Source organism: Ochotona princeps, chromosome 12 (assembly GCF_030435755.1).
Source record: "Ochotona princeps isolate mOchPri1 chromosome 12, mOchPri1.hap1, whole genome shotgun sequence".
NCBI classification, from domain to species: domain Eukaryota; kingdom Metazoa; phylum Chordata; class Mammalia; order Lagomorpha; family Ochotonidae; genus Ochotona; species Ochotona princeps.
The window spans coordinates 41,588,839-41,877,196 of record NC_080843.1 but is presented as its reverse complement, the minus strand read 5'-3'; the positions used below and the strand labels follow the sequence as shown (position 1 = coordinate 41,877,196).

The following is a 288,358-nucleotide window of genomic DNA, read 5'->3' as shown; positions in this document are numbered from 1 at the left end:
TCCAAGTGTCGTGCAGTTCCAAAAGAGTGGGAATGGAGTGATTATTGGCCTAGATTGGTTTTTACAAACTTAACACATGTAAGTAGGCAGAGTTCCAATCAAAAAAGAGTATTACCAGTACCCCTGGATGATATAAATGGAGCCTCCCTAAGGCTTCAATTTACTCAAATGAAATTCTATAATATGTGTTTGTCCATGTCCAACATTTTTATGAACCATCCATGTGTTTGTAGCCAGTGTTTTTGTACTCTGCCATGCGAATAAAACATCATTTCTTTACTCACGTTACTGTTAATGGGCATTTAGGCAGTTTCCAGTTGCTGCTGTGAACGTTTTAGTTCATATCTAGTCGTGAGCATGTGGATGCCTTCCTGCCGGGTGTTTCCCTTGGAGTGGTGCTGGGCTTCTTGGTTGTGTGTGTTCAACTTTAGTTGGTGCTACTAAGTTGTTTCTAAAAGTCATTGCATCAGTGGTACTCTCAACAACAGTGCTTGAGAATTTTGTACCAGATCATTTCCTACTTTTTATTTTTGGGAATCTGGTGTGTAAAGTGGTATTGTGTTGTAGTTTTAGTTAGTATTTCCCTGTGACTAATGATCACATTTACTGTGTTTATTGTCCATTTGCATATCTTCTGTGATTTCTGTAGGTCATTTACCCATTTACTCCTACTCTGTAGGAGCTCTTTGCATATTTTGGTGTAGACCTCTTTTATAATTCCTCCTAGCCCTGAACACTATTGCTTTCACATTCACAAAATGTTGTTGGGTAACATGCAGCAGAAGGTACTGTCAAGCCTTTAGCCATGAGATGGGCTTCACCACCACGCTGTGCTTCCCTTTCCTACCACCTATACTCAAGGGGAGCATTTGGATAAGGCCCAGAAAAGCTTTGGGGCCCAGTTGGGGTGGCTTCAGTTAGGGACTCTCATGCCGGAGTGCCTGCTGGGACATTCACATGGACCTCACGGACGTCATTCTGGTGGTGGGATGGTATCTTTTGATTCACTCATCTGCCTAATAGATATTTAGACACTTTGTAGGTACTCTTCTAGGTGTTTAAGTCAGTGAATAAAACAAATACCACTGTTCTCAAGGAACTTTCATTCTATTGGTGGTGCTGGACAATGAGGGATGAATTTATTAAAATTTTATTTAAAAAATATATTTACTTGAAAGACCAAGAGAGATAAGGGCAGACAGAGATTGCCATCTGTTGATTCACTCCCCAAAAGGCTATAATGGTCAGGTCTGTGACACACCAAAACCAGGAGCCTGAAAATCCATCTGGGCCTCCCACTTGGGTGCCAGGGGACCCAAGGACTTGGGCCATTTTCTCTGCTGCCTTCCAGGAACATTAGCAGAGAGCTGGATCAGAAGAGGAGCAGTCAGGACTTGCATCAGCACCCTGGGTCGCAGGTGGTGGCTTCATCAGCTGCAACACAGAATCAATGCCTCTACACTTAAAATTATGTAGCACCTTCCAGTATCTTAGAAGGCATTTAGTGAAAGATCCATTGGGATGTTTGTGAGGTAATAAAATGAGAAGATGAGTCTGAGATGAGGAGTGGTCAGAGGATTCGAGCAAAGGAATCATATAAATTGATTTCTGCTCCACATAGCTCCAGCAACTGTGTTAAGTGATATTGAAGGCAGCAAATGGAGAAGCATGAGACCTAACTGTGAGGTCTGTGATAAACCAAGTGAGAGATGCTGTGGCTGGGACCAGGAAGGCACTAGTGAAAGTGGTCAAATTCTGGATGGGTTTAGCAGGTAAAATAGGATCTCCTGATGGAGAGGGTGTGAGATGTGAACCAAGACAAGGGGTTAGGAAACTTTGGTTCTGGTCCCTGCTCATTAGCCATTTTTCCATGAGGGGCCCTCACTGCCCACCAGCTCCGCCCAGATCCCCCATCCCATCCTGGGTCTGGAGCCTCAACACAGTATGGATAATCCTGATCTAATGGCCACCTGTCTGCTTTCTAGCTCCATTGTTATGACAAAAACTCTCTCCAACTTCCCTCAGGGATTTGCGTGGAGCTCTGGAAGCTTATTTTAAAAGTAAAAAGATATTTCTTTCCCTTTGCTTTCCCATTAAAGCATCCCTAATTCTCCCTGAGGCCACACAGAATGCCTCTGACTGGTCAAAACATGAGTCACATAAAGGAGAGCACAATTGATGAATATTTCAAGGCGACTCCCTTTGTTTATTTTCTGCTTTTACATTTCTTTATACTTAGAATCAGGGACACCTTAGGTGTCACAGCTGACAGATAACCACAGAATGTATAATCAAGGCATTGCCTCTTACATTGGAGGGGTATTGGAATTCAGGGAGATAAACTGAGGCTCTGGAAGTGAACTGAAATCCAGGGAAGCTAGCCAAGGGCCAAGGGTAGGGTGTTGGGGGCACTAAGGGGGTGGTAAACTGGTCCCCAGGTGGATTTGTTTGCACCACTGGTTTTCCCATCTCAGAGAAGTGTTTGTTCTGTGACAATAAACGTGGGGTTACTTGGTCTGCTTCTGGGCCTTTCATCTGCGTTTCAGTCCCCTTGGGCTTTCCCCCGCCCTCCCCCACCTCCCTCATTATCTTTCTCCAGCCAGGCTGCGCAGTGGGGAGGGGGGTCTATCAGTTTCAGAGCTGATCTAACACAATGCACAACCACATCCAGAGCAGATATGTCCCTGAATGGCCTTGGGCTCTCTTTGGCTCCTCTGTGGTAAGCTGACCTCTTGGCAGGATCTTGGAGGGTGCATGCCTTCTGGAAGGGCAGCTGTCTTTTACCTGACCTTCAAACTTACCACCAGGGCAGACTGCTTCCAAGCCCAATAGGGCAGTCTGCACTGCCTACCCTCCCCTACACACTCAGAGCACAGCTACCAGTCAGGGCTATTTACTGCCCCTTCTGCCAGGCCTACATTAGCAGCAGTGTTTTCCCTGACTTAGATGGTGTTTGAATTAACTTAAGAAAACATAGGCGGAGCAACTAGTTGGTGGGGTTCCTGCATAATTCCTGGTACCCCTGGTTCTGAGAATCCAATTCCAGTTCGTGTTTTCCTGAATCCCAGTTGGTTGCTTGTGGTCCTTGGAAAGCAACAAGCTGTGATCGTTTAGCCAGTTCGTGACTGATTTGTGGATAACTTTCAAATGTAAACTACAATCTTAATGTTCACAACACTCCCAACATTGTACTGCACACAAAAACATCTGCCTTTGCAAGTGGGGATGCCATGACTCAGAGAAGTGAAGCAGGGGATGAGCCAAGGTCACAGGCAATGAGAGACCAAGCTGGGGTTCAAAACCCCCTGGACTCCATATCCCATCATTTTCCTGTTGTACCAGTCTAGGAGCTGTCAGTGTCTCTCTTTCCCACATAAACCTCTCTGTCCCTGCATTAATCATCAGGTGCAGTGCCTGCCCCTGGGGGCTTTGAGTTACCAGCTCAGCCCCGGCAAGCTGTTCCCCACAGCTGTACAAGTTCTCTATTGGAGATTTGTTAACCCTTTTCTGGGACTCTGAGCATCATGGAACATCTGTCTCTGGGCTTGGAGATTGTTTGATTAATGGCAGGGACCTCTGATGCATCTTGTTTTTTTCTGGCTTTGCTCTGGGGATCACAGCAGCTGGAACAATGGAGGAAGTAGGGGACTGGATATGAGTCCTGGCTGTGCGTGGTGTATGACCTTGGGAACACTTCTGCATGTGGATCCAATTTTCTCATCTACAAAACAAAGGAGTTGGGAACAATCTATCTGACACTTCTAAATTCTAAAATGCTATACATGTCTTTTAAAAAGCAAGCAAACTGACTAAACAATACTGCCAAAAATACCTCCCTGAACAAAAACACTCTCAAACCTGCATCCAGTCGGGAAGGCATTTGTGATCTAGGCAGTGGCATTCATGAATGTGCTTCCAAAATTCAAACATGGTTACTGTTAAACTTTTGTCAGGAAACTCGATGTAATGAGTGCTGGTAGACTTTAATCCCTAAAAGTCCTCTAAGCAATATTCCTAATACATATTTTGTCAAAGATTTGATGCTCTATGTTTAGGTATTTTGAACAAGTGCTCTCTCCAAACAAATCTCTTTGAAAATGTGTTAGATAACATGCTTCCTTCAATTCCTTATCTTCCTTTCTGTCTAAACTGAAAAAGCCAGCTCACATTATTAATGACAAGTCATTTTGCAGAGTGCCCAGGTTAATAGAAGAGATAACTGGCAAAATATAAATGTGTAATACTAACATGCTAAAGATAAAACAGAGGTCTGATGAGGAATGCAAAATGTGGATCAGTGAGAGAAAAGTTCCTGGGCAGGGCAGAATGGTCAGCCCAACTCTGGCCAATGGTTGGAACGATGTTTCCCAAGTGCTGCCTTGCTGGCCCCTTTTTCCTCTTCAACTGTCTTTTTTTGACCTAGGATCCCAGAATCTTACAATTTAAAAAAGAATCCCTAGGGAATGTTGAGGAGAAAACTCAGAGCCAGACAGGTAAATGATCTTACCTAAAAAATTGCAGCCAGTTAGAGGCAGGGGTGACTTTCAGGATAGGGCATTGCTCATGATTTTGTTATTGCAGGCACCTGCGTGTCTTCCCGTGTCCACCAAAACTAGTGAGGCAAAGCGAGGATGACACAAATAAAATTTGCATTTGAGTTTCAGCTCTAGCACTGTCTAGTGACTTTGGGAAAGTCACTTCACCTCTCTACCTCAGTCTCCCCCACTTCAGTGTGAAGTGAGCTAACACAGGTCAAGATCTTTATACTGTCCAGAATGGTCAAAAAAGGTAGTGATGATTGTTACAATTTTGTAGTTTAAGAGTTCATTTGCTTTAATTTATATAATGCTTTTCCAGAGGCTCTGGGTATTTATTGAAGTTGTATCTGGCTCAAGAATTGCATGTTTTTTTTTAATTTATCTTTTTTTAAATTGGAAACACAGATCTATAGAGAAAAGGAGAGACAGACAGAAAGATCTTCCATCTGCTGGTTCGCTCTGCAAGAGGCTGCAATGACGAGCTGAACCAATTCAAAGCCAGAAGCCAGGAGTTTCTTCCTGGTCTCCCACACAGATGTAGGGTCCCAAGGCCTTGGGCTATCCTTTACTGCTTTCTCAGGCCACAGCCAGGGAGCTGGATGTCAAGTGGAGCAGCTGGAACACTAACTGGCACTCACTTGGGATCCTGGTGGATGCAAAGTGAGGATTTAGTCACTAGGCTATTGTGCCAGGCCTGAATATTTTCTTGAAAGACCTTCAGTTCAGTATCAGAAGGAAAAGTTGACTGCTTTCTGTGTCCACTGAGCATTAAGACAAGAAGGCAGGCATGTAAAGGGTAGCTGAAGTCAGGGTAGATACCTGAAGTCTAAGAGTACGCAGGCTCCTTGGACAGCGGATTGGAAGCCTGAGGCCAGCAGCCATGTCATGTGAGCAGCATGGAGGTGGAGAGCTACCCTAAGTGACCTCTGGTGTCCCTTCCACAATCAGGAGTCAGCCTCCTACTGCAAATTCTAATGAGTTGGTCTCATTTTGTACACATTAAATGGATTTAATTCCCAAGGTCCTGTTAACAAAGAAGAAGCATCCTCAAGGGTTATGAGAACACTAAACACAGAATTGAAGCTGGATAAACTGCCTTGGGGAGCTGGGACTCCAGCATGCATATGTGTTTTCAAGCTGTCTGACCTTGTGCATATGGCTTCCTCTCTAAAAAACCTCAGTTCCTGCTTCTGTAAAATGGCCGACCCACCGTTCCTCTTTTATAAGGTTGTGAGGAAGTACATGGAGTATACTCAGAACCCTGCCTACTACCTACAACTAACTAATACTAATTGTGATCAGTTGTTGTAAAACTCTAATGCCTGGTTAATGATAACTGTTAGGTATGCACCAGGATAGTATTTGGGCCACTTACTACTCAGGTGCAGCCAGGGCAGGCAAACGGAAAGGGATTGCTTTCTTGAGTGGGTGGTCTGTTCCTCGAATTGGCACTATGAAAAACCCTCTCATGTATCTCAGAGACCCACACTATTTGGGAAAACAAACAAAGTCAGATTGATCTGTGTGGATTACTTTCAGAAATAACAAATTGGCTGAATTCAACTATTTCCTCTCTTCTTCTACCAGCCAATTTTTGGGTAGATACAGCTTCATTATGAAATCTGACCTAGCTTGACTCCGAATAATTCAATCTCAAGGTATAAACAATCTAAATGGTTTTGTGGAAGACCTTGAATGATTTCCGAACGGGAAATGAAGCCCGACGAGCCAGAGAGTGAATGAATGCAGGTTTTTAGTTTCAGGTGACCTTGATGAGTACGCAGCAACAAATCCTGAAATGCGACCGCTGGCCTTCTCCCTGAGTTTGATCCACTCTGCTCATTCTCTAGGTTTGCTAAAGAAGTCTTGAGGATGAGAGGAGCTGGCCAACTCATGCTGTAGATGAGGACTTTGAGATTTAATGAGTTTGCCTGACCCGCATCTATGACTCTCATGTTTCCCTGTTGGTCTCAACACAGTATTCCATTTTCTTCAACAGCTATTGAGAGAATTTCCAGCCAGTTTTCACATTATTCACAATCGAACAGAAAAGTCTGCTCATTAAAAACATAAAGTATTATAGCGCCTTAGCTCTGGATGAGCCCGTCTGGTCCCTGAGAGATAGAGAGGAAGGGGGCAGGGTTTCTGGGGTCCTGGTGTGTGTAGTGCTAGTGGTGGGGTGCCAATGGCCAGGGTGATGAAAACCTCCACTGCCACCTTGTGGTTGCTGGGGTCACGGAGGGTCATTCTTATGGAGTATCCTCCTGTCTAGCTTTGGCTGCCTGCCGGAGATCTCGATCAGGACAGTCAGCATTGCTTCAACAGAGCTTTTGTTATCACTTCTTTTTCCCGTACATTTTCACTTTGTGTATCCCCAGGAAAGGGGAAATTGTTGAAAGCTAGCAAAATTCAGTATTCAAAAAAACTATCTGCAGGGAGGAAGAGGTCAGGATCCAGGGAAAGCCTCTTCAGATGAAACGTCTGAGAGCCTTACAAGAGCCTTTTTTCATCTTGGTAGCATCTCTCGGCAACAGCAGAAATTTATGGGGTGGAAGTCAGGCCCGAGGTTGGCACCTGTCATTGTTATCACCTGGACAATTGGGAAAGTCAAGACAGATGAAGATTCATTTGTTATCTCATTTATTGCCCTTGTCTATGGTCTAAATTAGTTCTCATATCACATTCTGATATTTCAGATTTAATATCATCAGTTGAAATACTAACAATATTTTTCAGTACAAAAAATGACTTTCAAGGCATGTATTATGTAAAGGATTATAATAAATTAAATGCCTAAACTGGCAGAGTGCAAACAATTTTGACTCAGATCTAAATGTTTGCACTGCCTGTTTAAACATTTAATTTGTTAGAATGGAAGTAGCAGCATAGAATAAGCATGTTAATTAAACTTGGGCTTTAACAACGTGAGTCATCCCATGGACACAGAGCGTGACAAACCTGGATGGCGAGAGTGTGCGTTGGTTTTTCATTCTCCAAACGAACATTTTACATCTCCAAACCCTGCAGACATTAGTGATTTTTAATGAATTGCTCTGGCTTTCAGAGGTGACTTTTAGATGATGCTGTAGTACTGTTAGGGAAGCAACTTTGCTAATTAAGTTGCAGGGGAGTTATCACCCACCAAAATGGATTAAAACGATTACATGGTTAATCTGTTCAATGTCTTCACGTTTAAAAAAAGCACAGAAGAGAAGGTGTGAAAACGGAACCTCGAAAGACCTGCTTATCAAAACCAGAGAATCTTCATGTTCTCATTGTCATTGTCACTATCATTATCACCATCACCATCGTTATCCTCCTCCTCATCATCATCACTGTTCTCTGTCCTGGTTCTGAGACTGGTAACACTGCTGGGTAAGTTACTTGTCTTCTCTGGTTTCAGGCTCCTTATGTCCTTGTTTGTAAAACGAGGGCATTTTTCTTAGGGAAGGCTAAGTTGATGTAGCCCCTAAATATGTTGTTGCTGTTGTTGTGGTGGAAGGGAGGACGGGGTGTGTGTGTGTGTATTAATATAGTTCATTTCTGTCTTAGATGTAGCTTGGCTGTTTGGGGATGGCCGGGGAGCTCTTAGTTCCCTTACTCGAAAGTCTGGGGCAGTTTCATCACCTCCATCACAATCTCACCCTAACCTTTCTGCTTAGATCTGTGTCTTTATCTTTGCTGTGTCTTCTTACAAAATTATTTGAAAAGGGAGAGAGGGAAAGAGAGAAAAAGGACTGAAAAAGAGAGGGGAGGATAGGGATGAAAGAGGGAGAGAGAGAAGCAACAGAAGTAGGTGAGGAAGATGGGGGAAATCTTCCATTCATTAGTCTCTCCCCAAATGGCCTCAGCCAGGGCTGGACCAGGTTGAAGCCAGAAACTCCATCTGGATCTCCCATTTGGGGTCTGGGAGAGGCTAAACATTCACATTGTCTCCTGAGGCCTCTCGATCCATTAGCAGGAAGCTGAATGGGGAGCAGAGCAGCTGGAACATGAACCTGTACTCCATATAGGATACTGCGGTTGCAAGCAGCAGCTCCATCTGAATGTACCATGACACTGGCTCCTAGAATGCCCCTTTCTTTATCAAATATTGACATTTTATTCATTCTACATGTCAAAGCTCAAATGCTGCCTCTTTAATAAAGACCTATAATTTCTTTCATCCTACTATTTCTGACTATAACATTCTTTATTTCTTCCTCTGCCTTCTGATGTTTGCATCTTTTGTAGTACATTGGCCTGTTTCCCTTATAACTGTTTTGTATACAGATAGGCTGCATGTTCTTACAGATAACATATTGCATATTATTTGTTTTTGCTTTCCAACTTTTCTTCCTTGCCTTGCCGTATATCCAACACTATTTGCTGCCTAATAAATGGTAAAGTGAAGTACAAAATGTTGTTACAGATAAGAAAACCCAAGTCATCAAAATAGCAACCATTGCTAACTCTAGGGGCCAATTAGGCAATGGATTATTCATTGGAAAATTCCAGATACGGTTCTAAACAGTCCCAGTCAGGCTCACATCCTATACCAGCCTAAGAATAGCACACAGAAATACACCTTGGACCCAACTCTGGGTGGAGCAGTGTGCCACTCGTTTGTACCAGGAAGAACAAGCTTCCTGAGGCTACTGTGACTTTTCTTGAAAGCTCTTTGTCCAAGCATCATGTGAAAAAATTTTTTTGCCTTGAATTTACGTACAAGGATATTATGTATTACATATTTTAAGTGGAATTTGTTCCAATTGTGAATTTTCTGCCTCCATTCTACCTACCCCACAGCCATGTTGGAATCTAAGCATTAAATTGTCTGAAGGAGTCTCACTTTAAGTTGTAACCTGACTCTAGGGACCAAGTATAGGGAGCTCAGAGCTTTGTGCCCTGGTTGTTACTGTGCAGTTGGGGAAACCTATCTTCCTTCCTCAAACCACATTCTACTCATTTGCAGATGGAACAGATAGCACTTCCCTCTTCTCACAGGGCTATTTGTGCAGATGATGGCAGCTCATTAGTGAAGTGCTTTGAAAAGACTGCATGGAATCCTGTTGGGTACCATTGGGAGGCTAACCCCCTAGGCTTGTAAGGATGGATATTAAAACCATGCATCTGCTTGTTCCAGTCACTGCGTGCACACAAACAGTCCCCTAGTTGTATTTATAATACGGTGGGTCTTTTTTTTTTTTCCAAAGAAAGAAATTAAATTTGTTTTTCCAAATTTTACAGTTTCACAGACTAACCATGAGTTAGTATGCTTGAGTGATTTTCAAATCGTAATTTAGTTACTGTCGGGACGGCAATAAAACTTATGAAATAGAGTGAGAGTGGTGGAAGCAGGAAGACTCAGGCAATCTCACCTTTCTGCTGGCAGTTTTGTTTTTCTTCTCTTGCTCATCTATTGCCCTTCAATTCCCTTGAACATATAAACTTTTCCTTTTCATTGAAATGAATCTGGCCAGATGGCAATAACGTGTATGAAAGTCAATGGCAGCTGCAAAGATGAATGTAGTCTGTCACCTAGCTCAGAAATGTTCAATTCTTTGTAATTGTCATCTTACAGCTTGGCTGTGATTGGAACTAACTTAGCCCAGAATGGTGAAGTCAAGTGTATATGAGTGTGTTGCCCTCACCCATTGCTTGTGTTTACATGTAAGGCATTTATTCCAGCAGCACTGTATGTGCCAGGCTCCTTTCTTGTATGGTCCTGGGTATTGTGAGGACTCCAATATGAGTGGGGCCAGTCTGTGCTTACAGGCTATTTGCTTTGTTATGCATGTGGAATAGTATTTCAGGGAAACAGAGGTTAAGCTTAAAAAAAAAAAAAAAAACAGTAAAGATGCAATTGTAAGAGTGGGAGGACTTTAGAGGAGAGCAGAAGACCTCTGGGGGTATCTCAGAAGTCATACTCTGAGGCTCACATTGTGGTGTTTAAGACATATTCTGAGTGTAAGAAAGAAATTCACCATCTGCAGCTACAAATAGGAAGGCCTTAGAGATGAGGTCAAATAGCCCTTCTCATGTACACCCCCCTTCCAGCTGTGTTTCCACACACACACACACACACACACACACACACACACACACACACACAAAATGAGCAATAATAGTTACTTCACATGCGTCTTCATCAGCAGCCATTTGGTCACAGTTTGCTCAAGTTTGTTTAGGCAATTGAGAGAATTTGTCTCACATCCTCTCTTGCAGAAGCCCGGATGGCAGTGGATTCCTGCAGAAATGAATAGTTATGTTGCTGAGTGGAACATTCCCTAAGCCCTCAGGGTCTCTGCTTTTCTATCAGCTGATTCATTTTTCTCTCCTCAGCTGAGTAGTTTCTATGACACTCGTAGCAAGCTTATTTGCCTCTTTTCTGACCTATGGGAATTCCAGTGTCCCAAGATCAAATTCCAAAAATAAGCAGCTCTTTCTAAATAATTGGATTAACCTAAAGGTGGTCATTTGACCAATTTGGTCACAAAAGCATGGTCCAATCTGGTGAGCACTTTCAGATCAACCATTTTTGTCTGGGGAAGGGGAAGGGGCAGTCTTAGTGGGAGGCTTGGGAAGCCATTTTTGATAAATAAATGGACAAAAGGTAGAGAAATGGAATCTGTCATTCAGTATTTGGTCTTGATTGTTTTTTAAGTTAACAATTGTACATAGTTATGGTCTTGTATAGTGTGTTCTGATCAAATCAGGATGATCAACAGTTCTTCTCTGACATTTCTTTAGGGTTGGAGGCTTGGAGCTGCTGCTTTCTATTTGTTTACTCAGTGTATACAGTGTATACTATGTTATTGTGAACTATCATCTCCCCACTCTGTAGTGTAATACTAGCAACTTTCTCCTTCAATCTAACTTTGATTTGGAACCTAGTGTCCAAACACCCTCTAGCCTCTCCCTACCTCTCACAGCCTCCATAATCACCATTCTGTGTTCAGACTGAGATTTTGTTTGCTTTTAAGCTTCCATCTATGAGGGACAACATGCGGTGTTTGTCTTTCTGTTGACTCCTGCTTGTTTATGCAAGGTTGTGCAGTGTAGGGATTTCCAGGTTCTTCACCATCTGCTCTTCCTAACTTGACCATATTATTGCTGTTGTCTTGGGGGAAATTATTTTACCTCTTAATAACAATTATGGCTTAACTAATAGTTTAATAAATAGGGGTTGATCCAAGAAACGCATGCTTCTGTATTGAAGCCTACAATTTCTTGAGAGAGACAGACAAAAAATAAAAACAAGACCCTCAAACTCAACAGTAAACAAACTAATTACAAGTTGAGAGAGAAAACAGAGAACTGATTTAGAAACGATGGGGTTAAGAGGAGGGGATCTGTCTCAGATGCAACTGCAGGACTGCTGCAGGGAGTCGGCTTCCTGGGGTGTTCTGGAGAAACCAGACATAAAATGAGGAGGGTATGCTAACAAGTGTTTCAGGCAGAGGACAGCTTGTATCCACACATGCAAATATCCCTGGGGAGGAAAAGAACTTAATTTGCTTTTAATTCCCAATATTCTACATATCCCAATTCTCCTTTACATCAAAGTTTTCTTTCGTAGTCTCTCTTAAGCTCTTTTATAAAAGATTAAATTATGGCATTGCATATATACATTGATTCATCTTTTTTTTTAAGATTTATTTATTTTTTTATTGGAAAGGCAGATGTACAGAGAGGAGGAGAGACAGAGAGGAAGATCTTCCATCCGATGATTCACTTCCCAAGTGGCCGCAATGGCCAGTGCTGTGCTGATCCAAATCCAGGAGCCAGGAACTTCTTTCTGGGTCTGCCGCGCGAGTGCAGGGTCCCAAGGGTTTGGGCTTTCCTCGACTGCTTTCCCAAGCCACAAGCAGGGAAGCTGGTTGGGAAGTGGAGCTGCCGGGATTAGAACTGGCACCAATATAGGATCCTGGCACGTTCAAGGCGAGGACCTTAACCACTACGCTATCGTGCCGGGCCCTGGTTCATCTCTTTCAACTAGCACCCAAAATTCAGATTTATATTATGTTACAAAAATTCATGGGCATTTGCATTACAAACTAATATGGTCATTTTCATGGAGATTATTATGTATAACATTTGATATTACTGAGTTTTGAGATTGGAGAGATCTCAGTGTAAGTCTTTGTGATTTATTAATGCTATAGCTTTGGGCTATACAACTTCGGGTACCATTAGCTTCTTCATCTCTCCCATTTCTGGCTCACAGAGGTTATTGTAAAATGGGAATTAGAGTATTTTAAGCAAGGGAATGCAAAGTAACTAGCACCTGCCTGACAATCAATGAATATTAAAAGCAAAGAAGAAGAAGAAGAAGAAGAAGAAGAAGTTGTTCATATTATCCTTGCATATAAATCTAATTCTTGCAAACCAACTCCTTTCCAATGGTCCTTGAAAGTTCAATATATGAAAGAATTGTATAATGCATGCTTTAGAGCACATATAAGAGTACATTAGAATTGGACCCAGAAGATCCTGGCTCCTAGCTTTGGATCAGCTTAGCTCCAGCTGTTGTGGCTACTTGGGGAGTGAACCATTGGAAAGAAGATCTTTCTGTGTCTTCTCTATGTACATCCACCTTTCCAATAAAAATAAATAAATTAGAAAAAATGAAAGATGCACAGAGAAGATAGGGAAAGAAAGCTCTTCTTCTCAAGAGTGAAACCTCTGTGTTTTAGGAAGAGATTCATCTTTTATTTGAAAGGCAGATTTACAGAGAGAAAAGAAGAGATACAGAGAGAGAGAGATGTTTCATCTGCTGGTTCACTCTCCAAATTGCTGCAGTGGCCAGAGCTGGGCTGGTCCCAAGCCAGGAACCAGGAGCTTCTTCTGGGGCTCCTATGTTGGTGTAGTTGCCCAAGGACTTGGACCATCTTTTGCTTACATTATCAGGGAGTTGGATGGGAAGTGGAGTCTGAGAATTGAACCGGTGCCCATATAGGATGCTGGCACCGCAGTGTCAGCCTATGAATTTTTTAAAAAGATTTATGTTAATGATATGAAACAGTGACACAGAGAAGGATATACAAAGAGAGAAAGAGGTTGTCCGTCTCCTTATTTACTCTCCAGATGGCCAAAATGATGATAATTGGGCCAGGTCAAAGCCTAGAACTCCATCTGGGTCTCCCATATGGATGTTTGGAGGCCAGTACTTGCATGATCTGCTACTTTCTCAGGTGCATTGAACAGGTAGTTGGATTAGAAGTAGAACTGTTGGATTCGAATTGGTGCTCTGATATGTGAGTCCAACATTACAAGCAGCTTAACCCACCAGCTGTACCACCACATAGGCCCTACACTGAAATTTTTTCATTGCTGAAATAGAATCCTCCTTACTTTGGCATCTGGTACACATCCAAACTTCCTTGTTAGGATGGCTTCCTCATAAGAACTCTTTCAACAGACAGGTGATTTGAGGAAATCAGTCAACACAACTTGGTGAGTGAACCAGCAGACAGGAGATCCTTTTCTCGGTCTTTCCTTCTCTCTGTAAATCTGCCTTTCCAATAAAAATACATAAGTCTTCTAAAAAAAGATGAAAAGTGCAGGGAAAAGTTAGCATAAAATGTGAAGGTCAATCTAGAAAGCACAAAACACACACTCATTGAGTAAGAATTCCGTAGTCAGAGAGCAGACATTGGCTGGAAGGAAATATTTCTTCAAGCTGAAGAAAGGCAATAATCATTTGTTTTCAAGGAGCCACTGAAACTCGGTGGAACTGATCAAATAAGATCCGTACCAGAAAGCTCTGTGAAATGATCAGGTTCCAAGAATAAAAGAAAATTCCAAAGGCTCACATGGAGAAAAAGAAATCTTATTCATTATAGTTTAACTTTTCATTTCTTTTCCTCACAGTAAGAGCACATACCTTTTTCCCTCCCTCCCCTCCTGCCTCCCTCTCTCCTTCCTCCTCTGTCCATCCATCCTTCATTTAGGAGGGGTTTTTTTCCTTCCATGGCGTTTAGATGGTACCATCGCTTCAGGATAAACTCATCCCAAATCAGGTCACAGGAAAAGTGCGCGGGACAAAAGCCTAAGCAGGTGATAACATTCTCTACTTAGTTTGATTAGTTCAGGATGGGCACAGGTTCTAGGAGGGCTCACTCCGTGTCCTCCTCAGGACTTTGATGTGTTAATGGGGAAGTTGGTCTCTTTGTTCTGGGGCCATGTGCTGCATGTAGTTACAGTTCTTGCATAGGAACTTGTCATGGTAGTACAGGATGAATCAAGCACACAGAAATAAAAGAGACAAATAGTCATAAGAAATAAAAAAGGAGCACTGCTGACACTGTGTGGACCACTGGCTTGAGCCACACTTGAGGCCAGCTCCACTTCTGGACTTCCCAGGTGTGAGTCATTGAATTCCTTAGTTTGCTGAAGTTGTTTTGAATTGAGTCTCTGTAATATGCAATTGCAACGAAATGAAAATCAGATTGGCATCACACTTTTCACAAGCTACATAAAGGACATAAAGTTTCCCAATCACAAGAAAGACATAAAGTTCCCCCTTCACAAAACTTTTCTTAAAGAGTTCTTCAGGAACAGATTGGAGTAAAAAGGAAAAAAAATAGATTCAAAAAGCAGGAAGATGGAATATTAAAAACAGTGTTGAGCCAGGTTGTCAGTGAAAATTATAATTTGTGTTAATGTAATACATAATGATTAAAGCTCCACAATGGCCTAGAACTAGAATTCTGAATAACTTTCATGGGAAGGGAATGGTAGGAGGGAAGTAAAATTCTCAATATGGTCAGGGAAAGGCTACAGATACCAAAAATCGTTTAAATTTTACTTGCCAAAATTGAAGAGCTGCTGTTAAAAAACAAAACAAAACAAAACAAGTGTGACTTCAATACCACTAAAGGGAGAAAATCATAATGTAATAAAAAGCATTTGAGGAGAAAGAGAAGTGATAAGACACATAGAGAAACCATAAAGAACACCAACAGAGATACAGCAGGGATCACACTAAACTTGTGTTTTGATTCAGTGCTTCTCGAATATGAACACCATGAAGGCAGAGTTGGTAATTGGTTGTGTTTATTGCCGAGTCCTGCAATGAATATTGGAAAGAATGAATGGATCGATGTTCTGGGATTTGCTTTTCCAACAATCCTGATCAAAAAAAAAAAAACAAAAAAAACAAAACAGATCTAAATCAAACAAACAACCCACATGTGCTATAATGGTGCATTTGGAAACAAAAGGATGGAAAAATACTTTCCAGAAAAGTGCTGACAAAAAGGTAAATAAACATTGATAATAATTACACCAGATAAGAAAGTTTCAAGGTCAAAGCATTAGATGAAATGAGCAATATTTTATTTGACTTCCTAGCTGGGAAGTGCAAGCCAATCAGCTGACATAAATGATTAGAACCTGTAAGGAGGAATCAGTAAGATGACTAGATACAAAATTAACCCACGAATTAATAGCTATTCTACATACTACAATAATTAGAAAATCAAAAGCACGCAAGATCCACATCACATTCACAAGAAGACCAGGACACTTGATATGCTAAAAATACTTTTATGATAAACCTCACAAGAAATGGGCAAGATTAACAATGGAAAAAAACCCTATAATTTGAGAATGTCACCAAGAATAGAAGACAATAAACCAAAATGCTGAACAAACAGAAGCACTTCCCAAGTGGAATCAGTTGGCGTTGTAAAGATGGCAGTTTTCTTTAAATCTTCAGGTTCAGTGCAATTGAAATTGAAAAGGTCAGAATTTAATAAATGTACTCTGCAGCTAATCTGAGAAAAAAGCATAACATGACTAGGAATGATTTTTAACAACAAATGAGGGGGATGAGCATTTGGCATGGTGGTCAAGCTGCCCCTTCCAGCACCCACATTCCATGTCAGTGGGTTTGAGGCTGGGCTCTGGTTTTGATTCCTGCTCCCGCTAAGGCAGCATCAAGTTGCTGGATCTCTGACACTAACGGCAGACAAAGTGGAGCCTTGAGTTCCTGACTTTGGCCTGGCCCAGTCCAGACCTGGATGTTGCAGACATGGGGAGTGAACTAGGGGATGAAAGATTCTCTCTCTCTTTCTCTTTTTGCTGTTCAGGTATTAAAATGTGGCCCCAAAGTTTAATAATTAAAGCAGTCTGGCATAAGTGCACATGTTGACTTGTAGAATTAGGAAAATAACATAGAGTATCCAGAAAGAGACAAATCGTCATAAAGGAGCTTGGAATAAATATGACATTTTGGCAAGTGGGGAAGTGACGCCCCAAAAAGTATTGGGGAAATTACCTGTGTATTTTTAAAAAATAAGAATTCAACATGGCATAATCACAAAAACAAGTGAATAATATATTAAAATAATATATAAAATAATACACTAAATTTTTTCAAATAGCAAAAATATATTAAAAAGCAAAGTATAAAGTTTTAGCCAGGAGGTCAATGCCATGGCATAGTAGGTTAAGCATCTCTTATGGGTGCTGCCTTGAGTCCTGGCTGCTCCATTTCCAATCCAGTTCCCTCCTTATGGACTGGGAAGGCAGTGGAGGAGGGCACAGTCCTTGGGCCCCTGCATCCATGTGGAAAACCCAGAAGAAGCTCCTGGCTCCTTGCTTGATGTCAGCTCAGCTGATCGGTGACCATTTGGGTAGTAAACCAACAGATGGAAGACCTCTGTCTCTCCCCACCCCCACCTCTGCTTCTCCCCTGGCCCTCTCTGTCTCTCAAAAAAAAAAATCTTAATAAAATCTAAACTACAAATGTTACAATACAGGAAATTTTTTTCTCTCATGCTATAATTTAAAGGCCTTCTTTTATGAGACAACCAAAAAATAAGAAGATAGGATGGATCTGATTACCTGAAATGGAGACGCACACACATACATACAAACACACATACTTCTCTATGGGCAACAATACAAAGCTATAAAGTGCACAAAGAATTAGCAATGTAGGAGAATGTTATATTTAAAGAACTCTTTAACCAAAGCAGAACCCAATAGAAGAATGGACAGTGAATATGAAGAGGCAGTTCATAGAAGAAATACAAGTTAATATACAGTGAAAAAATACTCAACGTTGTTAATAAAAGAGAAATACAAATTAAACCGAAAATACTTACCTGGGAGGGGAGATACTATGATCGTGAGGGTGGTTTTCCCAGGGCGAGGTTTATCCATTGTACCCTGGATGTGCTGACCGCTGTGATTTCCCCAAATGTGAGAAACTCGACTGCATAATTTGTGGTAGTGGGGGACTGCATTCTCACTCTCCTCTGAAAGAAAAAAAAAAAAAAACACTTTAAGCCGAAAATGTGATGTCAAGCTTTACCCATAAGATTGATAAAACTTTAAAAATATGAAAATCTCTCCATAATGGCACATATGTATTGGAAAACTTTTGCCTGTCAACAGCATGAAGATATGACCTATACTTAGAAGGGGTATGGGGAGGTGCTAGCTTCTGTAACTCAGAGTCTAGCTCCCGAGCTTGTGATGGTTGCTTTATCTTTTTTGCTGCAGGAAACTTCATCATAATATTGTTTCTGTTATGGAGCAAAGAAGTTAAGGTAGCTTTGACTATGAACGCGACTGGTTCTTAAGGTAGCTCTGGCTATCACATCCAGCCTGGTAAGATTCAAAGAAGAGAGGATCTTTCGCTTGTGACTTTTTTGGGGACAAGGGAGCCTTTCTACAAGTTATCTGATGTGCACTTCTCTTCATGGTTTAGTAGCACAGAAATGAGTCACAGGCCCATCCCTAAGCCCATGCCTCAGAAGTGCAATGAGCTTTTCTACATCACTAGTGTCAGTCATCACTACCGTTCTATCAAAGGCAGGAGGAGGCTGGTACTCTCCTTTGGTGACAGAAGGGGTTGCTACATGCTGTTGGTGTCTTCAAAGTTTAATAAGTTTTGTTCATCACTCTGAGATATCAAGAATTTGTTCTGCAAAAATACTGGTATTTTTGTTGCCTGGGAGACTTTTACAAGGATATTCCCCTTGAGGATGCTTCTTTTCAAAGTTGACTATCTTCTAAATGTTCATCGCTAGTACAGCGGTAAATTTGTACAATGCAATCAACCATCATTTTCTGAAAATCTCTAAGATATGCAAAAAAAAGGTGTTAGGAAATTACTGCAGGTATGTAATAAACACACTTAGAAATGATGTATTTGCATGCAAATGCATAGAAAAGGAACTCAAAGGATACGTGTCTCATTTCCAATGAGAGTCAGGATCAGGGTTTATAGATGATTTTTTCTCCTCTTTCTTTTTTCTGTATAGTAGTGTATTGTGCCACAAAGACATTGCAATATCTCACATGATTTAAGTCTGGAGGTAGAAAGTGTAGAGTATGTGTGGGTAGCAAGGCCAAGAAGTCATCAGGATTCCAGATGCGCATGATGGCTTTTTCTTCTCAGATTGAAGAGTGTCTCAGATTTTCTCAGTTCATGACACTGTCAGTGCCTCTGGTGTTTTTTTTAAATTATTTATTATTTTTAATTCATTAATTACATTGTATTATGTGACACAGTTTCATAGGTACTTGGGTTCTCCCCACCCCTCCCCAAACCCTCCCACCATGGTGGATTTCTCCACCTTGTTGCATAACCACAGCTCAAGTTCAGTTGAGATTCCCCCATTGCAAGCGTATACCAAACATAGAGTCCAGCATCTTATTGTCCAGTCAAGTTCAACGGCTTCTTAGGTATACCCTCTCTGGTCTGAAGACAGAGCCGGCAGAGTCTGGTGTTTTTTTCTTAATGCCATTGCTAGGCCCCCACCCCCACAAAAAAAAAAAAAACCCAAAATAACAAAAATCAACCAAAAAAAAAAAAACAAAAAAAACTTGTGGTCCAGCGTTGTGGTGTTTGCAAGTTAAGCCATCGCCTGCAGTGACAGTATGGGTGATAATTGGAGTCCTGGCTCTGATTTAACTCCCTGCTGATATGTGTGGAAAAGCAGCAGAGAATGGGTCAAGGGCTTGGCTCTCTGAACCCACAAGGGAGACCCAGCTGAAACTTCTGGCTTTTGGCTTCAGTCTGGCTCAGCTCTGGTTGTTGTGGCCATTTGGGGAGTGAAACAGAGGATGGAAGATCTTTCTGTCTTGCTTCTCCCCGTGTCTCTTTAATTCTGCATTTCAAATTAAATGAAGAAGAAATTACCTGATATACCAAACATTTCTGTTTTTTGAGTAGTTAGGTTCAAACAATTTAGTAAGTTCTAGTGATTTTGTAGTCATATAAAATGCACTCAAATTGAAGGAAAATCTTTTCATTTCATTGATAAATAACTACAGTTACTAACGAGGTGAGTGTGCCTATTGAGTGCTATATAGCTTTTTTTTTTCATTTCTTGCCTTCATTTTTTTTTTTTTATTACATTGCATTATGTGACACAGTTTTATAGGTACTGGGATTCCCCCCACCCCTCTCCAAACCCTCCCCCCATGGTGGATTCCTCCACCTTGCTGCATTGCCACAGTTCAAGTTCAGTTGAGATTCTTTCATTGCAAGCATATACCAAGCATAGAGTCCAGCATCTTATTGTCCAGATAAGTTCAACGGCTTCTTGGGGAGGCCATCTCTGGTCTGAAGGTAGAGCCGGCAGAGTGTCATCCCTATCAATTAAAAGCCCCAACATAACATCAGCAACAATTTATAATGTTATGGAGTTAATTGACATAGTATTGAGTAACCAATATGTCAAAAAATATATAGCTTCTTATACCTTACTCTTTCTTTCCTATTTCGTATTGATTTTTTCCACAGTGCTTTTTTGTTTTAAGTCACATCAATTGCTAAAATTGTACCATCTTAAAGATATTATTGAGGAAAGAGATTGTAGTGTAATCTAGTATTTAGGTTATGAATTCTCTGGATCTAGTGCTTTGCGTGATGTTTGACAGATGTTGACGTTCATTGTTTTTACAAACTTTCCCTTGAAGAGTTGCCCCAGGTTGCGAGTTCACTGTAGCACTTGAAAGGTGCCTTTGCCTGTAATCTGGGAACTGCAGCATTGCTATCCTGTGATTGCAAGACGATTGTTTCAGCTCCAAGCATAACTCTCAGAACAGCAACACTCATGCAGGAAGAAGTAGACTTTCTCATGAGGTCCTTTATTTAAGTTTATTGAAATACAACTTTATACAGTGAAATTAGATAATTTGATTATGAATTCTGTTTTGGCAAATGCATGCATCTGTATAAATGTCATTGCAATCAAGAGATAGGACATTATCCTCACTCCAGAATATTCCTCAAGCTAAATCCTAGTCGGTGCCTCATCCCAAGCTCCAAGCAGCCACTGATCTGACTTCTGCCACTATAGATTAAATTCCTCTCTTCTGTATCTCCATAGAATGAGAACACACAGGATGGATTCTGAGGTCCTGTGTGGTGATTTTGAGATTCACTCGTAGAGTGCTGCACGTATCAACAGTTCACTGCTTTTGGTTGCTGTGTAATCTGTTGTTGTAATGTACTAGCTGGTAGGCATTTGGATTGTTGCCAGTTTGCGCCTTCTGTGGGTGGGGCTACCCTGGATACTCAGGAGGAAGTCTATGTTTATTTATCTTTTCACTTCTGTTAAATTAGTTCTTTCTCCCTTCTTTTGTAAAAAGAACAAAATTAATTCCAAAGGCCCCAGCAACAGGCTTTAGATGCCCAATCCTGGGTCATATTCACATTTCCAATTAGTAAGAAGGAGAATGGCATGATATGGGAGCAATCCCTCAACATCTTTGGGCTTTAGAGGCTGGGGTCCTTCCAGGAGTTCCCTCCTCAAAAGAAATTAAAATCTTGCAAGTACAAGGAAAAAAGGAGGAATAATTTCTGGGTGTGTGGATGCAAGTGTCTGCCTCTTCATTTTATCCATGAGTATTTTTCCTACAGAGTGTAAGTAGCATTATTTATATTTCACAGTAAGAGTCTCCTCTGACATGAAGGTGCTTAATTGAGTAGATCCTGTTGCTAACATAATTCAGCAGCAGGCCCAGAAATAAGCTGAGAAGACTGTGTAAAGGAGCTCAAGGAACATTGTGGGGTGAAGAAAGTGTTCTGTCCATTAACTGTAGTGATGATTACAGATGTATACATTTGTCGAGATTCACCTAACTCATAAACAAAATAGGTGATATATATATATATATGTGTATATATATATATATATATATATATATATATATATATATATATAACCCTTGATAGAGAGTTGCCTTGGGGAACATGGTATGAGGGCACAAGTGTCATATGGAGAGAACTTTACCAACTGGCTGCCAGATGCGGGCCTGCCCTGGGCTGAGGCACAGCTGCTATGCCCGACAATAATTCAGACATGGGAGGCAAGAGCCATCTGGCACAGAAACTTGGCAGTGCCTGCAAAGACAAGTTAACTCATGTGTGAGGTTATTATTATTATGGGTTAGCATGAACAGAGTCCTGGCACCAGCAGCTGGGGGAGCTGCTTCCCTCCCTTCAGGTCTGCACCTGCGTTGCAGCGCAGGGCAGCGGGCCCTGGAGCCCTCTGCATGTAGCACCTCCCTCCAGTCAGGGCTGATGTGCTTGGATTCACCTGCGGGCCCTTTCAATTCCATGCTCACGTAGCCGTTCTCTCCGCTTCTCAGTGCTGTGTCCTCCGCATTCTGTCCCTGTGACTCTGCTCCTTTACTTGCTAAGCTTCCTGAGTGTGGGAAATCAGGCTTCATACATTTTGCTCTCCATCTGTGCTCCAGGATTCTTACATTGGACAAATGGGTTCATTTTGCAATGAGGCATTGCACCAAAAAAAAAAAAAAAAGGACTGGAGGGGAGTCTTGTGAAAGAAGCATTTCTGCCTTCCACTGCACCTGTCCCCAGATATCTCTCAATGGGTAACTTTGGAAGAGGACCACAGCAAATCCATCTTCAGTGCACAGTTCAGTTTGTAGACCTTGCTCCAAAATACACTGTTGACCTAATTCTTTATTCACCACGAAGAGTCATAAAATGTTAGATAAGAGATAAACAATTGGCAGGTAAGAAACCCAGAGATGTGAAGGACTTGCTCAAGATCACATCACTAGTTGGTGGCAGGGTAGAACAGTTAGTTGTAGCTCACCAGTTCCTGCAAAGACTTAAGCTGGTTTTCAAGGATAACACAAACACTAGATTAGCAGCGTTACAACCAGGAACAAAAGCAGCAGAGAAAATTACTCCAAATGGAGCTGAGAGTGAAATCAAACCAGAAATGCAGTAGACAAAAAAAAAAAAAAAAAAAAAAAAAAGTATCTTCAACAGGCTAATCATTAACTGAGCTCTAAGCATCTTTACATGTGTATGTCAGAAGGAAAGGGAAACCTGGTCAAACTCAAAATCTATGTGTATGAAGCAAAAGCCCAAAGCAGTGGCTCACAGAAGTGCAGTCATTGGTGATATGAGTGCTGGGCAGGCATCACCCACAAAGGAGTTCTGTGTGTAACAAGGGTCATCAACAGTATTCCAGTGGAATACACAAAAACATCCCTGAATGTGGAGTTGGTAACTGATGGCAGCACAGCAAAGCTTTTCCCGAAAAAAGCACTGTACGTGGGTGGTAAGGAGAACTAAGACTCAAATCCAGGATTACCATAAAGGGGATAAAAACAAAAACAAACAAACAAACAAACAAAAAACTTTGCCAAATTAAGATGTGAAAGAATTTAGCTCAGAATTCTGTGATGTCAGGAGTACAATAATAATTACTTGTTCTGAATTATGACCCAGGGGCCACTATAGACCCCAAAGTATTTTCTGAATTATCTGAGAGGAAGTTTTTTTTTTAAAACTTCAGTCTGGTTTGGTATTAATTTAGTACTTAATTAGTCACTGTCATCTGTGCTTCTTCAGGTAGGTTGTCATTTTTTTTTTTTTCCGGAGGCCGTGGTCCACAAGCGGGAAAGGTGCCATTTTCATGAACACATGTAGTGTGAATCCTTGAAGACTGCATGAGAGTGAACAGCTGGATCTTGGAATCCTTTGTGAATTTCTACTATTTCTACCACTGGTACTGCTTTCTAAGCATGCGCTATCCCTTTATTCCAGTCCCTTAAATTCCAATGGCACATTTGACACTGGCTGGAAATAGTAAATAAGGCTTAGGAGAGCAAGAGGAAAGTGAGCAGAGTAACTTGAAACTATAGAATCTAGTTTACAGCCACTACTAACCTCAACATCAATAAGTGTTCACATAGTAATGTGAGGGTTAAGAGCCAAACTCTGGAGCCAGCCTGCCTGGCTTCAAACCCCAACTCTATCATGTGTGAGCTGTTTAATATTAGGAAGGTCACTAAACCTCTCTCTGCTTTGTGCTCCTCATCAGGAAAAATTTAATAGTGTAATTGTGTCACAGAAGTGTTGTGAGGGTTAAATGCTTAAACTCAGTCTTCAGTGGTCTTCACTGTATTTCAGTGTTTTTAAATTGTTTTGGTTTAAACATTCTTTAAAAAATTATTTATTGGGACTGGCACAGTAGCACAGCAAGCTAAACTTCCATCCTGAAATGCTGTTATCCCTTATGGGTACCAGATCATGTCCCGGCTGCTTTATTTCTCATCCAGCTCCCTGATTATGGCCTGGAAAAGCAGCAGAGGGTGGCTCAAGTTCTTGGGCCCCTGCATGCACGTGCAGGAAGAAGCTCCTGACTTCAGATAAGCTCAGCTGTGGTCATTGCGGCCATTTGGGGAATGAACCTATGAGTGGAAAATGTTCTCTTTCTGTCTCTCCTTCTTTCTGTGAAGTCTTTCAAGTAAAAATAAATAAATCTTTTAAAATTATTTATTTGAAAGAGAGTAAGTGAGTGAGTGATCTCATCTGCTGGGAGGCAGAAACTCAATCCAGCTGTCTTGTGTGGTAACAGTGGTCCAACTACTCGGGCCATCACCTACTGTCACCAGAGAGTCCACATCTGTGGGCAGCTGGAGCTGGGAGCAGAACTGGATCTCAAGCTGAGACACTCCCATGTGGAAAGTAGGTGTTCTAAGCAGAGACTTAACATCTGTGTTAAATGTCTGTCCTGTTCTTTGTAGTCTTCAAATTTATTGGAAACCTTAAAGAAATTTTGTTTATGCAAATTGCATCTATGTATATATAATGTTAAAATTTAAATACAGGGCCCGGCGGCGTGGCCTAACGGCCAAAGTCCTCGCCTTGAAAGCCCCGGGATCCCATATGGGCGCTGGTTCTAATCCCGGCAGCTCCACTTCCCATCCAGCTCCCTGCTTGTGGCCTGGGAAAGCAGTCGAGGACGGCCCAATGCCTTGGGACCCTGCACCCACGTGGGAGACCTGGAAGAGGTTCCAGGTTCCCGGCATCGGATTGGCGCACACTGGCCCGTTGCGGCTCACTTGGGGAGTGAATCATCGGATGGAAGATCTTCCTCTCTGTCTCTCCTCCTCTCTGTATATCTGGCTTTCCAATAATAATAAAATCTTTAAAAAAAAAATTTAAACACAAATTTAAAAAATTAATTAACTAACTTTAAGATAACAAACCGATGCATATTAACAAAATAATGATTATTATGAATCATAATTTCAGAACAAAACATTTTATGAGAAAGGGACATGGTTTATTACTTTTGTAAATTTTTTAACGCTTGGTTTGATAGGAGATAATTGAATTCTTATAATTGCTCCTCTAAATTGTTACAATATGTTGTTTTGATTTAAGCAGATGAAGAAAATGTAGTATGATTCTGATATGTCCTTGGAAAAAGGAAGAATATTTCACAAGTTTTAGTATAATTGTGGCTCATAAACATGACCCACTTTGAGGTCTTCTGTATGGAAACTGTAAGTGGTAGTTTCCTAAAGGTTAGTTACAATGTGAATTTGGAACCACATCAATGAGCTGTGCGTCTTCTGTTATTAAATCCCCTGGGCTGGCAGGCAGCAGGTCACCAAGTCCTCCATGGCTGATCCAGACAAGTGGAGCTCTGAGGTTTTGGAATCTGCCTGATTCAGCTCTGTTTCAGGTGTTTGTGGAGTTGACTGGCTGATGAATATTCCCTTCTGTATCTTTTTGTATGTCTGCCTCTCTCCGGCTCTTCCTTTTAAGTAAAAAATGAAGATAAATAAAAACAACCCTGAATCCATTGGTCTGTTTTACACTTTGATGAATGATTTGCCCATGCATAAGCTTGTTACATTATCCATTGGACACTTAGATTAGCTACATTTTGAAACATTTCCATTTGTTAAGATCACCACCAATCTGTTTTTCTATTATTATTATTATTATCATCATTTTATGATACAGTTCCATAAGCTCTGGGATGTCCCCTAACCTCTCTGCAAATCATCCAGCCCCCACTGTGTTTTCCCATATCATTACAACAGCATAGTTCCTTATAAATAGTTGTAAGTCCATCATTGTGGACTTGGACCACGACAGAGTCCAGCATCCTATTGTCAAGACGCATCCAACAGTTTTACTAGGAGTCCATCCTCAATCCAGAGGTAGAGATACACACTGCACAGTATCCTCACATCTGGACAGGTCAGTCTGCACTGCACAGTCACTATAAATTCTGCCAAGTGAAAAGCCGCAAAACAAAATCAACAATAGGAAGAAAAACAGAAATTTAAAATGCTCTGATGTTAAACAAATTGCTACTGGATATGATAGTCTCCATTACACAGGTACTATAAATCCCCTTAAATGAGAAGCCACAAAACAAAATCAACCATAGGAAAAGAAAACTAGAAACTTACAATGCCGTGAGGTTAAATAATATGCTACGGAATAACTAATATGTCGCTGAAGAAATGAAAAAGAAAATCAAGAACCTTCTTGAAGAAAATGATGCTACTGTATGATCTATGAATCACTGAAGAATTTAATGAGAAAAGTGTTTTTGAAGAAATAAAACTAAAAACAAAAACATCAAAATACGTGAGATATAGTTTCCACGGATCTTTGTTGGCACGATCTATCTCCTATAGGCTACAAATAAATGGGTTTTGTGCTTTTAATCCAGTCTATAATCTATGATGATTGATGAGTTTAAGCTATTTACATTCAGGGTTAGTGTAAGTAGGTGGTAATTTGGTCCTGTCATTTATCAATGGGTTGTTCATTGATTTAGTCTTCTGTTATTATTTTACTGAGATGTTCTTCACATTTGCCTTTGGTTTTGGTGGGTGCTATTCCTCTTCTCTCTCAAGAGAACATCTTTAAGTATCCTTTGTAGGGCAGGTTTGGAAGTGGCATATTCTTTTAACTTTTCTTTGCTGTGGAAGAATTTTATTTCATTTTCAAAGACAAACGAAAGCTTTTTGGGTACATTATCCTGGGCTGACAGTTTTTTTTTTCTTTTAGAATCTGGAATATGCCTCTCCATTCTTTTCTTGCCCATAAAGTTTCCTGTGAGAGATCAGCTGTGAATTTAATTGGCATTCCTTTATATGTCAATTGATCTTTTTCACGAGCACATTTAAGGATCTTTTCCTTATGTTCAATTGACAAGAGCTTGATTATCATGTGTCGTGGTGAGGAATGCTTTTGGTCAACCCTGTTGGGAGTTCTGTGTCCCTCCTGGATGTTGTTTTCCAATTCTTTCTCCAGATTAGAGAATTTTTCCTTTATTATTTCATTAAATGCATTTTAAACCCAGCTTCTCTTTCTGTACTTTCTGTGACTCCCATAACTCTTACATTTGGTCTTTTAATAATGTGTTTCAGTTCTTGAATACTTTTTTTAGCTTGACCCAGCTCTGCTTCCAGCTTTTTGATTGTTTCTCCATTGTGACAAGAAATATCTTCCAGTTCTGAGTTTCTTTTTTCTGACTCCTTCGTTCTATTATGAGACTTTCCACTTTCAATTTGTTCTATTGTGTCCTTCATTTCCAATAATTCAGCTTGATTTTGTTTCAGTGTTGCTGTTTCCTGTGTGAAGAATTCTTTAAATTCCTGCATGTGTTTCTTTGAATTCTGCATGTTGTTGACAAGAAGTTTTATAACAGTGTTTTGAATTCTGTATCCATATTTTCTTGATGTATTTCTCAGTTAACTCTGAGATTGGCAAAGGCTTTTGCTCCTTTGCAGGGGAGTCTTCAGTAATATTCATTGTGCCTCTGTCTCTCCTTTTGTTCATGGTCATTGTACTTCTGGTTATCAGATTCTCCTTGGGGCAGGTTTCTAAGATATATCACCCACAGGTCTACAGTTCAATATTACTTATTGTGGTTGGTACATGATTCTTTGTTTGCAGTCACTTGTGCTACTCCCTCCAATGAATTTCAGATCTGGTCTCTTATGTTAAACTTCCACCATGATCTCTGTTGCCCTAGCTCCTGGCTCAGCGTACTACCTTCTGTGATACCATACTGAGGCTGTACCATTGTCTGAACAACCTTTCTCCCACTTACGGTTCAAGCAGTTCCCAAGATTAGGGAGACACCGGGTGTCCTACATAGTAGCTAGGTTGTTGTTGGTGGTGATCTTGCCAGAATCTGTTGGCTATTAGGTCTGAGGGCCACATGGACCTATTTTGAGTACTAAGATGCCAAAGTTGGTATTATTTTCAATGTGGGACCAATGCAATGCACTGAGCTCAGTGAGTTTGCTCCCTGCTCAGTGCATGTGCAGTCCTGTCCCATAGCCTTTGCCTTCCTACACAGGATAGCCTCAGATTCAGCTCTACTGGGGATTTGAGCTGTGAAATCCACCCTGTTCCTGCATACACCACCTGTTTGGGATCTGCTGCTCTGTCTCTGCTCCTGGTCAAATCAAACAAAACAGCAATTCTTTGGGTTCACCTCCTGAGCTCCTAGTGCACGTCCCTTCCTACCTGGCTGCTGATGTAGTTCCAGTTGCTGGTGCAGTTCAGGTTGCCACTGGCTGAGTGCTACTGGGATATCTGGTCACTGCAACACCACCCATTGTTTTTGCTGCTTTCCTGTGTCCATCAGTCTCCAGGTGCCCCTTTGCTGCCATTTTATCATCTCCTATTTCCTGGAATGTGCCCTCTCTGCTTCCACCCAGGCTAATGTTTCTCCATCTGTTTAAACTTGTCTTCACCCTATTCCACCATCTTGATTCTCTGATCGCCACCAATTTTGCTGAAAAACTCTAAATGTTGGATGGTTGTCAGGTTCATATGTTTTCTAAAATTCCAACTTTTTTTTGAAAGTTTAAAATTTATTATTAGAACAAGCATTGTCAATTGTTTTCCACAAAGTGACAGACTGACCTTGTTCATTTTCAAAACTGTCATTTTCAAAATGCTCATCTGAATAGCCAAAGTTGTCTGCCAGTACTTGTTTCCAGTTAAGTCCTGTTCCACAAAAACAGCAGTGAGCCCAGCTTGCAAGTCAAACAATCACACTGGTGTGTTTCCTTGAGACAACCATTGTATTTCTAAATGCAGCAGTTATTCAATGCATACCTCTCTTTTTGTCACACAAGATGTTAAAAAGATGTACTGAATAGCGGAGAGTTAGCAAAGTGATGCTCACTCTGCCTCATCAAGGTCATTCTTTGGGTGGAGTCTGTAGAGTGCCATGATGACGGAACTGTTTTCTCTCAGGGGCCTGTGCAATGTTCTAATCTGGAAGTGATTTTATTCCCAGCTTAGTTCTTGTGCAGCTCAGCTGTCCTCCCTTCAGTCTAACATGCCTGGTCCCATGGAAATGGCACCGGAGTCCTACTGATGTAACGCTTGTATAGTTTACTGCTGTTCCTCCTGTCCTTTGAGCCCTTGTCCCTCTGTACAAGATGGCGCCCTATAGGACACCAGCAGAGATCCGGGGCTGCTGGTCATCAGATCTGGGGATCAAACAGATACCGCAAGATTCGAATTTGGCATTGTCCTCCCTGTGGGATCAGCTCAGTGTGATCAGCCAGAAACTAGCCCACTCCGGATCATCCCCTCAGATCCGCACTCTCTGCCCCACCACACAAGACGTGCCGTGAGATTCGCCCTGCCACTAATCTGCCCCCTGGAGTATGCCACTCCTTTTCCACTTGTTGCTGAGCCAAACTGTTCAGCAAGTTGGGCATGTCTCAGTCTGTCTTCACCTCCTGAGCTCCCTGCATGAACCCACACTCCACCTGACTGCCACAAGAGCCATGGCCACCACTGGATCACTGGCTGCCACTGGAACCCCGATCGCTGGAGTCTGGATCGCTGCTTGCCGGCTGATGGTGGATTTTCTGTTCACTGTAACACCACTCTGCCGTTGCCACTGCTTCCCTCAAAGTCATTCTTAAGGATACTTCTTCTGTAAGTCTGAAGAATACGATTATCAGTTTGATGCTGTTGCTTCAATTTATGCAAAGGTCCTAGTACTTTCATTCACCATTCTTTTGTATGAACAGAACAAATGTTAACACACTGGAAAAGGGAAATACCTCTTATACTATTATGAAAATTGTTTGTCCCTGCAGAATTTTCAGAATTTTCTAGCAACCTCCCAGGACCTAGCAACCAGCCCTTTGTTTTTGTTGTTTTACATTTAGATATTTTTTTGAAAGGTAGATAGAGGGAGAAATCTTCCATCTGCTGGTTCACTCCCTAAATGGCTGTAATGGCTAGGGCTGATTCAAGCCAAAGCCAAGAGACCAGATCTCTTTCTGGTACTCCCTACTAGGTGGCAGGGGCCATGCACATGAGCCTTCCTTCACTGCTTACCCATGTGCAATATAGCAGAGAGTTGGATCAGAAGTGTACGGCTTAGACTCAGCCTGGTATGGGATGCTCACATTGCAAGTGTCAGCTTAAGCTGCTGTGCCACAATGCTGGCCCCACAGTGATCATACTTTGAAAACTCTAACCTTCTGCATCCCAAGAGTTAATGCAAGGTTGTGTGATTTGTTTATTTTTATTTGAAAGATTTATATAGAAAGAAGATGACACAGAGAGAGATCTTCCATCTGCTGGTTTACTCCCCAGATGGCCACAACAGCCAAAGCTGGGTCACTCCGAAGCCAGGAACCTGAACTTCTTCCAGGTCTTCTGTGTGCATACAGGATCCCAGGAAACCTGGACTGTTCCTCGCTACCCTCTTAGGCATGTCAGCAGGAAGCTGAATGGGAAGTGGAGGAGCCAGTACTTGAACCAGTATGCATGTGGGATACCAGCACTCCAGGCAGAAGCTTAATCTATTGCATCATGGCTCCATCTCCCATCTAGCATGTTTTACACGCAGACCTAACAGATTGAGAGCCAGTACTGCCTCTGTTCTCTCCAGGCCACCACCTAAATTTCTCCTGTCTCTTCCCTAAACAGTTGGTACTTGAAAGGATAAAACCCTGCCAAATAAAAGGAGGCCATATTTACCTGCAGGCTCATGGGTATGACTCAATGTGAACACTATACAACCAACACCCATAAAGAGGTGACTGCATCTAATCCTAGAGAACCTGGCTCATTCTGAGTCATCGGGGCTCTTTGGCCAATGATTGTCCCTCCCATACTCTCCCACTATCCTGGCCCTGGCCCTAGTGCTGTATCCCTGGTAGTGCACATACTGCCCCTCCTAAGCACTGCTCTTCTTTCCTCTTTGTGTGTCTTCATATGAGCTGGATGGAGGTAGTGTCCCAGGAGGAGAGATATGCTTTCAGAGGTGGCATCTGCAAATCTCAGATCCTTGCATGCCTCTGGCCAGTGTACTCATCTTATATATTCAGGTTTGTGGTCACCATTTATATATTGATCCTATCCTACTCAAAATACCCCTCGGCTGGGGATAAGAAGTGGGGGAGAAGGTGGGAACAGTGGAAATACTGTGGCCCAGAGACCCATGGAGTCCCTCAGCCAGCCAGTAACTTGAGGGATGCTTCTAAGCAGTACTCGTGTAGATGAAAAAGTAAAGCCAACACTTGTGAGCTCCTTCAACCAGAATTGACAGATGTCAACATTTTGTCATATTCATATTAGATCTATTTACAAAAAAGAAATAAAACATTGAAAATAAGAATTGAGTCACTTATACTTACAATCTTTAAATATTCATTTCACATTTGTTTGTGAAGAGTAGCTGAGCACAGGGCAAGGAAAGGGCACTAGAAAATCAGCCTCTCCTCCTCTCTGCTCTCTCCAAATCTGCCTGCCGGTTTAGCAAGCAAAAGCAACATAATTAATGCACAGATGTCCCTTGGAAGGGAGTTCAGCAGCCAACCTTCACCTCATCACTTGCCCTCACTCCCTTCCACAACCACAAACAGGACTCTTTCTGAAAGAAGTACCAGAGGTGATGATGTTCTAGATCTGGTTTCATTGTGTGAGGGTTTGAGTGCTCCTTACAAGCAGGTTCTCCATGCACTATGGAGACTGGCTCATTCCTTTTCATTTGGTTGAAGCTATGTGAGCCCAGCATTTCTCCCATGGATGACCTGGCCATGCAAATGGCAATTATCTCTGTCCACAGCTTCAGGAGTGAGAGAGAACACAGCCAATCAGCTGTGCTGTTTTTTTTTCTCCCTTCATATCTTCACAGTTACCATAAATCAGATCCCTTGACATCTCTGTCTCTTTTTAAGCTGCATATGAAACTAATGCCCTCAGTTAGAAATTTTCATTCTATCACTCACTGAGTGGCAAGGGCAGTGGGCTTCTCTGGTTAGTGAAACTGCAGAGTACAAATGAATCACAGTGCCTTTGTATTCTAGAACACAGGTCTGTGATGAGTGAATGTGGGAGGTTGGCCAAAACACAGTCCCATGACTCAACTCTTAAGTGATTTACAATGAACAGAAGCCTGGACACTGAGGTTGAATAACCATCTCCATTTAATAAGCATTAAAGATAGATGAGGAGGAGGGGCCGAGGAAAGCAAGCTACCTGCTCTGACTGTCTCTCAGTCTCAGCTTTCCTCTGTTGGGTGGGACTGCTCATTGTCATCTGCTTTTAGAGGGCTGTTGTGAGCAGTGTACTTTACAAATGACCAAAAGTGACCTGAAAAATGCTCTACAACATAACAGGCAATTGCACAGGGACCAAGGTTGGGTTTTAGACCATAAAAGGAGAAAATAACACATTTAGTCCTCCAGATTAGCCAAGTGACAAGCCAGGGAGGCAGGAATGATTCTATCTCTTTTCAGAAAGCTAGAAGGAATTTAGGGTCTCTTACAAGCCCATTGAAATAAGGGCTGGAGTGCTAAGCTTTCTATCCCTGAAGAGTCAGGAAATAAAACAGGGCAGGATCATCAGAATATCTAGCAAGAACAAGAGTGAGTAGACCAGGAATATGCAGAGTTACTGCATTATTCGGGATTTCCAAAGGAATGGAACCTAAGGGGTGCGTATGGACATGTATAGATGAGCTTAATTATGGAAAGGGGTTTACATGATTGCAATCATGGAAGCTTGGAAGCCCCACGATATGCCAGCTGTTAGTTGGAGCACCAGGAGAACTGGTGGCATAGTCCTGTCCAAGGCCAAAGGCCTGAGAATGAGCCAGAGGTTGGGGAGAGGGTCCAGGGTAATTGTGTATTGGCCTAAGGACCAGAGCTCTGATGTTTGAGGGCAGAACTATATGTCCTTGCCTAAAAAAAGGAGAGGATTTACCCTTCTAGTCCCTTTGTTGTATTTGAGCCTTCAGTACATTGGGTGATGCCCACGCACATTGTTGAAAGCAGATCTTCCTTTCTCTGAATTTTTGAGTTCAAATACTAATCTCTTTCAGAGATGCCCTCACATATACACTCAGCTCTCTGGAGAGCCTTATGCCAGTCAAGCTGACACCTAAAACTAACTTACCTCACTGTCATCATCCAGTAGGGTTTGGAGGCAACTAAAAAGCTACTTGATTCACCTGTGAATCAGATCCTTGCACAGTCCACTAATCCTTGATTAGTCTTTTACAGAAAGTTCCAAGTGACAGGGAATTACTAACTCTAGAGGCAGCCCATGTCAGCTTTTATTATTTTATATCATTATACATTGTTGATGAAGCCTCCCACTTTGAAATATGATGTAATTAAACCACTTTAGCCCCTAAGCTTTCCTCTGGGCATGTACCAGTTGCTCTGAGGCCTTGGCAAGGTGTGCTGTGAGCTGTGGCATGTCCCCCACTGGAGAAATCCTGAGCCTCTGTGTGCAGCATGGGGCTGCTTATCACCAGACTTCTGTGTGTCTTCCTTTGGCTACTTCTGTGCCTCTTTGTGTGCTGTTGTAGGGAAAGGGAAATGGGAGGGCAGGAAGGATGTTGATAATGCCTGGAGGGATGAAACCTCCACACTCATCTCTCTTCTATTCAGGAGGTTTGTGCTTGGTGTTTGTGTTTTGTGACAAACACAGAATCACATTTTGACAATAGTGATCGAAGATTATGTTCTATATCAGAAATACTTCTGGATAAAACCTGATTGGATGAATGCAGGTCAGAAGGTATGTCTTGACCCAACACTGCATAATCTTTATAATGCAGTAGTTCTCAAAGAGTTGCCCTTGGACTAAAAATATGAGCATTAGAGGGAAACTTAATAGAAATGAAAAGTATAGGAATTCATCAAACTTTTTTCTTTTGAAATCTCGTTAGCTGGCATCCAGCAATAGGTTAAGGATGCCTCCAGGTGATGGTGATTTGAGCATCACTGGCAGAGTGGATGCTGTTAGTGTACACATGGAATCTCATACTCCTTCCTACAGTGAGTACTGGCCTTTAATGGCTTATAGTGGTTTCCTGCTTAGAACACTTGCTCTTAGCAAAGCAGAAGTTAGCCAAGCAGAGAGTCTTCTTGCAAGGGAAGCAATATAGTACATCTGAGAGCCACCCAGCAACCGATGACTGACATGGGGTGCAAAAGGCTGAATCCTTGCTTCAACAGAGAACCACTTTGTGCTGCACAGCTCTTGGTGTGATGAGGCTGAATCTGAGGCCATAACCTATTCAGTTCTCTTTGCCTAAATCATCTTGCTTACTTTAGTGGAGACTAATGCAGTCTCCACTAAACCGGCTTTGTATGTGGACTAGTCTAGGAACTACACTACCACATGTACAGGTAGGATGTCAGGGTTAGAATAATGACATTGAAGTTCTCTAGCACAGAAAGATGGCTGACCAAGTCCTTAGCATTCCAGAAAGCATTTGAGCCTATTCATGGGGTCCTTCTCAGACCTCCATGAGGGTGGTGATTAAGGGCTTTTGGCTGATAAGCAAAATGAATCTCAACAAGTTTAAATGTTGGCTGAAAGTCAGTTGTTGAATAAAAATGAAATTTGGTCCCCATCGCTATCCCCTTCCTGATACTCCTAGAGCTCTTTGCCTAGGCTTGATAGGAAGAAAAATTGGCAAAATGAAGCTTCTATGGAATGAAGCTAAGTCAACGTTTATAGAGAACAATTTGGTAATATCATCAAGGTCATATCTTGTTGCATTTGTATAGAAGGAAGTGGAGATTTGACAACTCTCTGGATTATTTGGGCCATGTGAATTTAGGGTCCAAAATGGGCTAGACCACTTTAATTATCTAGATAAATGTGTTACCACCATGGCTAGAAGTGGAGCTTCTTCTCTTCCTCAGACACAAAGAAACTCTGTGGCTGTGTCACCAAGGGAGGCTGAAAGGGAGGCTCTTCAGGGCAGACCGGCTGAAGCAGCCGCTGGGATCCTTCCTCATTTCTCCTTGGGATGGTGAGCAGTCACTGAGAGTTAGGCTAGAACAGAGGTGGAGGTCCGCGGCAAGCAAGCTAGTGAAATTTAATTAAGTGTACCTGACAAGCTGAGAGAGTCGCTTAGGGGCCCTGTCTGTGCATAGTTGGGTTTTTATGGATACGGGGCAAACTTCTTCCCACCCCTTCTGGGAAGTTGCCAGGTGGAAGACTTGGGGATGTTATTGTAAGATGTTGTTGGACAAAAAGTCTTCTAGTTTCCAGGCTTCCTCTGCGATGTTTTGGATGTTATTAGAAAGATTTCTGGACACTGAATCTCCCCTTCAGTGTTGTCAGACAGGGACAAGATATTTTCTGGACACAGGACTTCCACTATGTTGTCAGTGGAACTTCTGATGTGCAAATGTCAAGTTGCTTTCAAGGCATACTTTTAAGACATTGAATTCTTCCCTCATTTAACCCTATGAATTTAGTCTCTGCCCTCTTTACTCCATGTTAAAAAAAGGGGGGTGGGGCTCATGTCTTTCTCTCTGCCTGGCATATGGTGCCCATGAACTTCTAGGACTCTCCTAATTTGGGTCTAAAGAGATGCTGCTGTATTCAGATTGGAAAAAGAACAGGACTTCACCTTTGGTGGCCAAGGTGACTTACTTGGCTGCTGTTGCTTTCTTCTTTTACTTTCATTTTATTTGAAAGGTGGATATACACACACACGCACCCCCCCCCCCCCACACACATATACACATAGAGAGTAATAGAATGATCTTTCGTCTGCTGATTCCCAAATGCCCCACAATGGCCATAGATACCCAGGCCAAAACCATGAGCCTAGAGTCCCCCCCTGGGTTTCCCACATGAGTGGCAGGTACAGCCATCATCTGCTACTTCCTGAGAGGCTCATCAGTGGGATGCTGGATACGAAGTGGAGCAATTGGGTCTCAGTGAATTGTCCCAAGAGACAACTTAAGCTGATGCATTAGTTTTGCCCTTTGCTCTTTCCACATCTGTTACCTCTGCCATAGTTATTAGAATAACTTGGGTCAGGGGAAGAGTGTCAGCAGCCAGAGCTTCAAGGCCTGGGACATCAGGGACAGTACTTTGGACTTTATCCAAAGGTGATGTGAAATCATGAGGTGTTAGAACAGTGACAAGGTCAGATGGTTAAAAAGAGATCTTTATGGCAACAGTGCAGAGGTGGAGTAAAAGGAGACAGGAAGTTAATACAGAAGGAACAGACAGGAAAGTAATGCTGGAAAGAAGCAAATGAACACTTTTATAAAGAGATGTATCTTTGTTTGCATTAGGTCTTTTTTAAAGATTTATTTATTTATTTTTATATTAATTACATTGCATTATGTGACACAGTTTAATGTCAGTTCCTTCTCACAGCTGCATGACCTGTGGCAGGTGGCCTTCCCTCTCTAAGAGTTGCTTTCCTCTTATTTAAAATGGCTTAATGTAAGATTGTAAAAATTAGGTAATATTTATAAAGTACTTGGTGCAGTACCTAGAACACAGGTAAAAAAATCATTTAATTCTTATACAGCTGTCCTAATATGGACAGTCATCCTAAAAGCAGACCCTGAAACAAGAGTTTGAGTGATGATAGATTATTTGGATGGTGATCCCAGAAAGTAAGAAGTGAGGAAGGTGAGCTGGGGATGCAGGAAGATTGATAAAGCGTGTGTTGGTAAGTGGGCTGCTGCTCTGGGCAACTGGGGCTTAAATGCACTGGGAACCTTCAAGAATAATGCTTCCTGCAAGGCATGAGAAAGCTGGGGCATTTGTCTGCTAACTCCTGTCCCTCATTGGTGGAGGGTTGTCACTGTAGGTTCAAAGTCTGAGTGTTTATGGGTTGTTTTGTGGACAGGCTGAAGAGCTTCAGGTGAATGAGCCTTTGACTGTTCTCAAGCAGTAGAGTCAGGTGCTTGAGATGGCTACCATTATAGGGCACCTCAATGTATCTTCCACAGTGGAGCTGGACTCAGAGCTTGGCAGGGGTAATGGGCAGAGTATTATACCTGCTGCAGTGACAAGAAGTGATAGCTGAACTTAAAAAGTAGAATCAGTAAATGGGGGTAGAAAATAGGGATGCAGATTTTTGATGGGTTCTATATTTCCAGTGTGGCCTAAAATTTGTAGTTCTATTTATTGAGTTTAAGACAATTGCCACGAGTTACGGGGGTGATGTGGCCAGGAAGAAGAGATTATTTTCATTTGGGCATGTTGCATTGGAGGTGCCTGTGACATAACCAAGTGTCATACTGGGTTGGCAAATGAAACTTTTGTAACTCAGTGGTGGTAAAATGTGCAAGCTTCAATTTGACATTGAAATTTCCTTAACAGGCTTTGTGGGAATCAATCCTAACTCTAACGATGAATGAAGACTTTTTTTCCTCCTGCTAAAAGAGTACATTTAATCTGGTGGTGTAAGTGATGCCTTTTAAATAGCCTGGTGTCTCTTTCTACTTTCTGTTCTCCTATTAGTTGATGTTGAACTGGGTGCATTTTGTTACAGATTGTCTCCCTCTAAAGAAAGGGAATAATAAACACTCTTTTGAGTTGTTGTATAGCTATTCAAAACCTAGACAGCATTTTCAAAGCTCTTCTGAGTTGTTGCAAAGCACAGCGCTCCATCCAGTATTGTATTACTTTGCTTCATTTTGCTTTCAAACTTACTGCATTCTAATTATCCTGCTGTTACCGAATTCAGTGCTAAAGTAAATATGCTTGTTTCCTAAAATGGAGTTTCTAGATGATAAAAGCTTATATTTGCCAAGTGGAATAAGCCAGATAGTTAGCTAATTATGGCACGGAACTCATCCTGAGTATATGTATTTTTTCCCTCTCCATTGTCATTATATATTTGCATTTGGACACATGCATCCTGTTTGTACTCTATTTCAGAATACATTTTTCAATAGATGTTGAAACCACTTACATTTTAATTTTCTGAAGTGGTTTCTTTGATGGATATTTTATTATAGGAAGAAACGTAGGACAGCCAAGTCAATGGGACCAGAGACAAAAATGTGAAATAGGTAAAATCTGGCTTCAGCTTTCACTTTCAAGGTGACCTCCATCTTCCCCGAGGGCCTTGGCATGTCCCAGAACTCACTGCCAAGGTGCCCAGGAGTGGTTGGCTTCCTTTTCCCGAGAGGTATTAGTGATGCCATCACTTATCTCCAGGGCTTGTGAATTGCGTGTGCCGTTCCGTTTAGCCATGCTTGTTTGTAGAGCCTTGGCTCTGCATGAGGCCCTAGTCTACTTGGTAAAAGTGGAAGAAGAGGAGAGCAAAACGGGGTCAGGATTAGGTGGGGTACCCCGATTCGCTTTATCTTCCTTATTGGCTGGACTGTGCTGATAGTTGCAATGGAGGCTGGCTCCACAAATCCAGGAAGTCAGTGAATGTAGTGGGCACTCACCATTGGGCTCAGTATTCTGCAAGTGCACTCACTGATCTTCTTTAATGTAATAACACTGTAAGTTTACTTCAAAACATGCTTGAGAGTAAACATTTCTAGAGAAAAGTAGAAAAATCTCCTTATGTGTCTCCCGTGTCTTTGAAACTTCCTGCTGCTGGCAGGTGGAAGAGCCTTTCATTGTTTAAACAATTTTGAAGACCAAATTTTGCATCTGATTTTGTGAGAGTTCCAAACAAAGAGCAGGGTTCTTAGTAGTCATTTCTCTAAGGGAAAAAAAAATAATGACAGCAAAGTCATACAAGGTTTGAAACCTATATTTTTGAAGTAATGAAATAGCTGGCATGGTACAAAATAATAATGTTTTGCTTTTGAAGAATAAAGGCAGCCAGCGCATTCAGAGAACGATGGCTTTAGACTACAGGGTGGGATCATTCATCCTTCTGCTCTGCATTTTTCCCAGCTGAGCATAAAACTTCCACGGTTGTGATGGCAGTTCCACCTGCAGGCGTTTCCCCTGGGACCTCGTGGATGTGGGTCTGGAAGTGTGCGGTAACCTACCCACATCCAGTGTTTTCTTTTTGAGCCTGAGGCCAGGGGGAGCTGAGTTAGTCAGGCACATGTGTGGCTCAGGAGCCTGTAGAAAGTGCTGAACTTTTTGCATGGCTGTGGGTGGTAAAGCACTTGTGTGTGCTCACCCTGCTGTTCAGCTTGGAGCCACCACTGGTTTCAATTATGCCTTCAACAGGCAGCTTTGAGGGCTCCTCTATTCATTACAGTGCCTCACGCTCTATAATTAGTATTAAAGGAACACAGGCACTTCACAAATATAAAGGGCTAAACAGTAATCAGGCGGTCAAGGCAAGGCATTGGGACTTTTCCACCTAACGCTTCTTTTCTCTCAAGTTGAAAAAACACAGACTTCTTTTGTTGCCTTATTTTAAGGTTTTTGCCTTGAGTGATCTTAGTTTGAGTCTCACCCTAGCCAGTGACTAGCTGTGTGATTTTTCAGCATTTTGTGTAACCTCCTCATATCTCAGTTTTCTTGTCTGAAAAACAGCGTTAATGATAATTCCTACCTCCTGAGAACAATTTGAGGGATAAATGAGCTAATTTGGGCAGAAGGTTGCTTAGTAGATGTTAGCTCTAACTAGTAACATTTTGATTTTAGGTAATGCATGAAACACCAGACATAGACATAGGTCTCTTAAGTATCTTAATTTAGATGATTATTTATTTTGAAATGCAGAGAGACAGCAACAGAGATATCCTCTATCCTCTGCTTCACTCCCCAAATGCGTGAAACAGCCAGGGCTGGGCCAGACCAGAGCCAGGTGTCTGGGACTCAATCCAGATATGCCAAAAGGTGTTAGGGATTCAAATACTTGGGCTGTCATTTGCAGCCTCTCAGAATGCATAATAGCAGGGAGGAGGATTGGAATTGGTGGAGCGGGTACTTAACCAGGCTCTTCAATATGGAATACTGGCATCTCAAGTAGCAAGTTAACAACTACACCAAATGTCTACCTCTCGAAGATCTTTTTTAAAGCCTCTCATTATGCACACACACACACACACACACACACAATTGAAAGGCAGTTACATAGTCAGCGGAAGAGAGAGAGAGAGAGAATCTGTTTGCTAGCTTACTTTCCAAATGGCTGCAATATCCAAAGCTGGGCTGGTCCAAAGCTAGGAGCCTATAGTTTCTTCCAGGTCCCCCACCTGGGTGCGGGAGCCCAACGACTTGGACCATTTTCCACTGCTTTCCCAGGCACATTAGCAGGGAGCTGGATCAGAAGTGGAACTGGCACCTCAGGCAGAGGCTGCAGTCCCAGTCCCTATGCACATTTTCAGACAGAAACACAACCAGTGCCATGTGGATCCATCCCAGCTGTATTTTAAGGCGAATCCCAAGCATTGTTCTTTTATATGTAAACTTGAGTGTCTTTGATACTAACATACTTAATAAGCTGAGAGTCCCATTAGACCATGTCTTCTTTCCCTTGGAATCAGCTTGAAGGGGAATTACTAACAACAAAGCAACACCCCTACAAATGTTTGTTGAACTGGTAAGTTAATAACCCAGGCTTCGCTTGCCTCTACTTTTTGGTGCTTACTTAATAAATATGCATCAAGTAGATAAACAAGGACAGGAATTTTATAGCGTGTCCAATATATATGGAGATGTGCATATTTATGAAAAAAATCAGCAAACTTTTTAATACTTATGTGAGTCTTTGCAGTGCTTGAAATCCCACAGGCTTAATGTTGCTACGAACATGAATAATGCTCAAATTATTGGCACTCAGAAGTTTCATTCTGGTCCTGAAGTCATCTGTGAATGCTGAATGTCTAACTACAGGCGATGTCATGAAAAGCAATTAGCGGATGCTTCAAACACATGACAAATCCTTTATTACTGTGCTTATAAGTGACACGGTTTACAGAAAACCAAATGTAATTAAATAACATTGAACTTGAAATCTATCACAGAGTCAAGATATACAAGGTATACTTGGCAAGGCAAAACTTCTCAAACACTAGGTTGTTTCAGGTGATAATTTTCCAATAAATGATTCCAACACATTTTTTTTGTCTTGCAGACAGTTCCTTTGGCAATAACTTCCACTTTAGCTTTTATTATATAAAAATATAACAAACTTTCATTATATACAAACATTACATTACACAATGTACAGGTTAAAAACACTAAGAAAATGGCAAGCTGCAAGTGAAATTAAAGTCAGTAGCATGATAAGAATTAAATACGCACACGTTTCATAAAAATTACATTAACTACATTTTTTGTTTGCAAATACCAAACAGTACCAATGTGATTGGAAAGAGCTTCCAACAACTTCATTTTTAAGGCACATCTTGCATATTTATATTTACAACACTGAAACCAGTCAATAACTTAGGGGCTTCTCAGAGTGACCTGTATGATGTGTGAAGACATGCAGCGTGGGGTTACACATTTTCATCGGCTCCCTTCTTTGGGGACAGGTACCTGCCTGGGGGGGATGGGTAGAGGGGTACCCCGATCTCCTGCAGGTCTGGGAGCCTCCCTGGACGGGGTGGGGAAAGCAGAGTGACTGTCCTGTCGTAATCTCGGTGCAGCACCTTTTCATAGACGCTCTGCAGCCCCACAGTCTTGGGCAGTTGGGCCTGGTAGAAGTTGTCCCTGCGCAGGGGATCCCGCGGCAGCGACGTGCTCTTACAGAAGGTTGACATCTGCGCTGGAGGCTGCAGTGCGGGCTGTGCGTTGGGCCCACCACAGGACGGGCTCCAGCAGCGGTCCGAATGGCCCAGGATCTTACACTCGGCTGTGCACGCCCACAGTCCTACCACGAGAGGGAAAAGAACGTGGTTATTCTTGAGATCTCTCTCTCTCTCTCTCTCTCTCTCTCACACACACACACACACACACCCCTTGAAGCCTCTATCTTCTCAATGTCTGGGTCAGGGCAGCTGAAAAGTAAAGCGTGTATCAAGAACGCTATGAATTAAAAGGCACACTGCTGCCTGTAAGTCATCTTACTATGAAGCTGGTCCCATTTGTTCAAAAAAAAAAAAAAAAAAAAAAAAGCGCAAAAGCTGATTTCCCTCCTTGGACGGCCAGCATCATCGACTCTGCTTCTGCTTAAGAAGCCTGTGTTGTGCTGTGTTCAGGTGATGGAACTGCCTGCCCTTGGCGCTTTGTAAATGCACTGCAGAATGGATGAGTGAAAAACGGAGGTGAAGAGGCCGAGGGGGGCTGGGAACCTAGGGTGGCAGGGCCAAAGGGGCCCGTAGGGAAGGAAGCTGCTTTTGGCTGGGAAGAAGAGCCCTCACCACTCTGCATGTGATTGATGAGATCCTTTTTCAGAGCGTCCCCGCTGATGTCGGAATCGCTGTCGTTGAAATCACTGTCCCCTTTGCCGCTGTCTTTGCCACTGAACTTCTCGGCTTCTCGGCCCGAGATGGTGTTGAAGGAGTGTCCCTTCCAGACGGCCACTGGGGGCGCCGACTCCTTGCCGAAGCCAGGAGACGCACCGTAGGGCTGCAGTGGGAGAGGTGGGGTGAGGGTAAGGGCGGGACAAGAAACAAAAAGAACAAGTGCGACGGTTAAGCGTCTTCCTGAGCGCGCCCACCCTACCCCTCCAGGCTCCCTTCCCCCAGCCTGTACGCGGAGCACGGAGCAGGGGGGCGCCCAGCCGAAGGAAGGCCTCACCTCGGCGTGCGCGCCGCGGAGCCGCTGCTGCCCCTCCAAGTGACAGGCGCTTTCCCCCGTGGCGCTGCCGCCCTCCGAGCCCGGCACTTCGGCCGCGGCGACCGCGGGCGGGGGCGCGTCGGCCGCGGGGCTGCCAAAGGGCGCTTTGCCGCTGCCAGGGAAGGTGAGCACGTCGAACATGTTGGGCCTGGGCCCGGCTCCCCGGGCGGCCTCCTCCGGGGAGCCGGGAGCTGAGGCTCCTCCGCCCGCCGCCCCGGGCCGCTCTTCCCGGAGGGCCCCCCCTTTGCGCACCTCCTTCTTGCGGCGGTTGCAGGTGGTGGCGATGGCGATGATGGCGGCCAGCAGCAGCGTGCAGCTCCCGGCCAACACGATGATCACGATCAGCGGTGTGTCCCATTGCAGTGCCGGCCCCGACGCCCCGAGGCGAGAGCCTGGCGGGCTGGAGCGCTCCGGGGTGCCCGCATTGGCAGGTGCAGCCGGCCCGCGCCCGCCGCCCGCGGTTACCACGAAACTAACAGTTGCCGTGGTGGCTAGAGGGGGGCGGCCGCCGTCGGATATGACCAGTAGCGCCCGGAATACGCTGCCAGGAGGTTCCTGCGAGAGGTCGCCGGTGAGCACGATCTCCCCCGTGCGGCGGCCTATGGTGAAGGCTTCGCGGGGCTCCTGCTGCTGCAGGTCGAATGCCAGCTCTCCATTGGCGCCCTCGTCTGCATCCCGGGCCTGCACGCGCGCTACAGCCGTGTCCCTGGCGGTGCGCCCAGGGACGGCCACTTCTAGAGTGCCGTTGGCCGGCACAGGAAGAACCAGGACTGGCGCGTGGTCATTCTGGTCCAGCACCCGTACTTGCACCAGGGCGCTGCTGGAAAGCTGAGGGGAACCGCCGTCACTTGCTTGGATGCGCACGTCGAGCTGGCGCAGCGTCTCATAGTCGAAGCTGCGCAGGGCGTAGATGGCCCCGGTAGCCGGGTCCACTGAGACGTAGGTCGACACGGCGCCTCCCGCGCGGCCCACTTCTGCGTCCAGCAGCCTGTAGGTCACTTGACCATTGCGGCCCAGGTCCGGGTCTCGGGCGGCCACGGTAGCCAAGTAGGCGCCGGGCGGATTGTTCTCGCGCACAGAGACCTCGTAGACAGGCCGCGTGAAGACAGGCGCGTTGTCGTTCTCGTCGCCCACGCGCACCGTATAGGGCCTCACCGTGCGCAGCGGGGGCGAGCCGCGGTCCTCAGCCACCAGCGTCAGGTTGTACTCGGCGATGCGTTCGCGATCTAGCGATGCCGCGGTCACCACCAGATAGCTGCCGGCGTAGGCTGGCTGCAGCCGGAAGTGCTCGTGCCCGTAGAGGGCGCAGCGCACCTGCCCGTTGGCTCCCGAGTCCTTGTCCGAGGTGCTGACCAGAGCCACCAGGCTCTCGCGCGCTGCCCCCTCCGGCACCAGAGACGTGGTTCCGGCGTCCGGCGTCCCCGGCCCGGCCGGTGAGGTTGCGTCCGCTCCCCCGAGGGCGGCGGCGGCAGTGAAAGCCGAGGCGGGTGGCGCACCCGGGGCGGCCAGCGGGGTGATGGTGATGTCTGGTGGGTTGTCGTTGACGTCGCGGATGCGCACGATGACCTTGCAGGTGGAGGCGCGCGGCCCAGGGCCGCGGTCTTGGGCCCGCACGTCCAGCTCATAGGTGTCCTGGCGCTCGTAGTCCACCGGCCCTGCTAAGGTAAGGCGGCCGGAACGCGGATCCAGCCGAAAGAGGCGACGGGCCTCGGGCGGGGTGCGGGCGCCAAAGGAGAACACCACGTCACCATTGGGGCCCTCGTCTGGGTCGGCCGCGTCCAAGTCCAGCAGCAGCGAGCCCACGGGCGCGTCCTCAGCCAACTCCACCTCGGCTACGGCGCCCTGGGGGAAGGCCGGGCTGTGGTCGTTGGCGTCTAGCACACGTACACTGAGGGCGGCCGTGGCAGAACGTGGCGGGCGGCCGCCGTCTTGGGCCACCAGTTCCAGGCTGTAGGCAGCCTGGCTTTCGCGGTCCAGCTCCTGCAGGAGCACCAGATCGGCGCACTGGGCGCCATCCGCGCGCGTCTGCAGCTCCACGCGGAAGGGGCTGTGGGGCTCCGCGAGGCGCACGCTCTGCAGCCCATTGGCACCCACGTCCTCATCCACCGGCACCTCCAGGGGGATGCGCGTGCCTACTGCCGCACCCTCGGACACCTCCACAGGGATCTGGGCACGGGGGAAGAGGGGCGCGTGGTCGTTGACGTCCCTCACCTCCACCTCCACGTGCACCAGCCGGAACTGCTCCTGGGAGAAGCTGACCACGTCGAAGGCCAGCACGCACTGTGGGGCCTGACCACACAGCCGCTCTCGGTCGAGGCCTGCGTCCCCGACGGTCAGCTGTCCGTCGCCCTCGCGCACCCGGAGCAGAGAGCTGTTGAACTGCTTCATCAGGCGGAAGCTCGTGTCTCCGGACACTTTCATGTGCAAGTCCTCGGCCAGCGTCCCGATGACCGTGCCGGGAGCATCTTCCTCAAAGGTGCTGTAGCGGACTGTTTTGCTCTGGGCCACCGAGAGCACCCAGCAGAGGCTGAAGAGCTGCAAAGGGAAAAGCAAGGGTCTGCCCCAGCGCTTTGCCGGACTCATGCCGCCAGCCACCCAAGTGCTGTTTCCGAAAGGCTGCGAGAAGAGAGCGCTCTCTGCTTTGCAGATCCAGGCGTGCGCCCCTGGCTCTCGGGAAGGCGTTTGTCTGCGAGCCTTGCGCGGGAGAAGTCTGCAGGCTGCCGGGCTCCGCGGCTCGGAAGAGCCCCGAGGACGCGCAGACCCGCCCTCGCCCGGCGCCTCTCCCTCCCGCCCTCCTCGCCGGAGCTGAGCCGCCGCGCGCCGCCTCCGCCTTTATAGCCGCCGCTATGCAAATCACCCGAGCCGGGCAGCCAATGGCCGCCTCGCCCTCGCGCCGCTCCTCCGCCGGCGTCTGACAATCCCTTTAACGTGGAAAAGACTTAGGTGGGGGGAAGGGGCAGGCGGGGGGAGTTGGGGAATCTTCCCTCTGTTTCTTTAACTCCCTTTGCTTTCTCGCCGGCACGGAGAGGAGTTGGCTCGGGGAGTACGGAGCCGCCTGGCCTGCTGCAGGAGCCTAGCGTGGGCTTGTCGGGGTGGCGCCCCAGGGGCCTGGGACCCCCAGCCCTGCCTCTGCCCCAGCATGCACCCTGGGCATGTTGCAACCCCTTTCCTTCCTCCAAACTCCGGCGGTCCGGGCGGAGAGCAGCTCTGCTCGCCTTTCTGGCCCGGCTTCCCAGGGCGCCGGGAACCGCCAGGCTCTCCATGAAGCAGCCTGAAAGAATAAGGGAGAATTGATTTTGTTTCAATTTGTGTATGCATGTTTCGCTCGTGTGAGCCCCGGTGATCAGAGCTGCCACTTGCCTTTCAAAGAACCGTCCGATATGTTAGTATGCATGTCACCGTCCAAATGGCTTTCTTAAGCCCTGGGCGCTAGCAGCCAAGGAGGAAAAAGAAAAAGTTCCAAATAGGATTTAGCATAAGCTTGAGGAGATTTGGAAAGGTTTCAAAGATCAGACTGTATCAAAGGCTTAGGAAGCCCTCGTTAGCAGTGGAAATAGAATGGCGTGGCAGGCGATCCCATTGGAGGCCCCAATGTCTGTATTATTTCCCTGTGACAAGCTAAGGGGAGAGAAAAGTTGAACAGTTTCCACAGCCAAGTCGGGCTAACTCGAACATAATGAGCAAACGCCACATGTATCCATTATGTTCCTCTATTCATCCCGATCACTGCCATAACTCTCCGGCTAAACGGTGATGGGCGCTAAATTCCACACAATACCCAGCTCGTATTAAAGTGCATTTAGAGAACTTTCCCTCCTGATGCCTTGTTCCGCCTATTTAGAGGATTTTCTTTCTGTTCTAATAGGGCCGCTCTGGGAAGCAAAACTCGTCCTGTTCCGGAAGAACAAAATCACAGCATGAACGTTGAAACTTGGCACGAACCTGGGGCAACTTAGCCATCTGCCTACGGAAGTGAGGAGCCTCGCCACTGCCAGGCCTTAGGCTGGGTGGCTCCTGGGGGACCCCCAGGTATGCTTCTCTCATCCCTGCAGGCTAGGAGAGGGGGCTTCATCCCACAACAAGGTGGGTTCTTACACTGATGCCCACTCGGGCTTCTGCAAGCCCTCTGTGCAAATTCACACAGAGGAAAAAAACCTGAAGTCATTCACTAAAAAAAAAAAAAAAAAAAAATTAAGGCTGTGCGTTTAACGAACAGATTGCGTTCAGTCAACACCCTCCTGACTCGTGATTTTGGCGCTGCTTGTCTGCATGTAATCCGTGTTTTTCCGTCCCTCCAAGTCAAAGCCCTGGGTTTTGTGATCTCTTGAGGGGCGGAGGGAGGCCAAGCAGGGTGGGTGAACGCTGGCGTGAAGGAAGGGAATGTTCAGGGTCGCCAGGGAGTCGAAGACGCAGGCCTAACCCTCAGGAAATGAACACTGCTAGGAGGCTGGTGGGGCGGGATGGGGTGCGGGTGATGCGTTTGGGTTCCTTTCCCGGCCTCCTCCACGGTGTAGACCTAGGAGCCGGGGAAAGTCGGGAAGGGGCACCTGCAGCCGCCCCGGGGCTCAGTGAGAGCAGCGCCCCGGCAGGAGCCCCATTCCCAGACTTCTTTTGCTCCTTGTTTCCTTCCCCAGCGTCAGAAAGTATCTTGGCCTCTCGGTTTTCCTGGCCTGAGACATGTGTGTGTAGGGGTGGGGGAGGAGGTAGGTAAAGGCAGCCCAACAACCTTCTATGCTTCTTCCGAGTCCCAGCCAGGGGCTGACCGTCGCTGACCTTAGACGCCACGCAGGCTCCACCCTGCGCCGTGGGCCCTGACTCGGGGACGAATTCAGAACTCGACTCGTGGACAGCGGCTTCCTCGCTTCCGCTTGTGGCCTTGGAGGGGAGGTGGCGAGCTGGGCGCTGCGGGTCCCGGGTGTAAACTGTCGCCCTGTGGGGGCGGAGGCGTGGGCAGTGGGGTTGGAGTCGCCGGGCCAGGGTGTCTCTAGCAGTTTGCGGGAGCAGGCACCTGCTCCAGGGACCCAGAGCCGGACTTTGCGTGGTCAGTGCCTCCGTTCTTTACGGTTGGGGCTGACCCAGCCCCCCCCCCCCCCCGCCCTGTTCCTTTCAAGTTATGCCGGAGGATGCATAACTACCTGACCTTGCACTCGAGGCTCTTCCCACGATAGCCCAAGCTCCTCCGGAGACTGAGCTAGACCCAGGCATAGGTGGCGCGCCAGAAGACACAGGGACGGGTGGCTGGGTCACTGGGCGAGCAACAGCACAGGGGTAGGGGGACCGGCGTGGAGTTGCAAGGGGCAGGTCCAGTCGTTCTGCCCGCTGCCAGGACCTCGGAAGTGGCAATGCCAAGGACGACGCCTTGGAGCTCGGGGCTCGGGTCCTGGAGCAGCTCGGTGGCGACGGCCGACGCGCCCAGGCCTCCCGGAGCCAGCCGAGGAGGTGTGAAGGCACGCGAGCAGCTGCTTGCGGCCGCCAGATCAGGAAAATACAATTTAGAACCGCTCTGCTGCAGCCGCAGCCGCTCCCCGCGGAGGCGCAGTGTCCGGCCGGGGTGGCGGGAGGCGACCCAAGGGAGGGACGGGAGAGGAGCGGGCGCACAAAAGACGCTCAATCGCCTCGTTATCATACCAAAAGACCCCGGCCGGCCCCTAGGAGCCCCCTTTCTCTTCGGTTTTAGAAACTTCGCCTGCAACTGTCTCTCCCAATCCAGAGAACAAACGCTGCCCCACAATGGCCGGGGTAGCCTCGGAATGCAAATGCTGCGGGTCGCGCCGAGGCGGGCGCCTGTCACCGAGCCTAATGCGGGCTTTGTGCAGCTCGCGTGCAGACACCGAGCGACACGGGCGTCACGTGACGGATTAGGGCTCCCGCAAAGTTTTCAAAAAGGGCGACAATGGGCGCGCAGACCGATCTGATATCTCCCACCGTTCAGCGGGAAAGAAACTCGGGGTATATTCTCATATGTAATAGGATTATCTTTTTCCATTTCAGGTTCCATACAGCATGTAATTTATTTTTAATTAGGATTATGTCTTCCAGGAAAGGGACCTAGACATCTCTGGAAAGTGTAATTCTAAGAATGGATGGAAACAGAGGTTATCTTTTTTTTTAAACCTTTTAACTTAGAAAAGAAATAAAAGGCCCAAGGCTCTCGGTACTCCCTCATGCAGTCTTCCGAGGTAGCCTCCCAGGAACATTTGCAGCAAGTGCTGGGGTACGTGAAGAAAGAGGCGGCTCTTTGTCCAGTTGCTTCTGGTGGGAAACCTTCCTTGAAAAGCCTCTTGGAATTCCCAAGTCTCTAGGATTTACTGATGGGGCTCTGGAACTTGGACTGATCTCTGTTCTACACTACCTTCCCATGTTTTGTGTGTGTGTGTGTGTGTATGTGTGTGTGCGTGTGCGTGCGCGCTGGGCTGTTAATCCTGGCCTAGTGGCTTTTACACTGTATACTAAACCACTGAGCAGCATTCTCCAGCACTCGGATGCACTCAATGGTCAGTGGCACACTCAATACTCAGTGGGATGCTTTGGGGGTTCAGAAATTGATTTCTGAATGCTCACCAACTCTGGCTAATTTCCAGGTCTGGAGTCACTCATCCTATTCTGTGCTGTCCATGTTAGGAAACTCTGAAAGACCTGCTTTCCTTGATAAACAATGGCTTGGGGCTGCAACCTGCATCCTGTGAAGTCACTTTGCTGGGTTCAGATTTACTGGCTGATTTGCTACGTGACCCTGTGCAAATTACTGATAGTTTCTTTGAGGACTGTGGTGTTTCAGATGCTTAGGAACACTTCTCCTTAATGCGTAGGGAAGAAACATCTGCGATTATGTAGCACAAACTTATTTTATAGGTGAGCAATTTGTCCAAGAAGAAAGAAAATTTCTATCTGCCTGTTTGTTTTATTAACCACTGTCTGTCAGAACCTGCTTTTTGCTTCTTGGGACATAGTAGATCTAGTAGTAGTTGCATAGATACTGAAGGAAGGAGAGGATGGCCATGTGGCAGTCCAAGCGACTTGCATGCCCTCATGTCATCTCAGGATATTTTGGTACCTTCCTCTCTGGTTGAGTGATAGAATGAATAAAAGGAATTTTCAGTAGACTTCTCTCCCTTTCCTTTTCTACAGAAGCCGTGGGTCATAACTGAGGCAGCTTATCGATTCAGTTATTTAATTGACAGAAACTCCTGGGGGAAATGGTGTATTCCACAGGGCTTTCCCCTCCTGGGTTATCCAGGAGCAGCAGGTGGCTTCCTCTGATATCCTGAACTGACCTGTAAAACAATCTTTGGCTCTCTGCTTTGCCTCTGTATTGATCTGCTAGACTGACCATTGCAAAATAACCATATCCCGAGTGATTTCAACAACAGGAATTTTCTTTTTCTGCTTCTGGAGGCAGGTCAAGGAGCCTGAGACTTCCTGTCTTGGTTTGCAGGTGGAGGTCTTCTTTCTGTGCCCTTCAAAGTCCTTTTCTCTGTGAGGAGGAGACCTGGTGTCTTCCTTTTCTCACAGGGACATCACTCATATTGGACTAGAGCCCTTGCTCCAGACCTCCTTTACTCTGAGTCACCCGTTTAAAGACCCCCATCTCCAAATACAGTGCTATTTTGTGGCATTAGGGGTTAGGGTGCAACATGGGAGTTGCAGGAGGACATAAGTCAATTCATAGCATCCTTATTCTCTTAACACACAAAACTGAGAGCTTACTAAGTGCTGCTCCCTGTGATAGGTGCTTTGGGAATGGTGATTAAAAGTAAATGAGCCACACAGATACAAAGAACTGAGTGAATAAACAAATGGGAGCAAAGAGACAAACCTGCCATGTGGAAGGATATCAAACAATTTATGTGGTTATTCTGCCCTCAAGGAGGCAGATCCTCTCCCTACTCTTTAAGTGTGGACTATGTAGAGTGACTTCCTTCTGGTGTGTACAAAATGACAGCAAGGGAAAATGAATAGCTTCAGCGAGGGGAACCTGTCAGACACTATGGAGCTGGGGATCTTGGTCAGCATCAAAAATGACAGGCCATTTTGGATGGTCAACATCAACAATGAAAATGGTCATGTTGGATGTGATGTACCCTGGGTGTGATGTGATGAACATGACACTTAACATCTCTGTGTCTTCCTCAAGACCAGATAACACTGGCCTGATGAGGAAAAACATCAGATAAATCCAAATAGAAAGACATTCTAGAAAAGATGTCCTGTATTACTCAAGACTATCAAGGTCGCCAAAACCTGAGGAAGTGTCACAGCTAAGAAGAGTCGAGAGAAGACAGGGCAATTAAATGTACTGTGATGTCCTGGAGTAGAATAGGAATATCAGGGAAAAGCCAAGGAAATATAACTGAAGTCAAAACTTCAGATTATAGTTCAGGATCAATACCACTCAGTAATGATACCAATGTATCCATCTAATGTAAGATGTTAGAGTCCAAGTAAGTCTGAGCAGTGGCATGGATGTCTGGATCCCCCAGCCATGTGGCTGTGGCTGGGGGTGTATGTGTCGTCCCAGGCTTCCCGCTGGGGATCCTAGCTCCCCATCCACTGCTGCTAGGCACTGGTAGGGTCCTGGGCTTGTGGGTGGCCAGAGCACCAACTGGTGCTGGACACCACCTGCTGGCTGCCGGGTGGTGAGGGTGTGGAATTACTGCCTAGGGACATCCATGGATAAGGCCACTGTACATGTAGGTGGTGAGGAATGAATCCTGAGGGACATTCAACAACAGGGCCACTGTACTTGCAGGTAAGTGAGGGGACTGAGACCTGGTAGTTTGGAGATGAGAGACTGGAAGATCTCTGTGGGTCAGACTAATGCATCAGCCCACATGGGAGTTTTGGGTTGGGCTTGTTAGCATGGAACATTGCTGACCACCACACACCTGTGCACACGCAAGCTATGGCTGGGGACCTGTCTTGTAGGGCTAAATCCCAGTGCCCTGACAGTGAGTGTTGGATCAAGGGATAGGTCACATTAGATTGGGCCATGACACTAACTAGCATGCGAGAGAACCAGGTCCAGGGTTGGATTCTGTGGGGCATATATAGGCCCAACCCTATGGAACTACAAGTCCTGCTGATTAGCTTGAGAATTGGGAAGGTGATGGGCTGAGCTGGACGTGACCATGGAACTCACCAATGATCACTGGTACTGGGGCTGGGAACAAGTGGGGCAGGCCAGGCTGCACCAGCTCATAACAAAGGCCAGTAGGGATGGGGCAAGCCTCATCCAGTAAAGGCTAAGCACCACTGTCATGCATGAAATCTGGGAGTGGTGTGAGTGGGGGAACATGGGAAACTTGCCTAGTGGGTCATAGCTCCCACTGATGAGCACGTGATCCAGACCTGGGTGTTGGGTAGGTTAGGCAGGGTAGCTCCATCCGTTGGTGAGTATGAGTGGGTTTTGGAAGGAGTGGAGCTGTCAGGGCTGAGCAAACCATTGCCCCCTGGCAAGTGCAGAAACCAGGCTGGAGTGCAGGTCATGCTGGGCTAGGCTGTCATACCTACTGGTTTGCATTAGCCAGGGATTAGAGCAGACTGATCAGGACCAGGTTCCAGCACTCACCAGCAAGTTGGGACTGGGGGCTGGCTGGGGGCAGCATCAGGCTGCAGCATCCAAAGGCAAAGGCCAAGACAGGGGAGGGGTTATGCCAACCTGGGTCAGAGCAACTACTGGCATGTGCAAGAGATCTATGGCTGGGAACAGGCCTGGTTGGAAAGTTAGGGGGATGCTCTGGATGGGTTGTGGTTCCCACTGATGAGTGTGAAGGACAGAATTGAGGGCTGCGGTCTGGTCTGAACATGGATGCAGTGTTCCTTGGCATGGGTGTGGACTGGGTCTGGGGCGTGCAAAACTGGGCTAGACTCCAGTACCCATTGGAACTCATGAGAACCAGGATGGGTGTAGGATGGGCTGGGCTAGGTCTCTGTCTCTGCTGAGCCATGCATGAGCTGTGTCTGGGTATGGATCAGGCTTGTCTGGGCTGTAGCACCCAACAGTAAGAACTAGAATGGTGAGGGCTTGGCAGGAAAGGCCACTTTTCTGGCTGAGACAGAGAGTGACATCCATCAGCACATGTGTGGGCTGGATAGTGTGGCTGATTGGGTTGAACTAGGCTTCAGTGCCCATTGACACATATGAGAGCTGAATGGGATGTGGGACAGACTAGATCAGTCTACTGTACATACTGGCAAGCACGGAAACCAGGGCAGGGGGGCAGGTCTGGTGGGGGTGATTGAGGGTCACTCTGACTAGGCTGCAGCTCCCACTAATGTACATGAAGGCCAAGTGTGTGGTAGACATGATCATGTTGTGGTCAACAACCATTGGTTTTTGTAGAAGACAGTACTGGAGACAACTGACCCTACAATTGCAATTAACAGTGTGTGTGTGAGGGCCAGTTTGGGCGATGGACTGTGCTGGACCCTGTACTGACATGCATACATAAGAATCAGATGTGGGATCACCTCAGATTAAGCTTCTCTGGAGATCCCTACAACTGAACTGCTGTACTCAAGACTCCAACCATGGAAGAAATTGTAGGTTCCACGGTCTGACATGAAATGCATATATCAGAGCTGGGCCTCCTCAGTGGCTTAGATGGATCAGTGGACAGCATATCCAGGTGCACATGGAAGATATGGCAGTACATTGGAGTCTGCAGAGAATACCTGGTACCACAACAGAGGACAGAGGACAGAGGACAGAACAAATTGATCATTTACCTCAGCCAAGTGTGGGGAGTGAATAACTGGGCAAACGGAGACTCTAAGGTGGACTGTGTCAGCCAGCAGATTCTGGAGAGATTTCATCGTGCTTTGAGTGGCAAGATTGGCAGCAATACAGAACTGTTGAACTCTCAAAAATCACTTGAGGAGGACCCTCAGAGCATGCCCTACATGGGAGTCCCTGGGATGGTTGGGAGGCTGGGTGTGGCTTTTCCCACACCCAGGAAAGAAGAGAATGTGAAAGTAATGGTCCTACCTACTTTCCTCTAGCCCTTGACTTTTGCACCCTAATTAAACATGTAAAAATTATCAAAAATTAATTTATACAATATAAATAATTTTAATAATCAGGAAAACTCCATGTGGTATTTATGGGAACTCTGTGGCAATCTTTACAATTTTTTTAAAAAGATTTACTTATTTTTTTTGGAAAGGCAGATTTGTAGAGAGAAGAAGAAACAAAGAGAAGTATCTTTCATCTGCTGGTTAACTCCCAAAATGGCTGCAACGGCCAGTGCTCTGCTGATTTGAAGCCAGGAGCTAGAAGCTTCTCTGGGTGTCTCACATAGGTGTAAGGTCCCAGGACATTCGAACATCCCCCACTGCTTTCCCAGATCATAAGTGGGGAACTGGATTAGAAGTGGAGCAGCTAGGACACAATCTAACATCCGTTTGGGATGCCTGCGCTTGTGGGTAGAGGATTAGCCAGTTCAGCCAATGTGCAGACTTCCATTTTTACGTGTTTTTTTTTTTTCCCTGTAAACCTAAAACCTGTTGTAAAATAAAAAGTTAGGCTGTGTCAGCCCTGCGGTAGGGGAGATAAAAGAGTAAACAGAGAGTAGATGAGGGTGGGAAGTACTCAGATGCTGCTGAGGACAGATGGTTTCACGGGGGAGAGAGGAGCACCTGGCTATGCATCACAAAGTCTGAGAACTGTGGAGCAAGTGTGCTGGACATGCCTGTGTAAACTCAGACAGAGGTGCAGGTGTGCTGGTAACAGGATGTTCAGGGAAAGCTTCTGGGAGGAGGTAAGATTTGAGCTGATTTTTTTTTTCTTAAGATTTATACAGAGAGAAGGAGAGACAGAGAGAAAGATCTTCCATCTGCTAGTTCACTCCCCAAGTGGCTGCAATGGCTGGAGGTGAGCTGATCCGAAGCCAGGAGCTCCTTCCAGATCTCCCACCTGGGTGCAGGGTCCCAAGGCTGTGCGGTTGTTCTTTGCTGTTTTTCCAGACCATAAGCAGAGAGCTGGATGGATATTGGAGCAGCTGGATACGAACAGGTGCCCATATGGGGTGGATGCAAGGCAAGGACTTTAACCACTAGGCTACCATGCCAGGCCCTGAACTGAATTTTAAAAAGTCAAAATTAGCTCATGTAGAAAAGCAGAGGGAAGGATGGAGCAGAGCTAGGACAATAGGCACAGAGGTCTGGGGGCTGGAGTGTGAGATTATGCGGTCGGTATGGAGATGAGGAAAGCCACAGCAAGCAGACAAGTGCTTAAAATGCCATGTGAAGTACTTTGGGTTTTGTCTTTAAGGCGATGGAACCTGTTGAGTACTGTCACCCCTCAAATCAATAGGGTTCCCAAGCTTAGGGAGAGGGAAAACGGGTGCAGATAGGACAGAGGAGGCAAGGGCCAAAACTATGATCTGAAAGGAAGGTGCAGGGAACTGTCTCAAGCTGGTTAAGGGAACAGTGACTAGTTAGTGGCAATATCAAATCCTAAAAGATCCAGGGGAGAGAAGAGTGCACTTGCCAAGAGGTAGGCAGAACCCAAGGATAGTTGTCCTAATACTCAAGTCCTAACTTGCTCCTCTGGCCTGCAGGGGCTTAATCAAGTGGGGTAGAATGAGTTGCTGGTTGTCGATGCTACAGCCGTGGCTGGCCCTATACAGAGTGCACTCCTAGCACCCTTCCTCTATGGTGGATGTTAGGTGTTTCATAACTGCCCATGGCCTGGGGCTGGTCTCCTTAACACCTCAAGGATTCAGGTTATGTGAGAGGGAACACTTAAGACTTTCCTTGTAGCATTTTGGTAAGTTAGGGGTTGTGGGTTATGGGCCCCTAGCATCTTGTTTATGGTTTGAGGCAACTCTGAGGCAGAATTAGGACAGTTTAGAGAGTTCAGGGTGGAAAAAGAAGTTGTAGGTAACAAAATGAGCCCTTGGTGAGGAGTAAATGAACCACAAATCTGTTTAAAACATGCACAGGAGTTCTGTAGTTAGATAAATTGGATGGATTAATTGCTTCCAGAGCCTAAAAATGTTGTTACAAATGTAAAGGTTTGTTATTAATAAACCCCACATGATTCAAAACAAATTAAAGCAGGAAGCTAGAGCCTTTTCAAGGCAGAGAGAATTTTAATCATTGACTAGTCTTGCTCCCTGCTTCCCCAAAGTCCTTGTTCAGCAAGTACAGAAGGTTTGGGACTCGGACACTCCCTTGCATCTGATGGTTTGAACTGGCCTCCTCTAAGTGGGTCACAATACACTTAAGAAATGGAAATGAAGCCAGTATAGCTGTCTCACCCTCAGAACTGGGGGGAACTGGCCCAGCCAGGGTATGGTGAGCCTGGCTTTATAAATGTCTCCGTAGATCTGAGAGCAGTTTTAGGCTATTGAGCTCATGTCACCCAGAATCGTGATGGAGTGACAGCTGATAAACTGCATGGTGACAGCCTGTGGCCTTGGGGGAAAAATGTTGAGAAGCAGGAGAAAAAAAAAAAGGTGATGGATTAGTTATTGGTCACTAATTTTCCCTCCCCCTGGATTGCTTCTGAGCTCTTCTAAAGTGTTTCTCTTCAGGTACTTTTATAGTTATCTCCTTGTCCTTCAGAGGCGCTTTGGTGTGTGTATAAGACCTGTCATGAAATCTAGATTAAATAATTCTGGTATGTACTGCTCCCTACCTCCAGAAGTACCGGAAGTACTGTAGCCTTCCTGTGATGGCAGACCTGAGCCCTAAGGAGGCCTTTACCTGTCCAAGTGGGGAATTGTTGGTGCAAATAGCCACGAGTATCCCTGTTAATTTCCACTCTATAACAGAATCACCCAGCCAGCAGCCGTGAAAGGCTACTTTAATAGACACATCCCTGGGAGTAGGAAGAGGATTCAGGATCGTTCATGGTTAATATTTAAATGAGTGTTTCTTCCCCCTCTCCATGTGACAGTCATACTTCTTGAATCTTCTTTTCATTGTTTTCTCCTCTGTTCAAAAGGCAGCGTGACCATAAAGGGCATGGGTGGCTTCTGAAAACCCTTGAGTAGGTGAAGTGGCAGGACTGGGGAAATCAGGGCCATGTTGCGGCTGTTCCTAGGGCATCTGTCTTGCTTTCCTTTTCCTTGGGAACATTGTGTAGAATCCATTGGTCACAGGGGACTGCAAGGAGGATTAGATGGAGGAATCAGAGTCTTTCTACTTACATTCCCTTGGAAAATAATGTGATAAGCTGTCAGCATGTGGTGACTGGATGACTCATTGGCCGGGGGGACCCTGCCAGGGCCTACATCCTTCAGGGATGGGAGCTGGAAGGAGAGATGGGTGATGGATTACATTCCTTTCCATCAAACCCCAGTGGAAACTTTGGCCGGAATTTTGGAAAAGGAAGAGTGGAGTGGCTGGCTCAGGAGTGGAAAAGATTTTGGAGGAGAGTTCTGAGGATAAAGAGCCACAGCCTCCGTGAGATCAGAGAGGCCACCATGAAAGCAGTTGTGGAGGTAGGCCACCAGGACATTGTCCCTAAATGGGACAACTCATTTGAAAAAAATCCAACTCATTGAGGTTTGAGGTACAATTTCCCTGACGTAGGGTGATACAGTTAGGATGGATCAGGCTGTGCAACTACCAAGTCTTAGTGAGTTCAAATAACAAAAGTTCATTTCTTCTTACTCTGCGTGTCCAGCACAGGTATGCTGTTTTAGCTTAGCAACCGGGTTGATCGAGTAGCCACTGTTTGAAACTTTATCTTTGCTATGGCATAAGGGAAAGGGAATAGGGCAAGTTCTGTATTGGCTCTTAGATTTTCCAACTAGATATAATAGAACTCACTTTTATTTATATCTTGTTGTTTTAAACTCCTAGTAATATAGCCCTGAACTCACTATTCTGGTCTTTAGAAGGAAGGCTCGAAGAAACAGAGCAATATGGTTAGACCAAGTCTTCGAAAAGCCGAGTGATAGGATATATACTCTGAGCTTGCCTCCCTGCTATGGTTTGAGTGTGCTCCCCCAAAGTTCATGTGCTGGAACCTTAATGTGGACAATTGCTCCCAGGTCTCTGTCAGCTACCTGGCCTGAGGCACAGCTTCCAGGCCCTCGAATGGAACATGATCTCTGACATGACTAGAATGTCAAGGGAAATGGATGTGTTGTATAGCCAATTACAGTGTCTTTGATTGGTGGTGGGCCTGCCAGAAGATGCCCTTCTGCCCTCCCCTTCCTTAACCTGTATAACACGGGAACTTGTGTTGAATAAATGGACATTCCTCACCAGCTTGTCTTCGGTGGTTCTTATGGCCGAGGAACACCATCACCTCTTCTTGGTGACCTCGGGGCCTGCTGGCAGGTTTAAACCTCAAGACCGTAACTCCTCCATATGGCATGTTGGGTGGTGGGACCAAAGAGGAGGTTCCTGGCTCAGGGGTCACAGCCTTCATGAATGGATCAGTGCCTTCTTGGGATGAACGGGTTTTCTCTTTCGCTTGGGACAAGATGAGTAACTGCTTGAGGGGAGGGTGTTATAGTTTGAGTCTCTCTCCTTTGTGTGCACCCCTGACCTGCTTTCTGCTGTGAGTTGAAGCAACATGAGGCCCTCACCTGGGGTGACTGCCTCATCCTGGACTTCCTGATTTTCAGAAACATGAACTAAGCTAAAAACTACCTATATTCTGTACAGGTCATCTAGTCTCAGGCATTTTGTTTTAACAACAGAAAATGGACCAGGATACTCCTTTTCTCAAGTCTTAGTTAAATCACTGTTCTGTTGTGTGTGTGGCAGGAAAATGGCAGTTGGGAAAAATTCTTGTCAAAGGCATATGTGCCTCTAAACTCAAGGAAGGTCAGAAATAAATTAGAAGTGTCCTCATGTGACACATTCCTTAAAATATAGGCTGAATTACAGCTTCAGACTAATTAGTGAGGAAATCTCCTGAGAGTGAAAGATTGAGTATTGGTAATGGGATTACATGTCCTCTCACTTGTGCTTGGGGAAAACTTGCAAAAAGCATCTTCATTAATCACAGTCTTAATGGCTTTTACTTTTACCACTGTCAACCAACCACCAGGATCAAAAATATTTTACTAAGCAACTTTCAGTGTGTGGAAGCAGGTTTTGCTGAGTACTTGGCAGTTGGGTTAACCCATCTGCCTTTTAGCAATCTACAAGGATGGAAAGATTTAGGCCAACTGAACATATACTGAGAGCAACATGAATATGAATATTAGCACTTTCAGAAGGTTGCCGATTCACTTTTTTCTTTTTGGCAGAGTAAACTAACAGAAGGGGATTATGAATGATATTTGGGAGGAAATAAAGCAGGAGAATTTAATTCATGTTTTTGTGTGTCATTTACAGTATTGGGCACTGGGGTATAAGCTCTTGTCCTCTGGGATATTATGGCCAGTGAAATGAGAGCCGCACCATTGCACAACTCCAGTATAATGTAGTTGGTTGTAAAGAGGAGTTTGCCAAGAAAAGATCTGATTCTAGCAACCCATTTAAAAGGAGGAGGAGATGGTTAATGGGCTCTTTATGAGGAGTACAGGGATGTGTTAAGTCAGGCATTGGATCTGGGAGTAAGCACAGGGCAGGGAAAAAGAATTTCCATCATGGACCCGACCCCTTAAAGCTCTGTCATAACCACTGATTTCCAGAAGAGGTGGGCCCCAAAATATTTCCTGTTGGAGATGACTACACACGTATTTTTGTGCATAGGCAAAGTACAAGTGATACCTAAAACAACATTTTAATGCAGAATTCAGAGAGCTGGAAGAGACATAGGGTGCCATGCTGGGATCCTGGACTAACTGCTCTATTTCCAAGTTGGTCAAATGAGTAATTTTTTAAAACAAAATTAATTTATTCATTTATTTAAAAGTCTGAGTTAGAGAAGGGATGAAAGCTTCCATTTACTGGTTAACTCATTAGTATGCATGCAAATGTCTCAAGTAGCATGTATTAATCACTATGTTAAATGCTTTCATCTGAAGTGATAATTGTTGTCCTACCTCACCTCAGAGTTGAGGTGAGGGGTCCATGATATAAAGATACAAAAGCCTTTTATGAATTGTGAAACATTCTGAAGGTGGTTCAGAAAGTTTGTGGAAGATGGAACTAAGCTTTTTGGTGGTGTAAATTCTCTAAAATCCATACATATGAACAACCTTTAAAAAGTTCACAAAAATGAGAAAAATATATATGAATTTAAAAATATTTTGCATGAGAATACTTATCTTTTAGTCATACTGCTCATGGACATACTTAAACTAATCGGACATTGAACCAGTGTTACAAAGACAAGTGGGGTGGGAGGGAGATAATGAGGGAAGGGAAGTGGCTTGGGGCAGCTCCGGAAAGGTCAGAGGGAGCTGGGTGTGAAGTCCGAGGGGGAAATTTTTGAAATATGTGCACCATATTGTGTGGGGAGCAATGTTAAAGGGAAGAAGAGTAGGGCTTGGTTTGGTCTGGGGTAGGAGGGACAGGGGTTTGACATTAAAGAGAAGGTGACTCACTGTTTTGTCCTCAGTGCCTGATAACAAGAAGTCACCATAAAAGTATACTGGAGTGATTGATAATGTGATGTGATCTCAGGCTTTCTGTACTTTGAAATTCTTCTGAAAGAGCGTCTTCAGTTCTAGCAGGAGCAAAAATGTTTAGCCTCTACTGGAATCTCCTTTTTTACTTAAATTTGATTAAGTCTGAGTCAGGAAAGATGAAAAGGGCAGATCAGTGTCAGAGTCTCAGCTGAACATGGGTGTCTCAAGATTCATCAGGCCAAGGCAAGAGGCTGTCATACCTTGGATGGCACCACCAGGAAGTGCCAGTACCAACAAAGATAGTGGGAATGACACTTGTCCCTTCTGCCTGCTCTGGGTTCCATAACTGGAAATGCCTGTTCCTGAGAATTCCCACATGGAATCCAGCTCCTTCAGAGTGAACTAGCTGCCTGTCACCCACAGACAGTACCACTAAGAAGTGTCATGCCAATTATGTACACTGGAGTGATAGCTGCCTGCTCTGAGGCCTGTAACTGGGAACTCCTGTTGCTGGAGAAAATCCAGACTGAACCTAGATTCTTAAGGCTGAAGTGTCTACTCCATTCCAGACCAGTCAGACCAGCTACAGCCTTCTGTTTTTCCCCAAATCTTTTTTCTGCATCAAGCCCCTTAAGGCACCAGTCTGCCTCAGGGTTCAGCTTGCCTATTGTCAAATCCAACTCCGAGGTGATTCTACTTCATTCACAGATAAGCTTATATTACATGTCATTTATCATGATGATGTTCATATATTAAATTCTGTCACTAGGAGAAAGGGCATGGTTCTGGGACACATCTTGGGAAGTTTGTCACTTATCGTACATCCTTTTAATCTGTGTGTCTGGCTCTGCGTGTGCTCCTATCTTTTCTTAGCTGTTCTCCAAGAATTAGAATGCAGCTCTCTGCTGATCACAATGGTAGTAATATTTAGAATAGATATGAGTGTTGGGAACTTTTTAAAAAATATTGTTTACATCGTTGAGAGGGTGTATGTCCATGCAGGTCTCAGATTAGAGTGGAGAAGGTCAGGTATGGAGGGAGGTGGTTGAGATGTTTTAATTTTTTTCTTTTTCTTTTGTATCTGCAGTAGAGGAGAAGTGTGGAGATAGAGGGAGGGTCATTGCTGTCAAACTACAACAGCACCTGGAGACGGGGGAATAATCATTTAATGACACCTTAGAGACCCCAGTGTGGGAAAGCTTGTTTAGAGGATGTTACTTGAGTAGTTTTGATAGTTCTGAAAAGTTGTTAATTTCTTTGTTCCAAGGTTGAGAAAACCCAAAGTCTATTGGTTGACAAAGTGCATCCACAGACCCAGACACTTGGGTCTACACTTGGGTGTGTCCACTGACCAACAAACTTGGTCAGGAGAGCTGTCTGACCTGCTCCATGGCGAGGCACTGGGTATTCTCTGCTGGCCTGGGTGAGCTGGTTGTCATGTTCTCCATGTGTGTCTGTGTATGCTCTCCGCAGCATGGGCATGAACAAATGAGGAGGCCCAGTCTTGACACAGGCACTCCAAGGTCAGACCACATATCTTGTGATTTTTCCCTGTGGCTGGAGTTTGAGTTCAGCAGTCTAGTTGGGGAGGCCCCCAAGGAAATGCATCTGGGATGACCTCAGAGCTGGCTTTTGGTGGGCTAGCAAGTGCAGGATCGGATTTGTTCTGTCACTTGCACCAGCCAATGCACAAACCAGTGGATGCCGCTGGCTGATCAGTTCTGCTCCCTGCCTTACCTCTCATGCGCAGCAACGGGTGCTGTGGTCTGGCCCAACCTAGTCTGCCACAGGCCAAGTCCTCATGCATACCAACAGGTGCTGTGGCCTAGTTAAGTCCACACATATACCAAAGAGTACTATACCCAGCCTGGGTTGGGTTGCCCCAAACCTAGCTCTCACACTCACTAGTGGGAACTGCAGCCTAGTAGGGGACTCCCCCAAATTCTTCCATCAGACCCAGTCCCAGCTGTGGATCTTGTGTGTGATGGTGGATACTCAGTTTATTTATTTTTATTTATTTTTATTTTTTAAAAGATTTATTTATCTTTATTGGAAAGTCAGATACACAAAGAGGAGGAGAGACAGAGAGGAAGATCTTCTGTCTGGTAATTCACTCCCCAAGTGACCGCAACGGCTGGAGCTGCGCAGTTCCTAAGCCAGGAGCCAGGAACTTCCTCCAGGTCTCCCATGTGGGTGAAGGGTCCCAAGGCTTTGGGCTGTCCTCGACTGCTTTCCCAGGCCACAAGCAGGGAGCAGTCATGAATCGCTGCCAATCTCGCCACTCCAAACACAATGAGGTCGTTGAAGAATCCACTGATTTACGTAGTCCATCATAGCGTCGTGGATGCTCAATTTAGCCTGACATGGCCTGCCTGGTCCTGTCACTCACTGACAGATACTAGGGCCCTTTCTGATTGGCTGGTACCCATTCCCACTCATGTTGGTGGGGGAGGGCACTTGCTTCTTACCACAATTGGGCTAGGCAGTTCAAATAATTACTTTAATTCTCTTAGCAGTTCTGTGAAGTAGGTATTATTATTATTATTAATACATGACAGAATACGTGGCATCCCTTCCTCTGAATTGGTGCAGATCCATGCTGGAGCCCAGAGCTTGGCCGTTAGAGCGCAGGCTGGAGATCAGTTCCCCTGGGCTTTCTTAGGCAGGAGAACTTATGCAGTGTAGAACCTGTAACTGGGAATGTTGACTCCAGAAGGGACCCCCATTCTTGTCTCATGCTTCTTCCCCTGCAGATCATCCTCACTTAGGGTTATTTAAAAAATACTCAGTACCTGGGATGGTGTGGAATGGGTAGTGGTCCAAGCTTTGCTGTAGAAGCTGCAGACTTCCTGCTGAACTGGACATTAACCCATTAATTGCTGTGTTGTGAGAGGTTAAGGAAGTCCTTGGGGGATGTGGTGGGTAGCAGTTGGAGTTCATAGCCTTAGATTTCTGCCAACCATTTTGGCAACATTTTATTATCATGTTATAATAATTGGCACAGACTTCCTGGTGCATAAGGGCTGAATATTAACACTGGTTGTCCCACTCAGAGAAACTCTCCACTAGTACTTTACTGGGCCCACCATTCATCAGTACTGTCTGGATATTTACCTCATTTAGTAATCGCCAAGGTCCCGTGGCAACCGAATTGCAATACCAGTGCTTGCTTTCAAAGGACTTAAGTTTAGATGTGCATGGATCAGAACAGGCTTAAGCTATTTGCAGACAAGCCTTTAGGGGGCGCTTGGTATGGCCTCCCTACCAAACCTCCTTACCCATTCAACCCTCCTCAACCTCAAGAGGAAACAGCCTGCGGCCAAGACTTACAGCGATCTATGAAGACTGGCTATAGGATAGAGGGAACACATTGATGTTAAATTGGCAGATACTTAACATAGAGGTTGGTTCCCATGCCCCTTTCTCCCTCTCTCTCTCTGTCTCTGTCACACACACACACACACACACACACACACACACACACACACGGAGTTGTAATTCATGACTCATCAGGAAGTCTGCAACTCCTGTTCCAGGCTGAAGCTGTTGTCCATCCTGATTGGTTAAAACAGAGATTTATTTAACATACTACCTACCCATCTATAATAGGGAGTATTAAGTTCTACTTTTGTTTTCTTACTACCTCCCATTCCAACAGGAGGTCAGGCTCTTGATATTTTCTTGGTTATGGGATTTTCACTGGACAGAAAGATGAGGCTGCTTGAGGAGCCAGGGAAGAGACTGGTTTGCTTCTAGGGGTATGGATGAGAGTGTGGTTGGAATTATGAGAAAAGCAGGGTAGTTCGCGTAGGGAGCTTTTAGAGACCTTGGCTTTCTGGGTCTCCCTGTCTCACATGGCAGGACTATGTGTTGGCTGCGTGTACCTAATGTGACTCACTGATGGGAGGGATCGCTGCAGAATGCAGGGCCCATTGCTTGACTCTGAGCAGGGAATTCCAGTACTGGACTCCAATGAGTGTCTGAGCATCTCAGCAGGATGGTGGATTAGACTTGGATGAAATGAAGACTATAAAGTGGTAGTTTTTTCATATTTTCATTTTTAATCCAAGCTTGCACCTTTAAATTTTCTCTGGGTCTCATTCCTTCATCTAAATTTCTGCCTGTTTCTCTTTCCCTCTATATCTCACTGTCTCTCTCTCTTTCTTTTTGTTACTCCTCCTCTGTAACTACTGTGGTCACATGAGTGTGAATTGCCTTCCTCCAGAGGGGAGCTTCCTGTTATAGGAAGGCTCCCTTGTTTGGGCATCATCATTGTGGGAAGGACTCAGTATCACCTGGGTCTCTTTCTGTGCTTTCTTCCCCTGGGAGATAAAACTCAGAGACACACAGCTTGTTTCTGTCCAGAGTCTAGTCTACTTAAAGGATCCTTTGATGACAAATTGACTCCTTAAATCCCTACTCTTCTACCTTAAAAATAGTCTTGAATTTTAGCTGGGCACATGGCCAACTAGAGAAAAGATCACTTCTCGGCATACCCTGTTGCAAGTAATGGTGACAAGACCATTCTGGCAATGGGATGCAAGCAGCAATGTTATATGTGACTTTTGGGAAAGGCTTGGACTGCTGTGACCTTGTCTTTGTTTTTAGTGTAAAATAGGAGGTGGCAAACATTTTGTGTAGATAACCAGATAGTGCATGTTTCAGCTTTGTGGGCCATATGGCCTCTGTTGCAGCTACTCAGTGCTGCTGTTCAACATCAAAGGCAACCACAGACCACAGACAAACAAATGGGTGTGGCTGTGCTCCAATGAAGCCTGTTTACTCACACAGGTGGAGGACTGGATTTGGCCTATGCCTTGTAATTTGCTAACCACCGGTCCTGGATGTATAGGTGAGAGCAGCCATCTTGGACCTGGAGGTGAAAGCGGTAGATGAGGGTGTTGGAGAAACAAGCTCGAAGGAAACTGAATCTCCAGTTACCACAGAGCTGTGCTGCCAGCTGCCTGGATTTCATTTACATCAGGGAGGTAAACTTCTTTTCTTGTTTATGCTGCTGTCAGTTGCAAATGGGCCTACTGCTGAGTAATAGATCATTCATGCCTGTTTAAGTTCAGCTCATCAGGGTAGGAGACCATTGAAGACTGTGGGATCAAAGCTCCAGCAAGGAATGAAGCGTGCATAGTCCAAACTCTGTAAATCTCCAGAAGTTTCCACACATCTTGATGAAGCAAGGCCACAAACAAACTTTGGGATTGATCTTTGTGTGACACACAAGTGTGAGCACCAGCAGCAGAGAATGTCAGTGTAACTGACAGGCGTGGGCTTGGCAGGATGCGACATTCCGCAGCAGCAGGCCTCTGCCAGCTCCACACACTGGAACCCAGCACTCTGACACATGCTAATGAGATTTGCAAGGTGTAAATGCAAGTGCACTGAGTTTTAGCACCTTTTTGGGGGCTGTCACGCAGAACCTGTCCCTGCAGCCAGTACTACTGGGGGAGTCTGTGGAACCTTGTAGCAAGTCTTCCCATCCTTTATTTTTGTGTATCTTAGAGACTGACTGCTTAGTTCCTGGAGATGTCCATTCTTAGGATGCTGGCATCTTAAGCAAATGAAAAAAAATGGAAAGGTAATTGAATATTGAAGATTTGGGGCAAACGTTGAACTTGGCTCTGACTCCAGAAAGGTTCCATTTCATTCTCTACAGTTGCTACATGTTGTGGCTGACTCCACTAGGAGTCTTGTCTACCTGTGTTCAAACAATGCTACAGTTGCTTTTGGGTGCAGATTCTCCTTTATAGGGGCCACGGGATTGCTATTCCTGGAGAAGACAAAGCTGGTCATTGCCTGCCCTCTGTCTTTAGTGTTGAGAGCTCTCTCTTTCTGAGGTGTTGAATGAAGCACTTGTGACAATTTATTGCCTGTATTCACAGAAATGAGGAGGAAGGGGCTACAATGAAATGAGTGCAACTCTTCACAAAACTTTGAGGGGATGGGAAGAGACACAGAGAGAGTGAAAGAGCCAGCCCTAACTGAAGTTGGGAGCTGGGAATATAATCTTTTGTGGTCTTAGGCAGTTAGTTCAGGGTCACAAGCATGGAAGCCATGCCTCCCGCACCTACGTCTGCCCATGAGATGGGTGATGCTCATCTGCTATCACCTGGAACCTAAGAGGGCAGTATTGTGTTGTTGTGTAATGATTCCCTGCTCAAACCTCCATAAGGGCCGTGGTAGGGAGGTGCTCACTCTAATGGTCACATGCTTCTGTCACTCTGCAGTCTGGCTCTTGGTCTCCCTAGTTCCTGCTCTCTTGCTTCCTATGGACAGACTCCAAGGACAGGTAGAACTTGAACATGGCTGCTGTATATCTGTATTCCTCACCCTCTGTTCACTGCTTGGGCAAGTCAGTGAAAATACAAATGTTAAGATGCTTTGTATTTCTAATTTGAGTACTTTCTTTTAAGATTTATTTATTTATTTTTATTGGAAAAGCAGATATACAGAGAGGAGGAGAGACAGAGAGGAAGATCTTTCATCCGATGGTTCATTCTCCAAGTGAGCGCAACGGCTGGAGCTGAGCCAATCCGAATCCAGGAGACTCCTCCAGGTCGCCCACACGGGTGCAGGGTCCCAAAGTCTTGGGCCATCCTCAATTGCATTTCTAGGCCACAAGCAGGGAGCTGGATGGGAAGCAGGGCCATCGGGATTAGAACTGGCGCCCGTATGGGATCCCGGGCGCGTTGAAGGAGAGGAGCTTAACTGCTACACTATCGCGCTGGGCCCTAATTTGAGTACTTTCAAGGGTTCCAGGAGAGGTGAGGCCTAGTAGTAATGGAATGTGAACAGAGAAGCCAGGGAAAGGTGAATGTTTGCAGCTTTCTAAGTGTGTCCAGGTTGTTCACTGCATGTCTCTTAGGATAATTCATATTGCTGGGGAAAGTAGAACATTGGTCTGAAGTTCAATGGACAGATTTTACAGTAATGACCATTTGCTCCTCTCAGGGTTTCAATTCAGACTGGATTGACTTTTTTTAAAAAAAGATTTATTTATTTATTTATTGGAAAATCAGATGTACAGAGAGGAGGAGACACAGAGAGAATTATCTTCCATCTGCTAATTCACTCCCCAAGTGACTGCAATGGCTGGAACTGAGCCGATATGAAGCCAAGGGCTCAGAATTCTTCCAGGTCTCCTATGCGGTGCAGGGTCCCAAGGCTTTGGGCCATCCTTGACTGCTTTCCCATGCCACAGGCAGAGAGCTGGATGGAAAACAGGGCTGCCAGGATTAGAACTGGTGCCCATATAGGATCCCATCATGTACAAGGTGAGGATTTTAGCCACTAGGCTATCATACCCCTGGATTAACTTTTTGTTTGCTCATTTTCATTGCCAGACTTGGTTAATGAAGAATCCTTAATACATCCTAGACTTGTCTGGTGTGATCGCTCTTGCACACTGCAACAGATCAAAGTCTCCCATGTAAGGGTAGGAACCCAGTTACTTGAGCCTTTACTACTTCTTCCCAGGGTCTTTATTAACGATAAACTGGAATTAAGAGCCAGAGCTGGGGATTGAAGCCAGGTGTTCTAATGTGGAAGGTGACTCTCTTTTTTTCTTAAAGATTTATTTTATTTTTATTTGAAAAGCAGAGTTACAGAGTGGATGAGAGACAGAGAGAGCTCTTCTCATAAGCTGGTTTACTACTCAAATAGCCGCAACAGCCAGAATTGATCTGATCTGAATCCAGGAGCCAGGAGCTTCTTCTGGGTCCCCCAAGTGGATGAAGGAGCCCAAGGACTTGGGTATCCTCTGCTCTTTCCCAGACCACAGACAGGGACTTGAATTGAAAGTGGTACTGCAGAGATTTGAATCAGCATCTATATGGTATGTTCCGTAGATGGAAGCTAAGCCTACTATACCTTGGTGCTGGCCCCTAGGTTGTAGTTATTGTAACTGCTAGTCTAAATGCCAGCTCTAATAACAATTTTGATCATACTTAAAGAAGGAAATCATAATCTTTCAAACATTGACCTACTGTCCTGGGAAGGCAAAATGGAATTTCTGAACTGAGGTGAATCTGACAAAGTGGGATGAGAAGTGCAGACTTGAAAATCACACAGGCCTGGGTTCATGTCCAACCTCTCACTTGCTGGTTAGCCATGGACATGTTGCTCAACCTCTCTGTCTTCTTTATGTGATGCTGATAGCAATACTCTGAATTGCCAGGCATGCTGTCAGAAGGGCTGTGATAATGTTCACAAAGGACTGACAGGTGTCTGAACCAGAGAGGATGCTTAGAAGATGGAAAAAGACAAAAGAGAACTCATTGCCTCTGTTTAAGTTGGGTATTCAGCCTCATCCAGGCAGCTCGACCAAGCTGTGGTGCTTGGATGCTTGGAGTCTCAGTGGGTCAGAGTGGAAGGATTGGAAGAGTGTTGCTTAGGAAGGCCTCTTTCATCTCTGGTTTTTTTCCATCATGTCTTTCTTTCATCTGAGGTCTTCCTCTGATCTGAGGTCAAAACAGGCTCCCTTGTCTTCTCTGTCCAGATTCAGGCTTTCACCATGCCCTCTGAGGATCCTGCAGGCCCTGCTCTGCTGCCCTGGCCTCAGCAGGTGCCATGCATGGTTCATGGGATCATTTGATTAATACCTGCTTCCCCTAGCAGAGAGTACACTTCTAGAAGTCTTACCACCACATACCTAGCAGTCAGCAGAATTCCTGGCATACCATAGCTGCTCAAGAAATATTTGTATACTGCATGAGTAAATGAAATCATTTATTTGGGCTGCATTTATATGGGTGCTTTCTATTCTAATAGATTCCTTGAACTATTTTCCTGATATGACCAGTTCTACCCCCTGCTTCCAGCTCCCTATGCCTTTGGGAAGGGGAAGGGACCTGTGGTTTGGTGAGCTTTAAAAGTTCTGGCTGGCGCCCGGCGTGGTGGCCTAGCGGCTAAAGTCCTATCCTTGCAGATGCCAGGATCCCATGTGGGCGCCAGTTCTAATCCCGGCAGCTTCACTTCTCATCCAGCTCCCTGCTTGTGGCTAAAGCCTTGGTACCCTGCACCCATGTGGGCGACCTGGAGGAGGTTCCTGGCTCCTGGCTTCGGATTGGTGCAGCACCGGCCGTTGTGGTCACTTGGGGAGTGAATCAGCTGACAGAAGATCTTCCTTTCTGTCTCTCCTCCTCTCTGTAAAAATCTGACTTTGCAATAAAAATAAATAAATCTTAAAAAAAAAAGTTCTGGCTGCAGTGGCAGGAAGGTAACCAGAGACTTGCCAAGGGTGCAGGGTCAAAAGGCTGGGGAGCTCTCAGATAGCAAGAGGATTTGCTCTCCTGGGCTGTGGCTGGTTTGTCTGCTTTCAAAGGCTCCAGGCTAATCAGAATTTCAAAGGATACTGTTAAAGTAATAGGATTCTACCTGAAAGAGTAATGAGTGAGGCCTTGGAGCTGTTTATTCCTCTAGTTTCTATTCTAGGCTTGTTATCAAAGATAGCGTAGGATTTCTGATTTTATTTTCATTCCTGCATTAAATGTAACGGCAGGATGGTGAGAATGGCAAAACTACGAAGAAATGCTCCATCCAGTTTTCTGTCTCAGTTTCTCCAAGGTGCTCAGGAGCACTCAAGGTGATCACCAGCCATGTCTTTCTTGGCTAGTTGTGGAGATAATTGGACACTACCATTTCCATAGCTCCTAGGAGCTGGAGTGCAGTGTCCTCTTGCCTTCTCCACATGGCCTTGGTTGTTCTTCCCAGATAGACATGTCCTTGCTTGGACATGATTTCATGGAGCAGGTGTTTAAAATTCACTTTGAAGTTAAAAAGACTAGCCCCACACTTTCCCACTGTTTGAGTAATTGTTGCTTTTGACCAGAGTAGTCTTGGGGGAACATTGTGGAAAACAAATAATAAAACAACCAAACAATCCCTTCTCAACACTATGGCGGTGGGGGAAACAGGGAAGCTGGGAGAGTACGCCTGTACATATGGTGTTTGCAAAGATCTGCACCTGCTTTTCTCAGACCAGCTGGCAGACTATTCAGAGCAAAGTGTACGGTTCTTTCTGGAAACACTCAGGACTGAAAGCATCTGCAAAGGGGTTGACAGAAGCTTGCTGGCAAGACTGTACCAACCATCGTTGTGGAAATTTGACCTGGATGAGAGCAGGGCAGTTCTAAAGCTGTGGTTTGGAGGTTTTGACACCCTGTAAGTTTTACATTTGCCTAAGAAGTGGCAGGCACAGCAGTTACCTGCTTTGCCCATAAAATCATGGCTTCTTTTATAACCTGGTTTTTGGTGCTAATTTGAGAGGCAATGAAGCAAGCATGCTCATCACCCTATCTGAATTGTATGCGGGCACCAGCTGGAGGGTGGGCTTTTGGTCTCAGTATTCTGAGAATTAATTCAGGGCTTGTGGCCTCCAGGTGACTTTACGCTCACCCCTCAGTCCTCCTGGACTTATATCCTTGATTCTGGTTCTTAGGGTCTAGCTTGGAAATAGTTACTGAAATTTAATGGAATGCATGTGGAAAGCATGATATATTTGGGCCAATTCAATAGCTATCCTACAAAGCTTTGGGCATTATTCCTGAGAAACTGCATCTAGCCAAAAGGGCACCTGTAGCCAACTTTGCTATTTAAAACCATCCAGGGTCCTGGCTGTGCCTTTTATTGAGTGCAGTTGCATTATCTAATGAATAATCAATGTTTACCTGACACCTGAGGGCCCAAATAGTGAATCCTAAATGAAATGTACTGATCTGCTGTTTCTGCGCTTCACTTTGTAGCTATTCTCCTAACATCAACCCCCACCCCCTCTTTTTTTTTTTTTTTGGCTCTGACCTTCAGCCTGCCAGTTTCCATGGATATCACAAAACCTCATGGGCTGATGCTGCACATGTTATTATGAATGACATAAGATACACCAGTTACTAAATCCACATATGAGTTTGATCAGCTATTATTCTCAGCTTATTTTTCTTATTTAGTCACTTCACAAATATTTGTGATAAATTCTACAGGTGTCAGGATCTCAAGGGCTGATTTTGATTCTTTGCCTGCCTCAGTGAGTTTGGTTGATCCAGGATTGAGTGGAAAACTGACCGAGCTTTGGACATCCTCTCTCTGGGTCTCAGATTTTGGAATCTCTGATTTCCTGGAGTTTGCAGATGCAGGTCAAAGCCCGGCACGCCTAGGTATGGGAAGTTTTCTCTGTGTGCTTAGTGATGTAGCACACCAAGGCAGTGGGGAGGTCTATTGTGCTGGTTCTGCACTGAAGCAGAGAATGCCTTTCATCTCTTCACCTTGTCGAAGTCCAATAAGGTATGTCAGACACCTGGAGGGAAAGGACCATATTTTATTCATCGTTTTCTTTCACAGTTTCAGGCACAAAGCTTAGCAGATAGTAGGAACTTTGACAATGAATGGAATGTGGAGGGCTATGTATGCTCAAAGTGGACATCTTATTCCAGGGTCAGGGGATCATCTTCCCAGATGAAAGGAAATGTTATTCTTCCAGTATTGCAGTTCAGCTCCTGAAGCAGAGGGAAGACAGAACAGAAGGACCAGTCTGCTCCTCACACTCCTCCAAAATTAATGTGATTAGAAGTGACACTGTCCAGCAGAACTTAGCTTCTCTGCTCCGGAGCATCATGTATGAGGTGTGGGTCCTTAAGGGGGTAAGCATCTGGGTTGTACCCAGAAGTGCTTGAGAACCAAACGATTGGAACTATTTCCCTTCTTTCTATCTATCTTTAAAATCAGGGTTTCACTTGCTCAAAAACAAACTAACAAACAACAAAAACAAACAAACAAAAAACATGCTAAATTTGGTTCTGGTTCTGGTTATTGGGAGTATGATAGCAAATAGACAAAAGTCATTGGCTTCCTGGACCTTTCTGTTGTGCGAATGTCATTTGGCTGGAGGGAACCAGCTAAACCTCATCCCTGTGTTTCTCCTCTTCCCACACTTGGGAATGTCTTCATTTTGTTCAATGGTCTGCCTAGGTCAGGCACCAGAGAAAGGGAGTTAAAAATCTCCCAAAAAGTCCAAGTAATCATTTGACAGGGCTAGCATTGAGTGTTGAGGAATTAAGATGGCAGAAAGGGTAAGGGCACGTTTAAACAGACGGAGAAACATTAGCCAGTGTGAAGCAGAGCAAGCACATTCTAGGAAATAGGAGAAGATGCAACAACAACAGAGGGGTACCTGGAGACTGACAGACACAGGAAAGCAGCAGACACAACGGTGTGGTGTTGCAGTGATTGATACCCCAGCAGTATTCAGTGAGTGACGATCTGATCTGCACCAGCAGTCAGAAACCCACCAGCAACCAGGTGGAAAGGGACATTCTCCAGGAGCTCAGGAGGTGAACCCAGACTAAGAACTGCTCATTCTATTGGTCTGTTTGATTTGACCAGGAGCAGGGACAGAGCAGCAAATCCCAGATGGGCAGTGTGGAAACCAGGTGAATTTCATAGCCCAGGCCACCCCCTAGAGCCAAATCGGGTGCCATTTTGTTTAAGGAGGAAAAGGCTTTGGACAGCACTGCGCATGCACTGAGCTGGGAGTGAACTCATTTCTGGCTCAGTGAACTGGAACAACGTGGAACCCTGCAGTTTCCACCAAGTTCCACCCAAGATAGGTCCAGGTAGCCTTCAGACCAGATGGCCAGCAGATCAAGAACTCTACTAGTGGCACACCAGGTGCCATTTCGTATGGCATGGCAAAGGCTTTAAATCTGCAGGAACAACAGTGAGCTGCTCATATGCTGAGCTCGGCAAGAACTCACTGAGCTCGGTGCATTGCACTGATCTGACATTGAAAATAATACCAACTTTGGCATTATACTGGTCAAAATAGGTCTGTGTGGCCCTCAGACCTAACAGCCAACAGGTTCCAGCAAAATCACCACCACCAACAGCATAGCTATATAGGACACCTGGTGTCTCCCTAATCCTGGGACCTGCTCCAACCAGAAGTGGGAGAAAGATTGTTCAGACAATGGTGCAGCCTCAGTACGAGGTGGAGAGGGGTGAGCAAGGAACTGGGGCTACAAGACCATGGTGGAAATCGAACATAAGAACCCAAACCTGGAATTTGCTGGAGGGAGTGGCACAAGTGACTGCAAACAAAGAGCTGTGTACCAACTGCAATAAGTAAATCGAACTGTAGACCTGTGGATGGGCAGATTAGAAACCTGCCCCAAGGAGAAGAATCTGATAACCAGAAGTACAATGACCATGAGCAAAAGAAGAGACAAAGGCACATTGAATATTACTGAAGACTCCCCTACAAAGGAGCAAAAGCCTTTGCCAACCTCAGAGTTAACTTAGGAAGACATTGAGAAAATGGGGGATACAGAATTGAGAATGCTTGTTATAAAGCTTCTTATCTACAACAAGAAGCACAAGCAGGAAGAAATTTAACCAACATGTCACACAGGAAATAAATCAAATGAAAGCTGACGTATCAGGAAGGAAGAATACAGTGGAGCAAATTAAAAGTATGTGGACAGTCTCCAAAATAGAATAAAGAATCTCAGAATTGGGAGATATTTCCTGTCACCAGGAGGAAACAAACAAAAAAGCTGGAAGCAGAGCTGGGTCAAGCTAAAAAACAATTCAAGAGCTAAGAGACTGTTAAAAGACCAAATGTAAGAGTTATGGGAGTCACAGAAGGTACAGAAAGAGAAGCTGGGTTTAAAAATGCATTTAATGAAATAAAGGAAAATTTCCCTAATCTGGAGAATGAATTGGCAAAAAAAAAAAAACAACCAAACAACCAAAAAAACAAAAAACAAACAAACAAACAAAAAAAACCATGCAGGAAGGGCACAGAACTCCCAACAGGAATGACCAAAAGTGATCCTCACCATGACACATGATAATCAAGCTCTCCTCAGTTGAGCATAAGGAAATGATCCTTAAATGTGCACATGAAAAAAAATTAAATGACATATAAAGTAATGCCAGTTAAATTTACAGGATATCTCTAAAAGGAAACTCTACAGGCCAGAAGAGAATGGAGAGGCATATTCCAGATTCTAAAAGAAAACAAATTGTCAACCCATGATAATGTACCTTTGTCTTTGAAAGTGAAATAAAATTCTTCCACAGCAAAGAAAAGTTAAAAGAATATGTCTGTTCCAAGCCTGCCCTACAAAGGATACTTAAAGATGTTCTCTTGAGAGAGAAGAGGAATAGCGCCCACCAAAACCAAGGCAAATGCGAAGAATAGCCCAGTAAAATAACAACAAAAGATTAAATCAATGAACAACCCATTGTTAAAAGGACCAAATTACCACCCCTTCATATTAACCCTGAATGTAAATGGCTTAAACTCATCAATCAAATGTCATAGATTAGTGGACTGGATTAAAAAAACAAAACCCATCTATTTGTTGCCTATAGGAGACACATTTCACCAGCGAAGATTAGCAGAAAATATATCTCATAGATTTTGATTTTTTTTTTAGTTTCTTCTCTTCAAAATACTTTCTTCTGATTAAATTCTTCAATGACACATAGATCATACAGCAGCATCATTTTCAAGAAGGTTCTTGATTTTCTTTTACATTTCTTCAGTGATTCATTAGTCATTCAGTAGCATGTTATTTAACTTCATGACGTTGTTAATTTCTTTTTTTTCTACCTGGTGTTGATTATATTTTGTGGTTTCATTTAAGGGGATGTTTAGTAACTGTATAATGAGACTACCATATCTAGATGTGCGGATACAATGCAGTATGCATCTCTACTTCCAGACTAAAGAAGGACTCCCAATGAAACTGTTAATTATATCTTGACAATAGGATGCTGGACTCTGTCATTGTCCATGCCCACAACGATGGACGTACGACTGTTTATGAAGAAGTATTCTTCAGGAATAATAAAGGGAACTCAGTGAGGAGGAAGGGAATTGAAGAAGGGATAAGGGAAATCCCAGGGCCTATGGAACTGTATCATAAAATGATAGTAGTAATAATAATACGAAAAAGTAAAATAAATAAATAAATAAACTCCTCCCCCCAAAAGGAATTGAGTGCTGAACTCTCTGCTGATGCCTGATGTAGTGTCACTTGGGATTTGTGACGGCTGTGTGGGACTGTTAAATTAGGTGCCTTCTGGAACTTAATGAAGGCAACGTTTATACAGGTTTGTGCTGAGTGAAGGAGGGCAAGAAGTGCTAGGGCAGCATCCACAGGGTGAGCAACACCAGGACTTGTTGTCACTTAGGGTCTGAATGCAGGAGGAGGGACCAGTTTCTGCAGTCACAAGGACAGTGGCTCTCCAAAGGGTCCACCTTAAAGGAGCTGGGACCCCAGTCACTCATAAGGAGAGAGCTGGTGCTAAGCCCCCAACTCATTCTCTCTCCCTCTGTTCTTGTAGTACTTCCAGTGCGCTGAGTATCTGGGAACTGGAGGACAAGGACATTGAATGTTGAGTTCCACATGGGGCTGACTTCTTGGTTCCAAAGTCTGTTAGAGAAGGAAAGAGTGAATTTGAAGGGTTGAATAGGAGGTATCTACGGGCTAGACAGAAGAGAGGGACATGGGGCCTGTTGGAAAGTCAAACTGAGGGATCTTGGCCTCTTGGCCTCTTGGCCTAAGCAAAGTGACTGGACCCAGTCCTGCATGGAAACTGAGTAGCTTGAAGCCAGAATAGCCAGAGCCCTCCACCTGACCCTGTTGTTACTTGTTGCACATATGTAGCTATGCTCAACTGGGTAGTGGAACTCTGTATAAGGCTTATCTCTGGGCAAGATGGGACTGGAATCAACCTGTCTGGCCAGGACCACAGTCAGCCATGCTGTTTGAGTTTTTAACATAGCTAGGGATATTCCTGGGGAGGAAAGCAAAGCCTGAGTCATAGCTGCTGGAAGATTTAGAGGTCCTGCCAGTAAATGGCATTCAAAACTGGGCTATGCCACAATGTGTATGGATTTATTTATTTATTTATTTATTTGGTTACAGAGATGAATTTGACATTGATGATATGGATGACTAGGAATCTTTCAAGTTTCATTACTGCTTAGATCCTAACCTTTAATGTGGCCTGCTGTGTCAGGTGGAAATTGGCCCCTACATGCTTAACCATATTCATCTTGTGGAACCCTCCTCTGGCTCCTGGCACCGCAGTCACTAGGGAACCATATATCAGGACCTCGAGGAGTCACATTCCTTTCCAACTCTTTGCCTGGACCCTTGAATTTCCTCTGTGTCTCCTCCTTTAGCCACTTTGTTCGTTAAGTGCTACTCAGCTGAAAATCATGGAAACTCTCCTTGCTGCTCTGCATTGGCCTGGACCTTCACATGCATGCTCTCCTACCGTTATCCTAACTCTTCTTATGTTTAAATTGCTAATTGATAATTTGCTGTTTAATGCCTGCCTCTTCCCTACCCCTATTTGATTTTAAGTGCTATGATTTGCCACTGTCCAGTGCCCAGGCATGGGAAGGCACTCTGCAAATATTTGAGGAAATTATTGACCACAAGAAAATGAATTAGGAGTAGATGTCCACATTCTGCACAGAAAAGGAATGAAAAACACAGATTGGAATGGGCATACACACACCCGCCTGCCCTCTCCCCGCAATAGTGTTTCTTGGAACGAGGATGAGTCAGAGGTGGAGTAGAACGTGGAAGTGGAAAGTGGAAGACCGGGGAGCTCAGGGATGGGAGAGCTGCCCGGTCACTGGCCAGACACCTAAGGAGGGTGAGGAAAAGTTGTTGTCAGATGTGTCAGTGCTCAGAGAATGCCCTCTAGCAAAAGGAAGTCTGCTTAGAGCAATATTGTCAGAAAGAAGCTTAAAAAAGGTGAGAATAGTAAGCTGCTTGCTCTGCTGACCGATTTGCAAAGGCCCAATGTGATAACAGGTTCAGGACATCAAAAATTATTTTACCAGGGAGCCAGAGTATTTCAAAAAACCAGGAACATCAGGGGGGCTATTTATAAAATTTCTGTAGCTCTCTAGCCCGTCAGAACAACTAGCTTCACAAGGCATCGATAGACTATTATTGTAATTCACCAGCTCCAAATTAGAAAGTTAGCAGGGACAGAGAACACAATGATGTGAATGAAGCCTAAATCATTTTGTTTTTCCTCACGGCAGATTTACACATGTGGCATGAGAAGTTCTTGTGAAGAGCTTCAAGTTACAGACTCTGTCTTGCCAGGCTTTAGGAAATAATGCCTGGCCCCAGAGGGTGAAATTAAAGTTCATGGGGAACCTAGAAAAATGACTTGGGGAGTTACGAGAATGACAAGAAAGAGACTTGGGGAACAAGTGAGGACCAGTGTGAAAAGGGAGTTGAGAATGGGTGAGTAAAATTGAGACAAAGGAGACAAATTTGACAGGAAAATGCATAGCCATCACAATTTTTTTACTGCTTCTTGTCTTCAGTTAATGCTTATTAATCACCATAACCCTTAGCCTCTTAGGGTTGATGACGATTCCCTTGGTCCCTTTTCACTGAGCTGAATCTCAAGACTAGTGATTTCCTAGCATGGTTCTGCTTCTCCTAAGTCTGTCATAGGAAATGCCTTAATTACAAATAGGGGCATCCCAGCAGCCATGAGTTCCATCTGTGGGGGTTCAACAGGCTGTGAGTAGAAAACATCTGAAAAAGACTTGTTATACACAGACTTTTAAAAAAATACTTATTTTAAATATTTATTTACTTATTTTTAATTGGAAAGTTAGATTTACATAGAAAAGTAGAGTCAGAGAGAAAGATCTTTTGTCCACTGGTTCACTCCCCAAGTGGCTGCAACAGCCAGAGCTGAGCTGAGCTGAAGTTGGGAACTTCTTCGGATCTCCCACATGGGTGCAGGGTCCCAAGGCTTTGAGCCATCCTCTACTGCTTTCTCAGGCCACAAGCAGGGAGCTGGAAGGGAAGTAGAGCAGCCAGGATATGAACCGGTGCCCATACAGAATCCTGGCACATGCAAAGCTAGGACTTCAGCCACCAGGCCACCATGCCAGGCCTAAGATTTATTTATTTTCATTGGAAAAATAGATCCATACAGAGAAGGAAAGACAGAGAGAAAGATTTTTTCTGTCCATTGGTTCATTCTTCAAGTGGTGGCAATGGCCAGAGAAGAGCTGATTAGGAGCCAGGAGCTAGGATCCAGGAACCTCTAATAGGTCCTCCATGTACATGCAGGGTCCCAAGGTTTGTGCCATCCTCTACTTTTTCCCAGGCCACAAGCAGGGAGCTGGATAGGAATTAGAGCAGCCAGAACATGAACTGGTGCCCACATGGGATCCTGGCGCATGCAAGGTGAAGATTTAGCCATTGAGCCTGAGTACTGGGCTCAGACTTTTTTTAAGGGTAGATCTTGAAAAAATGTACTTGTATTATTTGAAAAGGAGAGAGAGAGAGAGGCAGTCAGCCATCTTTCATATGCTGGCTTAATCCCCAAACATTCACAACAGCTAGACCTGGACCAGGCTGAAGCTAGGAACCCAGAATTCAATACAGGTTCCCACATGGGTAGTGGAGACCCAAGTATGTGAGCCATCAGCTGCTGCTCCCAGGCTGTGCATTAATGGGAAGCTGGATTGACAACCGAGGAACTAGGGCTGGAACCAGGCTCTCTGGATGTGGGATGCAGGCACCTTAATTGCTGGCCTCCAGACTTCTTTCTAATCATAATTCCCTAAACAGTACAGTGAAACAACTATTTACTTAGCATACATGGAATTAGGTATTCTACATTCTCTAGATTTAAATTGTACAGGGGGATGCATGCAGATTACATGCAAATTATGCACGCACACTCAAGTCCCTGCATTTTACATGAGGGACTTGAGCATGGGGGATTTTTGATATCTGATGTTTGGAGGTTGTGTCCTGGAATAAATCTTCCCTACATATTGAGGGATAATGGTAGCTGATACAATTGCTTCTAACAGATTAAGAGATAACATGTCATACTGCATCTATCTTGGTAACAATTCAAACACAGCATGCCATAAACTATGACAATAGGTGGTAGAATATTAAAGAGTAATTTCTGTATCTCAGATACTAGGGAGAAAAGGAGGACCTGTAAATGGAAGAATAGAGCAAGTTGCGAGTTGGAATGAGCTCGCCTGTTGCAGAGGAAGTGGGATCTGCACTGGATGACTTACAGAGGTGGGGATGGAGAGCCCCAGTCCAAAATTCAAAGTCCATGACCTGTCATTTCATATGGGACAGTCATTCTTTTGGGTCTCAAGTCTTTCGAAGAGTCATTAATAAAAACCAAATGTCCCAAAGAAAAGCCACACTGGATGTTTATCAGATAATCTTATTAGTGGGCAGCAGAGTCAGTGTGGTCTTGCTTCTTACTTCCATTCTGTTTCTCATTTCCTGCTTCATGCTTCTCGTTTCTCACTTCCTAAAGTTCATAGTATTTTTAAAAAATCATTTACTTGTTTGAAAGGCAGAGTGACATGCAGAGGGAGAAACATATTGCATCTGCTGGTTCACTCTCCAAATGGCTGAAGTCAGGAGCCAGGAACTCTATCTGGAGTTTGCACATAGGTAGTAATCCAAACACTTGGACCATCATTGTCTGCCTTCTTAAGCACATTAGCAGGAAGCTGAATCAGAAGTAGAGCAGCCGGGAAACAAACAGGTGCTGTGGTACAGGTTGCTGGCATAACATATGGTGGTTTAGCCTGCTGTGTTGTTAACACTGGTTCCCCAAATTTCAAAAAAGCTCACAGAAGCTCAATCATATGCCCCTTTCTCCCAAACTTCTATTTTGTTATATCTTTTTTTTTTTTTTTTATAAATTGTGGCTCCCATCTTTTGGTCTTAGCATTTGTGCTTTAAACACTTTTCAGGAAATGAGAGGAAGAAAACCTTTGTGTTTGATGTCTGCTCACTTGTTTAACCATCCCTGTTCTTCATCAGTTGTCCTTTCCCGAGTCCAGCAGCATCCTCTGACACTCCTTTCAGTGCAAATCCAACACCCAAAGTTTCTTTGCTTTCTCTTACCTGCAAATGGGAATTTTCACTCTTGTTTTTAAAAACTCTTTTTTCTGGATTGACTTTTTTTCTTTTTCAGTTTCTAAAAAGTATCATTCCATTCTAATCTGGTCTCCCTTCTCTTCCTTCTTTTCCTTTTGTCTTCCTCTGTGTGTGACTGTCATTCAGCTGTCATTTCCATTGTTGTTCCCTGTGTGTGATGGCTTTTCCCCTCTGTTTATTTTCCTTGTTACTTTCAACCATTTGCCAGTGAAGCACTCAGGTGTGGTGTTCTTTACGTTTATCCTGCTTGAGGTTCACAGAACTTCTTGGGTCTGTCAGTGGAAATGGGGGAAATTGGTAGGTAAGTTTTTCTGAGGAGCCTGGCTCTTGGTTGAAAACCGATGTGTGCATTTCAGGTCTGACGATAGGTGGTGACAGAGGCTTTACCTGGCAGGTGTCATTCCACATCAGACTCTGCCCACAGTCAGTGTGTCACAGTTTCAAGGGGAGCTGCAATCAAGGAGCACTGTGGTCCTGTGCTTGTGTTCGTAGCCCTGTGGCCTTCATTCCTCAGTCTCAGAGGACCTCTCCTGACACCTCTGCTGAGTGTCAAATGAGGGTCAAATTTGTCCCTCTGAAGAGGGACAAATGTTGAAGACCCTTTCTCCCATTGATTTAGCAGCTAGCAGCTTCTCCCACACTGTCCTTTTCCCTTCCAATTTCCCCTGACCTCTGAGGTCAGTACATTACTGGACCTTTTGTTCTGGTCTTCATCAACAGTGGGATGATCTCCTTACCTACTCTTGGCCACACCTCTATGTCATTCCAGCCAAAACAATGAAATAGAGAGGTCCTTGCTTCCTTCTGTTTGAGCCTCTTGATGACTCACAGTGACTAAAGACTTAACTATTTCATTTAAAAATTGTTTATTTATGTGAAAGAGTTACATAATGAGGAAGCGAGAAAGAAAGAGTTCTCCGTTTTCTGATTCAAAATTCAAATTCCTGCCACTGTTGAGACTGAGCCAGGGTGAGGCCAGGAACCTGAAACTCCATCCGGATGGATCTCCCATGTGGGTGGCAGGGGCGTTTCCACTTGATCATCTTCTGTTGCTTTCCTTGGCAGATTAACAGGGAGTTGAACTGGAACTGGAGTAGCTGGGATTCAAACCAGCAGCCATATGGGATTTCAGCAATGCAGGTGGCATTTTAGCGCCAGATCTTTCATTTTTTACTTTAATCAAGTGCTAGCCCCAAATCTTTCATTTTTGACTTTTTACTTTAATCAAGTGCTCTAGCACTGTGGCAGCTCTACTCTGTCTCCAAGCTCAGCTGAGATCCTAACATTCCCTTTAGTAATTTTCCTGATCTATTATTATCTTTTTTTCTTTAGGAGACTCCAATTACACATGTTAGATTGTTTGATATTGTCCTCAGGTCTTTAAGGCAATTTTCATTTTTGTTCCATCTTTTCTTCTCTCTTTTCTTCATGTTAGATCATTTGTATTGATTTATCTTTTTCTTGCGCCACCTTCAATTTTCTGAAAGCTCATATAGTCAATTTTTTTATTTCATTGATTGTGCTTTTCATCCTATAATTTCCATTCTTAATAGTTTCCATTTTTTTCTATAGGAAGTCTATCTTTTCATTCATTAATATGGTGTTTTTATCTTGTTATTTTTACTTAAATAAAAACTGAAATAGTTGAAAATTCTATTTTCTTTATTTGCATATATCTTGCTTTAATTTTTTGAATATGCTTATAACCAGTTTTGTGATTTTGGATGCTATTTGTGAAAATAGTTACCTCATGTTTTGTCCAGCTTTTAGTTGTTTTGGCAAGAAGTTGGGTCTAGTATCAGCTATGGGAAACAGAATTCTCCATTGTAGGTTCTTGAGGAAGGGGTTATAAGAGGTATTGATTGACAATGACAATGTCTATCTTACATAAAGGGGAAACTTTGGAGGCAGGACACTGAATAAGAGGTACTTTATATGTCCTGTGCTTAAAACTGACATCAGTCTACTCCTGAATAAAAATGCGACTCTGAATGAAACATGTAAATATACCTGTACAGTATGATACTAACTTTTCTAGATTTGTCTGTACCTACTGTGTCATGATACATGTAGATAGCATAATGTTAAAATTGTAACTGTTACTAAGGAACTATACTACTGTGATAATTTGGGGTGGGGATGAAGTGTTAGGAGGGGAAAATGGAGAGAGAGAAAAGGGAGGGGAGGGAAGAATCCCTATAACTCTATAGCATGATAAATAATAAATATACTTGAGTAATAAGAACAATTTAAAAAGAACTAAGATCAGGATGAGGTTGGCAGAAATGAAAACAGAAGGGAAAATTTTGTGATAGAAAATAACTATTGTGAGTTACTGATAAATTGCTTGTGAAGGATGAAGAAAGTGAAAATAATGCCAGGAAAGCCTTAGAAAAGAGCCCTTGTCTTTGGATATGCACACTGAAATATTTATGGATGAAATGATATAATGTCTGGGATTTGATTCAGAACAATCCAGTGTAGAGATGAGGGAGGGGGAAAGAGTGGGGTTTGGGTGGGAAAGACTGGCTGTGAGGTGGTTGTTGTAGAAGCTGGATTATGACTACTTGAGTGCTTATCATACTGTTTTTTTTTCCCACTTAGCATATGTTTGCTATCTTTAAATTAAAGCAAAAAAAGAGTTCAGGGTTGTGAATCTGGGGTTGAGGAGTACCCTGTTTGAGGGAGGAGAAAAGGGATATGCCAGTGGCCATTTATTAAGTGAACAAAGCACATTTTTATGTGGACTTTCAAAAAGATTTATTTATATTTATTGGAAAGTCAAATAACACATTGAGGAGGAGAGACAGAGAGGAAGATCTTCTGTCCATTGATTCACTCCCCAAGTGGCTGCAATGGCTGGAGCTGAGCCAATCCTCTTCTGGGTCTCCCACGTGGTTACAGGGTCCCAAGGCTTTGGGCTGACCTCAACTGCTTTCCCAGGCCACAAACAGTGAGCTGGATGGGAAGCAGGGCTACCGGGATTAGACCTGGTGCCCATATGGGATCCTGGCATCTGCAAGGCATGGATTTTAGCTGCTAGGCTACCATGCTGGGCCCTATGTGAAATGTTTAAGACAATGGTTTGCTGAGGCTGGCTTTCTCTGCTCCTTCAGAGGTGTCCTGAAGTGCTGATGTATTGGATTATCTCCTTGGGGACTCACGTCATACAGTACTGGCTGCATTGAAGCTGTGATGTCCATGCTGCTCACACAGCCAGCTCTGTGCTCAGGACTCATGTGGGCTCCTGCAGCCCTGAGTGACCCGAGACCACACTACATGTGCAGGGTTGGCCAGCCCCCTGCAGACCTCTCCTGGAGTGGGCTTGGGACTACTGGAGGCCTTCTGTTGCTCGGCCTTTTCCCACACAGCCTCTCTGTCAGCTGCACATGCCTGGGGCCTCCCCAAATCTTGCTTGCACGCACCAGCTTCTTTCCAGCTAACTATGGACTCTGTAATTGAGCCCAAGGGAAGGTCTTGTTCTCACAGCCTAAGAAATTTCAGAAGTAGAATGAATTTTCTGCAAGAAGCAAAGAAATGAACAAACAACAAAAAACACCATTTCCCTCCACTGGTTTTGACTTTCTTTCTCCATTCACAAAAGTCCTGATGCTCCCCTGTACCAAGTTTTGGGGGGGACCAAGGGTGATTGGGGCATCAGAGGTGATCAAAATATAGTTTCTTTCTTGAGAATTTGGAGCCTGATAGGGGAAGACAGACATACGGGGTGAACAGAGAAGTGGCAAGCATCATAGTAGAGGTTTGTAGTGGGACCAGCAGCATATAGGGAAGGAATGGACAGTTGTTACTATCCGCTCTTTTGTTGCTTTGTGTTTTAATACTGTCCTTGCTGTCTTTGCATAATCTCTTTGAATCTTTGTTTTCTTATTTTTAAATAACAGTAAGAATACCTATTTACAGCTATTATTAGGAGTATCAAATTTAAAAAGATGGAAAAGGATTGTTCAAATCATAAAGAATGGTGATTATGATGTTGAACCTTTCTTCCTAGCCAGACAGTAATCACAGTGATCCCCATTTTTGGCAGGTAACAGTCAGGTGATCATTGTCACTTCCACATGCAGCAGTCGTAAGATAAGCTTGGAGCTGTAGAGGAAATTTCTTTTCCATATAACTTATAAATCTTCTGCATATTGACTTCTAAAAATGTAGAGCAAAATGTCTTTCTTGGCTGTTTAATACTCACACTAACCACCACCTTAACATTTTTTGCTGTGCAATTTACAAAAGACCTCCAAAGTCATTAATCACGAGTGCCTCATAGTAACCTTGTCATTTAGTGGAATAGATTTCATTTTGACCCTCATTTATAGATGTGGAAAATATGGTCCAGGGAAGTTAAAATAAGTTGCCCAAGATCTAAAATGAGGAGTGGAAGAGCTGATACCCGAATGCTGCGCTTCTCTTTTTAAATCTTTGAGGCAATCAGTTTCTAAGTAGCTAGAGCATGCAGGGCTCCTCTTTGATGTCTTAAATGCAAGCTCCAAAATATTTTTTTTAAAATACATTTGGGAAATGATCTCTCATATTTTGACACGTTATGGATGTCTGAAACTCACCAGCTTGTCTTGCAGTCACAATAAATCAAACCAGCAAATCACTATCCCCATTGTTTTGTGGATTATTTCCCCTTTGAGGCAGATGTTTACTTTTTACAAATGAAAGCTCATTGTTGCCAGCAACGTTTAAGAGGCTTAACCTGTCTCCTCTGGCATATGGCGCTGGCTTTTCATGATAACACTGGTGGTGTGTGGTGGCAGGCACTCTGAAACTTCATCGGTGACGTGGCAGAGCGGCAGTGTTTTCTTATGCAGGGGCTCGTCTGGGCCTCTTCCACTGTGAAAGGGGAAAAAAAAGTGCGGCTGTTTCCTTTGGTAGCAAATACTCATATTTGAATGGGTATGATGTCATGAATTATTAAAGGAGCTTAACTTTGTAGCTGAGCCGAAAGAACACATAGTGAAGAATGACCTTGAGACTCTTGAAAAATGGGACCGTTGACTGTGTGCCTGCAGACTCAAAGATGGATTTCTACTTTAGTTTATATTTATGCAACTGTGAAACTTGGTCCCTTGTTCCCAGAAAAATCCTTTGTGCAGCCGAGTGGAGAAAGTTATTACATTGTAGTGCAGAGGAACTGTTAAGTTCCCTTTCTTGTGTCTCAGGAAAACTCTAGTGTAGTCGCAAACTTTGTGCTGGGGGAATGACCCTGATGAATGAGATGTATTATGTCCCATAAGACAAAAGGAAACAGACAAGTGTTGTTCTTATAAAAAGATTCCAGCCACAAAGAGGTTCTTAGAAGGATTTGTGTGTAACCTGGTGTTAGTCCCGTTAGAGTTTTCACTTGCTTCTGATTCAAGGTGACTAAAGGGAAATAAAGTCTAGAAGGCCAAAGAGGACCCAAGCATATGACATGCTTGGAAACAGTTCCCCCCTAACCAACACAGCTCCCAGTTGGCAAAACAAGACCTTTCAGAGCTTTGAATTGGGCTACTCCAGCTCATTCTCTGGGCAACAGGGCACTGGGCAAAATCACGGAAAGCAGTGGTAGGAGGAGCCCTTCATGCTTCTGACGTGACATGCAGCTGTGTCTACACACAGGAAGACAGTGTCTCAATTCTCCCCATTTTTCTTTTGTAATGTGAGTTCAGTTAACAACTTCTGTGTGATGGAATGGGCTACAAGTAAGGAGCACGGGAGGACCAATGCTACTGAGATTTTGGTAAATGCATGACTAAGTTTTAGGGTGATTCATAAATGGGGGAATAGGATACTCTATTTTACAGGAGAAGCACTGAGGTTGAATGTGAAGATTGCCAGTATCACACAGATATTTGCAAGACTGAATTTCATTTCATCTGTCTGACATCATAGATTTATGATGGCATTCTTACTCTGATGTTCTGAACGATTGGTTTAATTGGGCTTTTGCATTTTTTTTTTGTATTTTTTCATCCTGAAGTATGTGTCTCAGCTTGTTTAGTTTCACTTTCCATCCTACTCCAATGTGTTCTGTGCCCTGGAAGACTTCTGTGTCTAGGCAACCTCAATAGAAACTCTTTTCTTTTAAAGATTTATTTTTTATTTTTATTGCAAAATCAGATATACAGAGAGGAGGAGAGAAAGATCTTCCATTTGATGATTCACTCTCCAAGTGACCTCAATGGCCGGTACTGCGCCATCCGAAGCCAGGAGCCAGGAGCCTCCCCCAGGTCTCCCATGTGGGTACAGGGTCCCAAGGTCCTGGGCCATCCTCTACTGCTTTCCCAGGCCACAGAGAGCTGGATGGAAAGGGGGGCTGCTGCTGGGACTAGAACTGGCACCCACATGGGATCCCGGTGTGTTCAAGGCAAGGACTTCAACCACTAGGCTACCATGCTGGGCTCAACAGAACTCTTATTTTCTGGCTCACCATTGGTTTGGGCCAAAATGAAACACCAACGGGGTTCTAGAAAGCAGGTGAATGGGTGAAAGGTGAGAGTGAGTTTCCCCCAGTTTTCTGTCTTTTGGGATCTTGATGGAATGTCATACCTTTTTCCATGTGGCCCTCTCTGTGCAGTTCTCTTCTTTGGGTTTGATTAATTGTTGCTTCTCCTTGGCTGGTGAGACTTAAGGCTGTTAGTAATTCCTTTCTATTGCCAGCCCCTGGATACTGTAACATCCCTTGTGCTTTCCCACACTTTTGTAAATTAGCCCTTTTGTTAAATCAGTTGGGTTGCCTAATTTGAGTGTGTCTTTTTTTTTTTTTTTTTTTTTTTAATCTTTGGGACCTCAGCTGACAACAAATATACATCACTTTGGGTATGTCATGATTACTTTCTTGGCTTTGCACCTATTGATGACTTTTTAATAGGACAATGGTGATAATTTTTGTCTTTTTTTCACTGAGGATTTCCTAGTTATAATTTTCAGAAGGGAGGTCAGTCGGTCTATCTATCTATCTCTGTCTTGCTCTTCCTTTTGCTTTGCTACTTTCTCTCTGAATTCCCCCATCACCCCTGAATTGCTTCTGCAGGACCCGAGGAAGCCAACTTTGATTATTATTTTCCAAGATTGAGGTTTTTTTTTTTTTTGGTCTCCAGAGTAGAAGTTATTCTTGTATTAGCATTTCTTTGTGAAACAGTTGGATTTTCTTGAGAAAACAATGCACATTATCTAACCTTCTAGAGAAAATCATTATTTCTCCAAAAAGGAAGAGAAATAATGAAAGTATGTTCAGTAAATAACAGTAGGGATAATAAAGGGGGGAAAGGCAGAAGATTTAGAATGAAGGTCAGCCTTTTTGGATTGCAGCAAGCATTTAATGGCAATAAAATCTTTTTCCTGTATAATACATTTTATATTAAAACTGCAGGTATTTAAATGAGGGATTTTATGCTTGCACAGTCTTTATTGAGCATGAAGAATTAAAAAAATGCTTCTGGTTCTTTTATTTTTCTTTATTTTTTTCTGAGGTTTGTGAAGTCACTCCATGCCTGCTGGGCTCACAGAAGTGAGGTGGAGGGGGGCAGGGCAAATGGCCAGAGCTGCTCACATAGTTCTTTGCTGATGCTGCTTAACCTCAGACCCCTGTTATTGTGGGTCTCTGTATCTCCTGGATAAATAGTAACTCTCGCCTGATGGCCTGGCAACTTGATGAAGTGGAGCCATGTCTATTTTCAGAGGAATAAGAGACAGCCTATAATGCATTCTTTCCCTGTTTTACTGGTTATTTAGCCAGAGCCTGTGTCTATCAGTGGGATAAGTCTAGCGATCCAGCAGGTTTCTGCTTCTGTTGCATCTTCTATTCTGTAAAGGCAGACCTGTGGCTGCAGTGATCAGCAGCTAACATGAATAATATTTGGGTAGGTGCCATAGCAATAGAGTTTTGATAGAGGTATTGTTTTATGGGCTGGCTTGAAGTTGATTAAATCTTTTGTTAGTTTAATTGGATTATTATTTACTGGGGCTTCTTTCCTGTTGTGGGAGAGAGACTTTGGAAGGATGGGGGGGTGGTACGGAGAAGAGAGAGAAAGAGAAAAAGAGAGAGAGAGAGAGAGAGAGAGAGAGAGAGAGAGAGAGAGAGAAAGTCATTCTCTGGTTAACCCCAAATGGTCACAATGGCTGGAAATAGGAGCTCCCACATGAATGAGTGACAGGGGTTCAAATACTTAGACCATCTTCCAGTACCTTCACAGGCACATTGGCAAGAAGCTGGATTAGAAGTGAGCAGCCAGGATTCTAACCCATGCTCATATGGGATGTTAGTGTCTCAGGCAGTGGTTTGGCCAGCTGCACCATCATGCTGGCCCGTGTGAACTACTTTCTATGCCAAAATGGGTCTTACTATCTTCCTTCTGCCATAGACTGAGAAGTGTGAATAAAATTTGCTAAGCCGTTTCTTTTAAGTACACTGGAATTGCTCTTGAGCATTTCATGAGTATGAAGATGTTAGATGGGCCCGGCGGCGTGGCCTAATGGCTAAAGTCCTTGCCTTGAAAGCCCTGAGATCCCATATGGGCGCTGGTTCTAATCCCAGCAGCTCCACTTCCCATCCAGCTCCCTGCTTGTGGCCTGGGAAAGCAGTCGAGGACGGCCCAAAAGCTTTGGGACCCTGCACCTGCGTGGGAGACCTGGAAGAGGTTCCTGGTTCCCGGCATCGGATCGGCGTGCATCGGCCCGTTGCGGCTCACTTGGGGAGTGAATCATCGGATGGAAGATCTTCCTCTCTGTCTCTCCTCCTCTGTATATCCGGCTTTCCAACAATAATAATAAATCTTTTTTTTTTTTTAAAGAAGATGTTAGATGTACCAGAAGGAAAAACTTAAGTTACAGAGCAACCACTTCTTTGGGGGTTCATGCTCATGAGTTGAACTGTTGAATTTGGACTACTCTTGGTTATGTGTGTATTCTAGAGGAAACAAAAACTCAAGGCTTGTATCCTGGAGCAGGGGTGGAGGATCTTTTCCTCTGCCCAGGACCATTTGGATATTCATATCATTCATAGTTTATACAGAATTATCATCTTAAAAATCAGACTGCGCATGAGGTCCAAGACTAGAGGCAGGCCAGGATGTACAGCACCCATTGGCATACATGTGGTGTCAGGTTGGGCTGAGCTAAGCCATAGCACCCATGGATGTGCACCAGAGTTGGATGGGATGGAGATTAGACTGAGCTAAGTCACAGCACATGCCAGGACAAGCACAAACCTGGGATTGGGAGGGGCAGACCTGGTGGGGATCACCCAAACTAAGCCACAACACCCGCTGGTGTGTATAAAGATTGGGCCTGTGGTGGGATGGGCTGGGCTAAGCTGCATCATCCACTGGTTCATGTGAGGGATGGGATTGGGAGCAGAACTGATCAGGCATCCATTGGTATGTGCATTGGCTGGTACAGTGACAAGCCAAGCCTGACCATGAACTAGCTGGTACACACAGAAGTCAAATTTGAGATCACCCCAGGTGAGGTTTCTTGGGGGCCTCCCCAGCTAGACCACTGAACTCAAGCTCCAGTCACAGGGAAAAATCATGGGGAAAAATCACAAGGACTGGGCCTCCTCTCCTCAGTTGCTGATACCCATGCAGTGGAGAGCATACACAGATATGCATGGAGAACACGGAACCAGCTCATCCAGGCCAGCAGAGGATATCCAGTGCCTTGTCAAAGGATGGAACATGGAGCAGATTGGACAGCTCTCCCGACCAAGCTTTGCAGCAAGTGTCTGGGTCTGTGGATGCACTAAGTTGGACTTTATCAACCAACGGACCTTGGGTTTTTGTGAGGGATGGGATTAGGAGCAGAACTGATTGGGCATCCATTGGTATGTGCATTGGCTGCTACAAAGAAACTGACTTTTCAGAACTAACAAAACTACTCAAGTAACACCTCCTAAACAAGCTTTCCCATATTGGGGTCTCTAAGGTGTCATTAAATGATTGTTCCCCTGTCTCCAGGTGCCAATGTAGTTTGATGGCAATGAGTACCCCCCTTCATCTCCTTCCCCAGGAGAAAAAGGAAAAAAAAAACAACTCAGAAACATTTGTCCCACCTTCTCACCCTAATCATAAGCCTACATGGGTGTATATTCCTCTCAATTACATAAACAATAACTGAAATAAACTAAAATAAAAGTTTTTTAAAAAAAGTCAGCCTGCTATAGACGTACTGAATTTTGAGTCCCAAGTTTAGTTGCCTTGGTAGGATCTTATGTGGCCTATGGCCAGACATCCTTCCCACCTATGAATGTTTGAAATGTGTAGCGGTCTAGGACATTATCTATCTAGGGAAATAATTTATTGGAGGAGATGTGATGCACAAAAGGAGAGGCCTCTTAGTCTGTAAATATCTGCTCTTTGAGTTAGGATGAGTTACCTGAGGTTGGCAGCCTCCATGTTTTACACCCTAGATGGTCACAGCTGCATTTCTCACTGGGCAGTTAATAATACCTCTTACAATCAGAATGTCCAGTACACTGGCCTGAGCTGACTATTCTAAGCCAACTTTATGTGTTAAAGATAGCACTAAAGCTGGCAAACTAGAAAGAACATTTAGTTAAACAACTGATTTTTTCTCCTTGTAATATGTAGATCTACATCTTTTCTGCATCTTTCCACTACAATAGGAGCATATGGTCTATTGTTACAATCAGATATCCTTGCAGGAAATAAGAGGTGCATGGATGAAGGCAGAAGGATATAGTAGAGGAAAACATTGTTGTTTTGAGTACTGCAATGGAAGTTTGCTGCAGCTTCACTTTTTAAAGTGCTCAAACCCTCTGGAAGTTTTGGCCGATTTGCTCGGATTTTTATTATTGATAATGTTGACTAATGTTTACTCAGGTTTTCTGAAAAATTGGTTAGGAGAATTTTCCATGGAGAGGAAGATGTTGACAAATTCTGTTAGTTTACTTAGTGCCAAAGACATTGGCTGGTACAGAAAGGTGATGACACAATTCTTTAAGCCAAGAAGTGTAGTGATCTTTGTGTTCTTAAAGTTTGTGTTCCTGCCTGACTTAGGAAAGGCTTGGAAGGAAAAGAAAGCAAATGAAATGGAGGGAAGAGAGCAAAAGGTGACTGAGGAAGCAAAAGTTGTCATAGTTAGGTGACAGTCACTTCAGAAGAAGCAATTTTATTAAAATAATGGATTTATAGTGCAGGGACAGAATAAAGACTCACTGAGCACACACACACACACACACACATAAAGAAAAGAAGGAATGGTCACAAAGGAGCATGTTGGTGTGCTTTGTAATTCTGGGTTTGTTTGGGGGGTTCTGAATTAATTAGATACCATGTTGAATTCCAAATGTGATAATTAGGCAAATTAATGCTGCAGTGAAGTTATTAATGAGGCAAAATATGCTAATATGCTTGTGATAAAGAGCTCTTCTTCTGCCTTACCAAGAAATTGGCAAACATCTTTTATTTGGGGCCAGACAGCTTATCTCAAGCGATTTACTCCAAAGGTTCTTGGCCGTATGCTGTGAACAACTGTTGTAAATAGGGGTTAATGTCTGAAGTTTTGATATGTCTGAGGCTCGTGGCAGGTGTAGTGAGGCCTGTGCTGCTCTTCATCAGGCTTCTCAGCAGCCGCCCTGCCAGAAAGGCCAAGGGCTCTTCCACGCCTTTGAAGCCAGTCTGAATGTGGCAAATGCTGCCACTCACTGGTGTCATTCCTATTAATATCCTCACCAGTGTTCACCGTGGGACGTGCAGTGGCTGCCAACCTGCCAAGGTGCTTCTCTCTGTGCAGCAGACTTGGTGTCTCCTCTGGTTTCTCAGATGTTCACAATCCCTCGCCCAGAATCATTAGTGAGCCCATTTCGTGGTTTGAAAGTGACGCAGCAGAATCTCCCTTTCCGGCCATAACTCTCCTCCTCATATATCCCCGGGCACCAGCAGCTCTCCCGAGACCAGCCAGAGATGCTGTGCACCCAGGGAGGGCTGGTTATTCAAAACAAAATTTATGGAAATAGGAGAACTTTCCTCTGGAACATATGATTATTTTAATCCTTTTAATCACACACTCCACAAGGGCACAGCCTGAATAAATCTGATATATTCAGATAGGATATTTGCTAAGCAGATTTCACCCTGTGTCCCTAGATGGGACAGTTTAGACTTCTGTAGCCGTGAGGAGGGAAGACCCTGGCATATGTTTGGACAGACCAACCAGTGGCCATTCCCTGGCTGATGAGCACTCTGCCCAAAGAGATCATTTCTTACCTGGAGAACACTACACCACAGGGAGGGATTCAGTTAGGAATGCATTTGACTGCAGTACACAGAAAATCTGACTAGGCAGCCTCAATCAAAAGACTGTTTTTTCTCCCATACTAATGGCCCAGCTTTGGATCTCTACATCCATGTGTGGGAAATCTGAAAGAAGCTCCTGGCTCCTGGCTTTGGATCAACTCAGCTTCAGCTGTTGTGGCCATTTGGGGAGTAACCCAAAAGATGGAAGCTCTTTCTCTGTCTCTCCTTTCTATAAACCTGCCCTTCCAAAAAAAAAAAAAAAAAAAAAAAAAAAACTTTAAAAAAAGAAAGCAAAGACAGGTTAATCATACTTTATTCCTTTTTTTGTTTGTTTATACCCTACACTGTGGACCTTTATAACCCAAAATTCTTATTTCTTCCTCAAGCTGTTGTTCTTATTGTCTTTTGTGTCACATTTTCCCCGAGGAAACAAAACTAGAACTCTCACCTGTCTGTGTGGTGGAGAGTATGGTGAACAGGAGCAGCATGGGACAGCGTTAGTGTGTGGCTCTGGTGCTTACCTGGGCTGGCTGATGTTCCAGAGAGGGACAGCAGATGCTGTGCTGTGACCCTGCTGGCACCTGCCTTTGCCTTCCTGCCTGTCCCTACCACAGCCTTAGTTCTGAGTCTCAAGAAACCGAGGGTAATCTGGCTATTCGAGTGGCCTGGTCAGACCTGGCTCTTCTGAAGGGTAAGAGGCAGATACTCTCTGCCTCTCACAGATTGGCCAATGCTCTCCTTCAAAACGTTCACCATGACCCCCTGCTCAACCACAGGCAGGCAAATCAGACCTCTGGTTGATGGACTGCTGTGAGTTCTTTCTGTGTACTCCAAGCCACCAAGCACTAAAATGATAGTAGATGCAGTGTTCTTAGACGAAGCCTTTAGTGGGGCCTGACCCCAGAGATGCCGGGCTTAGCATCTGTGTTAGTGTCTTTTCTGTCATTCTGTCAACATACTGGAGGCTGAGTTCTTCATAAAGAAAAGAAGCTCACTTAGTAGCTTTGGAGCAAATGGCTGAGTTTGTGCGGCCTTGTGGTTTCTGCCTCCAGCGAGACCCTTTTTGGCTGCCCCACAGCATGGCAGAAAAGGGAAAATTCCCTTCTGCAACTGAGTGCAGAACTCCCAGGAGATGTGGTGACCCACAGCAAGCACAGTAATCATTAATGAGGGTGGTGTTCCCAGTGATGGAATCACCTTCTACCTTGTCCCAACCCTTAAAGGTTCCATCCCCTCACTGCACCGAGAACCACGCTTTTCTAGCACATGATCCCTGTGGGACACCTTCAAATGATTTCAAACCGTAGTAGCACCCCTTCCACCCGTCCCCCTGCCTCAGCCTGTGGAACTTTGGGACACTGTTTTAGGGTTAGGAGATGATTCAGATGTGCTATGGACAGTCATATTCATTAAGGTTTGAAAGAAGTGAAGAGGTGTAGGGGAAAGTAGATGGAACACTCCCGGTATAGCAAGGTCCAGCACAATCACTGGGAAATAAAATGAGGCAATTAGGTGGCCATGGACTGCTCCCTAGTTCTGCAAATTTGCAATGTCAAAGAAAATCAAGGCCTTGGGGACGTAATATTCATTTTATATTGTGATGAAATATACATCAAACTTATAATTTTAATCATTTAAGTGTACATTTCAGCAGCATTAAACATTCAAAGTGTTGTGCAATTATCACTGCATACTATCTCCACTCTCTGTCATGTTATTCCACGTTCAAACTCTGCTCACTAAGCAGTAGCTCCTATTTTCCCTCCCCCATTCACTGGTGAGCTCTATTCTATGTTTTCTCTCTGAATTTGACCATTCTAGCTAGCTCATTAAAGTGGAATCATGCACTGTTTGCTATTTTGCATTGAGCTTTTCTTTTTAAAATCTCTTTTAAATATATATTTTATTTTTACTTGAAAGACAGGGTTACAGAGAGGGTAGGGAGGGAGGGAGAGAGAGAGAAACAGAGAGAGACACAGAGAGAGACACACAGAGAAATCTTCCATCTGTTGACTCACTCCCCAGATGGTTGCAATGGCTGGAGCTGGGCCAATCCAAAGCCAGGAGCCAGGAGTTTCTTCTAGGTCTCCCACATGGGTGCAAGGGCCTGAGAACTTGAGCCATCCTCTGCTGCTTTCCCAGGCCACAAGCAGGAAGTTGGATGAGAAGTGGAGCTGCTGGGACTTGAACTGGCACCCTTTCGGGATGCTGGCATCACATTTAAAGGCTTTTCCCACTATACAACAGTGATGGTCCATTGTGTTGAGCTTTTCTCTATTTAGCGTAATGTTTTTGAGGCTCATCAATGTTGTCATAAAAATCAAAATGTCCCTCTTCAGTCCTTTTTCCTCTCTTGCCTGTTTCCATCCTTCCTTAAGACTGAATGATGTTTCTGTTGTATGATTGATCAATTTATTTGAAAAGTAGAGTGAGTGAGATAGAGGGAGAGATTGTTCTTCCATCTACTAATTCACTTCCCAAAGGGCTGCAGCAGATGGGAATGCATCAGCCAGAAAATCAGGAGACTGGAGCTCCAGCTGGTTCTCCCATATGGGTGACGGGGCCCAAGCACTTGGGCTGGCTTCTACTGCTTTTCCAGGTGTTTTAGCAGGGGGGAAAGATTGGAAGTGGCATATCTGGAACTCCAACTGACACTCTGATAGGGAATGCTGATGTCATAGGTGGTAGCTTAACCCACCCAATGTGAGCCCTTGAACATTTTATCATGTGTATTTACTACCTTTTTGATCTGTTTGTGTGTTGATAGGTGTTGTGGGCCAAGGAGTAAATGGTGCTTGTTAAACTGAGCAGTAGCAGTAACTGGGCTTGCGGTTACAACAGAAGCACAAGCTGAACTTTTAACCCTGGAAGGCACCTGGACTCATTTTCCAGACTGAGAAGAGTTGGGCTCAGCTGTATGCACCGAGCAGAACAAGGCTCAGCTGTAGGTAATTGTTTGGCCAAAGGTCTTTGGGGAGGGAGGGAAGGTATATAAGGCGAGAGAGTGCGTGAGAGAGGGAGACTGGTGAGGAATGGTGAGAGACTTCTACCGTGGCTGGTCTCCTGTCAGCGCTTCTTCCCCAGACCCTCTCTCTGCCCACGTTACTGGCTCTGCTGGCTCGAGCAGATAGGTAATTGGATTATTCTCACCTTTTGACAATTGCGAATAATGCTACTGTGGACATTGGCGTACACATATCTGTATCCCTGTTTTCAACCTAGAGGTAAAATTGGTTTATTATTTGGCAAGTCTGTGTTTAAATTTATGTGAATCTTCAGTGGCATCACCATTCTATAATCCTATTATATCCCATTTGTTTATCTTCACCAACACTTTCCATTTCTGTATAGTTGGTAGCAGTCGTCCAAATGCATGTGAAGTGATAGCTGGTTGTGACTTTGATTCGTATTTCCCTGATGAGTAGTGATGTTGAATATCTTTCTTGTGCTTATTGACCATTTATCTATTTTTCTTGGAGAAAGTGTAAGTCCTTGGGCTTTTTACAAGTCCTTGGGCATTTTTACGCTGCTTTATCTTGTTGTTGAATAAGTCTTGGAGAGTGTTTTCGCTATTATTCTCTTTAGTGTGAAATGTGAGTGTACATTGCATAAATTCATGAATGTTGCTATGTTTACAAGAAAGAGGAGGAATATGTTAAGAGGGTGAGAAGATTTCAGGAAGACGGCATCAAGCTCCTCACTGCACAGGGTTATATCCCAACTCCTTAGAACATTGGACTGTTCCCAACCTTGCGCTCCCTGCCCGTGCACTCTGATTTTTTTGCTGCTAGTAGATACCGGTGCTCCCAGGAACTCATCTACCTAATGTCCTACAGGTGCCTGAAGAGACTTCACTCCTCCATGCTTTTGTTCTCACGGAACATCATTTGTCCATTTGTCTATCCGTCTGTCCAGCCATCTATCCAAAAATACTCAGTAAGCACATATTACTAGGTATGAAGCCCTCTACCAGATGTTAGAGAGGTTAACGATGAATTAAGCAGCTGTTGCTTACAAAGAACTCCCTAATGATGGGAACAGGCAAGTTATTCAGCAGTTGCGGAGCATTGTGGATAAGTGCTCAGGTGAAAGCATAAAGAGGTGAGGAAGATTATCTTCCTGGGCTGAGAGGGGCAGTTGAAAGAAGTATTTGAGTTGCTGCAAACATTCTTATCTTAGCACATTAAATGCGAACTTGTGTTTTATTATTTTTATTTTTATATCTCTTAGAGTCATTTCTAAACAATCATTGGCTTTGGTAATGCACACCTCCTTATTAGGAGTAAGATTCTTGGGCAGGCATTTGGAGTAGCAGTTTAGATGCTTCTTGAGACTTCTGTAACCTGTATCAGAGTGTTTGGGATTAAGTTTCTGCTCTGTGCCTGACTCCAGCTTCCAGCTAATACCCTTGAAAGCAGCAGGGGATGGCTCGAGGAGTTGGCACCCACATGGGAGATCTGGATTGAACTCCTGACTCGTGTCTTCAGCTTGGTCCAACTTTGGCTGTTGCTTGCCCTCGGGGAATGATCAGTGGATGAGAGATCTCTGTCTCTCTGCTTGTCAAATAAAATAAATCATTGAGAACTAAATAGTGTAGGGTTCTAATTCAGAGATGTTCCTTCATTGCATGCTGGGTATCTGAGGGTCATCTGAAGGTTGCTCTTCAGACGGCATGCACCCAGATGGGTATGTCAGGGCATCACTCGTTCAGGACTTAACCAGACATACTGTGTAAGTCTTAGGTGTTGATGAGTGTGAGGAGCTTTGGAAAACACATGGCTGATTCTGGCAAGAACACCTGTCTGTATCACAGCATCATGTAGTGTGTAGCACAGAGCAGGTGCTCAGTGGATGCTTCTGTTTCTGGACTCTAGGTTGTCATGAAGGATAATTTATTTCATTCTCCAATAGTCCAAGGAAGGAGAGGGGTGAGAAGTGGTGGATGGGAACGGTCATGTAGAATTTAATTCAGAAAGACGTGGCAAAATATTTCTTTATTTTCCTCATGAAACAGGCTGTTTACTTAGGTAGGCTCTGGTAGTCTTAGAGGAAGGTGAACATGAGCGCTTCTGAGGAAGTTCAAGGGAAACTGAGGCAGAAGCAGGAAATCTGGGAGAGACCTGCCAGAGGGGCAGATCGATCATGCGAGAGAGAGCTTTATGCTTGAATGCAAGATTTAACTAGGGAGCAGGGAAGGGACACTCTGGGGGATTATGGAGAAGCAAGAATCAACATAATATGGATTTGGAGGGGTAGGAGATGGAAAAAAAGAAAAGACTTAAGATATTGGTTTCGGGATTTAGAAGGGAGGATTTAATTTGGAGGATAAAGGATTTACTGTCAGATATGGTAACAATTAAGCATCAAATACATGCCCAGTCTGAGCTGCAACCTTCAGCTGGCCCTCATCTAGCCCAGCCTGTGAGGGGAACCATATCCTAATTGGGATCCTACTCCCTGTGCATTACGGAAGCTGATGACTACATATAAATGACTCTGTTTAGGGGAAAACTCTTAGCTCAAATCTTTTACTTAAAGGATTATTTATTCACCAGTTTGAAAGTGCTCCTTCCAGGCTTCTGACAGAAGCTCTGCCATCTTGCCACCATCAGTTCCACCAGGCAGGAGGAGTGCAGGAAACCATCAGCTCATTGAGCAAATGATAGATCATCCCTAAATGCATATTGAACAGGGATTTGTGATAACTCCTGAAACAAGCAGAACTCCTGTGGAGTCCGTCTTTCTAGTGCCTGAGTCAGGGCTGGGCCAGCTCGGCATGTGGGGGCACATGCAGAAAGCTGAGGGGTCTAACACCTCCATGTCCAGGTTGCTGTGTGTGCAGTGTGGATGTGTGGCTGGGTGCGAGGAGTTACGGAGAATCCATTGCCGACCCTGGCAAGAGCACATGATGCTGATGTTGAGTCACAGAGGAAGTTAGGCTGTTTCTGTAGATAGAGTGGAAGTGCAGTCCTTACTGATATGGCTCACTGTATGATGTGAATTTTACCACCTCCTTCTCCTGACTCACTGCTGTTAACCATCATCCCAGATTAATTATTCAAAGCCACGTGGCCTTGTTTCAGTGAAAAAACCTGAGTAGGATCCTGGATCTTCCTCTTAATAGCTGATGGGGCAAAGTGCTCAAGTCTTGTTCTAGTTTCCTTGTAAAAGGGAAAGAAATCTGCCCACTCGGTGTATTACCAGGAGGGATAAGTAGGCCATGTTTTATAAAGTGTTGGTGAAGTGTTCTGTCCTCAATGGCTGGCACATGGCAAGTGGTTTACGAGGGGTACCTCCAGGAGTCACTTAAAACAACGAAGCTGATAACATTAGGTCATGGCACACAGTCAAGAAGGCAAAAATATGAAACGTGATTTTTTTTTTTTTTCAGTGTGTATCTGCAGTTCGTCTTTTTTTTTCTTTTTTTTTCTTTTCAAGTCTTGGTTCTTCTGAGTAGTGGAAACTTAATCTCAGTCATTTTAGGGTCAGCCTGCTTGTAAACCTTGGGGAGGAAATCTGGTTGCTGGGAGCTGTGCCCTCGTGTTCTTTCCTTCTGACTCCCATTAGCCCAGTGGGCTTCTGTCCACACAGACGGCACCTGTGTCTTCTCCTCCCACTTGCAAGGCCTCTCCAGTTGTGTCATTTCCCTGGTCATTTCTGCTCTTTTCTCAGATACATGGCTGCCTCCCACATCATGTTGAGCAGGGAAGTTGTGCAAGGCCCCACAGTCTAGCTGCCTACAGGCCATGTATAGCTCTCCCAGGCCTCTGCCTTACCCCATGCTTGTAAATCCCCTGAAATTTCAATGGGCTGTTTACTGTTCCCTTTCCTCCAGCATTTATGTGTGTGTGTTGTATGTGTGTGTGTGTGTGTGTGTGGACAGGGGAACACAGATTCACACCAGTGCTTAACTGTCTTCCCTTTTTGACTGCATGTATTTTCTGTCCCAAACCCCTGGGACTATAACTTTCTACTCAGCTTTTACAATGTGAAAGTCTTTGCCTTAAATCTAATTGTAAGTTTCAAATTCAGAATGCCCAAATCGAGATTTGGCTTTCTGTTTCTTGCACTGTTGCTGTTGTGCCACCCCTCTCCTGAGGCTGCCAGTGCTGGAAGCTGAAGTGTCTAGGGAGAAAGGGGTGGGTAGAAACAACCAGGGTATTGCAGGGCATGACAACACTGCTTCAAATTTGAAAATATTTTTTCCACTACGTTATTGCTATTATATCCAACCTCCATATGGTTGCAGCCCCATGGGGCTGGGCTACAGATTGATTTGCTTCAATGTAGGAGCATTTGAGGATGATTCTGTTCTGACCTGCTGTTGGCAAAGTAAAAATTTTTGAAGAGGCAAATAGTGAAGCTAAGGAAAAAGGCAGACACTCGCGGTATATACCACACTGGTTTAGTGTGATTCTAAATGCAGCTCTGGCCTCAATCTGCTTTTCCGTCTCCCAAAGGTCATGCCATTTTTTTCTTGATCTGCTTTTCCATTTTCCTTGTTGCACAGTCCATCACTGGATGCTCTGCTGCCTAGGCAACAGCATTGGGCAGCTTCAGCAGTGTGTCACTGGAGGATGTCAGGAGTTGCTTGCGACCCGGGGTGTGTTCTCCATCTACTTGTTGTCAGTACACTCTTGTGCTGACTCAGGGAAGCTGTTGGCATCCATTTATGTACATTGTTGGAAATGGGAGCTGAGAGGAGACAGTTATCTATATTTCAAATATGTCATTGTCAGAATGATGCTCAGGTGACTACAGTGACACTTGTGGCATCTCACTGCCTCCCTTCTTGTGTAAGTGTCTGATCAATGTTCTTTTGAACTGTGCTATGTTGTCAGCTGGACACCTGGGACCACAGCATTGAGTTTCTCCTGCAAGCCAACCATAGGAAAAAATACAAGGAACAGTGTTGGTGTGCGTGCCCAGGATTCACCAGTTACACCTTAAACAGGATTGGTAATACGGAACTTTGAGATTATGAAGTTCACCACCCCTGCCACCATCACCACCATCAAGAATAAGTGCCATTGAAAATTGTTTTATCACTGATGCCATGCTAGACCCTGACAAGTCTATTTAATTTTCCATTTAATTTTAACATTACCTAAAATACAAGCACATTTTTTCATTTTGTAATAGGAAGTTGAGTTTGCAGAGATTAAATAACCTTGTTTTGGTGGTCCAGGGAGAACACTGAGCCAGAGTTTGAACCCAAGTTATCTGATCTGACAATTGCCCACTGGGCTTCATTGGTGCTGTGTTGGCATGCTCGCTGAGCGTTCTATTGGCACTGCTGAGTCCCTTGGGCTGTTCCATGCATGGGGAGTAGTTGGCACTGTAGCAGTGGGAGCAAAGTGAATGGAACACAAAGCACTAATTCCTCATAAGAGCGACAAAGTGTTTCCTGTCACCAGGGTAGTGAAGCAGAATTATATGTGGGTAGGAGTCCATCCTTTCCTATGTCACCTTATCTTCATGTGCCCTCATTTCCTGACCCATTTTGCCATCTTACACCAGGACAGTAAGGGTAGCTTACCAGCTGGTTTCCTTGATAGCCATCTTGTCTTCCTCTGCCCAAGCCTGGAGAATCTTTCTAATCTTGGAATCTGTTCACAACCATTCAGAGATTCCTCAAGAGCTCGGTGCAATGTTTGACTCCTTCACAAGGCTTTGTATGCCCCTGGTGGTTTGTGCCTCCTGTCTTGGGCCTCGCCACTCTTGACCCCTGGTTCTGGGTCTCAGGCCCAGTATCATTCTCCCACCTCCAGGCCCTTGTATGTGCTGTTTCCTCTGTGGACAACATTGCTCTTCCCTGCTCTTTGCCTAGCTAACTGACATCCATTTCTTCCCTGGATCTGTTTGTGTCAGTTGCTTGGGGTAGCTCAGCTCTTGTTGCGTCACAGCACATCCTACTCCAAGGTGAGCTGCATCCTAAGCCTGTGTTCTTCCCCATGCCTGGCATCCAGGCAGCATTTGACATGGTCGTCTTTTGGTATCTGCAAGGGGTTGCTTCTAGCTTCTGCCACAGACATCAAAATCCCAAATGCTCAAATCCCTTGTACAAAATGGCGTGGCATTTGCATATAACTTGCACACATCCTCCCAAATATTTTAATTCATCTTGGTGATTACTTATACTCCCTAATATGGTGTAAATGGTTGTTACACTGTGTTTGGGGAATTATGACGAGAGAAGTCTGGGTATCTTTAGTACAGATACTGAATATTTCTATCTGGAATTGTTTCAATCTGTGGATGCAGAATCATTGCATATAGAGGCCAACTGTAACTATTTGGTATATAAGTGGAGAGTTATAAGTGAGCTATTTTTGTAGCCACTTAGTTACATATGTGTGTACTTCTATTTATTTGAATGGCAGAGACACGGCTGGACTGGTTAAGAGATCCATTAATTTGTTCCTCAAATGCCCATGACAGATGAGACTGGGCCAGGCCAAAGCTAGGATCCTGGAACTTAACCCGGTTCTCCCAAATGGGTGGCAGGACCCAAGTACTTGAGTCATTACCTGCTGCCCGCCCCCCACCAGGATGTGCATCAGCAGGAAGATGAGTCTTGGAGTCTGGTGGGATTGGAATCTTGGCACTCTGAAATGGATTGTGGGCATCCCAGGCAACGTTTTAACTTCTTTAAATGCTTTTCCTTCTTACAACCATTTTTGAATTACAATAACTTCTTGGAGCTTGGCCTTGGGAACACTATTCTATTTAGGAACAATTCTTTTAACAAATGAGAAACTGTCTTTTCAGGGACTGCAGTAGAGGCCTTTGTTAGATAATAACAATCTAAATACCTCTGAATTTACAAAGGGAAGAAATGCAAGATGTCTGTTAGAAGCACAGGCCTGACCACTCTCCAAAGTTCTTTCTCTTTTATCAAATGAGCTTGTCACTACCATGAGACAGATGAAAAGCACATTTTAACCTGGTTAATGAATAGTCCCATTATGCTATTTTGCAAAATATTAAAGAATAGAACTAGGTCTCATTGTCACTCTTCACTTCCCTCCTGGCCCCCTCAGGACTTTAAGCCCCGGCAAACGTCATCTGCTCCAGCTTTTTCTTTTCAGGAGAGTTGTCAGGCCTGCAAATGGCCCAACTTGGCCAGTGTGCTCATCCACGCTCGGGGGACCAGATGGGATTATTGACTGTGCGGGGAGTTACGAGTTCTATCTCCTTGGCTCTCCCCCTCAGTCCAACACAATTCCTTTCTGGATTTTCACACAGATGAATGCTCCCCATAAAACCCCTGTTCGTGGCCCGGTAGTTATTTTACCCGGTCAGGCTCTTTTTCTGAGGGGGGTGGGGTTTGCATTTGTAGGGCCTGCACAGCACTGGACGGAGAAGGTGGGGTTGCAGGGCTGCTGTTGGCTGGAGAGATCCTCTTCTTTCAATCACCATACATCCCTCCCATCGCCTGCACAGCTATTCTTTTGAGCCCTGGGAGCAGAGGCTAGGCCTGGACAGAGGAGGAGCCAACACCACTGCTGCTTTTAGGGAGATTTCCTTAGCGCCATCTGCCACCTCCACAGAGGTCGCTGGGATAAACCGATTTGCTAAACAAAATGGTTAACAGCTCATGAATAAAACTTGAAGGAAAGTTCTGAAAGAGATATGGGGACAACTGTTCTGAGGTTGCAGTTTTTGGGTCACTTTCCATCACCAACTTCCTCCACCATATGCCACCCCAAGTCTGCACTTTCCTTGAGTTCCAGTAGGGGGCAGCGGTTATCAGTCCCCAGGAGGTTTTTCCCTCTCTATTTAAAACTTTTCTTTATTTCTTATATAAAATTCAGCATATCATCAGAAAAACACATGAAAGCATGCATATTTATAGGTAAACCCCTATTATGTAAGAGCTAAAATCTTGTCTCTCCTTACACATCTTATGTGCGGCTCCCCCGTCTCTTAACAATCCTCTACTTTCCCTAGAATTATTCTGACTGAAAATACTGACCTTTGGTCATTTCCTTGCTTTAATGCTTATGATGCCAAAATTCATCACTACACAACACAATGTCTTGTCAGATGACTTTCATATTTTGTTATTTCTAAAATTTAAGTGAAGTTCTACAGTATATATTGTCTCATTCTGCTCAAGATCATATTCATCTACTGACATTTCTGTGTAACAATGGTAATAGTATTGATTTTGTTTACCACAAACTTATTTATCTATTCTGTTGGACATTGGTTTGTGTCAAGTTTGTGGTAAATATGAATGACACACTATTAATATTCTAGTCTGTATATCCTGGCATAGGCAGACATACTTTTTTCATATATATATATTTTAAGAACACTTACATCTTCTGGTTCACTTTTCACTTGAAACAGCTAGGATTGATTTAAATGGAAGCTGGGAGCTGGAAATTCAGCCCAGGTCTCCCACGTGAGTGGCAGGGACCCAGCTACTTGAATTGTGACTGCTGCTTGCTAGGGTGCACATCACTAGGAAGCTGGAATTAGAAGGGCACTTGGACCAAGGTACGCCAGTATGAAGTGTGGCGGTCACAAGCAGCGAGTTCATCTTTGCACCAAAACCCACCCTGGGTGTGGATTTCTTTCTTGTTAATGGACTCCGTTTAGATCCCATTTTTGTAGGCAATATCTAAAGCATCAAAATCGGGAGCAAGTCCACCATAGACTTCCTTCTCACCAGGTCTGCTCAGGCTGTTGGCTGTGGTCACAGCAATGTTGTAGAGCTTCTTCACATCTTGTCTGATCGGGAACTCATTGGCCTTGACATCCACAAGGGACACGTGTGCTGCTGTGTTCTGACTTTTTTATAGCAGACTCTGGTCAGGGGCGACTTCATGATGGCCTGGTAGTCAAGCTTGTTTCTCCTGGAGTGCTCTTCTGAGGAGTCTGGGCTGCTGGGGTGTGGGTAACATGCAGGTCTAGGTCTTGTGGCTGTGGACACCTTTCAGCACTGCCGTTGAGGCCTTCAGAGCGATTGCTTTGACTGTGGGAAGGGCAGGAGCTTCCTTCTTAGCCTTTGGTGCCATCTTGGTGATAAAACCCCGGACATGAATTTTCACCAGGTGCCTAACTCAGTAGAATTGTTGTGTCCCAGGAAGGGGATAACTTAGTTACTGGAAACAACTACTGTTTTCCAAAGCAGTCGTTCTAATTGACAGGCTCCTCAGCACAGTATAGGAAAGCCAGGTGTACCATGTGTTTGTCAATATGTGGTCTTGTCACTTTTTTCAGCAGCACTGGACCCAGGAGTGGCAAGAACATCTTTAAAATGACCTCCACATACCTCTTGCACATGGACTGTGACGGCGGAAGTGCAGACTTGGGTGCCCAGCTACATTGAGCATAGGCAGGAGACTGCTCCTCAGGGACAAGATGCTCTTGCCTCATTTGGACCGCACCACTGGTGCTAACAATGTCAGTTAAACTCTCATGCCATCTGGATGGCTGCGGCTGCTGGGGAAGGACGGCTGCTGGCAGCTGTGGCTGATGGAGGATGAGCCAGCACTGGATGCATCCAGGTGCTGCTTCCTTGTGTGATCTGCCTGAGCCCAGTTCACACCACTTAGAAGTGCTGCCTCTCTTGTGTGGTGCCCACTCAAGGGAAACCCCTCAAGAGTCACTGTGGGGGCTTTTTCAAAGAAGCGGGTGGCAGTTATTCTCAGTAAATGGTCCTGGCCCAATTCTGGTTTTCATTGTCCTTGATTACCAGCATTTCAGACCTGGTGGATTTCATCGCTCCAGTATGAGCCCTGGGTGTGTAATGGGAGCAGTGTAACCTGACTTACCAGCTGAGAGGGTGAAATGGACCAGGTTTGTGAAAGCTCTTGGAAAATGACCTCGTTTTTCCTTGGTGCTGTAGTTTGTTGTGGTAGTGGTTGTTTTAACTCATAGCAGTTGCTGACCTTGTTTCTTGGCTTCTCAATAATGGAAATGTATAGTGATGGAGTACTGGGGTCTACCATACCCAGATGTGGGGGTATAATACAACACGCATCCCTGCTTCCAGACAGAAGATGGGTACCCAATTAAAATGTTGGGCCTGTGTAGACGATGGGATGCTGGACTGTCTGACATTGTCTGTAGCAGCAATGTCAGGGTACATTTAACTAAGAGACTGATGAAGTTATGATTACTTATGAAGGACTACACCATTGTAGTAAAATGGGGAAAATCTGTCAGGGGGTGGGAGTTTGGGCTTGGGGAATCCCGGTCTATACGAAATTGTACCACATAATTAAAAAATTCCCTATCTATATTATAAAGAAAATGACCAAGGAGCTGCTCTGGGTCTATAGTCATAGAATCCAGGATGGGCGTGGAGCTTAAGGATGGCATTGTAATTCCAGATCAAGCTTCCTTTTTTTCCTGAGGCCCTTTACTGGGCAATAACGGGGCAGAATCTCCATGCAGGAGGTGAAGAGGAATGCACTTGCTGCTTGTTCTGTCCTTCCTGGAAGTTTTTCTCTAACCACTTAGGTGGAGGTTGGAGTAAGAGAACATATTTCAATAAGTCTTTACTAGAGTTCGGAGATAACTAAAGAAAAATAGAATTGGGAAAAAACCCAACAACAACAACTTAGTCCAGTTCTGGGTCATGTTTTTTCTTCCTTTTGTGGGGTCTTTTCCCAGTTTGGCTTAGGTGTATCATCAGTGATAGAGATCATCTGTATTCCTTGGGCCCATCAGAGAACTCAACATTGCGCTGTCCATTGCCCTGGTTTACACTTCCTGCTTCGGCATGTTCTTTGTTTCTACTTTTATTTTTCCTAAAGGATTTTTTTTATTTGTGAGAGGAGGAAAGAGAAATAAAGAAAGGTAGAGAGAGTAGAGAGTTTTTATCTACTGGTTCACTCCCCTAGCTAGGTCTAGGCCAGGCTGAGGGCAGAGCTTCATCTTGGTTCCCCATGTGGGTGGCAAGGGCCCACAAATTTGAGCCATCTTTCACCGCTTTTTCCAGGCCACTAGTGGAGAGCTGGACCAGAAGTGCAGCAGCCAGGGCATGAGCTAGTGCCCATATGGGGTGCCAGTGTCACAGGCAGAAGTTTTTTTCCACTGAGCCACAATGCTGGCCCCATAGTGTCAGTTTTTATTACCAACCTCATCCCACTTTTGGTAACTTCTATACTTGTCTCATCTATGACCAAATACTCTCTAGTTACTTCTAGGCGAGTTTGTTTCTGCCTGCTTTGTGGACAAATGCCCCTCTTTCCTGCCATCACTACCAAGGTGCAGCTTGGTGGTTGTGCTGGCTGGTTTCAAATCTCTGCTCTGCTTTACTTGCATATTCCAGGGGCAAATTACTTGGTTTGCACATACCTGAGCTTTTGCAAGTATAAAATGGGGATAGTAATAGTAAATGGCTTATGGTAAGGGACCAGTAAGTTTTAACTGATACTATTTTTTTCCTAGGGTTCATTATTCTTTTTGAAAAGCAGAGTTATAGAGAGGGATGAAGAGAGTCTTCTATCCACTGGTTCAATCCCCAAGTGGCTGCTACTTGGCCAGGCTGAAGCCAGGAGTCTGGAAGCCCATTCAGGTCTCCCATGTGGGTGCAGGGGCTCTAGCACTTGGGCCATCTCCTGCTGATTTCCCAGGTGTATTAGCAGGGAGCCTGGTTAGAAATGAACAGTTAGGACTTGAACCATCACCCATATGTGATGCCAACACTGTAGGAAGTAGCTTAAGGTGTTAGGCCACAATGCCAACCCCTAGCTGATATTGTCATTCCTTTAGGGTGAAGATCACAAACTTCACAGCTGGAGCCCAGACTACTAGCCCTTCTGTTTGGTTAGCTCAGTTTTGGCAAGTTGAAATTCTTTGAGAAGGCATGTGCTGTCTTGTCGGTCAAAAGTGTTGTCACGTGTACTTGTCTTTGCACCAGGCCTGATGCATGCATTGGATACTTGCTGCCCTCTTGGAGCTCTAGCCATCAGCTTGTAACTTCTTCAGGCCTGGAGCTGATGAACACACCAGGTTGTGTGAGGTCTGAACCGAGAGATGGAGAGGTGTTAGTGTATATGCACATCCCTTTTCTCTTCAAGTTACACTCCAGCCAGATTCCTATCCATACCAGAAGGAGACTCATCCTGGGAACATACATTTTCTTGATGCCAGAGGTGTTTTTCACATCCCCTGCTTTAGTTAGGAAGGAAGTTTCTCAAGCTTTATTGTGACTACAGATTGTTGAGAATCTTTATTAAAACCCAGATTCTGGGGCTGTGGGTGGATGCAGCTGCCTGCATTGCTGGCATTCCATGTTATGCCTGTTCTAGTCCTGAGGCTGTGCTTCTCATCTGGTTCCCTGCTAAGGCACCTAGGAAAGCAGCAGAAAAATAGTCCAAGTGCCTGGGCTCTTGCTATCTCCGTAGGAGAGCAGATGGAATTCTAGGCTTCTGGTTTGTCTTGCCCCAGTCCTGTCTGCTGCAGCCATCTGGGGAGTGAACCAGCAAATGAAAGATCTCTTTGTCACTCACTTCCTCACTTGCTCATTGTGCCTTTCAAATGTTTTGATAAAGCATACATTCTTTTTCAGTAGACCTGGGATAAGGCCTCACTTCTCTGCACTTGTAACAAGCTTCCAAGGTTGTCAATATTGCTGGCTCAAAGATCCAGCAAGTGTGGAGCCTTGGAGGTAAAGGATGAGGCTTCCTTCCAGAGCAGCCCAAAGGCTTTCTGTGAGCGCCGAGTCATTGGCTCTCCTCTGGGTGCCACACACCCCTCCAGAAATAAGTGAATAAATGACCACCATGAAAACATCCATTTTTCTCTGTAGAGGTTGAAACCTACTTGGAAGCCACTGATTCCTCCTTTAGGGTAAGCACAACTGCCGAGGACTGCTCGTACCCTACTTTTCATTCATTGTGTCCTGTTAAGCTTCCACCCGATTGTACTTCTCTCTGAGTCATCCAGGACCCGGCTGTGATGTCCTCTTAAAGACAAAACTTCTGAAGTGCAGTTCTGGGAGCAGCAGGATTAGCATCTCTGGAAAGCTGTTAGAATCCCAGATCATGCTTTCCCCAACACCTCCAGCTGTGCTGAGTCGGACTCTGGAACCCAGCCACCATATGTAACACCTTCCAGGCGGTTCCTCTGTACTGTGAAGTTTGAGAAGCACAGTTCTAAGCTGGGAGATATGCATAGGTGAGTTTCCAGAGCAGGTGGCTCCAGGACATGAAAGATTTTGGGAGTCTGTTCCTGGAGCTTGTCATGTAGAGGATGATTTTTTAAATTAGGAGCCAGGAAGATGATACTCAGAAAGGAGTTTGAAAGATGGCAATGTCAGGTAAGGAGATGCTGGAGCAAATGATCCACCCCCTGGGGATAATTGTTTGGTTTTATGCAAATGTTCTAAGCAATGTTCAAACCAGCCAGTGATGTACAGGAAATATATGCTGCCCATGCTGAGTGCTCTAAATAGAACGTTATTAGTGATTGAGCATCCAAGTCCCTATTGCACAAAGCCTTAACGGCGTGAAATACGCCACACCTGCTAAACGAAACACACATAGTGACATTATGGGAATTTTCAACAGCGTTTTGTTTTACATAATACAGCTTTTTTTTTCTGGACAGAAATGGTATATTAAAAAGTCAGCAGGCATAGAGCTTGTTTTAAAATTATTACTTTACTCTGGCTTTGCAGACTTTTATTTTCTTCCTGCTGCTGTTCCACAGAAATACAGAATATTCTATCCAGAAAGGACCTAGAGAGCAGTGTATGGTTCACAAGTGAGGACATTGGATTTTGGAGACATGAAGGAAGGGTCCTACCCTTGGCGGAGGGCCTCGGGCTGGCACCAGGACTACTCATTCTCAGATCCTGTGGTTGCCACTGGTTTTATTCTTAGAATCCTTAAGGGTAAGGGCCTTGGGAAAATAGATCTTCTCTTGTTTGTTTCAGACAGTCCTGGAGGAATGGAGAAGGTAAGAGGGTGGCATTTGTCCATTTACATTTTTGCACACATCTTTGAATTTAACAACGTTGAACTTGGAGGCTACTTGTCCGGCTGCAGTCTGGCCAGAAGTCTCTTCCATATATGGAGGACAGCTGAAGCTTAGAATTTGATCTCTAGGAATCCAAGCCCATTACTCCTAGGGTCCCCATATTGGTCATGTGTTTGGGATTATGAGAAACATGACTTCTTTCAGGGCCAGCCTTGTTGGTTCTGATCTGTGTGAGTTGCCCAGCACCCTGTCTTAAAAGGGCCTTGAACTCTCCTGAATTTCCACTATCACCTTTTTAAAAGTTTCAATCATTTTTTTTTTAAGGGAAAACCTGTACTTCAGTTCTATTCTGGGCATCACAAATCGGGTAGTTTGTTTCTGTATCTCATGTCCTATTCATTCATATGCTTAGAAATTCAGCTTTTTCAGGAACCTTTGATGGTTTTCCATGGAATGTGCTACATATTGCAAGGTTTCTGTCATAATACCAATAATGTTAATCACAACATTTCTTTTTTTGATCATCATTCCCATTTGATAGATGAGGAGACTGAGGCTTAGGAAGATTAACTGGCTCAAGGTTACACTGCTAGGGGTTGGAGTTAGAACCCCACTCGGCTGGCATTCAGTAGGGAGACTCTCGTGTTTCTGTGTAATCGCCATGTGGTCTGTTCCCTGATTTGCTCTGAGATGGTTCCCTGTTTGAACTCCCTGGCTGGGCCTGTGGTTCAATTCTACCCAGCACTCTGCCTAATACAGATGGGGCCTGCAATGGATATTTACTTAAAAAGGGCCTATGGCGAAATTTAATGTGTTTAATTGTATCAGAACTTCCTAAAGCCTACAGATTCTACCAGGTTTTATGTTAAAGTTTCTCCCATGAATGAGACTGCATAGTATGGCTGGTGGGAGCATTGTGATACTTTGTATTTGACTTCATGAATTATTTATGGAATTAGCACCAAAATCATGATTAATTTACGGACAGAGACGTTGCTGTATGGCTCAGTGCCCATGTTTTCTTGGCAGGGATAAATTACCTTCCTCATGGCTGTGGGGACCTGGATGCTGGTTACCAGGGGAGAAGGGCCCTTGGGGCATCCCGCTTCCTTCTTTTCCCTCCAACCGAAGAGCCCTGGAAGTATGTACAGTATGTACAGGCCAGCAGTAAATGCCTCATATTTTCCAATAAAAGTTATTTATTTGAAATGCAGAATATTAGAGATGGAGGCGGTAGGAAGCAGAGGGAGAGAGGGAAAGAGTGAGTTTGAGTGTCTTTCTGCCATATCAGTTAGGGCTGCACCAGGCTAAAGTCAGGAGTCAGGAATTCCATCCAGGTCTCCCCTGTGGGGTGGCAGGGGCCAAAGTACTTGAGCCATCATCTGCTGGTTTTCAGGTGTGTGAGCAGGAAGCCAGATTGGAAACAGAGCAGCTTGAATTTCAGCTAGCACTGATGTTGGATGTGGGTTTCCCAAGGAGTGGCTCAGCTTGCTGTGTCTCAACACTCACCTGGGCTTAGATCTTTGATCTTAATCCAGTTCAACATAGCTCTGTATTGACTTCCACGTGTCTTTTGAGCATCTACTGGATACCAGGCATTAGGCTAGATATGAAGATTCAAAGCTAAGAAGGCATGTTGTCTGCCCTTAAGGAGCTGCCACTCAGGCCAGGGGAAAGAGGCAGGGATAGACCGTTACCAATCAGATATCAATGGCCAGAAAGGCATGTCCTCTGCAGCTGTAGGGGATATTCCTGGGCGGAGGTTATATGCTCAAACCACGTGCCAGGAAGCAAAAGGGAAGTGGTATAGCCAGAGACTGGAAAAGGAGAATCGTGAAGGGGCAGCTTTTCGTACTGGGAGTAACTCTGCAAATGCCTGTGGAAGGAAGGCCACGAGAATAGTAGATACGGTTACAGGGTGCAAGATGTGGTCTTGAAGGGCTCGGAGGCTGGAAATGGATGGGGGTTCTGCCCGAGGGCCTGGACTTTGTCCTGGAAGAGTAGGCAGCAGATGGGGTCAGAGCATCTAGTGGCCAGTGTGGCTCCTGTTGTGTCTTTAAGGTGGCTCTGTGGGGAGCAGGATCTCACCCTACCCTAGGTATGTAGTGGCTGGGGGCAGAGCAGGGCACTTCCAGATCCACAGTGCTCAGGGAGACCGGGATCCATGCCTTGCCTTAAGAGGAAGAGCTATTGTTGAGTCAGCCACAATCCTGCTCCATCAGCAGGTTTGCTTTCTGAGACCTCCTGTATAATAGCAATCGCTTTCCCATTTTCTTCAAAGCATCATGAGGAAATATAACTGTGGCTGGGTTCAGCAGCCCTCGCTTTTGAGCCATAAACTACAAATGATCACAGTTTACTTTGATGCCTTCAGAATTCCCTGACGAGTCACTGTGGTTTCTTGCCATTTACTAGCTGGAGAGTCACCTGTGCAAACCAGCTCTGCTTTTGGAGGCAGCTCTCGCCTCTGAGTTTGTCTGAACGTGTTATTTATTCTGCAGCGCTTCTGTAGGCTGGCACTATGCTCGGGGCTGCTGGGCTGCTGCGGTCCCATGTAAGGGTCTAACCCTGCTGCCCCAGCTTTTACAGCAGAAAAGATCATTCTGGACTCCACTTATTTCAAGTATAAGAGAATTGGAGCGCCCTGTAGGGTGAAGGTGAAGGCAGGGTACTTCAGAAAAGTGTTCCTCCCCTCTGTATTATTTATTACAGCCAGTGAGGCATAACTAAGAGAAAGGAACAGAACTGAGGAAGTGGAGAATACAATGGCCCCTCTGATTGTAATGGGAGAGATGCCTGGAAGTAATTCCTAAATTATTAAATAAATCGATTTGATTCTTGAAGCTGGCCTCCAAGGTACATTTGTCAGTTTCATTATCACTGTCTTCAAGGGTAGGAAGAGTCGCTCATGGAGAAAGTTTTATTTGCTGCGATCGGTGGCCCCCACAATTAAACCTACTCCTTATTTCATGTAACAAGAGCAGCAATTTTTCATTTTTACTTTGGCTTCCAGTCTGTTCTCATTTGTCTACCAGGCCTACCGACGTGTAACAGGATCTGGTCAGCTGGGGCAGGCACATGTTAGAGACTCTGAATCCCATTTCAATTACAGGACTGTCTGGCTGCGGAGCGGTTCTGGGGCTATTTGTTCACACATAGGGTCCTGTCAGTTAGCTGTTTGCCTAACGGGATCCAGCGAGTGCGGGAATAATAGGTTGTACCATCTCATTTGACAAGAGCAATACCTTAATGCACGGTAGGGAAATAACAGATTTTATTTTTGGGGTTGGGTGGTGACTGGTGGCATTTGCTCCTTCCTCTATTTTCCCTCTCCTCCCCCTCAACACTCCTACTGCCTGCAGCCCAAAGGTAGAAAAAAAGCTTGAGCATCTAAATTCTTTTTCTTAATTATCCTCCTGAGGAAAGCAGGCCCAGCACCAGGGTGCAAAAATTTGAACCATAAATAATAAGCAGAAAGGAAATAAAAGAAATGACACTAGAATAAACTAAGCTATTAACTGAAAGCTTTACATCCTCAGGCCTGAAAAATCCAAGAGAAGGTGGTTAAGCATTTATTTTCCAAAGAGTGTCATTATAATCTGTAGCAATTAAAAATGGATGAGGCCTGGTATAGTAGCTTAGTGGCTAAAATTCTCACATTTCATGTGCCGGTATCTCATGTGTACTGGTTCATATCCGGCTGTTCCACTTCCCATCCAGCTCCCTGCTTGTGGACTGTGAAAGAAGTAGAGGATGGCCCAAAGCCTTGGGACCCTGCGTTCATGTGGGAGACCCAGAAGAAGCTCCTGCAGGGCTGCTGGCTTTGGATTGGCTCAGCTCCAGCCATGTGGCCACTTCGGGAGTGATGGAAGGTCTTTGTCTTTCCCTTTTGTAAATCTCACTTTCCAAGAAAAATACATAAATCTTGGGAAATAAAATGGGTGAGGGAAAGGTTGCCCTATGATTTCTGGTGGCACTTCTAGCACTGGTATATGAAACGCCAATGGTGACCAGTGTTTCCTCTCTGAGGGTGACGGGGCTGGGAACACCATGGCTGCCTGGGCTCCAGGTCTCCAGCCCAACAAAGGAATTGAGTAAAGTTATGAGGGGTTTCCAGGGTAAAGGGATGCTCCCCCATAAGCACCACGCCGTTGTTTCTGTCCCCTTGGTGCAGCTGCTGCAGATCGCTCCATTCCCACCTGCAGACCCTTCTGCTCTCCAGCTATTTTCCTCAAGTTTCCTGGATGTTCCCCAACCCAGGGACAAGGGAGCCGTTGTATAGGTTGGCAACAGGGGACATAGAAGGTAGGGGACAGAAACTCCCTAGGCTGCATGGGTCAGGGAACAAGAGGCTTCCCCCTCCCTGCCGCCTCAGTTCCTGAAGGCAGCCGGGATGATGGGTTATGTTGCCAGCTACCTTGAGGCCGGAGCATTCCTGGGAACAGTCTTCCTCTTTGCTTTTCCAGGGGTACCAGGGTACCAGATTGCTTTGGTGGCCAGGACTGAGCAGGGGCCCAGGGCATGTGTTGCCTGGGACGGGGCGCACTCTCCCAGCAGGTGTGCTCATGCTCTGCTGCTTGTGCCCTGTCGGTCTGGGTGGGAAGAGAGGCTGAGCAGAATCCAGGGGAAATACAGTCAGAAGGCTGTGCTTTCCCATCCAACTTAGAGAATTCCATGAGAAAAGCAAGGTGCAGAAAGGTGTAGGTCAGCCTCCGTTTTGTAAAACAAACCACAACAAGTGCTCAGATTCTGAGTGTGTGCCTGTATGTGCAGGGCTGGACTGGATGATCTGAGACAGGGAAATCAAGAGTATGGAATGATCTGAGCATGCTGATGCGACTTGGGGTAGGACGTTTAGGCTATCTGCACTTACTGTATGAGCTCTTTCAGGTAAAACCCATGTTTCTCTGTGTTAAAGTTCAAGAGTTCTACTTTGCTGTGCTCACCTTTCCTCCCAGAGTGCTGCTTTCTTCCAGGGCCAGGTACCAAGTGCTCAGTGTGATGTGGGCCCTTTTCCTGCAGAATTTAAGGGTCACCACTCTGCAGCTTCGTTGACAAGAGCCGAGGGAAGGAGCAGTGCCAGTCTGCCTCAGGGAGAAACAATTAACAGCTCTTCATGTACTCCAACCCCTCCTGATCAGGGGGGCAATAGTGGGAAAGTGAATTTTCTACAATAGCCTGACTCCTCTTCAATGAATATGGTGTCCTATGGGTAGATGGATTTATAGGCAGGAGACCTCAGGAGACCCAGGAGGGAAGAATCAGGGCCACCAGTGCGCTGGAGCCAGCAGGGTGCTCAGAGCTCCCTGCCTTCATTGTGGGGGGGACGGATATTGTGGATGGACATGACAGGGCAGTGATCTGCAATGCCGCATAAGGAATATTCCTTTTTAAAAGGTTGTTTTTAAATTGAGACAGTAATTGGATATTTTTGGAGGCACCATATACTTTGATACATGTATGTAATGTGAAATGATCAAGTCTGGGCAGTTAACATATTCGTCAACTCAAACATTTATCATTTTTTTGTCTTAGGAACTTTTAAAGTTCTGTCTTCTAGCTATTTTGAAAATATGCAATCAATTGCTAACTGCAGTCACCCTCCTGTGCTATATAGAATGCTGGAGTTACTCCTTTTTTTGTTTTCCAACTGTATCCAATAACTAACCTCTCTTCCCTCCCCCTTCTTCCTCTGTAGCTCCTGGTAACCCCAATTCTATACCCTGTTCTATGAGATCATCTTTTTTTGTAGCTTCCATATGAGGGAAAACATGGATTATTAGTCTTTTCTGTACCTGATTTACTTCACTTAATAGACAAACTTCCAGTTCACATTCTGTTGCAAATGCGAGAATGTCATTCTTTTTTCATGATGAATACTCCCTTGCAAGTATGTATCACTTTTTTTTTCCGGTCTGGTCGTCTGCCAATGGACACCTTGGTTAACTGTGTCTCTTGGCTGTTATCAACAGGGCTGTGATACACATGGGGATTCATGTGGGCATAAGGAAGAACTTCAAGACACTGGGGCTGACACCTGGCTGAGACACCCCTCGAAGAGCAGTCCGATGGCCCCTGAGCTCCATGACTTGGAGTTCGAGCTGTTTTTGCTATTCCATTGGCAGGTTAGCCACATGTGGTTTCTGTGTAATTAAAAGATGGCTTGTGCAATAAGGGAGATGCTTTTTAGATTTTAACTTAATCTGAACTAATGTGAAGTTTTTCTGTGTGTGTGTTAAGTGTACTTCACTGCTTCAGTAGAATTTCATCTTGAGCTTTTGAAACGTTAATGATTGAACTGAGGTATGGAAAATACCAGTTTCTGAACACTTAGTATGAAACTCAGCATCAAGTATTTTATTAATTTTGATCTTAGCTACATATTGAAATAGTATCTTGCAAATATTGGGTTAAAGCTCATGAATTTAATTGATTGCATGTTCTGTAAAAATGTGGTTGCTAGAAAAAAGGGAGGAGCATTCTCAAGAGTGGCTTCTATCATGGTTCTGCTCCATGATTCTCTGAGTCTTTGGCAATGTTGGCAGTTTGTGATTCTGCCTGATTGCCCGTTTCTGGTGTGGGTTCTTGCTTTACATAAACATGGGTAGTTTTCCTAATGGACACCGAAGACAATTTTTATGGGTGGCAATGGTGGGAATCAAAATAAGTGCCCAGATGTCGAAGAAATGACTGGAGCAATTTTGTCTGGAGCTCTAGAACTTCTGGTGAAATTTATTACATAATAGGTTAGCTTACATGTGCAAAAGCTGGTATTTAAAATAATGGGATGAGGTTTCTTTTAAAAATCAGAATATATAACCTGACTTTTACTCACTGCCTTTCTCAAGCAGTTAAAGTTGAATAAAAATCTTTCATCGTTCTGAATCATTAAAACACAGCCTGAGAAAGGCCTAGAAACACAGTGGTAGACTCTAAATTAAGCAATAAGATATGCACTTTTAGTTTCCCTAATTACCTATCATTGAAAGTAGGTTGGAACTAAAATAAACATGCTGCCTTGAAATGAGAATTAATATGCAGTGGTGCTACCGGGGAAAACCCCATTAAACAATTGAATTTTGGAATATTCTACTTTGTCAAAAAACCCAAAGGCATCGTTCCCTTTGGAATTGAATCTTCATTTAGAGTTTTTCTTTAATTACTTGTTCCATGTGTTTTACAAAGTGCCTTTATCGAGCTATTATGACATTTTGTTCATTATGTATTGAACCCTGTCACTTCCTATGAAGGAAATAACCGCCTTCTCTGTCACTCCTTGGGAAGCCAAGTGTAAATAATGCCGTGATCTCGTGGGGGAAGAGCTGTATTAATCATGGAGCATATTGTTCAGAGTTCTGGAAAAAAATCTTTGTTGTACCACTGGGAACAGGTTGGGGTGATAGGGGAAAGGTGGTGGTGGGGCGGGGCGGGGGGCAGCAGAGAGCAGGAAAAAGAATAGGGTGGAGTGGGTGGCGCTTTAGGATTTAATCTGCCTTCCTGGTCCTTTTGTTCTTAGGTCATATGTTTTTCAACTTAGCAGTGTATTCTAATCTCGTTGTCCAAGAAAGATAGTCTACATGTAAGGTAGGCTGCCGGCTGATTTCAAAGATGGGGGCTGCTAGAATCACAGCACAGATTTGTTTCCTGGTTAAGGATCCCCAAAATAATCAAGAAGTGGGGGATGATCTGGTGTCAGCTCTTCCAGGAGCAGAATGCGAATGGATTGAAACAGTCTTGGAGAGTTTGGGCAAATTCTCTTCTCTCTATCCCTAACTAGGAGAAGAGAAAAAGAGGAAATGCAGTTTAGGCAGAAGCCCAGAGCCTATTGTCAGAACTGAAACAGTGAAGGTGTTGATATTAGGGTAGAAGAAAGACAAGTTAACTATCACCTTTGGCAATCAAAGCTTAAAAAGACAATTTAAGTATTACCTTTTCAAATGAAAATGCTAAACAGTTTAGCCTAGACTATTATCAGGGCTGCAGTGACATCTCTTTTGAAAGAAGAAGAAAAACACCGTGTGGACTATCTGGTCACACAAGCACACACAAATTATGTAGCTCAAATGGTGACCTTGTTATTTTGACACGTTAACTTCCAAAGAGGCAATTTCACAGCCTCGGTGCCTGTTAGTTCTTGGGGTTCTATTATAGCATTCACAAGATGGATCCAAATCCTGGAACCCATCCTCCGGCTTTCAGCTAGGGTTTCTACTGGTCAACCACTGTATGAGCTAACCTCAGAACCTGCAGTAGAGACAGATTTCCTATTCTATTTTAAATTTAACATTTCATTTCAGGGTAGTTTTAAATTTACATACACAAAAATTGTGAATGGTAGCACAAAGAGGTCTTGTATATCCCCATTTCCTGTTTCAACATTTCATATTGGTATTTTTGCCCACAAACAATGAGCTAAACAGTTTCTCCTGATTTATTAAATCGCTGTCTTAATTCTATGTTGGTTGAAGGTAAGTAGTGTCTACATGCCAAGAGTTTTCCATATTCTACCTTCTAATTCTTACATTAACATATATGGTAGCTATTATGTTCACTATTCTGAATATAAGGAATTGGAAGTTACTTAATGTGCCCCAAGTTAAAGAGCCACTGAGGAACAGAGTTGAAAGTTGTGGCCAGGTCTGTCTGACTCTAAAACCATTTTGTTTCCCACTACAGTATGTTCTTGTTATTAAGTACTTTTCAATATCTAATCAGTATCGTTCCAGCTATAATTTAAGCTTATTATCCCAGTGCTTTGGAAATGGAGCAGTTATCCTCAGTTCTCCAATTCAAAGCCCTTTCGCATGTTTGAAGAAGGCTATGTCAGCCTTCTTTCTTATCTGTTATACAAAAGCTAAGGGAGAGTGATGTTGCTATCCCCGAAACAGCTTTGTTTTACCTAATTGGTCTTTCATATGTATCTACCAGTTTTGCTTATGGAAAGCCAGCTGTGCGCTCTGCTTCATTCTTTCATTTATCCAAAAATGTAATGGACTCCAGATTGTATGCCAGGCACCAGGCAGGATGCTAGCAAGGCATCCAGAGAATAACAGCATGCAAGAGTGAAGAAGGAAACTCGGCTCTGCCTGAGCAGGACAGAAAGCGCTGCCCAAGGATGTAGCTGTAGCATTGGTCCTTGAAGGATGCAAGGTCGTCTCCAGCAGATGTGGATGATCTGGGAGGCAGGACAGGCAGGAGGAGCCCATGTGCAGTGGTGCAAATGGGTCACACCATTGTGAGGACGAGCTTTGAAGTGGCAGACATACAAGGTACACAACCAAGGGGCAGGAGGAAATTCAGGCAAGTGTCAGGTAGCAGATTGTCAGTCATTTCTAGGGATTCATGCTACTTTGTTTCTAATTATGAAGACTGAAAAAACGTGATACACTATAAAGAGCAATTTAATAAGCACCCATATCTCTATACCACCAGGAATTAGTCTGGTAGCATTTCAAATATTTTTCCTAATCTTTCATGAAAGAATTTAAGCACTACAGCTACAGTTAAAGTGCTTTTTAACCAGCATATCTAGTCTAATTTCTTTCTTCACACCCCTTCCCCAAAGCAATTATCACTCATTTGGTGTTTATCCTTTCAGATCGTTTAAAACACATTTTACACACGTAAGTGTTATAGTAAAGAACACATTATTCTGTTTCTTGCTTCTCTCCTTCACTTCAACTTCCTTTTTGAACTCCCTCCACACTGATAAAGCTTATCCATCAAGCTCCCTTGTTTTAACTCTTGTATGAAATCCTGTTTTATGAATCCCATGTTTTATTTATCTGTTCTATTGTCAATAGGGATGTAGATTTTTTTTCTACTTGCATGGAATCACAAATGATGTTGCTGGTTTCCCCAGGGCAACGGTAGCCAGCTTTCCGTAATGACAATCTCATCTTGGAGAATGGGGGATTTATCAAAAAAACCAACAATAAAACAAGCAAAACAGATCGCAAGCCTCATCTCTCCAGCATCTCATTCGGAGGATCTGGCCATTTTGCAGGAGAATGTTTTTGGGGTAGTGAGTTCTCTGAGTCTTTTGTTAGAGATGTTGTCAATTTGATGTGAAGCATCCATGCCCTTTTGCTTCCTCTCCCCTGAGAAAGGTGCAAAGCCCGGGTAAGATTGCATGTCAAGAGGCGTCAGGATGAGGTTTGTGCTCTGAAACATTGTGATGGCAGTTTGAGCGCTATCCCGAGCCGCAACCTCACCTCTTAGAAGACTTTTTCTTTCAGGAATAGCGGTTGAGTAAGACAGTTTCTAAAGATGAGCAGCTTGCAGTCTACCAGAGTATTTTACAGAAATATGGGTGAATGGAATCCAGAACCTAGAGGCTTCACCCCACAGGAAAATTGTCTAGGTCCAGGTTTCTCAGGGCAATGGGGCTTGCCCGGCGACAGTGTCCATGTGACTGGTGGCCCACCTGCGGGCCGATTCTTCAGGTTTTCTTTCATCCTTCTCCTACGTTTTTTTTTTTTTTTTTGGTGTGTTTGAAAGCAACTTTATCTACCATATTGTTTTCCTTGGCTCAATAAAAAATTACCCTATATCTGGTGACGAAAAGCAACAGAAATTTAAGCTTGCGGTACTGGAGGGAATCTGAGATCAAGAGTTGGCAGAATCATTTTATTGAGGACGCCAGACATGAACCTTTTCTAGGCTGTCATTTTTAGGAGGCCCTACATGTGTCTCAGCTGGGGGCAGCATGTCTTTCCATAGCTTCTTCCCTTACCCCTTCTAACAGCTGTAAGGGTGCTTGTCACTTGAGTAGCCGTCTACCCCAATCCAGGGTGTCTGATGTAAATAGAATAATGGCCTCCTTTAAAGACGTCTAAGTTTTTCTTGAAAGGTGGATCACACAAAGTATACTGTCTGCTGGATCACTCTCCAAATGGCTGCAGTAGATTTTGCTGAGCTGATCAGAAGCCAGGAGCTTCTTCTGGGTCTTCCTCGTTGGAGCAGAGTCCCAAGGCTTTGAGCCGTCCTCTACCGCTTTCCCAGGCCATAAGCAAGGTGCTGGATGGGAAGTAGAGCAGCTGGGACATGAACCAGCAGTGCCCATATTGGATCCCAGTGCTTGCAAGTTGAGAATTTAGCCATTGAGCTATTGTGTCAGGTTCTGATGTCTAAGTCTTAATCCTCAGGATCTATGAATAAATTTATAAAGAACTCAAACACTGAAGGTACCTTTAAAGCTTAAGGGCCAGTGTTGTACCACTGCAGGTTAAGATGCTGTATGCAACACCAATATTTTATACTGGAATACTGATTTAATTGCTGGATACTCCAGATTTGGCTTTCTGATAATATATCCTAGGAGGCACTAAATGTCAGAAGTGTGTAGGTCCTACACATGGTGACCCAGACTTGTGGGACTGTCATCTTCTGGGAGATGTAATGAAGTTCCAAGTTCCTGGCTTCAGATGTGAACCAGTGGATGGAAGATCATCTCTCTTTATTACACTGCCTTTTAAATCAACATCTTTTTTTTCATGGAGGCCCGCTTAACCAACACATCTATTTTCTTTATATATTTTCCCTGGGACAGTTATCACTTGTTTATTCATTATTTCAGACCATTTAAAGCACATTTTTACATGTATAAGTTATAGTACATAACCCATTATATTCTGCGTCTCCTTACATGATAAAGAGATTGAAGGTGTGACTAGGTTGAAGATATTGTGTTAGTTTCTCAGCTCTGCAGTCATGAAGTAGCGGCTCTTGGGGCTGCAACTCTAATATCAAGGGGTCAGCAGGGCTGGTTCCTTTTGGGGTTGTGAAAGAGCCTCTGTTTGGTGTTTATATCTAAGTGTCTAGTGTTTTTCTGATACTCTTGGGTATTTCTTAGCTGTAGGTAGACCTCCAAGATCTCTGCTTTTGTTTGCCTCATATGTCTCTTTTAAAATGTCCTCCATTTGGATTGGGGCCTATGTGACCTTATCTTACACCTATGTGACCTTATCTTAAAGGATTGCATCTATAAGGTTCTTGTTTTCAAATAGTATCATATTCTGGGGTGTGAGAATCTGAGGCCTCCATGTTTGCATTTTGGAGTATGGTCACACTTACAATGGGTATTGGGATAGGTGAGTTATTCTGAATTGTCAAGGCAGTGCCAGTGGAATCACAGTGAAGAAGAGGCAGGAGCATCAGTATCAAAGAGTAGGAGATGTGAAGTAGGAGCAGAGTTTGGAGTGATGTGCTGCAAGGGAAGGGGCCAGGAGCTGGTGAGTACAGGTGAGCCCTAGAAAAGCAAGAGAAGAATGTCTTGTCTAGAGTTGCCAGAAGTTCAGTCCTGGCAACATCTTGGCTTGAGGATGTCGGATCTCTGGAACAGTGAGATAATCAATCTGTATTGTTTTAAGCCACAAAGCTGTGCAGTGGTTTGTTATAGCAGCAATAGAAACTAATGCATACCTCTTCACCAGCAGCTGTAGAAATATGTATGTTCTGGGTGGGAACGCCTAAATTTGAATACTTTGGAAAAAAATTCTTTAGAAGAGTTATGAGTGGCATTTGAGCTATATCTCTATATCTACATATCTCATTTTCTGATTATGAAAAAAATCAAGCTTGAAAGTTTACAAATTTCCAGTTTACTCACATTGAGAGAAATAGTTCAATCCTCAACCACTGAGCATTGATTTTTTTTTTTTATTATTTTGCATTATGTGACAGTTTCATAGGCTCTGGGAATCCACCCACCCCTCCCCACACCCCTCCCCCCTGGTGGATTCCTTCACCTTGATGCAGTATTACAGTTCAAATTCAATCAAGTTTCTTTCCTTGCAAACGTATACCAAGCATACAGTCCAGCTACTTATTGTCCAGATGGGTTGAACAGTTTCTTGGGGAGACCATTTCTGGTCCAAAGTTAGAGCTGGTAGAATATCATCCCAGTCAATTAAGAGTCCCAATATAACATCAACAGCAATTTGCAACATTATGGAATTGACATGGTTTTGAGTAACCAGTATGTTAAAAAAAAAACAAGTTCTTAACCACAACCTATGATTAGCTCATTGACATTTCAATTTTAGTTTATATACAGGACTGGCTGCTATATACCTTAAAATGGCTATCAGGTACCATTCAGTTGTCTCGTGTCTATTTCATTTTAGTATTTAGCCATTTGTTGTGTTGAAGTATAATTTTGCTGATCTTGGCAGATTTTAGGATAATCTAGACTGGCTTGTAACTCTAACAAGACATTTATCAACTATTAAGGTGCAGAACATTTTTTGGGGGGGGGGATGTGCAGGAAAGTCCTCAAAACCCTGGTGAGGAGTGACTAATCTTTGTGTCCTACCCAGCGAAGCATGAGCCAATTCATGCCAGCTCTTTCCTGTCAGATTTCAAGCTCTACTTTTTGTTGTTTGTCTATTTATTTTAGGTTTTTTTTAGTTTGTATGATTGTTTGCTATGAGGGGTTTTCGGAGCGATCCCGATGGTCATTGCGAGGCAGAGTGGGGGTCCAGAGGTGGAGCCAGGCTCGGTCCAGAGAAAGCTTTCCTCCCTGGTCCCGAAGGAAGTTTATTGTTGTTCTGTTTCTGCGGACCGCTCAGGGCTTCTGGTTGTCTTTCCGATGACGTTGGTTTCTGCATGGTAGTGTTTGGACTTTTTCCATCCCCTGCGGAAGCACCAGTTGGGGATGGGTGACCTCAGAGTACTCGGCCTCCGAGGGCATCCAATTCCCTGTGGCCTCCTTGGCAGTTGGGGTATAGTCCTTGTTGCTCGTATTAATAGTTTGTGGTGAAGGTCTGGGAGTCTTCATGGTTGGGATCCAAGCTTCCTCCTTACCACCTGCTCCACTCTGGAGTGCCCCCCTTGAGCATTGATTTTGATATCAATAGCTTTTCTCTGAAACCTAGAGAAATGATATTTCAAACCCATTTCATGGAGGCAGATATTAGGTGTCTTAACTCCAGAGTAGTATTAGAGGCTGGCTTGTCCAATTTCCTCATTTTATCAAAGAGAAAGCTAAAAACTAACATACTAAGGGTTGAACAGGTCTGTCCAAGGCCACTCAGAGATTTGGTAATAGTCTGGACAGGAACAGTGGTTCCCCGACTTCTGAGCTATTGTTTCTTCTATCTGTGCCACACTTATCAACAATGGGATGGTCTGCTGTTTCGACATCCCTTCCCAAATTCTAGGAAATAGCTCCTAAAGAGTCATCCATGCCATCCTGGGGGAGCCCACACACCTGACATCATTCTCCACCAGAAACGCCTCTGCAGTGATGACCCAGCTTCCAGAGGCAGCTTCTTGTCTATTTGATGCACACAGATCTTTATGTAGCCTCTGATTGTCCCAAGCCCAAACACCCATTTCTCCCTATGTTCCTATTTCTTGTAACTGATGAAGGAAACACAAGTTTGTTTTTGGAGTGGATGGAGGAGCTGCACAGAAGAACTTCAAGGGAAATTAAGACAAGGACCACCTGCCAGGAAGAGGGGCTATTTTTAAGGCAGGAAAGGAAGCGTTGCTCTTGAAAGAATCTTTTTGAGCTTTTACTATGGTCTCTTGGGAGGAGATTGTTTTATGTTGAATGTTTTGGTATAATTCTGTGTGCAGGTCTAGAACTTCTGTATCCAGAGAATAAAAGTTCTTTTGGTGTCTTTATCCCTTCACTGTTAACTATACACTCAGCCTCTCAGGAAAAGTTGTATTCTGTGTAATGATTTGGCATCTGAAGTACAGGGGTTGAGTCTTGGCTCTGCTACTGATTAGCTGTGGTATCATTTGCAAGTCTTTCAGCTTTCCATGTACAGCTAACTTGTTTCCTAAGTCTAAAATGCTATTAGTTGGCACTCATGTCTCAGGGTTCTTCCATCTCTTCATTTTGAAAAACTCACTTGCTATGTGGCAGGCACCATGTTAAGAGTGCTGGGAATGTAAAGTGAGCCTTCCACATGGAGCTTACAGTGTAGGGAGAGACAATCACACATGTGAATATATGGTTCCAAAGGAATGAATGTCCCTAGGGCCTCAAACAATTGTGTGAGAGTAGTCTCCCTTTATCCTCATTGGGTACTTTCAAAATCCCCAAAGGATGTCTGAAACAGTACCAAATTCTTTGGGGTATTATGCTTTTTTCCTATATATGCAGATGCAAACCCAGTGCTTGTTCTATCTTATCTAAGCACTTATCCTGTATTGTGGTATTAGTTCTTGAAATTTGAGATGTGGTAGCAAAACTAGACTGAATTTCTTTTTCATACTTCACAATTTCATGAATAGATGTTTTTGTTTGTAATCTACTATTTGAGAGATGTAAATAGAGATATCAACAGAGATGAGAGAGAAAGCTAGTCCTCGCCTACTAGTTCACATTTCAAATGCCTGCAGTGGTGGCCAGGCTTGGGCTGAGCCAGAGTTGGCAGAGGGGAATTGAGTCTACATCTCCTATATGGGTGACAGGGACCCAAATACTTGAGTCATCATAATAGTCTATGGGGGTTTACATTATCAGGAATTTGGAGTGAGACATGGGACTTGAACTGGTATCCATGTGGGTTGCCAGTGTCACAGGCAGTGACTTTATGTACTGTTCCACAATATTAGCCTTAACCTAGTTTCGATAGAACAGAAGACAAGTCCCAAGTTGTGAAGAATACAAATAGTTATGGACTCTGAAGTTATTGGGGTGCTGGAGTCTCTGGTGGAGGGATCTCATCCCTTTCTACTACAAGATTATCCAGGATTTCTTGGGGTTCTCCTTCTCTTTATCACTGCTAAATGTGATAATCCGCCTTTCCTCTGCCCCTCTTGGCTTCCCAAAGAACAGCAGGGTGTCACCTGAACTCACCATCCCCCATAGACTCAAGGGAGATAATACAGGGAAGACCTACCTTATGCAAACAACACAAACTGAGAAAAAGTGACCAATGATAGATCTGTGTGTGTGTATCTGGGTGAGCTTGGACTGAAGCCACTTAGCATTTGTGTACAAAAAGCCAAAGCCAAAGAGGGCTCTGAGGCAGGGAGGCTCCGGGTTCACAACCAGAGTGTTTTGCTATAATTTGTCTTTGCAACGGGTTGGGTTTAGCACATTCCTGAACTTGTCCCTCTCTGAAATAAGGGGGGCAGAGAAACCTGTCAGTCGCAGGGTGATGGGTGCTCTCTGACGCCATGGGAGCGCTGTGGGGCTTTGATCAACCATTGAACACAATTCAAGGTTGTAAAACATGTTGAGCTGCTATACAGAAGGAGGCTGTTCGAACTCGGACAACAGACGGCCCCTTTGACTTGAGAGATAAGAGCAACACATGCTCTGTGTCCTTTCTTCATTTCTTCTCCAACTAGGCTCTGATGGCTCTAACTGAAGGCTTTTTGTGTCTAACAAGAACCCAGTTGCTGACTCAGACTCCTGGTTCGTTCCAGGGCTGTACTTCAAGAATTCATCATAGATAATCTAACGTAATTAGAACAAAGGTTTTTTTTTTTTTTTTAACAAAGTATTAAGGATTGATACTTCCCTCTCAGCTCAGGAGCTAGCTTCAGGGAAGGCCACTTTCCAAAATGGAATCACATAACAAGTCAATGACAGTTCATGGAAAATAATAATAATAATAAAAAACAGCAAGTCAGTGTCAATGACCAGCCCCCAAAGAGGCACTTTCCTAATGATGATGTGTTTATGCTATACCAGGGTTTCACATGGCTTATTTTATCTTTGCATTCTAACTATCCTAGTGCCAGTGGCACTATTCCAATCTGCATATTATAGGACAAGAAATGATGGGAAAGTTAAGTAATTTTTTCCCCAGGTTAGATAATTGACAGATGGTGGGACTGGAACCCAATTGTCTGGCTCCCTGATGGGCATGCTGGATTCTGTCTTGCACTGCTGTGCTTGTCCTGCCTCCTTATCCTGACTGCCAAGTCATCACAACTCGCCTCTACTGGTGCTTTGTTGGGGTGAGGGTTGTGAGTACCTATGAGATATCAGAGAAAACAATAGAAATTGAGGGGCATGTATATAGGAACAATAGGAGGTTGTTTTTCAGATTACGGCAGAGCAGCTATACCCTGTACCGGAATGCCAAGTTTGTTGTGTGATAGAATAATATGAGTCTATGATTTGGAGCCTGGGAAGGTATAGTCTTATCTGTAGTGGAAGCAATTCTAGTGTCCATCATTTTGGAGACAGGGAGATTCTTCATAGGCTGGAAGGATAGAGAATTCATCCCTGTCTTTCTGACTACCTTCATGGACTCGGGAGAATGGTGACTCTGGGATGATGTCCCTTCACTGCAGCTGTTGGGTGGGGTGGCTGTCATGCCTAGGCAAGGGCTGGACTGGAAGAATTATGTTGTTCTGCCAGTTGAGGAGGAAGCCTTAGGTCACAAGAGGGATGACCTAGATTTTCAATCTGCTTTGTGCTTTTCCATTGTGTGACCCTCAGCCATTAGCAAAGACTTTTGGATTATTTGTACTTAGCACCAGCTGTGCTGCCATATAGGGCAGAAAAAGGAACTCATAAACACTTGGATCGGCTCTAAGGGGGAACTGCAACACTCTTGAAGCAAACATAGGATTTGGCCAGAAAGTTCAGGGGGAAAGTAGGATTTCCTACATTGAGCTCCAAGGTATAGAAAGCTGTCTTCCAAAAAGTCATCTGGAGGGTTAGGCCTGGATGTCATTCTGGTGGTGGGTGTCATTTCTGCTGCACTACTAGCAAACCCTGCACCTTTTGCTGCTTGGCAAGTTGCTCTTCTGAGTTGTCGTGGAGCTGCAAGGGCAGACTTCTGCTGTAGTGGCCCACCAAGCACGAGGCTGTGTGTCACCGATACCCTCAGACTGACCGCAGAGAGATGTACGAATGTGATTACTTTCCCACACAGCTTTAGACTAACATTAAAATGATTAAAGTAGAAAATGTGTTGCTCAAAGCCGTACTGCAGCAACAAAGCAAACTTTTAATTTTTAATTATTTTTGTCTTTAATAGAGAAGTTATGGTTCAGATTTTTCTTGTGGATGTGTTTCATAACAATTTAGGATTTTGTCCTGTATTTTATTTTCTATAATGGAACCTATCTCTTATGTAATGTACTTCAAATTTTCTGCAACAATCCTGTTTATTTCTGATCTCTAGAACAATTAAATGTGTGAAATATAATCTAATGACATACCTTTGTAAGATGATGGAAATAGACTCATGTATTAGGAAGAGATTATCACCTATTATAATTCTTCATTTACTTTTCCATTTTCTGTATAGCCTTCATGCTTTTAAGCTAGTGTTACTGAGTGTGGGCAGGGAGGACTTTGCCCTGTGGAGGACCTTTGGCTGTTTCTGGAGACATTATTGTTGGTGACAACCAGAGATTGATGCACCTGGCATTAGATTTGTGGAGTCCAAGGATGTTGCCACATGACATACAAAGCACAGCACCCACCACAAACAATTGTCCAGCCCCAAATGTCAACGGAGGCAAGGCTGAGGAACTGTTACCATGTGTTTCTATGCTTGGTAACCTGTTCTACTTGAGTATCCTCATGCTACTTGCTGGACATGTGTCATCTCCCAGGTTTTTCATGTTGTGTTTGACATCTTGGTACATCGAGCTTGGTCTTGCTCTGGGCTTACAGCAGGTTATTTGAAGTTGATTTGCTTGTCTAGGGTGGGAATTGCTCTCAAACCAGCTGCTATGGTTTTCCTGCAAACACAAGGTGTTTGTAACTCCATTTACTCAAAACTGGAGAAGCAAACTCCGAGTAGTAAGACAGTGGAGCAGGTAGGGAGCTGAGAAGAAACACAATCTAGAATTCAAAATCTTGGGAGCAGCAGGATTAAGGGATTTGGGGAGTGCAAAGAATTATATAGGGCCTGTAGAAACATTCTCAGATTTATTAGGATGGGCTTGCCTGTACTTGGCTGCACCCTGCTAGCATCACACCTCTCCATATTGTTGACCTCTCTCTGTATAATTTTTTCTCTCTTCAGCATTCATTAATATTTTGCCTGCTGTTTATTTTAGTATTCATCTTGCTCATTTATGTCTCCCCCTCCACAAGAGTTGGGATTTGTCTGTTTTGTATAGTGCTCTTTCCCAGTATTCATGAGGGTATTTTGCTTCTGGTAGTGGTCCACCATACCGATCACTCTCAGAAGGTCTGCTTCTGTCCCAGGGGAAGAAAGACAGAAGAGGAAAGGTAGAGGGAGGGAGAATAGAAGGGAAGAGTGAGATGTTCTCATCTCTGTGGGGTACGGGGATAAGGAAGAGAGGTTGGGTGGGAAGAGCAGGAGGCTGGCAGCTGTGTACTCCCATTCCTGTGTCTGGGAAGCTGTGCCCAGGCTCATGGGGTCTGTTTTGGGGACTTCCTAGTTGGTTTCTCTTGGATGTCATGGGGGTTTCCTGACATCTCCCTCTAAAGATGGTGGTCTCACGAGCCACCTGCCCCAGTGCAAGGCTCCTCTGTTGTACTTCTTTTGCTCATTATGGGTTGGATGCCAGGGACCCCAACACCAGATATTTCCGACTCCAGTGCATACATGAGATTACTTTTGTGTGTTCACAGGCATGTTTGATCAGATATTTCTGAAATCATGTTTATTCTACTTTTTTCCAAAAAAAAGTAAAGACCTCAAACAGCCTCTGAGCATGTAGAGCCACATCTTTATTAAAACATCACCCCCACCAGGTACAGGGGAGGTGGGAGTAGAGCAGGGGAGACGCCATCTGGAAGCAGTCAGGTGAGTGGTGACAGCCCTGCCTCAGGCCTCGGCAGCCTTGCAGTTGGCAGCTTTGGAGCCAACGTTAGGTTTCCCGTCACTCAAGCAGGTGAGCCGAAGTCATTTCTCGCTGCCTGCCTCTGCAGCTGCAGCTCCGGTCAGGTGGCCCTGCCTGCCTCAGCTTGGCAGCTCAGATTCAGAAAAAGCAGGTGACAGGGGCAATGAGCTGCTCTTGGCAAGGCAAACCCACTCTGAGAGGCACAGCTGGGCCAAGCTCAGCAACTTTATTCATTAGGCAGTTAATCTCAAGCCTGTCAGCCTAGGCCACAAGGGCAGGCCCAGGCAGGGAAGTTGGGCTTTCAACAATTCAATTCAGTTCCATAAATATTATGGAGCCTGTGCTGTAGGCTTGAGGCACTGTGAGTGGCTGCAGGGGAAGCAAAGATGAGAAAAGGGACTGCCCATAGGCTCAGCATCTTGCCCCTCTAAGAGCCACAGGACAGCTGGGATGCAGAGTAACCTTGGACCCTACCCGGTTGACAGGTCAGGGTGGACATTACGGAGGAGGAGTCCCAAGTTCTGGGTGGAATTTCCTCTTCCTTCAACTTCTCCTTGCATTCCTTTGGCGCTCCCCAATGATAGACAGAATGATCCCACTCTTTCTTTCCCAAGGATGTCCATATTCTGATCCCAGAACCTGGACATGGATTGTCCTACATGGCATAGGGAACTTGCAGATGTCATTAAGAATCTTGAGCTGGGGGATGGCCTTTTGAGTCATCTGGGTGGTTCTCAAAAATAATCCCAAATGTCCTTACAAGAGGGAGGCTGGAGGGCCAGAGTTAAGGAGAGATTTGAAGAGGCTACCCTACTGGCTTTGGAGGTAGGGAAGCGGCTATAGGCAGCCTCTAGAAGCTGGAAAAAAGACCAGGGGATGTTCCCTCATAGAATTTCCAGAAGCAGGTAGAGCCACTATGGACATTGGGTCTCCAGAACTGTAAGGTCCAAACCATTTCAGCAGCAAGTGAGACAAACACTTTCTCTTCCTTGTCTCACCTTCCTACATTCCTTCATCTCCCTTCCTCTCTCCTCTACTTGTCCTTCCTTCTGTACTCTTCTCTTCCAGTCTCCCCTTCCTTCTTCCCCTTTCCTATTCATTTCCTTCCTCTTTTATTCCAACTAAAAAGTACATAAAATCGTTCTGAATTTCAATAATACAGAAGTGTATCAAGTCAGAAAAGAGGGATCTTATGATCTACTCTCATCCCCTCATCTTTTTGGTAAGAGGCAGAGTGGTTCAGAGTGAACTATGTGGATTCACATTGTGGCACTCTCACTTACTGCCAGTGTTAATTCTTAACTTGTTCTATGCCTGACTTTCCTCATATTCAAATGGGGAAGATTGCCTGCCTCATAGAACTTCCAATTTGTTGGTTCTTTGAAGAGTACCTGGTAGCAAAGCCCTTTAGTGTTATGTCAGCAATTTCAGTCTTTCCAAATCTTGTGCTGTTCTACATGAACTCACATGGACCCATCCATACTAGCAACACAGATTGTCTTGTTTTTGCTCTGATAGCCTAATAACACATGTTTTTCTGCAAACTGAGCAGGATTATTTTAGGTAGGGTGATGGCTATTGAAGAGTAAGGCTTACTGGTGTGTGAGCAGGTACGAGAGTAAACAGAGCAGCCTGATAAGCGATTGAGTGGACAGCGGATTGTACAGAGCCCTCCATTGACTAGGAGACGAGGGGGTACACTCACGATTTCTGGCTAAGAATTAAAGGATCCAAAGGAGTGAGTGTTTCATTTCAGGGAGGCTGCTAAGGGAGGCAAGAGAGCAGGGCTGGGGTGGTAGGCTGTGAAACGGGAACAAAAACACAAAGGCAGCTCAAGCTGAGCAGGTATCAGCGCGAAAGGAAAGAATGAGTAGCTGCAAAGACATCACAAGGCCAGTATTTCTTGAAATATTGACTGGAAAGGGGGAAGGGGGAGAAGGAATCAATATAGCTTTGAGATTTTGAGCACTGGATATCAGGGACAATGGTGATGTTAGGATTTTGAGTGTAATGCTTGATTTTTTTGTTATGGCCAACATGCAGTCAGTCAATCAATGCTATTTATGGGGGAGGTGATGTTCAGTGTATTACATTGCTGCTTGTGACCCTGGCATCCTGTTTTGGAGGGCTGGCTTGAGTTTCTGCTGCTCTGCTGCTGATACAGCTTCCTTCTGGTGCACTTGGGAAGGCAGCAGATGACTGGCCAAGTATGTGTGTTCCTGCCCTCCATGTTGGAGACAAGGATGGAGTTCCTGGCTCCTGAGTTCAGCCTAACCCATACCTAGGTACTGTGGTCATTTGGGGCCACAACCTGCTTTTCTCTTGCTTGATATTCCTTTCAAACAAACAAATCTTTTTTTAAAAATACTATCCACGAACCCTGCTAATTTATACACTCAGAATTTTTCCCCTCAAAGATTTATTTGTTTTATTGGAAAGGCAGATTTACAGAAAGGAGAGACAGAAAAATCTTCCATTTACTGGTTCACTCCCTGAGTGGCGCAATGACTGGGATTGAGCTGATCCCAAGCCAGGAGCCAGGAGCTTCTTCTTGGTCTCCCACGTGGGGACAAGTTTCCAAGGCTTTGAGCCATCCTCTACTGTTTTCCCTGGCAATAAGCAGAGACTTTGAAGGGAAGTAGAGCAGCAGGGACATGAACCGGCATCCAAATGAGATCCAGGCGGTTGCAAGGTGAGGAGGTAGCCACTAGGCCACCATGCTGGACCCTCAGAATTTTACAGTCATCCCATTACTCATGTTCTTTGGGATTCAGTTTATGTAGCCTATCTTCCACAAAAGTTTCCAGAATCTTTCCTTTTCGTCAGTTTCCCTCATAAGTTCTTCATTTTTAGTAAATTCGTCATATCTTATGTTTGTGTCTTTGTACATGCCTGGTTATGTCTGTTTCTTCCACTAAATTATGAAAACCTTGAGGGAAAAAGACAATCTTACTAATCTTTGTATTTTTAGCTCTTATTTCACTGTCTTGTATTTGAGCAACACAGAGTAATTCTAGAACGAAAACATGGATGTGTTTTGAGCGTTTTTGGTTGGAATAGCTAGTGGGGATTGCCTTGTGAACTCTAGAAATGTGAATTCTAGAAATGTGAACTCTTGCCTTGGGCAGAACTCAAAAGTTCTAGGATACATTGAGAATCTTCTGTGAGATAAAGCCATGAGCCTGGGTAAAGAATGGGATTGAAGGAGGAGAGCACCTTGAGAACTTTTCAGATCTAAAGAGTGAGCAAGAGATGTCAGTGAGAACAGCCAGCCAGGAGTAGTCCCAAGTTAGTGGGATACCCAGGCTGATGACATAGCTGGAAAATCAGGAAAGACTGAAGAAGGGGAGATGGTTAAGAGGATCCAGTACTGCTTAGTGATGTGGCTGAGGAGAGAGTAAAGGCCTTTCCTGTGGTGTTTGGGGACTTGTTTGAGCCTTGAAGTGAGCAAGGAGCCTGGGATAAGGGCTGAGAGAGAACTGAGTGCTGAGGCAGTATAAGCATTAGTGCCTCCTTCAACTCAGTTAAGAGATGTCTGCCCGAATAGGACCTGAGATAGAAGCATGGTGACATAATCTGACTGGGGGCTGAGTGGGAGGAGCTGATAGAGAATGGAGCATGAAAATGTGAGCATTCAAGGCAGTGGAGCTCATGGTTCAGTCTTTGCAAGAAAGGTAGTTCATCTCCAGGAAGAAACAGGCAAAGAGATTGCCATGAGACTAGATCAGACATTCTGTTGATTAGGGAAGAAACAAGGTCATCCTGACGGAGAAGAGATGCTGGGAATGGGTTTAGGAGCAGGAAAGATAGACAATTTGGGAGTTTAAGAAGGAACGCAGAGTCAGGTGGCCCCAGTGGAATGTGATAGGCTCTGGTGTAAACGTGGCATTTCCAGTCATGCTCAGTATAATGGGAGCTGGAGAAGTGAAAGGGCATAGCACCAGGCTTGGCCAAGACAGGTGTGCAAGGACAAGACTGGGGCAAAAATGAGTATAGATTCTGGGTTGGGCTGAGGACAGAGTGAGGATGATATGGGGAGAATAGAGGGACTGATACACAGAAATCCCATGCTGGGTCCCCAAGCAGGTCTTTGTGACATGGGGCAGGCATGTCTCCCCCAGTGCTGCCACCCTAGTTTTATGGAGCATGGTCCTGCTGTACCAGGGCTGTCCCATTCCTCTTGACTGATTTAGAAGAATAAAGAATGCTTGACAGGAAGTGTCAGTGGGTTCTGTTTTTTAAGAGTTTGCAGCCTTCCTTCCTAGTAGCATCTGAAGCTCTCTCATGGCAGACTGTAGCCTTCCCCATCTGTGTGCCCCTCCTCAAGGTCAAATCTGAGGGGTTCTGAGCCTGTGGGATTCTATCTGTGGCTTATGCTTCCATGTCCAAGGTTCCTTATTACACTGCTCCCATTCTTTCCCTCACCCTTTGCTGACACAGTGACTTGAAGAATGGTACTAGTGACCTCAGAACCCTGCCCTGCCCATCTGGGGTCTGGGTGGCATATGTAGTACAGGACCATGGTCTGAGCAACAGAAAGAAACTGACTTTAGGGGCCGATATTGTGACATAGCAGATGAAGCTTTTGATTTATTGTTTTTGATGCCTGAATCCCATGAGTGTCCGTGGGAGTGCCAGTTGCTCTACTTGTGATCCAGCTTCCTGCTGATGTGCTTAAAAAGCAATTGAAAATGGCCTGAGTGCTGGGGTCCTGCCATCCACGTGAGAGACAGAGGAGCACTAGGCTCCTGACTTCAGCTTGGCCCAGCCCAGCACCCCTTCTCACTCTTTCAAATAAATAATAAATAAATCTTTAAAAAGGGAAGTTGTCATTGCTAACAGCCAGTAGGAGAAGGTATTTCCCCTTTGGAGTTTGATAGTGGGGCAGACATTTGGGTTTTTGAAGAACTGACAAACATTTGCCTCCAGGCAAGCAGATTTGCATCTTGATTGACTAATGTGAGCCCGTAAAACATAGACACTTGCATTCCTTCCTCAGAAGCTGGGTCATTGACTCCAGGTCATGAATGATGTCCATGGTTATATCATCTAGAACAATAAGCACTACAAGTGCCAAAAGGCAGTCGGGCAGAAGTTCCCTGGCCTTCCCCCTTCTAGTGTGCTTGGGGACTGCATGCAAGTCATTCCTGCTCTTAATTTATTTATCCATTTGTTCTCCTCATGCTGTTTAATTTCTCTTGGCAGGGGCTAAGCCATAAGCATCAAAACCATGGTTATGCTTGTAGCAACTTCTGCTTTGTAGGTCCTGGGAGGTGAGAAGAGGAGGAAAGTCTTTGCTTCTTGGACTCAGGACCTTACTTTCCTGATAGAGTCCCCTCTCCTCTCTTCCCACAGTCTGTCCCTGTCTCAGGCCTACTGTCTACTTTGCTGAATCTACGTGGCAAGTGGAAACACTCAGGAGATTGGAAACATAGCTCTGGTTTAAAAATATGCTTCATTCCCAAAGCACAGACAATTCAGACAAAGCTTGTGTCTTTAAGTTTGGCTATTCTCTCCTTCGCTATTGATTCCTTCTGTTTCACGAAGGGGACTTACTTGATTTGAAGGTGGATTATGCAATTACTTTACATTTTATCTGAGCAACACAGTACAGGCAAGAGTAGGTGTTATTTACAAAGTGTGCATCACCCAGGTGATACCACCCCTGTAGAACTAGCCTCAGAAGACAGGACCAGGGAGGTGTGCCACTAGACTGCCAGCCTAGAAGACACTGCTCTCTAAGGACCCAGCCCTGGCAGGAGCCTGGAGAACAGAACATGGATTGCAGAACCAGAGTTTGTCTCTGCTTCAGTCTCAGACTAATCCATTTGTCACTTTGGATTATTTCCCTTATACCTGGCACTGCAAGGCAGCATCGTCAATTGCGAGGATTCCTAGCGTGCTCTGTTGTGGCACGCAACACAAATACCATTTCCTTCCAGCTCTGGTTTTCACAGGGCCTGCCTGAATACATTTATATGTTGTCTCCAAACCTGGCACTTTAAAACAAATGAGAAGGCCCTGAATGACAAACACAGCACACATAGTGGGCGGACCATTTGCAGGGAAATGGTTGCAAGGAGAATCAGTACTTTATGAATATTCACTGAAGTGTAAACCTGCACATTGCTCACACGCTTTTCTGCATTCTAATTTGCCCATGAATGCAAATGAGCCCCGTTTAAAATAGAGGGAGAGAGCAGGCTCCTTGCAGAACACCTAATTGAAAGATGTTTGTACATCATGTTTGATATTTAGTAAACAGAGAGACAAATCCGATCGTTTTCCAAATGAGACCTCAGAAACAATAAAAAAATAATGATCACAAAAACCTGGAGAGTAGGAATGTGTAGAACCAACTGCTATCCTCAAAAAGGGGATGTAATTGTTCTGTCTCTGGGTGCAATTAGTGTCCTAATTATACGAAGGTGTATTTTTCTTGTCAAAGGGTCCACAGAAGAGATAAGATTTTGCTGTCTGGAGGGGTAGGGGCCCTGCTTGGGGTAGGTAAGGGTTGGATGGTCATGAGAGTGAGAAGCCTGGATAGATGATACTTGGGGAAGTACCTTCATCTTTTAGACTGACAGATGGTTTCAGTCTGGTTGGACAGCCTGCTGCTGCTTTCAATGCAAGAGTGTTACCTTTTTGGATTCATGAAAGCCACTCAATCAAAGATAAAAAGGCAGGCCAGTGTGGGGGAATCAATAAAATCTCTACTTTCAGCTGGAGTGTCTAATAGTAATTCTTCTCGTGTCACTGCCTGGTTAAACAGTCATACTCCTGCTAAAAGCCCTATAAGACATAATATATTCATGTGGCTTTGCACTATTGTTACATTTGGCCTGGAAAAGGGGGAAGGGGCTCCTCTCTAAAACAAACCAGACACTGAAGCATTGTGTATGGAAATGTGACCACCCATTGTGGATTGTCTTACTAGAGCAGAGGGTGTTTTTCTTTGCATAGCTCTTGTGGAGCTATTTCCAAAGTATGCTATATTCATTGCAAACCCTCCTTTGGAGGTGTTTTTATCCCAATTCTGAGTCCTTCAACTTACATGGAAATGCATTTTTGGGTAGTGACTGTTTTTTTGGGGGGGGGATCACAAAAACAATTTCTTTTATGTCAAACTGAGCCAATTGTACACATTAAAATCTGTTTCAGAGGAGCTGACAGAGCTGAACTAAAAAGTGCAAATGGCTCACTTATGGCTGAGAGTCCCAGGCAGGGCCTTGGGCAGTGGTGGCTCCTGGAACATGTGTGCTTGCTCTAGACCGTGAGTAAAGTCTTTCCTTAAAGTCTGCATGGCAGCCAGGGGAGTGTTCCTACTCCCACCTGGCAGGCTCCTGGCCTCAGATGCTCCTAACCCTGTAGTGCGAATGGCAGTGAATCAGAGGTGCCAGGTGCTTTCCCTTCCAGTCTTTTCCAGTCTTCCAGATGAAAAAAAAATGAGGTATTTGTGCTGAGTGGAGCAGCATTCAATGGAATTGATGGGACACCACCCACCCACTGGCATCCAGGGATTTGGAGAGAATGGGAAGCACAGAGCATGTTATTTTGCCATCTGGGGTGAGAAAGGAGTGATGGCACAAGCGACACTTTGTTGGTCATCCCAAGCGAGCCCTTTGATCAGGGAGCTCCTTTGTGAAGGCTTCTGTGGGCATCTCCCCCCCCCCCCCAGCGTCCCACCCAACCATGGCCACCTCCCACCCTTTGCTCCCTTGGAAAGTCTGCCCACTGTGGTTGTGTCAAACACAAGGCCAGCTCTTTCTGGCAGGCAAGGGGAAGTGGCAGGAGAGAAAAAAATCAAAACAAAACAAACCAAACCAGTGAAGTTTCTTCTCTGTGGCTGCTGCCTCACATTCCTGCCCAGGAAAGCTTCAGCAGATGTAGATATGACTTTGATAGCTACATAAGGAGAAATGCATGACAGTCTCATTAGGGGCACCACAATGGTCTGTTGGAAGATCTTGGAGAGAACAGTATATCAACGTCTGGTTTGTTATAGCAGCCCCAACGGTGGCCGTTGGCCCTGCCTCCTCATCGTCCATTCATCACCCATTTGACCTGATTCCCAGTAACGCTTGGGCCTCGCCTGCGTCAGTCTCCCTTTGAGGCCCTCTACAATTGCTGACACCGTTCTTGAAGAGCAGCTAAATCAGAGCCAGCAAGTGACAATCATAAAAAAGCAGTTAGGGGCCACCCCATGGCTCGCCCTGACACGGCACATTAAGACTCTTTCTGTTCTCTTTCTAGCAGGCCTCAGTCATGCTTCTTCCTGAGCCTGGCATCTGCAGGAGGTCAAGGCGCCAGGGGTCCTGGGAGCTCCAGCCATCTGCCAAGGAAAAGGGAAGTCAGTGTTGGAGGAGGGAGGAGCAAGAATCTAAGTATTCCAAAGATCTGCTTCACTAGTTATTTACTGCAGGTGAGGCAGGGAGGACTGTTATTAATGGTGTTGGCCAGTTGTCTGTCTTATGTGCCTCTGAGGGCAACAGACATAATTAAAGTCAAAGTCAAAGCTGAGTTCATTTTCTCCCTTGGAGGTTTCAGTGGCCCCGAGTCATTTCCCATTCCTTCCTTCCTTCCCATGGCAGTCTTCCCTAGCTCTTGAAAAATTCAACATTCCTATAAACTACAGTACTTTGTAAAGGTCATGCGCCAGTTAATCTGAACCTGGGGTCTGGAGCCATGCTCGCTGGAGGTGCGGCAATGGCTGTCCAGCGCAGTGACGTGGGGCTGGCCTGCCGAGAAGAGAGAGGGGCACGAGGCAGGCACACAGAGCTCTTTAAATATTGCTGAGTGTTTCCTGGATCAGCGTGATATTTAAAGATTTTTGTTCCACCTGCCTGCGAAATATAGAGTCCAGCCGAGAGGCAAGAAAATGAATATGGATTTCTTGCCCTTTCAGTGTATTCACTCCAGAAAATAGCCATTTCTTTTCTTTTTGCCGAGCTGGGGACTGCAGGCTTCAGGCAGCCACGATTACAATCATGCATCATGAATGAAATGTGCCATTTGGAGAAAATCAGCCACTCATTCCATTTCAAAACCCCACACAAATCAATAGCGCTGGCAGGGTTTCTAGGCTGAGCTGGATGTTGTGCTCGAAGTAAAGTACCTTCTCAACACACTTTGGATACTCAGAGCAGAAGCCAGAGGCAGACCTTGCGCCTGCTGTTCCGAGAGGGTTACTGGCCTCCAAAAGCTGTGTCTAATTCTGTATGTGATAAGGGTGTGTGCATCGGGGGGAGGACCCAGGGTGATGATGGGTGGAACTTTTGGAAAGCACCTGCAGAGGTGCTTCCTGACTTGAGGTTTCTGCCTGGACTGCTTTTCTACCTAGCCTTTCATTCAGAAAAAAACATAATTGGTACTTATGTGTCAGGCACTGGGTTAAGGCCTGGAAAGGTAAGAAAGAACACACAAGATAGACATAGACCCTGCCTTCATGTTAAAAAAAAAAAAGACTTGTGCAATACAATACAGCGTGATAAATCTTGCTTGGAAAATTTTCACCTCTCTGTTGCCCTCTGTTCTTAGGGGCAAATGAGAAGGTTTGGCTAGCTCAAGCCTCAGCACCTTCTGCCATTTTGGGATTCTCCTGGAGCAGTATGCTGGTCAAACAACCAAGCACTCCCACCCTTACCTGGTGTACTGTGCTAGGTACAAATCTTGCTGCCCTTGCTTTTATGGTCACCACAACCTACTTGCAGACACAGGAGTTGTGTAGATGAAATTGTCCTCCCTCACAAAAGTCAAGCAGCCAGATAAAGAATATGGACCTTGAAGGTTTTTAGCAGTTCAGGGGGTTCCTTGGGAGCTCATGGGAGAGGAAGGTACCAGACGCATGGTTCCATGCGCCTCCTGAACCACTTCCCTGACTCTTGTTGCTTACATGTGGACAAGATTCCCAGCCTGAATACTTCCATGGAACTTCTCCCTTGGCAAACTCCTACTTCATCTCCCAATTTCAGCATCAGTTGTTTCAAGAGTCTTGATGGTCTTGAGCCAGATGAGGTTTCCTATCACTTGTTTCTGTGGTACCCTTGTTTTTGCCATACCAGCACACTTTTTGTGCTTGTTCCATTAATGCAGCTAATATCTCCCACAACGCAGCTAGATCTTTGAGGGCAAGGACTACATCTACCTGGCTCACTGCTATTTCTTCAGGACCACTGCAGTACTTGGCATTCCCCTGTGTTTGGCACTTGATTTGTTTATGAGTGAATGATTACCTAACTATTCTGCAGAGTAAGATTAGCTTTTGTCAAGACGTGCATCCAGACAATTTGACCTTGTTTGGGCTGTCCATCCCAGAGGAAGATGGCACTCAAGTAGCCCCATGTCAGTATATTCTCAACAGTGTGAGGTACCTTAGGCAGAGAATGAGAATCAGAGGTTGCGACAAGGTTTAAGTGTTAATGTGATATTTGGGAAGTGCAATCCTAGGACAGCAACAGTGAAGAAAAAGGAGGGAATGAAACAGGGATGACTGGGGAGCAAACTCAGGGTGACATGTTGCTTTGGTGGCCCCAGCTTCACAGTGGCTCGCATGGGCATGTTCACACACAGCAACAGTAACAAACACAATGACTCCAGGCAGCTGCTCAGCAGGTGCACATGCTCTGCCATGTAAGAGTTTCCTCGGCAGCCCATGTCTCAGAACATTCTGGGAGGAAGGAATAGATTATGTCTTCCTACTTCTACTTGTATCCATCAAAGTTAAGCCCCATAGAAAGACTGCTTTCCTATATTTATGGTTTGCCTTATCTGACCATTTTGAAATCTCAGAAAATCCAAGCCCATGTCATATACAGAACTGTATAAATGTCACATGTATGCCAAAAAGAGTGAATAGAGCAGATCCTAGCCTGCTTGTCTTAAAAAGCAATGCTTGCAAGCTTGGCTTTGGGCTGGCCTCTGGAAACCGATTTCATTATTCCCGCTTCTCAATTTTCAATAGGAGTAGTTTGGTTTTCCTCCTGGAAATCTAGAATCTTTCCATATGCTGGCAGAGGGTGCCTACTTGGCTGGTTTCTAGGAACGCTTCTGTCCTGGATCCTCAGTCACTGAGTGTCTAATGTGTTTCCCTGGTAGACAACTCTCCACATGTATAACTAAGGGAACACTTACTGGTATCTACTGGGGGAATTGAGTCCTATAGAACTCCCCTGGAACAGTTTTTGAGACGTTCATACCTATTTTTTTCTGGACTTCACCTATGAGCATTTACCCCTTGCTAAATGTGCTTGGTGTCCTTTTACTGTGATAAATCCTTAACACTTGCAAGGAATATATGCAGAGCCTGTGAGTGCTTCTGGGGAAAGCTCAAAGGGAGAGTGGTCCTGGTCCAGTGGGTGTGACTGGTTGACCTCAGGTGGAAAAAACCAGACCTCAAGGAGTTAGCCTGCCACGGCAGTGACTGAGACAAAGCAAGAAGTTGCTAGTCTGGAAGATGGGAGAGTCACAAAGATATAGCCCAGGTGGACTTAGCCTCTTATCAGCTGTACAAACTGCTGAGTGAGTTAATGTCTGTTGGCCTCAGTTTAATCAAGGATAAAATGGTGACAACTCTATTTACCTTGTAAGGTTGTAAGGATTATTATAATGTATAACTCTTAGATCCTGTTGGCTTTCAGGAAACAACACCTGGATTTCTTTGGGTGGTAATGTTTGAATGGCTTACATGGAGTGGAGGGGATTGGAGAGAGCCGAGATTGCTAATGTTTGTTGGAGAGTGGGTCTTTATCTCTACTTCACTAATGTTGGAATAGAATATTCTTTTTAAAAAAGATTTATTTTTGCAAGGGAGGGTGGGGGTCCAGAGGTGGAGCCAGGCTCGGTCCAGAGAAAGCTTTCCTCCCTGGTCCCGAAGGAAGTTTATTGTTGTTCTGTTTCTGCGGACCGCTCAGGGCTTCTGGTTGTCTTTCCGATGACGTTGGTTTCTGTACGGTAGTGTTTGGACTTCTTCCATCCCCAGCGGAAGCTCCGGTTGGGGATGGGTAACCTCAGAGTACTTGGCCTCCGAGGGCATCCAATTCCCTGTGGCCTCCTTGGCAGTTGGGATATAGTCCTTGTTGCTCGTATTAATAGTTTGTGGTGAAGGTCTGGGAGTCTTCATGGTTGGGATCCAAGCTTCCTCCTTACCACCTGCTCCACTCTGGAGTGCCCCCCTGCTCCACGCACATGACCTCCTGTTAAGAGGTTGTCAGGATCACACCTGATTCCCCCCTCATGCATTGGTATAGTAGTTTTATTGTTGTTTAGTGCCGCTTTGAGTCTGTTGTCTATGAATTACCAGATTTGATCATGATAGGCTATATTGTACTTTTTCCTCACTCTTATTATGGTTCTGAAAGGCTTCCCTGCACTCCCCCCCCATTACAGGTTAACATAGCGTATTGAGGGTATAGTAGGTTTTACAGTTTTTCGATGTAGATCTTAAGTATTCTGACATTAATTGTTGGTTTATAGATTATATCATATTATCTTATTGTATTGCATACTGGTTGTTAGAGATTGCACTAATATTACAATATACAGGTACTATCTTTCCCCACCCTCCCTTGCAATGACCATCAGGATCGCTCCGAAAACCCCTCATAACAAACAATCATACAAACTAAAAAAACCTAAAATAAATAGACAAACAACAAAAAGTAGAGCTTGGAATCTGACAGGAAAGAGCTGGCATGAATTGGCTAATGCCTCGCTGGGTAGGACACGAAGATTAGTCACTCTTCACCATGGTGTTGGGGACTTTCCTGCACACCCCCCCCCCAAAAAAAATGTTCTGCACCTTAACTGTTGACAAATGTCTTGTTAGAGTTACAAGCCAGTCTAGATTATCCTAAAATCTGCCAAGATCAGCAAAATTATACTTCAACACAACAAATGGCTAAATACTAAAATGAAATAGACACGAGACAGCCGAATGGTAACTTATAGCCATTTTAAGGTATATAGCAGCCAGTCCTATATATAAACTAAAATTGAAATGTCAATGAGCTAATCATAGGTTGTGGTTAAGAACATGCTTCTTTTTTCTTTTTTTAACATACTGGTTACGCAAAACCATGTCAATTCCATAATGTTACAAATTGCTGTTGATGTTATATTGGGACTCTTAATTGACTGGGATGATATTCTACCAGCTCTAACTTTGGACCAGAAATGGTCTCCCCAAGAAACTGTTCAACCCATCTGGACAATAAGTAACTGGACTCTATGCTTGGTATATGTTTGCAAGGAAAGAATCTTGATGGAATTTGAACTGTAATACTGCATCAAGGTGGAGGAATCCACCAGAGGGGAGGGGCGTGGGGAGGGGTGGGGGGATTCCCAGAGCCTATGAAACTGTCACATAATGCATAATAATTAATAAAAAAAATTATTTTTATTTTATTACAAAGTCAGATATACAGAGAGGAGGAGAGACAGAGAGGAAGATCTTCCGTCCGATGTTTCACTCCCCAAGTGAGTGCAACAGCCGGTGCTGTGCCGATCTGAAGCCGGGAACCTGGAGCCTCTTCCGGGTCTCCCACACGGGTGCAGGGGTCCCAAAGCCTTGGGCCATCCTCGACTGCTTTCCCAGGCCACAAGCAGGGAGCTGGATGGGAAGTGGAGCTGCTGGGATTAGAACCAGCACCCACATGGGATCCTGGCGCATTCAAGGTGAGGACTTTAGCCACTAGGCCACGGCGCCGGGCCTGGAATAGAATATTCTAGCGAGATAGTGCCTGGCTATAGAGATACTGTGCTACTAGATTTTGCTGGATATAAATTATTCCCAAAAGGGTCCCCTTGGAGTCCAGCAGACTGTTAAATTTTCTGAAAACCACTTGTATCAGCCCAAGATCATATAGAACCTTTCCTCTATCAATAAATATCAGAATTATTTAGCTGTAGGCAAAAATTAAAGTAGCTTGAGGAAGAAAATTAAAGTAACTAAAAGGCTTCAGAATAGCTTGCAAGGAGTTGTAAGTGTACATCTAGACTTCAGATAAGGCCAAATCCAGGCCATCCCGGGGCTTGATCAGTGGGATGAATCCTCTAGAGTGCGATCACTGAATGACAGTTACAACTACTTGGCTCCCCTGCTTGGCAGGGCTCAAAGTTCTGATGCCTTGGTGACAGGCTGTGATTGATAGCTTAGTAGAAATACACCAGCGGCAGTAGCAGCGGAGAGCTTCTGTAAGGAGTTGCTGTTTGCAGAAGCAGGTGAGCCTTGACTCAGACCTGCTTTTCTGACATGGTCTCTGCCTGTGGAGCTCAAGTCACCAGGCCACCGCTCTGCTCCAGGGCCATGGAAGCCTGCGCTGTCAGGATGCCCTGGGGCTCTGTCAGATCCGGTCACTCTTGAGGGTTCAGTCTGTCTTCTTGGATCCTTTCTGACTTCCAGATATATCCAAAATGCATAGTGGACAAGGTGGAGGAATCCACCATGGGGGGAGGGCACGGGGAGGGGATGAGGGAGTCCCAGGGCCTATGAAATTGTCACATAATGCAATGTAATTAATAAATATATATATATAAAACCAAACGCATAGTGGGAAAACCTCGTAGGGCTGTTACTGATCTCTTGTTGTCACCTAGGGGTATACCTTTGTAGGGCCTCAATGGACTTGTCAACCTCAGTACTGCCACCTTTTTGCCTCTCTACTTTTAGAGCTTCTTTGGTGTGCTTTTTCTTTCTGCTACCAATAGCATAGTCATCTTTAAGTTTAAATGTTACCTCCTCTGTGTTCTACACTGTAGAAATCATGTAGTTAATGGTAGCACCTCTTGTAAAATCTGTCTTTGGATTTCTAGTAGAAGTGTTATAATAAAGCAGCTACTGATCAGGATTTTATAGTCAGAAATACCTGTGTCTGAATCCCAGTTGTATGTCTGGAAACTTGGGGAATGTTACTTAAGTTGCTTTTCTTTTTTTTTTTTGTGGATTTGTTTATTTTGATTGGAAAGGCAGATTTAAAGAAAGAGGCAGAGAGAAAGATCTTTCATCCACTGGTTCACTGCCCCAAGTGGCCGCAATGGCCAATCTGAGCCAACCCACAACCAAGAGCCAGGAGCTTCTTCTGGGTCTCCCACATGGATACAGCGGCCCAAGGACTTGGGCCTTTCTCTACAGCTTTCCCATGCTATAAATGGGGAGCTGATTAGGGAGTGGAGCAGCTGGGTCTTGATCTGGTACTCTTATGGGATGCCAGCACTATAGGTGGATGATTAGCTTGCTAAATCACCATGCTGGCTTGTGTTATTCTATAAAAGTGCTTTTGAAAGTATCTACTTCATAGAGTCCTACTGAAAATTTAACAAGTCAGTGCATTTATCATTGCTTGCACAATGCCTGGCACAGCATGCAGCAAGTATTTAATAAATACCAGCTATTATTGTAATGTTGTGTTCATGTTCCAAGAAGATTATACAAATGAATTTAGCTGTAGAGAGCATTAAAATCCTCCGGGGTGAGTAACCATGACATGAAAAGACATGGAAAACCCCAGGGAAGAGTCCACATTGAAAGTTTGCTACTGTGAAAGTGGTAAACAAATTTTAAAATACTAATTAGGAAAGTATATAACTTGCTATCCTAAGAAATGAAAATTATCAGTTATTCATGGTTGAAAATAACAAATTCTAAATTAGTCACTTAGAGCATTATTAATAACTAAGAAAGTTATGTTTTTGATGCTCATGAATTTAGTAATAAGAGGCAATACCCCAATCGGATCCTTTTGAGGTTAAGTTGGATGAATAAACTAGTAAGTTGTTGTGGAAAGAGACTTGCAGCTAGACTGGGAACATTCGAGCTTGTGTGGTGGCTCTTCTGGTCATTATCTTTTTCTGAGTATTTCCTTTCCCATAAAGTGAGAAAACATTCTCCTATGACTGCTACTTTCAGTGATAGATAATCTTCATGAAACAGCCAACATTGCAAAAATGCTTTAGACTATAAAGCACAGTTTGATTCAAGAAAATAGTGCTACTTTTCAGTTCCCCTGAAAATTATTAACACTCACTCTTTCCTCCCTTCCTTTCTTCCATTCATTGCTTAGTACAAACTTTAATCGGGGATAAGAAGGCAGCAGAAAACGAAGCATCATCCACTCTTAAAGCATTAGCTGGTTCAAAAGACTGTACCTACACAGTACACAGGCAAACATTTCCTTTTATGTTGTATCTGTGTTTAAATCCAGAGAAACAAGGAAAAGAGAAGGATTAGGACTTAAGAAAAACCATCAAGGGGGCATCTTAGATTGTGTCTTGTATACAAGCAGTGACTGGGAGTGACAGGGAGGACAGTTTACACAACTTGAACACAGGAAGGTAGATGAGAAAACAGGACATGTTTGGTAACAGTTATCCAGTAAGCAGTGAACAAACTTGCACTGAGTCAGCCACAAGTCCAGCACTGCCCTAGCCACTGTGGGGACACAGTAGCTGGAAGAGGCTTAGCTTCAGTCCCCCAAAAGTTCTAATTTTACAAGAAGGGAGACAAATGCTGGCCGAGTTCCTGCAGCAGAGACAGGACATGTTACTGAGATGAACTGTAGGGTTAAATCATCTGTTACGTCTGACTATTCTTCTATAGAGCAAGACTGTACATTTAAATTCACAGCTCAGAAAAATATGTCAGTTTGCCAAGTTTCTGCTAAGCCATCCTGAAAAAAAAATTCAACAGCTTTTACCAGCCAGAGGCCCCAATATCCAATCTCTGTCTCAAATGATGAATGGCATTTGTCAGTTGACAGAACAAATGGCCTCAACCATTTGAGGACATGGTCCTGCAGTGCCTAGCACTCTTGTCAGACCAGCCAAGAGCACCTTGAGGTGAGAAAACAAAGCAAAAAATGCTTTCTGGTGCCTAAGCTTTCCCAAAGGGCAGCCTGGACACAAGCAACTGTGGTGGTGCACTGAGGAAATTTCCTCGTTAGAAGCTGAAGTCCTGGTAAGAGACACATCTGTCTAGGCAGGAGAGGATTTCTTGGGTCCAGGGAGCTGGATAGCCAGGGAACAGCCTGGAACCTTGCCAGTGGGCATGCTCTTTGGGTAAATTTCTGCTGGGATCTTGCCCCCCCCCCCCTCTAGTGTATTCTAGATTTTCTTGCTGTAGAGCAGAAGTCAACATGGTTAATGTGAGACAAAATCAAGATGCATAGCCCGTACCGATACTGGTAGCATAGTTGTTGAGGATATGGTGCACAGTGGGAAGAAGATAATTTTTGTCTTTGAGGCAGTAGCTTTCTCAAACTAAAGGCTGTGTATGATCTCTGAACACTATTGTTGCCTCCAGTGACAATGATAACCATCTGCGCATTTGCAAGCTCCATTTTTAGGGTTTGTGGAGAACCTGTAGGCATGTAGGGTGATAGATACCTATAGGGGCCTTGATTTGGTTCCAGCCTTTTAATTTATTCTCCGGGAGACTCAGGACAGGCAAGAGTCTCTGCCAGTCTCAAAACCGGTCCCTGGAGGCTAGGAGAGGGGAGGTGTGTACTGCAGGTGCATTGTTGGTGTGTCCCACACTCCATGCTGAGCCGTGCAGAGGAGGCGTTCAGCTTTCCAGAATCTGGTGAGCGGGTGACACTGGGCCCAGAGGAGCTGGAAAGGCAACTGAAGGCCAACTGGACAGTTAGTAGGAACATTGTGGCGGTTTCACTTCAGACAGTTCTTAGTTGATCCTCAGTCTAGCTGAGCTCCAGAGACAAAGAGAATCCTTAGGTCGAATAGTCTCAGTGTTTTCTAATGAAGGGCCGATCAAACCAGCCAGTGCTTGAGCTCCCAGTTTAAGAGCCCTGATTGGCAATTGTTCATCTCTCAGTGTCTTCTTGGGAGACCGTCTCCTTTTCTCTGGGGGCAACCTATTTTCTGTCTGAGTAGCTCTAACCAGCAAGCTTTTCCCAGTAATTAAAGAATGAACTCATGAGTGAGGACAAACTCCAAACCCAAACTCTTGAAAGAGTATATACTAAAGTGTGGTTCTTGATGGAAGTGCCTTGAGATATGCATGTATGTAGAAGTGGAGAATGTCAACTTTTTATTTTGTGTCTTTCTGAAATATTCTTTTACCATGTTCATATATCAGCTGTGTTATCACATCCACTTTGTTCCACATGTTACCCTTCTGTTTTTGGGGATTCATGTGGGGGTCATACAGAATGCCTGCTTTTTATTTGTCAGCTGTCAGAAACCCTTGAATGCTGTTAGCACATCCCTTTTATGGCACTTCACTAAGACAAGCAGCCCTGATTCCTTGATCCTTGTTCTGTGTCCTCATGTTTGGATCTTCCAAGAACTTGCCCCTCCTCTATTCATCTGTCAATGCTATTTCTACTTGACTGTCTTCTGTGAAAATGATGCTCCATGCTCTGTACCAAGAGCAATATCCTGAGTGTGCTGTGACCAATTCAGAGGGAGCAGGACAGTCCTTTCCATCTTCCTAGGACCTATCTTTCCATTAATGTTGCTTAAGCCTTTTTGGCAGCCACATCACACTGATGACTCCTATTTAGCAGAGTGTCAGCTAAAACCTCTAAATCTTTTTCTCACTGGCTGCTGCCAGGGCTCATCTCTACCACCGTGCCCTTTTTTCAGCAGGCTTTCTAGACCCAAGTGGAGAACCTTCAGCTAATTCCTATTAAACTTCATCTTGTTAGGCTTGGCTCATTGATCCAGGAGGCTGAAGCCTCTTTTCTTTTCGGATCTTGATTTTTGTTCTCAGCAGAAACCTCTTCTTGCAAAGTTTGATTTTATTTGACTGCAGGGGGGAAAATGCTGTTTATTTTGAACTGGAGCCTTTCCTAGAAAATCAACCTGAGCTTGGCATTTTCCAATATCCCGAACAGATGCAGAACTTGCTGTCAGTTTGATTGGACAGGCTCTACCTGTAGGCTCCATAGGTAGATGCCACGGCACATGCCACCAGGCTGGAAGGCAGCTCTGCAGACAGCAGGCCCTCTTCGCACACAGATGGGGAACTCTCCTCTTCAGAAACATCCCCTGGGAAGACTTGATTGGGAGCATCTTCCTGAAACGGGATGAGTATGTATTGTGACTGGCTTTATTGCTCAGAGCATCTGGATATGTTGTGATAAACAGCATGATAGATGATCTGAATGTTTCTAGAATGGGATGCCCAGAGAGGAGTGGAACACAGAGCATTTACCTCCCGATGCTTGGAACAGAGCAGAGTCATGCACGAAGGCTTCACTGGAGTGGTTCTTCATGCTTATTTCAGTGACAGTTTCAGCACCATGGGTCTGAAGGGGACTTAGGGAAACAGAAATTTGCTTGAGATTGTGAGCTGGGTGCTTACAGTGTTCACGTACATGTTCTGTAAATATTCTTTGAGGTTTGATAAAGGTCACTGTGCAAGGCATTGGGGATAAAAGGCAAGAAAACCAGAGGTGAGTTGTACAATCATAAAGCTTTTATCTCAAAGAGGCATAAGTTAGTAAAATGACTGCTCAAATACAAAATAATAACCGAAGTGGAAAATGTAACAAAAAGATGGTGGTGTTATGACCAGGTGCTTTACTGGAGTCTGGGTCAGGAAGGCTTCTCTGCAAGGGACACTTGAGCTGAAATCTGCACGTTGAGTGGGAGGTAGCTCAGCAAAGCAGTGGGAGCTTTGACAGGCATGTGCTGAGGATTTCGAAGGCCCTGTGGCAGGTGGGGATACAGCAGAAACAGGAAAGGGCAATGTACCTGGGTGAGAGGAGCAAGGTGAAACAAGATGTTAAGGTTGGAAATACTGAGGATGATTGTGATAAATAGTATCAATAATGTTAATGTTTGTGTTGAACATTTATTGTATTCCAGGCACCACAGTTATTACTTCATATGTATTAATTCATTTATTCTTTCTGAAGAATTTATTTGAGTTTTGGTGGGTTTTGTGGCACAGGAGGTTAAGCTACCACTTAGAATGTCTGCATTCCATATTGGAGTGCCTGTGTTCAAACCCAGTGAATCTCTAATTCGCCTTGAGGCAACAGGTGGCACAAGTACTCAATGCTTTGCTATGGTCTGATCCAGGCCCAGTGCTTGCGGGAATTTATGGAGTGATCCAGAGGGTAGAAGATCTGTCTTACCCCCAACAGTATGCTTCTAAAGTAAATATGAAGATTTAAAAAGATCCACATGATAAAAAGAAAAGATATGTGCTGTTCTTATTGCTATTTTACGGAAGAGGAAATTAAAGCAAAAGTCAGTAACTTTTCCAACAGGTAAGGGGGCTGTGGTCCTTGAGTCCTTGAGTTCCTTTCAGTGATTTTGGTCTTTATTGTCTTAGGATATGTGGGAAACCATTGAAGCCTTTGAGCAAAGAAGAGAAATGCTAAGGTTTGAGCTTGGGGTTGCTTTGGCTGCTGGGTGGAGGATGGCTGGAAAGCATAAGGATGATATGAAGGCAGAGAAAGGAGATGGCCACCATGGTGATTCAGGGGAGCCATACTAAGAGCTCCTGCTTGCACAGGCCTTGGGGACAGCTGGAAATAATTTGGAAGGTAAAACGTTTTGAAAGCAAATTGAGAGCTGATAAGGATTGAAAAGAGGATGAGGGAGAAGATGCCAAGCATAGTGCCTAGGGTTCTGTCCAGTCTACTAGGATGGATGGAGAAGGTAATGAGTTGCACTTTGGACACACTAAGTGAGATATAGGAGAATTTGAGAAAGCCAGATAGGCAGTTATGGCCTCTTGGGGAGTGAATCAGTGAATGGAAGATCTTTCTGTGTGTCCCTCTTTAAATCTGCCTTTCCAATAAAAAAAAAATACATATGTTTTTAAGGAAAGAAATGAGCAGTAGTTTTAGACCAGGGTCAGAAAGCCACCCACTGAGCACCAGCTCCATCACTGCTGGTGTGACCTTGGGTCAGCTACCTAACCTCTCTGGTTTCTCGTTTGGAAAGTGATCATGCCTGGGCAGTCCACCTTTAGAGACTCTTGGAGCTCTTGGGATGGCTAGATTCAGTCAGTTAAGAGGAACTGGTGGTTGTGATCATTGGGATGTAGATATATGTGTACATGGGGCAGGGGAAGGGGCATGTGATGCAACATCAGGATCTGGGGCCCCCTGAAGGACCCTGGCAGCAGGCCCGCCTGTGGAGCAGGTCACACTCCCTCACTACACTGTTTGTTTCCTGTGTGAGCTGAATGTGCCTGTGTATGCAGCGCATTTAATCCACACGGCAGGTTTCACATCAGCCTAGCAGCTTACATACTTATCCTGGAAAGTGCTGACACCAGTAGAGAAGTTGGATTCTGGAGTCCTTGGTTCTTGGTGCCAGTGGCAAGGCCCTTGAGAACTGTACCTGTTTAGATCTCCAGTTTGGCATCTGTCACTAGGGCAGGCCTCCGACAGCCAAGCCCCAAGGCCATCTGTGCATTGTTAAAGAGGGGGAACACTTGGCTATGGCGGCTGGGGGTATAAACTGATGGTAGAGGTTCAGCCGAGCAAGCTGAGGGCATGCAGGATCGCGGCCCAAGGAGTCGGAGTGCTCTGCAGGTTAGTAGACAGGCAGCTGTGAGGATGGGCAGGCTGTCCTCCCACGAGGAGGAGCTGCTTGGCAGCCAGACTAGGTTGCCACTGATGATTAATTTACCCTTCACTGGGTTTGTCAGATGTCAGGGCCTAAGCACAGGGCTGGGGTCCTGAGAGGTGCCGGGCCTGAGAAGCTGTGGCTAGGAGATTGGGTAGCAGGAACTTCAAGCAGGGCCACTGACCTTCAGGGATGGTGGTGCTGTCCAGGGAATCTTAACAGGATAAGAAAGCAGCCCTTGTGTGTACAGGAGTCGGTCTGATTTCTTTAAAATAAAGTAGTATGGGGATAGGGCAAGAGGTTCTGCATTTCTAGTAACTTCCCAGAAGTGCCCATGCTGTTATTGCAGAGGCCACACCATTTAAGTTTAGGGCAGCAGGGAGTAACTGGTAGCAACCAGCAGCATTCACAGGAAATCTCACAGCATTCCCTGGTGGGAGGTGCAGCCAAGCTTCCCAGGAACAGGGGATTGTGGGCACCTATGGTGGAGCCCTGGGCACTCCAGTCTATACATGAGCTGTGTTCTCCTAAGCTGGGCTTGCTCTGCAAGCCTTTTTACTTGACTCACCCCTGGCTGTCCTCACCATGGTGAGCACTAATCCCAATCTGATGCCGTAGCACCAAACTGTCAAGCCATGCCTTTTTCTTTCCTTCTCTTTTTTTTCACTTGAAAGGGAGATTAACCAAAGTGAGACAGTGAGAAGAATCTTTATCCACTGGTGTACTCCCCAGATGGCCACAATGCCTGTAGCTGAGCTGATCCAAAGCCAGGAGCCAGGAGCTTCTTCCAGGTTTCCCATGTGAGTGCAGGGTCCCAAGGACTTGAACCCTTCTTAGCTACATTCCCAGGCCATAGGCAGGGAGCTGCATCAAAGTGGAGCAGCTGGGACATGAACTGGTGCCAATACAGGATGCCAGTGCTTGCAGATGGAGGATGAAGTTGTTGAGTCCCTGCACTGGCTTCCAGGCCATAACTTTTGGATTTCCTCATTTATTTGTTTTCTCTGAGAATTTGGATGGTGCAGCCTGGTCAGGCATCCACACTCAGTCCAAACCATGTGCTCTGGGGCCAAGAAGCAGACTGCTTAGGCAAGTGTTCAAATAAGGCTATAGAACCTTACCCCAGCAGCAGGACTCAGGGAGCTGGAGCAAAGGAAGCACAGCCCTGATGAACTTTTTTGCAAATGTGATCAGATGCTCTTGGGACAAATTTAACATTTTAGCACATCTTTGGGCTATTTTCCAACATGCACATTTATATTGGGTTAATTACAGAACTCTGCGCGTTGGCCCCATAATCCTTTTCTTCCTGAAAAGGCACAGGGACTTGCCTTGAGCGCCAAAGAGGAATGATCAGGTGGGGGTGCAGAGACTAAGTCCCTGTGAATTGAGAGGAGGAAGGAAAAATCTGACACGAATCTGTTTCTTTTTGGTTCTCCAATCTCCATGTCTGATCATTAGTGAAGGTGCTGGTACCATATGAGGGAGCCCAGGAAAGATGACCCAGCCATGTGTTTGGGGGAGGGAAGATGGTCAAATTTAAGTGATGCTCGTAGGGTCTGGAAATGGGAGGGGTCCTGGTTCTTCCGTCTTGGATCATTAGATCTAAAAATGTAGAGGAAAAGCAAGATGCACAGAGATCCTGACCTGCTCAAGGTTAAACTCCAGGTGGTGGTTGGGCCAGCCAGAAGTGCCAGTGTCTTGACACCCAGCCCTGAGTTTTCTGAGACCAAGAGACCCTTAGGAATACAAAACGCTCCGAGCTTTTTGTTCACACAAAAGTAACTTTGCAAAGCACTGGTGGAGGACTCTCGGAAGAAGGGCAAACAGTCCCCAAGGGGAGGAGCTGGCTGCTGCAGGCACTGCTCCAATACAAGCAATTAATCCACTCCTGCTGGAGCTGTCCTGGGGCCCTCCCGCTCAGGATCACATTAGGAGCGTTGGCAGCTGCTGAGGGAAAAGCCCTGCTCTCTCTCTCGGAGGGAGGAAGGTGGGACTCCTCCTCACAAGGTTACCCTCCTCCCAGCTCCCTCTCTGGGGAGAAGTGGGCAGTGATGCTGAGCTTGGGATTAGGCAACAGAGGACACAGTGTTCCAGGAGTGATGTCGGATCTTGGAAGAAGGGACAGAGGGCTGGGCCAAGGGACTGGAACTTATGCAAATCAAATCTGAGGATGGCTGGAGCAGGAGGCAGCCCCTGCCCAGGGTTTTGCGCTTTAGTCAGAGACCAATTCCTCAGGAAAAAGGAATCACACTCATTGCTTGCATGCTTAGTGTAAGTGTGTAATTCTAGGGAGGGCAGTGAACCTCCCTTTGATCCTGAACCTTTTCTTTAGAAGTTGTCCATGAGTTGCAGCACCTCTTGGGCAGAGAGGTTTAATAGGAAGGAAACCTGGGAATTTTAGAAGCTAAACTGAATGTTTCTTCCAGGCCTTGTGGAAGGGCCAGATCACACCAGCCAGTGTTGTATGGTTCTGCAGGTTGTGCACTGTGAACTTCTGGAGGCTACTATTCTTAGTGTGAATATGCAGCAACATGCAAGTGTTCTTAATTTGTGTAGGTTATTTAATTATTAATGACTTAGGGAAAAACTGAATAGCATCTTTCACTGCTCTCTAAAGCACCTTCTCTTGGTTGGCCACTCATGATCCTGCAGCTGCCTGGCTAAAGCTGTCTGTGGCTCACTTAAAAAAATCTCCCCTCAGTTTCTCTAGCAAGTCACCCACTCCCTTGATTCCTTCCATATAGCTAACTGTCAGAGCAAATTGTTCTGGCAAACCACGTGCTAAGGAAAACGCAGAATGATGGAACCATGGAATTGGGCTGGGCCCCCGGGAAGCCATCCAGGTAAGAGATTACAAACCTTGTGGCAAGGATTTCAATTTATTTCTTAAATTCAAATGTGAAGGCCTTGTATTGGGGTGTATTTTCTATTTCTCCCCAACCCCAGGAGTTCCTATTTTACAACCTTTTTGATTAACTCACTTATGTTACCTGTCTGCCCCAAGGCAGGTGCTACTGAATTTATTGAGCCTTAGCCAATGGCCTTGCTTCAGAGATTAGGAAGCTCACACTCAAAGTGGTATGACTCCTGGTATTTCCTGAATGTTCGCTCTCAAAGGAATACTGACTTTTTGAAGGATGGACTCTGGGGAGGGAACTTCATATAAATCTCAAACAGTAGAAACTGCCCAGGGGTCACCCAGTTTGTTAGTGCCTGGACTCCCGAAGCTGTTTGTTCTTGATTTCCCTATCTGTAAAATAAGGGGCTTAGACTACCTGATTTCAGTTCCTCTGCCAAACTTCAATATCTGGTTTCCTTCCCAGTGTGACTCTGCTGACAAAGGTTAGTGTTTAGACTCCCGCAATGGTCTCTATCTCTGTCACACATACACTCTTTCTCACACACACATATGTACTGTAAATAACTTGATCAAAGCCCATATGAATCCTTTTCCTGGTTGTCTGATAGTTAAGGTCTGAGCAATGACTGGATTGCTGTACGATCCTGCTAATTTAGGTAAGATCGCCTGGAAAATTGGATTGACTTTCTGACAATCAGATTGAATCAATGCTGGCTTCTCATTTTGGACTCTTGTCAACATGTGATCACATAATTTCAGAGAAGTAAATTAGTCTCTTGTGCTGAAGGCTGCAGGATAGTTGTGTAATCAAGAGTAGGTTGGCCTCATGCCTGGTTCTTGGGAAGCAGGTAGTCTTCAGACCCTCAGGGCTCCCCAAGTGACAAGGGGTGTCCTTGTTACTCATAGTGAGCCTGCTGCCCTACATCTGATGGCTTAGGGAGGTGAGTAGACCCATGGTGGGCTCCATGTCATCGTTGCTGATGACAAAGACTCAGGGTGTGGACCAACTGAGAAGGACCAAATGTCTTCAGGCAGTTCAGTCCTTGAGTCAGTGATATCAGCAAAAACCTTGGCAAGAGGAGAGGCCTGGAGATGTAATTCTGCTTTGATGGATCATGCCTACATCATGAAATCCCAATGAAAACTCTGGACACTCAAACTTCGGTGAGCTTCCCTAACCAGCAACATTCTTTCTCACATGCATTGCCACATGCTGTTGCACAGGGAGGGTGGTGTGTCTCACAGCATTGCCGCATACTGCTGTGTAGAGTGTGGTGTGTCCCGCAGGTGAGGAAACCTTATATTGGGGACCTTCCTGAACCTCGCATGTTTCCTCTCTCTCTTGAACTGTTCTGATTTATATCATTTGCTATCAGCAAACCTTAATCATAAGTGAAGTACTTCCCTCCATCCTGTGAGTAATTCTTGCATGTTACTGAAACCACCCTCAAATTTGTAGCCAACTGATCAGAAATATGGATGTCTGGGAACCTTTCACTTGTAACTGATGTGTAATACAAGGGAGGTCTTGGAGAGGACTGTCTTTGACACATGCAGTCTAGCCTAATGTTGGGTAATAGGATAAGAAAATCCAACAAACAAGGCGATTGTGTACAGAGAAAAGGGTCCAGGACCACTCTCCATATGTTGAGGACAGATTTTCTCACATGTCTGGGCAGCAGCTCTTTCTACTCTTTCCATCTCCTCCTGGACTCCAATCCTTGGTTCTAGAAAAGTCCACAAATTCTGTGAAGAGGTACACTCATGATCATTTTGGTAGTTTCTGATGATGAGTCTGCCCTGAAGCAGATCGTATGGGTTCCCATCTTGCTGTCACTTTTAATTAGCCTTGGAACCCTGAGAAAGGAAGAATACTTCAGCACTCTGCTTCTTTTCTCTTCTGGAGGACAGGGCTAGTAACAATCCCTGCTTCATTAAATGAGTAACTACATAGAAAACATTTGAAAGTTTCCCAAAGCATGAGGGTCCACAGCAATTGCTATTCTCACTCACCGTCAAGCTCTACTGAAAGAACCACAGTGGACCCAAATAATGTACTCTGAAGTACATGAGTTGTGGATATGGACTGAGTTTCAAGATTTCCTTCTGTCAATGCTCTGCTGTATAACCCTGGCAAGCTATTCCATGACCTAGGTTCTGCTTGACAAAATGGAGCCACTGAGGAGGATTGCAGCATGAATTCCCAGACATCAGACTGATTAAGTTCAAGCCCCTGAGCCACGGTAGGTGCTCAGTGTTGGGCAGCTGAGACCACTAGCTCTACTGGTCAGTGTTTGCCACTGGCCAGCCACCTGAGCACAAAGGGATGGCAATGATTGGTGGTGCTGGTGACTGTGTACTGGAGTCCCTGCACCTGAAAGAAATTGTGCTTAGGTAAGATGGTTAATGTAGAAGGAAGGGCTCATATTTGTCTAGAGGATGCTTCTGAAGGGCAACTTGGTGGCAGGTGCAGAAGGAGTACTAGCATCTGAGGGTTGTCCCTGGGGAGATGGATTGCCATTCTCCACAATAGCCTTTTTTCCCCTATATGGCATACTGTTTGTTTATCGAATAGGTATTTGACAGAAGTATACTCAGCAGAGCACATCAGCGGGGATGGTGTTTTATCAGCAAATAAATTAGAATCATGGAGTTAGCTAAGGCATAACTAAGTACATGGCATAAATATGTCATTTGGCCATTATGAATTCACTCATGTATAGGAATCCTTAATGCAGCTCTATCAAGCCTTTAAATGAAATATTCTTTCTTATATTAGGCCTGTATTTTAATTACAGAGAGCAATAATATTAGTGCATCGTCTAGGAGGGGTGGAAGTCTGGCTAATGCCCAGTTCATGACACCTGTAAAAGCCTTAGTCTAGCACCCAGAGCATGTCCAACCCAGCTCGAAGAGGAGAATCTGACCTGCCCCCAACCTACTTCCCCCAAGCCCCACCTCCCCACCCTTAGAGAAGGGAGGGCATGTGAAGCAGGGAAGCAGAGCAGGATAAGACCTTGGGGCTGGGCCAAGGCACGCAAGGGGATTGAGGTGCTGGGATCAGTCAAGCTCCATGCCCCCAGCCTAAGACAAACATTTACAAAGTGCTCTTGATTGACACTTCAATTCTCCATTCCCTGCTGAGAAAGCTTTCTTTCTGAGACTTGGATCTGAAAGGACAGTCACCCTTTCCACTGGCCTCTGCCTGTTTTTCCCCCCCTCCAAATAGGGAAGAAAGGAGGAAAGGAGCCCAAGAAAACGCTAGCAAAGAGACTGTCAAGGAATCCTTTTTTGTTATTCATCACTGTGGGGGGTGAGGCGGTGAGGTAGGGAGAACCAGGAGGATGCAGCAAGGTCCCAAGCCACTTGTTGAAGGACTGAACAATTTCCACTTCCATTCAAATATTATTAATGTGATGGGAAAGAGCTGTTTCCCAAGCTTTCTTATAAATAATTTACACCCCAAGTGCAGCTTCGTGCTGTTTTCCTCTTCTCTTCCTAACCCCACTGGTACCACCTATGTCTTTCATTGTGTATCTTATTGCTGGCAACCTAGGGTTGTTGTTTTTCTCCTAATTAATGTATATGATTGGATGTAAGGTTCAGGAACTTAGAGCTGCAGCCATTCCTTGGCTAAAGCCTTCCCTCTGATGAACGTCTTTGGAGAATTTACCTTAAATGTTCTAAGATGAAGAGCTCCACTTTGCTATATCGACTCCCTGTTTATAGGGCTCAGCATTCCTCTTCCCACCCTCCCCACCCTGTCCATGTAATACAAGAGAATTTTAAGGCTGCCGTTAAGAGAAACCAACTCCAATCATTTTCTATGATCCTAGTCCTTTCTTTTGGGTATAGGAAATAGAATGAAGGTCACACATCTGTCAGTAATGATATTTTTTCTAGAACCGAGGGTGCTTGGGTGACAAAAGCAGAGGATTTGGGAAAGGAATATTGAACTCAATGACATCCACCTGCTCCTGGTCACATCCTTCCATGTGAGATGCTTCCTCCAGTGGAGAGGTTGTATTCTTTTTTACTTACGATCATTCTGTGGTACAGTTCCATAGGCCCTGGTATTTCACTTATCCCCTCCTCAATTCCCTCCCCCCTCACTGAGTTCCCCTATATTAATAATATAGTGTAGTTCTTCATACACAGTCATATGTCCATTATTGTATGCATGGACAATGGCAGAGAGTCCAGCATCCTATTAAGATATAATAAACAGTTTCAGTGAGAGTCCATCTTTGGAAGTAGAGATGTATACTGCATTGTATCCTCACTTTGGATATGATAGTCTGCATTACACAGTTACTATACATCTCCTTAAATGAAAAATCACAATACAAAATCAGCAACAGGAAGAAAAATAGAAATTTACAGTGGCATGAAGTTAAATAACACACTACTAGATATGACAGTCTCAATTGCACAGTTACTATACATCCCCTTAAATGAAAAGCCACATAACAAGGTCAGCAACAGGAAGAAAAAAGAAATGAACAACACTATATTTTTGACATTGGTTGCAGCAAATATTCTCTCATACATATTTGCAGCAGCATATGTTATATATGTAATCTTTAAGGAACTTTAGAACTCATTGAGAAAGTTTAGAATGGAAAGTTGACCTTGGAGTCACCTTGCCCACCTCTTCACTTTCCAGGAGAAGAAATGAATAGGAACAGCAGCTGTCCTAAGTAAGAGAATAGGACAAATTAGTGGTGGAAAAGGAATTGAGCTCGACAGAGAACACACAGGCCAGGACTCTGCTGTACACCTGGACAAGTGTACCTATTTCTCACGAAATGATCACATCACATCCCATTATTTTAATTCACCTGTAAATACACTGTTATGAGCAGGTCCTGAAGACATGGAAAGCCATTCTGATGGGTGTCAGGATGTATATGTTCAGAGGAAAATGACAGGCGCAAAACATCATTTGCAGGAGAGAAAAGAGAAAAACAGAAAAGTTGACAGTTTTCATAGGTTCTTTCTTTGGTTGGGAAAACTGGTTTGAATGCAATTTGCTGACATTCTACAGAGTATATTATGGACTATGGGCTTCCTGTTAGGGCCCAGTGACTCTGGGCCTTGGGGTGCTGATGAAGAGAAAATGATTAGCAGTGCATTGTGATTTCCATTTCAGCCTCATAAACCCAGGAATGTTAGAATCTAGGGCTCATTTAAGTGCCATAGTTGGAACAATCTGGCTGAGAAGAGCGGAAGCCTGTGGTTGGTGCAACAAAGGTGCCTGCTGTAGGAAACAGGTAGAGACCGAGATCCAGTTTGTGCTCTGGTTGCCAAGCCAGGTACCTGTGGTATGGGATGTAGCTGCCCAGAAGTGTTTTTCTAATAACGCTCTTTCTGTTTCACAGGAACTCCCTATAGCATAGAGATGGTTCTACCATTGCAACATCCTAGCTAAGTGGGAACGGGTGGGGGCAGAGGGAAGGGAGTGGTAAATACCTGGTACAGGAAGGGATTTCATGTTTTATTTTTTTTTTTTAATTTGAAAAAATTTAATTGACAAAGATTTCGTATATCCAAGGTATGCAACAAAATTTGTGCAATGATTGCTATTAAATTAACGCATCCATCGCTGCCCATGCTGTATATTCAATGCTCGGAAGCTGTTCATCGTACAGTTTACGTGTCCTGGCCGGTACTTGCCCATTTCCTTCACCTCCTTAGCCCCTGCAGTCACTCTGCTCTGCTTCCGTGAGTTTGACGTTTTTTGGAGTCTGTTAATAAGTGACATGCAGTATTTCTGTGACTCACTTACTTCACGGAGGATGAACTTTTCCAGTTTCACCCATCATAGTGTAAGTGGCAAGATTTTCTTTTTAAAGAGTGAATGATATTAGGGTGTGCATGTATGAGTGTGAGGGTATATATCTTGCATTTTTTTATCCGTTCATCCACTGATGGACGCTTGAGTTGATTCCATGTCTTGGCTATTGTAACACTGTGATAAACATGGGAGTACAGGTGTCTCTTCAACATACTCATTTAATTTCCCGTAAACAAGTAGTGTGATTACTGGGTTCCATAATAGTCCTCTGTGTAGTTGTTTCAGGAACTTAGTGGTTTTGCAATGGTTGTAAGAGGAATATGTTTCTTAGTGAGTTTTGGAATGTGCAGTTCATGTGTTTCCAGCCCTTCAGGCTTAAGCTCAGCTGCCCACACCACATTTCTCCTAACAGCCCTCTCAAACCCTCCAGGGTTTGCACACTCTGGATCTCAAAGCAGAGAGCTGAGGCATTCAGGGCATTTCAATAGGGGTTACTGCATTGTGTGTGTGTGTGTGTGTGTGTGTGTGTGTGCGCGCGCGCGCGCTAAGTGACAGCTGCTGGCTTGAAATGGGAAAGTTGGTTTTCAGTTCAAATTCTTCCCCTGGGCTATGAGGCATTTTCTGTTTGAGGGGAGGTGGCCGTGCCACCAACGATGCCTACAAATTGCCATAGATGCGGTTTTAGTCTGAACCCCCGAGCTCTGAAAGGGGTTTCTCTTGCTGCTAGGTCAGTCCAGTGACCCCAGGGAGCACTGTGATGCAGACAGGGAGCCATGAAGTGAGACTCACACAAAAGTTGCTGATATTGGCCCTACTGATGGGGAATTGTGTGTGTGCACTTCTTGGGGCATGGGCATGGGAAGAGAGTGGAGTAGAGCTGCAAGCCTTTATAGCTCAAAGGCATGAAACCTCTTATATCATCATTGAAAAGTCATTAGAAATCTGGCAGAAGAGCAAGGTGCAGATTGCCAGGAGAATACAAAACCCCATTTTCTCTCCACAATACCTGTAATGAACTGGAAGGGATGGGGTGGAGCTCAGAAACAGATTTCCTGCCATAACTAAAGTCTCTTTTCAGCCTGGTTTTCAGTCTTACAATGTGTTAGAATTTACATCTACATGTTTGTTAAGCATTCTTCAGGGCACTGGAAGGCTGTTATCTTTCTGACCTCAACCTTTGCCATATGGTGCTGCAAACTGTTGAGTGGCAGTAGACAGGAGCGGGGGAGGGGGGTGGGGAGGAGCAGCAGCACATTAAATCCAGGCTTCCATGGAGTCCCGTTCAGACTCTGGGGACCCCATTCCCACAGACGGTTTTAAATGGGGAAAATGCCCTTTTGTGAATGTGTGTACTGTGCAATGGCTAAGTTCTGTGTCATGGCTGGTGCTAATTTTTATTGGAAAGTTAACTGGGTAGTCAAGCCTGTAATTTTACCTTTTCCAAGGCCTGGGACCTGGCCATGTGAACTCAAGAATGTAGGCAACAAACTGGGACTGTGCCTAACACCTTCTGCTCCCAAGGGCTTTTTATAGTCAATTTCAAGAATGAAGAGAACACACATTCTGAGACAGCAGCCAGGGAGGTTCAGGCTCTTGAAAGTTAACCCAGGCTTGTTCTTTCTTACGCTGGACGAATTCAGATAGGAAAAATTAAACATTTCCTTGTAACCACTGATGAGGAAGGAGCGAGATAATTAATTATTGGACTATGTGAGGCCAGGGATGGAGCGGTTTGAGATGAGCTTTAAGTCTTATTGATTCATTGCAAGGCCATGGGAGTGACAGGGAGGGAATCTGGCTAACCCCACTGTGAATGTCCTATGAAAGCTGCACCCAACAGAGCCTGAAAGCCACAGGCCATTGTATGTGTCTCTCCTTCGTGTCCCCTTCCTCCCCACTTGGGGTCCATTCGAACATCTCGGGCAGATTTTAGCTTACTTACGAAGGTCTCCCGTGAGAGACAGTTTTAGGCATCCCTGGTTCACCTTTGCACTGTGGCCAGCTTTCTGTGCTGACAATGACATATAGCAATGCTGTCCAGTTTAAAGGATCTGTCCCTCAGAGACTACTCCCTGTTTTATGGTGGTGAGTCTCTATGGCCATTTGCTCATCAAGCTCCTTTTGAGTGCTTTATGCACTAGGTGTGATGAACAGCAGTGATGAAGATGGGTAAGAAACACAAATTTGCATGTGGGTGATAGGTCTGGTTCCCTGTGGTTTGATTGAAGTGCGAGCCATCCTTCTCTTCCAGCATGTTGCCTCACTCTGGCTAGACTGAAGTGAACATAGTTTTCATGCTCCTCAACTTGGAATCCAACTTCTTCCGTGGAACTTTCATTAGTTGCCAGCAGGAGCACTGCCTGTAGCTTTTTATTTCTCTTCCAGTGCTTGGCTCTGCAAGTCTCCTTTTCCCTCAATTGATCAATTTTCTTATTCAGAAATAGACATAATCAGATATATTGCTTGGTAGCCTCTCTGAGAAAGCATTAGCTTCGTCTGCTTAGACAGTCATTAGGCTCGACACCCTCAGGGTTGCTTTTCTTTTTGAAGAAAAATTGAATGACTAAATAAGAGGGTGCTAAAACAAAGTTGCATTACTGTTTGGCATTTAATTGGGAAACTTGCTAATGTGTCCTTTGAACTCTTGGTTTACCCTTTCCCTGAGGAATTGCTGAAACTTTGCTTTAATGGCAGCATAAAAATCTCAGTTTGTCTTTGGGTGGCATTATTTGAGCTGTAAGAATGCAAATTGTTGTTTTTACTGCATTCATTGGTCTGGTGATTCTGACAGCTACCCCATCTAAGTAACTGAGTGTTCAAACCGAGTTTCTAATTCGGAGGGCTCTGCAGCCCTTGGGATCTCAAAGTGGATCCACACTGATGAATTGTGGTGTGTTGATATTCCCCACCCCCAACGTCACATGAGGTTGATCTGTGCTTTCCCAAACTGGTGAAAATGGCTCTCCCTGAATAGACAATCATGGTATGATGGGAAAACAAGTGGGCTGGGAACCTAGCAGGATGGGTCTGTTTCTCTCTGCAGTATTTTTTTTGGCCAGGCTCACCCACTCCCTTCCCTTCCATTTTTGTACTCATAAACTGTATGCAGTAAATAAAAATCTAGGTCCCTATCTCAGTTGCACAAAAACATAACTTTAAAAACATTCTAATAACTGAACTTGATATTTATTGAGGATACCAATTGCTCTGTATGGTGATAACTTAGTCACAGTCTAATGAAGGACCCGCCTCACTTTTCCTCATTTCTTGTAGTGCAAAGCAATAACAAGTGTCCATGTTTTCCTATTGTCTACCCAAATGCAACAGTACCCTTTTGCCTGTCTGGATCTTGGTCATCTGTCAACCTCAGGTCACCCTTGGTGTGTCTTGCTCTAGTCCCTGTGAGATCCTATGATTTGCTCTTCTTTCATATTATGCATGAAGCTCTTACAGTAATTTTCATGCTTTTGGGCAATGGTGACACATGTGAATTGGTTGTGCTGCTAAGACACCCATGTCTTGACTCTGTACATTTCTCTCTGCCGGTTTTGCTGGCTCCCTGGAGCTTGGCTGATCATCAGGTGGAAGACTCCTCTCTGGGACCTAGAAGCGTCCATGTATCATTGCTTTTATTTTGTCCTTCTCTTTCCTTAGATCTTTTCTGGTTATTAGGGGAACTGCTATTTACTCTGCTAGCTCTGTCTTCAGACCAGAGAGGGTATACCTAAGAAGACGTTGAAGTTGACTGGACAATAAGATGCTGGACTCTATGTTTGGTGTATGCTTGCAATGGGGGAATCTCAACTGAACTTGAGCTGTGGTTATGCAACAAGGTGGAGGAATCCACCATGGTGGGAGGGTTTGGGGAGGGGTGGGAGAACCCAAGTATCTATGTAACTGTGTCACATAATACAATGTAATTAATGAAGTTAAATAATAAAAAAAATTTTTTTTAAATGCCTCTGCTCTTAAACTTCACTCTACTCTAATATTTAACCTGTGCCCAAAGTCTTTTTGAGTCAGACGAATATTGCATCTTGGGAATGGGATGCCAAAATACTCTTTTTTTCTCCACTTTCTACCTATTTCATCTGCCACCTAATGCGATGAGTATTGACTGGTTTAGCTGCTTGAATTGGGAGCAGAGAAGAGGTGAAAAAGTACACCACCTGGAGCAAAACAGAAAATCAATTAATAATTCCAACTATTCTTTTGCCACACAGGGATAATAACATCCTCCCTGTAGTGTTGTTATGGGAATCAGATGTGAATGTGAAATTCTCAGTACTGAAAGACTCAAAGTAGACAGGTATCACAACCCACATGTCCCTTTCTCCCCTGAGTTTTCTAAGGATGGGTGAGGGGGCAAGCCTGGGCTTAGTTCTTCCTGCTAAACTCCTTCTATTTTCTTTCTGCTGGGGGCATTTTACTTCCTGTTTTACTATTTTTTTTAATGTCAGAAACCAGGGAATTTTCTTGAACAACTTTCCTTTGTCTACCTTTTTCTAATCACTTCCTCCAATCCAGTCGTCTTACGGAGTTTCTATTACATCTTCAGACCTCTCTCACCCTTCTCTACTTCTCTCCCTTTGTTTTCCCTCATCACTGTATACTTCCAGTCTATCTTTCCTGATATCCCATCTATTATCCTAGCCTTTCTCATGCCATACCAACATCCTGTCTTGCTTACCTTTCATTTTTCACCCACATGGCATCTGTGGCTGGTTAATATTTAAAATTTGTTATGTATCTTATATTTTTCCGTGGATGTGTTTATTTGAAAAGCTGAGTGACGGAGATAGGGAGAGCTGAGAGACAGAAAGAGAATATTCCATCCATTGGTTCATTCCCAAGTGTCTTGGTGATCAGGGCCAGGCTGAAGCCAGGAGTCATGGTCTCCTATGTTGGTCTAAGGTCCAAGGACGTGGGCCGTCTTCCTCTGCTTTCTTGAGCAGGGACCTGGATTGGAATCGGAGCAGTTCAGCTGGGACTCAAATTAGCACTTTGCTATCAGATCCTGTGTCAAAGGCACTGGTTTAACCTGCTGATGCACCACCAAGTTGGTCCCCTGGATTTTTAAAAAACAAACCACACAAAATTCACACACCCTGTCACTGACTTAGCTTCTCATGGCCTGAGGAGAATGAAGTGTAACTTGCTGACATATGCTGTGGAAGGTCCTGCGCAGCCTGCTCCTGCAGAACTGCAGAACTGTGTTGGATTCCATCCTATCTGCTGTGGACAGAGATGTCCAGAGCAGAATGTCTCATGTTTCTCTGCTCCTCGCCCTGCCATTCTGCACAGCTGATACTCCTGGATTTATATCTACCACCAGAGCCTCATGCTGGCCTCTGATGTCATTTTGCAGGTGACCTGATTTCCAACTTGGAGGCGTGATTTTACAACTTCGTCACTTGACTCCTGTCTACCTCGGAAATGGCTTTTTCTTCACTGCTGTCGTCTCCTGTCTTAGATAGCAGATGCCACACCACTTGCTAGGCTGGGGCTTTGCTCCCAGGCTGCTCAGCTTCCTCCCTCCTAGACTCCTTACTTGATAAAACAAGGCACACGCTTACATTAGAATTTCATATAAACAGAATTTCTAGTGTAAATATGTCAAATATTGCATGAGGCATACTTAAGCTAAAAAAATAAGAACCATTATTTATCTGAAATCTACTTTCAGCTGAAAATTCTAGAGTTTGCTAAATCTAAGTCTGTCCCTATCTTCTTAAAACATTTCCCTTCTTTATTTTCCACTTGGTGCTCTCACTCAGCTGTAAAAGCTTCTCAGGCCATGCAGGTGCTTGGGTCCTTCCATCCATATAGGAGATCTGGATTAAATTCTCGGTGCCTGTCCCCAGCCTGACCCAGTCCTGGATATTAAAGTCTTCTGGGGAGTAAACCAGAAGATGGGAACTCTCTCTGTCCATCTTTTGTCTCTCACACAAATATTTGTCTAAATCATTCCTTTTATTCTCCTCAGGTTGGTACTCCCAATTATTTTGACTTTCATTCTTTAAGTCTCCATAAGGTGATCTTCAGCTTCTCCAGTTGATGCTCTCCTTATATCTCACAAATGCTCCCCACATTCTCTCTCCAATACTCTTCATATCCAATCATTCCTTTCAGTTACACATTCTGTGCCCCCAGTTGCGCAATGGTTAACTTTAAGTTGTTCTCCTGAAATTCGTCTTTTTGCTCTAATAGCTGAGATTGAAGGGCTTTTACATGATTCTGGTTGCCCAGGCCAGAACCCATGTTTTATAGTAAGCTCTTTTTCTTGATCATCACCAACACAGTCGGTTATTGGTTTACATGGTTTTGGTCTCTGGAGTAAATTTATCTTTTGTCCTCGATGTCTTGCATTCTCTACCTTGGTATCAGTTTCTATTTCTCACTAGGACCACTACATGTTGGGGTCAAAGGTGATACAACTTTCTTGTGCTTTCTCTACATGCCAAATTAGCCGAGGGATTCTGCCAAACTACATTCTTTTCTGTAATGTATAATATTGTTAATTTTGGGGAATTCTTGCCAAAATGGATTGTAGTCTTTAAAAATTACTTTGGCAATCCACTAGGTAAAAGTACCATTTTGATGTTTTAATTGCATTACTGTACTAATAAGGTGGAACGTTTTTTAGCCTCCAGATATTTTGGAGACTGAAAGCTGGATCTAAATATTCTACTTAGAATCTGTCATTGCTTCCTATTACCATGGGATACAATAAAACATTCTTGGCATAGAACGTTATGCTTTTCACAATCTGGCCCCAAATAATTTTCAAATTTTATTTTCCAGTGTTTCCTTCCCCATCCCCAATGCCGGGAAAGAGTTAGGCGGCAGTTTCCCCAATGCCAGGAACTGTGACTCTCTCCCATCACTCTAATCCTAGCTCTAGCACATAGAATGTGCTTGATGAATAAAAGGGGTAGGGTGAAGATGAACTGAATGGGAATGGAGTTTTAGTGGGGAAACTGGCAAAGAAAAATTAGGAAGCAATAGCCTGAAGCCTGTAGATGGCAGTTATGTCTTCAAAATTACTTCAGGGTGGCACCCTTCCTCCCTCCCCTCTGCAAACTATGGGAGAATATCAGATCATTTAGAAAAACATCATTCACAAAAATGCACATACAGTTGGACATGTTGGTGACATTTCAGCAGTGTACTTGGAAAAACAAGAAAGACATTTTCTTGAAACCAGAACAACAATCTTTCCACCAGCAACCTTAGGACGGGCCTTTGGAGGTAGCTGGACCCTACTCCCACCCACCCTTACTCTCTTGAGCTCTAAACCCAGTAGCTCCTTGGCAGGGGCTGGCTGACATTTCCCCACCCTTAGCAAAGCTGTCAGCGCCTGAGCACCAGCGTTTTGCTCAGCTCTGATTACAAGCTCCTTCTGTTTCAGATAGTGGCTGCCTCTGGATAGCTCCCTGCCCATCCCAGTGCCACCCAGAGTGGGCAGCTCCCAGCATTGTCCCCACTGCACCCTCTAGTGTTTGTCAAGATGTCACACAACTGTCAAAACCCTCCCCCCTCAATGTAGACAGGACCCTTGTAGTCCTAGAATATCACACAGCCTTGGCTGCACGTCTCTCTTCCCTGGGGCAATGCTGTTATGAATCCATTGTGGAGGGGATTTGGCAATGGCTGCAAGCTTCCCTCTGGTCTGAAGGCACACAGACGCCTTTGCTTAGTGAGTGCCTGACATGCATCCATACCGTATACATTAAAATAGGAGATGTGAAAATTCAGTTCTAATGATGATCCTGAGTCCTGGGGATGATTTATTATTTATGTGATAAGATCCCCAATAGTACATGTTGGCATTAATTGCAATATGGAGATAGGATTGCAGCGGATGGTTCTGATTTTATGAAAACAGAGTGGGAAGAGAAGCCACTGAGCCAATAACCTTTGTATTCTGAGGGTGATGCCATTTTTAGGCTGACTCTTATGGTCCCTGCTCATTTTAGTTTGGAGGGGGAGGACAACAACCCTGATATAGAGTTTCTCTAAATTCCCAGCCTCGCTGCACCATGGCCTATGCTCACACTGCCAGCCTGATGCCCACGTTGTCATTTGCTTCCCACTGCCACTCTCCCCAGTGCCTGATGGAGAGTCCTGGAGGCAGCTGTAGGAGTGACGGATAGACGTGTTGTAGAGTGGGGCCATTTGAGGCAGCCAGGTGAGGTGTGAAAAATGTGATTTATAGGTATTCTTGTCCCGGGGGGAAATTAATTTCATTATTTTCCACCTCAGGTAGGGGGCAATCCTCTGGGCTTGACCTTGGAAGGTTGTGTAGTTATAGTGCTGGCTGAAATGCTGATAGAGAGTAAAGCCTCATTAAATCAATATTGGTTATTCAAAATCATGCTTGATTGGAAGCAACTGCTTTTCCTCAGGTGCATGGTGCCCCACTCTTGCTTGAGAAAAAGATGATATATATGTGATTCTCAAAAAGGAAGTTAAGCTGGTGAAGATTTTCTGGTCATTAGAGTTTCAAATTAATAAGATTTTATTATTTTCCAAGAGGAAGACAGTTCTAAAACACCAAGTCGAATGTCGAATATTGATTATAATCTACCACTGTCACATGTGAGTTTATTAATGAGAAATTCTGTCTGTTTCAGTGAAAAAAGTCATGCATTTCCCCTTTTTAGTTAACAGGTTTTCACTCTCTGCTTTTTGGAATAAATAAGCTTATGGGTCCCGGGGTAAATAAAAGTTATATAAATGAACAGCCGATGGCTAATTATCCATGGCAACAGGCAACTAGGATGGCAGGTGGGTGAACTCCCAGGCAATCTGAAAGCCTTATTTGGGCCAAAGTGAGTCTGGGGTGAAGGGGCAAGGTCTCAGGTGACCTTGAACAATTCGTCTGCCATGATCTCCTTAGCAAATGAAACCTGTGATAGCAGGTACTCACACTGGGCATTTGGATTTCCTGTAAAAGGAAAACAAAGTACCTTGGAGGGGATCAGGCAGGCGGTTGGAAGCCCAGTTCACCCACAAAATAATAAGCTGTAAATGTATTATAAATCAGAACATCCTGGTTGTGCCACAGTGAATAGACCACCAGAATGATGGGCACTCTGAGCTGTGTTTGGCATTTGTATATTAGTTTTTTCCTTTTGCTTTAGCAGAATACTATGGACTGAGTGCTGTGCACACTTACAAAAGAGGTTCATTTAGTTCCCAGTTTTGGAAGTTGAAAGTCCTAGCTAAGGTGGCCCCATTTGTTGGACCTCTGGTTAAGGCTTCATGGTGGATGACATCATGTGAGATTGTATGCAAGGATTCCATGGCAGGACAGGAAGTCAGACAGCAGGGAGGGGCCAGTCTTTTTTTAAGATTTATTTTTTTGTTTGAAAGCAGAGTGAGCGACAGATGCCTTCCATCTGCTGGTTCAGATCCCAAATAAACACAATGGCTAGAACTTGGCTGATGGAAAGCCAGGAGGCAAGAGTGTTTGCTGTGTCTAACATGTGGGTGGGCAGGGTCCCAAGCACATGGGCCATATTCTTTCCTTCACACATCAGCAGGGACTGGATAGGAAATGGAGTGGCTGGGACTTTGAACCTATGTGGGATACTGTACTGCAATCTGAGGCTTAATGTGTTCTGCCACAATACCAATCCTAGGGGCCAGTGTTAAAATCACACATTTTCTTGACATCCCAGAAAACTCCCTAATCTCTTCCAAGGGCAGAATTCTAAATGACTTCATTACTTTGTGCTGAGCCCCACTCCTTAAAGGTTTTGTTACCTTTTTTTGTGTTAAATTTGTGCTCAACAGTTTAATACCTGTATACTTTTATGAGGCATGGTGTAATATTTGAACACATGCACACAGTGTAAACTGATCCAATCAGCATGCATCCTCCAGGCCTCCCCATCTTTACTCCATGTTTTAGCCTGACAGCCCCTGTCCTTCACTTCCCTATACAGTGTTTCATTATTTTTGCAAGCTGTAATTGACTCGCATTGCTGTGGAGCACCTGAACATATTTTTTTAATGATTTATTTACTTTTATTGCAAAGTCAGATATACAGAGAGGAGGAGAGACAGCGAGGAAGATCTTCTGTCCAATGATTCACTCCCCAAGTGACCACAATGGTAGGTACTGAGCTGATCTGAAGCCAGGAGCCAGGAGCTTCCTCCAGGTCTCCCACATGGGTGCAGGGTCCTAAGGCTTTGGGCCGTCTTCGACTGCTTCCCCAGGCCACAAGCAGGGAGCTAGATGGGAAGTGGAGCTGCTGGGATTAGAACCGGCGCCCATATGGGATCCTGGCGCATTCGAGGCAAGGACTTTAGCTGCTAGGCCACGCTGCCAGCCCCCAAATGCATTACTTACATTTAAACATGTTTTGGTATCCTTTATGATTGCATCTCAGTGCACCAGTCTGGGGACAAAGTTTTCCACTCATTAATTTTTGGGAAGACAAGCCATCACCAAATGATAGAAATGTGCCACTCATTGGCTTAAGAGATTTTAGGGTTTGACTGAAGCAGATCATCGGGTTAAATGTCTGTCATTACACCCATTCCTTCTTTGCTTCTCATGCCTGAAGTTGGGATAGTGTCTGTTATTTAATCTTTAATTGGATACTTTCCCTGCAAATGCTCTCAAATCCCCAGCCTTCCTTTATGAGGAATAGGTACAGATTGCACAACTATTAGGCTTCTGATAGATAGGAAGTCAGATCTGCTATTAGCAGGGCAGAAAAACAGGCTCCTGGCTGCCCCCGGGCTCAAGAAGGGAGCCCCTGGCATCATCCAGCAAGTAAGACATGGGAGGAAGGGCAGTCAGTGACTAGGCTGATAACCTGCAACTTTTCTTTATGGCTCAAGGGGGCACTTCTGGTATCATGACAAGTCTAACCAATCTCCTGGAAAGGCAGATTCTTGCTTGCCTCATGAGGCCATGGGTGGTGATGAGATCCATGGCTCTCGCTCCTGTGTCCCAGCTGCAACCTTGAACCCTGTGACTCCTCTTGTCTGCTTTGCAGACGTTGCTGACTTGCCCTTGTGAATGTGGCCTTGGAGGTGGCCAGTCCAAGCCTTCATCTGGTTTGTGACAAATTCCAGAGAATGAGGCCATAGCTACTTCCTACTTCTTTAACAAAAGGATCACTTCCAGATTTCTGTTAACCCTGAACTTTTTCTAAGAATGTTTTCATTGTCCCTCATTTTATTCAGTGCACTTCTTTCTTTTAAAAAAAGTATATTTCATATGACAGGTATGTTTATAGAGAAGGAGAAATAGAGAGACGTTTTCCATCTACTAATTCACCCCTCAAATGGCTGCTATAGCTGGAGCTGAGCTGATTCCAAGCTTTGGGCCAGAAGCTTCTTCTGGGTCTCCTACACAGGTACAGAGTCCCAAGGCTTTGGGTCGTCCTCCACTGCTTTCCCAGGTCATTGCAGGGAGCTGGATCAGAAGTAGAGCATCTGGGATTTGAACTGCCACCCAAATGGGATGCTGGCACTGCAAGGCAGAGGATTAATCTGTTGGACCACTGTGCTGGCTCGTATTCAGTGTACTACTTAGGTGCCTCTTAATGGAGCGATCATGACAGCCTTTGACATTGGGAGTATTAACATTGTCAAGAAGCCTGTAAACCAGGTGGACAGATTTGAAAAGCAACTGAGGACAACTCAGCAAATTAAAGACATTTCTCCTTTACCTGCCACTTGGCCTCATTAATTTTCCTCCAATGTATTGTTTTCCTAGGAACGCAATGAAGTGAACCTTGCTCATGATTTGTCTAGTCATAATTAGAACCGTCCTTTCTCTTGTTAGACAGTAATGCCAATAATGACTGTAAACATTTTGTCTCCTTTTAAAAAGGCAAAGAGCCAAAGTTGTTTTATCTGTGAGCTGATATCAGATTTACAATGCAGAGATGCAAGCTTCTCATGCCATATGTACGCCAAATTTTCATTAAGCCTTTGAAGGGTTTAAACGGTGCATTAAGAAGAGATACTGATTTTCCCCCAATGAATTTTTTGCCCTATTTTGTAGTGAAAGGCTAGCGCTTGCTGTTTACCATGACTCATTTTCAGGGGAGGTGAGTGGGAGGAAAAAAATTCAGGGAAGAGTAGTGCGGATATGAGAAGTGAAGAGGGGAGAACATGGCAGGGAAGAGGGGAGGAATGTAGGGGAGGGTGAGATTAAGGAAGAAGAGAGTGAGGAACATGGCAGCAGTGTGATTTCTCTCTATGTATGTTTAGAGGCAGCAGAGAGAGATTGCAGACAAAACAGAGGGTAAAGTTTCTGGATTTACTTACATTGGCTTGCTTTCTTCACCTGAGCTCACACAAAGCAATGCCAGGGAGGATAGTTTAAAAATAGACTGAATTTTTCACATGTGGTTGAGCAGATTGCTCCCCAGGGGGTGTTTTCGGGACCCAAATGATAGGATCCCAACCATTTTGCACGGCAGAGGAGGAAATTTACTTCACACAAGTGAGCACTTGGCTCCCCAGGAGAGCATTTCTTCCTTTCCGGCTCAGGACAGAATGGGGTCCAATATTCCCAGCCTCGTTGGTGGGAATTACAAAACCTTAAACTGAGGTAGAACGATAATGGATGGATTTTGATATTATCTGGGTGAGGGGCAGGCCACAAATCTTTCCAAGACTGCTGACAAGAGCTTCTCAACCCTTCCCCACAGGGCCACTCCACCACACTTGAGCAAATGCTGCCCCAAAGCCAGAGATAGGACACACAAACACTTGTTTGAGCATTGGTGATGATGATGATTGGAATGTTGAATTTCCCAGGGTTCACCCCCAAGTGCAAATTTCTCAGTGCACTCCCCCAGGAGCTGAGAAAATAGATTTGGCATCTGATGAGTTTGCCTGTTGTTGGCTTCTCTGTTTTCTGGCATCAAATATTTTCCATAGTGGATGGACTCAACAGTTGCATTTTTCACCTACAGAAGACTTGCTATCAGAAAACCAGACAGCGGATAATTGTATTTTGTGAATTGACGGTGGAGCTACTTGGTTGTAGCCAAGGTCCGAAGGCTGATAATGTTCAACCAAGAGAAATGGTTTTTCTGAGAGAATCCATTTTTGTGTGCTCATTTTTATAGCTTGGATTTCTTTTTTAGTTTCCTCCAACATGAAGTCAGAAGGCTCTGACGACCCCTGCTGAATTAGTGTGACTGCAATACTCCCGGTTAGGTCCTAGACTCCAGCTTTGAAGGGGAATTCTCAACCTTCATCGATCTCCTAAAACCTGCTAGGGAAGAAAATAAAAATAGGTGCCCGTAAATTTCCTCCTTGACTGGTAGCAAATGGGCTGGCACCTTGCCACCTGACCATATGGGATGAGGAAATGTGAAGTGGACAAGGGTCCCCCCTTGCATGCACACAGCCAGTGCTATTCCTGCCTCTACCCTGGGTGGAGTCAGGGCGCCTGCCCACTAGGGGCCAGGCTTATCCAACCACAGCTGCGAGGACCTTTTGCTTTCAGCCCACCAGGATGACTTGGTAGTTTTCTGGGACTCCTGTCTTGATTCTGCTTCCATTGTGATGTCAGGTGGAAGGACGCCCCCAGACTGCACGAAGGGAGAGGAGACCCCAGGACAAAGCCTGGGAGCCACTTGCTTGGACACGCCAGGTTCATGCTCACCTCTGTGTGTGCTGTACAGCCCGCTTAGAACACCCTTCTCTCTCCAGCAGCACCCATTTATCTAAATTGTGCTCATTCTTCAAGACTCGTTAAATCTCATGAGTCTCATGAAGATTTTTTTTTCCCTTTGAGTTTTCTCCCTCCCTTGATCCTACTGTACTGAACTAGACTATCTTTCATGTGAAGCTGGATTGCACTGTTTTTTTTTTAATAAAGATGTGTTTTATTTTTATTGCAAAGTCAGATATACACAGGGCAGGAGAGACAGAAGATCCTCTGTCCATTGATTAACTCCCCAAGTGGCTACAAAAGCTGGTGCTGTGCCGATCTGAAGCCAGGAGCCCGGAGCTTCCTCACCCACACGGGTGCAGGGTCCCAAGGCTTTGGACCATCATCGACTGTTTTCCCAGGCTACCAGCAGGAATCTGGATGGGAAGTGGAGCTGCTAGGATTAGATCTGGTACTCATATGGGATCCCAGCACAAGCAAGGTGAGGACTTTAGCCGCTAGGCCCAAGCACTCCGAGGTTCTTTACTCACTGAATACCCCACAGAGCTGGTCTATAGTAAGGTTTCAGTGTTTGTTCATTGGCCCACTAAGGAGATACCTGATCCTTATTGTTATTTCTGCCACAGAGAACAGAGCTTGGGAGGTCATGGTGCTGATCTGCCACGTACAACTATACCCAGCAAGCCTACTTCTCCATTCTTCCTATGGTGTCCTCTTTCATTTCCTACTGTTTTTTTTTTTTCCAGGGGCATGGGTGTTACAGACCAAGTAACAATGAATGGTAGATTGCCAGGTCAAGGCATAGCCCGTGGGGTGCCAGCATCTGAGCTTCATGTTGGTGGGAAGTGCTTGGATGTTTCTGGGAATTGGGCTTTCCATGAGTCACTCTTTGGGGAGAGCCTGAGCTGAGTGTAAGGAGGACCCAGAGCAGGGATGGCAGCCAACTCTGTGGTTAAGGCTATCGATGGTGTACTAGGCATGGATGATTCTGTAGGCCTAATACCTTTGAATTGAGTCTCGAGATTTTGCCAGAGTCCTTTTTGCTTGGCCATTGCAGGAAGGGGTCCCCAAAAGTCCCACAGAGGAGTGCCATGATTCTGGCACCTGGGGAAATGACACCCTTGGCACACGTACTAATTCCTGAGCAGTGGGTTCTGCTTTCCTGTTCCCTAGCCACATGGACCTGTCACAAAGTCCTCCAGCTGTGGGACAGCTGGGAATCCCAGGGCAAGGATGGCAGTGGTACCCAGGGCTGACTGGCAGTGATGGAGGAAGCTTCACAGCACTCTGAGGGGTAGGTGACATCTGTTCTAAAGATGGAGTCCAAACTAAGTGGTAGGGAAGGAAGGCCTCATTCCAGTGTATTTGTTGGATGTCTGTCAGAGGGAAGACTCCCTGGGAATGCCAACCCACTGCGCATCCCGCTCCAGAGTGGGACAGCTTGGTGGTGAGCAGCAGCATGATGAATGCTGTGTATAGCACCATTCATTAAAAAAGCAAAGCAAGCAAAACTAGAATGTGGCTCCCATTTGGATGTCTGCCAGCCCCAGTGTTTTTCAAGGCTGCCTCCAGGATTTGCTGGGAACCTGTTTGGTTGGCAGCCCCTGGTTAGTAGTTTGGCTCCAGAAATCTTTGTTTAAAATGAAATGATCTGAAGTGAAACCTGAGGAGAGGAAATTTGCAGGAGTGACTGCAGGCTGCCTTCTGTCTTCAGATGGTGCTTGGTGAACAGAGCCCGGAAGAGGAAGCTCAGAGGCCCAAGCTGTGAGGAAGAAGGCCCTTGAGGCCAGGGTCAAAGTACGGTTGGACTTTGCTTTGTGGTCTGTGCTGAGCAACTTGAAAATTGCTATTTATTGGCCCACCTGCCGTTTGAAAATATTTATTGAGCGTTTCTGGAGTACAAGGCGCAGGCTACCCGTTCGGTGTGCTGATGTAGCCTTTGTTCTGGAGTTCACAGCGCAAATGTGACTGTCAATTGTGGAGCAATGGATTGGATGAATAAGGTTGATTTGATTTGGTCCGAGAATGACCAAACTTATTAATTTAAGCAATTGATCATTCATTCAGTCACGCTTTCATTTATCTGCTTTAACTTGCCTTCCTGAAGTGATTTCTAATTGCCAGGAAATATAGGCACTTTTCCTTGAGGGGCTCAGCCCTTTGTGGAGCTGGCAGATGTACCCCAGAGGAAATACTTGTAGTTCAAAGATGATGAAAGCATGCTCCAAATGCTGGGAGGCTGCAGAGCAACTGAGCACCTGGCTTGGTTTTTGGAAAGCATGGGCGCTGGGGCTTGGAGTTTCACAGGCACAGAGACATTTGCATTGGTTTTGGAGATAGGATTATCTTGAAGAACACAAAAGGGAATGAAGCAACAAAAGAGATGTCTAGGCAGTGGTGTAATTGTGGGCAATGGCACAGGGAGGTAGGACATTTGGGTATGTTGTATGACCAGAGCAGATGTGGCCACCAGCCCTTCTCCCTCGCTGCTGAGATGAATGCTGGGGAGAGTCAAGATTCTATTATCTGGGTTGAACTTGAGCATGATAATAGGGTACAGGAGACACACCCAAACCTTTAAAAGGCAAATTTGCCTTCTTACTTAAAACTAGAAGCCTAAATTAAAGTTGTATGTTTTTCTAAATCCTTTGCTTGTTGTTGAGCAAAGCCCACACATTCTCAGGATCATAGCAAAAATGCCTTTAAAATATCTGCTTCATCCTTCATTTAGTACTGATGTTGAAAAGAGTTTGCCCATAGGGCAGGATTCAGGAACAGAGGGTGTTTGTATTGGCTGGGTCACTAGGGCCAGTAATTTCCATGCTGAGAAAGGGAGGTTTGAAGAGAGCTTATTGCTGCTCTGGATTTTCAGAAGGTAAAATGTCAGGGACAATCTGTATGTTTTAACAAATTATGCTATTATGGACAAAACTAGAATTACTTCTAATCATTTCACAAGGGACATTTAAAACTTGCAGACGGTTTTGCTATTTTGTCAGTGTGAGAAGGACCCATTTATGCTTCCTGGCTGCATTAATTTTTAATTTAAATTTAATGAAATTAATTCAAATTAAGAAGGTGACCATTATCAATTTCCTTTCCTGTTAGTTCCTTAATGCTTTGGCAAATTGCATTCTAAACTTCTTCTTCAATGTGCTAGATACATATTCATGGGTTTCCTAAGAAAAGATGAATTTGATCTTGATATGCTAATCCCACTGCTGTGGCAGCAATCAGGGTGCAGCTCGAGAGAAGTGCATTCTGGTATTAATTATGAATCAGGCATTAAGAAATGGTAAATAATTAAAGCTTCATGTGTCACAACACAAGTTAAGGATCAGTGTGTTTTTCCATTACCAAATGCACTTGGGGGGCTACTTCTAGCCCTATTTCGATACCGCCTGAATGTAAACTGGAATGTAAATTGGTAGCTCTCATTCATAGTAAACTCATAGTACAACTCTTGGAACAGATTGATCTGGTATAGGAAGATGTCCACTTTGAGAAACAGAGGTTGTATGTCTAAGTGCTTGTGAGTCAACAGTATTCCTTCTCTCAAGTTTTTCAGTCTTTGATTAGTCCATGCTGAATAATCATTCACTGGGCAGGAAGTGGTTAGTCATCCCCAAGGGTCATTCTGCCCAAACTGAGGCCCAAAGACCACCAGCTTTGGCATTACCTGGTAACTGGTTAAAAATGCAAAGATTCAGGTCCTCTAGACATTGGAATAAGAATCTACATTTGAACAGAATTCCCAGGTGATTCATTTGTGCAAGGCAGTTTGAGAAGCCCTGCTAAGGTATCTTTTAGCTTGGAGAATTTGATTTTATAGCTTCCATGGTTTCTTTCTATCGTGAAAAAGGAAACCAGGTTCTACTATGCTTCTCTAAATAGTGTAAGTTGCCACGTTTCCCCCAAAAAACTCTGAAGAGGGGCTACTCTTGAGGTCTGTGCTTTTAAAGTTCCAGAAGCCATGTTCTTGGGTTTGAATCCTGGATAGGTTCTGTATGATCTAAAGCAAGTTACTAACTTCTTGGAGGCTCAGCTGCAATATGAACAGAACTACTTGCCTCCCAGGCTATTGTGAAAAGTGAATGAAGAACCTATGAGAAATAGTTCCTAATTAGCACAATACTCTGCAAATGGTAGCCATGATAATGATGATGGTGATAATGACATTGAAGAAAGTCATTTCTAGAATAAATCAAGGGCCAGGAAGGGGATGATTAACTCATCAGACAACAGAAGGAAATTTAACAGATTCTTTGAAAGTAATCACAGATAATGTATTATGATAGTCTTCGCCTGACAACTTAGGATGTAAGATGAAATGGGATATTATTTTAATGGAAAATTATTCTGTGTATCTTCCATCTACTGACTCAGTCCCCAACAGCTGGTAATGGGCCAGGATAAGCCAGAAGCCGGAAACTCAATCTCTCATCTGTATGATAGGGCCACAAGGACTTGAGTTTCACCAGCTGTCACCCAGGTCTGCATTAAGCAGGAAGCCAGAATTAGACATGCAGCCAGGCCTCAAATCCAGGTACTCACACAGGTGATGTGGGCATCCCCAGTAGCATATTGACTACTGTGCCAAATGCCAGGAGACCACCCCAGGAGAGGATTGCTTGACATGAGTAAAAAGAAAAATTGATAGTATAAGGTCACATTGAAAAATTCAGGGCCCAGTGTGATGACTCAATGGCTAAATCCTCATCGCGCAAGTGCTGGGATCCCATACTGCTGCTCTTTTGTGTCCTGACTGCCCCATTTCATGTCCAGCTCCCTGCCTGTGGACTAGGAAAGCAGTAGAGGATGGTCCAAAGTCTTGAAACCCTGCATCGTGCATGTGAGTCCCAGAAGAAGCTCTTGGATCTTGGCTTTGAATCTGCTGAGCTCTGGCTGTTGAGGCCATTTGGGGAGTGAACCAGAAGATGGAAGATCTTGCTGTCTCTCCTCACTATAAATCTACCTTTCCAATAATAATAATAAATCTTTGGGAAAAAATTGGAAAAATTGAATGACGAGTTTATTTTTGTGCATAAACGCTTGAAATCTGTGTGTAGAGGAGATCTTCACACACTTCATGGAGAATGATTTCAACATTTTTTTTGCACCAAAATAAACTTTTTCTGTCCACAAAAATTAAGTACTCTCCCATATTCTTAGAAAGTGAAACAGGTTTGGGGAGTGTGTGAAAGGAAATGACCTCCATCTGCTTTGACCTTCTCCATATCACAATCTATGGAATACATTTCAAGTCAACATTTGTCCCTTTATAAGGATGCTGTGATCCTTCCTGAAAGCGAAACTAAGCAGACTTCTCATCTTTAAGTTTAAATTAATGAAAGGAAAGCAAATGTTTGCAGTCTTGAAGTTTGAAGCGTTTAAAGTTTCCACTTCATAAAGGTCACTTACAGAGATCGTTCTCAGAGATTCCTGTTGTGCATCCGGTACGGTGTGCCTGCCTCTCCTGGCATTTGGCCTCCCCCGTACACCCTTCACCCCCATCAGAATCCCCGTTCTTGAATTTCCCTTAAGCTGCTCCCAGGAAGTATGAAAATGAGATCGACTGCAATAATGAATCTTGACCTCTCTTGCGTTAGAATGAGGTGTTAGTGGAGTGGCATCCAGGAGGCCAGGTGGCTGGGAAGATCCTCCCTGTCCTTTTAGCACTCTGGGGGAGTCTGCTGAGGGGACAGGAGGAGGAGAAGGCTCTGGCATTTCCCATTAGCAGTTGCCCATCTCAAGGTCACAGGCTCTGACCCTGCGGGAACATGTGAATACCAACTATGAAGGGCTCCTTATTCCAGTTCTCTGGAAGGTCAACGGTGGAATTACCCATCATGGTCATGAATTGCTACTTTATTTTCCAAGCAATGAAAGACAAGAAAAGTCAATCATTAAAAAAAAAAAAACCCTTATGTTTAACCTCAATTTTTAAGCCCATAAATACAGGGGTCAGGACAAAAGGTCTTTCTTTTAAAAAATATTTGCTGTCTGGTTGTGTCATATATAATATTTAGAAGGCATATTTTCTCTCATCTGGGAGGTAGATTTTTTTTTTTTACCACTTTCACTCACAATTTATGATCAAATGCTGAAGCTTGTTAGAATTAGGTCCTCAACTTTCCATTTAAATTGTGGGTGCCGAGTTTGATTGGGTGCTGATGGGTTCTGACGCTTTGAACTTGGTTCCAAAATTGGTTGCTTGTAGAAGCTATAACGTGTGGGTGGGTGGCAGAAGGTCAGGGAGAGTTGTTAAGATTTAACTTCAACACTGTCTTCAAGATGGGACCAGAATTGAGGTGCAGCAAGTTAAGATACCAACTGTGACACTGGCATAAAGCACAGGAGTGTTGGACTGAATCCTTATTGACTTGTTTCCTATCCAGCTCTCTGCTAAGGCAACTGAGAAAACAATGGGGCCAGCGCAAGTATTTGGGCCCCTGGCTCCCCATCTGGGAGACCCAGATAGCTAGAGTCCAATCTGCTAACATATGCCTGTCCAAATCCTGGCTGTTACGGTCATTAGGGGAGTAAATCAGCAGATGGGAGATCTCTTTCTCTTGTTTTCTCTCTCTCTGTGTAATTTTTTCAAATAAATGAGTAAATACTAAAAAAATTTCCTCAATTCGTAATGGGTATGCTAGTGATTCCCAACATGATCAATACACAGTATATGCAAGCACTGAATGAAATACTATACCACATTCCATAAATACATGCAGTTAATGTGTCAATGGAAAATAAATTATGTAGGCAAGTATTTAGCCTAGCAGTTCAGATGCTGATGTCCCTTGGGGCTGGAATGGTGACATCGCACACTAGTCCTCTACCTGCAAGCCACAGTATCCCATATGGGTTCTGGTTTGTCTCAGCTGTTTCACTTCCAGTCCAGCTTCCTGCTTATGGCCTGGGAAAGTAGTAGATGATTCAAGTCCCTAGATCCCTGCACTCAAGTGGGAGACTCGGAGGAGGCTATTGGCTTTGAACAGGCTCAGCTCTGGCTATTGCAGCCACTTGGGAAATGAACCAGAGGATGAAAGATCTCTGCCTCTCCTCTTCTGTAAAATATGCCTTTCAAATTACATATACACACACACACACATACACACACATACACATACACACACATACACATACACACACATACACATACACACATACACATACACACATACACACACACATACACACACATACACACACACATACACACTCACATACACACACACATACACACACATACACACACACATACACACACATACACACACATACACACACATACACACACATACACACACATACACACACACATACACACATACATACACATACACACACACACACACACATACACACACACACACATACACACACATACACACACACACACATACACACACACATACACACACATACACACACATACACACACATACACATACACACACACATACACACACACATACACACACATACACACACATACACACACATACACACACATACACACACACATACACACACACATACACACACACATACACACACATACACACACATACACACATACACACACATACACACACATACACACACATACACACATACATACACACATATACGCACACATACGCACGTGCACATGCACGCGCACACGCACACATGCACACGCATACATGCACACATACACATACACATACACACACATACACACATACACACACATACACATTCACATACACACACACGTATATACATATATAGATGCCAGTGCCCCCATATTGCACTGTTTTTAAAAGATTTATTTTAATTGACAGAGTAGGGGGAGGTGGGGGGAGAGAGAAAGATCTTCCATCCACTCTATCACTCCTTAGATGTTTACAACAGTCAGAGCTGGGCAGATATGAAGCTGGGAGCTAGGAATTTCCTCCAGGTTCCCACATGGTACAGGGGCCGAAGCATTTGGGTTACCTCTGCTGCTTTCCAGGACATTCATAGGAAGCTGGATTGGAAGTGGAGCAGCTGGGACTTGAACCTGAGCCCATATCAGATGCGGTGCCACTGGCAGAAGATTAGTCTATCATATCATCATGTTGACCCCAGTGGTACTTTGCTTCAATTCCTGGCTTCAACTACTAAGTCCAGTTTCTTACTAATGCAGGTTCTGGGTGGTAGAAAGTGATGACTCAAGTAACTGAGTCTCTTGTACTCCCATGGAGGATCTGGGTTGAATTTCCACCACTGAGCTGTGGTCACAGCCAAACCTCAGATATAGATATTGAGGAGTGAACCAGTGGATGGGAGATTGATTTCCCTATAACTCAAATACATATTTTAACACATATTTATGTACTTAAAATACTTCCTCAACTGGAATCTCTCCTCCTCCCAGAGCAGTGTACTTGAATTTTGGATGGTGGATGGGCCTAGTACTCTGTCCTCTTTTAGGGACCTATGGATAAGCACAGTGAAGTGGGAGAGTGGTTGGGCACTTGAATTAAGGAGCCACAACTTCCTGTACTGTGATGCTGCCTCAGTCACCCGCTCCCCATGGAAGCTGAATGTAAGTGACTCTGTCTTACTGCTTCATTTGAAAAATGCACATAACGCCTACCTTGTCGGGTCATTGTGAGAATCAAGTGAAGATGTGCAACACAATTAAAATTTGTGCCTGGTGTAGAGTCATTGCTTGCTGTATCTCATCCTGCCTACCTGACACTGACTTCAGGGAAAGAATCCATCCTTATATTTTCCTAGAGCCAGGTAGAGTGCCATTCTGTGGTACATATTCATCCATTCCACGGGCATTTGATACATGTTTATAGTGGAACTGACTGACTTAGATGCATGATTGCTGGTCTGGGCTGCTGGTCATGCTGGAAAGATTGGAAGTGTTGTAGTCCTTCCCATTGGGCATATAATGGCACGCCATGGAGCATGTTGTCAGGAGTACTTATCTCCAGCCTCTTTTAGCCACACTGTTTGCTGAAGGGGCCTGGGGCCTGAGTGGATAAAGAGCAGACGATGTGCTGGGCATAGGGGAGCACACATAAGAAGTCACCTCATGAGTGAGAGAGCAACAAAAGATTTTGCCTAGCTCTTGAGAAAACAGGGAACCCTCACTATTCTCTTTGTTGGAATGAAGGAGGAATAACACACTCCTGATGCTTATGGGTTTTAAAAATTATTACTTATTCGAAAGGTACTGTAGAGAGGAAGAGAAGGAGTGAGAGGGAGAAGGAAGGGTAGGGGGAGAGCCCATCCACTGATCCATTCCTGAAATGGCTGCAACAGCTGATAGGATTGATATAAAAATTTTTTTTCTTTACTACTGAAATACATTAGAGATAAGTAGAGGGAGGGAGAGGGAGATGGAAGGGATACAGATATGGAGAAGGAAAGCTCGCATTCGTTCAGTCCTCCAAAGCCTGCAGTTGTAGGGGCTGGGGTGGCTCTGAAGCTAGGAGCTGAAATCTCAGTGCAGATCCTCCACACTGGGACGCAGAAATCCAGTGACTTGAGCCACTGCTGCTGCTTCCAATGAGGTGCATGGACAGGAAGCTGCAGCTAAGATCCAGAGCTAGGAAACAAACACAGACATCTTCACTGTCTGGCTGAACTCCTGTTCCAGGGTAGATGTTTTGCTCACAGATGAACAGGTAGTTCACTGCAAACAAAATGTGGGTCAGCCTCCTTCCTTGACTGTCTGGAACCTAACCTGTTTAAAGTCTGTCATCTGTAAGTGGAGCTTTGTTCCTAACAAAGATGGACATGGCCAACTCCTCAAAGCCCTGAAGAGCCTCTCTCTTATCTGAATTATCTTCCTCACTATGTCTCTATAAAGCCGACTCTTGAACTGGAAGCCAGCAGGGGGAAGAAATCAAGAAAACTGGTTAGTCTCTTAAAAGCAATAGAGAGCAAGAGGTTGAACTCTCCTAACTCTTACTTGTCCTCTTAGAGGGAGCGTTTTGGCCTTGAGTAGAGAGGAGTCCTCTCTCTCCTGTAAGAAGGGAAGTAGCCCTTGTCAATACCTAGCACCTTGTGTGAAGATGAATCCTTGATTGAGCTGGAAGCCTGGCTGCCTTCCCTGCCCCCGATCACAGGTCCCCTTGACTCTCAGTAACCTTTTCAGCATTTCGCTCAACATGATCAATAGCTTTCCATTAATGCTCCTGGGCTCAGAGGAAGCAGAATAGATGAGGGAAGGCAAGTGGGTGATAGATACTTCAGAATCACCCAAAGGTAAATGGTTATTTCATATATTGAATCCAGGAGAGATTCACTCTAAATGCACACATTTCCTCAAGACAGGTGAGCGACTGCCCGGTTCCCTGGAAGGCGTTCAATCGGCTGTCAGCATTTTGAGAATTAGCCTATCTTTGCCTTTCTTTCCACAAGGAAGAAAATATCTTCCAAACAAGTCCCTCTGAGAACGTCTTCTAGAATAGTGACCTTCCCCCAAAACCCATGTTTTGGTTTCCTTGGCATCTATCATTCTGGGGAATGTGGGAAGGAGAATTGGATTGCATGCTGCTTTCTCACGAAAAATGAGCAGTGAGATACAGTAACTGGCAGGGTTTGCATCCCAGCTTCTGTCAAGTCGTTGCATGTTTCCTGCTTGGAAAATGTCCTCAGAATTGCTTAGGAAACGTGCAGATGGAATACAGTTATGGCAGCACAGCAGAGAGGCTGTGCTGAGGGCTGGAGCTGCTCAAGATCCCATCAGACAGAAGGAAGCAGGACAGGGAAGGAACATGATTCTTAAGAGACCCGGAGTGATCTTATTATAATATGAAGGGACTTAAAACATTCAGGCAAAATGGAGCCTAAAAAGATATATTTGTTTCAGTACCAATCATTTTGGAAATTCATGCATAATCTGCATTGCCATATTCGTCTTTTCTAAGATCCCTCTTTTTCTGTAGCTTGGGGTCCACTTGGCTTAGCTGTAGAAAAGTTTTTCAACTGCATTGCATGGGTCTGTGCCTCCTTCTCTGGGTCTCCAAGGTGTTTTCTGAATGAAGCCATGATCATTTTGGAGGGTGCTTGTTTATTTATGATTACAAGATTATGTTGATATTATAATTATTTTTGAGTAACATTCATTTGAGAACGGTCAAAATGATGTAACACATGATGAAAAAATCAGACCGTAAAAGGTGCTTTTCAGGCGAGATGATAGAAGCTACCCCACTCACAACCATGTCTCAGATCCACTTCACAGTGGCCGCCACTGAGTTTTTTTAGCTGTTTTTGTGTAGTTATTGTAATATATTGCCTTATCAACTTCATTCCTAAATAATTGTCTCTTTTTAAAAAAGATTTGTTTTTTAGGAAATCAGAGTTAGACAGAGAGGGATAAATACATGGAGAGAATCTTTCGTCGCTGGTTCATTCTCACAGGGTTGCAATGGTCAGTACTGGGCCAATCTGAAACCAGGATCTTCTGAGTCTCCCAGGTGGGTGGCAGAAGTCTAAATACTTAGGCTTTTTTCTGTTTTCTCAAACGTTAGGAGCTGGATTGGAATTACAGCAGCTGGGACACCAACTGGCACCTGTATTGGGATGCTGGCATCCTAGGTGATGGCTTCATCCATTACAACACAGCACTGGCCCATTGTTTTTTTTTTTTTAGACATTATTTTTCTACCATGAGCATTCACTTCTCGTGATCTATTCCCCATTTCTTCTACTATCCTTCAACAGTGTTTTGGTTACAGCAATGAAGTGATTATATTGTCGTGAGTATCCAAGTCTCTTACACTTCAGAGCCAAGTGCATTGTGATTACATTTTCAACAGCTGTGGGGTTTTTTTTCCTATTTACGCTTGGCTTTCTTTATGTATATTGTTTTCTCTGAATACATCCTATGCTATTGCCAGTATTTATGGACACATTGTACCCCCCAAATTTCCCATTTACTCTTCTTGCTCCTTTTTCGTGTGACTTTGCTAAAACACTTGAAACAGCAAACTCCTTGAGGGAAGTTCTACGTATCTTTGTCTGTTTCTGCCTTGTGTAATCTTGTCTGGCAATACTGGGTATACATGAGGTGTCTGATGAAGGAGTGAATGACTGTATCTGCATGGAGTGTTGAAGAAATAGATCACATAAAAATGAATCATGGTCATTGAGGTCTAGATAAGAAATAGCTACTACTGGTTCAGTGGTTTAACATACTGCTTACTCAGCTGAGCAACCCACTGTATTCCTACTTATTACTGCCTTATATTTCTCCTTGATGTGATTACTGAGTATAAGTCATACATAATTTGTATTCTGGTGCTTCTGCACCGTTTGGTCTTTTCTGTTTAGAATTCTGCCCCAGCTTCACCTCTCTTCACTCTTTGCTTACAATATACAAACCTAGCACACACCTGCTTTCCTTCACCCCTTAGCGTGCCCATTCCTGACCAGATTACTTCTGTTCTACATTCACATCATGTAGCACTATCTCCAGTGTGACTGAATTTTGGGTTGAGTGAATCTTTGATTAGTGGTTCTAAACTTTGATTAGCCATCTTTTCCACTAAACTGTAAGCTTTCTCAGGGTGATTCCCTGTTGTCACCCCCAGCATTTGTATAGAACTAGGTATATAGAAGGTACTCAGTTACATCAATAAAACATTCCTCCATGATTTACTTTTCCTTGAATGAGGGGTCTATGATTTTTAGAATCCTGAAAATTTTCTTTCTAGAAACTTGTTTGAAACATGTTTTGCAAACATATTTGTAAAAGTTGAGTTTTGGGCAAGGTGAAGAACTGGGAGAAAATAGGGCTGAGAAATCCAAGTAATTTTCTTTTTAGGATCCGTATTCTTCAAAATGGAAACTTCCATTGAGTGTCTAAACACCATATGATTTTATTAAGTATGATGTCCTTAACACTCCCTCTGTCATTAAGAAGACTCTGTCTTTTCCACATATGAGTTTTCCAGAGAACTGGTGGTTATCTTATTTAGCATTGAAACATTTGACTACTTAAAAAACTGTAAAGTTTCGTAAGCTTAGGGATTTCCTCTCGCTTCTCCCCAGCATTCTCTCTGCACTGATTTTCCCTATTTTATTATAATAGCATAGTCCTTCAGAACAGTTATCTACTCTTCTAAACAATATTATTTCCAGCAATACAGAGTCTTTTCTGCCCTCTTAGAAACATTACACTGCCCTTAGATCTCTTTCTAGTAACTTCATCATTGTCAGGAGCTTTAAAGGGTAAAATGTGCTTAGGATTGATTTTTGCCAAAGTTCTATGATATATTGGTGGGAAAATTGGTTAGATGTAAAAATTAGATTTTTTATTATAAAAAGTCAAGTATTGAGTAAACACTATTTGTGGAATATGTATAGCCAAAAGTATAACTATATAAGCTATTAAATGCACTCATAACTGTATTTTAAAAACAGAACATTAAAAAAACTTAAAACCTGGAAGTGCTTCATTCTCATCTCTTTTTCCTTTTACCTGTTTGCAACCACTATTCTAGATCTTGTATTTGTGACTGTCTGGCTTCAGAATATGTATTTTTAGTCTGAATATGTTTTTAAATGATGCATATTTGTGAGAATTTGTAAGTGGAAGCATACTATTAGCCCTTATCAACTTTTTTTCTTAATATCATTTGATGAGATCATTCCTCTTCAGTGAGTATAGCTGTGGTTCGTTCGTTTTCACTGATACGGTCTCCCATTCTAAGTCTATTTCACATATATTTATCCATCCTAATTGACTTTTTTCTACGTTTGGTATTACACACAATGTTTTTGAACATGTTTCGAACATGCTTTTTCCCTATAACCCTGTGCACATGTGTAAGAGTTTGCCATAGGTATGGATCTAGGATTAGAATTATTAAATCACAGGTTATATGTATCTTGGATTAAATAAAGTCAAAATAGTCTCCAAAGTAATGTGCAAATGTGCATTCCTAGTTGGCAGAGTGTAAGCATTTTGGTTGTTATATGTTCTTTCTAGCATTTGGTGTTGTCAAACCTGTAATTTTTGCCAAGCTGGCAAGTGTAGAGCAGTGTTTCATTATAGTTTCATTTGCATTCCCCTGACTGCTGATGAGCCTGAGCCATCACTCCATATATTTAGAGGCTATTCAAATGTTCTTTTTGGTGAGGTGCTTATTCAAATATTCTGCCCATTAAAAACTTGTTTATTTATTCAAGAGGGTGGGTGAGAGAGGGAGATAGAGCTAGCACAAGCAATTAATTAAGCTCCTATTTATAGATTTATTCTCTACATCTTTGCGATGGAAGCTGGAAGCTGGAAACCAGGAACTTCATCCAGGTCTCCCCAGGGTGTCTGGAACCCAAGCACTTGAGCATTCAGCTGCCATCTCTCAGGGTTGTGTTGGCAGAATGCTAGAATTAGGGGCCAGAGCTGCGAATGGAACCTGTGTGCTCTGATACGGAACATGGGTGTCTAACTGCTAGGCCAAACATCTGCCCCTTTACTCACTTTTGATTCTTTGCTTTTTGTGTGTGTGTTGACCTATAGTTCTTTATAGTATGTTCCTTTAAATTTAGGAAACCAGTTAGAGAGGTGCTATTTTATTTACCCTAAGAAAGAAAAATACCAGCAATTAAATTGTCACACACTCTGATTGTAATATGCATCTTGATTAAAGAGATGATAAAACGCGAAGGAAATTTACATTTAATACTAATCAAATGGTGACTTTTCTGGTTATTAATCTTTTGCCAATTTATTTTAAAATATAGTCTTTCAATTTGTATTTTGGTTCTCTTTTATTGTGTCTTTTACAAAAGATTTATTTTTATGTTTTTGAAAGGCAGAGTCGGAGAGAGACAGAAAGAAGCAGAGTTTCCAAAGGCATGCGCTGAGCTAGATTGAAGCCAGAAGCCAAGAGCTTCTTCTGAGTCTCCCAAGTGGGTGTCTGGGTGCATAGGGCCATCCTCATTAGCTTTTCCAGGTACATTAACAGGGAGCGGGACTGAAAGTAGAGCAGCTGGAACTCAATATGGCACCCATGTGGAATGCTGGCATTGCAAGCTTGTGATCCTGAGATATGCGGGGCCTTAAAAGTTATATCGAACATGCATATTATGAAAAAACATGTAAATATAAATAACCTTACCTTCAATTCTATTTTTCTATGAACTTTTGAAGTATTGATGTATTTTTCAAAATTGTGTTCTATGTGCTTATGTATGTTTACATATATAATTTATTTTTATTTTATTTGAAAGGGATAATGAAAAAGAGAAAGGGAGGGAGAGGGAGGGAGGGGAGGGAGAGGGGGAGGGAGAGGGGGAGGGAGAGGGGAAGGGAGAGGGCGAAAGGGTGAGAGAGAATGGACAGACACTCTGGGCTGGGCCACGCTGAAACCAGAAGCTAGGACTTCATTCCAGGTCTCCCATGGAGATGGACATGACCCAGGTACATGAACCACCATTTGCTATCTCCAAAGATATCTTAGCAGGAAGCTGAAATTAGAAGCAGAGCCAAGACCCAAAGCTAGCACCCCAGCAATGGAGCACGAATATCTCAGATGCGATGCTCATCTTAACCACTTTGCCAAATGTCTTCTTTTCCTCTATATGTTTTATAGAGATGCCTTTCACATATAAGATTTTAATTAGTCTGGAATTGGCTTTAGATTATGGTATGAGGAAACCTGCAAAATAATGCCAACTAATTGTTTCAGGATTAAAAAGTCCATTACATCTCTCTAGGGTTAGCTCCTCTTTAAAGTCTTTCAGTAAAGTTCTAGAGTATTTGTCATAAATATTTTGTGTAACTTTATTAGACTTATTTCTAGTGATTTACATCTTTGAGATGTTATATAATGAACATTTTTCTTTACTAATGTAATTTTCTGAATATCATTGGTAGATACAGAAATGGAATTGCTTTTTCATTGGTGTTTTTTTTTTAATTTTATTATTTTTTCTCCATTAATTACAATGTATTACGTGACACAATTCATAGGTACTGGGATTCTCCCCCCTTCACCCCAAACCCTCCGCCCCCCCCCCCCCCCGGTGGATTCTTCCATCCTGTTGCATAGCCACAGCGCAAGTTGTTCTGGGATTCCCTCATTGCAAGCATACACCATACATAGAGTCCAGCGTCCCATTGACCAAATTCAATGACCTCTTAGGGAGGCCCTCTCAGGTCTGAGGGCAGAGCCAGCAGAGCATCACCTCGATCAATTAGAAGCTCCAAAGTATCATCAGCAACAATCCAGGTACGATGAGACTGGTGCAGAGTCCACTGATTGACATAGTCCATCTTAGAGTTTCCCCTTGTCCAGTTTTCCGCTGCAAACATATAACTGAGGTGGTTTTGATTGGTGTTTTCAAGAATTTTATTGATCTTATTGGAAAGGTAGATTTACAAAGAAAAGGAGATAGAAAGATTTGCCATCCACTGATTACTCCCCAAGTGGGTGCAATAGCCAAAGCTCAGCCGATCTGAAGCCAGGAGTCTCTTCCAGGTCTCCCATGCAGGTGCAGGATCCCAAGGCTTTGGGCCATGTTGTACTGCTTTCCCAGGCCACAAGCAGGGAGCTGGATGGGAAATAGAGCAGTTGGAACATGAATCGGTGCCCATACGGGAGGACCCATATGGGCACATGTAAGGCGAGGACTTTAACCATTAGGCTACGATACTGGCCCCTGAATGCTGGTTTTATCTTCAGCATCTTTGCTATTACTTCTAATAACTTTGCTTATTTGGGTAATCATATTGTATTAGTATTGTCAAAATTCTCTTTCGCCAGTTCTTACCTCTTCCTTCACTATGTTTCTTACTCTTCTCTCACCTTTTTTCCCTCCTCCTCTCTTCTTTCTCTCCCTTCCTTGCTTTCTGCTATCCACTTTTTGTTTTCCTTTGCTTTCCTATGCTCCATTTCTGTCTCACTGTATTATTTAGGGTTTACAATGTGGCATATATAGTATTTATTTATTTTTGGTTATTTGAAAAAGACAGTTGTACTGAAATAACTCATCTTTTATGCAATTCACTTATTTCAACCTCATGATTCAGTGATTTTAATGTATTTGAAAAATGATGAAAGCAGTACTGCAATTTAATATTAGAACTTTGTTATTACCCCACAAAGAAGTCCTGTATGTATGAATAGCGATCACTTCCCATACTAACACTACTCTCCAATCCACAGCCCTAGATAACCACTCTTCTAAAATCTGCCAATTTTGGACATTTCATACCAGTACAGCATGTGGGCCTTTTATGACTTGTGTCTTCTCCTTAGTGTTATGTTTTCAAGGTTCATCCATGTTACAGCAAATATCAGAACCCCGTTCCTTTATTATCAATGTTCCATTGTAAGGATACATCGCCATATTTTGTTTATCAGTTGGTGGAGTTTTAGATTGCTTTACTTTTAGTTACTATGAATACTTCCATAAGCGTTGACGTGTATACATCTTTGTGAGAACAAAAATGTTCATTTCTCTTGAGTATACATCTCGTAGTGAAATTCTGGGTCTTGTGTTAACTCAGTATTTGATCACTTGAGGAATTGCCAGACTGTTTCCCAAAGTGGATACACCATTCTACATTTTCACAGCAGTGCACATGGGTTACAGTTTCTCTACTTTCTTGTCCACACTTGTCTTTTTTTTTTTTTAATGATAGCTATTCTGAAGTGTGGAGCAAATTATCCGTTGAGGTTTTGTTTTTTTTCACACATCTATTGACTTTTTATAATCTCTACTTCTGCAAACTGTACCTATTCTTGACTCACTTTCAAAAATTACTTTTTATGAGGGAGATACAGAGACAGAGAAATAGATAGAGCACTCCCACTGGCTGCTTCACTCCCCAAATGCCTGCAATAGTTGGGACTATACCAGATTGAAGTTAGAAGAGGTCTTGAGTTTTTCCTAATCACTTACGATACTTAGCATCTTGCCATGTGTTTTTGGGTGCTTACATATCCTAACTGGAAAAATGTTTATCAGCCCCTTTGCCTATTTTTAAGTTGGATTACAAATTTTTTAATTACTGGATTTTAGGGTTCTTATTTTATCCTGCATATGAGTCCTTTATCAGATGGTGACTTGCAAATATTTTTCTCTCTGGTAGATTGTCTTTACTTTCTTGTTGGCATATTCTCTAATGCACCAATGTTTTAAATTTTGCTGTTATTCATTTTTATAATGTTGGGGTTTTTTTGGTGCTTAAGAAAGGTTTGCCTAAACTAATATGAAGATTTATGGATTTTCAGTAAACACTAATAGTCAGGTTAAGGAACCTTGCTTCCATTCTGAAAATATTTGGAATTCTATCAAACAGATTTTCTGCCTTAATTAAAACAACCACAGCTTTTCATATTTTGTCTTTTAATATTGTGAGACACATTAAAATGATTTTCCAACGTTAAATCAAAATTTCATTCTTGGTTTAAATTGAACTTGTTTGTGACACAGTATCTTTTCTTCATAGACCGTTGATTTGATTTGCTCATATTTTATCGGGGGTTTTGCATCTATGTTCATGAGAGATTGAGTATGTCATTTTCCTTTCTCCGATTGTCCTTGCCAGGCTTTGAAATTCAGGTTGTGCTGCCAACTGCATAAATTGAGTTAGGAAGTATTCTCTAATTTGTTCTTCTTCAGGATAGATTTTTGAAAGACCAAAATTATTTGTCCCTTGAATGTTTGGTATTTGCTGGTGAAACCATCTGTGCTATCTGCTAATTCAAATTTTTAAGAAGAGTTTTAAGGTTATTCAGATTTCCTATTTCTAGGATTTTTTTCTAGGAATTTATTCATCATGATTGCAAATTTATTTGGCTTACAGTTATTTGCCAATGTTCTTAATGTTTTAAAACTGCATGTAGTTACATCTCATTCATTATTCCTGAGATCATACAAGATTTGTTCTTTGATTTTATTTGATCTTTCTTTTTTGTACTTGTTTATACTATTTTTAAATAGCCACTTTTTGTATTGTTACGTGTCTATTGTGTAAGTTCTCCCTATGTAAACTCCAGGTTGCCCAGCTCCCTGTTTTACTGACAAGGTACATCCTTGAATATGTGTCTTCATGGACTGTGTGGGTACAGCGGCAGAATTTCTGGGCAGCAGGGCAGCACTCGTCTAGTTGGGGTAAGCAGGGCTGATTTCTCTTGCTATGTTAGCCACTCACCGAAAGCAAATGGGTGTTCCTGTGTCTTCACAGCCCCATCTCAAACTTGGATCCATCTACCTTTCCCACTTTAGCAATCTAGACCCAAAGTGTTTTGTTTTAATTCATCTTTTCTGATTACCAATATTTTGCTACGTTTCTCATATCCCAGTTGGTTTTTGGGGATTTTCTTTTGTACATTACCTCTTCATGTGTTTTGCTTTAATTTCTCTTATTAGTTTACATTCTTTGCTCATTGAGTTGCAAACCTTATTTGTATATTGTTAAGTTTTTTTGTTTAAGATTTACTTATTTGAAGGGCCGAGATAGAGAGTAAGACCTTCTGTTTGTTAGTTCACTCCCCAAATACCACAATGGTCAAGGTGGGCCAGGTCTAGGTCAGAGCTTCCTCTGAGTCTCCCATGAGGGTGAACGGGGCCAAGATATTAGGCCATATTCTGCTGCTTTCCAAGCATGTTAGCGAGGAGCAGGATCAGAAGTGGACCAAATACTGGGACTCAAACTGGCACACAGTCAGGATGGCAGCATGCAGGCAGTGACTTAGCTGTCTTTCCATAGCATGGGCACCTTCTGTTGGCTTTAAGTATTGTAAATATCTTCTCTATTATTGGCTACTTCTTTGCTTTTTTCTATAGTAAAATTTTACTGAACAGACACCCCGGGTTTCATGTAATGAAGCTCATCAATTATTTTGCCTAATGGTTTAAGTCTGAAGTTTTGAGAAGTCCTTTCTGTCAGAACCATGACTTAACAGGCTAATTCTCTGCCTGTAAGTGTATATAAGTTATACCTAACTTCTCTCTCTCTCTCTCTCTCTCTCTCTCTCTCTCTCTCTCTCTCTTCACCCACAAGACTTTAAGAAAAGCAGCTCAGGAAGAGGTCAGAGCTTGACATCTAAACTTACCAAAGACCCAGGCACTCTGTCTTGGCTTGGGATGATTTATGATTTATGGTGGTTTGTGACTTTTATGTACTTTTTGCAAGTCAATACATGTTTAGAGTTAACCACATCATAACTATTATTTTGTTTCTTCATATTTCACTTGAGATGACATATTATTGATAATGTCCTTCAGGATTTATTTTAGTGAGAACCTATTTTGGCATATTCTTTGTGTCTGTATAGTCTGAAAATTTCACCTGGGTTCTGAAAGATGTTCTTGCTGGATATCTAATTCTAGGGTGTGTGTTCTTTTCTTATTGTGCATAGTGATATTAGCCTATTTTACCTGTGTCTAGTAGTTGCTGCTTTCTGGGCAGAATAACCATTCTCTTAGCTCTTTGGGCTGGTGTTCTGTAACTTCACTATGCTATGTCTAAGTATGATTTTTTTTTTAAATCCTTTTGCTTAGGATCGACACATGTCCTGAATCTTTCATCGGTTTTGGAAAACTCTTGATTTTTTTGTAATTTAGTTTTCTTTTTCATTGAGACAAAATGATTATGTGTATTTACAGGGTTGAGTGTGAGAATTCAATATGTGTATATAAAATGTCATAAATTATGTAATTGGGATTCCTTCTTTTCTTTTTTCTCTCTTCCCTTCTCTTTTCTTTCACCTTTAACCTCCTTACCCTCTTCCAGTTCTTCGTAAAATATCAGTGTTTCACAAAGTTGTAGAGATTGAATTTTTAGAAGGATTTATTTAGGGCCTGGCACAGTAGCCTAGCAGCTGAAGTCCTTGCCTTGCATGTGCCAGGATCCCATATGGATGCCGGTTCTATTCCTGGAGGCTCTGCTTCTCATCCAGCTCCCTGCTTGCACCCTGGGAAAGTGGTTGAGGATGGGGACCACTGCTTTGGGACCCTGCACCTGTGTGGAAGACCCAAAAGAGGCTCTAGGCTCCTGGCGTTGGATTGGCGCAGCTCTGGCCGTTGTGGCTGCTTGGGGAGTGAATCAACAGATGAAAGATCTTCCTCTTTGTCTCTCCTCTCTATATTTTTCAATAAAAACAAAAGTAAATTTTTAAGAAAAGGATGCATTTAGTTATTTGAAAATAAGAGGGGGGAGGTGGAGAAAGGCCTTCCATTTACTGGTTCACTTCCTAGATGGTCAGAATGATCAGGGCTGGGCCAGACCATTACAAGGAGCCAGGAATTTTCTCCAAGTCTCCCATGTGGGTGCAGGGATCCAAACACTTGGGCCACCTTCCTTTGCTTTTCCATACTGTTAGCCAGGATCTGGATCAGAAGGGGAACAGCCAGGGTATGAACTAGTGTCATACGGGAGGCTGGCATGACAGGTGGCAGCTCTACCTGTTACGTCAAGTGCTGGCACTGAAAACGAAACTTAAAGAAAATTTTTTGGTGCAATTTTGTTTTGAATTCATACAATGTCTTATGAATTTCCCATGAACTTTTTGAAGACTCCTTATGTGTTAAGTTTTTGCAAATGACAGTCATCCTGCTGTGTTGCAGAGCACTAGAATGTACTCTTGGGCACTGAAGCACAGTCAGACTTTATCCCTCCACTCCCCAACCCCCCAACCCTCTTCCTAGTAATCGTTACTCGGCTCTCTTGAGATAGTCCATGTCCTCACTGATGGGGAAGCTTAAAAAGACTATCTGTTTTTTTGTGTCGAATGTATTTCTTTTAATATAATGTCCTCCAGTTTCATCCACTCTGCTGCAAATGATAAAATTTCATTCTATTTTATGGCTGAATAATACTTCATTGGTATCTGTACCAATGTTTTCTTTCTCTGCCCAGGGACACTTAGTTGATTACATTTATGATGACCCATGCTGGAATGAACAGATCTCTTTGATATCTTGATTTCATTGCCTTTAGATGTGCACTTAGAAGAGGGTTTCTGGATAGTATCACAATTTGATTTTTTTTTTCAAAAATATGTATTTATGTTTTAAATACAGGTTTTATGGACAGAAAAAAAAATCTTCCATCTACTGGTTCACTCTCCAAATGGCCTCAGCTACCATAGCTGAGCTCACCTGCAGCCAGGAGCCAGGAGTTTTTGTGAGTCTCTCATGCAGTACAGGTCCCAAGGCTTTGGTCTATCCTCTGCTACTCTCCCAGGCTGTAAGCAGGGAGCTGGACTGCAAGTGGAACAGCTAGGATGCGAGCCAGTGCCCATATGGGATGCTGGCATTGCAGGTAGATGATTAGCCTGTTGAGCCGCTGCACCAGCACCAGCACCAGTAGCGTGATTTTTGAAGAATTTCCATCCAGTTCTATGTAGTGTAAGTGTTAATTTACATTTCCATCAACATTGTTTGAAGGTTAGTTCCACTTTATTCCGCAGCTCTGACAGCATTTAATAGTTTACTCTGTTTATTTTTGCTTTGTTTCAATAATAGCTGTTCCAATGGGTGTGGCTTTGTTTTATCTTTCCCTGGGGACTTGTGATGCTCAGAGTTTGTTTATATATTTGTTGGCCATTTTTGTGTCCTCTTATAAGAAATGTCTGTTCAAATCATTTGCTTTTTTTCTTTTTTTTTAAAAGATTTTATTTCAGGGGTTGGTGTGGTGGCAAAGCCTATGAATTCTCTGCCTTGCAGTGCTGGCACCCTGTATAGATGCTGGTTCATGTCCTGGCTGATCCACTTCTGATCCAGTTTGGTGATGATGGTCTGGGAAAGCAGCTGAGGATGAGGCCCCTGCTTCCTCAAGGGAGATCCAGAAGAAACTTCTGGCTTTGAATTGGTTCAGCTCAGGCTGTTGGCAACAATTTGGAGAGTAAACTAACACATGGAAGACCTTCTGTCTCTCATTCTCTCTGTAAAAATGTGCATTTCAAATAAAAAAATCAATCTTTAAAAATAAATAAAATAATTTTTTTTACAATTTTTTTTAAGATTTATTTTATTACAAAGTCAGATATACAGAGAGGAGGAGAGACAGAGAGGAAGATCTTCTGTCCGATAAGTGAGCACAACAGCCGGTGCTGTGCCGATACGAATCCGGGAACCAGGAACCTCTTCCAGGTCTCCCACGCGGGTGCAGGGTCCCAAAGCTTTGGGCTATCATTGACTGCTTCCCCAGGTCACAAGCAGGGAGCTGGATGGGAAGTGGAGCTGCCGGCATTAGGACCGGTGCCCATATGGGATCCCGGGGCGTTCAAGGTGAGGACTTTAGCTGCTAGGCCATGCCGCCGCGCCCAAGTAAAATAATTTTTAAAGATTTATTTATTTTTATTGCAAAGTCAGATATAGAGAGAGGAGGAGAGGCAGAGAGGAAGAGCTTCCATCTGATGATTCACTGCCCAAGTGAGCGCAACGGCCCGAGCTGAGCCAATCCAAAGCCAGGAGCCAAGAACTTCCTCCAGGTCTCCCACACAGGTGCAGGTTCCAAAGCTTTGGGCCGTCCTTGACTGCTTTCCCAGGCCACAAGCAGGGAGCTGGATGGGAAGTGGGGATGCCAGGATTAGAACCGGCGTGTTCAAGGCGAGGGTTTTTGCTACTAGGTCACCGCATCGGGACCCGCAATTTTTATTTGAAAGGCAGAGTTGCTGAGAAAGAAGTCAAAGAGGTGAGGGTCTTGCATCCGCTGGTTCACTCCCCATTGGCCGTAAGGGCTGGAGCTAAGCTGATCCTGAGCCAGGTGCAGGGAGCTTCTGCCAGATCTGCCATGTGGGTGCAGAGGTCCAAAAATTTGAGTCATCCTCCTCTGCTTTCCCAGGGTACTGAGTCGGAACTGCAGCAGCCAGACCCGAACAGGTGCTTGCATGTGATGTCAACGCTGCAGGTAGAAGCTTAGTTCAACACATCATGGCCTTACTTCTAAAATAAATTTTTGTTCTTGAGTTATTTGAGTTTTTAATATATTCTGGACTTGTAGTCTTTATCAGACGAATAGTTGGCAGTATTTTCTGCCATTCTGTCAGTTACCTGTTCTCTGTTGATTGCTCCCTTTGCTGTTGAGGAAGCTTCTAGTTGATTACATATCATTTGTCCAGTTTTGCTTTTGCTGCTTTTTGAGAACTTGTTAAAAAACCTACATCTGTGCTGATACTTTAAAGTGTCTCCATTATGTTTTCTTCTAGTCATTTCATGGTTTTATATCTTATACTTAGTTCTTTGAGTCATTTTGAATTGATTTTTATGTCTAGTGAGAGGTATAGAGCTTCATTCTTCTCTGTGTAGATAATCCAGTTTTGCTGGGATCATTTTTCCAATATATATTGTTGGTACTTGTGTTGGATATCATTTGGTTGTAGCTGAATAGGTTTATTACTGGGTTCTTGTTCTGATTTACTGGTCCATGTGTCTATTTTTATGCAAGTACCATTCTGTTTAGTTTTATAGTCCTGTAGTATGTGGTGACATCTACCGTGATGTTCTCAGTTTTGTTCTTTTTGCTTCAGATGGCTTTGTCTGTTCAAGTCTTCTGTGATTACTTGTGAATTTTGATATTGTTTCTATTCCTGTGGAGAATGTTGTTGATATTTTGGTAGGGTTTGCACCGAATGTGTAAATCAATTTGGGAAAATCAGTGTCATAATAATAATCATCCAATCCAAGAGCATGGAAGGTCTTTCTGTTTCTTAGTGTATTCAGTTTCTTTCATCAGTGTTTGGTAATTTTCATTGTTAGAGATCATTCACCTTCTTAAAAATTTATTTGCAGATATTTTAAAAATAATTAATCATTTTTCCATGATATGGATCTATAAGCATAGGGGATTATCTTTCATCTCCTTTCTCATTCCTTAAAATCCCCTCCAATCATTTGTCCCCAACTTATTATAACAGCATTGTCATTCATTTCACTGTTATAAACTGATTTATACATGTATCATAACATCAAATATAGAAAAAGGTAGAAACTTTAGTAATGTAGTATAAAAGTGTAATTATAAATACTATGACTATTAATTGGATTCCTACTATAATCTGAAGTGAAGATGCATGCTGTATACATGCATTCCTCTCAGTATGCTAATTCTAATGTCCGTGGTAGAGTCTGTCTATCTTAGTGCTTTGAGTGTTGTCTCATTTCAGAGAGCATATGGTATTTGTCCTTTGAAACTGGCTTATTTCACTAAACATAATAGTTTCCAGCAGGGACTATTATAACAGCAATATTTTTCTTTTTTAATGGATGAGTAGTATTCCATGGTGTAAGTCTATTTCATTATTATTGGTTTTTGGAGATGGTAAGATTGCTTTCTTGATTTTATTCTTCACATGTTTATTATTGGTATATGAAAATACTACCGATTTTTGCATGTAGAGTTTATATCCTGCAAGTTGGTGAATCTGTTTAATTGTAACCCTCCTTTGCTGGAATTGTTAGTTTTTTCTGTATATGGAATTATGTTGTCCTTAAACGGATAATTTGACTTTTTCCCTTGCTTGAATGCATTTCCTTTCTTTCTCTTTCCTAATTGTTTTGGCTAAGACTTAGTTATGGAAAATTTGTAGCTGTTTTGGTTATTGTCTCCTCTGGGTTTATTCTTTTCTTGGGGAATCCTTATTGAGTGTATGACAGACAACTTTACTGTCTTCATCCCTTTAAAGTCCCTCATAATTTTTTTTAACATTTTCCCCTCAAAGCTAAAATTAAAATCATTTTTAAGTAGTTATTATTTTGTTATTGGCCAAGTATTTGTGGTTCAGCTCTTGTGATTAAAGCTGTCAACTGAGTTTTAATTCTGAAAAATTCTGCATGCATTCTTTTTTCCAAGTGAGTCTGGTCACTTAGTTTCTTATTCCTCACATGTGTTTCTAATCATTTTATTTATTGAAGTACTATATAAGTTTTGTATTTTGTCTGATAATCCCAGAATGAATATTTCAAATTTTTCTAAGTTTCTGTCAGTAATCATTTTTGTTGGCTCTTGTTCAGAATGTCTTTTTGTGTATGTGTGTGTTGTGATTATTTATAAATTTGGAAGGTACTTTTCTTTCCTGTCATGTGTCAGGGTTTACACAGGTAGGCTCTTTAGCTGTGCCTTAAGTCACAGAGGTGAATTTATGTATTTTATACATGTATAATATAGTTTTAAAATTAAAATATTTTTAACATAAAATATTTTATATAGTTTTGTACAAAGATTTAGTTTATAAATGAATCAATTTAGCAGTAAGTGACCACATGCAATAAAAATGGTTTGGGGACCCAACTCTAAGTGATGATGTAGAACATCCCCTGCTTTCCAAGGCTTTTGGATATGACTTGGCAGAAGGGTAGCTTGCTCTTCATGATCTTTTATGCTTTTCTATCATGAGTAGCGTCTAAGAAAATTCTGCAAATGTGACTGGCTGTTTTTACTTTCCTGAGAATGTCTTAGAACCTTCCTGGGAAGCATGTTGGTGGTTGATTGTGGATGTTGTCTTGTGTTTCCAATAACACAAGAGGTCTGTGATGCTAACCATGAATGCCTTGTTGCTCAGTGTTGTAGTACACTGTCTTCAAAAGCAGCAAGTCAGCTAGTTATGTCTCCATCTCACCGGTAACACCCTGCTCCTACTTGATTTTACTTGAGAAAACCTCTTTCATTCTAAATGTTTTTATATTGAAGGGGAGAATCCTGATGGAAAAAAATACTTGATTTTGTTTGGCTATTAGGACCTTGACCAGGAAAGTCCATTCTACCAGTTGTTGGTTAATGTCCAGGTTGGGAACAGAATAAACTCATTAATGAATTATCTCTTATAAAACACACTTGACTTTTTTTTTCAGTGGTGCCGTTGATTAGAAGTGGCCATTAGTGAATGTGAATAAATGTATCTGTTCACTCTTGGAAGACATTTGATGTTAGAATTTCATTGAAGAAAGCATAAGACAATTCTTTGGATAACCCATATGTCTCTAAGTTATAGCTGACCTCACAGTTAAAAACTCATAATAATCAAAAAGATTATCTAAATAAATACTCTTGTTATTGTGGAGGTATTGTTTGCACCTCTTGAGTTCATATGAGACAAATGTGTTCCTCCGGGTGATGGTATTGAAAGGTGGTAGAACCTGCAACAAGAGATGGGACCTCCTGGAAGGCAGTCAGATCATGTGGTCCAGCAATGGAAGGGAATGATGTAGTTTTCCTCCATGCTGTGATTTAGCCAAAGGGGTCTTTTCTGGGTGCTAGCACCAAGAATGTTGCACCATTCTCTAGCCATCAGAACTCTGAGCTGGGCATTCACTCCTCTCTTTGTAAAGTATGAAGTCTCAGGTGTTTTGTTATAGTAACTCAACAGGGATTAAGACAACACCTGCATTTCATAAATATATTTAGAGATATCTATTTCTAACCTTTTAAATTGCAAAGCAATGCTGACTTTTAGCTAAATTACATGAACAATCTCCTGGAGCTAATCATGTTATTGAGGATATAATTCACAAGTGTGATGGTATCTAAGATATTGAATCTCAGTATAACAGGGCACTTATCTAAATCTCCAAAGCCAAAATCAAATCTATCATACCAATTTAGGAATCTGAAACTAAAGTTAAAATCTAATTTTTACAAAAAGGCACTAAAGTTTCATTTTTAGCAAGTTGACTGAACTAGGTTGGATTGAAACCCAAGCCTATGCATTTTAAAAATAATTGAATCAGGCTATCAAAATATCAGGCTGAAGTTGAATCAGAATTCCATATGTTCATTATTATAGATAACGGGTTTCTTCTTTATAAGCTAAATTGGGCTTTTTGAGAGGAAATGACATTTATACTATCACAATGAGATGATGGGACCCAGGTGACCAGCCTTCAGAGAGGAGGTACAGGTGTTCTGACAATGACAGCATTGTCCCCTGACCCTCCCACGGTGATGGTGAGCTGTTGGTTCTTCTTTAGCATGCCATATGTGTGTGCATCCAATCATTCTACAAGACACCTTAGGCTGAATTTAGGGTCAGTCTTGTTGGCTGCCTGAGACTGACGATGTGGGGGACCAAGTCAGCTGGATTGGCTGTGTCACAGTCCACTTATTTGGGGGCACAGAGCCACATCCTGTTAGTTGTTTCCTCAGTCATTCATGAAAAAGCACATTTGCAAATGACATGGTTCCAGAATCTCCCACCAGCTGTGCTGTCTTTTCTGGGTGAGCGTGATTGCTTTTGGCTCTACCTAGTGTAGTGTTTTCCATCAAATCAGTCTTTCCTCCATGGGGGTATTTATTATGTGCCATTTTGAAAATAAAAGGGATGCAGAGCAATCATCCAGCAAAACCATAAAACACTTTATTAGCCGAGACGGTGAGGGGACAGGTTTGACATACAACACTAGGAGCGGCAATGGCCGAACAATGTGGTACTAAAGCGTGATTTAATGAGGCTTGGAGGATTTAGTTCAATCAGAAAAGTTCTGCTCTGTCTTGGGCATAGATGAAGCTGGCGTGGGCATCTGACTGAGCAGCAGCAGCTCAGCAGGTAGGCCCTGGCCAGCAGCTGCTATTTGTTCTGCAGTCTCTGACAACCATTGTCGGGGAAGCTTTAGCACTGGAAACTTCTGACTGATTTAGTGCACCCAAAACTTGGCATAGCTTCCCAGTGGCTTCCGTTTTACAAGGCCAGCAGTTAATCCAACAAAAGCCTGAATTCATTTCCCTCTATACCCATTGATTGCCAGCTGAGTGTTGGATGCTGTCAACTTGCTTTTTTTTTTTTTTTTTTGGTAAATTCATTTCACTGGAATTGAGATCCTTTGCCCTCTGATAAACGGCACTGTGCCATCCTGGACAATACTTTCTGCTTCCTACTTTTTCAGAGGAAAGCTCATTAGCAGATGGGGGCTGACCATCAACTCAATCATTGTCTTTGGATTTAATCATATACATCTTTCTGATCTAGCTGAAGGAAATCTACCTGTAATGCTTGATTTCTATGCTGGCACAACCTCAGCCCCAGAGTTAGGAACAGCACAGGCAGACCCAAACTTCATTTTGATAACTTCTTAACAAAGTTGATTTGTTCTTCAAATACTTGTCGCCTGGCTATGTTACGTTTGCCCCATGGGGACTGAAACACACATGGAAGAGTTTAAAGTCCTGGTTTCTGCCCTGAAGAGGTGGATGGTCCAGAGGGTAGATGGGACACACACACTTAAGGTGATGAATAGTGTTTACATTAGTACATAAGCTAAGAGCTTCAGTTGTGATAGCCATGGCCTAAGCTAATACAATGGTTTTCAATTGATACCGCTTCACTTGCGTAACTGACAGTTTTATCTATCTTTTGAAAAAAAAATTTTTACTTATTTGAAAGGCGGAGTGATAAGGGATAAGAGAAAAGAGAGGGTCAGAAGAGGAGGGGGGAATGTGGGAAGGAAAAAGGGATAAAGAAAAGAGCAGGGGAGAGAGAATCTTCAATTTGCTGGGTCCCTATCGAAATGCCTGTGGTTGCCAGGCCCAAACAAGTAGTCCAGAACTCCATCATGATCTCCCAGATGAATGATGGGGGCCCAAGTACTTGGGTCATGTTCTTTCCAGGCGCATTAGTAGGAAACTGGATCAGAAGCAAAGTATTCAGGACTTGAATCAGCAGTCCCATATGATACAGGTGTCCTTAGTAGGTGCTTCATCCATTTCACCACAATGCCTGTCGCTGAAGCACTTCTAAAAGATAAATGTTGGGACCATTGTGGTGGCACAGTAGGGTAGGCAGCTGATACTGGTATCACATATGAGTGCTGGTTCAAGTCTTGGCTACTCCACTTCTGATCCAGCTTCCTGCTAATGTGCCTGGAAAAGCAGTAGAAAATGGCCAGTTCTTGGGTCCCTTTTACCCCTTTGGGAGGTCCAGATGGAGTTACAGGCTCCTGGTTTTGATCTGGCCCAGCCCATTTGTGGTTATGTGGAAAGTGAACCAATGGATGGAAGATCTCTCTCTCTGCCTCAGTCTCTCTCCCTCTGTAACTCAGCTCTTCACATACATACACACATACATAGATACATTTAAAAAAAAAACATAAATCTTTAAGTCTTGAGAGCAGAGACTCTGACCCCAGTGGCCTGTGGAAAGGCCTTGGCAGCACCAGGAAGAGCTCCCTGGAGGGTTCCAATGTGCAGTTGTGGCTGAGAGCGCCTGGGCTAGGGGAGAAGTGGCTGGTGTCTGGTATGCTTTTTGAGATTTAGTTCTACTCTGGTTTTGATTCTTCCCTAGGTACACAGGAGCTTTCGTCTTGTATACTAATAGCTCCTTGCACATATCTCAACTTGAGCCTCACCACTCCCTCCTACAATCTTCGTTACAATCTTTTCATCTTGATCATCTTTGGAGCATCTGAGTACTGGGACAGTTTCTTGGTGTTTTTCTTTTTTTTTTTTTTCCCCCTTGGAACTTGGCAAAAAGTAAGGTGCTCAGTAAAATGTTTGTTGAATGAGTAAGTGAAGGCATAATTTTATCAACCTGGAGCTGCTGAGGAGCTTTTTCCCCTAGGCTTGCAGGTGTGAGGGAGGGGGTTACACACTCTGCCTCACTTTGTAAGCATTCTACATGATTATGATCCATGGGGGTGCTTTCCCCTTGTTGCTTCGCAGCCCTTTTCAAATAAAACAATGTAGATTCTAAGCATCCTCATGGGCACTTAACCCTAGAATAATCTGCTCTCATCAAGATGCCAGGAAATTCTAAGGTAATCCTGGCAGAGCTACTGTTATGAATCTACTAATGTCATCTAAGTGAGATGCTGGTCATGAAAACATTTGGTTTACAGCGAAGAACCAGAGTCAGACTAGGAAGCAGAAGAGGGTGACCCCAATAATGATCAAAGCTAGGGCTATGCAGGCAGCAGTGTCCTCACAGCCTTTCCCGTGTCTGGCATCTTTGACCTCTAAGTTCCTCCTCTCTCAAAGTCGGCTTGCAAATACTCTCCTTCATTTGGAGAGAGGGGACTCAAGAGGGAGTATTTCCGAGAGGGCCTTTAAGATGCCAGGGTTTCCAAGAGACCTGTGGTTTGGACTCAGCCACAGAAACAAATTCACTATGATTGATGTCTTTTTCTTTGTAATGAGTTAGTTGAACTGTGTTGACAAGTACCTTCTTCGCTTTTGCCTTACCGCAGCCTTCAGTATGATAGATAATAGCAATCAAAGCTCCAAGTGATCCAAGCTAGGTTGGGGGAAGGCTTCCACTGTCCAGAGAACATGTTAGCCACTTCAGTGTTGCCTGCATTAAGGAAACCAGCCTTGTTTGTTTCTGTGCAGCTCTGAACACAAGCTGAGCCTAGTGCAATGTCTTCCTCTCATCTCTGTTCCCCCAGGTCGGAACTGCAGGCTGACCTCTCTCCACTGCCACTGGGAGGGGCTGGCCTTCGGCCAGACATTTATTATGTTCGCATATTTTCTCCTTGGATATAAAAATGCCTTTTACAGAATTTCCAGGTGGAAAAAGCAAGGTCCAAGGACATCAAAGGTCACCCTTCTAGTTGTTTTTCTCTCTCTCTACCATGGGTCCCATGGTACCACTTGCCTATTTATTTTGGGAGAAAACCCAGAGTTGAGGTTGTCATTAGGGAACTTGGCATCCTGTAAAGCTGAATTAAGCTTTCACCTCTTATAAAATGCTCTGGGGAGAGAACAAACGAAGTGTCACTGCCTGAGGGCAGTTAGCACAAAGGTGTGTTTTCCCCCTTCCTGGTGCAAACCGTAACTGTGTGTTGATGGAGGCAGCTTTTGTCCAGATGGCTGGCCAAAGCCAGGAACAGCAATGTCAAGGACTGTGGAATGAGCTGTGTGGTTAGACACAAGTCGGTCCCCGAAGTGTCAGGCTGGAGTCAGTTCCTCTCAGCTAGTTGCTTCCACCTCTTTCCCTTCTAAGCAGGGCATTTTTGCATGTCAAATCCTGAATTTAAATGAATGCGAAGCTCTGGTGGAGAAACCTCACTCCTCAGCAGCCACAGCTGGGCGGCCACCAGAGAGTTCTCAGGCTAGACATGTTTTTCCCCAACATCTGTCAGCTTAGCTAAATCAGAGCTCCAAATGAACAGTGTAATACCCAAGATCATTATCTGGATTTGTGACACTTCCTCCCACTTCTCCCTGGAGGATTTGGGATTGGAAATGAAAAACATTTGTAAGGGATCAAGAGAGGGAGGATTTTCATCTTTATTATTATTACTACTAATAATACATTTTCATTAACATGGTTTTAATAGTAGGAAACAGGAGAAATGAAGCATGTCCCCTCTATGTCATGTTCCCTGGTGCCTTTTGCGTGAGGTACTGTATCGGTGACTCTCTTGATCCAGGATAAGCCCATTAATTAAGCTTGAGTCTACAGGTACAGTCTACCAAGCTGTAATTCTCTGCCCTAAGCTAACTGAAAACTTGTCGATGGCCTCTGGTTCTAGGACATCTTTGCAATATTGAAAAGATAGGGTCTTTGTTCCAGTGAAAAGGAGAGAGTTAAGCTGCTAATCAAATCAACAAATATTGATTACCTACCTGATGCTCATAGCTGTTGGTGTTAGAGGGGGCACCACAGGGGGAGCCTTCACCTTTAATGAGGAAGCATGAGTCATGGGCACAGCAGCATGGCATGGAAGACAGAGCACAGCATCTGGAATCACACCAGCCTGGTTTAGAAATGCAATTCCACAGCTTGGACATTTTATTTCACATTGTAAATATCTAATTTTTTTTATATTTAACAGGGTAGGAATATCCTTAGGATTGTTGCAGGCATTATTAGCACATAGCATGTGTTAGGATCTGCCATGCTGGATACACTCCAAAAGTATTATTCTAAGATGCTATATTATGTAATACATCATAATCTAGCCCTCAGTAATAGGTATACAAATGTGCAGAAGCTAGAGAGACTAGTGCCAGTTGCAGTGATGTATAAATGCTGAGCCTAACTTAGGCAGCACTTAGAGATGACAGAATCAAATACCATGAAGGGGAGTTAGAGATTAACTGGGCCAGACAACCCACTCTTCCAATATAGAAGCAGAGGATTACTTAAGTTGACTTGCCTAAATGACCCAAAAAATTGGGAGCAAGTGCGAAACTGGACTACATATTTAATACTGCTTTGCAAGAGGGTGCTGTATAGTGATGGTTTCTAAACCTAGGGAAGTAGCAGGATATCTCCTGAGGCATTTCAAAAATATATCTTCCAGGGAGTCGGATTGAGGAAGCTTGGAGTAAGGCCCTGGAAAATAATACTACTAATAATAGTAATAATATTATTATTTTGCAATGAGTTCCTGGCTTGTGGATCAGCCACTTGGCATGATATAAAGGATTCAGTAATTCTCTTGCCTGGCTGTGAGACTTGAGCAAACCAACCCTTTTAGTCTTAATTGTCTCCTCTCCGAAAGGGGCTTGCATTACAGCATTCCAGCTGAAGCTGGGATTGGAGTTTGTATTTTGCTGAGAGAGGACAGGAGGACTGGCATGAGTAGTGGAGGGAGAGTGAGTCTGCCAGCATGGTATGCCTTGGAGGTTTCCTTTAGGGAAGGGGGCAGGGAGGAAAGCTTGGTCACATGGGTCAGAGGAGGGTTTCAGTATGGAGATATCTGTGGGTAGGTGTGGATTTTAGCTATCAGCTCATAGGAGAACATTTTCTAAACAGAGATCGTTAGGTCTTTGAGAGGCTCTGACTCTACATTTCTGGAGAACAAGGTCGGGGAACCCTTAACTAGTGATTGCCTTCTTGCTGGTGAAGTCCCAAGGCAGCACAGAGTATCACTCAACAGGAGACATCAGAGGGTGAGAGCATGTATGTCTGCTTGTGCCACTAGTTTTGGTCCTTCCTATAAAGCTACAAGGATTTGGTCATGAGGCTTCTGCTCTAATTGCCTTATGAATACCCAATCACCTTCTGAAGAGTCCATCTCTAAACCCCAAGGTTGAATTAACTTTCTTCCCCACTCCCCAATACAATTAAGATACGATTTTTGGGACTAGGCTCTTCCATGAGTTTGGAAGAAGGACTCTTATCTCAAACCGTATTATGAGCTGGATGCATAATGCGTATTGAGGGCTCTGAGGAGTCTGATTAACTTGACTTAGTCTGGAATGTTGATTTTTAAAAAATGACTTATGTATTTATTTGAAAGAGTTAGAGAAAGGGAGAGATCTTTCAATCTGCTGATTCACTTCCCAAAAGACTATATTGACCAGAGTTGAGCAAAACTAAATGATAGGAGCCTGGGAACTGGATCTAAATTATCTGGGCCATTATCTGCTCTCTCCTAGGTACTTGAATAAGGAGATAGAGCAGAAGCAGAGCAGTTAGGACTCAAACTGGCACTCTAGTACTAGATGTTAGTGTCATGAGAAGTGCCTTAAAACCACTGTGCCACACTGTTCATTCCAGTGGTGTTTCCAGTTTATTTGAACAGAGAATACTGAGAAATGCCGAAGAAATATAAATCAATGTTCAATGGAATACCTTTTGCAAATTCTGTTTCAGCAAGCAGGGGATCATTATAAGTCCTATGCTCAGTTTGAGAGAAATTTTAGAGGAACTGGGGGAAGTGATCCTTAGAAGAGACATTTAAGAAGGACAGGAAATAAACTGGAATTTCTCAGCTTGGAGAAGACAAGCCTTGCACAATCCCTTTCTAGTTGTATGAATTTGTATAATGAGGGATATGATTGGTTGTTCTTCATATTCACTGAGCATAAAATCATAAAGAATAGGCTTAAGTGTTAGGCATGTAGATTTAGGAGGGAGAAAACTAAAATCTTTCTGATAAGGGGTATAAGCTAGAATAGTTTACCTAGGGAGATGATACAATTTCAGGGTCTCATCCATTTTTTTGCATGTAATAAAATCAAGAAGAGGATAGACTGGTATCCAGCCAGGTTCCATGTACAATTTTGTATGTCATTGGATGTTCAGTGATCCATGCACTTACATGGGTGCCAGAGAGCACCCAAGCATCTAAATAAAGATCCAGTAGTTTATGGAACCTTTGATTTGGAAAGAATCCAACATGAAGTCTACCTTTCCACCAAAGCAGAAGTATTTTCTGTAGTATTCCTTGCCTGTGGTCTTTAGGAATATGCTGGGAACTAATCCAGTGCCAAGGAAATCATTAGTTTTCTGGTCAGGTCATTTCGTTTATGGATGGCCTAAATTGTTAGGAAGTGCTGTCTTATCAAAACCAAAATATGCTTATTTGCATCTTACACATCTTAAACCTAGTTATTTGTGTTGGAGTCTACAAAATATGATACCCTCAACTCCCCGATGGTATAACCATTTAGATATTTAGAAGCATTTGTATATGCATGAAACTTTCTCCAAGACAAAGTCCTTCAGCCATTTCTCCTTAACAGTTTCTAGAACCTTTATCATTGTCTATAAATATTCAAGTTTGAAAATGCTTACAACACTATATCCAGAGACTATAGGTCAATGATCGTGAACTATATAGCTGAATTATAATCCCTTTTGATCTGTGCAGAATCTTAATGCAGAGGTCATGTATTCAGGGCAAGTCCCAAAGAGTTCACACACTCAGACTCAGACAAGTCCAGTAGGTCCAGGAGGGCTAGAATGCTAGATCCATTTGTTCTGTTTACATATGGAATCAAGAGGTGACAAGAAGAAATGCACTGTAATGGAAACAAATGTTGATGAGCACAAGGATAAGTGACTCTCAGCAAAGGGCACAGTGGAAGAAGATTAAAAAGCAGAAAATGTTGGACCTGTGGTTTCTACACATCATTAAGTGCTAGAGCCAAAACTTCTTTGTCAGTAACAAAAGTGTCCTTTATTTCCCTCTTGTGGGAGATGTCCCAGTGAGGTGGGCAAGAACAACTTGGGACTTTGAAGAAATACTACTTCATGACTCTGACTGGGATCAGTCCTGGGCTACTCTTTCCCCCGGACCTTCCCAGCTCACGACTATGAGCCAGATTTTATCCACTTTTCCCATTTTTTTCTATTTCCAATAAAGAATTACATTAGTCAGTTTCTGTTTAGCAACTGTGTCACATAGGTAGTAAAATTTTTATTCCCAAATTACTATCAGTTAAGCTCATCCACATACTGCAGTAAATTTTCGAGCTTAAATTAAGAAGGATTTTATATTTGTCCTTATGTTACTTCTATGACTTTCTTGATCTTTTTTTTAAAGATCATTATTTATGAAGTACTAGATGTTCTTCTAAAGTCATCTTCACTTTTGATGAACTAGACTTTGAACATGCCCATCAGAGGAGGACTAAGAAGAATTTTGTGGCATTGTACTAGAGACTTCCTTTGGGTAGGACAGTAGCCTTTTAGTCAAATCTGAGTGAAAGTCCTGCCAGCTACTCTTTCACAAAGTTACACTATTTTCTAGCCTGTGTTGCTCTGTCTTGTTCGTAATCAAAGGAGGATATTGAAGTGGTTTGCTGAAATCAAGATAACATTATGCAATGGCTTGATTAGTTCTTTCTATTTGCTATTCATACGAATTTGGGCTTGATAGGAAACTGGAAGTGCACTCTGCCAATGACATTGTTTGAGTTATATAGGTTTTGCCTTTCCAGCCATAGCCATGGCCATATTAGCCATGTAACAAGCAGTAACAATTGAGTCCAAAGTCCAAAGTCGGCTTGAAGCTTACAGGGTCCCTTGTTTGTTTGTTTGTTTTTCTTTTTCCATTTGTGTACTCCAGGTTTTTAATAGGTTATGCTTGTTCAACCTTTGACTTCTGACACAATTTTCAATTCCTGAACATTAGTCTCCTTTCATCATCATCATTAGAGCAGCTCCTACTTATCGTTTAGATTAGACCTAACGTCCTTAAGTCAATTCAGACCCTTCAAAACTGGGCTAGGGCCCTTCTCATGTGCTCTTCCTATCCTGGGCTTACCCTGTGGCAGCAAGTGCTACCGAGGAGTCCTTGCCTAAGGACCGTGTCTCCCCATATGGTTCCAATCTTCTTGAGAGAAGAGACTGTGTCTGGAACCTAGAGCAGGTCCTCAGTGAGTAAGTTACCACCAGCTGTGAGCTCATAGGATACCAAGATACAGTGGAGGACTCTGCAAGATCTCAGAGTCCTTTGTCAGTATACAGAGTGTGTATATAGAGTGTGACTGTATATAGAGTGTGACTTTGAGCAAGTCACTGCCTCATTAGGGCTTTGGGTTTCAAACTGCAAAAGGAGTTTCAAACTGCAAGCAGCCATGACCTGTGTCAGCTTGGGAAAGGTTTTCAGCCCATTTCTGTCTCTGAGTCTGTTTCTTCATTAGATAATGAGCTGTAATTCAGTGTAGTGAATGAGCATACGGTCTGAGACAGACAGGAGGCTGTTGAACAAGTCACTACACACCTGAGTTTCTTTACTGGCAAATCCCTCATGAGTTGGCAGCACACAAATGCAGACTAGATGAGCTAACTCCAATAACAAATAAAACACCAATGCTATGTTCAGTGCATCCATAATGTCTTAGCACTCTATTCTCCCAACAACCTGTGTGGTAGAAATGATACAGCTCCATTTTATCAAAGGAGGAACTGATACAAGGTCACCCTGTAAACACTGGAATTCGCTTCCTAGTGTAACTCCAAACCCATGCCAGTCCCATATCATTCTGCAGGCCCCTCTTTGTTCTGCACCTGTTTGGGGTCTGGCACTACTGCTCGCCACACCTCTCCAGGTCCTGGTCTAGCTGTTGGCATTTTCTTAGCTCCAGGACAAGGGGCTGGTATGAGATGAGGCTTGCTGGCTTGGATCTGGAGCAAGGGCTGGCACTGTGAGTGTGCCTGGCTTGAAGCCCTGCTCACGCACTCTCTCTGGAGCAGGAGGAGAATGCCTAGCGTTCTCCAGGCAGCATGCGTGGATTATAAAAAGCCACGAGGAGCACTGTCCTGGGACTGCAGTCATTTATCTGCACTTTTTCCTTGTAAAATGTTACTGACTGTTTTACACCAAGGGCAGTTTATCCTGAATGGGATGTACACTCATTCTGTTCACCTCCACTTTTTGCCAACTCTGCTTTTTCCCTCTTTGCTTCTGAAGTTATATATGGTTCTTAGAGAGGAAGCCATTTTCTGTCTGAGGGGGAAAAAAGAGCTGACGTCTTTAAAGAGAAACCTTCCATCATAGGGAAGAACATTTGGTTGAAGAGATAATGCCTTTGTTTTTAAAAATGAAGTTCTGCTTCCATGGTATTGCATTCTTCTAAAATTGACCCTGTTTCTGGTGAGATGCTAAGAACTATACAGAGATGATCCGTATCACTGCACCTGGTGAGGGTAAAATGGAAGGCAGATAGGATCAGCTTCATTTTTCAAATGGGAAAATTGAAGCTCAAAAAGGTTACAGTACTTGTTTAAGACTACGATGGAAAGGTGTTGGGGCAAGCAATTGGGTCCAGCAGCCAGGGTGTGTGTGTGTGTGTGTGTGTGTGTGTGTGCTTTGAGAGAGAAAGAGCGTGCACGAAAGACAGACTGAAGCTGCTCTGGTCCAGGTCACCCTTTTGGGCCCCCACCCCAGCCTTCTCATGTACTTGTCCTCCAATGTGTGAAACTGGTCTTTTTTGGTACTTGCTTTGCTGATGAGACTGAGTTTCTCTGACCTTAAGTAATTGGCTGAGAATCACACTTGGTTATTGCAGAGCAGGTCTCTAACCCAAACCTTCCAAGTCAGAGCTTGCTTACCTCCCCAGACCCTCCAGCTGCCTTCATTAGTACCCACCGCTCGCCTGCCTTGGCTTTTGCCGAGAATCTAAATATAATGGATTGCTGCTGCAGAATGCCAGGATATTGTAATTTATGGAAAAGAATAATGGGGTTCAGGTGAATGCCCTCTTCTGTATATTCTCTTTGGAATGAAGCTTACTTTATTGTCCTTTCACTTCCCGTTAGTTTGAACTAAAGTGATTCCATAATGACATATAAACCCAAACATGAGTAATTGATGGCAGCCTCTGGAGCTGGAGCAGGATAAAACCAGAACGACTAAAATCTCCAGGGTGAAGAATTAACATTTATTGGTTTAGTGAAATGAATTTATGTTCCAATAAAGCCAGTTACGGACTAGACATTGATTTAATGAGGTGCCTTTTTGTAAAAAGAGCAAATATGAACTTCTAGACCTGGGTAAGATTGAAAGTAACCTGTCACCTGCTAAACGAGTTTACAGATATGTTCTGAATAATCCGTGACATTTTTTAAATCCATGAAATTTGTGTTTAACCCATGCTATGCATCGAGTTGAACACTGAAGGGGAGTGGAATCAGTATTTCTGAATTAATGAATCATGCATCTGTTCATCTGTTTCCCATGGTCAGGACTACACGCATCCCTAGATGATTGGAGAATAAAGATTGAGACAAATGTTACCAGAAGTGCAGAATTGAGATATGCATGGGGTGTCTTTGACCTGTAGGAAGAAGGGGAAAGAAGTGACAGAGTGAAGAGATGCTGTGCCTTGTCTTGGTTGCGGCTGTCTTGCCTCCTTCAGTTACTGACAACCCACATCTGCCTCTGTAAACAAGGTTGATCCCTGTTTCCTGCTGCTTTCTTTGAGTCTTCATTGATAGGACCAAAGAATTGAGGCTGGTATTGTGGTGCAACAGGTTAAGCTGCTGTTTCCAATAATGGCATTTTGTGGAGTACAGGGTTGAGTTCTGGCTTCTCACTTCCACTACAACCCCCTGCTTAGGCACCTAGGAAGACAGCAGTTGGTGGCTCAAGGGCTTGAACCCTTGCCACCCTAGATAGAGTTCTAGGATCCTAGTTTTGTTATGGCCATTGGGGGTGTGAACCAGTGGATGAAAGATCTTTCTCTTTATTCCTTTGCCTTTCATAGAATAAATGAATAGATTTATTTTCATAAAATATATTTTTATAAAATAAACTCCCCTTCCTTTTTTTTTTTTGAGAGAAAACAAAGGAAATGATTGTTTTGTTAATAAAATGCTCAGGTCACAGTTATCTTGGACCCTTTTCTTTTTATATCTAATATCCAATTCATCAGCCAATTTCCTTGACTCTGCTTTCAAAGTATCTCCAGAAGCTGTCACTTCTGTCACTGGTTGACCTTCCCTTAGCCACTGCCCTCTCTGCCCGGGTAGCTTCAGTACCATTCTAATTGGCTTTCCTGCTTCTATTCCTCAATCTCCTCTTTCCCCAAATCCGTTCTACTTATACATACAATCTGATCTTGGTACAGCAATCAGAGTGGATGCTCTAAAGACAGCAGATCCTGCCTCCTCCCCTTCCAACCTGCTCAGACCTTTCTCCCTTTGTCCCCCATCCACAGCTCCTGCTTCCAGCATTTCTGTTGGTGCCCTTCTTCTCCAAGATACCCAAGTGACTGTTTCCCTTACCTGTGTAACATTTCTGCTCACTTTTCCCTCAGTGAAGTCCGCTCTGCCTACCCTGTGTAAAACTGTAACTCCTGCCTCTAAGTTAATCTTCAGCCAAGTATCCTGTTGCTTTCTCCAGGGAACTTGTTACTTTTGAATCCATTACCTAATTCATTTATGCATTGTGGGTTTTGTTGCTGTTTATTTTCTGATATCTTCATTTGTATGTAAGCTGTGCAAGGGATAGGATCCAGAATATGCCTGTTTTGTTACAGATGAAGCCCAAGATTCTGTGGTGGTGCTAGGCTCACAGGACGTGCTCAGTAAGTTTTTGTTGAATGAATGGATGAACACAGGGATGAGACACTTATTAAAACCCATCCTAACTAGACTTAACATTGAGGTAAGAAGAAGTGTAATCTAATTTTCTTTTCATAGCTGGTCTCATGGTCCAATTTTTGTTACATGTTTTGCTTTTCATCGTGAAAAGTAAAATGTCTTGAGCTGAATTTAAGCTGTATTTTCTATATTTATGAAGGTTGAGATCTTATGCAAAAGACTTTCAATCAGATGAAGTATGTTTTTATTTGAGTACTGTTGAATCTGTCTTATTAAATCATTTTAGACACTTTGAAATTTGAAACCAAATGAAACAGAATTAGGGAAAATGCAACCTCTTATCAGGTCACCATTGACACTGACAAAATATGTGAACACCCATTGAGTGCAGAGGGCTGGAAAAAAGCTAACCCATTAAATGTGCAGCATGCACATCTGTGTTGCTGTGAGACCAGATGTTCTACTTGTGGGAATTTTATGTTTTCAGTGTTTTGAACCAGGGATGTCAAATTTCATGTGTTTAAATTTTGTTTGTGAGGAGTAGCTGGTAAGTATAAAATGTGCCCAACAGGGAGTACAGCAGAAAGCAGTTTGATTCAAATGGAGGAATTCTGTAGCACTTGGGAGGATTTTTAAAAATTGCACTTTATCAGGTGAATCATAGACCATAGTTGTCATCCTAATTCACATTTGTATAGCACTGTGCAGCTTACAAAGCACTTGGTTCTAATAGATCATCTCAAGTGTATAGTTTCTGGGAAGAGATTTGCCAAAACCATTGTCTCTTCTGGCACAGTGAGTGTATGTAGTTCCGTTTTGCAGCCAGAGCCTGCGGGTTCAGTGTTGCCTGGGTGAAGAGGAGCCACAGGGAGGAGCTTATAATTGTAGAACAAGCAGCTTGAGCCCAACATGGTACTGGGATTCAGTGCCTGGTCCTCCCCTTGTCCCTTCAGTCAGGCTGCCTGATTTCTGATTCAGACTTGCATCTTGCTTGTTGTGACTCTTGGTAACTCAGTTTCATGATCTGTAAAATGGGCTTAGCAAAAGTAGCTCTTTATAGGGCTACAATGAAGATTAACTAGCTGAATTATGAATCAAGAATGCTTAGGACAGTTCCTGGCACGTGGGAAGCCTCCTGTTACTATCAAGGAATGCCAGATGGCCCTGCTCATTCCCTACCTCTCCCTCTCCCTCTGTTTTCTGGTCAATTTGTTGGAAACTGTCTCCTTGGATTCCCTCCTTTGGTTTTCTAATTCTTAATGTTTTTCATGGGTGGAACTTATGAGTATCAGACAAACTGTGACCCTTTTCTCCAAAACATGAATACTCACACATATGCAAAGGTACAACTTTTCCTATAATATAATTTTGGGGAGTTGATAAATCATTGAAGAATCTCTAGGTAAGATTTTTTTAAGTATCTATATTACTGAGCAAGAGAGCAACTGACAGAGAAATGTGTCCCATTTACTGGTTCACTTTTCAAATGGCCATGATGGCTGTGGCTGGACCAGGCTGACACTAGAAACCTGGAACTCCATCCTGGTCTTCCACATGGGTAGTAGGGACCCAAGCACATGGCTCACTTTTTGCAGCTTTTCTAGGTGTGTTAGGAAGCTGGATTGGAACTGGAATAGGTGGGACTTTCGCCTGCTTTCTGCTATGAAATGCTGATATTGAAGGAGAAGCCTTAACATACTGCACAGTGCCAGCCCTCAGATTAGGATATTGTGTTCCCAGCAGCCCGGATCAAATGGTTCTTGCTGGACCATCACTGCAGGCCACTGATGCCTATGGCCACACTGGGATGTGTTATTTGATCTGTTGTCTAGCACATGGTACACTAGAAGGGCAGACTCCAGGCAATCTTGGGTGTTTTCCCTGAGGGATATTTGAGAAGCAACTTGACATAGAGAAGACAAGGACCACGGAACAGGTGTCTCCAGGGAGCAAATTGTCAGCATAATGACTCTCCTGGGGCACCTGTCGTCCCCCCTTCCAGCTGCTGGCTCTTTCTGGCAACCAGAGTGAGCCTGTTCCTTCCTGTCTTCTCCCACGCTTAGAATCATTTCTTGCTGGGCACAGCAAGCAGCTGAGAAACCCCGAGAGGAAGAGACGTTTCCTTGTGAAAATAAAGCAGGTAGGATCAGATCATAGACAGGCCTGGAGAGTGATCTGACAAAGGACTGTTCTACTAGCAGAGCTGTGTAATTGGTTGTCAATACGTGTATTTCAAAACAGTCTCGAGGTATGCCCACTTCCTAGGGAGATAAAAAAGAATCTTTCAGTATGAAAGCTTGTTACCTCTCCAAAGAAAGCACATTGGTGCTCCTCAAGGACAGGGTGAGGAAGCAGCTCCACAACAGCCGCATGACATGGGAATCCTTTGACATCTTGTCCCATCACAGCTGTGGGAGATTGTAAAGGCATGTTTTTCATCCCTCCGACTTCATCCACAGCTCTCCAGAGTACTGTGGCATGGTTCCATTGGCTGGGTCTGGCTTGAGCAGGTAGTGGCCCCACCCCATAGTGTGGGCCCATTCTGTGAAGGAAAATGCTGACTCTCCATATTTCCTCTGTAGCTAAAAAAGGATAATAAAACCTGACCCTCTCTCAGGGACTTGGTGAAGATTAATCAGTTGTTGCCTGTGACGTGTTTTAAGCTCTGGTGGGAAAGGTGCTGAGTACAATTTCTAAACTCATTTCTTTAACCCATTCTGTGCAGTGGACTTCTCTGTTATCAGAGCCTGGAAGAGATGCCTCTCATCTGGCAAAGTGAAGTGACTATAGGGTGGGGGTGCATGAGCGGTTTGGTGGTAGAAACAACCAGCCATTTCATAGCTTGCTTCTGACTGGGGGCCTTGGTATGAACCGTGAATATTGGTTGAATAGACCAAAAGGCGAGAGTGGATGCCACTTGGGATCCAACAGCTAGGGCTCCCTTTGAGGTTCTAGTACTTGGAATTAATAAGAATGGAATGGAGGACATCATGTCAGAGCTAGAAAACCAGGAATCCGGGATGGGAGTTTGGGACTGGCTTCCTGGAAGGCACAGGAAGAAACCAGGACACTTAACTTGCAAGTCAGCTTTCCTCTTTGGCCAACTAACTGTCCTTGCTTGGGTGTGAACTCCAAAATGGAGCAACTGTATTCTTGTGATCACCCTGTGCAATAAAGTCTGATATGAGGCCGTCTCTTGAATTCCTTCGAAGATGATTTTCCATGCTTCCAAACTGCTCTGAAATTTGGAAGGTGGAGCTGTCTCTTCCAAATGAAAGACAAAACTTGTCTTGAATCAAGGACCATTCCCTTACTCAATAAATAACCACCAGGCTTCAATAATTAGTTGTAGTAATTCCAGGTACAGGGGATAAGCTGCGATTCAGATAGTTAAGGTTCCTGTTTACATTTCAGCAGGGAAGACAATCAATAAACAAGTAAACAAATCCCCCTGCTTGTCTACATAGGAACATAGGCTCTCCAAGGGCAAGTTTTATTTGTTTTTTGTTCATTGATGTATTCCTAGCACCTAGCACAGGTCCCGGCTGCTGCAAATTAGGTGCTTAATAAATATTTGCTGAATAAGTGCACAGGAGAGATTTCAGATAGTGGTAAGTACAATTCTGATGCAAGTACATTGGAATGACTGACAAGTGAATATGTCAAGACTGAAAGAAGCAGAAGATGTGCAGTCTTTCAGGCTTTGGTAAGAGTGAAGGGTTTTGTAGATACAGTACATGATACATTTGTGTTTAAAGATTTTTAAAATTTTAATGGCAAATTTATAAGGAGAGGGTGAGACAGAGAAAGATCTTCCATCCTTTGGTTCACTCCCCAAATGTTCACAATGATTAGAGCTGAGCTAATCCAAACCCAGGAACTTCCTCCCAGCTTCCCACATGGGTGCAGTGTTCCAAGGACTAAGGCCATCCTTAGCTGCTTTTCTAGGCCATAAGCAGGAAACTGGATTGGAAGTGGAGCAGCCAGGACATAAATCAGCATCCAGATGGAATGCTGGTGCTGTAAGGTGGAGGATTAGCTTGCTGAGCTACTGTGCCAGTCCCTGTATATTTGTGTTTTAAAAGGAACACTGTGTGGGAGCAGGAGAGAGAGAAGGCAGTGGAAGCAAAGGAGTTGGTTATGGAGCTCTTTCTGTGCCCAGGCCAGAGGTAGTGATGGCTTGCCCAAGACGGGAAGCTCAGGGAGTAGTGGAAAGTGGTCAGATGCCAGGCGAGTTTCTAGATGATGCCTTTGGGTATGTGGGCCTAGGGCAGGAAATAGATACTGGTACTGTTAATGGCTTCTAGAATACTGGTCACAGAGGTGGGTGGGATAGTCAGACTGTCATCCAATGGACATTGAAATAGTTTCTTCATCCTTTCATCAGCGAGATCAAGAGCATTTCAGAACTATCAAAGCCACTTGGGCATGTGCAAGGTGAGGACTCTAGCTGCTAGGCTCCCGTACCTTGCACGTGCCGGGATCTCATATGGGCACCAGTTGGGGCATGACACATGGCTTCATCTTTTCCACTGAGGAGGGTGAGTTTTTGCAGGTGGGGCCAAGGACCCAGGCCAGGTGATCTGGGCCTTGCTGGACCCCCAGCACCCCCAACCCCAGGGGCTCACAAACCTAGCATCCACCATGCATGGACTGGCTTGGCTTGCCTCACCTCAGCATCCACCAGCGGTGCTTCAACCTGGCTCTGTCCAGCCTAACCACAGTTTCAGCTCCTGCTGGTGGGTGCTGCAGCTTAGTCCAGTCCAGCCAGCCCCCAGTCCCGGCCCTGATGTGGACTGGTTGGTGTTGTGGTCCAACCTGACATGTCCTATAACCCATCCAGTTCTCAAATCTGCCAGTGGATATTATGAACTGGCCCAGCCTGGTCTGCCCTTAGACCTGACCCACATGTATGCTGGTGGGTACTGTAACCTGGCATGGTCTGTTGCTCCTTGCCTTGGTTCTTGCATTCACCTGCAGGGACTGTGTCCTGACAAAGGAGTTCACCAAGCTCCTTTACTAAATCTGTTCCCAGTGGCAAATCTTGCACACAGCCGGTGGGTCTTTAGCCCAGGTTGACTTTGCCTCTTGTCCTGGCAGGAACAGTATCCTTGCCCAATGGGCCCACACCCATTCCAGTTCTTACTGTTGGGTCTTACAGCTATAGCTGGTTCATGCCCAGACATAGCTTTCATGAGGTTCAGCAGGAACTGAGACCTAGCCTAGCCCATTCTACATGTACCAGTGAGTGCTGGGGTCTAGTCCAGTCTGATACTCCTCAGACCCAATCCATATCCGTGCTAAGGGAGACTGCAGCCATGACCAGCCCATCCTGTTACCGCCATTCTGGCTCTCGTGCTCACTGGTGGGAACCCCAACCAGGCTTGTTCCCAGCTACAGATCTTGTGTGGGACAACTGAGATTGCTGTTTCATAACAGTGAGGCTACATACCCCCTCCCCGCAACATGTTCTGCCAGCAGACCGGATTCTCTCATGTGCTGGGTATTGCCATGACCCAGCCTAACACTGCCTGTCCCCTGTTCCAACTCTCACTGGTGAGTACCGGGATCTATCCCTGCCAGGTAGGCCCCCAGCCCTAGCTTTAATGTGCTCCAGTGAGTGGTATTCAGTGATGGTTGCTGGTAACTACCCTAGCTCAGGTCTCATACTTGTGCTGGGGCTTTGATCTGACCCTAAAAGGTCCTCACGTTCCTGCACCAAACTGCTTAATGTCAGCACCCTCACTTACCTACAAGTACAGTGGCCTTGTCTGTGGAAGTCGTTCAGTAGTCATTTCTCACCTGGACGTGAACCCCTAGGTCCCTGCTTGCCCCCACCTGTGCCATGCCCCAGAATACTGTAAACCCATGCCTCCAAAGTTCCCACAGTGTGCTGCCACATGGCCCGAAGGGTTTGCCAGCTACCATTGATGCCCAGGCTGCCCAATCCAGGGTTGCTTGCCACCAGGTGTGTGTCAAGAGGACCCTGGATAAACCCCATCCAGGGTTGCCCATTGCTAATAGCTATTCTTTTAAAAGTTTTTTTAATTATTTGTTTCAAAGGCAGATTTATAAAGAGAGACTGAGAGAAATAGAGGGGAATGGATAGGACAAGGAAATCTTCCATCTACTGATTGACTTCCCAAATAGCTACAACAGCCAGAGCTGGGCCAAGTGGATCCCAGGGGTCTGGAATTCCATTTGTATATCCCTTGTGGACTCGAGCACTTGGGCCTCCTCCATTGCCTTTCCAGGTGCATTATCCGTGAGATGAATGAGAAGTGGAGCAACTGGGACTCCAATAGGCACTCATATGGGATGGTGATGTTGATGTAACAACTTAATATGCTGTGCCACAACTCTGGCCTCTCCATTAACTATTATGTGGGTGACTCCATATAGCTCTTCCAAGGCTTATTTTTCACAAGGATAGAGTAAGAAGGCTATTCAAGTAGTATGGTTTGAATGGGTTCTCCTTCAAAATATCTTCCTAAGTCCTAAGCTTCCAAGACCCCAACTCCTAAGCACTAGGGTTTGGAGGGCAGGAGGGCTGGAGAGTAAATTTTAAAGCATTAATGGTTTTCATTAAAATGCAAATAGAGTATTTGTAGTGGAAAGCCTATTGATTATCTTTTGGCCATTAATACCCAAGTGCTTTAAGTCAGCAAACAAAAACCTCTGTAAACTGTAATTATAGTCTTTCACTTTTATCTTGTTATTTGACTGTCACTCTGTGTAGAAACTGAAATTTCACAGAAGAATGCAGTTTGGGTTCTGTCCTCAGAGATAGATATGATCTAGAGGAGACTGACAGGACAAGACACTGCTTTTCTGTTCATCACTGTATACTTGGTACCCCACGGTGCCCAGAATACTATGGGAACTTAATAAACAGATGGACACAGGTATTGTGACAACCTTCTGTATCACATGGCAAGTACTGGCAGTGAGAGGTAGCAGAGACTGTGGGTGAGTTGATCAGATTAGCTGCAGAAGTTGGGAGAGAGTGGGGAGAAGGACACAGGTGCGGGCTAACTAGAGACTGGGGGTGTTTGGAGAGGCCGTGTCTCTAACTCCAGCAGGTTTGAGAATCTTGGAGGACCAGAGTCCCCTGGCTGTCACTGGACCAGTCACCTGGAACAAAACAGGTAGCAGGATGATACTAGGGTGTCCAGCAGAGAAGGCTTGGCAAGGCCTCTAGCTAGGGAGTTCCCTAAGGGGTCCTACTGGGTAGGAGAGAACTGCAGATGCCAGGCAGCACTGGGCTCTGTGATGCCTACATTTGGCCTCAGGAGAAAATTTCTTGGGTCCACATCCCAGGTGTTTCCCAGGCCCAGGGTTTGTCGTGTTTCCCTGGCACATGGTGAAGTTGGTTATCTCACAATTTCTTTTTGTTTTTAAAGATTTATTTTATTGGAAAGGCAGATGTACAGAGAGGAGAGACAGGAAGATCCTCCATCTGATGATTCACTCCCCAAGTGACCGCGAAACGGCCGGCACTGTGCCGATTCGAAGCCAGGAGCCAGGAGCCAGGAGCCAGGAACTTCTTTCTGGATCTCCCTCACAGGTGCAGGGTCCCAAGACCCCAGGCCATCCTCGACCGCTCTCCCAGGCCACAAGCAGGGAGCTGGATGGGAAGTGGAGCTGCCGGGATTAGAACCAGCGCCCATATTGGATCCTGGCGTGTTCAAGGCGAGGACCCTATCTCACAGTTTCTTAAGTGATAATGTTAACTGCAGGTTTTGTGTTGGTAATTTGGTCCTGATAACAGAGCATTTAATTACAGCTCTTATCAATGGCTGTTAGAGCAAGCTGTTTTGAAGTGAAAACAATGCTTTCAGCAGTAACTAGGACTGTGTCTCAGGTTTGGCAACCTGACTTAGTTACAAGGTCAGAGCAGTCTGTTGAGTCTGGGGGGTGAATGAGCTTGACTTAGTTTTTTTCTGGTTCCCAAATCTTGCCGTTCAGCCTCATTTTCTGCCATGTCAACACGTGAACAATAGCCAAACTATTTGTAGTGCCTGCGCATGTCTAGAACCTGCCTCTTCATTAGTCTCTGAAAGCCTTGATTTGTTCATTTTAGAAATGGGAGCAGTCAGGCCCAGTGCAGTAGCCTTGTGGCTAAAGTCTTCACCTTACATGCGCTGGGATCACTTATGAGTGTTGGTTCATGTCCTGGCAGCCCTGTTTACCATCCCGCTTCCTGCTTGTGTCCTGGGAAAGCAGGTGAGGACAGCTCAAAACCTTGGGACCCTGCACCCACATGGGAGACCTGGAAGAAGCTCCTGGCTCCTGGCTTTGGATTGGCGCAGCTCTCACTGTTGTGGCTGGGGAGTAAATCAGCAGACAGAAGATCTCTCTTCTCTGTATATCTGGCTTTCCAATAAAAAATTTAAAAAAGAAAGAATTGGGGACAGTCATCTCTAACCTGTAAACCTGTAAGATTGCTATGAGTAAGTGTGATGTGGTTCAAAGAGCGTGGATTTGGGGGTAAGATGGAAGGTTTTAATTTCTTCTTTCCTATTTGCCATAGCACTGTGTGCTTTTGAGTAATTCATAATTTCTAGAGTCTAGATTTCCTCAGCTGGTCACATGCATATAATGATAGTGACTTTCTTTTTTTTATAAGTATCAATTTTACTTATTTGAAAGGCAAAGTGTAACAGAGAAAAGGAGAGAGAATTTTCCATCTTTCCATCTGCTACTTCACTCTCCATATGATTGTATTGGTCAGAAATGGGCCAAGCAGAAGCCAGGAGCCAATAACTCTGTCTTCCACATGGGCAGTAGGGGTCCAAGAACTTGAACCATCATTCTGTGCTTTCCCAGGCATGTTAGCAGGGAGTTGAATCAGAAGCAGAGCAGCTAGGACTGTGTTTTCTAATGGAATTCCCAAAAGATCACCCTAGTAAAATGGCCACAGAACAAGGGAAGACATAGGATTTCGGGCATAATGGAGGAGGTGTGGAGTTAGCATTGCACCTGCAGAGCAGTGTTCACGTTGGCCAGTCACGCCTGGCTCTGTGGCAGCTCATTTGTCTGCTGTGTCTACACCAACAGCTGTCCCTGGGCAGCCTGGGAACAAAGACGATAGGTACTCCTGATTGCAAGCTAGTGGGAAATGCCATCTATCTGCTTCCAAATGCTAGCCTTCAAAGATATGCAGGAGGAAGATCTGGCCTGATGCTGCAATCATTATTTGGAATTTGCATGGCCCATTTTATTTTCAGAATCCTTTTCATTCATTAATTAGTTATTCATTTATTTAATACAATTTTTAATTGTGTGCTTATTCCATCTTGCAAAGATGGAATTATTCAGATGAACATTTAAAAAGAAATTAACAGTACGACAGAGCTTATAATTGTGCTTTAATCTTAAATTAATATCCCTCCTGTTTTCACGTTACTAGGACAATTATCCTGAACGGTACCAGAAGCAGGAGATTATGTATTGCCCTATATATGGCATTCCCTCCTGGAGAGCACGCCATTTATCACGGCTTTTTAATCTCCTCTATGCACAGTAGAAAATACAACATCTCAACAATATTTCAGTGTTTGGAGAAGATTAAAGCACCTGCAAATGTTCATTGTTTATTTTGTCTACTCCCTCTGCTGCATTGCGCTGGGCCAGAATTGAGGTGGATTTGGGTTCCCCTTCAGAAAGGTGACCGTTGATGGTGAATTTATATGGAGTCTGAGAAAGTCACATCAGCACCCCTGGCAGGACAAACTGGAAAAGTGCAGATTTCTATCACTGTTTCAGTTTCTTTGTCTTTTTCAGACCATTGCAAACTAGAATGTGCCTGGTGACAATGGCTAAGTTGAGGGAGTGAACTCGAGTTTCCTAGCTGGCTGTGGATTTCTTTTCTGCTGTCCCCACATTGCCTGAGAAATAACGTTAGTACAGATCCTCCAGAGTACCAGGACCAACTCCACCCAGTTGTTTCGATTCCTTCATACACTTATTAAGGAATTTACCTGTGTGGTTGTGAGGATGACGAGTCCAAAATCTGTGGGACAGTTTCGCAGTTTTGAGTCTGGTGGTTGGAAATTGAGTCAAAATTTCTATGTTGCTGCCTGCAGGCAGAATTCCTCATTTTGAGGAGCCTCATTCTTTACTCCTAAGACCTTCCAGTGATTGCTTGTGACTGACCCATCTCATGGTGGGTGAACTGCTTTACTTTGTGTGAACGGGCTGTAATTTCATCACATCTAAAATATTTCTTTGTAGTGTCACTGAAATTCATGTTTGGCCAAACCAGTGGACACTGAAGTCTGGCCAAGTTGATGCATGAAAATGACCTTCACAGACCAAGTGCCTTGCGGATTGTGGAATCCATAGGGCCTTCTTTGCAAATAAGCTGTGAACTCTTCAGTGTGGCTATGACCCTAACTGTGCCTCCTAATGTGGACCAGTTGGTGATTTTATCAGTCAGATTTCTGCTGTGAGCCAGCTTGGGGACAAGTTAGTTGTGGCCCATGCAGGGTGGCCAAGGCCCTGCTGTCTACTCTTTAGTCACCACGTTCTGTCTTCCTAGGCCAGCAACTGTCACCTCCACAGAGACAAACAATGCTTTCCTATGTTTTATAAAAGTGACTTTTTAAGTAGAAATATAATATGAAGTAAAAAAAAAAAGTCCAACAGTGAAGCTTGACGAGTTTTTATCAAATTTCTTGCAAATCTCCTCACATAACTATCCCCAGACCAAGAAATGAAGCATTCCCAAATTTCCAGAAACCTTCCTTACATTGCTATCTGGTCACTCTTCCCCAGACCCCAGGCCCATCTCTAAGCTAACTTCTGGTCCCAGATATTTTGTCCTCCTTTTGGGAATTCTATGTGATGTTCTTTTTATCACCATAACATGATTTCTGGTTGCAAAAGATTTTTTGCTGGGAAGTTCTCTTGGGGATTCTGTCCCTTTCACCTGTCCTTGAAAGTAGCAAGCATGACTGGCCTGATACATAAGGGACTTTGTGCAAGAGATTGTGGCCATACCCAGTTGCCCAAGAGGTGTTGCTGCACAGCTTCTGGGGTTCTGTAGGGAAACTGGGAAGAGACCCTGCCTCAGCTCAGCAGGGCCAGGAGCCTCACAGGGGTGATGGAGGTCCCAAAGCCAGCTGGCTCTCGTCCCCTCTCAGGAAGCCTCTGTAATTGGCAGCAACAGTCTTGATGTGTCCTGTGGGGAACTGGTGCTGGCTTGCTGTAGCATGGCTTCAGTTCTCAGGTTGCTGGCAGACAGGCTGTGATGTTCCACTGCTCCTGCCCCTCGCTCAGGGCCTTCCCTGTCCTCTGTGAGTTATTGGATTTGGTAGACCACTATCTCTTAAGTAGTGCGATTGATAGCAACTCACGACTCACACTCTGCTGATAAGGACTTGAATGGTGATAATGCTGTTGTGCTTTTGCAGCGCTGTCCTTGGGTGGGTGGGTGGGTGTTCTTGCCTCCTCTGACTGCCTTCTTTCCTCCCCTAGATTCCAAATAAGTTGTCACTCACAGCTGTGTCCTCAAGGTTCCTGTCCCTTACCAAATTACTGCTTTTCTTTGAAAAATTATTTATTTGAAAGAGATGGGAGGGACAGTGAGAATAAATAGAGGAGAGAGAGAAAAAGTTTGAACGTCTTCCACTGGTTTATTTCCCAAATGCCTACAAGAGCCGAAGCGGGGTCAGACTGATATTGGGAGCTAGGAATTCCATCGAGGTTTCCCATCTGAGTGAGGGGGACCCAACACTACTTGAGGCATCATCTGCTGTCTCCCATGGTGTATACCAACAGCAAGTTGGAATCAGAAATGGAGCCAGGACTCCAACCCAGGCACTCCTCAGGGTGCAACTTTCCTAAGCACCAGCTAACTGTTGTGCTGGATTCCTGCCCCTCTCATTACTATTAATCACTGATTCCTGATACTGGTCCAGGCCCAGCCTGCTTTTCCACTGCCCGCTGGACCATTCCTTATCAGCATCTCATTGATGAGACTCCTGCTCCTGAGACATCTTTCTTTCCCCACTCATGCCATTGCTGTGCACCCTCCTTGCTCACCCACCACCCACCTCTGCCAGGTTCTTCTTGCATGCTTGAGGCCTGTGTGTCTGGCCTCTTTTCCAGTCCTCTGGCCCCTACCCAGCGTCTTTCCTTCTGATCTGCTGAAAATACACTGCTCTGCCTGCCTCATTACTCTCCACCCTTGTATTCCCTGTGTCATCATCTGATGCATTTTTTTGGGTCACTTGCTGCTCAGTGCCGAAGGGACAGAGCCCAACCCCTGGGCCTGACAGCCCAAGCCCTCTGTGACCTTTTCCCTGAGTCTCATCTCCACAGACTATCTGTGATTTTGTAGGGACCTTCAGTTACAGCTCAGGATTTTCTGCTCCTGCCGTGTTTTCTGCTGCTGCCTCTGTGGAACACCAGGCGTCAGAATGGAACAAAAGTCCCAGAGTCAGGCTCCCCTTGCCTGGAGCATCCAGGTGTCTCCTCTACATTGAACAGGCTGTGGCAATGTCTTTCTCCTTGGCTTCAGCAGGGAGGGAGCCTGCTCTCCTGAATGCCACATTTGTCATCTGTGTGGCTCTTGCCTTGAGTTGCAGCTAGCTCCAAATCTTGCCTTGGTTCATTTTCTGTTGCTTTAATTGAAGACAGGAGATTGGGTAATTTCGTAAAGGAAAGGGGTTGGTTTAGTTAATGGTTCTGTAGACTGGAAGTTCAAGGTTGGGTAGGTACATTCGGTGAGGATTTTGTGCTGTATCCTAACAAGGAGGTGAAGCAGAAGGATGAGCAGCTCATGTAGGGGACCACACTCAGAAGTGGCCATGCTTTAGGGTAATTCAGACTTGTGGTACTTAGGCCAGTTTCTGAAGAATGAACTCAAACAACTTCTAGTTATAGAGAAATTATGCAATTTCTCTTAGAATTTAATGCACTAAGTTAAAAATAAAATAAATTAAGTTCATCTGTTTCTTTTTTGCTTAATGTGGCTTTTAGAAAATGTAAAATCATATCTGAAGCATGTATTTGTGACTCATCTTTTCTCTTGGATTGCCTAACACGTCTGTTGAACAAATGAATTTGTAGATGGGTATCTGGGAATGGTTAGACCCCTACCTTCCCTTCTTAGCCCCAGGTCATGTTTACTGATTCATCACCCAATCAGGCTCTGAGCTCTGAGCTGGGTCTCCTGGTGATCAGGAAATCTGTGAGCTCAAGACTCCCAGGGTAAAGCCACTTGGAATGGAACCTGATTTAAAGCCTATGAACTGGGTCTCGCAGCCATGTTTTGTGTACCTGTGTCTGAATTTCAGTTAATTTACCATTATTATGACATTCTAAACTGAACAGGACACATGCTCACTTTGAACAACTGCAACATCCCATGATATTGTCAAGGGTGTTCATTATTTTTTAATTTTTATTTATTCACTTTTTTTACTAGTAGAACTTTTTATTAATTACATTGCATTATGTGACAGTTTTATAGGTACTGGGATTCCCTCCACCCTTCCCCTAACCCTCCCCCCATGGTGGATTCCTCCACCTTGTTGCATTACCACAGTTCAAGTTCAGTTGAGATTCTTTCATTGCAAGCATATACCAAGCATGGAGTCCAGCATCTTATTGTCCAGATAAGTTCAATGGTTTCTTGGGGAGACCATCTCTGGTTTGAAGGTAGAGCCGGCAGAGTATCATCCCGATTAATTAAAAGCCCCAACATAACATCAGCAACAATTTATAACGTTATGGAATTGACATAGTATTGAGTAATCAATATGCTAAAAAAAATGCAAGTTCTTAACCACATCCTGTGACTCCTTCATTGACATTTCAATTTTAGTTTATATACAACTGGGTTCTATACACCTTAAAATGGCTATAGATTATTATTCAGCTGTCTTGTGTCTATTTTCATTGTAGTACCTAGCATTTTATAGCGTTGAAGCATAATTTTGCTGAACCTGGCTTTTTTTTAGGGTAGTCTAGACTGGCTTATAACTCTAAGAAGACATATGTCAACAGTTTAGGTGCAGAACAATTTTAGGAGGGGTGTGCAGAGAAATCTTCAGTACCCTAGTGAGGAGTAGCTAATATTTCATGTCTTCCTCACACCTTCTAGGGTGATGGAAGATTTCTCCGCTCTCCCACCCCATTATGGAATAACATAGGGTATTAAAAGTATATTAGGTTTTACAGTTCTTTGATGTAGATCATAAGCAGTCCGACTCACATTGATTGTTGGTTTGTTGAAGGGTGTTCATTCTTAGAGTGGCAGATGAGGCTATGTTCTTACCTGAAATTCCTCATTTTGTAATATCTGCATACTGTAATCAAAGAAGGTACCTGATTAGCTTAGGAAATTTACCAAAAGCGGCTCTGCAGTCTTGATAGAAAGGGGGTCATTGCTCTTCAAGAGTAATTGAACTTTCTGATAGTACTGTGTAGTACTGTGTGGCTGATTGTATAACCAGAGTGGGAGGACAGCTTTGTCAGCCCTGCCCCTTACTGTCTGAGTCTTTGGGCACTGATTTCTTGAGGTTTTGGTGGTTCCTTAGCGCAGATGTGGGTGTAGTGAAAAAACAGTCATCTGGTGATGCTGATGCTCTAACTAGGCATGGAAATTCTGGAGTCGGCCTCACAATCTGAAAGCCGTATTTTTAGTCCACAGCGAGTCTCAGTTCTTACAGTCACACACAGCATTTACATAGTGCTTTTGTACTTTTCAAAGTGCTTTCCCACACAATATCTCATTTGGTTTTTATATTGGATGCCTTTTCAACCAAAACTCCTCTCCATGTTGCTTACATTTGCTGTCTACAGTTCTGTTCTTCTCACTGATTTTATTAATTCCTCTCCATCATGCTCGCTGGCCTACCACCCTGTTTACGCTGCTCTCATAAAAGGTCACCATGACTGACTGACACGTGGCTAGATCCAGTTGCCAGTTCTCAGTCTTCTCATCTCCCTTGACCCATTGGAGTAATTTGATACAGTTGAGTGCTTGCTCCGTGAAATTCGTCCCCATTTGCCTTCAAGGCTGTCACACTTGCCTGGCTTTCCTATGACCTCAGGGACCTCCTCTTCATATCCTTTTCTGTTACCTTCACATAGTTCTCAGACATATTTTCCATGTCTACTAATGTCATTGGTTGGTGATATCATTGAATCTCATGGATTTAAATATCATTGGCATGCTAACAATTCTCAAATACCTTGTGTTGAGATTTCTTATTTTCAAATTCATTTATTAAATTAACCACATACTGTCTCTCTCTCTCAAAGATTTCATTTATTTTATTGGAAAGGCAGATCAGATTTATGGAGAATGAGAGCCAGAAAGATCTTCCATCTGCTTGTTCACTCCCCAAATGGCCACAATGACTGGAGCTAAGCTGATCCAAAACCAGGAGGTAGGAGTTCCTTTTGGGTCTCCCATGTGGGTGCAAGGCTTTGAATCATTCTCTACAGCTTTCCCATGCCACAAGCTGGGAGCAAGAGGATGGGAAGTATAGCAGTTGGAATATGAACTGGCACCTACATGGCAGTTCAGTGCTTGCAAGCAGAGTATTTAGCCACTGAGCCATCACATTGGGCCCACTTTCTCTTCTTGAATACTGAAGTCCTTCTCTAGCATTGCTCAGCCCCTGTTGCTGCCTCTGAACACACTCCTTTTGTGGTCTTCTCTATATCATTTTAGGCTAACATCACCCCCTGTTGTCTTTTGTAGCCCACAGCCTACATGTTCATTTCTAACACCAAGGCTGTTCCAGTGATCACATCTCACTAGCTGCAATGCTGCCATCCTGCTCTGAATCCCCCCTCATCTCTGCTGTAGATGACCCCAGAAGCCTCCACACCAGATTTACATTTCTGCTCTTGCTTTGTACTGTCCTATCTCAACAGCAGTCAGAGTGATCTCTTCAAAATAAACCAGGTGTTGCCACTCTTCTAACCAAATGACTCATGTATCCAGGATAAAAGCCCAAATCCCTCTAATACTGCAAAGGCTCTGTTCAGTATGGCATTTCCATTTCTCTTCCGTGCCAGCCCTTCAGGCTTCCTGCCTGTGTCATTCAGTTTCAGGTTGCCAAAGTCCAACTCCAGCCCGGGTTTCGGAACTCGTGAAGGGTGCGTGGATGAGGCGTGAAGAAAGAAAGAGACGGACCACTAGGATTCCATGATGATTGTGGACTATGCAATAAAGCCGTCCGCTTTATTTATACAGAATTAGTCAAACTCTGGCTCAGACTTTCCACGTCATGGTCAAGTGGGTGTTACCAAGGCCAACTCTGCTGTTTGTTTCACCTAAGGCAGGATGTTATCCATGCTGGCGCCTATCAATCAGTAACACATTGCTACTACAATCCTCACTCCACAACCAGTCCCGAATCAGCCAAGGGAGGAAATGCAACACAGGAGGCAGGACCCAAAGATCAAAGAAAGAGGGAAAGAAAGGGTTTCCCCTATACCTGGAGACTAGCACCCTTGATTAGCATAAGGTCAATGGAAGAGGATTCTGAACAAAGGTAACTGCTATGCCTTTGATTAGCATAGGATCAAAGGGGGCAGCCATGGCAGCAATAGTGAGAAACCTTATTGCTAAAAGCAATATCAGCAACATCAGTTTCCAAGCTCGCACAGATACCATATGTTAACTGTTAACTCGGCAGAGGCAGACAATGCCTAAATAAACCACAAAAATCTCAGTGGGATAGTCTGGTGTCCATGCAATGGGAAGCAGGCTGCATTCAGGTGGTCAAAGCAACATTCTGCTGGAGCCCTGCTGCACAGCGGGGAGCTCCCTGCGGCCCTGCCACAAGGAAGCAATGTTCTTCACATCTTCCTGTTTCCCACATCCACCACACGGACCCCGGCACCAGGTGACATGTGTCACATGGGCAAGGTTTCCACCAGTATTTCCTCTGAAATGCCTTACCTTAAGTTTGAATTATGTGTTACTCCTGGCCTGTCCTACAACTTTCTTTACTTACTATGTAACCCTTAACCCTGCTTTTCCCTTTACACTTTTTCTATGTTTTTCCCATGACACTTAGCACCATCTAACATACTGTATATTTTACTTGTTTATGTAGTCTGTTGTTCATCTCAGTTCAAGTGTTAGATCCGTGAGGACAGATTGTCACATCCCCTGCACTAAGAATAATACCAACACTTAGAACACAATCCTGAAATAGTTATTTTAAAAAGATGAGTGACCAGTAATCCCAAATAAGTATTAATATTTTTCTCCACTCTGTGAAGGAAGAAATTTGAAACTTAGTAAGATAAAGACACATCCACCCCATACACACACAACTTACCCAAATACAGGCATAACATAACTCAAGCGTCCCTGGAAGAGAAAGAATCCATTTGAATTGGCAATAGTTGGTCTGATCACCAGAGGGTTAAAATTAAGCTGTGAGTTTTAAAAATGCAGGGTAATGTTTTATGAATATATCTATTTTAAAAATGTTTATTTTTTTTTAAATTTACTTGAAAGGCAGTTAGAAAGAGATCTCTTTCATCCAGTGTTTCACTTCCCAAATGGCTGCAATGGCTGGAGAGCTGAGTTGGTCTAAAGCTAGGAGACAATAACATCTTCTAGACCTCCCACCTGGGTGTAGGGGACTAAGCCTTGGGCCATCTGCCATTGCTTTCCCAGGTGCATTTGCAGGGAGCTAAATCAGAACTGGAGCAGCTGAGACTTGAACTAGTTCCCATAGAGGATGCAGAAACTGCAGTTGTCAGTGTTACCTGCTAAACCACTGTACTGCTCCTAAGGTAATCTTTTGATTATTGCATTTAAATATTGATTTTTATAATGACATCAAAATGGTAGTCATTCATAGTAGCAGGATTTACACATTATGAGGAAATGTGAAGCTGTATGGTATCATTACATAACCATCCAAGTGCAAAATCCTTAATGCTGACATTAAATTAGGGGAGTACGCTTAGGTCTTCTCATCACACTCTACGTGGTACTTACATTTCCATATTAAGACGTCATTTACTGCTCATTAGGCCCCAAGGATAACTCTTCCACACAGATACTGCAATGTCTAATATTGGATAATACAGATTAGAAGATACTGTTTCAAGTCTTGTGTTGGGAATTTTCCTCCTGGAAAGATTTTCTTAATACCCATTGATTGATTTGATGCCTCTATTCCAGTTAGGGTTGATTCCAAGTACATTCTGTAATTCATGTGGGGTCTCACATTTAGAGGGGACTTACGCTTGATTTAATGCTTTGCTACCAATGTCTAAAAATTCAGAATAGTTTAACAAGAGCCTAACATTTTCCACTTGTTCTGTGCCCCATGGGGACTCTTTCACACCACTAGATGATAATGGGGTGAGGTAAATGAGGACTAGGATGGAGAAGTCAATAGCTGACTTCGATTGTGTTTATATGATCAGAGATGAGGTTGAGTTGTTTGGTAGTTTCATGAAATTTATTGCATAAATTTCCTGCATATATTTGGCTATTGCTTCATTTAATGATTCATTAAATTTTGTTCCATTTAAAAAGCAGTTTAACAATTTGTTTCATTGTGTTCTGTTCTCTAGAACCCAGAAATCTAAGTTTAGTGATATTATGGTGTCCTTGATAATGCATTGTTTCATTGTGCTATTCTTCGGGGGCAAGAGGGAAAAGCGCAATATCCAAATTGCTGTGTCCTTTTTTTCCCTTGAAATTGTTTTTTGCTTCTGTGAGGCATACTTTTCAAATTCAAAACGCTCAAACAGTAGTGATACACACAAGGGCCTAGAAGGACTAGACAGCTGACCACATACAAGTAAATGAACTACGGTGGTTGATGGTAAAGCACCAACCTGTGGTGTGTTTGCCATTGAAGGGATGATGGCTCCCATGCCATGTATTGGGGGATTATGGCCTAGTGTTCTGAAAGTTTTCCTTCCACTACCAAAAAAATCCAGACATAGAAATTTAGGTGGAATTTCTCAAATTAAACAAAAATGGGCTAAGATAAAACACCATGAAACACTTGAGGGAAGGCAGTTCCTGACATGGTTCGCCTCACTTTGCTCTCAGTAATACTCACGTGTTGTTTATCTCATGTGAAGAAACTTTTAAGATAAAGAAATGCTCTCTGATTTTACCTTGAGGTTTTTCAGGGAGTATTTCTGCAACACTTAACTCTTGTGAAAAAAATATTAAACCTGAGATCTAGTAACAGCGACCCACCCAGTTAGCTAACTTCCTATAAGTGAGAATAGAAATTTGGTAAAACTGTCAGTGTTTTTGTAATCTCTGAACCTAATTTTGCTGTGTTGTGGCAGAGAAATTTAAGGTAGCCCGTAAGTGCCATTAAAATTATTCCAGAAACCATATTAAAATAAACAGGTGAAAATGTTTGTCAAATATTTTACCTACCTAAACATACATAAAACTATCATTCAACATGTGATCCATGTAAAAATTATTGAATTATTGGGATAGTTTACATTTATTTCATAAGAAATATTTTAAATTCAGTACATGTTTTATTCACAAAATATCTCAGTTCAGACTGTAGTTTAATGTGCCTGGCGGCTACATGCAAACCTGTGTTCTTGTGCCCAGTGTCATGTAGCTTTAGGACTTGGTAGATGCAATCTATTTGCTCAGTATTTCAAACTCTTTGCCCTTCTTACTACATTGAAATTCTCTGCTCCTAAGTAGGAAATGCAGAATTTTGGCATCTGGTTTGGACTTAAGCATTTGCAGGGTGTGCTAGTTTGGATTGCTACAACAAAGTATCATAGACTCACTGGCTTGTTAACATAGAAATTGATTCTGGAGGCAGCGAAGTCTGAGGCCAGGATTTCAGCCTGGTTGGAGTCTGATGAGGCTGTCTTCTGGGTTGCACATGGGCAGCTTTACTTTGTATCTGTACATGAGGGAAAGATAGCATAAGAGCTCTTGATGTACCTTCTATAAGAGTGCTGATCTCATCACCCAGGCTCTACTTTTGTGACCTAGTTACTTTCCAAAGATTCTAGTTCCAAATACCTTTGTATTAAGGTTTCAATACTATATTTTATTTTGGTGGGGTGGAGGAAGGACACCACACAAGGTTTGAGAAGATTGTGGCAAAGAAAGTAGGAAACAGAAGGCTGCAGGCAATGATTAAATCAGAAAATGCTGTGTTGTGGTGGTCTCTTTCAGCATTTCCTCATGACAGAATCTCATAGGTGCCGAGTTAGCGCTTCCTCACAGCGAGAGGTGTATTGGGCTAAATATGCGTGACAAACTATGAAGAACAGGTCTTTTTGAGCACCTAGGCATTGTAACTGCAGTGGTTTGGAGGTGAGGCCGGCAACTAAGCAAGTGGAGGAAGCACTTCACCTCTGGTTGCAGGAGCCAACCTACCTGGCTTGGTAAGATGACTGAGCAGTCCAGAGCATCCAAGAGGAGTGAAAAACTTGGGTTGGGGATGAAGAGGAGGTAGTGAGATGGTCAGGAAAATGGCAGGGGCACTTGGGGGACGGCCTTTGGCTCTGTATGTCTGGGTTGGCTCCATCTTCAGGAGATAGCTTGAGGATTGGTGCTTCCTGAGTCCATGTGCACCTGGAGGCAGCAGTCAATGTGTTGGTCCATGTGTTGGCCTGGGAACAGAACTATGGCACATTCTTGGGGCTCATTAGTCCAACGTTCCTCTGTGGAGGGTATAAGGTTTCTCTTTTCCTAAATGTGCTACTTTTTAACACTTCTGTTGCCATTGTTGCTTTGTATAGGTTCCCATGGATATTTGTGCTGATTTACATTAGTTGGCCTTTTCATTATCTTGGTTCTGTAATTTCTGTAATTTTTTTTGCACAGGATGAATTTGCTGTAGATTGAAACCTAAAATAGTTGTCGAAAGTTCTGTAATTTGGGTTTTAAATCATCTAAATTATGATGTGGGTGATTAGATCTAGGTAGTCCTTGGTATAGGAAATGCTTGCAGGATAAAAAGAGGGTTTGAGGGTTTGTCAGGATGGAAACAGCCTGATTTGAGGTTTCCTTGCTAGCATGAGCCAACTCAGGTTGTGGGATCATGGGTACAATCGTGACCCCAGAGAAAATTCAGGTTGCCTGAATTCTTCTACCCACATAATAGCTCTTGCTTGGCACTGCATTTTCTCCAAATGCTGATTTAAGCAATTAGTAAGTTTCTCCAATTACTAAAGAACGTCTTTCACAATTCTTACTGAATCAATCTCTTTAACCATGCATTTTTTAAAAATATATTCCTCATTGTGCCTTTGCTTTTGTTGCACCAAGTGCCAAGCACTGGTCTGGGTGCTGGGGACTGGAAAACACATTCCTCATTTAAGGAAGCTCATCATCTGGTGAGTTCTTCCTGTTAAACTCTCTGGGTTGGGTCTCCATAGTCTGTACAGTCATTCCTTGATATTAACATCAATGATTTTGCATTCACTTTGTTGTTTTTATTCCTAGTGTGTTTCCCAAGACGACCTGCCTCCCCTAAGTGACTAAACATTTCCTTTAGCAAAAATTATGCTTTATCCTTTCTTTGTAACTCAGCATAGAGTTGGTGACTTTCCATCATTATTAACTGAGGGGCGAATTCCCTTGGTGAATGAATGTGATCAGTTGGTTTTCATTTTACATGGTTTGGTTGTAGAGACTTGAGGGTTGTTGGGTACATGGTCAACTGGCAACATTGCCCTTATTGATCTGTAGACTAAACACAGCCATAGATACTCTAGATGTTCTCGTTTGAAAGTCTGGCAAGGTGATGGTGATTTTTAATGACAAGAAGAAGGTGACACTAAAGCTATACCTATATGGATGGCTTTCTGGTGTGTTGTAGTTGTTGCAGAAGCTCAGCTTTTGGGAGTTCCCCTAATTAAGTGCATAAACAGTCTCTTTCAGGCTGTCAGGGAGGAATGCTGTATTTAAGAGAATTTCAGTGATCCTCCCTGCCTTTATGCTGAAGGAAGTCCACGGCTGGGACACATTTTGTAAACACAACATTGTTTGCTTTGCAGCACTGAATTTTCTTTGAGGCTTTGAGGCTGTCAGGTAACCAAGAGACTTGTTGTATCTTAGGAAAAAGTTGCTTGCAGTGGACCTTTTGAAACCATTATTATTAATAATCTCATTACTGAAGCATTACCCATGTTTTTGTGCATTTGAGCCTACCAGATAGATGAGACTTTTATTCCGAAAGCTATAGGAGCATACAGGAAAAGCGACTTACAGGCATAGTGAGATGTTGGTTCTTTGTGTATAAGGCACATTGATTGTTGGAAGAAGTGCTGCCTCCCTTTGATAGGAATACTTCTCTGAAGAGGAGTCTTCTAAAGGGATGACTTTAGAAGCCCTTAAGGAGTCAGGATTATGTGCTAGCATTGTTAAGGAGTTTTTCTCCCCCCAACAAGGGCACTAGTGTGCTCCTAGAAAAAAGGAATGAGACAGGCTTATGGGAGCCCCAAGAAGAGGCTACTAGCAAATAGGAATGGATCTTGCTGATTGGTTTGGTGGGAATTAGGAAGACGGGAACAATGATGGGAGGAAGAGATATTCTGACTTTTCTACATCCACATTGTATCTCAGAATAATAGAACTGGTGTGCTTACTTTCATTCTCACATACTGCTATGGCTTCCCTGTCTTAGACTGAGCACCTAAGAGGCTAGAATACCCTTAGTCAATGAGGCCAAAGCTGAATTGCTTCCTATAGAGAGCAATGAATTTCTCAGCCCACATTCTGCTTTAATAGTAGGACTCCAAGAAAAAAATACAGGATATCTGGTTTTGTTTGAATGATAGCACAAATTTATTTTACTGAATCTCAATGATTGCACGGGACATACTTATCCTAAAACTTGTTACTTATTGGAAATTCAAACTAGGGCCCAGCGTGGTAGCCTGGTGGCCAAAGTCTTCACCTTGCATGCTCTGGGATCCCTTCTGGGTACCTGTTCATGTCCCAGCTGCTCAACTTCCCGTCCAGCTACACGCTTGTGTCCTGGGAAAGCAGTCAGGGATGGCCCAAAGCCTTAGGACTCTGTTCCCCCATGGGAGACCCAGAAGAAGCTCCTGGCTTCGGATCGGCTCAGCTCCAACTGTTACTTTATGGATGAACCAGCAGATGGAAGATCCTACTCTCTTTGTCTCTGTAAAATTTGACTTGCCAATAAAAATAAATATTTTTAAAAATTCATATTAAAAATGGGTGCTTGTATTTTTATTTGAAACTGGCAGTTTATATGGTGAAGAGTATGAGAGTGGAAGGTTCCAAAAACACCTTTCTTTTCTTATGTACACTAGCAGTGGTCCACCTGATGTTAGTCCTCACCAGATAATGCAGGTGGACCATATTTCAGAAATATTCTGGGGAAATGATCCTGCTGTTCCTGGATCTCCTCTGTCTAACCACCATACATACCCATGAACCAGGTATTGGGTGGGTACTACGAACTGGGAATATGAACTGGTGTGTTTCCTGGGGGAAGGTGTGTGGAGGCATTGTGTCAGCCTGAAGGTCTAGGGAGGTGTGAGCTCTGAGGTTGGGGAGATGGGCCAGAGTGTCAGGGTGGGGTGTGTACACAGTCCTTGGAATCAGAGTGCAATGTGGAGCACTAAACCAGGGTTGCAGCCTCAGAGGACCTTGGGTGTCCCCCAAACAGGCAGACTATCTTCATCTCCCCTGACCCTGATTTTATCTGCTTTCACTCTCCATTGTCCCATGAAGTGTTTTTCCACTTGCCTTCTCCCATGAGCATATCTGAATAGCACACTAAGGGTTTAAGACACTGCTTTTTCACATTAACATTATCTTTATTCTGAGCTTGTAGAACCCATGAGGTTAAGCTGTGAAAACCTTTAAAACCAGGCTGTCTAAAGGGCTCCCAGGATGGTAGGGGGCATGGATCTTTTGTGTCTTGAGCCCAACAACCTTACATATTGATCCAGCATTAAGAAACTAAATATGGCACCAAAAATGTGACATTTCTACAACTCTTCAAAGCTCATAAGCAACTTCCAAGATACTATTTTACTTAATTCTAACAATTTAACAATTGCTACAACCCTACAGGGGCAAAGTGACATGTCTCAGGCCACTGACCATGCCTGACAGTGCTACATTGACTTTTTCAAATGTCTTTTGTAACCTGCAGAAAGGAAGATAGAGGGTGCAGGGTCTGGGATATGTGGGGGAGCTGATGTTTGGGTGGGGGTCATTGGGTGAGAGAGCAGTCAGTTTCTCAGTTTAATGGAGAATGTACCTCAAGTGTGGAATGCCTGGTCAGCTCCCAGGAATTCAGGGGCAACGGAGCTTAGTTTGAGTCAGATGGAGAGGAAAACTGACCCCGTAGATCTGGAGCAGAACCCTGACCCCAAGAGAGTGGACACCAGGCCTGTAGGAACCCCATGGTTGTTAGGGTTCTTTCTCTCCCCTACAGCAGGCAGGACAGAGTGCTATGGTGCAGAGTCCTGTCTGGTTTTCCAGGTTTCTCTCCTTCAGAGGGAGGTCATTGAGAGGACTTCAGCTTGAAGCAGACCCTGCAGAAGACAGGCTGGAGACCCCCTGGGCAGGAGGAGCTGCAAAGGGGAGCATCAGACACCCCCAGGGAAATTCATTCTCTGAAGTTCAGTTTCCTAGCTTTCTCTGGAAGCAGTGTTCTGCCAACCAGGGAGAACAAAGAGATGCAGTTACCAGATGGATGGCTGAGGGCTACTTTCCCTCCCTGGGGCTTCTGAATTCATCCAGAAACACACTTTTGATCTCATCTCTGTTAAGGAAGCACCAACTTGGAAATCAGATTTGGGGCTTGTAAAAGCAGTTGGGAGTTAATGCTTTGCAGGGGATACCTGATTCTGAGGGTATCCCACAGTGGAGGACTGGGTGACAGGATTTGGATGAGACATATGTTCCTGGTGTGCCCGACCCTTCTCAGGCAGGTCCTGGATACTTCCTCTTTCCCTACAAAGTGGCCGTGGGGAAATCTCCACAGGATAGTATAGGAAGCCCACTAGGTTCCTTGAGGAACCCAGCAGCTCCCACCCAGAGGATACAATGAGGTCGGGCTTTGCCTTTCTGCTGTTCTTCTGTGGCCCAGCTGCAGGGAGCTTGGAAGATTTGGGAGTCCTGCTGTATGCTCCTTCCCAGCCTTTGACCCCAGCTCCACTCTCATCTGTGACTGTGCAGCTCCTGTGATGGCATCTTGGGCAGGAGACAGTTCTGAGTCCCAGGTGAGGGTGCCCCAGAGTCTGAGTGAGCTGTGTTCATTCCCTTCATTTCTTTGGGGGAACCTGAATACAATTTCACAGATGGCTGGTCCTGAGCACTCTCGAAGATTTATGACTCCTTTTGCTCACCATAGGTGCCCAGGAAATGAATTAAAACCTGGATGAAATAATTAAATCATTAGCGAGAGAGACAGCATCTCTGTTCTCCAGCTGAGGGCTTGTGGGAAGGAATCTATTGCTTTGAAGAGGTTGTGAAACCTGGACTGCACAATAGAGCAAGCAGCCAGACTCCAAAATTAAAATTGCAGGCACCTGTGTTCCACACCATAGAGATGTTTTTAAAAATCTATTGCGTCGAATTATCTGTAGTGTGAGTTTCTCCTCTTGTATTTTTTTAAGAAAAATTTTAAGCCATTTATTTACTTTGAAACACAGAGAGAGGGTATGGGGGAGGAAAGGAAATAAAAAGAGAGGTCTTCTGTCTACATGCTTCCCCAAATGCTCACAGCTACCAGGGTTGGGCCAGGCTGAAATTAGGAGCCTGGAACTTAATCCTAACTTCTAGGCAGGGTCCTAACTTCTTCAGTTAATAATATCTACTACTCCTAAGGGTACACATTAGCAGGAATGAAGGTCAAAAGTGGAGCTGGGACTAATGCAAGGATTCTGATGTAAGAGACTGGCATCCCAAGTGATGACTTACCTGCTGTATGAAATGCCGGTCCCCCAAGTTAGTGATTTCTAAAATTCTAGCATCAGACCAGGATGGGAACTTTAAGGAGGGTACACTGCAGCTTTGGTAGCATTTGCCCCCATTGATTTGCTACTCAGAAGGGACCCTACAAACTGTGGGTCATGGCCCCAGGGGAGTGAGGGCCAGGATGCTCCAGCTGTAGTCCTGGCAGTCTCTTTATACCTGGGTTGTAGAGAAGAATGAAAGAAGGCAGGGGGAGAGTTATTAGTCTTAGCAGAGTGCTATTCTATAGGTACACTTTCTGAGTCATGTGAGGTCTTTTCGGTTTTCTTTGCAGGGAATCTTAGAAGGCATTTCTAGTTCCAAACAAACAGGAATGCCACACACTATGCCGGGATGGGCCAGGTCACCTCTCTGGAAGCACAGCAAGCTCAGCTCCTTGGAATGCATCCTCTTTGGATCTCATTAAAGAAAAGGGAATAGGCATGGAGAGAGATTAGCTGCGAGACACAGCTACTCACCTTACCTCTGGGACTTTCCAAGGCAGCCTTGCACTGCCAACCCTCCTAGGCCGTGCATTCTCTTCTGTCCTGAATCTTTATTCATGAATCAGTTAGTTGCTTACACATACATGGAGAGGTGAATGGGATAAGGGAAGGAAAAGGCTTTTGTTTGTTTTCATTTTCCCCACCAGGGCTATCTAGACAGCAAAAATGGTTTGGATAGGGGCACAGCAGCAGCAGCGCTCACTGTGTGCCTAATCAATGCCAATCCCAGGTTAAAATCCATAATATATGTTCAATTATTTAACTACAAGAGGTAGGTAAAATCACTGGTTCCATTTGTGGGGTGTTAGGCCTCGTGAGGTGAAGTCGTAGGCCAGAAGTTGTGGTGCTAGTAAATTGTGGCTCAAGATTTGTCTGTCTTCCATATAAAGTTTTCTACATTTCCAGAAAGCAGAGCTGAAGCTTACTTGTTTTTAAGAGGAGAGAATTTTAGGGATCATGAATATGCACCAGGATTCTTTGTAGCCAGAAATTAGCTGCATAATTTTCTTCCATGGTATTAAATAATTTCTGGGGATGATTAGAATTGGCCGGCATGTTTTTTTGAAGTGCATTGAACAACAGTAATTTATTACAAAAGTTCATCACTAATCAGAAACCAACAATTGGGTAATTTTATCAGCTAAAATAACAGCAGTGTATCCCAACCCTGAAGACTCCCAGATCCTCACCAAGGACTATCAGTACGGGCACCAACGACTACATCCCAACTGCCAAGGAGACCACGGGGAAATGGAGGGCCTTCGGAGACTGAGAACTCTGAGGTCACTCACCCCCATCTGGATCTACCACATGGGATGGAAGAAGTCCAAATCCTTCCTTGTAGGATCCCAGGTTATCGGAATGACAGCCAGGAGCCCTGAGCAGTTCGCAGAAACAGAACAACAGTAAATTTCCTTCGGGACTAGGGAGGGGAGCTTTCTCTGGTCCTTGCTTGGTTCCAACTTTGGGTCCCCACCCTCTGGCAATGACCATCAGGATCGCTCCGGAAACCCCTCAAAACAAACAAACAAAATCTAGAATAGACAGGAAACAACAAGGAAAGCTTAGAATCGGACAGGAAACGGTCAGCGTGGATTCACTTATACCTTACTAAGTGGGACACAAAGATTAGTTACTCCTCACTAGGGTACTGAAGTTTTCTCTGCACACCCCTCCTAAAATTGTTCTGCACCTAAACTGTTGACATATGTCTTGTTAGAGTTATAAGCCAGTCTAGACTCCCCGAAAAAGCCAGGTTCAGCAAAATTATGCTTCAACGCTATAAAATGCTAGGTACTACAATGAAAATAGACACGAGGCAGCTGAATAATCTGTAACCTTTTTAAGGTGTATAGAACCCGGTTGTATATAAACTAAAATTGAAATGTCAATGAAGAAGTCACAGGATGTGGTTAAGAACTTGAATTTCTTTTCTTTTAACATATTGGTTACTCAATACTATGTCAATTAACTCTATATCGTTATAAATTGTTGCTGATGTTGTGTTGGGGCTTTTAATTGATCGGGATGATACTGTGCCAGCTCTACCTTCAAACCAGAGATGGTCTCCCCAAGAAACCATTGAACTTATCTGGACAATAAGATGCTGGACTCTATGCTTGGTATATGCTTGCAATGAAAGAATCTCAACTGAACTTGAACTGTGGTAATGCAACAAGGTGGAGGAATTCACCATGGGGGAAGGGTTAGGGGAGCGGTGGGGTAATTCACAGTGCCTATAAAACTGTCACATAATGCAATGTAATTTAAAAAAATTACATTAATGACATGCTAAAAATAAACTCATAACACAAACAAAAAAAGACAAGCTGCAGACTGGGGAGTGAGACAACTGGCTGCATCTATCTGTTAATGGGAAGACTTCTCACAAGTTGGGCCCTACCTTATTAGTTATAAGGGAGTCATATGCCATGTAACAAGCAGAAAGGTGGATATAAGGGGCAACAGAAAGGGGAGGAACAGGAGAGAAGGGGGAAGGAGCAATGGCAGAGATTAAGCCTCATACCTAAACAAAAAAACATAGGCAAATAAAACTATAAAAAAGAACTGAATGAGTAAGTAAATGCAACAACAACAACAAAAGAAATGAGTCAAATGAATAACCTTCCTCATAAGGCAATCACTGGCAACAGAAATGTTCTTCAGGACAATCAGACATCATATCTCATGCTATTCTGAATCAGAGAAATCACTAACTCTGTACTAACAACAAAATGGAACACATTAAAGAACTGCTTCTAGTCCACGTGTGCAAACAAAGCAAGAATAAAGCAGGGTATCCAAGTGCTTGGGCTTAGGAAGTCAAAGACAGACCTTGGTAAGGTTTTGCTAACTTTGAGAGGTAGTTAGCATCTACATACATGAAACTCTGAATTTCAGCTCATCCCTGGGTATTAGATGACTGAACAATGCCCCTGTGCTAACTACAGTGTTCAAGGGTGTTGTGACCTAGAGAATGAGAAGCTGCAAATGCTCAACTTGCTTTCGGAGAAGGATTTGCTTCAAAGCATTAGACCTACAGGAAATGAGATACAACATGAAAAGTTCCTTCCTTTGTCAGCTCTTTTTTTTTCCTTTGGGTGTGTGTGTAAACTTCCATTTACTTGTAGCAAACAGCAACAAAGAATCCTTAGAGTTCATCTGTAGAATAAGAAGATGGTGCCTTCATCAGTCTAATTCAGGAATTTCATTTGCTGCCAAAAAAAAAAAAAGATAAAATATGGATCAAGAAACAAAGAAATTCAAAATCCCTATTATCTAGAAGGAGACAAATATTTAAAAGTAGGTAAGAAGTGATAAGCTGTACTTAGTAATTTATATTTCCTTTCCAGTTTACTCATCTCCCTCTGGTGAATCAGTATTACAACTCCAACCTCTCATGCTGGACTAGGTGTCGGCTTCACTCCAAGCCTAATTTTCTGGGGCTGGCTGTCAGTTTGATGAGCTCTTTGGAAAGTAGTGGAAAACCCTTTTATAACTGTCATTGAGCAAGTTCCAAACGTATCATTTTCTGTACTTTGAAAATGTTGAGTACCATTATTTTATGCCTTGAATCTTGCAGGCACTTAGACTTGGCTGCTAATTAGAGCCAAATGCAACCTTAAATCACAGATCCGAGTGGCACCTTCTGCTGTAGTGCTCAGACCACTGCATATGCCTCAGATGATGCCCTGTGAAGTAGGGGCCATCACAGGTCCTCTTGTCACAGCTAACGGAGCGTCTCTAAGCTGTACTCCCCACGGTAAGCACCATAATGAGTCAGGTGCTTTTGTCATCAAGCACTGGGGCTGGCTGGAGAAAAAAAAATCCACCAGTGCTTTACATAATGACAGTGGGTCTGATTTCTGAGCAGAAACTGGGTGTCACTCATCCCTGAACTGCCAGAGCCTAATGTGTTGGAGACATCAGTGAATGCTAATTGAACATGTGCTGGGTGAGAACCCAGCAGTGTGTGGGGGGATCTTATGATGTACACAGGGCCCTATTTGCTTCAACAATCACATGTCCTTCCACAAGCCAATGAGGCAAGTGGTTGTCTTTGTCTCTCCTTGCCCAGATTACACTCTCGTGGAGTTTAAACATTCACCACAGAGACAGACTCATCACCATTAGCTTCATTGTCTTTGAATGCAAGAAGCAGAAATATCTCTAATGGGACACACTGATCAAACTTATGGACCATTTTGATGTGAGCTGAGCACACAGAGCTGATGATAAGCAGGATGGAAGCTGGGTTGTCCATAGTGTTGGGACAGGAATGTTCAGTAAGAACCAGGGGAATGGCTGTCAGCAGGGTTCATAATTATCTGCCTGTCTTTCAGGTGAACTTCAGGACTAAACGTTGTTAGCTAGTCAATCTTAGTTGATTGTCTAGAGACTGCTTATGATATCCATGGTATCTTGAGTTGACAGAGCTTTTCAGAGAATTCTAAGAATGTCTTGTGCAGCTAATTAACCTCTCCTTGTCAAAATGCAATACAAGATTTTTCTTGCTAGACAGTTATTATAATAAACTATTTCTTAAAGAAAAAGCAACAGTGTGTTGGTCCTTCCTGTGGAAGCTTTGGCATGCTTGAGCTGGAATCTTTTTATACTTTGTATAAAGATTTATTTATTTGAAAGGCAGAGTGACAGAGCAAGGGGGGGAAACAAAGTGAGAGACAAAGACACAAAACAGACAGCATTTCCATCATCCAGTTTACTTTCCAAATTGCCACAGGAGCCAGGCTGGGCCATGTCAAAGCCAGGAAGCTGGAACTCCATGTAGGTTCCCTGCTTGGCAGGGTCAGGAGTACTTGGGACATCTTCCCTGTCTTTGCAGGATGCTGGGTCAGAAATGGAACAGCTGGGACTCAATTGACCCTTTGAAAGGGATTACAGGCTTCCCAGGAAGTGGCTTAACAAATTGTGCCACAATGCTCATATTGAGCTGGAGTCATTATCTTTATTTATTTTTTTTTAATTTTATTTTAAATTCATTAATTACATTGTATTATGTGACACAGTTACATAGGTACTGGGATTCTCCCCACCCCTCCCCAAACCCTCCCACCATGGTGGATTCCTCCACCTTGTTGCATAACCACAGTTCAAGTTCAGTTGAGATTCCCCCATTGCAAGCATATACCAAGCATAGAGTCCAGCATCTTATTGTCTAGTCAAGTTCAACGGCTTCTTAGGTATACCCTCTCTGGTCTGAAGACAGAGCCAGCAGAGTATCATCCCGATCAATTAAAAGCTCCAACATACCATCAGCAAAAATTTACATCATTATGGAATTAATTGACATAGTAATGAGTAACCAATATGGTAAAAGTAAATGCGAGTTCTTATCCACCTTCTGTGACCACCTCATTGACATTTCAATTTTGGTTTATACACAACATATAACATTCATAACATAACATGTTATACATAACATCATATCATCTTAAATTAAGGCAAACATGTGGTATTTAACCTTTTGGGATTGGCTCATTTCCCTTAGCATTATGGTTTCCAGTTTGGCCCATTTGGCCACAAAGAACTGCATTTTGTTTTTTTTAATAGCTGAGTAGTATTCCATGGAGTAGATGAACCATAGCTTTCTTATCCAATCCTCTGTTGATGGGCATTTTGGCTGCTTCCATGTTTTTGCAATTACTGATTGTGCTGCTATGAACATAGGAGTGCATGTTGGTTTCTCGTAAAACAATTGTTCTGGATATATTCCTAGGAGTGCTATTGCTGGGTCATACGGTATGTTGTATTTGAGTTGTTTGAATGTTCTCCATACTGATTTCCATAGAGGCTGTACCAGCCTGCAGCCCCACCAGCAGTGGAGTAGGGTTCCCTTTTCCCCGCAACCTCGCCAACAAGTGTTGTTGGTGCTTTTATTCATGTGGGCCAGTCTTACTGGCGTCAGGTGGTACCTCATTGATGTTTTAATTTGGATTTCCCTTATTGCCAGGGAACTTGAGCATTTTTTCATATGTTTATTTGCCATTTGGGTTTGTTCCTTTGTGAAGTGTTTGCCCATTTCCCGTGCCCATTTCTTGAGTGGCTTGTTTGTTTTGACATTTTGGTTGTTTTGTAGCTCTTTGTATATTCTGGAGATCAGCCCTCTATCACCTATGTCGTGTGCGAAGATCTTCTCCCATTCTGTGGGTTGCCTTTTTACTTTGTTGATTGTTTCTCTAGCTGTACAGAAGCTTCTTAGTTTGATGAGGTCCCACTTGTTTATTTTGGTCTTGATCTTTAAAGAGTGGTAGATAGAAATGATGCCAGGAGAAGCCAGCCTTTCTGACAGGCTCATGGTGTGTCTTATCCTGTCTTTGTTCATTCCTGGCAAAGATCCTTCATCTCTTCATGTTTAGCATAAGCCTGCTTATCCTTCCTTCTAGCTCCCCAATTTCTGCAGGTGTGGGGATGTGATTGGAAAAGAACATGGAGGGCACTATCAGGATCTTACCTGAGAGAAATATGTGGGTGCACTTGTATATATTTTTCTTTCTGTTCATTTTTAAATGGTTTATATAAAATTTATTTTTAAAATTTTTATTTAATTTTTTAAAGATTTATTTTCATTGGAAAATAAGATACACGGAGAGGAGAAGAGACAGAGAGGAAGATCCTCCATCTGCTGATTCACCCCCCAAGTGGCCACAATGGCCAGAGTTGTGCCAATCCAAAGCTGGGAGCCCAGAGCCACTTCTGAGTCTCCCATGCAGGTGCAGGGTCCCAAGGCTTTGGGCCATCCTTGACTGCTTTCTCAGGCCACAAGCAGGGAGCTGGATGGGAAGCGGAGCTGCTGGGATTAGAACCTGCACCCAAATGGGATCCTGACACGTGTAAGGCGAGGACTTTAGCTGCTAGGCTACTGTGCTGGGCCCTAATTTTTATTTTTTAAGGTTAATTTTATTTATTGAACTTTTGCATTTCAAGAAGAGGACACACAGAAAGATCTTTTATCTACTGGTTCACTCCCCAAATGGTGGCAAAGGCTGCAGCTGAACCAGGACAAAATCAGTAACCAGGAACCCCATGTGGATCTCCCATGTGGGTAGCAGGGGCCGAGGCACTTGGGCCATCCTCTGATGCTTTCTCAGGTACATTAGCAGGGAACTGGATTGGAAGCAGAGCAGTGGAGACCAGAATCTGTGCTTTTTTGGTATGGTGGCATCACAGGCAGCAGCTTAATTTGCTGCACCTTAGTGCTGGCCCCTGAGATCAAATGTTTTGAAACAACTTGATGTAGAAACCTTCGTTGGCTGCAACATCATCAATGAGATAGCTCTTGATGATGGACGCATGAAGGCACAGAGTGTAGAACCTCAGCAGCCACCCATTGATTTCAGCTTTGAGATGTGGCCTGAGTCTCCTTAAACTCTGAAAATCGTTGCTGTCTCCTTAGTAGTTTCATGCAGAGTCGCTTCAGGCTGACGCCCCACATGTGAGCTTTGGGTTGGTCTTCAGATGGAGAATTAAAAGGCAGGGCCAGTCTGCTGGCAGGAGTTACTCTGGAAGGCAACAGTAGTAATAAAAAAAAAAGTTAATTGTGCTAGGGTCCCCTTGGGATAGTTCAAAGGGGACAAGAGGATAAACAGGATCTTTCAAACCTGTCATTTTAAAATATGCAGCAGCACCAAAGTATGAGCCCGGATATCTTAAAAGAAACCTCAAATATTTTTAAATGAGTTCTACAAGGGGCAAGCTAGAAAACTTCTATTTAAAAAATTTTGCACAAAACCCTCAAACTCATATTCTGTTCAGTTTTTGACAAATGGCTAGGTTATTGTCATTTCAAAGGATGATAATATGCTTTCCCACATGAAGGGAGGCTATAAAATTGTACTATTTTTCCTTGTGGTCCTCATCCTTAATAGTTCCTTCATTACACTTGGAAAGTATTGGCCTGGGATTAGGATGAAGGTGAAGAAAACAAAATGAGTCATAGAAAGAAAGAACATGATACTGTCTGATCACCTACCAGATGCTCACATTCCTTGGTGTATCCCAAGAACAACCCTTTGAAGTAGATTATCTGTTTCACAGGTAAGGAAACAGTGGTAACAGGACTTAATGTCTAGAAAGAAGTGGGATTGAAGTCACATTGAGGGTTCTTTGTGTTACCTTGCATAGAGACAGTAATTATTTCCTTTAAGGCTCCTCAAGAGTGGAGAACCTTCCTTTCATTCTGGGCTGTGGACCTAGTAGGTTCATTCAGCAGGTGGAGATGTGTTTGAAGGCCTTGTGTGAAGACACAGCCATGCGAGCATGTTTGTGATTCTGTTCATTCCTGGCTCTACTTGCTTGCCTCTGAGCACTCTTGACAAGCCAGTTTCTGCAATTTCAGTTGCCAAGGAGCTCATTTTCCAGATTATTACTGATGTTCAACTTATTTATTTTTATAGTCATTTTCCAATTTCATGGGCTCCATGGATGGCCAAGGCACCTGCCTGTGCCATTTCCCTGCCAGATACTGTCTTCCCTGTGGACAGAGTGGAATGTTTGAAATTCACAGCTCATATCTTCTCCGAGAAGTTTGAGAAAGTGCTTTCTAAAGTAAGCATTTTTGTTTCCATTATCATCGTGGTAGGAGTAAGCAAGCATGAAAACTTGTTAGAGTTCAGAATTTTATAAACAGCACCGTAACTCGGACAGTGAGTTTATGCCCCCAAGAAGTTTTAGTTTTCAGTTCTCTGTCCACCTGTGAAGTTCTGCAGAGCTGGGAAAATAAGAGCAGAAGATGCAGATGGGGTCTAGGTTGCCGTCTTCACAGATAAACTCACTGTGTTACGGTACCCACAGCCAAGTTCCCCCTGCAGGCTCCAGCCCTGCCATTTTTACTTTGTTTCTTTTTGGTCTTCGAGCTTTTGCCTGCAACTTTGCTTTATTTCCTTTCCTCTTCTCCATCCTCATTCATTCTGTTTTGTGTTCTTTCTTTTCTACCTTTTCCTTTCTATTTCATTTCTAATTCCTTTGACTCATTGTTCTCCCCAAACACTTTTCTAATCGCTTTCAGTCTGTCCATTTTTAAACTTTCATTGTTGCTGCTGTTTGCCTTTTTATCAGATGGTTCCTCCTGCACTTCCTGAATATTCCCTGCATCTTCTTTATCTCGCTTTTCTGTTCTCCTCTTTTGTTTTTAATTAGCTCTCCCCTTTTTTATTTTGTCTTGATAGTTAGGTTTTATTGTCTCAGCAAAACCATTTTATTAGACCAGTTTAGCTTTAGATCAACCTTAAAGGCTTCTCTGATATTTTAAATGCAGACTAATAGCTCTCTCAGCCTTGGCAAAATCCCTGCCCCAAGCCCTCTGCTCTCTGCTTTTCACCACCCAGAGGAGGTTGTCCTAAAGGTCTGGCTTTTTCTGTGTGTACTGGAGCGATGTGAGTTGGCATTCTGGTTTTGACCCCTTCCACCTTTTTGGTCAAATTAAAAAATCAATTAGAAATGCTCCCGTTTTCTGCCCAGGTGAAGCCCAAGCTAGGCTATAATCACATTATGCATTATTTAATGCAGCTCCATTAATTGACAAGGAGCTCTGGCTTGACTGCAAGATTCAAAATAAATTTTCTTAAGAAACTTAAGCTTAACCACCTCAACATCCAATGTAGTTATCCTTTCAGACAAAAAACAATGATGAGGCTGAGACCTTGCTTTCAACCTGAATTGGTAGATAAACATTCCAAGTTTAAATGAATGTCCAGAAAAATGTGTTTGACTACTCCAGTAACCTAGGTTCTTCAAAATAAAATGTCCTTGAATTAATCAGCGGAAAAAGCACAGCATTAAATTATAAATTCCAACCATTAATATTCATAGCCTTATTCCAGCATAATCAAGTACAGATAAGAAGTTATGCATAAAAACATAACAAGTAGAGGAAAATCCTAGGTAAAGATCTGTTCAGTTAGTCATTTGCTTTGAAATAGTTGGAAGCTCCTGATTTACATGTCGTCTTTGCTGCCAGGGGTGTGAAGGGCAGCATGAAACCTCATGCTGCTCCAGGGAGAGCCTGCAGCTTGCCAGATTTATGAATATGGGACATTTAATTTCAGTCTTGTAAGGTGGTGGGAGTGGGGGTGGGCTTGGAGATGTAGAGGCCTGAGAGGGTGCAGGTGGCATCTGCTTTGCAAATAACTGGCAAAGAAGTAGTGCAGAATAGGTGGGAAAATTTTGAGTTCTGAAGGTGTCAGTAACTGGTCCTAAAATAATTAGAGACTGAGGCCTGAGAAAGGAGTTTACCTGCCAGCTGGCACTTAGAGAATTGCTTTGGTGTAGCAGGTGCTAATAATAACCATAATAATACCGTCAGGTTTCGTGTGTCTTTTTCCAAGTGCATTCAGTTCTGTTCTCCTTTCAAGCAAGCCGTTTAGGGCAGATAGATCACCCTCCCATTTCAGGTGCAAAAAACTGAGGCACATAAAGGGAAAAGGACTTGCCTGTGATCTTCCCTCTCTGGGCTGGCTAAGTCAGCTGGGATGATTTGGGTCTTTGGAATCCTCCTGGCTCTTTCATCTCAGGCATGCTGTTATCACGCTCAGTGCAGCCCCATGAAGAGATGCAGTAGGTCAGCAGTACCTTCAAGTCCAAAGTTACCTCTTTAGCTGAGGGCTTTTGAATTTCCAGGTGAATTATTATCACCGTCCCTAGGCTGCCTTAGAGATGAACATGTATCTAGGGACCTGGGGAAATGGCCATTGGGGGCAGACCAGTAGAAAAGAGTTTTGACTGCCGTGCGTTGATTCATGATCCGTCAGTTCAGAGAAGACAGGAAGCTGCCTCTGCATAAGAAGCTGAAAGCATTGTATAATTCTCTATTGTTTACCACATGTGTTTTTGTGACTACAATCAGTATAGGGCAGCACATGAGGCAGCTTGGGATTCTCCCTTTGTCTGCAGGTTTATGGTCTTGGGGCAAGTTATTTAATATGACACATTGGCTAATAGATCTTCATGCATGAGAAGTTTGAGGGAGCCTGGGAGACATTTCAACAACCCATAAACAAACAACATTGATTGAGCAATGTTTTGTGCAGTGAAATATAATAAATTAAAAGGTCAGATTGAAAAACACTGAAATCACTCGTTTTCTATTAATTTTTGTGATTTATAGGGCTTCCATTAGCTGGGCACTTAATGCACATTAACTCTAGTCTTCAAAATGATCTTGCAAGCTTGATGCCATTATCTCCAGTTTTAGGAGGAAACTAAGGCTTAGAGAAATTAAATGGTTTGCCCATTAAGTACTGAAGTAGAGTTAAGCTTAGCAGCATCTAGTGCCAAAGTGCTTCATGTCTTGATGTTCCCTTCAGGCTCAATGAACCTTAATGCAGTTAATATTCGAAAATAGATACTGAAAATAACAGTGTGTTACAAAGTATGCTTACTGATTCCGTATAACCTGGCCTTAGTTTAAATCATGGATCTTGGGGCTCTGTCAGAAACATGGACCTAAACATCTGTACTACACCGAGCTGTGCCACACCTTTATTATCAAATTGCATTTACTGTGAGGGATACAGCAGCTGGTGGAAAAGAACCTGGGATTCTTCATCCATGACATAAAGCACTCAGTGTAAAACTACATCACAAACTAAGTACATAACCAACAAAATAAAGTAAAAGTTCTGAACATTAAGTTGATGATCTGAAGGCAAGCACAGGTGAGTCTCCTATTGCTCCAACCTGTAGTGATGATGGACTCAGAGGTGGAAGTGTGGATGCAGCTCTGCGTGCTCTCAGGGTGAGCCCTATCCATTTGCTAGAATGTTTAGCAGCATCCCCATCCCCTGGGCATGAAACCATCTCCCCTTCTTGTTGAAAACCATGGTATACAGCTAAGTATTTTCTGGAAGAGGGAGAAATGCACTAAGTGCCCCCCAGGGGCAAACCGAGCTGCTCTTGTGAGACTGGGCCTTCTAGGAAGATCTAGCTTATTCTCTGAATTGTCCATGTCAGCTTCCTGGGGCATATGCACCCATGTGAAAAAGTCTCCACAAGCTCTCCTCTGTTTAAACTCGTAATCTCTGCACTGTTCTGGCCCATCCTCAGATTCTCTCCTGCCTTCTACAAATATATGGGTGACTCCAGTTTTCCTGAATACCACTGAATTGTTGCTGCTGCTTTTTTTTTAACACCAGCTGCAGGGCCCCCCAAGTGCTTTTCCCGCAAAGATTTCCTTCTTTTTGTGGCTGAACTGGTGCAGGCACACAGCACTAGGGAGCAAATTCCGGGCTCTGCCTTGGCTCTCAGTGCGGATGGAGCAGCAGTGACAATGGAATCACTCATTTTTGTAGAACAACAGCTGCGATGTGCCACCACAATGTTCCAGGAAAACAGAGTATTTCATTTGTTCCAAGAGCTGGCAAGGGCCAAATGCCAACAAGCATATTCATTCCTCAGACTTTCCTTTCTGCAATAGGTTGGCACTTGAAAAAACACACAGGCAAGATTTTACGCCTAATGTCTGTGGAAATGTAAACCTGGCTGCTTGATGTCTGTGTGTGTACTTTTGAGGAGGATTTGCTAGGTTTTGTGGGTCTATGAGAAAGTTCATAGTAAAGTAAATTTTAAGTCCATGCATCTTGTTTTTTTTATAATACGCATTTTCCATGAACATTTTGAAAATTCCTTGTAGGTATATGTATGTACGTGTAATGTATCTTTGTAAATGTTTGTTAATTATACACATATATGCATATGTGAGTTATCTGATAGATTATATGCGTATGAATAATATTTTTAAGCTGCTTCATCTACCAAAATGTCCCACTCCATGTCCGGCCTGAGTGATGGTGTATTTGATGGCAGTGACCGTCTATTGCCTGAGGAGATACATCCGCAGTGCTGAGGGCTGCATTTTCAACTTTCATTAAAACCCTGTTTGCCTGAAGCCCTAGCCCTTTAGGTCTGTGGCCTTTGAGTCTCCTCTAATTTGCACAGAGAGGTTAAGTGGAAGGGCTAAAATGACAGAAGTTAGAGCTGCCTTTGGTATTAGAAGGCTTAGAAGCCAACATCTGGCTCTGATTTCATCTCAGTACTGTGGATCAGCTACTTGACATTACTGCAGTTTGGAGAAAAGTATCACGTAGGTTCACATTTTTGAAAAGGAATATGAGCCTAGCAACTTTTAATGAGACAGTCCTTAAAAAAGCTGTGGCATTTCTTTCAAAGATCAGATACAGAAAGTACCACCAACTGTTTATTCAAATATCCATTTGGAGATTCCAATTATACACCAAACCACCAAGGGAATTTTTGGAAGTATTTTAACTTAATGATCAGACATTCAAATATATGCAACAAATGTGTAATTTAAAGGTCTGATTGCAATAATCAGTTCTTGGAATAAATGTGAGCATACTTAATGAAATGTGCACTTTTACAGTTGCACATACACTCATATATTGTGTAGTAGGTTGAGTTTTTATGTCACTTTTTAAAAGGCAGAGAGATCAAACTCATTGCATATGATCATAAAAAAGAAATGAAATATAGTGCGTTTCTCTCCTGGAAATCACAGTGGCTCCAAACAGAGTGAAGGTTCTGGTGTTAGTGACTTCGTCTCCAGAGCACATCTGGCCATATCTGGAGACATTTTTTATTTGTCACTACTAGAGGTGAGGAGCAGGAACCAGCATCTAGAGCTGCTGACTATTCTACAATACACAGCATAGCCCCCTCCCGACCCACTCACCCCACAAGAAAAAACCATCCAGTCCCCAATAGTATTAGTGCCGAAGGTGAGACATGGTGATTTAGAGCAAGTGTATGGAGAGGGAGGAGGAATATCACTGGGGCCGGATTCCTATCACTTTAGTTTTGGAATTTAGTGTCTCCAAACATTAAAATGGAGATTAAAATATATTTTCAAATCATAATTCTAAAGCAAAATTGTTAGTCTAAGTAAGTATAAAATTCACTCCATTTCCCCAGAGTAGCAAATATGTTCTTCTAGTCTGTATTTGGATAGATTTTAAAACATTGCTTTATATAAAAAATAAATTGATGTATACAAAACAGTAACTGCTAGCAGTTTTTCATGGATGAAGATTGCGTAGTGCTACTCTGAACTGACTAAGCCTTTTGATACACCTACAGGTGAAGGAATATGTCCAGTTAATCACTGCATAGGAAAAGAAACCCTTCAACCTAACTGTCCCGGTGGAGATCATGGAAAAGGATGCCGTTTCATAGACTGAACTAGACTTTGAGCTGATTAAGATAGTGATGAAGGAGATGGAGACACTGGTCACCCAGCTGAAGGAAGGAAGCAAGAACAACCATGGTTAAGCAGCTGGAGGTGGAGGTATGGAATGAACTGATCTCTCAGGAAGTCATAAATTCTCTCCCGGGATTAAGTGCTAGGAATGGGATATAAGTCTCTCTCACTACTTCTAATTCTGTACTGTTAATACCATGTGATGCAGTCTGTGTTTCCATTGGGATGGAGCCTACCTTGGAATAGAAGGTTGACTGATGAGCAAGCATCAGCTGATGGTGAGAATCTGCCCCAGAACCAAGTGACCTTTGGCTCTTGTTCCAAAAGACACACAACCGAACAGCTCCCCATGGCCCACCTCACTCAGATATCTGCTCTGCCCTGGATTTATCCTCATGGGTGCAAAAGCCCCCAGTTTTCCTGACCTTGACTTGTGTGATCTCTCTCGTTTTGAATGATGAGATTAACCCCTGACTCTTGCGGGAATTCTCCTGCACAGCCTGGAGACCTCCTTCAAGACATGTCTTATGAATGTGTTTTAGTGAAACCTTTTAAGATCTGTGGATAAAGACCATCACATGAATGTTACAGCTGGGTAATTTATATCAGCAAGAATCTACTAGCACAGTCATGACATGGACTATCATTGAGAATTCCAGTTCCGTATTTTAGAATTTGAGTTTTCTCTGGCCCTCACTATTCATTAGAAACTTAATTAGAATACAGCATGAGTAAACACGAGTTTATAGGAGAAGGTTATTAGAAATGAACTTTAATGGACATTTGTGGATGCCTGGAGTGAATCTCTGCTCTATTATTAAAGCTGTTAAAATCTTTGCCATTTTCTTCTTGTCACACGCATCTGGCTGAGATCTGACAGGCATTCACGCTAAACCATAAAATGTATTCTTCCAAATGAAACCATTCAGAAGAATCTCGGGTGTATTCTGTAGCAATGTTTCACTAAGTGACACATTCAGCCCTGAAATGTTTATGAAAGAAATTGCACAATAATATAAAGTCACCCTGAATTTTTATTTCCTTAGATAAGGACTATGATTCTTCTGGTAGAGAAACTGCAGACAATCCACACAAACAACTTGTCTGTCATTTGCCTGGAAATCCAGGTCCTGAAGAATAAGCCATAGGAATGTGGCAAATCCTCCTGCCACTGCCCCCTCCTCTACTCCAGGTGAGCAGACCCCCTTCCACCTAAGGAGCTGTGAGTGAGGTGGGGGAAGGGCTGTGGAACTGCAGTGCCCAAGGAGAAAAAGGGATTTTGGCTGTTCTGAATTGAATCTTTCATGTTTTAAATTCCACGGAGGGGTTTTACATGCTGTTGTATTCTGGGGTTCACAGCGGGAGAGCACAAACAATGGATCAAGGTATAACAAAACCCACAAGTTGTATGTTCTGTCTTTGCATTCACAAACAGCAACATCTTCTTGATGATGGAGAAGCTGTCTGGGAGTCTGTGAAAACCCCCTGGAATCCCAGTATCCACTTCCCCCATGACTGTGATGGCTGATTGGCTGAGGGACAAGGTGAGCTGGGTTTAGAGCATAAACACTCCTGCCCTCCCTTCTTCCTTCCCTCTCTCTTTCCCCCTCTTTGGTTTTTTTTCTCTATCCATGCTTTAGATGCTTGCAGGGCACCTGCTTTACTGTGTCCCTTGGAATTTGATGAGGGTGACTGAGGCAACCCTGTCTATTGGGGACATATGCAGGTATGCTTTGCTGCTCTTGCTGGACTGTGAGTTCTTGGAGGCAAGGATGACATCTCACCCTCTAACCCACCTTTGGTAGGGTTAAGTGCACAGAGATGGGCACTTGGTAAACACACACATGAGTGGAATCAGTAGAGTGATGGTTTCAAGAGCAAAGCTTTGAAATCCGACAGACCTTGCCAGAAATGGGGCCATGACCAGAAAAAAAAGGTTTGCAATCTTCTCATTTGTAAAGTTGGAGACAAATAGCATCCACCTTGCTGGGTTACTGTGGGCATTAGAGGCAAGGCTTGACAAGCTGTGTTCTGCGCAGGCACTGCAGTGCAGGCAGCGGACATTGACAGCGCTGATGATCACCGAAGTGGGAACTAACATCATTGTAAACAAGTTCAGGGCTGAGTCTCTGGGCCCTGAAATGCACTGAAGTTCCCTTCAGGCAGGGGAACTCAAGGTTGCTGCTCACTCAGCCATATCAGTTAGCAACACCCATGCCCTAGGAAGCTTCTGTAGAGTCTGAACAGCTCGATCTGAATGGGAGCTGTATCATGTGCAGCCATTGTTAACTCCTTTTGATTGTAAGCCTCACAACCCATTTCCTTTTAGACCATGAGTATCTAGGGATGTGGATGGCTTCCATGGTTGGGAATCTTTTTGTGACACCCACAGGAGTTCTAGGGCAAAGATCAGGTGTTTCCCCTGTAATGGACTCGAGCTAAGCAGGGTCTAGGATTAGCGATGGAAACATGCTGGCAAATGAGATCTGCTTCTGCAGGACCCCAGTGGGCTCTCTGAAGCAGGGGTCACTGTGATGTCAACCTGAACACAGCTGATGCCAATGTCCCCTGGTCACCCTCTTGGCAAACCTGCCTCATGGAGTCGATTTTTTGCTGCTCTGTTTTTTATGCAACTTTTAGAAGAGGATATGTTAGAAAAATAAGGAACATGTACTTCATCTAGCTTGGCCCCACCAAGTATCAGATGCTGCTTTTCCTGAGGCCGCACAGGTACTTAGAACTGAAGCTGATTTGCAGGGAACCTCATTTCCTAGATATCATAGGACCTACAGTGTCAGGTGTCAGTAACCCAGGGATGATGCTGAGAGGTTAAACACATCACTTTGTATCAAGGGAGGAAAACAAGTGAGTCTGTTGGATTTCTTTTGTTTAAAAAAATTTTCAGAACTTTCCCCCTAAGACTTTACACTTAGACTTCTATGAGCCCTCCCAGCCCAGCTGTGTTGTTTCAGCAAATGGGACCCAGTTTTCCACTTACTTTCTGACAACCTTGGCTGTACCTGGATTCCAGCCAAGCCATTTGGCCCTTTTCCAGCGTTGTTCATATTATATTTATGATGTTTATATTAAACAGACTTTTTTGTCATGTTTTTAAACCAATTTCTTTCACTTGCTCCCTTTTGGTTGGTAATGCAGAATTGGAAAACTCCAAGGCACTGCAGAGCTGTGAGCCTGTGGAGACTTTACTTCAAGTTACTCACTATTATGGGACTTTAAAATCTGGCCTGTCTGCTTTTTTTCACTGCAGAGTTGCTCAGAACAAAAACGACTGCCTGTGTATCTCAGCTGAAAAGTAATTGTGCACTTCCTGAGCCCCTCTCTGGTGGCTGCAGTTTGCTAACCCTATGGTCAGCATGAACGTACAACCAGTACATGGGCTTCAATAGAATGCACTCTATTTTTGATTTTTGCTGCAAATCACATCCTCCTTTTATGCTCCATTTGTAAACTTTCTAACCTAAAATAATTGGCCTTCTACTGATTAACTTTTTTTTCCCCTGAAACAATTGATTTCAGTCTCAGTCTCAGTTTTTCCCCTGAATCTAAATGACCACATAAAAGCAAAAAAGTGTAATGGGAACTCTCAGGGTTGCACACTGTTTTGCTTGGGATGCTGAGCTCTGTGCTGGTGCAGGATAGGTGCTCAGTGAAGGATTGGCGGTTGAATGGTGTCTGAAAGAGTGATCTGCTAAAACCCCAAGTGTTAGAGAAGAGCCTGGTTGAGTAGCATGTATCCAATAATTCAAAGTCAAGTTAGTCTTAATCATTTTGTGAGTATGATCATCTATGAAAAATTTTAAAGCTTGTGTTTGAGATATATACACATACATACATATGTTTCGAGAAAGAACATGTGTGAGCGGGAGCTGGTTTACTTCACTCCACGAATACTTTCAACCTCTTGGACTGAAGCCAGGCCCAGGGAGCACAGGCCAGGTCTGCCGCATGAGTGGCAGGAACCAAGTATCTTGAGCCATTATCCCTGTCTCCAAGGTCTGCATTGGTGGCAAGGTGGAGTTGAGAACCAGAGCGAAGAATGAAACCCAAACCCTCTTACATGGGATATGGGTGTCTTAACTGCTAGCCAAAAACTTTCCTTTGCTTGTCCAGTTCTTATAAACCAATCATATTTGCCTCTTATCTCCAATAAATTTCAGTGGCTCATATCAAAGCACTTTGATAGGTCCAAGATAAAGCTTCCTCTGCAGTCATATAATTTTTAGCTTCAAAAAAATACTGCTAGCAACCACAGTTTTGAAGAGTCAAGTTGAAATTTTTAAAATCTCACAATTGTGGTTTCTTTACAATGCGTGGCAATATCTGACAAGCATTGCATGATGAGGCTGCAGCTGCATGCAGGGCTCCTTGCATTATGTCCGATGGGGTCAATACCGGGTTTCTTGAAAACTCAGCTTTGTAGCAACTTGGAATTTGGTACTTTATAAATATGGACAAAGCAGGTCTATGTGATTTGTTTTTTGTTCATGTATCCCACAAATGTAACTTGTATGGCTGACTGTGTTCTGAGTATTGGGGTTGCCAGGATGGATACTGAAATTTCCTGAGGCCATGATCTACAAAGGAAGAAAATCATGTAGGTCTCCGGTCGTGATTCTTATGGTGACAGTTACCTGGTATGGAATTCAGTTGCATGCCTTCTTTGTCTTCCTGCTTAACCATCCTGCAAAGGAAGTATTATTTTATTCATTCCGTGAGAGGAAACCAAGGCTCAGAAGGTTAAGTAACATGCTCAAAGGTATACAACTACTAAGTACTGGGGTCAGGATTTGAATTGGAATCTGCATGTTAGTTTTTTCACTGTTCAGTGCTGCCTCTGTGTTATAACAAAGAGGTGCACCTGTTATTTCTGGAGTGACAAGAGCCTCAACAGTTTACCTACCTGATTAGTAACAAATTATCTTTGCATTCTTGCTTGCAGTGTATCTCAACAGGTACTTTTGCTGATCTTCCCTGTTGAGAATTTTCAGCTGTGTTCTCTTCCACCTGATTCATTGGTCCTTCCCCCTGCATGGGTCATGACTGGGCAGTAGGCTATTGCCCAAGTGTTGGGGTTAAGTTGGGATGAGATCTGGGTAGGAATGGAATGGACTATGACTGAGACATTTAAGTGAAGGGAGGGGCTGGAGAGCAATGTGAGGAGAAGGGTGGGAAGAAGCTCAGGGCAATGGGGACTCAGTTTGGTTTCTGCGATTGTTTGCTGTCAGGAGTTGAGGATGCTGCCATTGCTTTTCATTATGCTGTCACTGTTGTGGTTTCAGCTATAGCACTGGATGCCACTCTTGGTTTTTGTGCCTATTCCCACTTCCATTTAGTCTCAATCAGGCCCCTAAAAATGGTCTAAAGAGGTTACAGGAAGAAGGGATGAGTAAAATGGATAGAAGGGTGTTTAGGAATAGTTGGCAAGACACAGAGGGTGAGTAAAGAAGTTTATTTCCTGCAAGTTTTTTGTTTGATTTAGTGATTTGAGAGCCAGTTGTATGTGTGTACACATATTCATATGTAGAGAGGGAGAAAGACAGAAAAAGGCACTCAGAAAATTCCCATTCAGTAGCACGCTCTTCAAATGGCTGCAATGGCTAGGCATGGGCCAGCAGGTTCCACCTAGATCTTTCACATGGGTGGCAGAAAGCCAGGCACTTGAGCCTTGGTCACTGCCTCCCAAGGCTTTCATGATCAGAAAGCTAATATCAGTAGCCAGAGCTGAGAATCAAACCCAGCTACCCTGATACAGGACCAAGGCATCCTAATCAAGATGTAAACTGCTAGGATAAATGCTCACTCCTGTTTTCTTTTTCATGATCTAGTTCCATAGGCACAGGGATTTCCCTTTACATCCTTCCCCATTCCTACTCCCCCATACTATTTCCTTCCATATTACTACGGTAGTATAGTCCTTCAGTAACTGTATTTATGCAGTACATTATGATAATTCAACATGGGTATCCAAGATGTGAAGATCAAATCAAGTTAGCATTTCCATCTCCTCAAACATTAAAAAAATTGACCAACAGTAACTGTACACATTTATAGGATACAGTGTGACGTTTCAATATTTATAATGTGTATTGACGGGGGGATTAACATTTCCTTCTCTTTGTCATTATTTTATAGTTAGAAGCATCACACTATCCTGTTTACTCAGATAATATGTAATAGGTTTTGTGAAATACAGTCACCCCCCTGTGCTAGGAACATGGGGAAAATTTATAATGTGTATAACTTATTTAGGCATCATCATGGGATTAAAGATAGTAATATATTATACCTCTAGGTGAGAAAATATTTAGGCATGAAGGAACCAAAATAATTTCTCAAAAATTGCTATCACTACTACTCTTACACTAATACTATTTTCATTAGTATAACAATATTACCACTGCTGCTAATATTAGTGGCTCATCATTTCATAAGTTGACCATAAAATTAAATTGTACCTGGCATAAATATTAAGAATAAACATTAAGTATTAAATTGTAAAATGATGAGCTGTTTTTATAGTAGTTGCAAAAGTAATACTCATACCCAAGGTGTCCACAAAGGCCAGGGCTGGGTTATTCTGCCCTATCAGAGAGCTACATCAGTCAAGATTTGAAGCAATGGTCATATGGGAAGTTGGCATAACAGGTATGGGTTAACCCACTGAGCTGTACGGAGACATCCCAAGTGTTAATATTTTGAATAAAAGTACTATTAATATGGAATAGTAACAGTAATTTTTGAGAAGTTGATTTTGATTTTTTGAGAGGTTGATATCTTTTTTCATATGTACACATTTCTTCATCTGGGGACAAACCAGCTTATCATTAATTTCATGATTATACTCAAACAAGTTATATACACCACAAAATTTCCCCAAATGTTTTGTTGTTGTTGGTTTGGGACATTTCCTTCCCAGGAAGGCAAGAAGAGTTAATGAAGCAAACAATTCCTGTCTTCCAAACTGAAGGAGGAAAAAAGAGTGACTGTTTCATTTCCTCAGAGTGAAATGTAGTTGAATAAATAAGTTCTCAGGAAGATATTTCAACTAGAAAATCCAGTTTGTAGCATATGGAAACTGGAGCAGTTTTTGTTGTCATTAAACTGAGCACACCGTTAACTTTATTTTAATAATTCATGTATTGTTTCATAAACAAAAGCAAACAAGCATTCATCTGAGAGATCACTTTTAGGAGAAGAAATAATAATTTATAATTCTATTTATTATTTCTTTAGTGGAGAACAGTCTCTTGGCTGAACACGCATTGCTTTTTTATTTATGAAATGGCACATGCATTATTAAAATAAACCTGCCACTGTGTTGTGCTTAATGATATGCAAAATTATTTGAGGTTGGGTACAGAATGGTTTCATTTCTCTACCTGTTGTATGGTTGGCTGACTTCCCCACCAACTGTGGATTTATGAGAGCATTTAAAAAGCACGTATTAATTTGGGGACCAAAAAAGCCCCAGCAGATTGGAAAAAAATAAAAGCAAGATTTCTAGTAACAGTTTTACGTCTGCACAGTCCTTGAGTGAAGGAGAGAGGAGAAGCATTTAGCAAGGAAGAGACCGAGGCTTTCCAGGAGCAGAAATGGAGGGACAAAGGCTTTGCTCTGCTCACCCCGCAGAGTGCCGGTCTCATGAGGAGCTCTGCTTCTGGCTCCAGCTCACTTCCTGTGTCCTCCGGGGCTTCCTGTTTGCTTTCCAGCACTTCAGGCTCTGCTCCTTCTTTCCTGCACCTGCCTTACCCTGGACAGCAAGACAGGGGAAAATGACCTCAAAAGTACTTAAATTTGGATTGTCTTGTTAGCCAAGTATCCAACCAGTCTTCTTAAAGGGACTTCATGAAGATTAAAAAAAAAAATGGACTTGTGGATAGTTTTTATAAAAATCCTGGGGGAATTTTATTTATGTTTTAGCTCATAAACTCTTTGGTTTGGCTGACATTTGGTGGGGAAGGGGTGCAATGCAATGTGAAGGGCCAGTTGCTCAGCCTGTGCCATTTACCCAGGTGTTACAAGGACTATAGGTTCAGTGGATCAGTGCATCTGGCCCCACCTGATTCTACACGTTGAGATAAGGACTGGGAAGACAAGACAGAATGGGAAGGATGAAATACAGGCCTGACATTCCATGACTCAGTAGCATATGGCTCATGAACAGCAAGTCTTGCGTTGTAATTCTGCAGCAAGGTGGCCATTGAGTGATTTATGGGATGGGTCATGCATTATGCACACAGCAGACAACACTGTCCTCAAATAACATTATGGTTTTTCCAGGCTGAACTTCCACCATCTTAGAACTGTCTTTATAGATCGATAAAATACTCCATCCAAAACTTTCCCTTTTGAGTTTAGCTTAGCATGGGATTGGTATCTGATGCAGATAAGCACTTGAGGTCCCAGAAAATGGTAGAGTGAGTCACAATGTGAAGGCCAGGGTGACATTCAGCTTTGTCACAGTCCCTTTTGTGGCTGACCCCAGGGGAATAAACCTTCTGGCTTAAGGGAAACAGAATTCTGGCATATTATTACTGTCTTGATTTCTCTAAGTAAAGTGAGATAAGAACAATTTACAGATGCTTTATGATAAAGGAAAATGTATTAACTCCACCAGATCTCTTTTCTCTCTGAACCGTCAAATGCCTTGAATATGGTTCTTCCAGTTTCATCATTCCAACATCCCATATTGGAAACCCATCCATGGATACAGAAGGTGGCTGTCTGCAGAACTGACAGTGGGTTCACTTGAGATAAGTACCAATGGGAGGCTAGGCTCTTCTTCAGCTGAATCTCTGCTGTCAGTGAACCCTGACAGGATATGGATTCTTTCTGTTCTTAGGTTATTAAACTTGCCTACATCATGTCATTCATTTTTTCTCTAAGGATGTCTTCTTATTTTCTCGTTTGTATCAGGAGTTGCGGTCCCAGTGGTGTGTTGAACAGCAGCAAACTCTGTAGCAAACTGCTTCACCAGACTGGGTTTTCCCATTAGTTTGGTGCCTGGGGTCAGGGTTATTCTCCCCAGTACCCAGATAAGGGGCTGTACTGGGTGGTGCCTTTGAATACAAATGAGAAAGTGTTGGACTATTACACACTCCACAACACACTGGATGGCTTACCATTGTATAATTATGCTCAAGAGTATCAGATTGCCTGTAGCTGGGCAGTGGTACAGCTGTTTACAATAACATGCATGTCAACTGGTACAATACCAGAAACATTGCCAGAGTTAACCTGACCACCAACACAGTGGCTGAGACTCAAAACCTCCTTGGTGCTGCCTGTAATAACCATTTTTCATATGTTAATGTTGCTTGGCAAGATATTGACTTAGCTGTGGATAAGCAGGGATTGTGGGTGATTTATTCAACTCAAGCATGGTGATTAGTAAATGCAATGACACCACACTTCAGGTGCTAAACACTTGGTTTACCAAGCAGTATGAGCCATCTGTTTCTAACGCCTTCATGGTTTGTGGGGTTCTGTATGCCACCTGCACTCTAAACACCAAAACAGAAGAGATTTTTTTATTACTATAACACAAGCACAGAAAAAGAGGGCCAACTTCGAATTGCAGTGCCAATGCGTAAGGTTCAGGAAAGGGTGCAGAACATTAGCTATCATCCTCTGACTTCCATGACAATGGTTACCTCCTGAGTTATGATCTCATCTTCCTTCAGAAACTTGGGTTAACTATTTGGGTGTTAGAGGAAAGGAGAAATGAACTAATAGTTAAAAAATAATCTTCCCTTATTATCTAGAAATGTGTTTGGTTAGTAGTATTTAGGTGTAAGTCTCTACCATACTAGAGAAATAAGACATTTGCCCTGACTTCATATGTTCTTTGGGGAGCCATCTGCCTTTTGGGATCCATTTCCTAAATATGATAAAGTCTTTCCAGGTTGTGTTATCAGAGTTTTAGGAGGCATTATGTGTTTAGCAAAACCTATAGTGTGGTGACATTTGGAAGTGAAGGACCATAAAAAGAACTTAGTTTGGCTTCTGGTGTCCTCTGTACAGGAGGGATTGCTCAATGACTGATCTTTGTCTATAGAGTCCTACTAATTCTTCCAAGCCTGAATGGCCCCTAGGGCTTAGTTAGGCAGATTAAATCTGAAACTCCTTGAAGAATCGCATCTCTAACTTTTTCTGTTAGTACCCAAGATGATTCTTGGTATTTAGAAGATGGGTAAATTCGGCACACTGAATTTTTTAGAGAAAGGCCTTTTGATGCATTAAATTATACAATGCACATAAATCCCAGAAGGATCTGCCACTGAGACACTTAACCTCCCCTCCTCATTGTCTACAAACAGAAGTCAGCTGGATCTGCTACCTTATCATTTCATTCCAAAGGCAGCCCAGAAGGTTAGAATCAGAATTACTGGGCAATTTCTCCTAATTCCTCTTCATTGTTCACTGTAACAACTTAACTGTATTTTTTGCAGAAAAATAAATAAAAACTCTCTTTTATTTCATCATGAAGTTCTATTTACAGGGCTCTAGCAAAACCAAATGTCAGTGATAAAATGTTAACATCTCTGATTATATAATAAAGCCCTGAAGCAGATATGAATTACATTAAGTCATGCCAATATTTTTGTGTAATTGTTGTCTTTATTTAAGTCTGAAACTTGTGAGAAAATGAAGTGTTAACGTTATTTTGCATGGAAGATATGTTGGGAAGCTGTTGCAGCTCTCTAGTCAAATGGTGCAGGTTGGAAACCTTGCAGGTGTAAGTTCCAAAAGATGGCCTGGTCTTTGTCTACTTTCCGTTGATGCTGAAGTGATAGTCTATAGGATTGGTTTCTTGAATGCTATATGCCTTTCCTTTTAACAGATTATTAAAATGGCCCATGAAAAAATCGTCTTCATTTTATTTACCGTTTTGATTAAAAAGCTCAACATCTTAACAATATAGTCCACACGTTGCTATGAGGTACAAAGAATGGCTCTATCCTAAGCATGAGTGGCCAGATCAACTAAGAGCAGATCATGTCAGTAACCTTTATAAGAATTCAAAATCAGACTAGCTCTTAGTTTCTATTTTCCTTTAAAATCTATTCTTTCTGGCAGCTTTTATTGTACAAGATTGCCCTATTATCTTTTGGGATGTGACCTTATGTTCTTACTAATTTGCATGAATGATCTGATGATTTCCAAAGCCAGACTGTATTTGTGTGGCCGATGTTCCTTTTCCAGCTAAGCCATTACTGTGGGTCAGAAGCCTTCAAATCTTTCCCACATAGGGTGTCTTTGCCAGAAAAAAAAAAAAAAAAAGAACTAACTGGCTATATCAGGAAGAAAAGCTCCTCTACACATGAGAATGTGCAGGGGACAATTGATGGGGACCTGGAAGGACAGATAGATGCTGCTAATGTATTAGTCTTTTTGAAATGCTCATTTTTTAACCTATGCCAAGCTTTGTGAGGCAGACAGTAGGTAAAATATTCAGTATTTTTGGCAAGGTTTTCCCCTATCTTTTTTAGGGCTGGACATAGAGACAGGTATGGTCTTCAAAATGCAATGAGATTTAAAGATAAAGACATGTATGTCATATGAGGCATAGGTTAAAAACAGGAATGTTATATTTAATCTGGCTGAAGGCAATTTTCCAGATGAATGTTTGTACCAGGTACACAGTATGACCCCTGAAGATTAGGCGAGGAGGCAGGAAGCCAAGGTAACCCTTGCAATCAGCTTCTTATTTGAACTGCTACAGAGGCGTTTTCTTGCAAATTCACTTCCGAACCGCCTTCCCACTGGATGTGGTGTATGAGCCTGCAATGATTGCCTGCAGGAAACCTCCCTGCTGGGAAAATTGAGTGACTGAGGGATTCAGGCTGGTGGGTTTACTGCAATGCAGTTACGCAATGGAAGGCGTGTGTGTGTGTGTATGTGCATGCATTTGTCTACATATTTAAGCTTTATTTAAGTATAATTTATATGCGATAATATTTGCCAATTTCAAATGTAAAATTCAGTGAGTTTTGAGCAGCTGATAGTCATGTAAAGGTTACCACAATAATGAAATAAATATTTCCGTCATTCCCTAAAGTTCTCTCATGCCCTTTTGTTGTCAGCTCCTATCTTCACTCTGTAGCTCCTGGCAATGTTGACCTGTTTTCTGAAACTGTAATTTTGCTTTGCTTGAATGTCATGGCCATGGAAACATATTTCCGGTAGCCCTTTGAAAATCAAAGTAGTTAGGCTTGTGAGTGTAAAGAAGATAGCACATATACTAGAATGACATATTTTCTGCCAAAGCAAGCACAGAAAATATGTCATTCTAAAAAGAAAGAAAACATAAGAAGGGGGGAGGGCGGGAGTAAGGAGGGATGGGAAGTATTACTGTACTCTTAAAAATATAAATGTGATGTATATGATGCTTGTTTCCTTTTTAAAAATAATAAAACTGAGCTCAAATTACATCAGAAAGTAACTACAGGATTCCCTACAGTTTCAAATTATTTTTCTTAGATCTGAATATGGGATTGTGGAGTGCAGTGGTTATCAATTGCTGTATCCTAGTGGCCTGGAGTTATCATGAAGGGATGGACTTGGCTCTAGGCATCAATCCGTTTTATCTGGCAGGAAAGTTGACTTGTTGGCATCATTGTTCAGGGTTTCTTACTGTCTTTATTCCTGTGCCTCAAGCATCTATACCTAGGTTTTACGCCACTTCATGGTGATGAATCAAATAGTTAAAAGCACAGAATTTGGAGTCATGCAAAATGAGATTGAACTTAGTTCTTCTTGCAAGGTGTGTATCCTTAGCTTTTCAGCAACTCATTCTCTTTGCCTGTAAGAACATCACAGTTGTGTTGGATGCAATGAATGATGGTATGTCTACCAAGTGTTGAGTAAAATCCTCAGTGCATTGCCTGAGCAGAGTTGTCCCTGTTTCCCATGTCATATTTCATATTTCATGTTCAGAATTCTCTTTGTGTTCATAAGATGGAACGCTAATTGATATTTACATTTCCCTTCTGTAGTAGTTGTTGCTGCCAGTGATCCTTTTTTTTTTTCAGGGTTGCATAGCAGCTATTTATTTGTGGTTATACCAAATTATCACCAGATTTGACCATGTTAACATCTTGTTATATTTATTTTTTTTTCCAGAAACGAAATAATTCAGTTACTATCAAATGTCCTCCATCAGTTCTTTTTCTCGTTTCCTTCCCCAAAGTTTTATATGATTTCATATGAGGAGGTCTTTAAAAAGGATGTGGAAAATCCATACTTGGATTTTCACACTAGGCATGGATTCCAAACATTTACTGTAGCAATATAGACTTATCTTTTAATTGCATTTTCTACAGATGTTTTGATCTAACTTGCATAACTTATGTTTCTATCACAAACTTCTGTTCCTTGTTTTTAGACATGATATAAATACAATAGAAATACCTGTTGTAACAGGCCTTTACATCTTCACTGCCAAGTCTGCAACTTTGTATGACAAATAAGTTCATTCATTTGGATTTTGTTTTGGTTTTTTGATTGTTTTTAAAATTATTGCTTATTTATTTGAAACTCAGAGAGATAGAAAGATGGGGACATCCCATGTACTAGTTCATCCCCACCTCCTATCCCTACCCTCTGAACCGCAGGTCAAAGCCAAGAGCCTTGGAACTCAATCCTGGTTGGTTCTGTCAGCCAGAAGCCAGAATCAGTGATAGACTTAGGCACTGCAAAAATGGATGCAGAAATTCCCGCACTATGCAGAAAGCCTGCCCCTGTTCGCGTATTTGATACATTATAGTAGGTCTCAGCCTCGACTACGTGTTTAAATCACTTCTTTTTTAATGATCCCTGAGATCCGTCCTGTGTTGATATGATCCATTTCTTCAATTTTGCTAAATCTGTTTCCCTGAAAATGTGTATTTTCTTTTTTTTCTGATTTGTGTGTTTTATTTTTTTTCTTCATTAATTACATTGTATTATGTGATACAGTTACATAGGTACTTGGGTTCTCCCCACCCCTCCCCAAACCCTCCCACCATGGTGGATTCCTCCACCTTGTTGCATAACCACAGCTCAAGTTCAGCTGAGATTCCCCCATTGCAAGCGTATACCAAACATAGAGTCCAGCATCTTATTGTCCAGTCAAGTTCAACGGCTTCTTAGGTATACCCTCTCTGGTCTGAAGACAGAGCCAGCAGAGTATCATCCCAGTCAATTGAAAGCTCCAACATACCATCAGCAAAAATTTACATCACTATGGAATTAATTGACATAGTAATGAGTAACCAACATGTTAAAAGTAAATGCGAGTTCCCAGCCACCTTCTGTGACCACCTCACCTACACTTCAATTTTAGTTTATACACAACATATAACATTCATAACATAACATGTTATACATAACATCATATCATCTTAAATTAAGGCAAACATGTGGTATTTAACCTTTTGGGATTGGCTCATTTCCCTTAGCATTATGGTTTCCAGTTTGGCCCATTTGGCCACAAAGAACTGCATTTTGTTTTTTTTAATAGCTGAGTAGTATTCCATGGAGTAGATGAACCATAGCTTTCTTATCCAATCCTCTGTTGATGGGCATTTTGGTTGCTTCCATGTTTTTGCAATTACTGATTGTGCTGCTATGAGCATAGGAGTGCATGTTGGTTTCTCGTAAAACAATTGTTCTGGATATATTCCTAGGAGTGCTATTGCTGGATCATACAGTATGTTGAATTTGAGTTGTTTGAATATTCTCCATACTGATTTCCATAGAGGCTGTACCAGCCTGCAGCCCCACCAGCAGTGGAGTAGGGATCCCTTTTCCCCGCAACCTCGCCAACAAGTGTTGTTGGTGCTTTTATTCATGTGGGTCAGTCTTACTGGCGTCAGGTGGTACCTCATTGATGTTTTAATTTGGATTTCCCTTATTGCCAGGGAACTTGAGCATTTTTTCATATGTTTATTTGCCATTTGGGTTTGTTCCTTTGTGAAGTGTTTGCCCATTTCCCGTGCCCATTTCTTGAGTGGCTTGTTTGTTTTGACATTTTGGTTGTTTTGTAGTTCTTTGTATATTCTGGAGATCAGCCCTCTATCACCTATGTCGTGTGCGAAGATCTTCTCCCATTCTGTGGGTTGCCTTTTTACTTTGTTGATTGTTTCTCTAGCTGTACAGAAGCTTCTTAGTTTGATGAGGTCCCAATTTATTTTGGTCTTGATTTCTACTGCATTTGGAGTCTTTTTTAGGAAGTGAGGGCCTACCCCTAAGTGTTGCAGTGTGTTTCCAGCATTTTCTTCCAACAGTTTGAAGGTTTCTGGATGTAGGTTTAGATCTGTTATCCATTTAGATCTGATCTTAGTGTATGGTGAGAGATGTGGATCTATTTTTTTGTTTCTGCAGGCTATCAACCAGTTGTCCCAACAGCATTTATTGAACAGACCTTCCCATTTGCCTGGATTGTCGTTTGTCTTTTTGTCAAAGATTATTTTGCTGTATTTGTGTGGGTTTCCTTCTGGTATTTCTATTCTGCTCCATTGATCTTCCTCTCTATCTTTGTGCCAGTACCACGCTGTTTTGATAACCACTGCCCTATAGTATGTCCAGAGGTCCGGAACTGTGATTCCCCCTGCTAACTTCCTGTTCTTCAGGATGGTTCTAGCTATCCGTGTTTTTTTGTGCTTCCAGATGAACCTTTGGATCATTGTTTCCAGTTCCATGAAGAATGTTTTGGGCAATTTGATTGGGATTGCGTTGAATGTATATATTGCTTTTGGCAGTATAGACATTTTAATGATATTGATTTTACCTATCCAGGAGCATGGGATGTTACTCCATCTTTTGAGGTCTTGTTCAATTTCTTTTTTAAGTAGTTTGTAGTTTTCTTCAAATAAGTCTCCTACATTTTTGGTTAGATTTATTCCCAGATATTTCATACTTTTCTCTGTTATTTTGAATGGTATCTTGCTGGTTAAGTCTTTTTCCATCTTGGGGCTGTTCGCATACACTATGGCTGTTGATTTTTGTTCATTAATTTTGTACCCTGCCACTCTACCAAACTCTCGTACAAGTTCTAGCAGTCTCTGTATTGAGTCTCTTGGCTCTTCTACATAAAGAATCATATCATCTGCATATAGTGAGAGTTTGACTTCATTTCCCATTTGGATTCCTCTGATTTCTTTTTCTTGTCTTATGGCCTCAGCGAGTACCTCTAGGACTATGTTGAATAGTAGTGGAGAAAGTGGACATCCCTGTCTTGTTCCAGATCTCAGTGGGAAGGGTTCCAGCTTTTCTCCATTCAGTATGATGCTGGCGTTGGGTTTTTCATATATGGCTTTAATTATGTTGTGGATTTTTCCATCTATGCCTACCTTGGTTAGGGATTTTAGTAGGAAGTGGTGTTGGATTTTGTCGAAAGCTTTTTCTGCATCTATTGATACTATCATGTGATTCTTGTTTTTCAGTTTTTGGATGTGGTGTATCACATTTATGGATTTCCGAATGTTGAACCATCCCTGCATTCCAGGGATGAATCCTACTTGATCTGGATGAATGATCTGTCTGATGTGTTTTTGAATTCTGTTGGCTAGGATTTTGTTGAGAATCTTAGCATCAATGTTCATCAAAGAGATAGGTCTGTAGTTTTCCTTCTCTGTTAGTTCTCTGTCTGGTTTTGGGATTAAGGTAATGTTGGCTTCATAGAATGAGTTTGGAAGGGTTGCCTCTTTTTCTATTGTTTTGAAGAGTTTGTAGAGGATTGGGGTCAGTTCTGTTCGGAATGTTTTGTAGAATTCTGGAGTGAAGCCGTCTGGGCCTGGGCTTTTCTTTGTTGGGAGGTCTTTAATCACTGATTCAATCTCTGCTTCAGTTATGGGTTTGTTCAGGTCGTTTGTTGCCTCTGGGCTAAGTTTTGGCAGGTGGTAGAAGTCTAAGAACTTTTCCATTTCTTGGTGATCTTCTGATTTGTTGGAGTACAGTGCTTTGTAGTAATTTCTAATTATGGCCTTAATGGATGCAGTGTCTGTTGTTATGTTGCCTTTTTCATCTTTGATGCTGTTAATTCTTGCCTTCTCTTGTTTTTTCTTTGTCAGTCGGGCCAGTGGGGTGTCTATCTTGTTTATCTTCGCAAAGAACCAGCTTTTTGATTCATTGATTTTGTGTATCGTTTAAGCAAGTTCCATTTTGGCTCAAATGAGTTCTACAGGTTAGGACATCTCTTTGTCTTCAAGTGCAAGATTTATCCTAAGACACATCTGCTATGGTTTGGCCACAAGATAGAACAGTGTGACCAAGGGAAGCTTACCCCGTTTCCTCTTTATTTGGGGACACTGACAACCTAGTTGAAGGCTGGCTTGTATCAGGACCTGTAGATAAGCCTGAAATAGATGCATGTGGTTTCCCACTTGCGCTGCTGTATTCATAAATAGCAGTCTTCAGAACAGGGCTGGGTACCTATGTGGTACTCTACTTTTAGTAAAATAATCTTTATCAAAAGGTTATTTTGGACTCCTTTATTAGCAAAACAAGCCTTTAAGATTTGTTTACATTACTAACCTTGGGAGTGTGTTTTTTTCCTCTCCTGGATTCATGAACCACCGAATGGTCCATGACAAAAGAGGGACAGAGGGTGATTGTGGCCATCAACAGGATGATGTAGGCAGGTTCTGAGCCTGGGCCTTCTGTCATCTCAAACAGATGTCTTGTCATGAAGTGTGATTGGTCTTCTGTGCTCCAGAATTTTCTGGAACATCAAAAAGATGAGTTGTGACACATTTGAAAGTGAAAGGCAGGCACATCTCTAAAGCACATTCTCAGCCAGTGGAATGGACCAGCTGGCATGGCTCATAGGTGAGGGATGCTATTTGAGTTGTCAGTTCAGTTGGCAGGCCCCACATCTGTAATCATGTTGTGTCCACTCATCTCTGATATCTGCATCTGCTCCTGGATTTCATTTAGGTCGAACAACCCTGGGAATCAAGGCTCCGGTGAAGAAATTTGACTTCCATCTGTCCAGGGGTGGGAATGAGGTTGCTTTTTGGGTGCTACTCTGGGCTCCTGGGAGCCAGGAGTTCCACTGAGAGGACAGTTTCCCACATCTCAGCCTGTTGAGAACTACTGAAGCAAGACATGTGTTGTGTCTGGAGATTTCCAAGAGGTGGAATGGAGCTCAGTGCAAGTGGAGGATGACACATGCTGAGGATGGAATGACGCACAAGCACAGGGTTTCTTTTCTATCAGAAGGATTTCTGTCCTGGCCCTCCACCCAGGACATTTACAGTGACTCTGAATCATTCAGATCTTCTGCCCCAACTCTATTGAGGTACAATTTCTAAAAAATGGCCAGCATTCAAGATAGAAAACATGATGCTTTGACACATAAACACATTGTGAAATGATTGTCACAATTAAGTTAGTTAATTGACATAGTCACAAAATCTCTCTTTACTGGGATCTGGGATTCTACCAACTCACTTTTTTTAAGTTTGGCAGTGGTGGTGAGGGGTTGTTCATTTGATTTTTTTGGTTGTGATAAATGATTCTACCTCAGTGTGACTGGTGACTTCCAGTTTTCCCTTTGGTAGCTATTATCAGTTGGAGTTCAGTGTAAGAGCAGAAACAGTTTCTTTTAACTTGGTGCTGCTAACTGCTCGTCCACTCTGTCTCAAATGGGTTAACACAGCAGTAGGCTTTCATAATTTTGCTGTGTCACTGCTTATTTTTAACTTCTTTCTCATTATCAGCACCCTTTTCTTTCTTTCACATTCCAGTTTTGTCTAGTGCAACCATGATGGAGGAGAGATTCTCTTCCCAACAGTGGTTCAGGAACACGGGCTGGTTCCATTTGGTGTTGCTACCATGTCCGCATACAGCTTTCCATGCCACTGTGCTCATTTATAGCAAGTAGCTAAGGAGAAGGAACATGAAGACACTGAGGTTGCTGTTTGATTAGCTTCAGTCTGAAAGTGGTACACAACACTCCTGCTCATGGTCTGTTAGCACAGGGCCTCAACTCACTGCAAGGGAGGCTGGGATGTCTGTCCTATTGGATGCATGAAGAAAAGAAGATAGCCTATTGAATAGCCAAATAGTCCATCTCACCACTCTAAATATTATGATAAGAATATTGGAGACGGAGAATTAAGTGCTTCCTCATCAGAAGGGCTGAACTACAGCAACCAGAGGCCACTCTGGTTGGAACATTGAAGCCACCCTTAAAACACTCACCCTTGTTGACACCCACTTGTCTCCCTGTAGCTCCAAAAAGCCTTTCACTTAGCAAATCTAAAGTAAGTGAATCTTGCAGATGGAACCTGAAATGTACTCAACACTGTATCTACAAAGGAAACTTGGTAATATGGGGGAGATGGCAGAAAAGGTTCCAAAGCAGTACTAGTGCCAACAGGCATTTTTGTCTGAAATGCCTGGCACAGTTCTTTCCCATGATTCCTTATACCACTGTGGATGCTAATATTTTATCTCTGGTAACTGTTTCTTCTGGCACCTCCTTATCCTCTGGTCACCTATTGCTATAGACCTCTTCAGGTTAGGGTGGTGGTACATGGCAACTGCCCATCATAAATTGAAAATGTAGGTAAGTCAAAACTGCATTTATTAGACTCCTAACCTATCAGTTGTCATTGCATGGCCTATTCTTGCCTGAAGTGCTCAGGATACTTAGCCCACACATGGGCAAAAATCATGTAACACAATCTGTTTTATAGTAAGCATTGACTATTCCATGGAGTCTAATGAATGCAAACTCTAGAGCACTGAATTTTTTCCATCTTGGTGGTGGGGCTGAGTGGGCGCTGCTGATACTGCCTAGCTTCTTGAAGATCTCATTATTTAGTGACAGCGTGGGAAAGGTCATAATTTGACACACGATTTCTACTGAATACATCTCGCTTTCACATCATGGTAAAGTTGAAAATGGTCTTAAATTGAACCAGTATGGCTCGGGCAGCATCTCTGCTTTTGTACTCCAGTGGTGGCTTTGCCTGATACGACAGTGAAGAGTACCATCTGTCATTATGATCTCTCAGAAGAGCTTAGAAGGGGAGCTGCCTCTAAACACTGGACAGCTCCTCCGTCAGCAGCCTTTGGAGATGAAGCTGCCGCACAGTGACTTGCTCTCAGGGGCATCACCATTGTCTTTGGACAGGCTCATGCACCTCAATTCCTTTTTGTCTCTGTGTAAGAATCTCTTCTTTTTGTGGACTCCCAGAATCATCCAGAATTTTGGATGTTTTGTGTCCTTTGTTTCTCTCTGGTATATTTTTTCTGTTATTGTGGGAGGTAGTTTCCCCTCTAGAGGTTTGCTGCTTTGTGAAGGTGATCCTCTAGCTAGAATCCTGAGGATGGCAAAGCAAGTGGGGCCCGTCCCAGCAGGCCTTGAACTCTACCCGAGGAGAATCCTGGTGAACCCTGCTAAGTGTGTGTTTCTTCTTCGTGAAATTGCACAGTACAAGTGCTTTCTCAGAACCATCCCAGGCAGGAGCTGCACTGCAGTGAACCCCAGTCCCACTGAGCCAATCTGCCGCTTGTTGGCATGCTGGAATGGCGGATATCCTAGCAGGATCTGAGAAGTCATTGAATGAAAGCACAATTGCCCCAGAGAGGAGGAATTCTGGCAGCATAAGCTCAGGGAATTAGTTCAGGAAAGAAAGTTTATAACAACAGTGTTCTCGTTCCTGCTGAATAAAACATTCAAAAAGCTTTTCTTCTCCCAGCAGAAAAATATAGTACAGAACTCTGGTGGCAAAAGATGGTTGTTCTTTCTAAATGCTGTTTTCCATAAAAATCAGATGGTTGCATCTTCTGACCTCAGAATGGCTGTCCCTCCTGAGCCTGGCCTGGGCACTGAGTTTGTGTGGTGTGTATATACATATATGCACACACATGCACATGAGTGGACACACACACACACACACACACACACACCAGGAACCACAGACTGCATGACCTGAGGCTGCTTTGCTATTCCCTCATTGAAGCAGATGGAGAAATAGCCAATTTGAACGAATGGGGCATTGGCTCAGAGAAGGTACAACTGACTGCAAACCTACCAGTAAATACGGTTGTTACACATCTGGTAGGGTAGTTTTACAGCGAGGCAGTTAATGCGGTTGATATTTAAATGGCCATTAGCAGGCTCTGGATTCAGCACACCCAATTAAGAAGTACCCTGGTGGCTCTCTCTTGGTGCTGCTCAGCTGTCATGTGGCCTCAGCTAGGCCAGCAACAGACCCCGGGTCTACGTGGTTGTCGTCATTGCTTGAAGAGAGAGAAGCTTCATTTTTGTGAATAGGAGATAAGAAGGCAGGGTGGACGTCTGCATTTAGGGGGGTACTGCAAAGGATCCTTTGGCACATGCCTGCATAGGTGAAGAGACCAGCACAGCACAGCACACATCCCTGGTGTCGGTCTCTGTGTCTCATTAACCTGGTATTGACAAAATCCTTCAGTGCCAGTTAATCTGGAGGATTCAGTATGCATGAGACCAGATTTTTCCTTGCAAGCCCTCTGGCAAAGCAAGGCATGGGGCAGTGTTTTTCATTAGGAAAGGACCTGCCCAGAGAACCAAGTAGGCATCATCCTACCAAGTGTGGATTACCTGGCTGCAGAATACCACACCTTTGCCTTAAAGATTTATTTGCAGTTAAAATGTAAATATCTTTGGCAAAGAGAATTTATTCAGAATGATTTTTCAAAGTATTGGTGGGCAAGTTTGAATAACAGGAAGCATGAAGACTTTGAGGGAGGTAGGGCCAGCTAGAGATGAGAGATATTCAGACAGTCCAAGCAACGGAAAAGGAGATAAACAGGTTGGAAAGGTATTTTCCCACTTTTGTTGACCTCCCATCCTCTTCTCCCTCTCCTGAGAAAAATAATCTTGATTTTCTCTTGTTTTCTAGAGTCATTTTGAGAACAATGAGACTAATCACCCATATATCTGACTATACTACATGCTACACAGGAAAAAGCAGTGGAGGGGAGCCTACTTGATGTGACTTTTGATATGCCTGGGATGAGGAGTTCATTTCTTGCCTGGAACAGCCCAGTTAATGCTTGCTGTTCTGTTGTGATTATTCATAATGGCCCCTCTTTCACTTTTAAGAGTTTAGTTTGACCAGTAAATCATGCAGTCATTCTATTTGTCAACACCTTACAGGAAAGGCTGTTTATTTAGTCTCTTGTTTCTCTCCCTCTCTCGTCTTATTTTGGAGAAGCTACAAGAAGAACTTTACATAACAAGTTAGTGCCAAGCAGATTAATGAGTCAACTGAAAAAATGCCAAAGCAAGTCTACAAGAAAGCAAATAGCATCCAGAATACAGAAGGACATGGAGCATTTAAATTCTGGGTCCCAGCTCCTCCTTGGGCCTGGTGCTGATAATGATCACCCGGTAACACTAGAGCTATAGATGCGGTATAGGGAGAAGCATAGGGAAAATGGCATGGTGGGCTAGTCTGTACTGAAGATGGGGCTGCACGCAGGGGTATCTGATGCAAGTGGCTCTGATGGAAGTGCTTGAAGTAGGGGAGGACACAGGTGTATCTTCTTCCAGCTTCCAACAGCCAAGTTTGATATCTTGTCCTGACATCCTCACTAGGGAAAATTACAAAGATGTATGCTATTTGTTTGAAAGCTTTAGTTACAGGGGGAGAGGGAGAGGGAGGAGGAGAGAGATGTATCTCTTGTTTCATTCCCTAAATGGTTACAATGACCAGGGTTGGACCAGGACAAAGCCAGGAGACAGGAACTTCACCTGTGTCTCCCAGGTGTGTTGAAGGGACCCAAATACTTCAGTCATAATCTGCTGTCTTCCTAGGTGCATGATCAGGGAGTTGGGTTGAAAATGGGGCAGTCAAGCACTTGAACAGGTATTCTGACATGCAATGCTGGCCATACAAATGGTGGCCTAAACTGTTGTGTCAAACTGTTGGTCACCAGAAGGACCCTTGAAGTAGGGAAAGGTGAATGACTCATGTGGCCAGTTTTGTGATAGATTCACTTCTGCTCACATAGTAGGGTGTTAGAGACACACACACACACACACACACACACACACACTACACATCCGACATGAACAGAGGGATGTGAGGTGATGGTATGGCCAATGGAAACAGATCTGATTAGGGAGACATTTAAATTTGCGTTGTAATCTTCTTGGCTCCACAGTTTACTGTGTTATCTTAGACAGGTTTCCTCAATTGCCCAAGTCTGTTTCCTTATGGATGAAGTTTGCTGGTTGTGAGGATTCATTGTATGTTCCCATTTTAGGCACTGTGTCTGACAAATAGGATTGATCACTGTGTGTTAGGTCATCCTTTGTATCTTTCAGCTTCATTGTTTAATAACCTTGAAGCAGGGTAGAGGAAGATTGAAGAGAAAATTAGCTCTTTCTGGCCAAGGGTGTATGCTCACAGATTGTCTTTTGTTTCTTTTCCCAGCTCCTGCAATGGGAGACACACTTTAGGATCCAGCATGTGCCTGGTTCCTGGCTCACTAAACCTGTGCTCATTGTTACTGCTGCTGAAAGATCAAGGAATGAAGTTGGGTAAGGAACAAAGTGAGTGAGTGGTTTACTAGGCTCAGTTTGGCTCAGACTCATGCTTTGGTTCTTTGAAGTTCTTCAGGGAGATCCTGGGGTGAGTTAGCACTAGTGTTTGTCTTTGAAAGACACTGTTGAAGACCTGTTCCTTTTCCTGTGTCTTGTGACCCCCAAACAATAAGATAGTAACAAGATCTGTTCCCCAGGAAATGGCCTGCTCCTTGGCCTATTCTGATTGTGCATCGTCTGTGTTTGGCCTTGACTCTGCTGTGTGCTGTGCTGTGAGCAGAATATCAATTGGCACAGAGGAGAAGCAAGCCAGGTGTTGCCAGCCAGTGTGTTCATTGTTGGGAGGAAATCATGCTTGGTGCACAGAAAATAGCTTCTTATTTAATTTTATAAATTAGTTTAGTGACTCTTAAGATTATGAACTCAGTTCTATGTCATGCTCAAAAAGGAAAAGTAAAAATAAAATAATGAAAAGGCTTTGGGATGCAGTGCTTTTGGAAGTTCTAGAAAAGAGGCATGAGTTGATCTGGCTACTTCTAAAATGCCTTATTCTCTACCTTACCTGATCCTACTTTTTCTCCTAAACATCTGTCCAATTTTGGTTCCTTTACCCCAGAAAGCTTTGATCAATGCCTATAGTCTGGGTGGGGTTTCGAGGCTGGAGAGCAGGTCAAGGTTTCTGCTGTTTATAGGAAAAAAAGACTACACAAAATACTGACTTCCTGTGCCTGGTGCCATACTGTGTCAAATGCAGAAGAGCCCTCTACACTATGTCATAGAACTGTAGAAATAGAGATCATCAGCATTAGCGTGTGTCATTTAACCTCACCTGTGGGGTCTCCGTGTCAGGGACTTGATGAGATGGTAGTGACTCACCCAAGGTCTCCATGCAGCTGACCCGGGAATGGGCTGGATCTAGAACTCAGCTGAGCCTTCTGGGGCTTCACCTAAGACTTTGTTCTGCCTGTGAAAGCAACAAACTTGGAGTTCCCCTAGGGAACAATGGGCTGATCATTCCCATTTCCTTTTATTCTGAAACACAAAAACACATTCTTATTTGTTCTTAATCTACATGCTAACTCTAATGATGAGTCTATGTTAACTAATTAACATAATTTAATTTACTTAGTTAGCTAGTTGCTAATAATGGAAAGTAGTTTTATTTGACCTTTCATAATCCGTGTTCCTCCTATTGCAAAGAAGGCCCCATCATCCGCATTGTGGTGACATTGGCATAAAAGGTGAATTACTTGGCAGGAAATCAGAGCCTGATTCCCAAAGGTCACATTTCTTCTCTTAAGCACCCTACTCTCTTATAAAGTCAAATATGGACATTTTAAAATTAAAAGTCTCACACACATGAGGGGCTTCAAAATGTTCGTTGGCAATGGAATTAAGAGTTGAACATTTCTCTCCAACATGCTGGAGCTTCCTTGTGTGTATTCACTGGTCATAGCTTAAAGTTAGGGCAGTGATGAAGTGGGGCACTCCAGGTCATCATGCTTTGTCTCCAGGTTTGGTTTCCACTATTTTCTAACCATGTGATGTTGAATAAACTGCCTTCCAGAGTCTCTGCTTTCTCAGCTGTAAAACGGATGTGATAATGGTGCTTATCTTGTAGTTGTTTGAGAATTAAGTGTGGTAACACAGGAGGGTCTTCAAAAAGTTTCATGCAAAATGTACATTATATAAAAACTGCACAGATTTCAAAAAATAAATTTACCTTTCATTTTCATTGTAATGAAATTTTAAAGTATCTGTATGTTAGTGCCTTGATTCACATGTGATCTTTAATAAATATCTGTTAATAGGATTATTACTAATGTGTTGATGTTAGACAAAATTTTATTTATTTATTTATTTTTTTATTTTTTAAATATTTATTATTATTGGAAAGCCGGATATACAGAGAGGAGGAAAGACAAAGAGGAAGATCTTCCATCCGATGATTCACTCCCCAAGTGAGCCACAACGGGCCGGTGCACGCTGATCCAATGCCAGGAACCAGGAACCTCTTCCGGGTCTCCCACGCAGGTGCAGGGTCCCAAAGCTTTGGGCCGTCCTCGACTGCTTTCCCAGGCCACAAGCAGGGAGCTGGATGGGAAGTAGGACTGCCAGGATTAGAACCGGCGCCCATATGGGATCCCGGTGCGTTCAAAGCGAGGACTTTAGCTGCTAGGCCACGCTGCCGGGCCCTATTTATTTTTTTTAAAGATTTATTTATTCCATTACAAAGTCAGATATACAGAGAGGAGGAGAGACAGAGAGGAAGATCCTCCATCCAATGATTCACTCCCCAATGTGAGCTCAATGGCCAGAGCTGTGCAGATCCGAAGCCAGGAGCCAGGAGCTTCCTCCAGGTCTGCCATGTGGGCACAGGGTCCCAGTGCTCTGGGCCGTCCTCGACTGCTTTCCCAGGCCACAAACAGGGAGCTGGATGGGAAGTGGAGCTGCCGGGATTAGAACCGGCGCCCATATGGGATCCCGGGGCATTCAAGATAAGGACTTTAGCTGCTAGGCCACACTGGTGAGCCCAACAAAATTTTAAAAGCTAATAAAAATACAAAGAAGAAAATGAAACTTGCCTTACCTTCTTCCTTCAGACACCACTATCCTTGGTATTGTGAACACTCTGAGTGAAGACAGGACAATGTACCATATTCTATCATATTACCCTAATATGTGCACAATTCAGTAGGTTAAATTTTCATTTAAAAATCTTTTGTAGCAATTGGAGCTCATGTCAAGGCCCAAGAGAGGCGCCAAATACAGGAACTAAACACACACCTCCAGGAATTGGAAAAACAACAGCAGAAGAGCCCCACACACAATAGGAAACAAGAAATCATCAAAACAAGGGAGGAAATCAACCAGATAGAAATAAAAAAAAACCATACACAAAATCAATGAATCAAAAAGCTGGTTTTTTGAGAAGATAAATAAGATAGACACCCCACTGGCCCGACTGACAAAGAAAAAACAAGAAAAGGCAAGAATTAACAGCATCAAAGATGAAAAAGGCAACATAACAACAGACACTGCATCCATTAAGGCCATAATTAGAAATTACTACAAAGCACTGTACTCCAACAAATCAGAAGATCACCAAGAAATGGAAAAGTTCTTAGACTTCTACCACCTGCCAAAACTTAGCCCAGAGGCAACAAACGACCTGAACAAACCCATAACTGAAGCAGAGATTGAATCAGTGATTAAAGACCTCCCAACAAAGAAAAGCCCAGGCCCAGACGGCTTCACTCCAGAATTCTACAAAACATTCCGAACAGAACTGACCCCAATCCTCTACAAACTCTTCAAAACAATAGAAAAAGAGGCAACCCTTCCAAACTCATTCTATGAAGCCAACATTACCTTAATCCCAAAACCAGAGAGAGAACTAACAGAGAAGGAAAACTACAGACCTATCTCTTTGATGAACATTGATGCTAAGATTCTCAACAAAATCCTAGCCAACAGAATTCAAAAACACATCAGACAGATCATTCATCCAGATCAAGTAGGATTCATCCCTGGAATGCAGGGATGGTTCAACATTCGGAAATCCATAAATGTGATACACCACATCCAAAAACTGAAAAACAAGAATCACATGATAGTATCAATAGATGCAGAAAAAGCTTTCGACAAAATCCAACACCACTTCCTACTAAAAACCCTAACCAAGGTAGGCATAGATGGAAAAAGCCACAACATAATTAAATCCATATATGAAAAACCCAACGCCAGCATCATACTGAATGGAGAAAAGCTGGAACCCTTCCCACTGAGATCTGGAACAAGACAGGGATGTCCACTTTCTCCACTACTATTCAACATAGTCCTAGAAGTCCTAGAGGTACTCGCTGAGGCCATAAGACAAGAAAAAGAAATCAGAGGAATCCAAATGGGAAATGAAGTCAAACTCTCACTATATGCAGATGATATGATTCTTTATGTAGAAGAGCCAAGAGACTCAATACAGAGACTGCTAGATCTTGTACGAGAGTTTGGTAGAGTGGCAGGGTACAAAATTAATGAACAAAAATCAACAGCCATAGTGTATGCGAACAGCCCCAAGATGGAAAAAGACTTAACCAGCAAGATACCATTCAAAATAACAGAGAAAAGTATGAGATATCTGGGAATAAATCTAACCAAAAATGTAGGAGACTTATTTGAAGAAAACTACAAACTACTTAAAAAAGAAATTGAACAAGACCTCAAAAGATGGAGTAACATCCCATGCTCCTGGATAGGTAAAATCAATATCATTAAAATGTCTATACTGCCAAAAGCAATATATACATTCAACGCAATCCCAATCAAATTGCCCAACACATTCTTCATGGAACTGGAAACAATGATCCAAAGGTTCATCTGGAAGCACAAAAAAACACGGATAGCTAGAACCATCCTGAAGAACAGGAAGTTAGCAGGGGGAATCACAGTTCCGGACCTCTGGACATACTATAGGGCAGTGGTTATCAAAACAGCGTGGTACTGGCACAAAGATAGAGAGGAAGATCAATGGAGCAGAATAGAAACGCCAGAAGGAAACCCACACAAATACAGCAAAATAATCTTTGACAAAAAGACAAACGACAATCCAGGCAAATGGGAAGGTCTGTTCAATAAATGCTGTTGGGACAACTGGTTGATAGCCTGCAGAAACAAAAAAATAGATCCACATCTCTCACCATACACTAAGATCAGATATAAATGGATAACCGATCTAAACCTACATCCAGAAACCTTCAAACTGTTGGAAGAAAATGCTGGAAACACACTGCAACACTTAGGGGTAGGCCTTCACTTCCTAAAAAAGACTCCAAATGCAGTAGAAATCAAGACCAAAATAAACAATTGGGACCTCATCAAACTAAGAAGCTTCTGTACAGCTAGAGAAACAATCAACAAAGTAAAAAGGCAACCCACAGAATGGGAGAAGATCTTCGCACACGACATAGGTGATAGAGGGCTAATATCCAGAATATACAAAGAACTACAAAACAACCAAAATGTCAAAACAAACAAGCCACTCAAGAAATGGGCACGGGAAATGGGCAAACACTTCACAAAGGAACAAACCCAAATGGCAAATAAACATATGAAAAAATGCTCAAGTTCCCTGGCAATAAGGGAAATCCAAATTAAAACATCAATGAGGTACCACCTGACGCCAGTAAGACTGACCCACATGAATAAAAGCACCAACAACACTTGTTGGCGAGGTTGCGGGGAAAAGGGATCCCTACTCCACTGCTGGTGGGGCTGCAGGCTGGTACAGCCTCTATGGAAATCAGTATGGAGAATATTCAAACAACTCAAATTCAACATACCGTATGATCCAGCAATAGCACTCCTAGGAATATATCCAGAACAATTGTTTTACGAGAAACCAACATGCACTCCTATGCTCATAGCAGCACAATCAGTAATTGCAAAAACATGGAAGCAACCAAAATGCCCATCAACAGAGGATTGGATAAGAAAGCTATGGTTCATCTACTCCATGGAATACTACTCAGCTATTAAAAAAAACAAAATGCAGTTCTTTGTGGCCAAATGGGCCAAACTGGAAACCATAATGCTAAGGGAAATGAGCCAATCCCAAAAGGTTAAATACCACATGTTTGCCTTAATTTAAGATGATATGATGTTATGTATAACATGTTATGTTATGAATGTTATATGTTGTGTATAAACTAAAATTGAAGTGTAGGTGAGGTGGTCACAGAAGGTGGCTGGGAACTCGCATTTACTTTTAACATGTTGGTTACTCATTACTATGTCAATTAATTCCATAGTGATGTAAATTTTTGCTGATGGTATGTTGGAGCTTTCAATTGACTGGGATGATACTCTGCTGGCTCTGTCTTCAGACCAGAGAGGGTATACCTAAGAAGCCGTTGAACTTGACTGGACAATAAGATGCTGGACTCTATGTTTGGTATACGCTTGCAATGGGGAAATCTCAGCTGAACTTGAGGTGTGGTTATGCAACAAGGTGGAGGAATCCACCATGGTGGGAGGTTTTGGGGAGGGGCGGGGAGAACCCAAGTATCTATGTAACTGTGTCACATAATACAATGTAATTACTGAAGTTAAATAATAAATAATTAAAAAAAAAAACTCCAAATGTAGTAGGAATCAAGACCAAAATAAATTGGGACCTCATCAAACTAAGAAGCTTCTGTACAGCTAGAGAAACAATCAACAAAGTAAAAAGGCAACCCACAGAATGGGAGAAGATCTTCGCACACGACATAGGTGATAGAGGGCTAATATCCAGAATATACAAAGAACTATAAAACAACCAAAATGTCAAAACAAACAAGCCACTCAAGAAATGGGCACGGGAAATGGGCAAACACTTCACAAAGGAACAAACCCAAATGGCAAATAAACATATGAAAAAATGCTCAAGTTCCCTGGCAATAAGGGAAATCCAAATTAAAACATCAATGAGGTACCACCTGACGCCAGTAAGACTGGCCCACATGAATAAAAGCACCAACAACACTTGTTGGCGAGGTTGCGGGGAAAAGGGATCCCTACTCCACTGCTGGTGGGGCTGCAGGCTGGTACAGCCTCTATGGAAATCAGTATGGAGAATATTCAAACAACTCAAATTCAACATACCGTATGATCCAGCAATAGCACTCCTAGGAATATATCCAGAACAATTGTTTTACGAGAAACCAACATGCACTCCTATGCTCATAGCAGCACAATCAGTAATTGCAAAAACATGGAAGCAACCAAAATGCCCATCAACAGAGGATTGGATAAGAAAGCTATGGTTCATCTACTCCATGGAATACTACTCAGCTATTAAAAAAAACAAAATGCAGTTCTTTGTGGCCAAATGGGCCAAACTGGAAACCATAATGCTAAGGGAAATGAGCCAATCCCAAAAGGTTAAATACCACATGTTTGCCTTAATTTAAGATGATATGATGTTGAGGAGACTCGCAAGATGGCCGACATAGGAGGAAGACTGTGAGAGAGCTCACAGACAGAGAGGGCTAGAACGCGACAAAAGCGTAAGTGGAGCAGCATAGAACTACAGGGAGAAGAACGTGAAGTTCCCTGGACAGTGTGGAGCCAAAAAAATCCACACAACTCGGAAGAGCAACCAGGGAAAAACAAAGCAAAGGACAGGGAAGACGACTTTCCGCTCCTGACCTGCTGAGTCACCTCTGAGTGCAGACGCTGAAAGCCGCCGAACCCACCCAAAGACCAACCTGAAGACGCTGTGGCCCTGAGGACCGGAGGAGATTGGGACCCGCTGGCATCTGCTCACCCTGGTCACCAGGACTCGCCAGGACCTGCCCCGCTGCGGACACCAGGACCCTGAATCACCGGGACCCGCCGGCATCTGCCCACCCTGGTCGCCAACCCCCGGGACCTGCACCAGCCGCAGCCTCCAGGCTCCATCGCGACCCGCGCGGAGACCAGCAACGGACGCAGCAGTCGGGAGACGCACTGGCGGCCAGGATTCCCACCAGAGGAAGAGGCAGACTGCAAGAACCTGAGGTTTGAGTGAGTTGGGTGGGGACAGTGGTGGGTTGGAGGCTTCGGGAGTTGGCCCCCCAGGGGCACGGACAGAGCCTGAACACAATTGGCCTCCCCGCCCCTCCCCCCCCCCCAGGCTCCAGCCTCTAGAGACACAGGGCGAGTGCCTTGAGACTGCCAAAACTGTGTCTGGGAGAAAGGCAAAAGGCACACTGGATACTCCCCTGTGCCTTTGCGGTGTGGCACTCAGCTGGGCGGTGCTATCCCACAGGAACCCAAGCACGCCTCTGGGCTGGGCAGTTCCCTGCTAGCGCAGGGGCGGTCGGTCCCCTGCAAGTGCTGGGGTGGGCGGACCTGCGCAGGAGGCGTTTCCAGAGAGCACCTGGAACACGCCCTATAGTCCCTTGCTCCGAGCCCTGTGATCCAGTAAACAGGGTGCGCGCACAGAGAGTGCCTTCACTCCCCCACGCCCTGTGGTAGCATACCTGTAGGGGACGAGCTGAGAGTGCGCTTTGAATCCTCTGGGCCCTGGAAGAGGCGCCCTGAGGTCCAGTGTTCTGGAGACGCACCAAAAGTGCCTTGAAAATTCCCACACCCTGCTACTCCACGCCTGCAGACTCCGATCTCTACAGGATAGTGCTTGGAGACCCCTCAGCACACTGGTGCCTAGGTCTCTCAAAAAAGAAACACTAACACAATGGGAAGAAATACCAGAAAAGGTAATGATCCAGATGAGAGTGCCAACACCCTACCAATAAAGGATCGAAAGCCAATGTCTATTTCGGAGATGCGAGATGAAGACATAGAAGATCTACCAGACAAGGAATTCAAAAAAATAATGTTAAAATATGTCAGAGACAATGAGAAGAATTGGGAGGACTTCAAGGAATTCAAGAACCACATAGCCTCAGAAATACAACAAATGAAAAGTAAAATCCTTGACTTAGAGCACAAAATTGAGAGCCTAACCAACAGAACAAATACAGCAGAAGAGAGGATCTCTGAAACGGAAGACACACAAAACGAACACACCCAGTTCATGAAACAGCTGGAGACAAGTCTGAACAAAGCCAATAAGACCATACAAGAAATGAAAGACAACCTCAGAAAATCAAATATTAGGATTATTGGCCTTCCTGAAGGAGCGGAAAAAGAATCAGGAATGCAAATGGTGCTCGACGAAATTATACAGGAAAACTTTCAAAACACTTGGAACATGAATCCAGCTCAAATCCAGGACGGTCAGAGGACTCCCAGCAGATATGACCCAAAGCGATCTTCACCCAGACATATGGTGCTCAAGTTCCACTCCAACGAAGACAAAGAAAGAATCCTGAGACAAGTACGAAGCAGAGAAAAGATCACATACCGGGGAAAACCAATCAGGATCACGGCTGACTTTTCTGAAGAGACCTTACAAGCAAGAAGAGAATGGACAAAGATCTTCCAAATCCTGAATCAGAACAACTGTCAACCAAGAATATTGTACCCAGCAAAGATCTCATTCGTATTTGAGAACGAAATCAAATACTTCCACAGCAAAGAGAAATTAGAAGAATATGCCAGCACAAAACCAGCTCTACAAAATCTCCTTAGAAATGCACTAATTCCAGAAAAAAAGGAGGTGAATCATAAGCAAAGATGGCAAACAGGAAGGTCTCCCCACTAAAGTCCACACAAGGAAGGGCAATAACACAGATATCAACACCCACAAAAACAAGTATGGCAGGGCAAAATCACAACCTCTCAATTTTAACTCTCAACACAAATGGCCTGAACTCACCAATCAAAAGGCATAGATTAACAGAATGGATTATCAAACAGCACCCAACTATCTGTTGCCTACAAGAGACACATCTAACCAGAAGAGATTCAAAGAAGCTGAAAGTGAAAGGTTGGAAACAGATATTTCATGCCAATGGACGAGAAAAAAAGGCTGGGGTAGCTGTCTTAATTTCAGATGATGTGGACTTCAATCTGACACACATCAAAAAGGACAGGGAAGGACATTATATATTGGTGAAGGGACTGATCCATCAGGAAGTAATTACCATTGTGAACATATATGCACCAAATTCAAACGCACCTAGCTACGTGAAGCAATTACTCACGGACTTAAGGGGAGACATAGATATGCACACAATAATAGTGGGTGATCTTAACACCCCACTAACAACTATAGACAGATCAACAAAACAAAAACTCAACAAAGAAACAACAGAACTCATACAAACAATAGAACAACTGGACTTGGTTGACATTTATAGAATTTTTTACCCTAAGGCCACAGATTATACATTTTTTTCAGCAGTACATGGCACCTTCTCCAGGATTGACCACATGATAGGACACAAAGCAAACCTAAATAACTTCAAAAAGATAGGAATCATACCATGTACCCTCTCAGACCACCACGGAATGAAGCTGGAAATCAGCAATTCAAAATGCCCCAGGAAATACAGAAACTCTTGGAGGCTGAACAATATGCTACTAAACGAACAATGGATCAGAGAAGAAATTAAAGATGAGATCAAAAAATTTATGGAAACCAATGAAAACTCTGACACAACATTCCAAAATTTGTGGGACACTGCCAAAGCAGTGCTACGGGGTAAACTCATCGCAATTGGAGCTCATGTCAAGGCCCAAGAGAGGCGCCAAATACAGGAACTAAACACACACCTCCAGGAACTGGAAAAACAACAGCAGAAGAGCCCCACACACAATAGGAAACAAGAAATCATCAAAACAAGGGAGGAAATCAACCAGATAGAAATAAAAAAAACCATACACAAAATCAATGAATCAAAAAGCTGGTTTTTTGAGAAGATAAACAAGATAGACACTCCACTGGCCCGACTGACAAAGAAAAAACAAGAGAAGGCAAGAATTAACAGCATCAAAGATGAAAAAGGCAACATAACAACAGACACCGCATCCATTAAGGCCATAATCAGAAATTACTACAAAGCACTGTACTCCAACAAATCAGAAGATCACCAAGAAATGGAAAAGTTCTTAGACTTCTACCACTTGCCAAAACTTAGCCCAGAGGCAACAAACGACCTGAACAAACCCATAACTGAAGTAGAGATTGAATCAGTGATTAAAGACCTCCCAACAAGGAAAAGCCCAGGCCCAGACGGCTTCACTCCAGAATTCTACAAAACATTCCGAACAGAGCTGACCCCAATCCTCTACAAACTCTTCAAAACAATAGAAAAAGAGGCAACCCTTCCAAACTCATTCTATGAAGCCAACATTACCTTAATCCCAAAACCAGAGAGAGAACTAACAGAGAAGGAAAACTACAGACCTATCTCTTTGATGAACATTGATGCTAAGATTCTCAACAAAATCCTAGCCAACAGAATTCAAAAACACATCAGA

At 43.6% G+C, this 288,358-nt stretch overlaps 2 protein-coding genes and 1 non-coding gene across 4 annotated transcripts; 2 read left to right on the top strand and 1 right to left on the bottom strand.

The window, feature by feature from the left end:
- Positions 1–17,627: 17,627 nt before the first annotated feature.
- Positions 17,628–17,791, top strand: LOC131481611 (U1 spliceosomal RNA). The gene has a single exon (XR_009246444.1). It is a non-coding gene; the product is annotated as a U1 spliceosomal RNA (small nuclear RNA).
- A 23,110-nt stretch (positions 17,792–40,901) lies between these two features.
- PCDH8 (protocadherin 8) lies at positions 40,902–45,672 on the bottom strand. Of its 2 annotated transcripts, none has more exons than XM_004577444.2 (3): positions 42,724–45,672; positions 42,345–42,552; positions 40,902–41,854 (listed from the first exon to the last, which is right to left on the bottom strand). In XM_004577444.2, exons 1-3 carry the CDS (start codon positions 45,343–45,345, stop codon positions 41,481–41,483), a joined length of 3,204 nt encoding a protein of 1,067 aa, XP_004577501.2. In that variant the 5' UTR covers positions 45,346–45,672; the 3' UTR covers positions 40,902–41,480. The 2 variants fall into 2 exon arrangements, with proteins under 2 accessions (XP_004577501.2, XP_004577502.2); XM_004577445.3 differs by having other exon boundaries at positions 43,015–45,672.
- A 19,468-nt stretch (positions 45,673–65,140) lies between these two features.
- Positions 65,141–263,669, top strand: OLFM4 (olfactomedin 4). The gene is given in 11 exon segments (XM_058670969.1): positions 65,141–65,236; positions 248,087–248,130; positions 248,132–248,237; positions 253,782–253,951; positions 253,953–253,989; positions 254,949–255,029; positions 262,766–263,084; positions 263,087–263,302; positions 263,305–263,450; positions 263,452–263,554; positions 263,557–263,669. Coding segments are annotated over 11 exon segments (1,431 nt in total).
- Positions 263,670–288,358: the final 24,689 nt, after the last annotated feature.

What these genes read in the sequence shown, in the direction of transcription:
- PCDH8 (XM_004577444.2), bottom strand. Translation starts at nt 45,345, where the DNA reads ATGAGTCCGGCAAAGCGCTGGGGCAGACCCTTGCTTTTCCCTTTGCAG. An exon ending in TCCGCGGCGCGCACGCCGAG is followed by an intron (nt 42,553 to 42,723) that starts GTGAGGCCTTCC and finishes CTCCCACTGCAG; the next exon opens with CCCTACGGTGCGTCTCCTGG. An exon ending in CATCAATCACATGCAGAGTG is followed by an intron (nt 41,855 to 42,344) that starts GTGAGGGCTCTT and finishes CTCTCGTGGTAG; the next exon opens with GACTGTGGGCGTGCACAGCC.